At 37.9% G+C, this 240533-nt stretch overlaps 5 protein-coding genes across 12 annotated transcripts; 1 reads left to right on the plus strand and 4 right to left on the minus strand.

The window, feature by feature from the left end:
- Positions 1-3084: 3084 nt before the first annotated feature.
- On the minus strand, positions 3085-51945 carry PHTF1 (putative homeodomain transcription factor 1). Of its 3 annotated transcripts, none has more exons than XM_044749133.2 (19): positions 51895-51945; positions 50633-50707; positions 49940-49996; positions 26802-26871; positions 26176-26334; positions 21148-21304; positions 19796-19930; positions 18435-18594; positions 17079-17252; positions 16879-16968; positions 15656-15877; positions 12644-12772; positions 11772-12044; positions 10890-11021; positions 10325-10411; positions 7003-7158; positions 5936-6031; positions 5372-5497; positions 3085-4834 (listed from the first exon to the last, which is right to left on the minus strand). In XM_044749133.2, the coding sequence occupies exons 2-19, from the start codon at positions 50675-50677 to the stop codon at positions 4814-4816; spliced, it is 2289 nt and encodes a 762-aa protein (XP_044605068.1). In that variant the 5' UTR covers positions 50678-50707; positions 51895-51945; the 3' UTR covers positions 3085-4813. The 3 variants fall into 3 exon arrangements, with proteins under 3 accessions (XP_044605068.1, XP_014692677.1, XP_044605070.1); XM_014837191.3 differs by lacking the exon at positions 51895-51945 and adding an exon at positions 51002-51555; XM_044749135.2 differs by lacking the exons at positions 19796-19930; positions 21148-21304; positions 26176-26334; ... (2 more) ...; positions 50633-50707; positions 51895-51945 and adding an exon at positions 18888-19024.
- A 1589-nt stretch (positions 51946-53534) lies between these two features.
- On the minus strand, positions 53535-92204 carry RSBN1 (round spermatid basic protein 1). Of its 2 annotated transcripts, XM_014837188.3 has the most exons (8): positions 90508-92204; positions 80133-80358; positions 78502-78619; positions 67276-67413; positions 66822-66964; positions 60165-60332; positions 58779-58887; positions 53535-58143 (listed from the first exon to the last, which is right to left on the minus strand). In XM_014837188.3, the coding sequence occupies exons 1-8, from the start codon at positions 91211-91213 to the stop codon at positions 57670-57672; spliced, it is 2082 nt and encodes a 693-aa protein (XP_014692674.1). In that variant the 5' UTR covers positions 91214-92204; the 3' UTR covers positions 53535-57669. The 2 variants fall into 2 exon arrangements, with proteins under 2 accessions (XP_014692674.1, XP_014692673.1); XM_014837187.3 differs by lacking the exon at positions 78502-78619 and having other exon boundaries at positions 79685-80358.
- PTPN22 (protein tyrosine phosphatase non-receptor type 22) lies at positions 92194-151535 on the minus strand. 5 transcript variants are annotated; one of them, XM_070487074.1, is made up of 22 exons: positions 151395-151535; positions 141755-141842; positions 128504-128612; positions 128174-128250; positions 127964-128059; positions 127238-127276; positions 125834-125905; positions 125658-125717; positions 124913-125055; positions 124386-124452; positions 123500-123577; positions 120721-120807; positions 110280-110356; positions 109317-110137; positions 107758-107841; positions 107473-107603; positions 106094-106121; positions 102590-102673; positions 102225-102340; positions 100867-100897; positions 97568-97645; positions 92194-93300 (listed from the first exon to the last, which is right to left on the minus strand). In XM_070487074.1, the coding sequence occupies exons 1-22, from the start codon at positions 151439-151441 to the stop codon at positions 93236-93238; spliced, it is 2478 nt and encodes an 825-aa protein (XP_070343175.1). In that variant the 5' UTR covers positions 151442-151535; the 3' UTR covers positions 92194-93235. The 5 variants fall into 5 exon arrangements, 4 of the variants coding, with proteins under 4 accessions (XP_070343175.1, XP_044605062.2, XP_070343176.1 ...); XM_044749127.2 differs by lacking the exon at positions 151395-151535 and having other exon boundaries at positions 109317-110134; positions 141755-141969; XR_011494912.1 differs by lacking the exons at positions 102225-102340; positions 151395-151535.
- BCL2L15 (BCL2 like 15) lies at positions 148819-155377 on the minus strand. Its single transcript, XM_070487076.1, has 4 exons — positions 154935-155377; positions 154497-154618; positions 151395-151619; positions 148819-150742 (listed from the first exon to the last, which is right to left on the minus strand). The coding sequence occupies exons 1-4, from the start codon at positions 155059-155061 to the stop codon at positions 150725-150727; spliced, it is 492 nt and encodes a 163-aa protein (XP_070343177.1). The 5' UTR covers positions 155062-155377; the 3' UTR covers positions 148819-150724.
- Positions 155378-172889: 17512 nt separating this feature from the next.
- On the plus strand, positions 172890-187706 carry LOC123277559 (uncharacterized). Its single transcript, XM_070486371.1, has 5 exons — positions 172890-173033; positions 173307-173732; positions 184507-184632; positions 185183-185585; positions 186404-187706. The coding sequence occupies exons 1-4, from the start codon at positions 172890-172892 to the stop codon at positions 185405-185407; spliced, it is 921 nt and encodes a 306-aa protein (XP_070342472.1). The 3' UTR covers positions 185408-185585; positions 186404-187706.
- Positions 187707-240533: the final 52827 nt, after the last annotated feature.

The following is a 240533-nucleotide window of genomic DNA, read 5'->3' on the forward strand; positions in this document are numbered from 1 at the left end:
ACTATTACCAAAGTATATTATATTTCACTCCTTTTTGGAGATCAAAACAAAAGCCCACGTTCCTAGAAATTATCATACAGGGATAAATGAAGCACTGAGGGTAGGAGAACCACAAAGTTACAACTCTTCCATCCTAATAGAAAAAAAATTGCATGACTGGTAAGTTACTTGAGGTCTTTTCTTCACTCATTCTACACATTTATATTAAGTACCTTTTATGGGGTTAGGTACTGTTCTGCATTCAGGGGACCTAGGAATGAACAAAAAAGTCCCTGCCTTAAGAGGCTTATATTCTAGTGGGGAAGGACAGAAACAACTAGGCAAAAAATAAACAAGATAATCTGATTATGAGGCTGGCCCTGTGGCCTAGTGGCTAAGTTTGGTGGGCTCCACTTTGGTGGCCTAGACCTAAACCACTCCTCAGCGCCCATGCTGTGGGGGCAACCCACATGCAAAAAAGAGGAAGACCAGCATAGATGTTAGCTCAGGGCACATCTTGCTCAGCAGGAAGGAAAAAAAGGTAATCCGATTGTGATAAGTGCCATGAAGGAAATGAACAGGGCCATGTAACTGACAACAAGAGGGGAAACTACTTTAACTAGGGTCATCAGAGAAGGCCCTGCTAAGGAACTGACAGCTGAGAAGGCATTCAGGGGAGAACATAAGAAAACATTCCAGGCACAAGACTGGTATGAGAAAGAACTTGGTATAATGGAGGAACAGAGGGAGGCCAGTGTGGTTGTATGGTATTAAAGAGATGAAGTTGGAAAAGGAGGCAGGCCTGATAATGGAGGGGCTTGAAGCTCACCACGGGGAAAGCCAGGAAGGGTTTAAGTGTGAATGATAGACTTTGATATATTTAAGTTCATTCATGTAGTGGAGAACCAACTGTAGGAGGCAAGAATGGAAAAGGAGCAGTGGGTCAGCATAGTAATCCAGGTGAAAGTGAAGGTGGCTTAACCTGGCAGCTGTGGGAATCGTGAACTGACACGGCGTGGTGGTGGGTTAGATGTGGAGGAAAAGAGAAGAACCAAGAATAAACCCTAACCCTTTGGCTTGAGCAGTTGGGCAAACTTTGTTTCATTTACAAAGGTGGGAAAAACATTTACTCTCCCACCTCAAACAACTGAAAAAAATGGAAAAATATATGTGAAAAAAATAGGTTTTAGAAATTGGATGATAGGCAGTATAGGATAGGGGAATTAAACGAAGTGAGCCCAGTGAGTGCCCCAGATTACTGATTCTAGGCTGTGGTGTGGGAGGGGGGAACCCAACCCGAACCAAGCAGTCTTGCTGAGTTGAGGAGACAGAGTTAAGAATTTGGGGAGCCAGGACAGTTAGAATTTTCAGGGCAGAGTACCAGAGAGAAGACAGCCACATAGAAAGGAGAGAGCTCCAAAAACATGCAGAGGGTTCCTTTCAAGTCTTCAGGTAAGTATTGATCAGCATAAGGACACATCCAACAACAGGGAAAGAATAAGCAAAAAGAAGCAAGCAGAAAAGTTCTCGAGTTAGGAATAGTCTGTGTTCCCACAACCTGGAAAAACCTCATAACGAACAGGGCATCAGGCAGAGTACTCAGGAGGATATTGCTTCAGTACTGGAGAAAAGCAGCCCCAGACTAAAGGCTGCTCTAGCCCACCCAGCAAAGGTAAAAAGCAAGCCTTGAAATGATCAAACTGTCTCCAACTAACTTAACTGCATTCCAAAACAAAGCTCAATAGTATTTAAAAGAACATACACATAACACACAAAAATCCAAAACCCAACAATGTAAAATTCACATACAATAAAAAACTACCAGGCATTCACAGAAGCAGGAAAATATGACCCAAAATGAGGAGGGAAAGTCAGTCAATAAAAAAAAACCCAAAATGACAGATGATAGCTGTTTTAATGTCCTTATTTACTATTTCTATTTATTATATTTACTATGTTAAATGAGGTAGAGAAAAGAAATATCACGTTACGAAGAGATACGGAAGATATATAAAAAAATTGAAGTTCTATAGATGAAAATACATTGGGTAGGTTTAACAGCAAATTAGTGCAGAAGAATAGGTCAGTGAACTCGAAGGCACAGCAATGGAAACTATCCAAGATTAAAGACAGAGAAAGAAGACTGGGAAAATGTACAGAACATCAGTAAGCTGTTGGGACAACTTCAAGTAGCCTTAAAACACAAATAAATTGGAGTCCTAGAAGAGGTAGGTGAGAGTGGAGTATAGATAACTTATTTTAAGAAATAGCCAAAGTTTTTCCAAATTTGATGAAAACTATAAATCCACAGAACAAATAAGTGCAACAAACCCCAAGCACAAAAAACATGAAGAAAATTACACCAATGCACATTATAATTAAAGTGCACAAATTCAATGATAAAGATAAAAACCTTAAAAACAGCCAGAGTTTAAAAAAGAAAAAAAATACAGAGAAACAAAGATAAGAATGACAGCAGACTGTGCGTCAGGAGAGATGCAGTGCAGGAGGCAGGAGAGCAACAACCTCCTTACACTAGAATTTTACACCCAGCAAAAAGAGCTGTCAAATGTAAGGATTCAAAAAATCTTTCTCAAGAGGGTGGGTCTGTACACCTTCCTAAAAAGATTCTGAATTTTTATCTTCAAAGTAATAGTGAGCCATGAGTGGATTCTAACTGATGAGACCTGCATTTCAGAAAGGACACATTAGCTTTTTGAGAAGAACAGATTGAGCCTAGGGGTGAGGGATGCCAAGAACATGCAAAAACTTGTTTAAAAAAGAAAGGATGTTGACAGACCAAGGCGGTGGAAGTGGGGATGCAGAAGAGTGGACTGATTAGAGAAATATTTAGAACATAATTATTCAAAGACCTGGTGATTAGATGTGAAGTATGAGGAAGAGGAAGGAGTCAAGAATGATTGCCAAGTTTCTGACATGAGCAACTATACTTACATATAACTTTACCTACTGAAAAATAATTTAAACCAATTATACACCATCAAATGATAACTGAAACAACCCACAAGAGTGAATTATTTTAAACACTGCATTTAAACTAAAGAATTCACTGTGTAAAGACTGCAAATAAAAACTTTTTTTTTTGGTAGGAAAAAAGATGAAGGCATCAGCTTTCTTCATCTGAAGTCTGCACTGTGCTCAGTCTTGGATCTGAGACAGTTGCTATTCCTCACAGAGACAGTAAAAGCATGTTTCTCGGAGCCATCTGTTGAGACTGAAGTGCCTTTACAAAACAGTTCCTTCTAAAGGTAAGTCACTATAATGGGGTTTTACCTTTAAAAAAAATTTTAACACTTATGCAGCATTTAGAATGGTTTTTGTTAATCCACTTCTAGTTCAGCCACTTTGCTTCCTATGTCTCTATCTTCACAGTTAGGAATCTACCAGTGACAAATTTTTAAAGGCTTTTAAATAGTAACAACAAATATTTACTGTGGATTTCCTAAGTGCTAAGTACTTTATGCTGTGCTAAGTACCTTATATGATAATCTCATTTAACCTTAACAACCTTATTAGGTAGTTATTATCCCCATTTAACAGGTAAGGAAATTGAGATGTGAAGAGGTTAAGTAATTTGCCTTAGACAGAAGCTAGTAAGTGGCAGAGCCGAGGATATGAACACAGAAGGGTCTGACCTCAATCCCTAGACTCTTAAGAAATTCATCTTTAAACCCCAAACATCTTTCTGCATATTAGGATATGTGTAACTGATACATTGATTTTGCATGAGTACATACTTTACATGTAATAATTAAGTTTCTAAATGATTTCCATTCAAAAATTCACAAAATCTTATCAATAAAATGTTTGGGCTTTCAATTTACCTCAAGGAATTCTTCAAAGCATGTAATTTAATGAGCAAAAATTATATGTAGACTACTATAGTTTATATTGACATTCATATTTGCATGTGTATGTAATAGGAGATGCTGATAAGAGAACCCAAATCATCAAAGGCATAGCTTGGCTGGACATGGAGGACCTGAAATTGTACTGAGAGTTGGATACATTAAGTTGCACAACATATAAACTATTAATGCTTCACTTAGTACTGTGATAGGAAACATAGCTCAGATGATTAAACGGAAACCATGTTGTATGATGGACATGGATGAGTTTGCATATACTTAAATATCTCGAGCTGAATTACGTAGCGTATTGTATGCAAACTCTTTCACCAACAACTATATAGTTAACTTCAAAATTATAAACTAATAAAAATTTCTCCAAAGTTTAACAGAAACTCACAGTTTACAAGGTTTTTTTTTTCCTTCAACAACAAAAAAAGCCTAGAAACTGAAATTCTCCAATAAAGTTCTTTTATTTGGGTTCAATCTAAAATAGTTTAAATTTGATCTCTCTTTGCTAGAGAAATGAAATCTCCAATTCTATAGACTATAATAGAAAAGTACTGAATTTGCATATTTCCAATAAAGGATATTTGCTTCATGCTTTGGACATCTACCATAGTCACCAAAAAAAAACTATTTCTAGTAAATAGAACTGTCACAGCACTGAAATGCCCAGAATAAATTTCCTAACTTAGAAAGTTGACCTTATGTTACCATAACACACTGTCTTTATCTCCTATTTATATTGTTTGAAAACCATGAAAATACAGGTTTTTAGAATGCACACTCAGTTGGAAAAGGATTTCTTCCTTTACAAACACATTCGTTAGATGAGGCGGAGCCGAGGTCCCCTCTGTGTGTGAAGAAGAAGGTGGTATCCCATGGTTTCTGCAGTCATCGCTTTCCTTAATGGGTAAGTATTGATGTCAGCAAGGGGAGAGAGTCCAGGCACATGACTCAGCTTATGACTTAATTTTCCACAGCTAAGAAAAGAAAATCACCAAAATAAGTTAGTCTTAAGACAAATAGGTTGGGGTTTATAGGTATACTTACATGACTATGAACCAAGAACCCTTTACATAAAAAGAAAAAGTATCAGCTCTGGCAATAGCAACCACAGAACACCATAGAGAAAAAAACGTTAACAATTTTCAGGATCAAAAATGACATACTGCCGTTCGTGGGTTTTGGTTTTCATTCATTCTGCCTCTGTACATTTCCCTGGATCAGAGGACAACCTTTACGCAGCACATGCTATTAAACTGACATGAGATTCAAACTTGATTTTTTGTTCCATTCAAGAGCACAGTCGAAGGTACTTGTGTAAAATGAGAAAACCTAAGCTGAGAAGCCTGTGGACCACCAATCAATGTCTATTTCTTTACCACAAGAGTTATTTCCATGCCAGTCTCACACACACACGTGCATACACGCGCACACAAAGTGTGAAGCGCAAAGATTATTATGTATGGTAATTTTTAAGACTAAGGCAGATGTTATGGGGTGGTAGTCAGACTTACTCTTATATTAAATCCTAGAAGATCACTTATAACACCCGAGACAGCAGAAAGGATAACTACTCGCGTGATATTGTAGATTAAGGGATTCATTGTCAGTCCATAGAGTCTAAATGGTGTGTCCAGCTCCTACAAAAACATGAAAGAACTGAGAGGAAATACACGGCTTTTCAATAAGTATCAGTGATTTCGGGGCTGGTTTTAAGTCTTGGGTGAAGATGACTGCTTAAGGCCGTCTTTCCTTAATATTCAATAGCTACCTTCAAAAAACCTGTAATCAACTCTCACTTACTTTTCCCCCAGCTAAGATTTTTAAGGTGGATTCAAGCAATATGTTATTTGTGACTTTAAAAAATGTAATTTAAAATGTGACAGACATCAGCAATCAGCAGAACCTGGGTAACAAGATGGGAAATTTTTCTTATACAGTCATTAACCCAAAACTATCAAGTTGGCATTTTGAATCTCCACAGCCTGGCATCTATCTGTTACTGGGGTCTTCTCCAAGAAGTACAGCATCGATTTCATTTAAATGGTAGTAAAAGTGTATCAGAGGATATTACTCACTTTCAGCAACTTGGTGGACAGCTTTAACACATTGTTTACTAGAGTAAGCTGTTCTTTCTTATTCGGCTTTTTTTCCATCTTAAGATATAAATTAATCTAAGGGAAGGAATAGAGATTAAGGCAAATATCATAGAAAAAGATATGTATGCTGTATTAAATCTGGCAGATTTCAAGGGTTATATTTTCAAGTAAAATAAATTTTGAAATTCCAGCAGCTATTTCTACAGAGCACACATGTCACGTACCCCCATCCCTAATCAGTCACATTTGGCAAAGAAAAGCTATCTATTGAAGAAAACAAATAATGATAAAGCAATTTAAATATCAAAACAATGAAAATTTTAATATTAATTATAGTATAATAATTAACATGTAAACTCCTTGCATTCAAAAACTGTATCTTATTCATCCTGGTCTCCCCCAAATAATCTAACATCCTCATTAAGCATTTACGGAATGGAAGAGGATAGCTACTTTCAACTTACTAATGCCTTATTTTTTCCCTTATAGGAAGAATTCTTCATCAAAATTCTAAGGCAAAAAAAAAAAAATCTAATGATACCAAATGTTTTTGTTTAAAACTTATGGATAAACATGAAATTAAAAAGAAAATAAAACAACTTTCTATTATTTTGTATCTATAAGAAATATTTCCCAATCTAGTATCTATTCACATACTAAAGAGCAAGGATTTCCAAACACTGAATGGATTCTACAGCTGAAATGAAGAAATACAAGAAGCTTATGAAACATACTTAAATGACAAGTACTCTAAAGATCTAACACTTGATGTAGAATATGAGATTAAAAGCATGCTCCATTACCACCAATAAAAATGCCTTTATAAAATATAAAGTATCTTCAATCCATTAGATCTGAATTCTTACAATCCTGGGAGCAGGTATGGAAGATATCAACCTCATTTTATGAGGAGGAAACATTACATAGTGGCAAAGTGACTTGTAAGGTCATATAGCTGGAAGGTGACAGAATCTATACTCAACCCTGAATCTTCTGCACAAATCTTATTATGCCACTGAACCAAACTGACAGGGACCAATCAATACCTGTTCAGTAAGTAATATTGAAACATTGCTGTATTTCTTATTGGTTTCAGATCCCAATGAGGCCAGGCGCAGTAAGAAAAGTAGTAAAGCTGTTTCCCAGATCAAAAACTCCCAGTTATAAGCATCATTCAGGAAAGTTTTATGTCCTCGGAGAACCTATATAAAGAACCAAAAAAAGTTATGCTTTTCATTTGTCTTAAAATCTATAATTACTCCTTTACTCTAGCAATTTCAAAACATTTACAAGATATCACTATTTTAATACTCAAAGCAGAAGAGTTTTAATACTTGAAGTGTTATCTATTTAATTAGTCATTATGTATTTCTCTCAGTTTCCCAGATTTTCTCCTTTGTATGAAAGACAGCAAGGGTCTAGAAGTAACAAAGGAGGAAAACATCATAAGTAAAATCAGACAAACGCACTTCCAACTTCTTTACCTACCAGTGTGCCCACTCACAATTATATGGTGACCCTTCTTCAAAGTACTAACTATGCATTATAACTAGAAGAGCTCCCTAAAACAGGCAGCCCATCCCACTGATACGACTAGAAAATGCTGAAGATCAGTCCTTGACTCCACTTTAGGATCTGAACAGCAGCAGCTACCAGCTATAGAATGCACCCTGTGTCACGAGTTTTCTGGTAAAAGTTTTTGTTGACTGAAAAGTAAAGAAATTTACGCAAGTAAGCCCAAGGTAAAAATGAAATTTATTGAAAAAATATACAGAAAACCCTCACAAAAACCAAATGCAGAGCTTTTGAAAAACAGGAATTCACTGAGCAAGTGCCGTCTCCATTTCCCTTCCACTGGGCCAGGGGCTCCCACTGCCACTCTTCTTACTAATTCCATGGCCTCGTAAGACCCTTGTTTACTGCTCCCCCCTAACTTTGACTTGTTCCAGCTTTGGTTTGTCATAGTACCCTACTGGCCCCACTGACCTTTCTTCTCCAAAGTCCACCACTGATATCTCAGGTTCTCAGTTCTAATTTCCAAAAGAGAGAATACATTTAGCTTAGTCTGGATCAGGTGTTCACCCCTGCCAATTAGTAGTAACTAGGGGAGGAAAGTAACAACTAGCAGCAACCAAGGCTCACCTCTTCAGCAGCAATAAGTAACTAATGCACAAACCACAGCCAAACTGCTATAAAAGCAAACACAAAGAAAAACTCTTAAACCCAGCCAGAGAAAAAGGACATTACTTCTAAAGGAGCAGCAATAAGACTAACAGCTGACTTCTCAAGATAAAATACGGAAATCAGAAGACAAGAGAATCCTAAAAGTGCTGAATGTAACTGGCAACCTAGAAATCTATAGCCAGTGAAAATACCCTTCAAACATGAAATTGATAAAAGACATTTTCAAACAAACAAAAAGAGAGAATTCATCATCAGCAGATTCTTTAAGCAGGAGGAAAGTAATCCCAGACAAAAACACAGAAATGCAGGAACTAATGAAAAGCAATGGAAAGGGTAAATATGTAGGTAAATATATATGAATAATTGACTACAAAAAACAATAATTATACCTTGTGGGTTTAAAATATATGTAAAATTAAAATGAAGAATGCTAATAACACAAAAAGTGAGTAAGTGAGATAAAGTATTCTAAGGTCCTAGCATTATCAAGGAAGTGGTAAATTAATAATTTAATTATACTACAATAAGCTAAGGATGTCAGTCATAATCTCTGGGGTCAGCGGTAGTAAAAGAACGTATAACAAGTTAACAGGATTAAATGGGATATTAAAGAATATCTGATTAATAAAACATGGCAAGAAAAGGAGGAGAAAAGGCAAATTAACAGGTAGACCAAATAGGAAAAAATAGTATTTGTAGTTATAGTAACTACACTAAGTTTAAATGGGCTACATACTCCAAAACACTAAGACCGTAAGGATGAATTAAGAAACAAGCAATTGAAAAAGACTATGATGATTACAAGAGATACAATTAAAATATGAAAAGAAAATAAGTGAAAGAGGGTGGACAAAGACATAACATGCAAAAACCAATCAAAAGACAGCTGGTATAGTTAAATTAATACCAAATGTAGTAGACTTTAAGAAACATTAGAAATAGAGACATTTCATAAGGTCCTGAAAGATAAAGAAAGCCTGATACTATTCCAGATTAAAGGACACTAAAGAGACATCAAAACTAAATGCAATATGTGATTCTAGATTGAGAATTGGATCGAAAAAAATAAGAGGACATAAAAGTCAATCCACCAAGAAGGTGGATAACAATTCTAAATCTGTATGCATCTAGTTACATAGCTTCAAAATATATGAAGCAAAAAATGACAGAAATAAAAGGAGGAAAAGATAAATCCACCATCATAGTAGACTTGAACCCACCTCTATCAATGGCTGACAGAATAGGCAGACCAAAAAAATGAATAAGGATATAGGAGATTTCAGCAATGCAACTATTGGACTACTTTACATATATGGAATATTGCTCCCCAAAACGACAGAATACAAATTCTTTCAAAGTGCTGATGGAAAATTTCATAAAACTGACCATGTGCTGGATAATAAAGCAAGCCTCTCTACATACTTCAAAGGGCTGAAAACATTCAGAGTATATTCTCTGACCACAATAGAATTAAGTTAAAACTCAATAAATGGGAAAGTACGAGATAAGCTTGTAACTTCTTGTAATGAAGAAAGCACAGAAGTGCCAAAAAAAAAAAAAAAAAACATACAAGGACCTGTCAAAAGGACACAGGAAGGAGTTTCAAGGGTCTCCCACTGGCCAAATCTGGGACAATTTAGACATCAAAACAAATATAGTAATAGATTATAATCCATTGGATAAAAATAAGAATACATGAGTCCATAGTGTAATAAATAAATGAATGAATAAATAAATGATTGGAAATAAAGGAAAAGTCTGCCTTAGAGTGACAACCAATAAATGTAGAAGGAATGATGGAGTTAGAAAAATCGCTATTTTGTAACCATCATGATAGCTTTATTATCAATCAAAAATTACCAACTAAAATCAAATTAGAGTGATCTTAGTGACTTAAAAGACTTCAAAATTACCTTTATCCTCATTTCAAAAGCTAGGAAAATTAACAAGTATTCAAAATAGCAAAAGATATTTAGACACATTAAAAATATATGTACTTCAACATAACCTTGCTGGCACTTGATCTTGGGCTCCCCAGCCTCCAGAGGTGCGAGAATTAAATTTCTGTTCTTTATCAAAAAAAAAAAAAAAACACACACACACACACACACACTGAACTATTTTAATAGAAAATGTACCCTATAAGAAAATTTCCATTTTTCATTAAAACTGTGAAGCTCTTACCTGGGCACAACAGATGAAAGCGATTGAAAGCGTCAGTAAGAACACTGAAGACACGACCACATCAACGGAACGTTGGGGTCCCCGTCTCTGTGGAGTGAGACACAGACGTTAATGTTTTAGACAAGCGAATTTTAATACATTAATGTGAAGACAAATGTTAATAAGAAGATTCTGACACAGAATTTTAATATCTTTTGGACATCTTCACTTTAATTAAGCACCGAAATCCATGCTGTTCCAAATTAAGGGTGTGACTGATTCACTGACATATTTTCAGCTGGAATACTTCCCAAGAAGTCAGAAAAAGATACAGTATTCAGTTTATCACTCTGCCCTAAAAATTTAAATTTTCTTTTCCCTTTCTAAGCTCTTATTTACTTATCTCTACCAGCTTTGCAGACAGATCACTTCCCACTTGGTGTCCAGAAAGTCTGGCAGCCACTGATATAATCTGTCCAGCACACAGAACTACATTGCCTATTGAGTATCTGCTGCCAGAAATTTCAATGAGCATGTTTTCTGCATATTCTTGTGTATATTCTATTATTAGTCAAATAAAACTCACCTTTAGAAAGGAACGCAGTGATAACCATATCTTAATGTTCTCCACCTTTTTAAGTCTGAAATGAGGTATTTCATATTTCCTAGCTTTCCTGGCAGAAGTAATATGGCTGAAGAGTTTTGCAAATAAAAATCTCTGGAGGAGGTTAAAAAAAAAATCACAAAGTGAAATGTACATATGCTTCTCTGTGTGTATATTTATATAATTGTAAACAATATTCCCAGCATATAGAAAATATTAAAAAGATGAAATTCTAATCAGTGATCACGAAGGCAGTGAAAAAACTGTTAATAGCTCATTACCCTATTGCTTCCAAAGCACATTACACAGTAATATACTTCTTCACAACATGGTACACTCTTGGCATTTTCAAGGAATATTCTGTGGAGACCTTTGTGAATCACCAACTTCACAAACTCAAATGCTTTATACAGAATTCTGGTTTACTCCTAAATTACATTTCCATTCAAAATCATGGTTTTTGCACATATCACCAACATATTAAGCCCTCTTATCAAATTTCAATCAATTTATTTCTCACTTGACCATTTTTCACAGAAACATTTTCACTGTGAGAATGACTACATATGCTATGGCTGAAAAACAGCAAAGGCACACTGAGGTGCAGGTGCTAAGCAGTCGGCTAGGTTCACTTACTGGCTAAGCCACTTAGTCCTACACATGGGCTCAGCAAAATTTCAGATTACATGTCACTTGTGAATAACCAACATCACAAATGTTAAACCCACAAATACCAAAATCCACTTATCAATTCTTCATTGCCCACGTTAACTTTTAGAGAACACATCAAGAGAACAAAAACAACTCAATGGAAAATCATATTCAAAAGCAGAGGTAAGAAATTTTACTTAACTTTCTACCGACCTGTTTATATGTTCTCTCTGCCACACACATCATGAAAAAAAACATCCAAGTAAGACACAATCGTTCAAAAAAATTAATTATAGACAAAATAATAATAGGTGTAACAGGTGGTGCCCCACAAAAGAGAGTCAAGATCTCCTCAGCTGAAATGGACTTTAGCTGGTCAAGGCTCTTCTCACGGAAAAGTCGATGTAAAAAAGGAAAAAATGCTAATCCGATGGTGACGACATTTCCCAGCATCTGATAACCTACTCCTTGCTGATATGCATTAACCTGGGAATTAATTTAAAATGTCCATCGTTATTGCATAGCTAAATGGAGTTATGAAGCAGTATTTATCAAATACTATTTACTAAATCTCTTTTAAATCTAAAAGAAGTACAAATAAAAATGATGTACAGATTTATGACTTTTAGATCCTATTAAAAATTAGGTTTATATGAACCCGAACAATTGATCATACTCATAGAGACCTTTGTAATATATGTATATATTTTATATATAAAAATATATATACTACCTGACTCCACTCATATGTGGAAGTTAAACATGTAGACAAAGAGAACAGATTAGCGGTTATCAGGGGAAAGGAGGGGTGGGGGGTGAGCAGAAAGGGTGAAGTGGTGCACCTATAACACGACTGACAAACAATAATGTATGACTGAAATTTCACAGGGTTGTAAACTCATAATCTCAATAAAAACTTAAATATATATATATACTACTAAGTAAAGACTCTGGCTACAAAATTAAAAATACATGTTTGTGTTTGAAAAGCTGAGTCAGTGCTTTGATTACTAAATATATTCTACAAAATAGCTGATCACTAAATAGATTTTTTTTTAAAAATCTGAAAACTTATTAAATCTTACCCTGCTCATGATGATGCCACTTATTTCCAACACAGACATATCCATCTTTTTGCACTCATTCCCTTCCCAGATTATTGCACTAACTCGATCAGAGGCAGGACTTGAGTTCTGAAGCCAGAATAAATGGTTCTGAGAAGAAAAATATAAAAGTATTTCTAGCCACTCTTTCTTTCTTTCCCCATTAGATTTTTTTTTTTCCTTTTGTCCAGCTATCAGGCTACATTCACCAATTTCAGCCTCATCATTTTATTCTCTCCCTCACAAAGCTCATCACTGTAATTACCACCTCTATGAGGTTGATTTCTGGTCCTTTTTTCTGTACTTAGCCATTTTTTTTACCTGGAGAAAGGCCAAATGTCTTCCATAATGATGGGAGGTAGGATTGCATGATCTCCAAGGTTGCTTCGCTCTCTAAACATATGGAAGCGAGGATAGGCTTGGCATATTCGTGAAATGTTAAGGAGGAAAGTACTTCTAGAGCAATGCAGCTATACCAGGGGTAGCAGGAAGTTAGGTAGGAGAGGTGCTAAAAGGCCTTAGATATCACATGAGTGACTGAGGACTTAAGCCTTTCTCTGGTCTAATCAGAACACAGAAAAACTTAGAAAGCTCCAGAGAAGAAGGTCAAATGAAAACAGCCCTCTATTTTCCTCGACCATATCACATCTTATTCTTTAACTACCAACTCAAGTCCCATTTCACCAACATGGTCCTCTCTAATCACCAGAAGCCTCACTCATTTTGCCCTTCTCTGAAATTAAAAACCTTTATAGTCTACATCAGACAAATTAGCATCTAATTAAATGATGCTTTTATAGTGTCCTCTACTTATTACCGATATAATTATCTTGTCCCCAAACTAAAATATAAGTGTCTAAAAAAGGACCATATGCTGTATTTCTTTTCTTTCTACCACAATGCTTAGCATAATGCTGATGAGCATTTATTGATTTATTCATTGATTTAGCCAAGAAAATATTTATCAAGAACCCGCTATGTAACATGCACTATGGATACAATGGAGAACAACACAGATGTGGCCCTTACATCAAAGAACTTACAGACTTATGAAGGAGACAGAATAAAGAAGTTTGATCATACACCACGATAAGGGAAGGAAAGGGTGCATAAGCAGTATATAGGAAAGGCTGTCTAAGAAGTGTCACTCAAGCCAAGACCCGAAAAACAAAAAGGAGTGAGCTGAAGGAATGGGTATTGGAGAAAAGTGTGTTCCAGGCAAATAAATCAGTCTGTGTAAAGGCCCAGAAGCATATGAGGAATGGTACATTTCAGAAACTGGAAGTTCAGTTGATTTAAAGTATGCTGTGTGAGGAGCAGAGAAGGAATGGCCAGAGATGAGAATGTATCAGAGCAAATAAAGGAACAGAAGCAAACAATCCAGAAGGGGAAAAAAAAGCAATTAAAGGATTTTAAGGGGAATGGCATCAGATTTGTATTTTAGAAGCATCATTCTGGCTGCAGTTTGGACAATGAAACAAAGGCGAGCAAGCCTAGAGAGGCTGTTGTAATGATCCAGGTAAGAGCTGATGATGGTCTGCACACCAAGCAGGGTGACACAGATGGAAAAACGCAAATATTATACAGTAGAATCAAGGGAATGTGATGACCAATTAGAAACATGGTGGAGAGAGTGGGTCAAGAATGACTCCAAGGTTTCTGCCTTTGGTGGTTAGTGGTGGCATTCAGAAACATGGGGAATAAAAGAAGAGTGGGTTAGGTGGGGGAATTGGGAAATGATGAATTCTGTTTGACACTGAGTTTAATCTTACCTAGTTATTTTTATATATGCCTTAAAACTATACTCTAATCCCAAAAGTGCAATGGAGGTCAAGATCATCGTGATGCTATGCATAACTACTGAGGGCTAATGTAATTTAGATGGATCTTCAGTCTGAGTGTAAAGAATATTTAGATTCAAACTTTGATAGCAAATTGGAGAATGAAGCTTAAAACTTTAATGAGAAAAATCTATGTTTTTTGTGGTTACTTTTAAAAAATTGTATATTTAATGAAGCAGGATTTTTTTCATGAAAATGTGTAACCTAAATCAATATCTTAGAAATCAAGAAAATGCAATAATTAAACAAATGAATATCCATCACCCACTATTTGTAAGTCACTATGGAAATATTTAGCCTAAAGGACAAAAAAACTAAGAATCATGATCATTGTCATTAAACATCTGAAAAGTTGATGCAAGAACCATTCCTTAATCATTCAATCTGTCCAGTAGTGGAATAAGCTGTCTCATAAAATAATAATCACTACAGATCCAGAAGTATTTAAGCAGAGGCTGACTGATCCCCCGATGGGGATGTTAATAACACTGCTAACATTTATTGGGTGGTTACTCTTTGCCAGGCATTGTGCTAAGCACTGTGTATGATCTCATTAGATACATCACAATATTCCTAAGAAGCAGGAACTATTATCACCACGTGACGGATGGTAAAAGAATTTCTACAAGTGTAGAATGAATTCTTACATTGTTGGAAGGTTGAAATACCTTCCAAGGAATCTCTAATTCCAGGTTTATCTGATTTTATGATATTAATATAAAATCTAAAATTAAAAGCATCATTATACATTATTTATACATTATACATTATTAGACAAGCAAGCAACACCATTTCCTAGTAATTCATATATAATATACTGTGATGTCTATAAAAATATAATATGAGGTTGATGTACCATTCAAATAACTCTGTTCATATCAAAATGAACATTAAGGATCATTCTAAGGAAAATAATGAGAAAAAGGATCATGAAGAAAAATTTAGGTTAGGGCAACTCTACAGTACTTCCCCCTGAGTTCTAATCCCAACATCTTCACTTACAAAATACACTCAATTTCCTCATCTCTCAATTAGGGATATTAATAGTATTTACCTTATAGGAGTACTATAAATTTAAATGAGATAATACAGTACCTGGCACATGGTAAGTACACAATAAATATTAGCTATTATTATTATCGCCTTTACAAACCTGCTGGAAAACATCCTCTTTGGGGTCACGTTTGGTCCCTGAGTGAAGGGTATTCACATGGGCCCCCTCACTGTCACTGGTGACAGACGACCGGCACTCTGGGCCATGCAGCAGGTCGTCCCATAACATATCCTCGGTCTCAGAGTCATGGCGGGTGCTTTCTGAATCTCTTCTCGACATGTTGAGGCTTCGAGAGCCACCACTCATGCCAGACCTAGAGCCCTTTAAAGGAAAACAAAAAGCAAAAAATGTTTTTTTCATTCATTTTTAAAAACAATTCTATATCTGAAATAAAATTAAAACAAGTTATCTATGGTGATAGCTGGCAAGCTTTCATAAGTTGATCGCCATGTATTCATTTGTTCACAAAGTTCCACATAGCAATAATACATTTTATATTTAAATGTTAAACTTTGATGACTCTCCAACAAGCAGGACTTTAAAAGGACTCCTTCTAAGAAGTTATTGCCAAGTCATGGGATTGTTCAACTAAGGTGCCCTGGATGGGAGCGACTCCTGCAAGCACATCCAGAGGGCATTCCCTGGATGTAGGTGTGGCTGAGTCTTTTGACATACCCAAAGTGTTGCCTACTCTAAATATCGTGAGCTTCATTGCAGATCTAGTCACGTCCAGAGATTATCCATGGAAAAGGATAATCAGGCAGAGAAAATGACAGACAATGCAGCTCTCCTGAAGTACCAATGTAAATATGAAAGTTTTTCCACAACCCTGACTGCCTTGTCAATCAAAACAAAACCCACACTACCACCATCTACTCTGCTCACCTCTGAATTATAATATTCCAAACGTACAATATGCCCATTAGCTTTCCTGATGAGATTTACTGCTCTCACCTCTCAGGGGTCCTTTCTCAAAAATCTGTCCTCCTCAGTGTCAATCCCACTTAGATAGGAATGATGCTTAAGAATAAACTCCATATTCCAAGTGAATATTGAGTAGTCTTTTCCTCATCTGGGAATTGAAGAATCTCTTTCTGAGCATCATCTATGATACTTTTAAGATTAGAGTCAAAGTGAAAAAGAGTTCATTTTCTTTCTGGGGGTGAGTAGTCATAAAAGCTGCTGGATAGGTAGACAGACGGAGGCAGGGGAGGGGCAGGCAAACAAACACTACTTTAGGATAACCAATAAAAAAATAATGGATAAAGATATTACACTCAAGAATATGCCTTGAACAGTGATCTCTCAAAAGGATACATTACCTGACTGAAGGCTGCTGATTCAAATTCTGATTCAGCCAGACTATCTGAATCCCGCACAATATGACACCACTTAGTAGTGGTTTTCTTTACCTGCCAAAAATTAAGCCAACAAACAATAGGAAAACATGTTAAACACCTTGTTACTATTCAATGATTTAGGAGTTAATGCCTATACTTATATAAACTAAAATAAAAATTACCTGAGAGCTTAGATGCCTTGAAAGGATTGATTTTCTATTCTTAACCTCACAACCATTGTCACTGGAGGCCCCTTCCACACTCCTACGCAGTATCATCATCTGTGTCCGGGCTTCACCGTCTTCCTCACTTGACAGATCATCTGAAATCCCATTACCCACACGCCTAAAATCCTCCTACAAAGAGAACAGCAATTTCCTCACAGGCGACAGCCCAAAATACTCTAGTAAGCTGCATATATAGAAACAAAAAAGCATGTAAAAACTGAGAAGTAGTAAAAGCAAACTAAACCAAAACTGAACAAACCTATATATCACCTGGTCTCAATAAAGAAAAATATTAAACTTTCTTGAAACTAAAGAGCCTAAATGATGAGGGAGTATTCTGCAGAGGTTAGAAGCACAGGCTCGAGTCAAACTTCAAGTCTGAATCACAGCTCTTCTACTTACTGGCTATGTGCCCTAGGCAAGTAACTCAGTCTCGCTGGGGCTCAGTTTCCTCATTGGAAAGGCAATGATAATAACACAAGTACCTATCGCACAGAGTTGTTGGAACAATTAAATGAGTTACTACATGTAAAACACTTAGAATAGTGCCTGGTTGCAGTAATGGCTCAAAATTACTAGCTATTTTGGGGGCTGGCCCCGGGCCTGAGTGGTTAAGTTCACGTGCTCCGCTTTGGCAGCCCAGGGTTTTGCTGGTTCAGATCCTGGGCGCAAACATGGCACCGCTCCTCAGGCCTTGCTGAGCCAGCGTCCCACATAGCACAACCAGAAGGACCCACAACTAGAACATACAACTATGTACTGGGGGCTTTAGGGAGAAGAAGAAAAGAAAAAAAAAAGAAGAAGAAGATTGACGACAGAAGTTAGCTCAGATGCCAATCTTTAAAAAAATAAATTAGCTATTTTTGTAATCACTAAATGCCACAGTCTGACAAATGAGAAAATATTTCAAGACTATAAAGTAGAAGTATACTTAGCTTTAAACATAGAGCAGACTATTTCTACCTAAATCTAGAAAAAAGTTTCCCAAACCTTACCATACTATCACTGCCTCTCTGGAATACGACACAGCAGCCTCTACACTAATCTGTTTATAAAATCTACTCGCCCACTGCTAAGGCTGGATCAGCAGGAGATGCAGTTACAAATTCTAGTCCTAGAAATTAGAGGAATAAGCTACAGTCTTTACGTGATATTCTCCTTTCCAGGTCCTGTTGTTTTCCTTTCATTTGTTAAGACAAAGTACACAAACTTATTAGTATCCATTTTGTATCTCTCAAAGAATCTAAGAATAGGAAAGCTTTACACAGGAAAGAAAAGATTTTGTTATATTTATATACATCTAAATCTTACCCTGTGGCACTTTTCTCCATCTGAAAATTTTGCTTTCTCTCTTGTTTGCCACATTCTGATCTCTGGTCGACACTGTCTCTTCTTAATGATAGGACGCAGACAACTTGAGTCATTGTCAGTTTCAGTGCCTTTGTTACATATTAATTTTACTCTTTTAATCCTATTTTTTAAAAAAGAAAGAAAGATTACTGACTAGTTATCTGAAAGTAGTATCTTTCACGAAATCACTTTCTTCTGAGGAGAAAATATATTATTCTGGAAATCAAGATAATTCAGAAATCATATTTTTCAGGCTTCTAGCTTGCTAAGGCTATAGAAAGACAGATTATAGCTCTCTCTAGTCGCCAAAGACTCATTTAATTAATTGAGAGGAAGACCGTACATTTTAGTCTTGCAAGAAGTAGGTTCACAGTCTTCTCCATTTTCCCTCTCAAACACAGTGCCAACCCCTACCTCACAACGCCTGTTTGTGTCACTTCACAGAATGTCTTCCCTTCTCCTGGCCTTCAAAGCCCAGCGAGTCTCAGCTCCTCATGACTCCTGCTGACGACTTTACCCCGGAATAATCACTCCATCTGCTGAACTGCGTGGGCTTTAGTCAGCATGTAATCATTTATAATATTCTTACATTGCTCTGCCTGCATCATACCCGCAACTCTTATCTTCCTCAGTAGGTGGTAAAATCACTGAGAACAGGGGTGCACAGTGACCGGCACAATGTTCAGCACGAAGAACTCAAAGCACGTCAACTAAAGAGTATAAACATATCTTTAGAAAAATATGTGAACATACTTCATCTTCAAAAAGGGAACTGTAAAAGAGCTTTATTTTGAGTCACAATCATCAATATATGACAAAATAAGTATTTCTTTGAGTCATACTAGTGCTGTCACAACCTGCAAAATCATGAAGGAGGTAGAATTTGTCTTGGATCCATTTGCCTTCCGGTCCTAGGGCCCACCAACAACAGCCTCCCGCCCTGCCTCCCATTTCTAAACAGGTATCTGCTTTCACACTGAAAAATACCTGACCTTTTCAAAATCCTTCTTTTGCTCAAGATGTTGGCTGATATGGTTTAAAATATTTACCCTTTCCAAGTATTTATATTTCTGTAAGCTTGTGGTCTAAAAAATCATTAAGGATCAAACAGAATGAAACTTTTATGGTAGATTACTGGACTTATAGGTAACCTGACAGACTTTGGAGACATTTTGAATAAGGAAATCCTTCTAGAACCCTTAAAAATCACACCACAATAACATGCTTACATTGCATACTCTTATGACCTAATCAGATTATATACTATGTAAACACAAATAGAATACAAAATCAAGTAAAAATTCCATTGTAAGACTTCCCACCTGTTGCCAAAGAGAGTCCCCCAAAAACCACCAATAAAGGGTGCAGATTCCAAAGTTTCTACTCCTCTGACTTTATCAGAGGAGTTACTTCCATTTTCTCGGCTCCCATCACCATTAACAGTTTTTCGTAATTTTCTACAAAAAAATATTTCAACAACTTCAGCTTATTCAACACATTCTCTCTTTCTGCCCAAATATCCCTATGGGAAATTATACCAACAGATTACTACCTGAAATTAAGTATAGTGAACTTCATATAATGAGGATAAATTAATTATGCAAGAACATTTCTGTCTTAGGCAAAAACAGGTTCCAAACCAGTCAATAAATGCTATCATTTCGTTCAATCCTTAAAGAAATAGAACAACTATTCAAAACCATTAGTAGAAGGAAAATTTTCATATGTATAACCAAGAGTCTTTCAGGCATCACAGGCAAAAGGTACAATTTCTTTAAATGTGGATGTCAGAAATCTACCCAGTTGTCACTTTTAATCAGGGGAACAGAAAATAATAGCAACCTATCACTTTTATTGATATTCTATGCAGTTAAAAAATATATCCTATAAATACTGAAACACAGCACAACATTTGATTTCCTTAGAAAACATTAACTCAATTGAACTGAATTTTTAAGGAATCTTCTTTTTTCGAAAAGAAAAAAGTTTTTAAAATAACATCCAAAAATAACAATAAATGTGTTGAAATTCATTGCACAAAGTGAAAAAATCTTATTTAGTAACTGCTTAGGGAAACAAAGATCTACAGATATTCTGAGGAAAGATATATAACTTTTTGAAGACAATACCACATATATGTAAGAAACCTTTAATAGTTACAAAACTCACACGCAGCACATAACCAATAAAAACATGACATAAATTCAATGTGTAGAAAAGTCAAATCAATCTTTACCAAAAGTTAAAAACACTTAGAAATCCATTCTTATTATACATTATGAAAAAAGGTAAAATTTTTAGTAGCACTAATGCAATGTACTGAGATCCTTGTTTATAGTGAATTTTCACCAAATTTTGATTGACTTAATTTTAAAGAACTCTTTTTCAAAATCATTAAGATAAATTTTAATAAAGAATAATATAGAATAGGCATTTCCCTTTTAAACAACTACTGAAAGACAAAAATCTCACCTGGGGCTAAAATTTCATGACAAGGTTTCTTAGCATCAGGGAGAAAGGTGAAAAATAAAACATTCATTTTTTTAATCCAAAAAATAATGAAACATATATGTGCAAGAGGAAGATTTTTCATTAATTTAATTACAGATTTTGTAAACCTCTATGATGCCTCTCTCAGAAAATAGACAACTACAGGTGTAGTTTCTCATCTCACCTTCTTCTCCGATTTCCATTGTTTCCTGATGGCCTTGTTATCTGAGTAGACACAATTTGACAGTGGACAGTCCCCATGAGTAACATAAGGCACAAGGGTCCAAGGACTTCACTCACATTCACAATAGGCATCATAAAATATAACACGAGTGCTAGAACTACAAAGAAGAGGTTTCAAAATGCAAAACAATAGGGCTTATCTTTAGAATTAATTGCAGTAACTATACAAACTACTTCTACAAAAAGCTATCATTTTAAAGAGTACACAAGTAAAGGCACCTAACTTCCTGCAATACAATCTGCCTGCACATTAGCTGAGTGAAAACCTAAAGCCCTTTCTGGCAGCATGATAATCTAGATATTTCACAAAGCTTTCCTCCACAGAACAATGAGATGCTGTATCATACAGACACTTTGAAGTTCTGTTCTGCTCAGAGGAACACCATTCTCCAAGGCCCATGGCTATACAGGCAGCAATTAGCAAAGCTGGGATTTGAACACAGGCAGTCAGGCTCCAGAGTCATTAGCCTTAACTACTATGCTATATTGGTTCTTCGTATATGTAAGTGAAATATCCAAAGAAACCAATGATGAAAGAAACAGAAAAACATAAAAAATTATCTCCAAAAACTTCCAGATACATTTTATAGGTGAGTTTTTTTCAGACTTTGACATAAAGATAATTATTGCTATATAAACTATTCCTGTGTGGAGAAAAAAGCTACCAAATTCATTTCATGCCCTAATACCCTGATACCCAAACATAACAATAACAGCCCAAAACAATAAACTACAGAGCTTGCTGACTTGTGAGTATACATATAAGTTTACCACTAAAATGTTTCATTCACTGCTATACCTAGATCAGTAGCTGGCACATAGGAGGCACTCAATATTTGTTGAATGAATAACTGAAACACATCAAAGTAAATTTGACAATATAACAAAGGAATAATTCACCAAGACCATGTAAAGTTTATGCTAGAAGGATAGTAAGCAATCTGTCTCAGAGTCTAGAAGAGTCCTTGGCACAGACATGGTAGGCAGTTAAGTATTTGTTGACTGAACTAATTTAATCCAATAATTTAATGTGATACAATTTTGATCACATACATACAAATCATTTCACTTGACAACTGTGTAAAAGGCCTTTGTCCCTTATTCCAGGGTGGTAACCTGTACACCCTTGGAATTTCCCAAATGATGGAAGTATCTTTGTTATTCATAGTGAGCCCCCTGGACTATATCTGATAGTGTATCCTCATGAGGTGACTAAGGATGTAGGGTTAGCCACGGAAAAGACCAACCATGTAATTAGAGGGTTGGGCCTTTCAGCCACATTGTATCAGCCTGATCTCTGGGGAGGGGAAGGGGCTGAAGATTGAGTTCAACCACTTGGCCAGTCACTTCATCAATCACGGCTGCATAATAAGCCCTCAATAAAAACTCTGGATATGGAAGCTTTGGTGAGCTTCCCTGGTTGGCAATACTCTGTAGGTATTGCTACCCATCATGGCTGGAAGGGTAACAGATCCCTGAAGACGATGAAAACTTCCTGTTTAGAACCCTCCTAGACTTTGCCTTATGCATTTCTTCTAATTTGTATTCTTTGGCTATAATACAACTGTAATTGTAAGTACAGCACTTTCCTGAGTTCTATGAATCATTCTAGTGAATTATTAAACCTGAGAGAATGAGTAGGGGGCCCTCAAAACTGTAGCCAGCTGGTCAGAAGTGACGGCAGGCCTAGGGACCTCCCATAGTAAGGCGGGTGTCTGAAGAGGGCAGTCTTGTGAAGCACTGTGCATTAAGCTGTGAAGTGTGGCCCGACTCCAATAGTGAAAACGCATTCCACAGAAATCAACATTTGTTCCTGATTTGTAATTAATCTTAAATGTCAATCTTTTCTAAAGTACTAGGAATATAAACTGTTTCCTTAACATACTAAAGAACATATAAGTAAAACCAACACATGTCATATTAATGGAGACATTCTGAATCAGGAGGAAAACAAAGAAGACCACTTTTACTGTTATTACTCACTGCTCTGAAAATGTTGACTATTTCAACAAAACTTAATGAAATGTATGAAAAAAGAGGAGACCAAATTTTCATTATTTGCCAATAATATGATCGTATAACTAGAAAAATCTGAAAGAAGCACTGAAAAGCTATTAGAATTAATGAGAGAGTTTAATAAAGTGGCAGGCTATAACAATTTTAAATATAAGCTAATAGCTTTCAAATGTAACAGCAATAACCAGTTAAAACTTATTAAAAAGAAAAACAAAAGATGCCTCATATCTGCAGCAGCAACACACATAAAAACATAAAATATTCTACTTTAATATTTGGGAAGCTCTCAAGTGTCCAAAGATAGATGAATATATAAACAAAATGGTATATATACATACAACGGGTTATTACTCACTCTTAAAAAGGAAGGAAATTCTGACACATACTACAAATGGATGAACCTTGAAGACACTACACTAAGCGAAATAAGCCAGCCACAAAAGGATAAGTACTGTGTGATTCCACTTATATGAGGTACTTAGAGTAGTCAAATGTAGAGACAGAAAGTAGAATGGTGGCTGCCAGAGCCTGGAGGTGGGAGGAACTGGGGAGTTATTGTTTTATGGGTACAGGTTTCAATCTGGAAAGATGAAAAAAGTTCTGGAAGTGGATAGTGGTGATGGTTGCATAACAATGTGAATGTACTTAATGCCACGGAACTGTAAACTTAAAAATAGTTAAGATGATAAATTTTATCCTATTTATATTTTACCACAATAAAACAAATTTGAGTTTAAATTTAACAAGATCTAAGCAGACCTTGTAAGAAAAAAAATTCTACAAAGCTTTACTGAGAGATATGACAGAAGATTTGATTAAAAGGAGAGATATATCAATTTTCTCCCCAAATATATTCCCCTCAAATATATGTATATCTATATCCATATGGGGGGAGGATTCTTGCCCAAATTCCAATTTTTTTTTTTTGGTTTTGATCATGCAAAAATAATTCTAAAGTCTAAATAAATAATAAAGAAAAGAAATTTTAAAGAAATAATATAAAATATGAAAACTTTTGTTCATGATGGCATTATTAATAGGAAAAAAACCCAGAAACAACCTAAATGCTCATAATATGGAAACAGTTATGTAAATTATGGTACTTTTGTATAATAGAATATTAAGCAGCTATAAAAAGGTGTTTATGGTAAATCCATATCATAGACTCATACAGACATTAAAATGATAGTTTTAAATGATGTTGTGTCCATATGATGGAATATTATACAGCCTTTAAAATAACAGTTATGAAGACAATTATAATTAAATAAAAGTTAAAATTCAGTTGCTTATTCACACTGATCACATTCTGAATACTCAATAGTCACATGTGGCTAACAGTTACTGTACTGGGCAGTGCAGACATAGAACATTTGCATCATCACAAAATTCTATCAGATGGCACTGTCCTAACCTTAAAAAATTAAAGTTTTCGATCTGTAAATTCATACATATATCTTTCACTCTATAATGTAAACAACTCAAAAAAACTGACACTGACAAAAGAAGACAAAAATCACCCCAAATCCTTTCCCCTAACCCAACCTTCATCTACTCCTTGTTCTAATTCATGTCCTTTTGCACAGGTATAACCGTGGTATACAGTGCTGACTTTCACAAAATATTCCTAGTAGGCAATGGAGATATAGTGATAAAGAGAATATACTGGGTCTCTACACATAGTGAGAAGAGAAAAACAACATCAGGTAGTGATGATTAATACAGAAATTAAAATAAATTCCTGTGATAGTGACTGGGGAATGGTAAGTAAAAATAGGGACGGCCTCTCTATGAAAGTTACACCTTAGCTCAGATCTTAAAGATGAGAAAAAAGACAGCCATGTGAAAAGTCTTAAGACTGTTTCAAACAGAAAGAAAAGCTCTGTGTGAGGAATAGAAAAAAGGCCATTATGCCTAGAGTGAGCAAGGAGGCGAGTGGTAAGACATGACATCTGAGAGGTTAGCAGGGAACAGATTAGATAGGGCATTTTAGGCCATGGTAAGGAGTTTGGATTTTTATTCTAAGGGTAATGAGAAGTCACTAAAGGGTTTTAAGCAGGAAAATGACATGATATGGTTTCCATTTTTAAAGATTTCTCTAATTGTTGTGAAAAGAATGGTCGGTAGAAAGAAGGCTCAGAGTAGATGTGATTTCAGGGGTCTAGGCCAAGAGATGCTGGTGCTGTGGACTAGGATGGTGGCAGCACAGACTGAGATAAGAAAGAGTCAAGACATATTTGGAAAGATGAACTTACAAACTTGGTGACAGACTGTATGTGAGAGGTGATGGTAGAGTAGAATAGGAAGACAATTTTTCACTTGAAAACTGGGTGGTTGACGGTTTCATTTAATGAAAGGAGGGAAGACCTAAAGAGGACTAAGTTTGTACCTAAAAAAAGTCTGGAAAAAAAAAATCAGGAGTCTCATTTTGGGTTCAAGATACCTATAATTCTTTATAATTACCTATAATTAAGATAACTCATAATTGAGTTCAAGATACCTATTAAATCTCCATATGGAAATGTCAAGCAGGCAGTTAGATTTACAAGTCAGAAGTTCAGCAGAGAGCTGCTCTGAACATATAAATCTGAGAATCACTAGTGTATCAATATATTTAAAGCAATGGGGCTTGACAAGAGTACCTAGAGAAGAGAATCCAAGATCCAACCTTGACATAATTCAATATTCAAAGGTCAGACAGAAGGAAAGATTGAAAAGGCTTGGCCAGCGAGACAGGTGGAAAGAAATTCAAGAGAGGAGAGTATACAATCGTGTTTGCTCTCTCTGAGCAAACAAATTTAAGATGATCTCCAAATGGCGTATGTCCCTTCATTTCTTTGTACTTTAAACCATCAGGTGAAAAGATAAATGTAGGAACAGTAAGGCCTGCATTACCTAATAACAAAAGCTTCAAAAAGAAACTGGCATAATTCATTCCAATTCCTCCAATTACCTTGCATGAGGTAAAGCAGTAGCAGCCAAACAAAGATTCTTAAGGAGGTAACCTGAATCCACCAACTGCTGAACAAGGGAAAAAATACAACTCGAACAAGCCCCTTCCGAGTCAGAGATGTCCACGGAATTTCAGGTTTGGCTTTGGCAAATGTTGAACCTTTAAACACACAATAAAATAAAACATCAAACATTTATATACACTATGCTAATGCCCGCTTGCAATACTATATTAAAAGTGGTGAGAGCAAAAATCAGCACATAACCTGTTCGGTTCAAAAGAATCCTCTTAGATGCTCGTTAAATATAATAACTTCTTGCCTCAATCACTAGGACAAGAGCTCAGAATAAGTCAGGCTTACTTGAATATGATACAATATATTGTTCTTAATTAGACAACAGTAAGTCTCCAAGTTCATTCCTCTTACGGAAACCATGTAATTTATATTGCCACATAGTACTAAAGCAAAGGGAAAAAAATGCTAAAGCATGAATGATGAGTGAAGAATATTACTTTTGGAAATTAAAGCATACCATCACATAGGGAAGATATCTAAAAAGAATCTTTAGTACCACTATGAAATGATGTAATAATATATATAACAAATAAACCAAGTTAGAACTTACCTCTGATTAAGTCAACATCAATCAAGTCTGGCTTTATGTGACCCATCTTTTTTGGTTTGTTTTTGAAGCCCTGGGATAAAACAACAACAAAAAAATAAATAAACAAATTTATTTTTTAAAAGTCCTTTTAAATACAAAAAGTAAACTTAGGTTTCTTTTTCTCTATATCTGACTCCCTTTACTGGGGACACTTAAATCCTAATGCTCCTTAAAGGAACTTATTAATATTTATTTAGTTTTGGTTTTTAGCTTTATTAAGTAATGCATGTGTACACTTTTATCACTTTTAAAAATAATCCAACAGTACCAAAAGATCAGTAAGTGAAAAATAGTGGTCCCCTGACCCACAGCTCCTCTTCTCCTAATTTCATTCATTAAAAACAAATAAGCTTCATCTTTTTTAAACTGTTTCTCTTGGTATTTACTTCCATACTTCTAAATAATGTTTATACTGCTGTTTTTTAATTTATTAATTTTAGAAATCATCATTGTTGTTAGTGCCGTCAGTCGACTCTGACTCCGAGCGACTCTGTACAGCAGACCTGACCTGGTCTTCTGGCCATCCTCTCACCTTACGGCGCTGTATCAGACAATCCTCCACTGCTGTTCTAGGGTTTTTGTTCATGGCCAATTTTTTCAGAAGTTGGGGGCCAAATCCTTTTTCCTAGTCTTATTTAGTCTGGAAGCTCCACTGAAACCTGTCCACCATGGGTGACCCTGCTGGTATTTGAAATACCGGTGGTATGGCTTTTAGCATCACAGCAACCTGCAGCCGCCACAGTATGACAACCAGCAAATGGATGGTGTGGTTCCCTGACCAGGAAAGGAACCCAGGCCATGGCGAATCTTAACCACTAGACCACCAGGACTGGCTTAGAAACCATCTACTAACTCCTAATATAGTATATGAGAATTTACTTCTCTTACACCACTAAACTCCATATCTTAACTTGCACCCCAAAAACATATATCCTTACAATATAGTTATATTAATTTTTGATGTATCAATAATCTATACTTACAATATGATCACTTATGAAATATTGTTCTCTGTAAGCTATATTTTATATTCTTCCATTTACTCTATGAGATCAGTCAAAATATTTTTCATTTTCCAAATACTCAAATGCCAGAAAATTAATCAGTCTTTTTTATCTAAAAAAAATTCCCGGAAACATCCTCCCCAGAACCCTCTGTCTTCCTGCTTCATTTGCACGACTTGCTCTCTGGGCCAGCTGCACAGCTGTAATCCCAGGACTTCTCTTCACTATCATCCTGGCAATTCCCTTCAACTCTCTGTGGTTAATCCCAATTTCTTATAGCCCATGTCTTCTTAAGAGCACCGCCTTCAGTAGCTTTCTGAGAAAGGGGTCACAGAAGATAATTTTTTGAATCCTTGCATGTCTGAAAATGAATTCATTCTACCCTCATATCTGACTAAAAGTCACACTAGGTGTAGAATTCTAAACAGTTAGTCATTTTCCCTCAGGAATTAAGACATTGTTCCATTGTCTTCTAGCTTCCAGTGTTGCTGCTGCAAACTCCATTGCCATTCTTATTCCTGGTGCTTTGAACATGAATTGTTTCTTTCCTCTGAATCCTCACTTTATTCATGGTATTCAGAAATTTCATAATGATCTGCCTTGATATAAGTCTTTTATCATTTATTGTGCTGAGAATCCCTTCTATATGGAAATTTGTTTTTCAGTATTAGGGAAGTTTTCTTATAATTTATTTTTATATTTCTTCCCCTGTAAGGCATTTAACTTTTCTCTATTTTCTACCTCTTTCGTCTTTTTGTTCTGCTCTCTAGAAATTTCCTCTAATTCTTCTGTTATTCATTCTAATTCTTTCAGTTCATTTCTTTCTATTTTCTTTCACATTAGAGGATTTATTCAACTAACTAGTAATCATTGGCTATCCATGTATATACTAGGATGAGGAGCTAAAAACTTGATGGACCCAGCTGTCTACTTCTAGGTATATACCCAAGAGAAATGTATACATATTTCACCAATAAGGTGCACAAAATGTTCATAGAAGTATTATTTTTAAGAACCCCAAATTGGAAACTATCCAGCAACAAGTGGAAATTGCTCATCAATAGTAGAATGGATAAATAATTGTGGTATTGTAGTGAATAAACTATAATTATGTAACAACATGAATGAATCTCACAAACATAATGTTGAACAAAAGCAATTTGACTCAAAGCATATAATTTAGTTTATGTAAAGTTCAAAAAAGGTCAAAATTAATCTATGATGCTAGTAGTCAGAATACTGGTTACCTTTGTTGGTGGCAGTGACTGGAAGACCATGTGAGAGGAGCTTCTATGGTACTGCTAATGTTCCATTTCTTTTTTTTTTTTTAATTTTTAAAACTTTAAAAATTTTTTTTATTTTATTGAGGTCATATTGGTTTATAACATGTGATTTCAGGTGTACATTATTATATATCAGTTTCTGTATAGATTGCATCATGCTCACCACCAACAGACTAGTTTTCATCTGTCACAATACATATGTGCCCCTTTACCCCTTTTGCCCATCCCCCACCCCCTTCCCCTCTGGTAATCACTAATTGTTCTATTTATCCATGTGTTTGTTTATCTTCCACATATGAGTGAAATCATATAGTGTTTGTCTTTCTCTGTCTGGCTTATTTTGCTTAACATAATACCCTCAAGATCTATCCATGTTGTTGCAAATGGGATGATTTTGGTTTTTTTTATGCCTGAGTAGTATTTCGTTGTATATATATATATATATATATATATATATATATATATATACACCACATTTTCTTTATCCATTCATCAGTTGGTGGGCACTTGGGTTGCTTTCACATCTTGGCTACTGTTAATAATGCTGCAATGAGCATAGGGGTGGATAGATCTCTTTGTATCATTGATTTCATGTTCTTTGGACAAACACCCAGTAGTGGAACAGCTGGATCATATTGTATTTCTATTTTTAATTTTTTGAGAAATCTCCATACTGTTTTCCACAGTGGTGGCACCAGCTTGCATTCCCACTGGCAGTGTATGAGGGTTTCCTTTTCTCTACATCCTCTCCACACTTTTCATTTCTTGTCTTGTTAATTATAGCCATTCTGATGGACCTAAGGTGGTAGCTCATTGTAGTTTTGATTTTCATTTCCCTAATAATTAGTGGCATTGAACATCTTTTCATATGCCTATTGGCCATCTGTATACCTTCTTTGGAAACATGTCTGTTCATACTCTCTGCCCATTTATTGATCAGGTTGTCTTTTTGTGGTTGAGCTGTAGGAGTTCTTTATATATTTTGGAAATTAACCCCATGTCGGATTTATGATTTGCAAATATTTTCTCCCAGTTGGTGTGTTGTCTTTTTGTTTTGTTCACGGTTTCCTTTGCCTTGCAGAAGCTTTTTAGTCTGATGTAGTCCCATTTGTTTATTTTTTCTTTTGTTTCCCTTGCCCAAGTAGACATGATATTTGAAAAGATGCTGCCAAGACCAATGTCAAAGAGTGTGCTGCCTATATCTCTTGTTTGAGTTTTGTGGTTTCAGGTCTTACATTCAAGTCTTGAATCCATTTTGAGTTAATTTTTTGTGTACAGTATAAGATAATGATCTACTTTCATTCTTTTACATGTGGCTGCCCAGTTTTCCACACACATTTATTGAAGAGACTTTCCTTTCTTCATTTTATGTTTTTGGCTCCTTTGTCAAAGATTAACTGGCCATAGACGTATGGTTTTATTTCTGGGCTTTCAATTCTGTTCCATTGATTTGTGTGTCTGTTTTTGTGCCAGTACCATGCTGTTTTGATTAGTATAGCCTTGTAGTATATTTTGAAGTCAGGGATTGTGATGCCTCCAGTTTTGTTCTTTTTTCTCAGGATTGCTTTGGCTATTTGGGGTCTTTTGTTGTTCCATATACATTTTAGGATTCTTTGTTCTATTTCTGTGAAGAATGTCATTGGGATTCTGATTGGAATTGCATTGAATCTGTAGATTGCTTTAGGTAGTATGGACATTTTAACTATGTTAATTCTTCCAATCCATGTGCATGGAACATCTTTCCATCCCTTTTTGTTTTCTTCAATTTCTTTCAATAATGTCTGATAGTTTACACTGTATAGGTCTTTCACCTCCTTGGTTAAGTTTATTCCTAGGTATTTTATTCCTTCTGTTGCAACTGTAAATAGGATTGTATTCTTGAGTTCTCTTTCTGCTAGTTTGTTATTAGTTAAAGAAATGCCACTGGTTTTTGTATGTTGATTTTATACCCTGCAACCTTGCTGTAGTTGTTCATTATTTCTAATAGCTTTCTGGTGGATTCTTTAGAGTTTTCTATATATAGAATCATGTCATCTGCAAACAGCGAGAGTTTTACTTCTTCCTTTCCAATTTGGATACCTTTTACTTCTTTATCTTTCCTAATTGCTCTAGCCAAAACCTCCAGTACTATGTTGAAAAGGAGAGGCAAGAGAGTTCTTGTCCCTGTTCTCAGAGGGATGGCTTTCAGTTTTTCACCATTAAGTATGATGTTGGCTGTGGATATGTCACATATGGCCTTTATTATGTTGAGGTACTTTACTTTTATACTCATTTTATTGAGAGTTTTTTATCATAAACGGATATTGGGTTTTGTCAAATGCTTTCTCTGCATCTATTGAGATGATCATTGATCATGTGATTTTTATTCCTATTTTGTTAATGTGGTGTACCACATTGATTGATTTGCAGATGTTGAACCATCCTTGCATCCCTAGTACAAATCCCACTTGATCACGGTGTATGATCCTTTTAGTGTATTGTTGTATTCAGTTTGCCAATATTTTGTTGAGAATTTTTACATCCATGTTCATCAGCAATATTGGCCTGTAATTTTCCTTCATTGTGTTGTCCTTATCTGGCCTTGAGATCAGGGTGATTTTGGCCTCATAGAATGAGTTAGGAAGTGTTCCATTTCTTCAGTTTCTTAAAATAGTTCAAGAAGGCTAGGAATTAAATCTTCTTTGAGCGTTTGGTAGTATTCTCCAGAGAAGCCATCTGGTCCTGGAGTTTTATTTTTGGGAGGTTTTTGATTACTGTTTCAATCTCTTTACTTGTGATTGGTCTATTCAGATTCTCTCTTTCTTCTTGATTCAGTCTTAGGAGGTTGTATGAGTTGAAGAATTTATCCATTTCTTCTAGATTTTATCTAATTTGCTGGCGTACAGTTTTTCATAGTATTCTCTTGTAATCCTTTGTATGTCTGTGGTATGCACTGTAATTTCTCTTCTTTCATTTCTAATTTTATTTATTTGAGACTTCTCTCTTTTTTTCTTAGTGAGTCTGGCTAAGAGCTTGTAAATTTTGTTTATCTTCTCAAAGAACCAGCTCTTAGTTTCATTGATCCTTTCTACTGTTTTTTTAGTCTCTATTTCATTTATTTCTGCTCTAATTTTGATTATTTCCCTCCTCTGCTAACTTTGGGCTTTGTTTGTTCTTCTTTGTCTAGTTCTGTTAGGTGCAGTTTAAGATTACTTATTTGAGATTTTTCTTCTTTGTTGAGGTAGACCTATATTGCTATAAATTTTGCTCTTAGAACTGCTTTTGCTGCATCCCATGAGTTGGCATGTTGGGTTTTCATTTTCAATTGTCTCCAGATTTTTTTATTTCTCCTTTGATTTCTTCATCAATCCAGTGATTGTTCAGTGGCATGTTGTTTAGTCTCCACATATCTGTGACTTTCCCAGCCTTTTTCTTGATGTTGATTTCCAGTTTCATGGCATTGTGGTCAGAAAAGATGCTTGATATGATTTCAAACTTCTTAAATTTATTGAGGCTTGCCTTGTCTCCTAACATATGGTCTACCTTTGAGAATGTTCCATGTGGACTTGAGAAGAATGTGTTTTCTGCTGTTTTTAGATGGAATGTTCCATATATATCTCTTAAGTCCATCTGGTCTAGTATTTCATTTAAAGCCACGGTTTCCTTGTTAACTTTCTATCTGGATGACCTATCCATTGATGCAAGTGGGGTGTTGAGGTCCCCTACTATTATTGTGTTGCTGTCAATTTTTCCCTTTAGGTCTGTTAATAGTTGTTTTATACACTTTGGTGCTCCTGTGTTAGGCTCATGTATATTCATAAATGTTATGTCTTCTTGGTGGAATCTCCTTTTCATCATTACATACTGCCCTTCTTTGTCTCTCATTGCCTTTTTTATCTTGAAGTCTGCTTTGTCTGATATAAGTATGGCAACACTTGTTTTCTTTTGCTTGCCATTTGCTTATCATCTTCCATCCTTTCACTCTGAGCCTATGTTCATCTTTATAACCGAGATGTGTTTCTTGGAGGGAACATATTGCTGGGTCTTGCTTTTTAATCCATCCAGACACTCTGTGTCTTTTGAGTGGAGAATTCAATCTATTTACATTTAGAGTGATTATTGATATATGAAGGCTTAATACTGCTATTTTATCTCTTGCTTTCTGGTTGTTCTATATTTCCTTTGTTTCTTTCCCCTTGTATTTCCGATTGCCATTTCAGTTTGGTGGTTTTCTCAGTTTTCTCTTTATTTATGATTTGTGGCTCTCGTCTGAATTTTTGTTTGGTGGTTACCATGAGGTTTGTATAAAAGATCTCATAGGTGCTGGCCCAGTGGAACAGCAGTTAACTTTGCATGTTCTGTTTCAGCGACCCAGAGTTCGCCAGTTCAGATCCCGGGTGCAGACCTACACACCACTTAGCAAGCCATGCTGTGGCAGGCTCCCACATATAAAGTGGAGGAAAATGGACACGGATGTTAGCTCAGGGCAAATCTTTCTCAGCAAAAAGAGGAGGATTGGTGGTGGATGTTAGCTCAGGGTTAATCTTCCTCAAAAGAAAAAAAAAATCATAGATGAGATAGTCCATTTTCTGATAGCCTCTTATTTTCATTAGCCTAAGAAGGTTCCATCCCTTTCCTCTTCTCCTTCTGAGTTATTTTTGTCACAAATTGTCCTCTTCTGTGTTGTGAGTTTGTGTGTAAATTGAAGTGTTTATAGTTATTTTTGATGCTTTCTTTCTCTTTGTCTTTTATGTTATGGTTAAGTGTTTATTTATCTATTCTGATATAGAGCTGTAATTTTCTGATTCTATGTGTCTATTTCCTTGCTCGAGGTTTTGTAAACCTTTGCTTTTTAGTTTCAGATGGGAGGGCTCCTTTCAACGTTTCTTGTAAGGCAGACCTAGAGGTGATGAACTCCTTCAGCTTTTGCTTATCTTTCTCCAGTGTATCTGAAGGATAGTTTTGCTGGAGAGAGTATTCTTGGCTGAAAGTTTTTGTCTTTCAGTATTTTGAATATATCACTCTATTCTCACCTAGCCTGTAAGGTTTCTATTGAGAAATTCGCTGACAGTCTGATAGGGGTTCCTTTGTAGGTTATTTTCTTCTGCCTTGCTGCCCTTAGTATTTTTTCATTGTCGTTGACTTTTGCCAGTTTTAATATTATATGACTTGGAGAAGGTCTTTTTGCATTGATATAATTAGCAGTTCTATTGGCTTAATGTACTTGTAAGTCCAGTTTCTTACCCAAGTTTGGGAAGTTCTCAGCTATCATTTCTTTGAACAAGCTCACTGCTCCTTTCTCCCTCTCTTCTCCCTCTGGAACACCTATAATCCTTATGCTGCTTTTCCTAATTGAGTCGGATATTTCTCAAAGAATTACTTCATGTTTTTAAAATCTTAGTTCTCTCTCCTCCTCCACCTGAAGCATTTTTATCCTCTAAATCAGTAATTCTGTTCTCCATAACATCAGCTCTATTTTTTATGGATTCTAGATTATTTTTTATCTCATTAACTGTGTTCTTCATATCCAGACTTTCTGCTTGGCTTTTTTTTTTTTTTTAGAGCTTCAATCTCTTTGTTGAAGTATTCCTTCTGCTCATTAATTTTATTCCTGAGCTCACTGAACTGTCTTACTGAGTTTTCTTGTAACTTGTTGAGTTTCTTTATGACAACTATTTTGAATTCTCTGTCATTTAGATTGTAAATTTCTGTGAGTTCAGGATTCGTTTCTGGAGACTTGTCATTTTCCTTCTGCTCTGAAGTGTTAATGTAGTTCTTCATGGTGTTTGATGAAGTGATCCTTTTCCAGCACATTTGTGGTAGTATCAGGTCACAGATTCCACCTGTCCCCACTGGAGGTACAAGGGGGAGCAGGAGCTGCGTTTTCTGATCCCATCCCATCTGCTGGAAGTTGTGCTGGTAGAGTTTCTCCATGTTTGTGCACTGGCCATAGCCTCTTGGCAGGTCATGCATGCATGCATGCACAGGTGGGTTGTTCTGGTAGGACTACTGCACTTGGCAGAGGACTGACCAAGCTGGTGCACTAGGTGGGAGGGGAGGGGCACTTTCTTTTCCATGTGGGCTGGCTCTGAGCTCACAGGTGGCTCAGATGAGTTGCTGCACTTGGTGGGGTCTCCTTTGTGGGGGCTGAGCCACATCATTCAGTGGGGAGTGTTCCCATGGGCAGGGCTGCTGCAGTACAGTGGGCACTCCCACGGGCTGGGCCACAACTCTGCAAGCATTCATCTGGGCTGGGCTTCCCCACCTCCTCTTACAGTTGCACCTCCATTTCTTGATCTGAGTGCTTGTTACACGGTTATGTTCAGTTTGTGAAAATTCCTCATGTTGTACACTAATAATTCGGTTGTGTGTGTGTGTATAAGTATATTCATATTTAATGAATATGTTTTACTTAAATAAAAATTTTTAAAAACTTATTGGAAGCTCTGTGTATGTGAGTGTAGCTTATAGATTTGAGGCTTCACTGTAGGGTAACCAAGCATAAAGCTTGAGAGAATCACCAAATGTCAATATCTAGATAAGTTTTTTCTGGGGTTATTCAAGGTTCTTCAAAAGAATCCTCCAGTATTCTGATTGGTTGTAAGTTAGAGAGGCTGAAGATTTCTGTGGTGGAAGTTTTGAGATTAGGCCAAGGAGCTCACAATTCTGTCTTCAGTATCATGACTCTTGCCTGCCCTTCGCTGTCCCCTGAGCCCCTCTTGAGTGAATCTTCTCAGAAGAAATATACCAGTCTCCTGCCTAAGGACATTGTTGCCTGTCTTTAAGAGGTTGAAGAGAGGATCAGGAGGTCCAACCTCTCTGTATACAAAGTTCACTCAATCTCCTATTTTTAGCCCCACAGCTCACCTCTGCCTCACAGAGAACTTGGTATGTTCAAGTCCTAAGCCTCTCTGGGGACCCTGGAAGGCCTGGCTTACTTCTCCGTGGCATTCTCCTCTGCTCTCCTAACATCCCTCCATTCATTTTTCATTTTCCAAAAGTGTTGCTTTCTCATCTGCTGAGATCTCAATCTTATTTCTTGACTTTGTGAACGTATCCATTTTATACACTCCCTTTATGTATTCCTTTAATGTAATTTTAGTGGTGACTCAGAAGGGAGATTACAAATGTGTGTGGCCAATCTGCCGCATTTAACCAGAAATCTAGTCATGAACTTTTTTTCAGAGGATGAACAATCTTTTCAGGGCCTCTGTCTTCTACCATTTCAAATTAAAGGAGCTCAATTTTTGATGTTATTAGTCACTATATTCATCTCTCTTAAAAGACAAATGTATAGACTTTTACAGAGTACTTGTTACATCTCCAAGTTTCTAATGCTTCTTAATCATTATTACTCCAAAGGGGTGGCATTTACTCAATTTTATTAACATGTAGACAATGGTTTTTACAGGAAACACTCAGGATTTGAAAGTCATAGTAACCTTGCTGTATATTATGAATTGAAAGTAAATTTTTGAATTATCTTTTGTGTTTCAAACTCCTGGTTTACCTAACAGTTTTGTTCCATTACTGTTAATAAATGAAACTGTTTTAAAAGATGAATTTGAATTTCGTGCTCAATCAACATTTATACATGCTAATTTCTGATCCAGTTTTTAAAATTAGATATTTAACAATTAAAATTAATATTAAAATTAAAGGTTACAGTAATTTGCTATTTCCCTATTTTAGACATCGGGCCAGTATTGATGTGTAGCTCTATTTAACTAAATACATGCAGCCAAACAATTCCTCTTAAGTGAATCCTATGTTCCTATCCAATTCAACTACAACCTGGAAATTTTACAGAAAAATATTCTAAAACCATAGAGGTAAAAAAGTTAAATCTAGAAAGAAATCAAATTTTGAAAATTAGACATTTCAGGGAAACAATAACGCTTTGAAGAAACATCTACACTAATTTTTGAAATATGCATAATATTCATGGGAATAACAATTAACTTGTGCTATATTCAAAATCAGAAACTAAAATTTAAACAGTAAAAATATCATTGAATTGTATTCTAACAGACATACAGGTCTTGTGAACACTTGCATCAGTACTATTCCAACTAAAGAAGCTTAAAGTGGGGCTGGCCCAGTGGCACAGCAGTTAAGTTTGCATGTTCCACTTCCGCAGCCTGGGGTTTGCCAGTTTGGATCCCAGGTGCAGATGTATACCCTGCTTATCAAGCCATGCTTACATGTGACATGCTTTATATGTGGCTGGCATCCCACATATAAAGTAGAGGAAGATGGGCACAGATAGTAGCTCAGGGCCAATCTTCCTCAGCAAAAACAGGAGAATTGGCAGTGAATGTTAGCTTAGGGCTCATCTTCCTCAAATTAAAAAAACAAGAAGCAGCGGCAGCAGCTTAAAGTGTCTTAACTTCAGAGCCAAAACAATTTCTCTACTTTCTTTACTTTCTAGACTTCTCACCTATAATGTTATAGAATTAGAATTAGCATTAACTAGAGGTAACTACCAAACTATAAAAACCTCCTTTAGCAATAAATGAAACACATTTATTCATTCACTTGGTCAACAAATATTCAATGTGTGTCTTCTATATGCCGGATACTCTAGTTGAGCTAGGAATACCGTGATAATCAAGTCAAAACACGGCTCCGTCTTCAACGAGTATACAGAAAAGAAAGGAAGACAGACAATAAAGCCAAATGTATGAGAGTTCCTCAGGTCAATGCCCACTGAACCTCCCTCATCATTTTTACTCTCCTAAGGGGACAGAAGTCATTAATAAATTTATGACTGCTATTCTTAAGACGAGAAAGTCACTATATACTTTTGTATATGTTTTTGCTGAGGAAGAATAAAAATCATATGCCGTGTTTTTGTTTTAGGATCCTTTTTTTTTGTTTTTTTAACATTGTATTTTTTTCCTTTTTCTCCCCAAAGCCCCCCAGTACATAGTTGTATATTCTTCGTTGTGGATCCTTCTAGTTGTGCCATGTGGGACGCTGCCTCAGCGTGGTTTGATGAGCAGTGCCATGTCCGCACCCAGGATTCGAACCAACGAAACACTGGGTCACCTGCAGTGGAGTGCGCGAACTTAACCACTCGGCCACAGGGCCAGCCCCTGTTTTAGGATCCTTCTGCTTTAGCCTACACATTCTGTAGTATGTATGATAAGAGGAAACAGGCACCAAGCACTATTCTAAGCACTTTATGTATACTTATATTAACTTGCTTAACTCATTTAGTCCTCACAGCTGTCCTGTGAGATGGATACCTTTATTACCCTCACTTTCAGATGTGGAAACGAAGGCACAGAGATTCCAATCCAGTCATTCTCACTCCAAACCACTGCACATCCTGCCTCTCACAATACAGTAAAAAATACATTTTTAAACGATGTAGGGGAGGGTTTGTTTGAGATCAAACAAGATTGCTTGCCTCTGAAAGGTTTAATGGGATTAAACCCTGGTTGCTGTGAGTGAATTTCCTTACCGGCCACAACCTCTACCCTAGCAGCCCAGGGAAAGACTGTAGGAGAGAATCAGAACATCCCTGCACTAGTTACCAGAGCAGTGGTTTGGAAATTCTCCACAGAGCCCCAGCAGCAGGTTGTACCCAGACCTCTCTATTTTGTGCAACACCATCAAAGCTCAGAACCACTTGACAAGTGAAACCCTATTACACATCTCCATCTCTCAGTTTGCAGAAATTCCCATTTTATTGCCCTTAAAAGAATCAAGCTACTATACAGTCTGCAAAAAAGGAAGTCACTCATGATTTAGGGCAGATGATGAACAAAACAATTACAAGGCAAGTACAGTAGTGCCCCCTTACCCATGATTTTGCTTTCCCAGGTTTCAGTTACCCTTGGTCAACCACAATATGAAAACATTAAATGGAAAATTCCAGAAATAAACAATCCATAAGTTTTAAATTGGGCACTGTTCTGAGTAGTGTCATGACATCTCACACAGTCCTGCTCCACCTGGGATGTGAATCATCACTTTGTCCAATGCATCCACGCTGTGTACGCTACCTGCCTATTAGTCACTTAGTAGCTTTCTCTGTTATCAGATCAACTGTCATGGTATTGCATGCTTGTATTCAAGTAATCCTTATTTTAGTTAATAATGGCCCCAAAGTGCAAGAGTAGTGATGCTGGCAATTTGACTATGCCAAAAAGAAGCCATAAAGTGCTTTCTTTAATTGAAAATGTGAAAGTTCTCGACTTTAATAAAGAAAGAAAAAAAATCATATGCTGAGGTTGCTAAGATCTATAGTAACTTTTATTACAGTGTATTGTTATAATTGTTCTGTTTTATTATTATTAATGTTGTTAATCTCTTACTATGCCTAGTTTATAAATTAAACCTTATCATAAGTATGTATGTATAGGAAAAAACATACTATTTTTAGGGTTTGGTACTATCCTTGGTTTCAAGCATCCACTGGAGGGGGTCTTAGAAGGTATCCCACCAGGATAAGGGAGCACTACTATATAGCACTATAGGACCATGTGTAAAGAGTACAAGTCAGATTTAAGAGGTCAAAAAAAGATTTCCAAAGGAAAATAATATCTAACATGAGACCTGAAGGATGTATAAGAATTTGCAATGTTGAACATGGGTGTAGCAAAAGAAGGAATCAAGAAAGCATACAGGAAGACCCAGAAATAAGAGAGAGCATGACAAAAACTAAACAAAGTTCAAGAAAGCCTAAAGCAGAGAAGTGAAACGGGGTTAAGGTATGAGAGAGAGAAAAACTGAAGAGGTAAGCAAAAACCAGATTGTGAAGATTATAATCACTCTAGAAGTGTGAATATATTGTAAGGATACTAGGAAGTCAGAGAACAGTTTTAAATGAGAAAAACAATCAGACTTGTATTAAAACAGAAACAAAATAGCAAGTCAGCCTCAGTGATGATAAGTGGTGAACAGAGACAGGAGGCAAAGAAAACAAAGTTTAAAAAGCTACTCCAGTAATCTAGATCAAGGGTAGACAAATTTTATCTGTACAGGGCCAGATGGTATTTTAGGCATTGTGGGCTATTTGATCTCTGCGACAATTACTCAGTTCAGCTGCTGTTGCACTGAAGCTGACTTAGATGTACACAATAAATATGCAAAACACAGAGCCTGCTGTGCTCCAGCGATTTGGCCTGCAGGCAGTAGTTTACAGACCAGATGAGTGCAATTGGTCAGATCAGGTCATTAGAAGCAGGAATTGGGAAAAGTACACATATCCAAAAAATACTAGAAGGTAGAATCCAGAAGTCTTGGTAATTGAAAATGTGGGATCAGTGTGAAGATGAAGATGCACAAGAATTCCAAACCCCAACTTAGAACTCTAACTACTGGCTGGATAAGAATGGCAAGAGAAGGGAAAGAACTAGGGTAAGGGAGGTGAGACCACATTCTGTTCACATTCCACTCACCAAGTGGGAAGTCTGTGGAAAAGGATTCTCCTCCCACAGGAAGGCGCTTCAAGTCATATAACAATAGGAAGTTCCATAACAACCTTCTCACAGGTAGGGGAATGAATAATTAGGGAAATTAATATAATACACATTTAAGTCTATATGACTCCAAAGCTAAATGTTGATGAGATTGGTTGTTTTTGCTACCAGTATAAATAAAAGGTATTGAGATATCCATATACCCATATATTCTTATTCCTCTACATCTATGAATCGGTCCATGTATTTCATATGGATTATATATATCTATATTATGACTCAGGTAACTTTATTTAAAATAGTTTATTTCTTTGAAGGGGAAACTTTTAAATTAAATCTTTATTTTTATTAAAGTAATACTTACAAGGCTAATAACAAAACAACTCTTCACAGCCTCATCCTTCCTTACCTTGATTCCTACTTCCTAGTTATTTCTAAATAAGATGTGCAGAGTGCTTTCTTCAATTTTAGATGCTGTCCATTCATTTCTTACTGTTGAAGATTAGGAGAGCTTGCTTATTTAGCCTTTCTGTGCTTCAGTTCCTTCACTTGTAAAATGGGAATGATAATACATTTACCTCATAAGGATCAATTAAGTGTGCATGTGTAGTCCTTAGAATAATGCAAGACACACAGTACATACTATTAATGATGATGATTATTACACCACAAAACACACATACACACAGTCTCCCAAACCATAGATTTCCCCCTATATGTTTTCACAATTCTAGTTAAATCAGTGTTTGATGTTTAGAGTGTTACATTTACTTAAATATTGTTCCCAGCTAAGTAAAGTAGTAAACAATGATTATATCTCCTTTCTTAGAAATTTTGTCCTAGACCTGTAATTGCCTCATTTTTTTCATTCACTTAATTTTCTCTGTATCTATTACTAACTCACCTTGAAACTCCCTCTAAGTGTTACAGATCTGCTCCCAATGTACTCAAACACAATAAATACTGGTTTCTCTTTTTCCCCACCCGTGAAGATGTCTATACCAGTTTTTTTGTCATCCTGCTCCATTCTGGTCTAGTTGTTTTCTAGACCTGATACGAATTGTCATCCTGGAACATCTCTTAATTATCCTAGAATTCCCTTTACTTCTCTCTGTATTGACTATCCTGTCTCCTGACACTGCGGATTCCTCTTTTTTGATTTACTCATTCATCATAATACAGTACATGTCCTCCCATGCTTCCTGAGAGAGGGGACATGGGTGATACATTTTTTTTGAGACTTTGAAGGTCTGAATATATCTTCATGCAGTGCCCTTACACTTGGTTAATAGTTACGCTAGGCATAAAGTTTTCTGTTGAAAGTGACTTTCTCTCACAACTTTGAAGGTTCCATTATCTTCTGGGTTCCAGATGAGCTAGAAGTTGCTGCTGAGGCACAATGTCATTCTGACTCCCATTCTTTTATGATCTGTTGTCATCATTCCCTCTACTCTCTGCTTAACTAAAGCTTTAATCCCAAATGTTCTTTTGATATTGTGATTTATCATAAGAAATATATATATTAGACTCTGCCCCTGGTTCCTGACACAGGGCTCCTGAAACCCTTATAATTTCCTGGGTGATAGCAGTGTCTTTTGTTCTAATGAGGTGACTCTGGGTGGGCTCCTGGATGAGGGCTGGTCACTAAAAGAATAAGCCATGATTAGAAGCTTGGAATTTTCAGCCCTGTCCCCATTCTCTTCAGAAGGGAGAAGAACTGAAAAGGAGTAATGATCAATTATGTCTATGTGATGAGCCTCCATAAAAATCCCAATACTATGGGGTTTGGAGAGCTTCCAGGTTGGCGAAAACACCCACATTGGGAGAGTGCTGCACCTTAACTCCATGGGGACAGAAGCTCCTGCACGCAGGACCCTCCCAGACCTCGCCCTATGTATCTCTTCATCTGGCTGTTCATATGTATTCTTTACCATATCCTTTAATAAACTAGTAAATGTAAAATAAGTGTTTCCCTGAGTTCTGTGAGTTGCTCTAGCAAATTAATCAAAGTTGGGGAGGGGGCCGTGGGAACCTCTGATTTGTAGCCAAGTCGGACAGAAGTTGTGAGTAACCTGGGGACCTATTACTTGCAATTGGCATCTGAAGTGGGGTGGGAACATTCTTGTGGGACTGAGGCTTTAACCTGTGGGATCTGACACTCTACTTCCAGGTAAATAAGTGTCAGAATTGAATTGAATTGTAGGATACCCAGCTGGTGTCACAGAGAATTGCTTGGTGTAGGGAAAAAATCTCCATACATTTGGTAACCAGAGTTGAAGTGTTTTGTGTGAGTAGATAAAAGAGACTCACAGGAGAAACACACATGGTAGACTGAACTGAGTTCCTCTAAAATTTAGTTCTGAAATTTTATGATAATGTTTTTTAGTATAGGTGCTGATCACTCAGAAGATCCTTTCAATCTAGAAACGTGTCTATTTCAGTTCTGGGAAAATTTTTTGTATTATCTATTTGAGAATTTTCTTCCCCTCCACATATTTCCTTTTTCTGGAACGTCTATTACTGGATGTTAGGCTTCCTGCATGAACTGTACTCACTTTTCTATTTTTCCTTTGTTCTTTTGTACTATTTTTCTGGGAAATGGCCTCAACTTTATCTTCCAACTTTTCTACCGAATTTATTTCGGTTATTTTTATTTTCTGGTTCTCTTACTTTTTCATCTATAGCCCTATTTAAAAAAATTAGTATCCAGTTCTTTTTATATCTTTAAAAAGTGTTCTCATGATTCTGGTATCACTTCTTTTTCTCTTTCCTTTTTTCTCTAGGTCTCAAATATTTGATGATCTTCAATTAGCTGTTTACACTTAAGAGAGAGACACTAACATGCTAAATGCAAGTTCAGTGTGCAATGAGTGAAGTTTATTGAGTAGTGGTTACCACTGTAGAGGGGTAGCCATCCATTTCACTTCCAGTATCCTTAGGTCTTTTCTCTTTAGTCAGTTTCTGCAAAAAGAAATTCCAGTCTTCTGTTTAGAGATTATAAACCTGACCACCAGACTTAATTTCCATTATTAGTACTGTATTTCACTCCACTCTTATTTGTGCCTGGTCCTCCAGAATCCAGAACTTCTCTGGTTCAGCCTCTCCAGAGGGTGAGTGTCAATCATCTTCTGTCAGAGGAAGATAAGGATAACTGTGTGGCCATATGGAATAAGGAAGAAGATCTGGGAGTAGGTCTACTGCCCCTTATGCATATGCTCAAACAATCCTGTTTCCAGTTCTGCCTCACACCTGCTGATATACCTGATGCATCTAATTCCTGAGTCTTTCAGAAATTAAATACAGGGGTTTTAAACAGGGAGTTCACTTGTTTCCTACCGGCATTCCCTACTATAGACACTTACATTTTTACTTTCTTCACTTTCCATTCACTATCCAACTTTCAAAATTGTGTTAACAGCTCTCATTTACTGTAGTCTTTCTTCCACTCTTTTAATCCTTGTGGGCTGACATCTTTTTCTTATTTATTGTAATTTTAGAGGAGTTTCAAAAGAGATCAGATAGAGATCAATGCACATATTCAAACTGTCATCTTTAATAAGGAGTCTCATCTGTCATGTACCCACCATTCAGCTTAATAAAACATTATAAATATAGCTGAAGTCATCTCTGTGCTTATGATTAACCTTTTTAAATTTTCTAGTTATAAAATCATGTCATTTTCAAACGCTTATTTTTGTTATTCTAATATTAATTAGAAAATATCAAAGAAAAACAAAAGAAAAAAGTTTTAAAGTAAAGATAATATTAATTAGAATGTTTTACTCATCTTAGCAAATATATCTCAAACAGCATGTTAAGTAGTAGTAAAAGAGGTTATTCTTATTGTTTCCTTTTTGGTGGGGGACTAAATTGAGCTTCATCACTGAAAATAATGTTAGACCTTAGATTTAATACATTCTCTCAATTAAGAAATTTTAGAAAACAATTTTCATTGGGAATATGTGTGAATTTCCTGTGTACTACATTATGATTTCTCCTTTTTTTTCCTACTGGTATGATTTAAGAAAATAGCTATAGTGAAGTATAATTTACATACTTTAAAACTCATCCATTTTAGGTGTATATTTTTAGTAATTAACTACTTTAGTGGATGTCTAGTAAATTTATAGAGTTGTGCAACCATCATCACATTCAAATTTTAGAACGTTTCCATCACCTCAAAAAGAAGAATGGCAGTAAATTTCTGTTCCTATCCCCCAGCCAGAGGCAACCACTGATCAGCCTTCTATTTCTATAGATTTGCCTTTTCTAGAAATTTCATATAAATAGAATCCCACAAGATACAGTCTTTTGTGGCTGGCCCCTTTTACTTAGCATAACATTTTTGAGGTTTATCCATGTCGTAGCATGTATTAATAGTTTTATTGCTGAGTGACGTTCCATCGTAAGGATATAACATATTTGCTTATCAACTCACCAGTTGATAGACATTTGGACTTTTTTCCAGTTTTTGGCTATTTGAATAGTACTGCTATAAACATTTGTGTGTGCTCTTATGCTTTTTTTTCTCTTGGGTAGATGCCTAGGAGTTGAAATGCTGAGTCATATGGGAAGTACATGACTTTTTAAGAAATTGCCAAACTATTTTCCACTTTCCATTCCCTCTAGCAGTGTATGATGATTCTAGTTCCCCCATGTCCTTGTCAACATTGGAAGGTCGGTCTTTTGAATTTTAGCCATTCTAATAGGTATATAGTAGTATGTCATTGCGGTTTTAATTTGTACTTCCCTAATGACTAACAATGTTGAGCATATTTTCATGTGCCCATTAGCCATCCATTTACCTTCTTTGGTGAAATATCTATTGAAGTCCTTTGCCCATTTTTAAATTGGCTTTTTTGTCTTCTCATTGAGTTGTAGTAGTTCTTTATATATTGTAGATGCAATACTCCATTATATATATGATTTGGAAATATTTTCTCCCAGTCTGTGGCTTTTCTTTTCATTTTTTAATTGGATATTTTGAAGAAAAGTTTTAAATTTTGATTAAGCTCAATTTATCAATTTTTGCTTTTATAGCTGTGTTTCTAAGAAATCTGTGTCTATCCCAAGGACACAAAGATGTATGTTTTCTTCCAGAAAATCTATACTTTTAGTTCTTACATTTAAGTCTATAGTCTATTTTAAGTGATTTTTGTGTACCGTGTGAGGTAAGAATCAAACTTCATTTTTATAAATGTGGATATTCAATTGTTCCAGCACCATTTATTGATAAGACTAGCATTTTTTCTTTGAATTGCTTTGGCATCTCTGTCAAAAATCAATTTATCAAAACTGTAAGGATTTACTTCTTGATTTTCTATTCTGTTACATTGATCTATTACTCATGCCACTACTACACTATCTGGATTACTGCAGCTTTACAGTAAATTTTGAGATCCAGTAATTTAAGTCCTCCAACTCTGTTCTTCTTTTTAAACTTGTTTTGAATATTCTAGGTCCTTATCAGTTTTAGACTTAGTTTATCAATTTCTACAAAAAAAAAGTCTGTTGGAACGTTGAAGGGGTTACAGTCATGTGTCACTTAACAACAAGAATATATTCCGGGAAATGTGTCGCTAGGCAATTTCACCACTGTGTGAATATCACAGAGTGTTAGAAGTATGGTGCCGATAAACTTGCTCGACACAGGGGTGCCACAAACCTCCAATTTGTTAAAAAAACGCATTATCTGCAAAGCACAATAAAGCAAGATATGCCTGTATTTGTTCTTGACCTAATTAACTCCTACTCATCCTTCAGATCTCATCTGAAGCATCAATTCCTCAGGGAAGGCAACTCTGACCTCCTTGACTTGGTCCACTTCCCTTGCTATAAGTAATAGCTCGGAAACAACAGCTCTCTTTCTTAGCGTTTACCACACAGTAATTATTATTTATTAGTAGGATTATTTTTATTATTGTTTCTCGCCCACGTTAAGCTCCAAGAAAAGAAAAATGTTGAGTGTTTTTGCTCATCATTATGTAGACACAGTGCCTAGGTTACTGTCTGACACATGGTTGGGTAGCTGCTCAACAAATATTTGTTATATGAAGAATACATAATAACTGTTTTAGATTTATTTTTGGTATTTTTTTCCCTTCTTTAACTTATTGTTTTCTTTCTCTAGATTCTTCATATATTAACTTGAATCACTGTAACTTTCTTCCTAGTCAACCTAGATATTTTTTGTTAATACAGACATTTAGAGTAACATAATTTCATCAAGCATTACTTTGGAAACATTCCACAGATTTTGTTATACTGTCTATATTTTTATTTCTATCTTTCAGAAATACAGATATGATGTGGCCTGTGAAAACGAATAAAGGAAACCTCAACTAAAATTAGAGTCTGGAAGGCCTATAGAGGGAACCCTTACGCCCTACCACTCATTGTTAATTACCCCAAACAGGAAGAGACATACCTTGCATCTCCAACAAGTAGTTGCCTACTACCTTACTACTGCAGCAGGAGGAAGGAAAATTTCCTTCTTGCCCAGCAACATGCTTATTAGCCAATGGAAAATGCCTCGGCTCATCCAATGAGGAGCCATTGCCAGCCTGAACTCTTACTTTCCTCCAATGAATTTTCATTTAGAATGGCCCCTCCCAACTCCCCTTTTTTCTCTATAAAAGCCAGCTATCTTCCATTGTTCTCTGAACTTACCTGTGGTTCCCCACAGTTTCCACGTCCCAAATTGCAATTCTTTTGCTCTTCCTGAATAAACTTATTTTGCTGGTAAAATAACTGGCTCTCTTATTTTAAGTTGACAGGCCCCTCTACTCAAAAACCATAAAAATTTTTCCATTTTCTGCAGAGCAGCATCTAAAGTTCTTAGTAAACTAGTCAAGTCAGCTCCAAGCTGACTTATGGCCTATCATCTCATCTACATACCTTATAATCCAATCAGGTACTTGCTTTTCCCTTAAGTATCATACTTCTGTTTGTAAATACTTTTCCTCTTGTGCTCAGCACCTAGCAAAACGCCTTAAGCATAGGAGCCCAATAAATGTTTGTGGAAGAGTTTACACCACTTTTCACGATCCAAGTGAAGATTTAAAATTTACAACTTTTATCATTTTGAGTTATATATTTACTATGTAATTTCTAATTATACTGTGATCTGATGTTAATATTGTTTATCTTTTTTAAAATTTTTTCTTTACTTTTTTCTTATTTTTCATTTGTTTTCAAAAATATTTATATTTGTGAAGTCTATTTTTAAATTGCATTAAACATTTCTTTGTATCTTACACTTTGGTCAATTTTTGTCTAAGACTTAAACATATTTAAAAGATATATTGGCTTCTCTCCCACCAGCATTAGACTGTGACATTCATGAAGGCAAGAACCATGTCTACCTTGTTGACTGTGTTCTTAGCACCTAGGACATGTTGGTACATTAGCTCAGTAAATTTTTACAGTTGTCTTTAATTTTATTCTTTCCACTGCTGCTAAATTAAAAAGTATACATTAAGGAGTTGTTAGGTAGATTACCTTATGAGAGAATAATGAAGAAAAATACATATAATAGATGGGGTTCAAGTGAATACAGCACAGATTCCTAGTATGAATCAAGATGTTCTAAGAGTGGGATACAAACACAATTCCTGCCCAAGCAACTTTCATATGGTGTACTAAAAGGAAGGTATGTGTATAATGGCACGGAAATAAGAGTTGAGGAAATCTTTAAATTGGGTAGGGGAAGGAGGTAGTTAAGGAAATTCTATAGCAGAAGTAAAATCCTTTTAAGGATAAGGAAACCAAAACCCAGACAAACTAACAGTCCTTGTTCAAGATCACAAGTCTAGAGATCACAAAAGAAGATCTACTCCCAGTTCTGTGCTCTTTCCATTATATCATACTCATTATCATCACTTTTTAGCAGCTCACAAAAGAATTATAGGATAGGATTTAGAGAGTTACAAAATAAAATTCGTGGATTTATTCCTCCTAACTCAATCTCCTATTAATATAAAAATCAAGAACTGCACAAAATTGTGAAACGTTAGCCAAGTACCACATAGTTCAAACAATTTTCCAGTTGACTGGCCTATAAAAAGAATGCACCTTAAAAGTGCTGGTTAAACATATTTCACCAGTGATTTAAACATCCCAGCCCAATCAGTGTAATTTAGAGATAACCAGAACCAACTATTAAGTTGTATTACACCCATATTACATATTTTTTTAAAAGTGTTAATAGAGGGACTGCAGCAAATTTTTAAAAAAGAAAGGTCAAAAAACAAGAATTTGCCAGCCATTATTCAGCACCTTCCAAGGAAGTGAGATGCTGAATCTGTATATCTAAGTATTAAAGTCAGTTGAGAGAGACATTCTTTTAGGGACATGGATGGTCTTTAGGCTTTTCCACCTCTCTCAAGACTATTCAGTTACATTTGCCTACCAAGTAACCTTTCCATGACTAATTGGCACCACCCTCTCCCACCAATACATGTTGGCCCCACATCTCTGACTTTGGAACTCAGGCCACAAATGGATTTTATTTGGCTTGCACAGAGAAAGAGGAAGAGAGGGAGGAGGAGGGAAGGTGGAGAAGGGGGAGGGGTAAAATGCTCGAAAAAATCTGTATATTTCACATAAAAATGCATATTCCCATCTTCTCTTGAAAATTCTGAAGCTCCAGCAATACTGGGTCTGCATTGCCACAAAGTAAAACCAGCCCAAGTTAAGTAGCCGAAGCCCCATTTATATGGGACATTTGCTTTCTAATTCATCATAGATCAATTACTCCTTTCTATTTTCCTGATATTGAGGCAAATGTCAATTGCCATTTATCATTCTGCTTGCAGTGTTGCTGTAGCACCTGGGCCTTGCTTGCTCAGCACCCAGGCCCATTGCTACAATGTGTCCTGGCTCCCTTCTGGGCAGGCCACCCAGCTGCTGGGATTTGTAACAACCTAGGGCCTGGCCAGCCTGGATCCTCCCTCATCTCACGTAAAGAACATCGTGTGTTACAGGGACACAGAGCCCCTCCATGTGAGCCACTATTCCTGGGAACGCTGGTCGTACCAAGGACAGCCCCTTGGCAAGCATGCAGCCTTTGTTCCTCTGCCTACTTAAGGAAGCTTCTCTCAGGGGCCGGTAGCGGGTACACGTTGCTGTCCAGCCGGCCGCCACTGGACCTTCCCTGTAACTCCCAATAAACCCATATGTCTCTTTCGCTGTCTCTGGGTCTTTTCTGCGGTCTCTCAGCAACCTATCCCACACTGCTCACTCAGATGGGCGTGTGGTGGAACAGCTGCATTCCCTATAAACTTCAAAGAATAAAGAGTACCAGAGTTGGTGGATAAGTGCAGATTTTTTAAAAAGTAAGTACAATCCACTCTTCACGTTAATGCAGTAAAACAAAGCTAGAATCAAAGAAATCAATTTACCTTAATCTGAGTCTGTTCGATTGACTTTTCCCATATCTGCTGATCATATGCTCCAATCTGCAATAGGGAGCAGGCTATTTAAATGATGCAAAGGAACTCTTTTATTTAGGTCAAGTCTCACAAAAGTCATGAAATTATTAAGTATCAATATGATATACGGAAAATGTTTGTGTTTCTCAGACCTTAGAATAAATTATTATTTCCAAGGACTGTTTCCTTCAAACTTCTAAAGGAGGTGGATCTAAAAGCAAGTTAAAAAGCAATGTCCAAAATATTTCAAATTAATTATTACCTTAAAAGATAGTACCACTTCTTAAGGACAACATCAGTAGGAAAACCAGAGAGGAATAAAAGGTAACCAACAGCTCAATAAGACTGCTGACAGTACCAGTCTGAGCTGTGCAGTTAAAAGTTCCATGTCCAAAAAACAGAAGTTTGATCAGAAGCAAGCTTTCAAAGCATTGCTGTGGCATTGTGTATGCAGCCTGGAGAAGGGAGGTGACCAGAAAATCTTATTTGGGGACCTGGAGTGTAAAAGATCTAATGACCTTGTACATCAGTGTTTCCATTTCTGTTGAGAGATATCATGTAAGAAGACCTGGCCCTACCAAGCTCAGGGAAAATCAATCTGATATTCTTTGTGGAAGCTTTCTGCAGGAAGTATGCTTTACAAATAAAAAATATTGATATTACCTTCTTTTGGTACCACGATATAGCATCTCTCTCATTTGAGGCCATCTGTGTCTCCAGCCAGAAAATGGAATTTCACTGAAAATGAAGGAAAACCAGTCGGTGAATCCAGTTGCTGAAAGGTACTCTCCCAGTTCGGGTAGAACTGAAAAACCGCTTCTGTCAGCCTCTCCATGAGCTGCTGTCTCTTTCTCCGGCTGTTTGCCAGGAAAAAAAACAAAAACAAAAGCAAACCAAAACACCTCTGGCGCAGCGGCGACCGGAGAAGCCTCGCAGCGGTCTTTTGCGCGAGTGTGTTCATGGATGCAGGGAAGGGGAGGTCGCCGAGTCGACCTGCACTCCCCGCTCCGCTCCCCCGAGTCCGGCTCTCACCTGGTGCCCGCGGCCCCGCAGTCCCGCAGCCGGGACCTTCCTCGTCAGTGGCCCCGGCCCGGCCGTGAGCCCGGGGGCCAGGCGGCGGGAGCGGCAGGCCGCATCTTTCCCCCGAGGCGGAGACGCCGGCGGGGCAGTTACCATGGAGACCACGGAGGCCGCCCCAGCCTCGGAGGCGGCCGGCCGCTCAGCGCCCAGAGGAGGTCAGTCTGTCGCCACAGACCTAGCGCCCTCCAAGGCCGACCTAAAGGATCACCTACTGACCCCAAAATAAGCAAAGAATGAACTGGGAAAGGAGGGGTATAAAAAGTGAAGGGGGTCTTCGCTAGGCCGCCAGCCGCTGCGGCAACGGCAAAAGGCTTTGTGCCCGGCTGGAAAGGTCAGGTGCAAAGGCCCCAAGTTGCGGAGGCAGCTGCTTCGCGGCGGCGGGCGCGCGTCCTCGCCGGGCTGGGCGGTGCCGGGCCGGGCCGGGCCGTGAATCAGCCGGCAGCGCTGGGAGAGAGCCGCTCTGCAGCCCACAGCGCAGCCCGGCCGAGGCTTCCGCTTTCCGGGTTTTGCTTCGAAGCTGGCTCCGCCCCCGGCCGGGCCTTCCCGCCAAGCCTCCGCGATCAAGGCCTAGGGCAGCTCCCCGAGATCACCCTTCGGGTCACCTTCTCAAAAACGATTTTCCCAGCCATCGACCTAAAGGAGGTCGGTCCTGATATTCTAACAGTTACCCGTTCATTTCTTTGTAACACTTATCTTTGTGTTTTATAAATTTCTTTGTGCTTCATTATCGTCAGTCTTCCCCACTGGGCTGTGGGCTCCATGAGGTCCAAGACTGGGGCCTGGCAGGAGCCTGGCACATAGGTTCTCAGTCTTTGCTGAAAGAACAAATATTTTCATGAACTTACGCTGCTCTGGGACGAAGGGCCTGGCAAGCTGCGGCTTAGTGATTCCTGTCCCGCCCCTCAGCAGCTCTGGGACTTAAGCTTTCTGGATGATTAAGGGTATGAAAGAGGAGGGCCCAAGCTTAGGGCAGTTCGAGGGCACTTTTCCCAAATTAGGGTAGGAGAAGATGGCAGCGAGAAAAGCTGTTTCTAGGTTAAAAATTCAAGCAGACTGATAGAGGTCAGGGGCAAGGAATGGTTGCACCCTAAAATGAATATTTAAGGATACGTTAATAAGGTTTTAAGCCGCTATCCCCTCTATACCTTTTTTTGGCCATTAATGGAACACTGACCCCTAATGGCCATTGCCACTTCACTTGAAGCAGTGCCCTTGCTTGCTCAGCTTGTAAAACAGACAGTAGTTAGACTAGGTACCACTTCAGAAAGCCTAAGTTCTTAATGTTGTCAGAAAAGCCGTTCTTGTTTTACAGACATTTCTCATCATCTGTTACATCGGCATAAGGTGGAAGTTATCCCCATTTTACCGATGAGGAAAGAAGATAAAAAGTAATGCTTACAGAACTAACTTCAAATTATTTCACCCAGGCTTGATTTATTTTTATATTGCATACATTGGTGGTGGTTTCCTTTCTGCTTTTGCTGCTTGACAGCTTTTCCTTTCCTTAGAGCTAAACATTACAATTCTGTTGGGTTTCAAGACAAATGGCCAATTTAAAAAAAACAAACTGGATAAATGACAATTGAAAATATTTTTTGCATATCTAAATATTTGCCTTAAGACTTAAATTACATTAATAGCAAAAATATTTTACTTCATTGCTTAGCACACAAAGAGGCTTTTTGGGGAGTTCGTGGAAGAACGGAATCAGGTCAGTCTCATTAGGAATTAGCAAATCATCTTTCAGGAGCTCCTTTACAAACTTTTCAGTGCTTCCTAAGGTTGCCACTGAACAAAGCATGGGTTTGGACACAGAACTACATTCAAATCCTTGCCCCCACTAATGAAGAATGTGATCTTAGGCAATTTATTCAACCTAACAAGCCTGTTTTCTCACTTGTATTAAGGGAGGTTGTATTGTTACCTTCCTATGCTGTGAGGATTAAATGAGATACCCTAATATAAAGTGCCTGGCCCACAGCACTTTCACAAAAAACATTAGTTCCCTTCCCTTTCTTTTCATAATCAGAACCAAGGGCTACCAGTGCTTAGGGCAGGCACCTCAACCAAAGAGCAGTTCACCCAAATAAAAACTGATGAGGAAAAAATTTCATTGCGTTGTGTCACTTAATACATCAATGACATCTTAAAAGTCTAACACTGGGTACATGCACTTTCAAAAATATTGACATCACCAGAATAAAAATTTAAGATTGTCCACTTATAAGCAGATCTAAACCAACCTAAGGAGCAGGAGGCATAACTGCCACAAATGCCAAGCACTGTTTTTCTTCTTCCCCAAAACTAGCTGCATCTCAATATGGATGGATTTTTCCCCAGATATGTATGACTTTCCTTTAGGAAAGAAAAGTCACAAGAGTTTCTATTAGAAAGTAGGGATATAGAAGCGGGGATTCATACTTTAAAAACAGGTTCCAAGTAGCTAGAATTCACACGTGCTATTCATTTTGTCATGAAACATCAGTAAAGGACAAATCAGACTTTGTTTATTAAAAAAATACTTTACAGGAAAAAAAAACCTCTATGCATTCCATTGTCCTATTTTACAAAGAAATAGCTTAACAATTTAACACACTTAGACAGCTACAAAAAAGCACTGTGTTAAAAGGGTTATTATTCACACAAATTTAGATTTAAGACTATTCATTAAAAACCTTTTTAAAACACTCATTAATGTCAATAAACAAACTAAGGCCACACAACGCAAATAGTCCGCCAGGCAAATTATACATTTCATCTATATGCAAAGACCTCTTAGATAAATTAAAGCCACAGGAAAAAAAGTCTTAGCTGCCAATCAAAATGGAATTTAGTCACAGAAAACACTATTACATGAAAATTTACAACATGTGATAGAAGTAGTACATAAGTATTTCTTTAGAGAGAATTGAAAAGTGCTATATTAAGAGACAGTGGTCTCAACTACATGCACAAGTGGATCCTAAAAAACGTATGAAGAAAATGGAAGGCCATAATATTTATGGAGAGATACTTGCTTTTAAAGCAACAAACTTTCAGGATGAGGATAGGTCTCTTATGTGCTAAAGAAAAACATTTGTCTTGTACATTTCCTCTACTTACTGTATGACCAATAAATACAGCTACAATCTGTTTAAAAAAAATAAAACTTAGCAGAAATATGAACCTCTGGCATGTACTAGTGAAAAGTTCTTTTTTTAAAACCTGTAGTAATGATAAAACAGATTTATTAGAAAGACACAAACTCAATTACCCTAAAGGAATAAATGCAAATAAATTTTTAATGGAAAATATGATGGGCTAATATTAATGATCAAGAATATATTCACTAATGGTTTTCTTGAATTTTGGAGTCTTGTTCCTAAATTAGCTTTCATTCTAGACAATATAGATGGAAAGGCAATAAGCAAAAGTTTCTCCAGTCTTTAAGTGTGAACTTTATGCCTATTAAGACTGATGCAAGATGATGAAGACATCTTTTCCTAACATTTAGTAAAGAATTTCATTTAACAAGCTCCTTTTTCCCCCTACAAGAGCTTGAAATATCAGTCAGCTGATATTCCAGCTGTCTCTAAGGGGAAAGGGCACCTTTCAAAAGTCTTTAATTAAAAATAATAAAGTACCAGTGAAACAAATTCTAAGTACTGAATAAACAAATTAAAAGTACAATTAAGCCTAGGAATTCATTTTAAAGAGTTAAAACTTTGAAGGGGGAAACTAATACGTAGGTTTTATTATTATTGCTTTATGAATTTGGGATACCTCTTTGAATCATAATACTACTCCTAGCATATCTTGGTAATTATAGAATGACTTCTGGGGCAGGGGGAAGACTTTTATCCTTATTAATACCATAAAATCATTCTAGTTACTAGGTTAGGAATATTCATTTATTGGGTCCTTTCCATAAGCACATTTTAAAAATATCCCTCTGCTCCACAAAATACTAAAACTTATAGCCACATACTGCAAGTAATCTCAAAGAGTTGGCACAACAGATAATATACCAAAAGGGAAGATCAGCTTAAATTTCAGTTACAACTTCACTGCCATCACTACTTTACAAATCAGAAGACGCCAGATTGCTCCATGCCTTACTCCACCAAACCAAATAATTTAATGATTTAGAAAAGTTGCAATCATTTGTATCACTAAACTAGGATACAGCTTTGAAAGCAGTAAGAAACTCAAAACTTGAACTTTTATATTCATCAGTCTTTAAAGCATGCTATTAAAATCTAATACTCACATAGGACATTCAGAGTTTCCAGATACATTACTAGCTAAATGTTTCTCTCTCCATTCTATTGCAATTCTAACATACAATGAATTTATTAGTACATGATTTTAAACATTTTTATATTCTCTTAATGTGTTTATATTGGAGGTGAGGGTAGAATATTTTATAAAAGGAGAATTGGGATTTGCTGTTGATTGTAGGTCTTTGCAGATCCGCTGGTTCCTGAGTGATTATACACAGTGCTGGCTGTCAGGAGACAGTCTCCTTGTTTATTAGCAATGACCAGCTTAGATGGCAGATGGCATCTGCTGGATGGCAAGTGGGAGATGGGGAAATCGGATTTTGGAAGACAAGAAAAATAAAAATAAAAAAAGTTTCTGCTTTAACAACCTTGTTCTTCATGATTATTTTAAAAAGCAAATGTTGCCTGAGAAGAATTTTACTTTGCACAGCCTAGTAAAGCTCTATGAAATTCTTCTGGACAGAAAAACAAAAACAAGAAATAACCCAAACCCACATATTTTGTGATTAACAGCCCACCCCCCCAAATAACAAAAAACACCCTCAAAGGCAGGTCCCTTAAAAACTAGCCTTGATAAACTAGAATTTACCCTAGAATTTATACCCAAGATTTTAAAACACCCCTGCAATAATCACATTACTTTTTATACCATTCTAATTACCTTATTTACAAAGATAACTAAAACCAACATCACTTCCAATTCATAAATGGTTTACATTGAAATGTTTCTCTATTTGTCTTCATCCTTTGTAACAGAGAATACATACATATACATATATATAAGGAATAATACAGATTCTAACTAATCACTGCAGTATTTGCTGATGGTTACTTTCCTATCGGTTTACACAGTGACCTCTATACTTTGCTAATATGCATTTAACTACACAACAATATTGCACAAAGTAATATTTATATAAGATTTAACTTATTTCAGAATATTTTAGAGAAAATTCATATTTGACATTTCAAAAGATGCAGCTAAGTTTTCATGGTGACAGACATAATAAAGCAGCATCCTTTTTGCCTATGTTGACGTAAATATTCCAAATCTCACCCTCCAGGAAAAAAAATCTCCAAATTGCACTATAACCAGGTAGATACAAGAATCTGGTCTTAGGTGTGGGGAGTACTCTTCCTTTAATAAACAAAAGGCCTACTGTATTATTAACTAAGAGAAAGTGAAATGTGTATCACATTAACATTCTAAAATAATAGAAAGTTAAGACTACACTAGCTATATGAACTGTGCCTGCTTCAAAAAAAATTTAAATACTCAGGCACTAAGCATTAGGCTACCCGAAAATCGAGGATGAAGTCTAGTGCCATATTCTTGATTAGACAGTAGCAACAGAGTAACAGTAAATAAACCCAGGTATTCACCAGTTAAAACTGTGAACTGATGTGTCTCAACAGATCTTTATCACAAAGAGGTTGATGCCAGGTGACAAAAGTAGTTTTTCCTAAGTTTCATGCACAACATACGGCAGCCTCATCAGAAAGACTGATATCATTCACTAAGTTTGATACTCGTGATCATTTTAGGAAGCAAAAGTATCCACACAAAACGTGAGGATGCTAGGAAGCAGAATCAACAGAGTATCGTGTCAACATTATCTCTTTTACCCAAAATATCGTCCATAGTTACCACATATTCTACAAGAGATTAATGAACCATGGATAATGAATGACCAAGGACTACTCATCTTTAGATAGTTTTAATTGAAATATCCACTGGGCTTTAAATAACAGATACAAAAAAGTTTGGATCAGAAAGTGCTGTGCTTTCTCTTTTGTTAAGAAACCAGAGAGCCACTGAATTTTCCTTAGAAACTACCTGCTGTTTATGGTTGGAACTAAGTAACTTACTTGCCCACGTATAAGATGCAAGAACTCTTTCCTGCAACCTATGCCATTTTTACTGTAGAAATTGAATCTGTGCCATAAAGACACAAGTCCTAAACCAAAACTCTGATCTTCTATCATAAAAACAGCAAATATGGCAAGAGACAAGGCAAGATAAAATTAAGGGAAGTGAATAATTTAGCAAATAAGAATCTGTTATTCCAGAGAATTCTCATTTCAATTTGAAGAAGAGACTGAATTGTTACCTCACACCTTAAAACAGAAAGTAGCAGCAGACCCACTATTACATACTGTACTAACGGGATAAGATACAACTCTTAACTTTGCATAATCTGTGTAAAAAAGATATGCTTGACATTTGTGGAATGTCATTTCTCTTTATAGAATTATAGGCAAGATTTCTCCAATAAAACTTAACTTAAGCCAGTTATAAAACTATAACTTCACATCAAAAGTTAAAAAAGTTAAAAAATGTGTTTGAATATGTACATATCACACAGGAGTGCTTGAATGTTCCTGTAGATTGTGTTGCTGGTCAGAGTCCAGTCTACTTTCCACCTTTAAAACTGGAATAGGCTGAGTCATCTGATCTTGCTGCAGATTAAGTTCTGATGAAGGTGGGAAGGACGATGAAGCAGCTGTCAAAAGCTGCATCTCTGTGCATGTTTCTTCAGAGTCAGTTTTTATCCTCACACACTGGGAGTCAACTTCTAATTCTCGCTTTCCAGTTAAGTCACAGTCGATGTTAGAACTGCTTTCTGTGTTTTGAGTGGCTTCCACAACAGGGTGGTACTGTTTAAGCCTTATATGCCAGGCTAAGCTGCACACTGCTGACACTGTTTTGAACTGATGAATGACATTTCTAGGGATGAAGTAGATATCATTGTCGCATAGCTGAATTCTAGCATAACGAATGCCTTCCCGCCTCATTTGGTTTAGTTTAGCTTCATCCACCCACTGTACACACTGAAGAGAGGAAAAAAGTTGCATGAGACTTTAAGATATGTAATAATTTAGTAGAAAAGAAATACTATAATTAGCACAGGAAAAAATTGGGCCAATAAAGCTAAGTAATACTCAATGATATACAAAACTTTCTAATATTTCCTGTAATGCTCAAGAAACATTCTTCCTTTTATTTTACTACCTCTCTAGTAACAAAGTACAGTTTAAATCAAGATGACCTAGGGAATCACTCAAATAAGTACTTCAAAACGCAGCTAAATACCAATATTCTTTGCCACAAATGAGGGCAACATTTATCTGCTTCTTCGTGTCTTTCAACTTTTTACAGGTGAGGGCACCCGGTGCAATGGAGTTAACAACTGAACCTGCTTATGGCCAGAACGGAGCAGCCTGGGTCCTCTGACCATCCCAGGCCCACCTGGTATACCCAAGACTGAAGGGATCTTAAGCATGCTGCTTGGGAAGCTCTGTTTTAATGATTTTCAACACTCTCCAGACACAGCCTGTAACAGTAATAAAATTAAATTCACTAGCCCATGTATCCAACTTTAACATAAAATGCAAAATAAAATTTGCAATAATACTTACTTCCAATACCACACTCCAAGGGCAATAAAAAAAGCAAGAGTTATTACCTGGGAAACTGGAGGTTCATGAAGGTCTAACTGAAGTCTCTGCACAACATCGGTAAAATCCTCAGCATGAAAACAAATCACATCTTTGGTTATGCGAGGCTGGTCACTCCTAAGATTAACAAAACTAAGTTTTAGACTAAAACAAGCATCTCATAATGGAAAATAATGACAAATTTCAGTTTTCCTGTTCCTGGAAATGCTACTACTAGCATAGAAAGAGATGCATGACTCCTAAGGATAAAGTATATATTTGCTTCTCTAATCAACTCTAAAAAATAAAATAAAGCTGATTTTTAAAAAAAAAAAAATTAGATTAGTTGTTACAAAACTAAAACAATGACTCAAAACAAATAATTTTATTCTAAACTAGTTGCATGTGCATCCTCTCACCACTATGCCCCACCACCTCCATGCCACCCTGTAACGTCATCATCAGGTTGAAATGAAGTAGAGAGAACACATCTTGACCACACAAATATCACATCTACCAGCTTTCAAAGTAGAAAGGGAAAAAAAAGCTGAATGATTTTAACTTGAAATACTTACTGTCAAGCTGTGATTGAACTATACTTCTAAAATAAGTCAGATCAAACTCTACAGTAATTTTGAAGGCTCTGAAGTCATAAATATGAAAAACAAAGTAAAATACAGTTTTTAAATAAGCTACATTCTATGTCCTGAGCTTTGTTAAAACTGGGCCCCAACTGAATGTAAAAGGGTGCAGCCACTACGGAAAACAGTTTTGCAGTTCCTCCAAAAATTAAAAATAGAATTACCATATGATCCAGCAATTCCACTTCTGGGTATACACCCAAAAGATTGAAAGCAGGGACACGAAGAGAGATTTGTTCATAACAGCTAAAAAGTGGAAGCAACCCAAGTGTCCACTGATGGAAGAATGGATAAACAAAATGTAGCATATACGTACAATGGAATTCTATTGAGCCTTAGAAACGAAGAAAATTATGACACACGGTATGGATGAACCTTGAGAATATTATGCTAACTGAAATAAGCCAGTCACAGAAAGACAACTACTGTACGATTCCATTCATATGAGGTTTTAAAGTAGTCAAATTCATAGAAACAGAAGTAGAATGACAGTTACCAGGAGCTGAGGGGAGAGGAGAAAAGGAAGTTATTGTTTAAGGGGTATAGTTACAGTTTTGCAAGATGAAAACGTTCTGGAGATCTATTTCACAACAATGTGAATATACTCAACACTGATGAACTATACACTTAAAAATGATGATGATTTTAATTTTTAATGGTATGTTATATGCATTTTACCACAATTTTAAAAAAATTGGTCTCCAGCATTTTAAATTGAGTCCACATTTTCTTAGACAACATTAACCAACCTTGCAGTTGAGTTCATTAACTTACCATTCACCAAACTGTACAGCTTTCAAAACTCCAACAGCAGCCGTACTCTGCCAGTCAAACCCCTGACCCACATGATCTGCATGAGCTCTTGTCCTATCTTCAAAGAGGACTTCACGGGGTTCACTGGTCCGAGGTAGGTACTGGAGATTTTTAATTTCATTCATTGATCTGGAGTTGATTTGGTTGTGAAGTAAAGGGGGGGGAAAAAGTATTAATAGCAATAAGGGGAAGTCTGCTAAAATATCAAATTTTAAACAAGATGATGGCTGAGAAGGGTTCAATGATTTTGGTCATTAGCATTTAACACACTCTATTGTAATGTTTAATGTGATTGCCTTCTTCTGTCATGATAACGGGGAAGTTATATCTTTGATTTGGCTCAAATCTAGTGTTTGAATACAGAAAATTTAGTTATCTAAGCAACAGAAAATACAATTCAAAGTTCAAGGCTGTATGTTTCTTTACCCTGAGTCATTTTTTAACTCTCAAAACATTCTACCAGACTTGATTCAAGATGGCAAACTGAACATCTACATTATCTATTTCCACATTAAAAAGAAAGTAAAAGGCTTCAAACTAACATGGTAGGTGTGAGGGAGAGTAGATGGGGGAATAGATGGGAGTACAGATGAAAGAGAAATGGCTGTGAGTTGATGACTGTTGATATTGAATACATGGGAGTTTATTAGATTATCTTCTGACTTTTTTATGTGCTCAAAAGTTTCTAAATATAATAATCTAAAGGTGACAGTAAAGAAATGAATAAGCAACAAAGGAAATGAATTAGTAAATGAACAATATCAACAAACTTCTGCAAGACGGAAAATTATTAAAAGTGTCTTGGATTGATAAAACGGAGCAGAGAAAGCCACAGGCCTAGAATACACAAGAAAGGAATGGCAGCTAAAAAGGCAGTAGGCCTACTCAATAGACCTTAGAGAAGAAGCCTAAAAGTCAAAAAAAATTTGCCGGGTATAATGATGATAATGGACAGAAATGAAGTAAGGCTGAGAAAGGGGAAATTAAAGTGAAACTCTACAAATAAACCAGTCACTTACCAACCTTGTCGGCAGAAATGTGGACAGTTCCGGTATTTACCCCCATGGAGAAGACTATGGGTGACCCATCTAGCATCTATCCCTCATCTTTATTTCCCTGACAGAACTCTGATTTTCATTAGCTATCTGCTCCTACCCTATACGGGACCTCATTCACAAGCCCCGAAGTGAGTCCTGGCAAATTGTGTTAAGTTAATGTTCCTTGCCAGTTTTAGGCAATCAGTTCCTGATTTAGGAACAGGCATGAACTGATTCTGGCTAGCAGTAAGAGATGAAATCTGCTAAGGAGACTTCTGGGAAGCTTCCTAGCTCCTAAGAAAGAAGTAGAAGAAAAGACAGTCTCTTCTTCTCTTAGACATAACCAGATCCAGATCTGATGCCTAGAACTCCTTAGCCATCCATAAAGAAAGCCATTTGTGAGTACAAAGCCTAGGCAAAGAGAGTGACAGAACAGAGAAAAGGAAAAGATCCGGTTCCTTGATGACAGCACTGAGTCACTGACCATATGGTACCCAGAGCCAGCCTCTCTGGACTTCTTGATATACAGGATAACATTTTATTTTATGAACCAGTTTGAATCAAGATTTTTGCCGTTTGTAGCCAAAAGCATCCTGATAAACTTTCAGCCAAAAAACCCCTGCATGTTCTTCTCTAAAAACATTGTACTGGGGCCGGCCTGGTGGCGCAGCAGTTAAGTGCGCGCCCTTCGCTTCGGTGCCTGGAGTTCGCCAGTTCAGATCCCAGCTGTGGACCTACGCACCGCTTATGAAACCATGCTGTGGCAGGCCTCCCACATATAAAATAGAGGAAGATTGGCACAGATGTTAGCTCAGGGCTAATCTTCTTCAAAATACAAATAAACAAAAAACATTGTACTTACCATATGAATAGAACTAATGTAATCCTCTGGCATTTGGACACATCCTTTAATGTCCAGTCCTATGCCTGTTAACTCTAATGGGAAACCTGACAAGCCTCACTGAAATATTAACAGAATGACCAGTAGGTCAAAAGCTTTACTCCCAGATATGAATGGGTCAACCCAGAATCACGAGACATGTGAAGATGGCCTGTAGCAGCCTGACAAACACCAAAATAACCAATCCTGAAATGTAAGAATTCAAAAGAAAGGTTAGAAAACAAAAATCAAGTAAATGTCCCAAAATCAAAAGCAAAAAGCTAAGTAACAGAAAATATGAGGCTCGGAGCCGGCCCCGTGGCCGAGTGGTTAAGTTTTGTGTACTCCGCTTCAGTGGCCCAGGGTTTTGCTGATTCGGATCCTGGGCGCGGACACAGGACTGCTCATCAAGCCATGCTGAGGTGGTGTCCCACATGCCACAACTAGAAGGACCCACAACTAAAATACACACCTACGTACTGGGGGGATTTGGGGAGAAAAAGCAGAAAAATAAAAAATTAATTTAAAAAAATTTTAAAAAAAGATTGGCAACAGTTGTTAGCTCAGGTGCCAATCTTTAAAAAAAATTAAAAAAAAATTAAAAAGAAAATATGAGGGTCATCAAACTGGGAGGTCTATTATTCAACCAACAGTAGTTTCAGAAAGAAACAGAGAAAAATGAAGAAATTACCAAAGCAATTTGGCAACAAAAATTCCCAGAAATGAAGAGAAACATGAATCTTGAAGGGACTTACCAAATTAAAAAAAGGATTAAAAAATAAGAATAAGAATGAAAGACCCAAACAAAGACATATCATTGTGAAATTAAGCTTTCAGAGAGGAAAAGAAAATAGGTTACCTACAAAAGAACAAAAATTACACCAGCATTAAGACTTCTCCTCAACAATATCAGATACCAGAAGACACTAGAGCAATGCTAAAAATTCTAAGGGAAAATACATCCTCTGGACTACAGCTAAACTACCAATCATATTTAATTGCAGAAAAAGAAATTTCAGACAGATAGTATCTCAGAATACCTTTCTTTTCTTAAGACTTGAGAATGTGCTCAAGCAAGAGAAGGAAATAAATCTACAAAGAAGACAACCATAGATTAATGCAGAAAAGCGTGAAATGGAAGTCCTAGGTTGTCGTTGACAACTGTGAAATAAGCTTTTCACATTGAAGTAAGAGAACACAAAGCACCAAAAGATTCCCAGGTAAAAAACTGATGTGTTAGAGCAGGTAGTATGATTAAAAATCTGGATTCTTGAGGAGATGAACAGAACACAGAATGCAAGGTAACTACCAACACTCTCCCCCAAAAAAAAGGCTTATTATATAAAAAAGCCAAAGGTCAAAGTCATAGTCAGAGAAGAGAAAGTCAGTGTGGTTCTAGAAGAAAATAATGTATCAAGATTAGGGATATGGTCAAGAAAAGTATATGTCCCTCCTCAGAAAAGGGCAATCAAACATTGCAAGGAAAACAGAACAATTTAAAAGAAGCAGCAGCATGATTCAAATATGAAACAAACTAAAACGTGGCATAATTTTCAGTATCTAGGTAAAACACAGAAAAGAAAGATCCTTTTGCATATTATTCCTTTGAGTGATAACATTGGAACCTTAGAATATGAATTTTTAGCCTACTAGTTGGGTCTGCAATAAACTTATCTACCATAATATTATAAATGCCATTTTTTGGCTTTCAAATTTTAGAATATACCTATTGACAAAGCATATAAAAACCTATTTATGGTTTTAAAGCAGAATATGAATTAACCTCAATAATGTATAAGCAACAGCTGACAAAAAGTAGAAGTGGGTAGCAAGAGAGTAAAGTAGGGGTCATCTAACTATTTAGGGAACAGGTAAAGGGAAGGAATCTCTATCCATCATAACAAGAAACTGACAAATTTCCCATCAGAGCCTTAAAACAAAACAAAATAAAAAAGACATTAAAAACAGAAATAGTTTTTTGCCTCTAGAAAAAAGGTGCTTGCCTCTGGAGGGAAAGGTGGTCAGGGTTTTTCATTATAAACCCTACTGTACTATTTGATTTTTTAAAACCCTGTGCATGTACTTCTTTAACTCTAGAGTTCATAAATTCAAAGATCATCTTCATTAGCAGTGCCCTTGATAACTAGACAGCTTCTCACATTGATTCCACCATTTTCGGCAATAGGGCATTCTCATTAACACAAAAAGATGACATTAGTGTTTCACTTCTAATTTATTCACTCTAAATCAAAGCGCTTTTGAATGCCTCACTTAGGAATATTTAATCTCAACAGAAATAAAATTTGATAGCACCTCAGATTAGTGGAGAAATAATATACCATTAAGTAAATGACGTTTGAGCTGCCTAACTACTTGGAAAAAATGTTAAATCTCTCCCTCTATACTGAAATCAACAACAGGTAGGTAAAATATGTCAACACTGAAATCACAGAAATGCTAGGAGAAAATGTAGGTGAATTATTTTATAATACTAAATGAGAGAAGGCCTTTCTATAAGCCTGCCACTAAGAGAGAAACTTCAGAGGAAAAGACAGATCTGACAACATATAAACAAGTGTTCCTGTGAGTAAAGAGGAAAAAACTGAGTAAAGAAAAAACTGAAGCTAAAAGAAAAGAATGAGGAAAACTTGCAACATAAGAAAAAAAGTTAATAGTCATAGTACATAGGGAATTTTTACAAATGGAAAACACTTCAATAGAAATATGGGTAAAGGAAATTAAAAGGGAATCATAAAAGAAATACAAACACCTCAAAGAAAAGCAAACTAAAATGAGACATTTTTGTCCAGTCAGATTAATAAAATAAGAAAGAATGTTAGTGGAGGGTGTGAGGAAAAGGGTACTGTCTTACTCTATTGGTGGGAGTATAAATTGGTTCATTTCTGGAAGTCAATGTAAATGTATATATACTTTGAGCCTTTAGGAATTTCTACCGAGAAAATAAACATGTATACAAACAAAGATAGGTATCTACCTACCAACCAACCAATCATTCAGCCAGCCAACAAGCCAGCCAACCAGCCACAGTCAGTCACGTGTACATGTTTAACAGCTGGATTTGGGGGGAGATGGCTGATTTCCTTAATTCTGTGGTATAAATACTCTCAACATGGCCAATTTGAAGCTACTAATGTGACCTCGCTCAGTGTGGAACTAGGAGGCAAATAACAGCCCTGTAAGCTGGTACAAACCAGCTCCAACACAAAATACTGCTTATAATGAAAAATTGGAAAAAAATTACACTAATAAAGAACTGGTTAAATAAATCTCGATACAACTATATAGTGAAAACTACAGTCATTTAGAAATAATGATAAGGCTGCATCTTAATATAACACACAAACCCGAGGGAAAGAAAATCCAAGTTTTAAAGTAAACATCACGTAAAGAATGAGTTCATTTGTGTAAACAGAATATTTATGAGTATATATGGACTAAAATTTGAAAGATTAATATGCCTAAATGGGTGGGATTATGGATATTTTTTGCCTTCTATTACTTTTTTCTATCATCTGATTTTTTTTAAGTTAGTAACAATCAGGAAACAAATAATGGTCATTTCCTTTTTGGAAAGATTATAGAGCAAAAAGTGTATACAGTACTTAAGAATTTAGAATTTCAAGTTTCATCATTATAATGTACAAAAAGTGCTGTGGTCTAGCAATGTGCAGAAGTTTTGATTTACTGCCAGGTTTTACTATGCCATCACTTTGCATTCATATACTTTTTACAAAGTATTTTCATGCAGTATCTCAAGTACCTATGGTTATTCCATACTTAGCTCTAGTATCATTCTCCTATGAGTTTTAAGGTAAATTCGAGACTAGTCCATTAATACTCACTGTGGACACTTATTTTGAGTTCTATTTCCAAAGTCCAAGCAAATATAAATCATTTTCAGTCTCATTAAACGACACTTTTCATAATACTAGAATAAGTTAATATTCATTTAAGTGTCTGAAACACAAAATATGTTAGCCCAATATGAATTACTATAGAATACATTATCGGTTTCATTCAGCAACCGCTTATCACCTGCTATGTGTCATGAAGACAGACAGGAATAAAACACAGTCCCTGTCCTCAAAGAGCTCAAAATTTAGTAAAAAACAAACAGGTAAACAGATCATTAATGAACAGAATGATGTGTGAGTGGAGAGAAGGGAACAGTTAATTGTCCAAGGGAACAAAGAAAAGCTTCACAAAGGAAGTGACATCAAAGTTAAGTTTTGAAAATTTATTAAGTTTGTCAGGTAGAGAGGAAATGGGGAAGGGGATGCCATTCCAAGTAAGAAGAGTGAAAAAGCACAGAGTTGTGAAAGATCATGGTGTGGAAACTGAGTTCAGTGTGGCTGCAGTGAACTAGAAGCAGATACATCTAGAAGAAGACCCTTGTAGATCACACAAAGGAGTTTGGACTTTTATCTTTCAGGCAGTTAGGACCCAGGTTTTAAGAAAAGAAGTAAAAATTAAATTTGTTTTTTAAGAGGATGCCTCACTCCGATGACTGTGTAATGAGTGGACTGGACTGAGGAACTGACCACTAGAAGATTTACTTAAAATAGCTCTTCAAATAATGTAGACAAATGGTTTTCAAACTGTGCTCAGGTCGCAATCATTTTCATAAGCAATCAACTAAAAAAAACTGCTTTTGCTTATTTGAGAAAAATAAACGTTTACCGTCGTCTTTTGAAGGGTGACTTTGGCATATCTGCTGTAGGGATCATCTGTTCTCCTGGCCTTACCCACATGATAGGCCCATCATCACTCTGGGATCTACACTGGAGTCGGAGGCTGGAAAGTGTACCCCAGGGCAAAGTCATCTAGAAGTCAGATGAATGAGTCACATTAAAAAAAATTTTTTTAGACTACTTACAAGTTAACCCCCCCACAACTCACCCAAAAGAAGGCCCTAGGAAGCTTATTTTGTGTGTGTATATGAAGAAATAAATGCTACATCAGATAGTAGTTCATATGTAAAAAAGAATAATTGAAGTATTTTGTACCAATAATTTTCTAAAGATTTCTACTCAAAATATTGGATAAAATTTAATTTTAATAGACAAGATTAGCTTAATGGAGAGTGTCCACTTAACTAATGATCAGAATGTGAATAATTTGAATTAACACTCACTTTCAGAAATGGTGATTCTTCTAACATATCAAGGAACTCTGGGAAATAATCACCAACTTCTTCATCGACTGCTCCAACAAGACTTATCTGCCGCATAGGACCTGCCCGGTAGGTGCCACAGCAGTATGTCCTGTTGACCTGAGATAAAACGAAAGATGGGGAAGAAAGGACTGAAGTACACTATAACATAATTAAGGAATTAGAATAGGGTATTTTTTCCAATGTTGCTATTTCTTCTATATACTAAGAAGTCAATGGTCAGTACCTTGGATAAAGTCAATAGTTACAGAAAGGCACCCTAGCACACCGCCAAATACATTGATACGTGCCACAAACAGAGATTTCAAGATGCAAGTTAAGTTAGTCCATGGTCCCAACATCTCAAAGAAATATTGAAGACTTTAAGACATACTTAAATTCTCTGAGAATGATGATTTTTTTAACTTTGTAACAAACACTTTACAGTGATCTTTATTTAGAAAAAAAATCAGTAAAGTAAATTAACAGTGAAATTGCCAGGGCAGGGGGAAAAAAAAAGACCATGGTCAGATCAATCTTCCATATTCATTTTGTACTCCCTAACTTGAAAGTTTCCACATTAGGCCAGATACCAGGCTGACGGTTACCAAACAATCTCCCATCACTTCCATGTAGCCCCCCCACCTTAGGAAGGCTATCTTTTTCTCTACCCAACTTATGCCAAACTGCAATGATTTTTTTCTTGAATCTGCCCTATTTGGAAAGTCCTCTTTTCTGTCAACCCAAATCTTAGCTATTTTTCAAAGATCCGTTCAAGACTTCTCTTCTGGAAGGCTTACTGATCACCCTTCATGATCTTTCCCTTTTCTGAAGTCTAATGTTATCTACAAGCACACAGACATTTTATTAACTCTCTAGTGAATTTAGAACATATTCTATACAAATTTGTAGCCCAGAGAATCCTAGCATTCAAATGGAATCTACCAATTTGTTTAATATAATCTGATGTTCATTAGTCGTTTAATGGATGTTCTTATACTCCTACCTTCAATTTGAATGAATGCATCTCAACGGTACAGACAGATCCTGTGCATACAGATGAGTAGACTGAAAACACTGGATTCTACTCAGGATTTCCACTCAAACCAATAACCCTCCATTTTCTACCTTAGTTAAGATGTAGATTACATTGAAAAGCCTAACATATAGTTATACTTTTATAAGGCGGGTCTTAAACATACAAAAAAATTTTTTAAGAATCAATTGTTACTTTTTAAATACCACCTATGTTGCCTCAATAGAAAGCATAAATGACAACCTAGTATTTCTTACACAGTTCTTTACTATTAGTTCTTTAGCAGCATTTGCAGAATCAACTGCTATTTTCTTCCATAGACAATTTAATATCACCCCTACACGTACACATATACACAGAAAAAAAGGTCTTAGATTTTGTTCTCAAACAGCAGAGATTTCTTAATTCCTTACAAATCTTTCCCCAACAATCACCTCAGGTGATCTTTAAGCAGCAACTGTCCAGGCCAGGATTACCTTGCATCTATTTGTATGAGTTACCTTCCATTCATTTGTATGATCATGCTATAAAAAGCCAGAGGAGGCAGACTGGGAAAGACGATGATCATGGGACACAGACATAGGGAAGGGGAAGTAAAGGAACTTTTCCCAGCATTATTCTAGCCTTTCTACGCCAAGCACCCTAAAACAACTAAACAGATTTAAGCTTCAGTACCAGCTCTAGGAATCGCATGCTTTCAGAGGTAATAAGAAATATGTCTCCCCCAACACCTCCCTCAACTATTTCCAATTATCAGCAATTCCATTGCCAAGAAAGGTTTCAAACTATACAGGATAGTGGAATTTTAGGTGAGAAATGTCCTGAAGACCTATCACGATTTAAAGCTCACATAACCCAAGACCACTCCTGAAGAAGTACACTGCCATGTGTCAGTTTTCTATTTACTTGGCCTGCTTGCTTCGAGATTATGCAACTTTTAATGCATTATTAATTTGAAAGAATTCATATTACTTTAAATTTTGCACACAAAGTAAAACCGAATTAATATTTTTATATCACAGTACTGCTTACCTAATTTAAATACCACTAAATTCAACAGCACTGAACTTGAAGACAACTTAAAAATGCAAAAACCTAGGATAATGAATATGTGACAGGAATAAATATAAAGCATCCTTTTCTATTTGGAAAAAGGAATAAAGTAAACCTGGGAATTTGTTGAGGAATTGTTGAATTTATGTTTGCTGGGGCTAGAAACGAAATAATCTGTCACTAAACTGTGGCCATAAAAAAAGTAGTAGTAGTAAAACTGATTAACAGTATCCATCACTTGTGTAAAAAAATTTAATAAATGCTATCATTTGTGATGCATTTAAATAATTAACAGCACAAGTTAGAAGATGGACAGCATTTATGACTAGAAATTCAACGTATACCAACTGCGCGACACTAATGCCAAACAAGCAAACTACTAACTATCCCCTACTATCTATTCTACTTTTCTTTTTAGTAACAAATCTTCCTGGGCATGTAGCCAATGAGCTAGGCTCCCTGGCAGCTAAGTGTGGCTTGTGACTAAGTTCTGGCCAATGAGATGTAAGCATCAGTTACATAGGTAACTTCCAGAGCATGCCTTTATAAGTAAGTGGATTGCTCTCCACTTCCCCTCTCTCTCTTTTAAGGGTTAGGTTCAACCATACACGTGACAGCACCAAAGGGAATGGCAAAACTTAAAGATAGAAGGAAAGTAGGATCCTGTGTGACATCACAGAACAGAGCTGCTTACCTCTGGGCTTGTTACTCAAGAGAAAAACTTATTTTGTTCTAGCCACTGTACGTAAGATCTTACGGTGGTTTAGCCTATATCTTGTATATTTTGTACCAAGGGAGGCAATACTCTATTGCAAAGAAGACATCTGGAGTATTATCTTCTATCCTTGGCTAAAAAAAGTCTATAACTGGAGCACACCCAAAAAAGAACAATTGAGATGATTAGTGACTTGAAAACCATACAAATTGGAGGCAGAATCAAGAAAGTAAAAGTATTTCAAAAGTATTTAACTTGAAAAGATTACAGTGGAGACACACCAATCTTCAAATACTTGGAGGCTTATCACAGAAGAGTAAACTTATATAACCTTAAATAAAGAACAGGAATTAAAGGAAAGCCGGTATCACTCATTTAATAAAAGTTTACTGTATAGTATATGCCAAGCACTGTCTGAAACACAGATATAGCGAATCAAATCCTTTCTTGGCCTCTGGAAACTTACAGGCAGATACTAATCTAAACAAATATTTAATTATAAACTGTGACAAGTTTTCAGAGTGGAACATTTAAGACGTTATGAAAGAGAACATGGGATCCTGATCTAGAGGATAAAGTGTTCCTTAAAGTAACATTGAACTAAAACTTGTAGAATAAGTTTAAAGGAAACAAAATCTCCTAAGTATCACCCTTTCCAGGATCTAAAAGAAAACTAATGATGCAAAACACAGAAAATAAATGAGAAAAATAAAGATGAGTCTGGAGAAATGAGCTGTGGCTGGATTATGGAGAGCCTTAAAGACCACATTAAGGATTCTGAGAAATCACTAAAGGATCTAAAGTAGTAAAAGGAAAGTTATCACATTTGTCTTTGTTTCTTTCAAGAAGAAGGAGGCTTCACTCTGTTTGTTTTGTTTTCTCAGAGAGGCATTTAAAGAGAAGAGACCAGTTAGGAGGTTTCTGTAGTATTCCAAATAAGAAACGACAGACTAAGCTAATAGCAGTGGAGCTGATTTTAAAAAGATTTTTAAAAAAGATTTGTAAAATATCCACGAGATAAAATTCTCAGGACTTGGGGAAAGAATGGACATGATAGACAAGAAAAGGGAGTGTCAAGGATGTCTGCCCTTTGCAACCTGATGGAAAAATCACTCTTTTTACTGGAGGAGGACCAGCTTTGGGTGGGGAGGTAGTATCTTCAGTTTTGGACAGGATGAGCTTAAAGTGTGTGGTAGGCTGAATAACGGCTCCCAAAAATACCCAAGTCCTAATTCCTGGAACCGGTGAATGTTACCTTATATGGCAAAAGGACTTCACAACTGTGAATAAATTAAGGGTCTTAAGATCCGGAGATAATCCCAGATTATCCAGGTGGGCCCTAAATGTAATCACAGGTGTCCTTATAAGGAGGAGGCAGAGGGAGCGCCGACTACAGAGAGAAGGAAATATGAGGATAGAAGCAGAGACTGGAGTGAAGCACTTTGAAGACAGAGGAAGGGGCCACAAGCCAGGAAATACAGATGGCCACTAGAAGCTTAAAAAGTCAAAAAAACAAAACAAAACAAAAACCAGATTCTCCTTCAGTGCCTTCAGAACTTTAAGAGACTAAATTTATGCTGTTTTAAGGCACTATATTTATGGTAATTTGTTACAGCAGCAACAGGACCTAATACAAAGTACTCTTGAAACACCCAAGCAGATACATCAAGAAGGCAGCTGAGTCTGAAATGAGAAGAGGTCTGGACTAAGGATATTAATCCTAGTCATTGGCAGTAATTGCAATGTTAGTCTTAAAAGAGACAACTAGAGAAAATACAGAGCTCAAAGAGGAGAGGTCTTGGAAAGCTCCAACTTAAAAAACACAAAAGGGGAAGAAAAGCTGACAAAAATCGGTACAGGGTTTCTGTTTAGAATATGAAAGAGTGCTGATGGTTGTACAACACTGTGAAAGTACTTAATGCCAAAGAATTACAGACTTAAATTAGTAAAATAGTAAATGTTACGTCATGTATATTTTGTGGTGAGGGATGGAATCCAGAACACAGGCAGATTAGCTTTTGAGGAGGAGGTGGGATATCTTCACTATTCTAACAGGAGGGAATGCAGAAAGTATGTAAACAGATAAAAAGTTTGAAAAGTCATCATGAAAAATAGGTAAGCAAGTTGACTACAGAAAAGAAGTAAGCTTCCCAAACACTGTTGAGGGCCCACTGGAAGCCTTATGATACCTTATGAAGAGACAAGCTCCTGAATAATCAATCCAAAAATGATTTTCTAAAACATTTGCACTATGTCAAGCTTACACAAGATTATCTCAAAGAGCCTTTGGCTTATGATTCTATGAAATTCTTAAGAGGATGGTATCTACAGATCAAATGAAGGGAATCAAAGTAATGGTAGATAGTACACAGTTTAAAACAGTGTTTCTTAAATTTGCCTGATCATAGGAATTGAATCACTTGAGGTATTTATCTCCAGCCTCACTCCACACCTAATGAATCAGAATTTCCAGGAGAGGAACCTGAGACTCTAAGTGTGTATGTGGAACTAGCAACTTTGGATTATTCTTAGGATCTGACAAATCTGAGAAACTCTGGCCTGCAAATGCCACTCAAAAGCAAAGAACAAGCTGAGTTCTACCACCTCCCAAAGTGTAGGTATTGGGGGCACGGTGGAGGAAGAAACAAGTGTTAGGAGGATTAGAGGGAGAGATAGTAGAGACCAAATAACAGAAAAAAGTAAGGCTGCCATGGAAACAGGAGACAAAATGCCAAATGCAGTAAACTCAGCCTTAAGTAAAATCAGAAGGCGAAGTGGGGAGGGGGAAGGATTGTGGAACCAAGGGGGGAAATGCCTATAAAAAAATAGTAGTTAGCTTTGCGTGCATTACAAAAATTTAATATATTTATAATAGCTATAAAAGCTTAAACATTTATATTTGAATATACACATTGCTCTGTGTCAATATGTTATGTGGTCCTTTAGATTAGAAACTCAACTTACCAAAGTCATCTTGTATCAATTGCTGAGAGTTAAATAAGCTCAATTGTGCCCCCAATACATACACCTTTTAATAGACAGTCACAAGTCAGTTAAAAACTTAGAAGATAGTAGCTTTATTCATAATTGCCAATATCTGGAAGCAAACAAGATGTCCTTCAGTAGGAGAATGGATAAACAAACTGTGCTACATCCAGAAAATGGAATATTATTCAGCGCTAAAAAGAAATGACCTATCAAGCCATGAAAAGACATGGAGGAACCTTAAATGTTTATTACTAAGTGGAAAAAGCCAACCTGAAAAGGCTACAAACTTTATGATTGCAACTATGATTCCAACAACATTCTGGAAAAGGCAAAACTAGGGAGACAGTAAAAAAGGTCAGTGGTTGCCAGGGGTTGGGGGAGGAGGGAAGGGATAAACTGGCAGAGCATACAGGATTTTTAAGGTAGTATGCTACCATAATGACGGACACATGTAATTACACATTAGTCCAAACTCTTAGAATGTACAACACCAAGAGAGAACTGTAACATAAACTATGGATTTTGAGTGATAATGATGTGTCAATGTAGGTTCATCAATTGCAATAAACGTACCACTCTGGTCAGGGATGTTGATAATGGAAGAGTCTGTGCATATGTTGGGACAGGGAGTATATGGGAAATCTCTCTACCTTCTCCTCAATTAAGCTGTGAACCTAAAACTGGTCTAAAAAAATAAATTCTTAGAAAAAAAATTCAGAAGAATACCAAACTAGAAGTACACCATATGGGAGCCCCTGATAGTGGAGGTGGGGTAACTGTTGCACAGAACTCATGTTCAGGAAGAGGCCTACTCAAGCCGATTGTTTAAAAAACAGAAAGGAAAAAGAAAGCCAGCAATTTTCCTAACCTTGTGACCTGTGAATAGAAAGGCATTCCTACTTTAAAGCATATAGTGAAAAAGTAGTGAGTCAAAATGTGTTTACTATAAGTTGTACCTAGAATGAGAGAGAAAAAAAACCAAACCTACCATTTTTATGCTTTTTTATATTATAAACCAGCTTACTTAAAATACTTCTTGTATATAATGCACTGACGGGTAGTTCCTTAAAAGACTCTCAGTTATTTACCAAGCTACAAAGCACTCTACTAGTTCTACTTTCTTAACTAGTACTACCAATTCACTAGAAAATGTTGATTATATTAATTAAAGATGAGGAGCACCTAACAGTCCATTTTAGGACTTGCCACAACACAATGAAGAAATAACATTTGTTGATTTTCTCTGCAACAGCAGACACCATTTTTTAGTAATAAAAGTAAAATTTATAAGACCTTTAACCACCACCTAAATAAAGTTAAAGAACTATGATCCTCAGTAAAAGATTTTAATATGCATGCATACAGAAACTTTTTTTAAAAAAGTAGAACTTAAAATATGCACATTTGCCAGATAAAAAGAGAACAAAATTCTATTATGGTAGATACGCTTTTTCAATCAATCCCCTCCCTACCCAACATATATATACACCCTTCTGCATACACACCCTTCAATTACTGAGTTGCTATAAGGTGAAAATGGTCTCAGAAGGTGATATTTAAAACAACTCTCCATTTAACTTCATTATATTTTTAGCGGTTTTTGTTGCTTTTGTTTGCAATTCACGTATAGAACTTAAGACCTATAGCATCATCAGCATCATCTGGGAGCTTGTTAGAAATGTAGACTATAAAGCCTCAACCCAGACCTACAAAAATCAAAATCCGCATTTTATATGCACATTAAAATTTGCTAAACTCTCACCTATAGGATTTAGTACCACTCTGAGACAGAGGAAAAAACAATTCCTCTTTGAAGATCTGCCACTATCTAACCTTGGGGAAGGTCACAACCAAAACGTGACCTCCTTTATCTATAAAACAAAGGCTTGGAAATGGCCCCTGCTTGCTCTAAAATTCTGTTAGTCCATAAGATGTCTAGAAGAATATTTGAATTTTTAATCAGTTTATCAGGTGCCATAGGATTTTTATCAGAAGGGAAGACAAGGATTACACACTTACTACAGAACTATCACACTTGAAAGTTTAAAACCATTTAAGAGGTTTTCAAGTACCCAATAATTGCAAGATACACCACCTAAGCAAAGAAATCATAAATTATATTTAATCCTAAAATATATATATATTTTATATTTTAGGGAGAAATACATTTCTAAGTGAACACTAATTTTTCACCATTAACTGACCAAGAGATTCCACAAACACTTAAACTTTTTGGTCAAAATTATTATTTAGCCAATGACTATTTAAAACTTAATTAGACCTGAATAATCCTACAGAATTATAAAAATACCATACAGTGTCAATACATATGTAGTTGTTTAGGCTAGAAACTCAAATTTACAAAGTTATCCTGGATCAAGTGCCGTAAATAATCAAATTTGAGGATCAGCTTTGTGCTTCAATTGATATTTATCATGAACTTACCTTCTTCGGTGCTAGAATATTTGAGTTTTATAAAATATTAAAAGAAAAAAACTACTTATGTGTGCATCCTGGCTTTGCTACTACAATAATTTAAAAATACAAAAGTAACAGAAGCTATAATTTTTCTTGCACAAAACAAACATATATTTTACTTCCTCTAGCTAGTGCAGATGAATCCTAAAGTAGTGCTTCTCAAACCTTAATGAGCATATGAATCACCTGCAGATCTTCTTAAAATGCAGATTCTGATTCAGAAGATCTGAGTAGAGGCCCGAGAGTCTGCATGTCCAGCAAGCTCCCTGGTGATGCCAAATTCATACACAGAGCAAGTAGCAAGCTTCCCAAAAAACTAGCATAACTTACAATATTCAGATGGCCATGGTTTGCAAAGCACTGGTCTTGATAATGTTTCCAATAAATTCCTAACTGAGCAACCTAACATTTTCCCATCCTTATCTTACTTGTTACTTGATCCCTCATATGGATGTGATACTTAACACTCCATCATTCTTAAAACCTAGAAAATTTGTATCCTAATCTTCCTTCTACCTCTTTCTTTTGATCTCTTCCCATGTTCCTCATACTTACATGTGGGTGCATCACAGGATTCCATTCTTAGCTTCGTCTCTTTTCCGTTCTAATGCTGTCCCTGGGTCACCTATATGCTAATGGTCCAACTTCTGGATCTCCAGCCTGGACATCTCTCTCAATCTTAGATCCATATATTCAACTACCTAACAGACATTTTTAACCGTTTGTCTTCACAGGTACCTCCAACCCAAAATACCTCAAACTGAACTCCTCATCAATACCTTCTACCTCTAGAAGCCAGCTTTTTCAACCCTGTATTGACTTTGTGACCAACACTACCCATTGGCCCATTTATCCGCACCACATTTTAAGACTCTATCCTTCTCCCTCACCTAGTGCAATTAATCCTATCTTCTAATTATTTCTCAAATTTCATTCCTTCCTCTCTAGTGTCAAGATCAGCCTGGACACAGATCACTGCTTATCTGGTTACCACAGTAACCTAACCAGTCTTCTTACTTCCAATCTCATTTTGTCCCTCAATCCCATCCTCCACACTACTGAGTAATCTTTGCAAATATAACTTGATAGCACTCCCCTATTAAAATTCACCAATGATTCCCATTAACTTTAGGAAAAAGTACTAATTGTTTTTTATCACATAATATAAAGCTCTTCACATCTTGATTCTGTCTTTCTCTGGTCTCAACTCTCACCATCCCTTGACAGTCAGCACATACTCTTGCCATGTCAAGCTATGTGCAGCTCCCTGAAAGTGCCACATCCTCTAACGCCTATGTGTTTGCATAGGTTATTATTCCCTTTGCTTAAAACGCCCTCATTAAGCTAAGTACTAATCTTCTTTCAAGACTCTACTCAAGCATCACATGCTATAAAATGCCTTTTCTAATCACCTCATGCCTGAATTAGGTAACACCACAAACTGTGCTCCGTCTATTACAGGGTTTTCCATATGCCTACTTCTGTTCTAGTGTTTATCAAACTGTATTATAACTGCTGGTTTACTCATCTCCTCCACTAGATTGAGCTGATCAATTAGTCCTTTTAAGAACAGAATGTCCAGTACATAGTAGATTCTCAATAAATGTTTGCTGAATAAACTATCTTGACATATAGTCATAAATAATTATTACAGCTACATATTTAAACTACAAATAACTTCCAATAACTGTGTCTCTAATAAAAATTTTACTTCACTTTATTTATAGGCTCGATAGAACTTTATAAAACTTCACGAAACATACAAGTTCAAAGTACATAAGGTTTTTACTTAATTCCCAACCACCTAAAGGCACTTGTTAAAAATATTAGAATAGTCTTTTGAATACTGTGTTAAACTGAGATATTTTAATTTCACTGACTACAGCATTAGACACATAAAAGCACTAATCTCTTTTCCAATGGCTGAAGTAGGGAAGGAGTACAGTAAAATGATGCATATATTGTTCAGGTGGCCTAGGTGTGTGCCCTGACTTCTACTTACTAGCTACACAAACTTGGATAACAGTAAACATCCCCAAACCTCAGTTTCTTCGATGGAAAACAGAGATAAAATTGCCTACATACCCCAAAGGTTGTTTCAAATATATAGATACGAACGTGAAAGCATTTCTATAAAGCATGAAGTGCTAAATATTTCTGAACTGTTGTGTTAGCTTCCATCCCAACATCTACCAAAGATCTTACAGGAGCAAATTTAAAGTTTCGTAGGCTACTCCAAGGTCCCATATCCACCCCACATTTGTCTCCAATGACTGAAAATTCATAAGTAATTTAGTTTCAGGATCACCAGAGCATGAGACTTATTCAACTCAAATTCACGAGTCCTCAATATTCTTATGTAATTGAAGTGTTTAACGATGTTTAATAATAATCTGATAGGTTCTTTAAAAGTGGTTACTTCATAAAATCTCAAAGTAAATATCAAGGTAAGTTGTTGGTACAGTCATTTAAATTTCAGCTCCATTTAAAAAAACTGGAGGACAAAAATCAGCAGGGAATATTTAGAGATAACTTCTTTTATTAACTATTTAGATCAGGTGCTGTCTATTGACATATAAGTTTGATCTACTATAGACTAACATGAAGGTTAAAAAGTCACCATTACACAACCAAGACTTTTTGCCCCCAAGTTTCTCGCTTATTTCAGATACGCTTGCTGGTCTATCAATCAGAAGAGAAAATTTGCTGCATTTTTCTAAACTAAAAAAGTGATAGAGGAGCATGTTAATTCTTCTCTCAGCAATATCTTTCTTTGTTAAACAGGGACTTATGGGGATTATGGACTATATCAGGAGAACTGTTTTCAGTTCCTTCTGCAATATTTATAAAAATAGGATTCCTTAACTTTCAAAGGGCAAAACTCCTTTAAAAAAAAAAGAAAAAAGAAAATCTACTACAAAAGTCAGCACTTCGGTACCTGATTGTGGTAATAAGGCCAAAATCCAAGACGAAGCCCTTTATTGCACATCGTGTTCCAACATCTTGGGCAGCCCCATCTTGCGACCTCTCCAGATTGGCTGCTCCTGCTCTCTCTACTGCAGAGAGAACTTCAATTAGAGAAATTCTGAAGCTCATAAATCTAAACTGGATACTCCCCTCAGTGGAGGCAAGGATGGTAAGAATCACTAAAAAGATTCAAGTTAGAGGAGGTTTCAAATAAATCTAAGTGGCTTGAAACCACCATAATGCAGGCAGCTGAGAGTCTGATTATGCAACAGTCTATTTACCTAAAAAATCTTAGGGAAAAGAATGGCAGCAAATTACTAGATAACATTAAAAAAACAGGTTATATAATCATAAATCTCTAAAAAGTGAAATATTCTCCACTAAACTTGTGTAGAATTTCTATCTCTAATATAAACTTATAGCTGACCATTCACATTCATAATCCTTATGAGAAAAGCAAGGAAGAAAAAAACTAGGACACATTATCAACTTCTTTTTATGCCCTAAAATAACTTCACTGAAAAAATATCTAGTTAAAAACCACTAGTTAGGAAGGAGAGGTTTCCCTGCTGACTTAAGCCTAGCTGCCCAAGCAAGGATTCAGAAAATGTCTTCCCCTACAACAGTGCACAGGCAGAAGGAGCAGAGGCTATGGCGGTCTTCCTAGTGACACTTCCAACTCACATAAATGGGGTATGTTTCTGGGATAGACTGCCAACAAGTTACTGAAAGAAGAGAAACAAAAACAGCAAAAACCTGGCAAATGAACAGGCCAATGCCCTCATGTGTTTTATTATGACATAAAAGGTAAGTCAACTACCTTGAGGCTACCAGATCTAAATCACATCCTCCATACTAACATTACCTGAGTTGTGAAAGACTAGATTAGTTTTCAAGCTGGTTTTCCAAAAAGACTTGCAATGATATATAACATGTATAAGCATTTCTCAGATCAAGCAAGTAACAAGCCAAATCCCAAAGAACTTCAGCAATTAAGATTTTTCAATTAGAGGAATAAACAACTTGAACCACCTTTACCATCATGAATTTTTATCAAAAGTGTGCTGGTATGTGCTATGCAACAGAATGAGGTTAATACTGTTGAGATACTGTAACTGTATTTACTAAATAATTTAACAATGATTTTACCTTACCTGAGTGTGAAAATTTGAAATGGTAGTTGTTTCAATATCTTTCTTGCCCAGAATTTCCATTTTCACTGGAGTGTTGGGGAAATTAAAAGCAAAGTAGTCCAAGAAGTCTGGGAGATAAGCAGCTGCTCCATGCACTATTGCTAAAGCATAGTAAGCAGCATTTTTCTCATTTTCACTGAATGTCAAAGCAAGAAACTCCTCAGAAAATCTCTCCATCTCCATTGGAGACAAAAATGAGAGTTCATCCATGTAAGCATGAAGGACAAGAGCACCACCATTGGACTGGTGTTCCTCATGAATAAAGTTGCTAAATTTAGTACCTGTTTTTAAGAAATTTCTACGAATAGAATGTTCCTGGTGAGTCATAAAAGGTGTTTGTACTCCCTGGGGTACCCGATATTCTTGCATGCCCAAATTTAATCGGCACAGCTGTTCATCTTTCAGATACCTGAAGGACTCCTTATTAACTCCTGAAGTGCTATTTATTTGTCCTTGGGTGAGAATTTCCTTACTGATGCGAGTCAGGCCAGCACAGACGGTTTGTACTTCCTTATTGTACATTTTAAGGCGTCTTCCTCGCATATCTTCTCGGTGTTTCTTTTTCTTTTTCTTCTTTATTTTCTTCAAGACAAAATCATCAGCTCTCTGGGTTTTACCATTTTCATCTGGTGTTTCTGGCCACAATAATTAAAAAGAAGTTAGTTGCTAGACCTAATGTCAACATACAAGCTTCTTAAGGTACTTGATCTTAAATTAAATAGCTTATTCTCAGTTTCTCTGCATTTGCCATTACAACTTACATATTTATAAAATAAGACAAAGATCCTAAAATACAATAATATTCTGGATTGAAGATTATGCTAAAAAGTAAATAATACAAAGATAAGCATATAACTTAATATGACTTGCAACCAAAACTAAAGGAAATATCACTTATTTCACATATGCCATACTGTATGGAAATCTGTTTAGAAACCACTGTAAAATCTAAATTGAAGCTTATCATATTTTGCTGTCAGTATACAAATTACTGTGACACATATAGGTGAATCAAAGGCAAATTAAGCTGTAAGACACCATTCTGCCACCCAAATTGGCAAGATTTTTTTTTTTGGCATTCTCTTATACTGTTGCTGGAAATACAAACTGGTACAACTTTCATGGAGGGCAATTTGGTACTCTCCAAAATGGATATGTACCAAAAGTCTTGAAAACAATAATTCTCAGACTCAGATAGTCCACTCCCAAGTAAAAATTACCTAAGAAAATAACTGAAGAAGCATAAAGATATCCATGACAGTGTTTTTTAGGGACTCCTCCAAATGTCTAATAAGAAGATATTGATTAAACTCTGACACTTACATACTGATAAAATACTACCCAGCCACTACATATTGTATTATAGATGAAAAGAACTGACAAATTACAAGGTGACAAAATGCTTACATTGTCACTCTTCCAGAAAGCCTTCTCTAGTAATTCTTCCCCACCCAATTTGGATAGCTACTCCTATTATGTGCTTCCTTAGCACTGAACTTCCCCTATCATAGCACTTACCACATTCTGGGTCATTACATACTTAATTTTCCACCTTTCCTACAGGCTATAAGCAATCTAACATCAGAAATATATATCTTACCTTTCTTCCCAGAGCATCTTACACACGTATAATCGGATCCCATTTTTATAATATTAAACATTCATTCATTTAAACATTTATTAAGTACCTATTTGCCAGGGACACTTCTGGGAATAGGGGTATGGTGTTAACTAAGCCAGACACAATCCCTACTCTCTTGGACCTTACAATCTAGCTGGGCAAGAAAAAGAAAGTATCAGTAGGCTACTCTAGATGCTGGGAAGCTGTCTTTGGGAGGCGACACTGAGGCTGAGTCCTAAATAATAAGACAAGCCAGGCATGTTTTCTACGGACAAATATTTCAGGAAGAAGAAAAGGACCTAAAGAGAGGAAAAAGTCTGACTCATCTATATATATTTTGTACATACAACACAGAAAAATATCTGGAGAAATATATTCCAAGGTGTTAATGGCAGGGGGTTGCCTAGGCTGGCAGGATTATAAATACCTAGCTTTCTTCCTTCTTGTTTATCTGTATTTTCTAATTTTCTACAATAAGTACACATTACTTTTATAATTTAAAATTTTATTTTTAATTTTTAAAGGATTATCATGGATTGACAAACTCAAAATAGAATGGCATCTCTTATTTACTAGTTGGAAAATATACCTAGCAAGAAATCTTTAGGATTAAATATCATGTGTGGTCCTGACCAACCTTCAAGCTTGGTGTGGTATTTACTGTACAGAATTTATCCATCCAAGAATAGTATTTCTGACATGATTCAAGCAGTTCAGTGTTAAGACAGATACTCTAATCCTCTTACTACATCTGGGAAGAACAAGTTCAATAAATTTTACAGTAAAGAATTTACCTGGGATAATATGTAAATATATGATAGTTGCAGTACTCTACACAAAATTATTCCACATCACCAGATAGTACAACAGTTATGAAACATTCTAAAGAAAGTATTTAAAAGTGCAAGGCACAGACTTTAAAGTGTACAGATACTAAATAACTTTCATTCCGTTTAATATTTGCTTTTAAACAACAAAAAGAAAACCATTCTTTTGCAAACATTACTTGTAATTAAACTGAGATCATTACCAAAATATACATGTAATCAGATTGTTTAAATCAGCAAGAGAGAAAAAGTAGTCAATCTTTTATTTGATATACAACTAAACATTTGAGAATTCGTTAAAACACCTGGTAACAGTCATTTATATTTCTTACCAAATAAAATTAATCTAAATGCTTTTCCCATATATCAAATTAGTAATCTAGGCAATTCTCCCAAGCAGCTAAATGTTAATGCCATTAAATATAAAGGTTAGACCAATTTTAAAGTAGTCATCTAATTACCCTCTGCTAAATGTTTTAGCAGTTTCACAGAAAAAAAGAAAAGAAAATGTCTCTGAATAGATCCTGTTATTTTAAGCTTCAGAGGAGGTATTTAGTATGCAGAAGATGAATTGTGACCTAGATCTGCCACTGAAATTAACACCAAGAAGGAGCTGCCTTGATTGTAACACATTTTCTATATTACTATCAGCTTACTAATGGTAATTCTAACATGGCCAAGTCTCTGTGGGTTTTATTCCAACCCTCATTTGTATGAAAACCATTCAATTAGTCAAACACGGCCAATCTCAAAAAAACCACTGTACAAGGAAATGAAAAGGACCTTAAATTGATTGTAATCTCGTATTTCACCATGATAAAAGTTTAAAATACGAAATAAATTTCAACCTATCTCCTCACTAATCCTGTTATTCAAATTTTGATTGCTATCTAAGGCTGAGACATAGAAAGCTCACCTCTGTTTACAGAGAAATTTGAGACTACTTTTGTCATAGTGGCTAATGAATTCCCATGAATAAACAAAATTTATTTTTGAATTATTGTGGTGGTGCCAATTGAGAATGGCATACAAAGTTGTTAAAGGTTATTATAGTAAGTTAGCCATTATTGCTTTATAAGAATGATACTGAAGTTGCCTTGCCTTGAATTAAAAAACATTATTTTAAAGTCAGTGTCTTTGCTATATAAATGTATCAAATCAATATGTTGCACACTTTAAACTTACACAATGTTATATGTCAATTATATCTCAATTAAAAAAAATGTCTAAAGTCTTCATAGTCTTTCCATCTCTTGTGGAGCGTTTTAGCTTTCCAACAGAAAATGTATAAGTAACATTTGAGTTTTTCCCTATAGTGCAAAAGCTAAAATTTACTGATATCAGTTCTTTTACAGAAAAAGAGCCAAGCTACATTATATCTGTGATTAAGGAAAGCTTTCAGATATCAAACTCTGAAATTAAATATTAATAGATGTATGTAAGTCTACAGAGGAAAATACAAACATTCATCTGAGAGACAAATGGTTGTCTTAGAAAATGTCATTATAACTAGATTAATACAAGACACTTTCAATAAAATCCTCATATGTGCTAATATCATCAATATTATCAACTATCAAATAGCATCATTTATACTTATCACTATTGAAAATTTTCAATAATGCAAAAAAAATTAGCTTGCCACATTACAAAAAAATTTAAATTCATAATATCATTCTTACACTTGAATTATAGCTTAGAACTGAAAAAAATGTAATATCCTCAAGTCCTAAAAATCATGGCAGATAAGCAAAAGCAAAACAATTACATTTTTAAAAATAATTTATTAATAATAATTTAAAAATGGCTGAAGTTGTTTTCTGAAAATAAATTCTTTTTGGTCTTACTAAGAATTCTTTCTGTTCCAAACAAAAACCTGATTAAAAAAGAAAAACAAAAACTGCTCATTTTCAAGGCCATTATTTTAGTAAATAAATCACTGTATGTTTATAACACTGCCTCACTTTACCCCCACCCCCTACACTGCGGTGTTTTTAAGAGTGGCTGGTTGGATTTGAATTCCTGTCCTACCACTTCCTGCAGTATTATCCTTGCAGGTTAATTTCTTTGTAGCCTGTTTCTCATTGGGAAAATGGGGAAAAGTAACAGTACCTCCTCAAAAAATCAGTGTGCAGAGTAAATGAAACAAAGCATATGAAGTCCTTAGAATAGTCCTAGAACGTAACAAATATTCAACATATGTTAACTACTATTATTACCCCAAACCAGTTGAATTGTAAAGGCAGTAGAGTGTGCTACTTAAGAGCATGTGCTTTACAGTTAGACCTAGGTTATTATCCCAACTCTACTGCTTACTAAGTCTCTGGGCAAACTCATTAATCTCTTTAAACTTCAATTTTCTCATCTTAAAATGTTATTAATAGTAGTATCTATCTCACAGAGTTATTGTAAGGATTAAATGAGCCAATGAATATAAGGTCCTCATCACAGTATTTGACACACAATAAGTGCTCACCATGTTTATTATCATTTTCAGAATAATAATATGTGATACATTCCTTGAAATAATTGGCAATAACTCTAGGATATCAAAACTAGAGGGAGAAATTACTAATCTAGAGTACATGTAGTATCCCACAAGAGACTCACATAAAAAAGGAAAAAAATCTCTTAAAGATGGAAGAAAACTATTATTCACCAAGTGTCTGCTAGAGATCATATATGTTATCTCATTTTAATCTTCAAACAAACCAGTGAAGTAGATATATAAATCCTTTTTACGGAAAAGAAAACAAAGCTTGAAACAAGATATGTTACTTATACTGGTCACAAAGCTAGCAGGTAACAACCAAGATTCAAACTCTCACCTGACTCTAAAACTCAAATTCTTCCAACACACTACACAACACTCTCTTCCTTTCTGCCTATCTACTCCTCTTGCAACACTCCCATTAGATTAGATAACTAAAATTAGCTTGTTACAACTAATAGACTTGAGGTGGCTTAGAAGACCCTCCAACAAAGGGAACATTACTTTATTCAACAAATATTTTAGAGTGCCTACTACATAACTCTGCAAGATCACAAAGATTGTATAATTTATGTTATGCAAAATTTTTCATACACTTAAAAGCTTTTTTGCCTTTCTATGGGTAATGAAAAATATCAGTCTCTGAAGTCGTTACTCTGATAAATGACATTGTTTATTTAGTTCTCTGTATAATCCCAAAATAATTTCCCACTCCTATCACCAAAAACAATCAATAGTTTCCAGATTTAAAATTCCTGCCAATAGCTTTCGACGTTACAGAAAATTTCAATTAGTTGTCTGACTTAGGGACACTTTCCCTGTGACAGCAGTTGGGCAGCTGGTCAAAGATGAAAAAACATGAGAAAGGAAAGCTGACTCACAAGGGAATACATAAGAGCAATCCTGTCACTTAATGACATTGGAGAAGATAGCTATGGGGATCAACGCCCCTCTTTCCTTTTAAAAAAAAATATTAAAATATGACTAAAATCATAAATTTGCTAACCAAGAATAATTAAGAAGCATTACTATGATTTTTATGAGTAATAAGAGAAAATATTAAGATTTCAAAAGACATACGTTAACTATCAGGTTAAGACTCAAACCTGTTGCTTACAAAAATAAAAAATTTTAATTATCTCTTTATTAACTTAACAATCCAAATGTGCTTAGTGAAAAGCAAAAGCCAACTGGACCATGAGGCAAAAAAACTGGGTTCTAGATTCAGTTCTATCACTTACTAACTAAAAAATTTTAAGCATGTCACTTTGCCTTGTCAAAAATCACTCTACTTTCCATTTTACAGATGAGGCAAGTTTACTTTAACTTTCACAGATTAAATTTTTGTTTCTATTTATGAGCAATTCCAAACATCAGGAATCTGAAATTTGTGATTAACCTATACATGAATTTGGATTGAGTACTGTTGGGCTGGTGTGCAGCGACATGACTCTTAGCTGAGTGATCTATCTCAGGAGTTGGCAAAGTCTTTCTATAAAAAGCTCTGTAGACCATATGGTCTGTCTCAACTACTCTACTCTGCTGTTGTAGTACAAAAACTGCCACCGACAGACAATACGTTTGAATGAGTGGAGCAGTGTTCCAATAAAACTTTATTTCTGGACAGTGAATTTGAATTTCACATGATTTTCATGTGTCATGGGTTCAACCATTTAAAATATAGAAAACTTTCTCAGCTCAGGTCATACAAAACTAGGCAATGGAACTGATTTCCGACACAGGTAAAAGTAATTCAACGGAAGAATAGTCTTTTCAATAAAAGGTGCTGGAGCAAGTGGATATCCATAGGCAAAAAAATAAACCCCAACCTAAACCTCACACTTACACAAAATTAACTCAAATGGATCACAAATTCAAATGTAAAAGTTCAATTATAAAACTTCTAGGGAAAAAAAATAAGAAAAAATCTTGGACATCTAGGTCTTGGGACCTTAGACGTGATACCAAAAGCATGCTCCATAAAAGAAAAAAGAAAAATCAATAAGCTGGACCTCAACAAAATTTAAAACTTCAGCAACAGGGAGGGAGAAAATACTTGCAAATCATATATCTGACAAAGGACTCGAATCAATAATATACAAAGAATTCTCAAAACTCAACAGTAAAAAACCAAATAATTCAATTAGAAAATGGGCAAAAGACATAAAGAGACATTTTACTGATGAGGATATATGGTCAGCAAATGATGACATGAAAATATGTTAAATACCACTAGCCTACTGGGGAAATGCAACTTAAGTCCGTGATGAGGTATCATTACACATCTATTGAACAGATAGAACAAAAATAGTAACAATACCAGATACTGACAACGATGTGGAGAAAGTGGATCCCACATAAACTGCTAGTGGAAATGTAAAATGATACACAGTCCAGAAAACAATTTGTCAATATCTTAAAACACAAAAAACTAAACGTATGCTTACCATACGACTCAGCAATTACATTCCCAGAGAAATGAAAACTTACATCCACATAAAAACCTGAACATGAATGTTCAGAGAAGCTTTATTCATAATAGCCAAACTGGAAATAACCAAACTGTCCACCAATAGGTGAATGGTTAAATTGTGGTATAGCCATACCATAGAATACTACTCAGCAATGAAAAGGAGTGAGCTATTGATACATACAACAACTTGAATGGATTTCAAGGACATCAGGCTGAATGAAAAAAATCTCAAAAGAACACATACTTACTATTCTACTTACATACCACTCTCAAATGACAAAACTACAGAGTTGGAGAACAGATTAGTGGTTGCTAGATTAGGGGTTAGGGAAGGTGGAGAAACATAGAAGGCGCCTAAGACTATAAAGAGATAGCACAAGAGGGATCTTTGTGATGGAATAGTTGTGTACCTTGATTGCAGAGGGGGTTAAACTAATCTACAGGTGATAAAATGGCATAAAACTATACACACACCATTGTATCAATGTCAATTTCCTGATGTTGATATTACACAATAGTTATGTAAGATGTAATCACGGGGGGAAACAAGCGAAAGGTAAGGACTTCTCTACACTATTTTTGCAATTTCCGGTGAATATATAATTATCCAAAAATAAAAAGTTAAAATAGTTTCTGAAAATCTGAGAAGGGAAGGGAAGACATAGCTCTGTAAATAAAAAGGGTCTAGCCACTTTCCTTATTAATCTTAGAGTTGTTTCAAGAACCAACTTTGATAAAATAACAAAAGGTAGTTTTAACAGTGCCTAGTAGCAGTCAGTGTTTTAAGTGTTTTCCACGTATTGCCCCACTTAATCTACAAAACAATCTCATAAAAGAAATACCACAATCCCATTTTAAAGACAAGAAAACTGAAGCTGAAGGAGGTTAACGTCATTTGCCCATGGTCACACAGTAAGTGGTAGAGCCATGATGATTTAAACTCGGGCTGACTCCATAGGCATGCCTCTTGCATACCACTGTAAAGAATATAAAGAAGTTCAGGGGAAAAAAAAGGTATCCATCAAAACGTGTGCAAAAACCTGAATTAAACAAGGTTAACCCAGTTTACTTTCTATAGGGGTCTCAGAACTTTTGAAATGTCAGTGGGTGTCATGTATCTAGAAGGCTACAGCACAGTTTCAGGGAGCCCTTTCCTCCCAGAATATATCACCCAACAGTTTCTCATTCAAAAGTTAAAATGTTTAAACTAGACTTATTGTAGTGATCATCTTGCAATATATACAAGTATCGAATCATTATGTTGTACACCTGAAACTAATATGTCAATTATATCTCAATTAAAAAAAAAGTTAAAATGTTTAAATGACCTGATCTTAACCCACTTTTCTTCACACACTGGCAAACTACTAATGCTCCCAGCTGCGCTGTCCAATGTGGTAGCCCCTAGCCAAAAGGAACTATTTAATTCTAAATTAATTAGAATTAAATAAAAAATTCAGTCACACTAGCCACATTTCAAGTTTCGAGACTTGTTCCGAGGGCCAAATATGACTAATAGCTACAGTAGTGGACAGCACAGATATGGAACCCTTCTATCAGTGGACAAAGTTCTGTTGGACAGCGCTGGGTTAAAGGTTTGTTTTAGTTTGTTTTTTAAAGAACACGGGGCCTGTGCAATTTTCAGAGAAGCATATTGTGAATTATTATACTTGTAATTGCCACTATCTCCCCATAAAAGGAGGTCAGGTCAGAAATGCTTGATGGGGCTGGCTACTGCCATTTTGACACCAAGGCACAGGGAAAGGGTGAGCAAAGAAGTGGAAAAAAGGAATAGCAAAAAGAGAAAGCAACATCATGCAGCTGGGGGATGAAGCCTGAAGTGGGATTCAAATGATCTGGGTTCTACTCCCTATTATGCCAATGATTCATTAAAAAATGTTTTTAAAAAATTTTTTGTACTTTGTGCTAAGTAACTGTGACTTGATTAGATAGTCTCTTCACTACTTTGGCCCCTGGTTTTCTCTTCTACAATACAAATTTGAATTGGATGATCTCTAAGATTCTCTCTAGCTCTATATGGTTAAAACAAACACAAACAAAAGGAGAGGGTGAGAAATAAACGTAAAAATAAAAGAGAGCAACATCACTGCATATTGGCGGTGGACACTGGCTCTCCTATCAGCTTGGCATACATTCTAATCCTGAGGATAAGATTCAGATACCACCAAAGGAAGAAAGATTTAACTCAATTCACTAAATATTTATTGAGCAATTATTTGCAACAAGTTACGCTATTTGGAAGTAGCACCAAAAATAAACTGATTAACCCTAAGTTAAGACCAAATACGTGGGAGGAATCCAAGACTGACAAAACTTGAGACTGAAAGACTGGTTCATTAACATGTACAGTAGCAACCTAGCTGGCCCAGTACTAAGAAACATAGAAGCATCTTAAAACCTTCTTGAGGAGACACAACTAACAAATTGTATTAAATCATATACAAAGTACAAACACACGGCAAATTCAAAATTCATACTCCCGTTTCTTTTACAGAGAATATAAAAATGTCACATGTGCTTGGGAAGACACCAATTTTGGCGAATCTAATTTCTCTAGAACCCACACTTAATTAAGTAGTCCTACATTTTCTGGGTTAAATATTCTGGACTTTAGCGAGGATTACTGGAATTAAATAAATTCTCAATTTGTTGTGCCAAACAATAAAATGCAACTGAAATGCCTGCCTCTACTATCTACTTACTACACACTTCTCACTTTCAGAGCCACAGTTGGTCCTGTTTCCTAGGATCAAAGGGGAGAGAAAACCTTCCCCAACCATTTTCTGGGAATTAAGATTTAACATGAAAATTAAAAATGATTTTTAGAACCAAGATAGACTGCATTTGATATTTTTTCTTGCAGAAGCTAAGGCAACCAGTTAGTCAAATAACCTCTAAGAATTCAAACTCAAAGCCCCAAACCATACCCGTGAATATTCTGGAGCAGAGGATAGTGAATATTAAAGCTTTCCATCAAGGAAAACAGGAAGAAAGGATTTTGGTGACAAGTCTTTACCTTAAAAAGGCAGTTTTTTAATACCCCAGCTACTAATCCCACGCCAAGGACGGCGCGGCGCGGAAACCCTGGCGAATTTGAAAACAAACGTTGGCAAAGGCTCGGTGCGGGGGGAGCACTGGTAAAGCAGTAACTGACAGCTCGGCCTCGAAGCGAGAAGCCTCAAGTAGGTCAGACTGTGTCAACCGTTTGAGATCCAGGGTCCACCCCAGTGGGCTTAGGGGAGTAAAGCAGCCGGAGGTAAGCAGGGGTTGGCGTCTTTCAGTACTAAAGGGGCGGGATATCGGGACTGAGAGACCTCCAGCTCAAGCGCGGGGCAGTCCGCCTGCTCTCACCTCTTTTGGGGGCCTTGATCACAGGCACCCCTCCAGTCCTCTCGCCGTTTTCCTGCTTGTCCTTGTGCTTGAGCTCGCCCGGAACGCAGGAGCTGGGGTCACCATCGGAGCTGCGGTGGTGATGGTGCCTGTGCCGCTCCTTGTGGCCCTTATGCTTGGGCCCGGCCGCGCTCACCGTCAGAGGCGAGAAGGTGAAGAGGGCCGAGGTGCCTGGGGCCGGGAGCGGGGCAGCGACAGAGGGCCCGGCGGGTGCCAGCGAAGGTGGCGGCGGAGGCGGCAGGAGCAGAGGCTCAACAGGGCCTGAGACGGTTGGGGCTGCATTCGTTGGCGGCAGCGGCCCGGGATGTTGGCGGCTGCGACGCCGCCGGTGAGGGGGAGCGAGAGGGGGGTCCTGGCTCGGCCGCCCCCGCTTCTCCTGAGACCCCCCGCTGCTCGCTCGGCGCTGCCGCTTCACTCCCCGAGGCGAGACCCCAGCGTGAGGTTTCTCCTTCCCCTCTTTGTCCGGCTCCTCCTGCGCCGCCACCGCCCGTACTACGCGCACCGCTCCGACCTGCGCAGCCATTTCACCCACAAACACACATTTAAATGGCCCGACCGCCCCCCCGTCCGCGTATCGCGCAAGCGCCGCCCGCGCACGGCCCGCTGGGCATTGGAGTCTCTCCCCCGCCCTCCACTTCTCGGCCGTTCTCCGTCCAGAGCTGAACATGCCGGAAGCGGCAGTTCTCAGCGCTTCTCCGCAGGCCTCTCCAACCGAGCTCTACGGTAGAGCAGACTGGGCTGCGCAGAGCCTCATGGGAGCCGTAGTTCCTCGGCGCCCCCCGCCGCTCGGTGAGTGGAGGAGCGGAAAGAGAGCGTGCGCCGAGTCACGCTTCGGGCTGCGACGCCACCGCCGCTGGGCGGAGAGTTACCGCCAACCGCCTTAACGGCCGAAACAATGTTAATGGGTTTCGGAGTCGGTCGGCGCGTTCCCATTATCAGCTTCGTCTGCCCCTTCGTCGTTTTACGCGGAGTAGGTGGTCTCCATAGTTACTTTTAAGTTTCATATGCCTCTCCTAACCTTTGTGAGGTAAAAGAATCTCCGGCCTTTTACTCTTGGACAAGCGAGGAAATGAAGAGGACAGGGGAATTTAGTAATATGTAAACTGAGGGTTATTTTGCTTTAAAATCGAATGGGGCTGCAATTCAGAAATTTTTTGATCCGCTTCATGGGCCTTGCTGTGGTTACAAGCACCGGCGTAACGAGGCAGGTGCAACAACCGCCGGGGAGCCTGGTGAGCGCCGGCCGCCTCGCCGTCCAGCCGGGTCCTCTCTGACGCCTGCAAAGGTAGAGTCCGTCGTTTACTTTGAATACGTCCCTACAGTTAGGGGAAAAGATTCTAGGTGGAAAACCATGTTTTAAAATAAAATTTTTTCAAATCCTAAGTATAAGCTTGCATAAATTTGAAAAATGTGTCTGCCAGAGAACACTCCAAAAATCGTCCCTGTTCACCAAGGTTGCTGCTCTGAAATTCATTTACAATTTCATCGTCACTTCAGGTTTTACCTAAGAGTCTTTTAACATATTTGGTCCTTGAAAAAGATATTTGGAAGTAATTTGGTTACAATGAAGTACTCAAGTAAAATTACTGGGGTTTGATTCCACTAGTGCTTGGAGAAGTATTCAGCTTAATCAACACTACAGTAAACTTAGCTTAAAAACAGAAAGGTTTATTGAGCACCTGCTGTGTACATTGTACTACAATAAACAGGTAATAATATTTCACCCAATTTGCGCTGTCATTAGGCCTAATGAAAAATATTGAAGTACAATGCTGTTTTAAGTATTTCATGTTTCTACAAGTTACAAACTTTTTTTTTAATTAAAAAGTTAAATCATTAGGAGAACTCAAGGGAATCCTTTGTAATAATAATTACCCACTAACTTATTTGTTACATAAAATTAGATTTGAAAGATCAGATTTTCTTAAGGCAGATCTATATTCATATAGAAATTTTCTTAAACTAGTAGTGCCTCTGATTGATTGAATATATATGTTGTACGTTTTTATAAATGACCTTCGAAATGACGAAAATGCTGCCAGATAGCTATTTTGTCGCTTATTCTTCCAGATTTGGTAATTGAATGATTTTGGTTAAAACTTAATCAGAAATGTAGTTGCACGTCTTGTTACTTGGTATATCCAAATAAAATAATGATTGTCATTGGTTGCATATTTTATTTTCTTAAATATAACTTCTTACGACTCTAGTTTCCCACAACATTTGGGAAGATGTGCAAGGTATACTCCATTTAGGCAAAAATAACTCCCAGCGAAGAGTCATTGTCACAAGCAGTAATTTTGTGCTGCAACTACAAGGTAAGATTTTTTTAAAACACTTTTTATAGTAAATTCTGGCAATGTAAACATTTGAGATCCAATTCTTATAAATCTTTTAAAGTTTATGTAGAAAAGTAGAAGAAAAATAACTTCCAAAAATGAAAAATAAATCCATCCTAAAACAGTTTCTCATACAACATTCCCTACGTAAGCTCAAGTGACAGACTTTTATTTGGGGTTTCCAACCCAATGAAAATGTAAAACTTCTGACACATTTGTATATTGCTTTTCTTTTAAAACCTCGTTACCATATCTTCATTGTTGAAGTTATGAATATAGAGTACTTATTTTAGCTAGCAATATTCTATTTTATTTACAGATGCACTTGCAGCCTATATTCCAAAGTTGTATTAAATATTCCACGTTGGTGGTGGGTTTCTTGGTCCTTTGGGTTTTGAAAAACGATTTGCAAAACCTGGGAACAAAAATAAAATTGGATGAAAAAAGAAAGGTTTTTTAATGAAATTAATACTTGGATTTTAGAGTGTATTGTAATATATGCAAGTACATGGATTTTTTTGAAAGGTTAGGCAGCATCTTTGATCAATTTAGCAGTAGATTGTAAAGGCATAGTAATTAGCTTAATGCTTAAATGATAACAATAGAATACTAATAATATTTTAAATTTGTAGAACACTTACAAATTTAATAATGGTAAGAATTAGATGAAGAATCCTGGTTATAGTAACCTTTGGTAATTCAGCATATAATATCTTTTTTTTCCCCAGCTTTATTGGAATATTATTGACATATAACATAGGTAAGTTTCAGGTGTACAACATGATGATTTGATACAGGTACATATTGTGAAATGATTGCCACGTTCAGATTAATTAACACCTTCATCCCCTCACATAATTACTATTTTTTTTGTGGTGATTACATTTAAGATTTACTCTTTAACAGCTTTCAGGTATATAATACAGTACTGTTAATTATGGCCAGGCCTGGTGGTCTGGTGATTAAGATTCCCTGCTCTCACTGCCACGGCCTAGATTCATTTCCCAGCTTCCTTTCCCAGTTAGGGAACTGCCCCACCTGTCTGTGAGTTGTCATACTGTGCAGGCTGCATGTTGCTGTGTTGCTGAAAGCTTTGCCATGGGTATTTCAAATACCAGCAGGGTCACCCATGGTGGACAGGTTTCAGGGGAGCTTCCAGACTACACAGACTAGGAAGAAGGATCTGGCTGCCCACCTCCGAAAAATATTGGCCATGAAAACCCTGTGAATAACAGCTGCGCGTTGTCTGATATAGCGCTGAAAGGAGAGAGGATGGCACAAAAAGACCAGGCATGGTTCCACTCTGCTGTACACAGGGTTACTAGGAGTCGTAATCAACTCCACGGCACTAACAACAGCAGTTAGAGCTACCCTGCTGTGCATTAGATCCCCAGAACAACATAGCTGGAAGTTTGTACCCTTTGACCAACATCTCATTTCCCCCACCGCCAAGTCCCTGGCAACCACCATTTTACTCTGTATTTCTATGAGTTGGCTTCTTTAGAGTCCCCAAATTAAGTGAGAACATACAGTATTTGTCTGTTTCTTTCTGACTTATCTCACCGTCAAGGTCCATCCATGTTGTCGCAAAAGCCAGGATTGCCTTCTTTTTATGACTGAATAATACTCGAATATATATGAATATGTATATGAAATATATAGATATTATCTTTATCCATTCATCTGTCAATGGACACCTAGTTGTTTCCATGTCTTGGCTATTGTAAATAATACTGCAATGAACATGGTGTACAGATATCTCTTCCAAGATAATGATGTCATTTCCTTCACATATATACCCAGAAGTGAGATTGCTGGATCATATGATAGTTCTATTTTTAATTTTTTGAGGAATCTCCATACTTTTTTCCATAGTGGCTACACTAATTTTATATTCCCACCTACAATGCACAAGGGTTCCCCTTTCTCCACAGCCTTACTAACACTTGTCTGTTGTCGTTTTAATAATGGCTATTATGACAGGTGTGAGGTGATATCTCATTGTGGTTTTGATTTGCATTTCCCTGATGTCCAGCATCTTTTCATGTACTGTTTATATGTCTTTTTTGGAAAAAGGTCTATTCAAGTCCTTTGCCCATTTTTTAATCAGATTGTTTGTTTTTTTAAGTAATATCCTTTATGTCTTTTCACTCACCACCCACACGTCAAAAAAACAAAACTGGGAAATTTCTATTTCAGGAATATAAGAACTATTGCTTTACAAAATTTTTGTGTTAAATCCAGTTATACATCTGCTTTGGCTCAAAAAGCCCTTAATTTACTAAGAGATTATGTTTGAAAAGCTTAGAAAAAATAAAATAATAAACAATCCTGAAAAACTAAGTAGTTAATCATTTTTATTTCTCTCTCCCCCCACCCACTCCCCTCCACCCCTGCTGCACAAAAGAAGGCAGATGAGGAAATTTTGCACAACTAACAAAGGCTATTTCTGGGTACTTTGAGAAGATTTGTAGGTTGATAACATTGCTTTCTTATCACTGCAGCAACATATGACTTTTCTTTGATGAAGGTATATTTTCAAGGTACCCTTACACTTAACACCTTTAGGGGCTCAATTTGAGCAATGAAAGCTTTGAAATACAAAGGGAGAACAGAGAATGGAAAACTCAAAGATATTCCTAAACCTTTAATTTCATCATCTTACAAAATTGTGGGTATTATATACCTTACAGAACTGATGAAAGGATCAGATGTGATATTTGTTAAATCATCCAGCACAATTCCTGGCACCTAATAACTACTCCAGTGTTGCTTAAATCTGAACTACAAAAAACTATGCCAGAACTGGAAGAAAAGGAGAGTAGAAAAGAGGAAAAGAAAAGAAGATAAAAACAAGAAATATACTAAAATTACATTTATTAATGGTGGTGGTTAAAAAATTGGGGGAGGGGCACACAGCCTATTTCATGTACATTTTACTCCTCTGAGTGGTAAAAATGAAGATAGAAGGAAAAATATTTCAGGTTAAATAGTTCACACAATAGTTATAAAATCATACCTCGGGTCCAGATAGCTTGATTGTAACCCAAGTGGACTGAGAATAAAAGTAAGAATATAATATGCAAGTACTAAGTGTCTGAAATTTGAGGAATACCTACATTCCGTCTTTTTCACTGATCAATTTGCAATAGTTTGGAACAGTAGTGAGCTACCTTTTTTTGGATGTAGGCCAATTCAGGAAAAATAAAAATGTTTATAAACCACATGATTTTTTCATTCAAATTTAAGTACTTTTTTGAGTAAAATATCCTTACATCACTCCCTTATAAAAGAGAACCAATGAAAAAGTTAAGTGCTGCTTTTTAAGTAGGTAAAATGTTCAAATCTAGGCATATTTGAGAAGAAACAACATGGAGGCAGCTCTCTCATATTTTATCTTCATATTAGATCACAGACTCTGAAAAGTTAGATGAGCCATGAGTTAATCAAGTGGTATCATTGACTGAGGAAGCAGGGAACATTTCTGTTCCAGGCAAAATGTGGTGCTTTTTTCATAGGTTGTACAATATTCTATATGAATTTATTTTAACTAAATGACTTCATAAGAATAACATTTTTTTCTAATTAGAACATTTTAAACAGAGTTAATGTAATCCAAATAAAATTTTACTGCCCAAGAAACATATCCAGAGATTCTAGTTACATATTTTGCCAAGGTGAGATAGGGTCCATAACCCAGGTGTGACACAGATTGCTACGTGTCCACCAAAATCTTTCCTTCTTCATCAGGAATAGAATTGCATGTGGGCAACCGTCTGCCCGGCATTATTACATTTCCCACTGTCTCTTGCAATTTAGATATAGCACATGTTTAAGTTCTCTTTAAGGGAGTGTGAACGAATGTGATGTTGTCACTTCTGGACCAGTACCTTAAGACCAGCAGAGGAGGCCACACCTTTTTCTCTCATCTTGCCACCTACAATCTGGACGTGGCAGCAACCCAATTTTGACCATACAGATTAGGACAATACTGCAGAGCAGTAATTCTCAAGGCATGGTCCCAGGGACACCTGGGAGTCCCCAAAGCCCTTCCAGGAGGTCTGCTTTTTGGTTAATAATTTTTAGTAGAAATATCCTACGTTAATTGCTACACTTCTTAGAAAAATTTATAGTATACATGATACTACCTTGAACAGTATCACAAATTTATGTCATATAGAATGGAATGCTTAAAATAATATAAAATTATCATCTTAAACTTATAGCTTATACTTAGGGGCAAATGATTGGCAATTAATTCTTTTAAACTGTCAAAATTGTGTTTCAGCTCCTACTGTTGAGTGAGTTATACAAGATTAGATAGCAACAACTGCTGTTATCACACTTGTGTATTCTTTATAATTTTTCTTAGATATAAACTGGAGTCTTATAGTATCTCAATTTCTTCACTTGGCTAGTCACATTCATTTACTACATGCCAACGTAATAATTTGGTTACCTAGTTTTATTTTCTGCATATGCTAGGCAATTCAGTCCTAGCTAAGATGTTAAGAGGTAGCTGAGGTCAAAAATAAAAAGATAAATTGCGTGGAAAAGAATGTAAACACAAAGACCTATACATGCAACTTTAAAATTATATTTAAAGTTGAATCTCTTATAGTGTAAGTGAATAATTTAGATGGACAATTTTTTTTAACTCTACTAGAAAATAACACACATACCAAGATTCAAAAAGGACCTGGAGTTATTAGACTGAACAGAGTCTGCAGGCTTGTTTGGTGGGGAAGAATTACAGATACCTAGAATCAAAAGAAAAAATGGAAGGAATGGAGACAGATTCAGATTACTGTTAATCAGACCACATAATTGTTGAGATTAAACATTTCCTCCAAAATAATACTACCACAGAAACATATCACTATCAAATGTAACAAAATATGGATGCTTACAAATGGATTGGCACTATAATCTCATTTTTGTGTGCATATTTTTTAAAAGGTTTCTTTTCTTTGCAACAGATTGTATGGTAAAGCCCAACACTAAAAGAGAATCACCAAAGGATTCAGGAATAAGATCCATTATACTGTAGGTCAACTTTTTTGGGGATTCACATTTTGACTCGACTTCATCTTACTTTGCCTTCTGACCACTCTGAGTACACTTATAAATCATGTGTTCTCCACATTAGTTCTTCCTTGGCAAGTCTGTGATTTTTCTTACACCATCCTCTACTCCTGGAATATTTTTTTTCAATTTTCAGCCTACTTTTTTCCATTATAGATGATTCTAGTTAGGCCCAGAACCTCCCAAAAGCATTGTTATATTGCTTTGTTTTGCTGTTTTAGCTGCTTATAGGTAGGCTAAAATATATTTCTCTTCCTAGCACCTTAATATACTCATGTATCAGTTTCTGCCCAATTTTGAAAACACTCCAGTGAAAACGTGTTCTACATTTTGCAAGTGCACTGTCTAGCAGGCAAAAAAGATAATTTCAGGTTTGTATAAACTTTCTAAAAACAACATATAATTGGGGAGAAATTATTAAATATTGACCCTTTATTTTTTACTTTCAACGTTTTCAGAATGCAATGTGGGGACTGCTGTATATGTTTGTACACACTAGCATTCTAGAAATGCCTACACCTTCCTTGGAGGTACTTGGAGGGTGAATCACTAGAGTACATAGCGAATTTCAATCAGATTCAATTAGAATATATATTTATTGAATACCTAACTATGTGCCAAGCATTGGGCTAGGCACTGAGGGTAGAAACATAAGAAGTTAGTGAAGGTGAGAAAGTTCAGGAGATATCATCTCTATACTGCATATGAGCTGAGAGTTGTATACATCCCTTAGAAAAAAAACAGTTGTCCCAAAAGGGAATATTGGGTTTTTTACAACAGGAGACAAAGATTCTGTTTATATGTGTGTGTGTATATATATATATATGAGGGAACTGCTGTTTTGCCTATTAAATTATCATAGGTTTTTTTACAAAATAGCAATGCTGTATGGTTGAACCTAATATAAGTACTTAGTTTTGTTGCTAAGTTATTACATAAACAGGACCAATTATCCTGCAATTTGCTTTTCTTATTACTGAAATGTCTTGGTTTTTTCCTATGGCAGCTCCAGTAGAACTATATTATGTCATTTAATACATAAATGACACAAAGCCAGAGCCAAATATCTGTTCTGTTTGCCATCATGTACCTAGTCAGTGCCTTGCAGAATGCCTGGCACATAGTAGGCACTCAATGAATATTCAGTGAATGAATGAGTGAATGAAAGACACTAGGCTTAGATGCTAGCTTAAAACAACAGATGAAGAATCCTAATTTCATTAAAAGTAGGACCAGCTTTAGCTGTAGACCAGTAAGAGATCCAGGCTAATGGGAGAACGTATGGAATTCAGGAGTCATGAACCATGTGGAACGGGAAGAGGACACATATGCAAGTACAAGCAGATAAGTCTAAAGCTTCAGGATCAGTTTTGGGAGCCAGATATTGTTCTTCACTTAAGGACAAAAGATAAGACGATGAAGGCAGGTGAGAAACAGAAATTAGCCTAGACCTAGAGAATGATCTGGGAGGTCTTACTTAGAAATAAGACTAAGGGTCTCTGAGAGTTCTACCACATCTGCAATCTGTTCCACCCTAAGTCTACCTGAAGTTTCTGTGTCTTTGTTTGATACCCCCAAGACAGGGTAGAGTTAGAGAAAGAAAGATTTTTCTGTTTTGTTTGCATGGAAGAATTTGCTCTGAGCTAACATCTGTTGCCAATATTCCTCTCTTTTTTTTTTCTTCTCCCCAAAGCCTCTCAGTACATGGTTGTATATCCTAGTTGTAAGTCCTTCTAGTTCTTTATGTGGGCCACCACCACAGTATGGCAACGGACCAAGGGTTGGTGTGTTTCCACAACTGGGAAACAAACCCGGGCCACCACAGTGGTGAGAGCACCAAACTTTAACCACTAGACCATCAGGGCTGGCCCAAGAAAGATTTTTTTTTTAGAGAAAGAAAACTGGATGTTTCATAAATTAAGTTGATCAGACCAATCTGTAGTTGGCTATTCAAGTCACTCATTTCTTTGCTTTTGGCTCTTTTTTTATTTCCCCTGTTTTATACTATAATTTCCGCTTGAATGTTTAAATTCTCTTTTGACCGATTTTAGAGGAAAGAGTATATTTTCCAATCATACTTTAAGCCATCATAGGTGAGAAATCAGTTCACTTCAGAGATTAAGTATAATGGCAATGAAAGCAGACTAGCACATCTCTAGGGAGATAGAGTAAAAACTCAGGAGAAAAGTGTAAGATTCAGCTATAAACCTTCTTAGACAATGCCTTAAATCAAGTTTTCTCAGTGTTCTTTATCCCTCCCTATAACAGCAGTTAAATGCCAAGTAGTTGTTTGGTCCTTGGTGATTACCCAAATGGATCAAATTTTTAAAAAGTCTAATCACTGTGTTTCATATACTTTGTTGTTGTAAATAAGGATTTCTTAGATAATTTCCCACAGTTTCAGGAATCTTTGGGCTTTGTTTTCATTAAAATATAGCAAAAATAGTAAGCAATAGACTTTTATTGCTAATAATACAAATGGAAATGGAAAATGGAAATGTGTCAGTACTTTGCTTATTTCATTAAATCAACACATTTGTTTCACAATATGCTTCACTGTGACTATTTTCAAAGAAAATACGTCTGAGGTTAGACTGTTGGGAATTTTTAAATACACTTGTATGACAGCATGTTAGAATGGGTAGAAAGTGCCAAACATACTATTATTCCTGTCTGTTAAACACAAACTTTCCCTCCCATTACTCCCTGCCCAACATTAGCATTGTGGAGCCCAACACAGTACAAAGCCTGCAGTTGATTGTTCTGATCCGTAGGACCCTTGTTAGGTTCTATTTAGGAATAATATGGTTAATTTTTTCACAGAGTGGTTATATAAGGAAAAATTATGTAATTGTGAAAGTAGCATATATTAGAAAATAAGTATAAAGAAACTTACTCTTTTTCACGTTTCGCAAAATTTTCAAACTCTACAAAAATGAAGAAAGGAAAAGTGTTAGTTTTTTTTCTTATCAAATCCAAAATACTTCAATCAAGTAGAAATATAGAGTTCAGTCAAAAGGATTAATTTCCTGAAAAATAGCCATCAAAATACACAAAATTTTTTCAATCTTGTCATTTTTAATTCAGTGCAAAATCTCCACTTGATTTTATCTTGCTATTTTTCCCACCATAAGAATCATACTATGTGTTTAGAAATAGTGCTATCACAATATCAGGGGAAAAGGTGGAGTTCCTACTTCTCTTCTTTATTAGGACATTTCAGAACCCACAATGGCTTCTGAAATTAGCTGTGGTACATAGCCCTTCCCATTCTAGCCAAGAATTTTTGACAATCATATTCTGTACTCAGTTCACTAAAATCTGGTCTATATTGTTAGCCATGCTACTTCCTTCTCCCTCCTTTCAGCAAACCCATGTCCTCTGCCTCCTTTATAGTAGAGTCTAACTTGTCTCTACTAGGAATCTACTTAGATTTCTTTTGTTTCTTCACATTTCCTCAGCATTTATGTTTTTAATCTGTTCCATAGTATTTTATTATTCTTGATAATTTTCATGTTTCTCGTATAGGCAATCAATTCAAATAGATTAACTATACTCTTTTCATGGACAGGTAGATAATCTTTATGACATTTCTATTTTCCTAACACCTAACAGAAATGTACTCTTTTATATAATTGATAATAATTTTTTGGGGGGGGGGGGGCTGAGAAAGATTGGCCCTGAGCTAATGGCTGTTGCCAATCTTCCTCTTTTTGCTTGAGGAAGCTTGTCACTAAGCTGACATCTGTGCCAATCTTCCTCTAATAAATTCTTTTTTTTGAAAAATTTAAATTAAAAAAATAGATCATTATTTATAATTCGAAATATTCTAGTAAAAATGCTCCCATGCTTTTCACCGTCTACCCAGTTTCTAACTCTCCCCTACAGATAACCATTATGACCATTATGTATCCTTCTAGAGCTATTTGTGAATATATAATACAAATATAGATTGTATTTTCTCCCTTTTGAGCAAAAGTTAATAAATTATATATAAATATATTGAGAGAGTCCTCATTCTTTTTTTAGCTGCATAGTATTCCATTGTATGCATACACTATGATTTCTGATTTATTTAATCAGTTCACCTAATGATTAACATTTAAATTGTTCCTAAATCGTCTCTTCTTACAAATAATCTGATTTAATTTTAATCTAATTTTCTATCTTAATGCTGGTGATGTGGGGTGGAGGAGACACCTTCAGTAATGGAACAGCCTCTGCCATGTTTCCTAAAACTCCAATCTTCTTTACCTTACTTCTTGTGAAACTTTTTCCAGGAGTCTTCAATGTCTGTTTTGAAGATGCTGAATTTTCCATGGTGTTAGGACAGCTAGTAGAATAAGTCTCTATAGATTGAGCCTGCATACCTAAAACAAAAAAGTGTGTTTTGCATACCTCCTTAAGCCTTCAGGTTATATGTAGGTATATATTCAGTAATTCTTAGCTTGGCTTTTTTATGCATTATTTTTACAATACATTATGGGTTTTTTTTAATGTATTATTTTTATCTTATTTAATCATTCTTTGTACCTTCTCCATTTAGGTCCTACTTTATTGTTAACTTTTTAACAGTCTCATTTTTATAACTTTTTTTGGAGGAAAGTACTGCCACTTACAATCTTCATCAGCAAGGAAGAAGGACTCAGGGGTTCTTTCTGGGAGTGGAGGTGGAGGGGAAGAAGAACGATCTTGATGCAGATCTGTGGTAAGAAGAGTATATAACAAAGCAAAAGAAAATCCATCAATTAAAAGTCATAAGTCAAGACCCCTTTGGTTTGGTGTAACTTTTCCAGTTTTTCAATATTAACCTACAAGAACCAAATAAAAAATTATCTGAACAAAGACTAGATCCTCAAGAACTTTGTTCTCCTAGCTCTTTAGCCAATGAGCCTATGATTAATTAAAAACTTGCAGGTCACTTACAAAAGTATTCTTCCAAAGAAATTGAACCTGAATTTAACTAAGCTTCTAGTTCTAATTATCATTTTACAGAGAATCCTGGGAGTAAAGGAACATGTTAAATAAAACCATGAGGGTACAAACGGCCAAATTCAGGATAGTAACAGTCTTTAGGACAAATGACCCATTCTCTTCTACAAATAAATGGCATAAGAAAATATAAAAAGCAAGGAGAACTGTTAGAGATTTTAAGATTTAAGAAGCATATAAACCAAATGTAATGTGGATGTTTTGTTTGAATCTGGATTCAAATAAACCAACTGTAAAAAGACATTTTTGAGACAATTTGAGAAAATTGAACAAAGTCTGGATATTAGACAATATTAAGGAATTATTGTTAATTTTATTGGTGCGATAATGCTATTAAGTATTAAGGTAGGTTTAAAATATGTGTTTGAAAATTTCCATAATAGAGAATTTTAAATATTGGAGCTATTTTCCCATGATGTAAGTCCTAAAGATACAAATGGTGTATAATATTCTCATTATACAGTGCTGAGTATAATTATATACTATATTAATGTCTTTTGAAAATGAAAATGTGGTTAAGTATTAGAGCAGCTGTCTTTGGTCATTGGGTTCTTTAGGCCTTAGGATTTGTCTATAAAGTAAATTCACTTGTTTATTTCTTTTGTGCTAAGTAATATGCAAAGTAAAGTATAATACTTATTTATGGCACCTAATACAATAACTGGCATATGGTAGGCACTTATTAAATATTTGATAACTACCCTGAAGTAGCCTATCATCTTCCATTTTGCTGTCAAGAAGTATTCTGAGAACTTGGGGCTGGCCCTGTGGCCGAGTGGTTAAGTTCAAGTGCTCTGCTGCAGCGGCCCAGGGTTTCACTGGTTCGGATGCTGGGCGCAGACATGGCACTGCTCATCAAGCCATGCTGAGGTGGCGTCCCACGTGCCACAACTAGAAGGACCCACAACTAAAAATGTACAACTATGTACCAGGGGCCTTTGGGGAGGAAAAGGAAAAATGAAATCTTTAAAAAAAAAAAAAATAGAAATATTCTGAGAACTAAAACTAAATTTCAGTTGACAATACCCTGCAAAATATCTTCCTAACATGCCATTTTCATCTTAATACTCCCCTGATGAAGAACCTACAATGCTTACTACTGCATTAAATCTAAATTCTTCTGCCTAGCTTTGTGTGTGTGTGATAAAATACACATAAAATTTGCTGTTAATGACATTTACTACATCCATAGTGTTAGGCAACATCACCACTATCTAGTTCTAAAACATTTTCATTACCCTAAAAGGAAACTCCACACCAATTTAGCATCATTCCCCATACCCCCAGATTAGATTGGCAACCACAAATCTACGTTCTCTCTATGTAGATTTGCTTGTTCTGGCTATTTCATCTGCCTGGCTTTTAAATCCACAATCTTCCCACATTTTATCTTTTGAAATTTATTTTCCATATTTCCCAAAAATAGAACATCTATTACAATTAATCTACTTGCCATTTCTTTGTACTCATCATGCTCATTTCTACCTTTGCATCACTGTTATCCTGATCCCTGCTTCTGGAATTCCCTTCTTTTCCCTCTATCAATTCTTGAATTTCTTCTACTCAATGAAGCCTTTTGTAACCCCTCCAGTGATACTTTCCCTTTTTGTAGACTCCAGGTGATTATAATCAGTGCCACACAGATTATCGCTTAATGGTTGCAAGTGACCATTAATTTTTTCTACCCAATTTGAATATAAGCATTAAGAAGTACCCTTCCCTATATATCCTGCCTATTCTAACACTATGTAAAGCACACAGAACTTGCTTAGGAAATGCTCGTTTAACAATTATCTAATAAAAATTATAATAGGTAACATTTCATGAAAGCTTCTTATTTGACAACCACTGTGATAAAAACCTTATATTCATTATCTTACTTAATCCTCACAAAAATCCTCTAAGAAAGGAGTTCTATTATCTTCATTTTATAATGAGAAAAATTAATAAAGTGTATAATTTAATCAAGGTAATGCATTTTGACAACTTTTGGTAGACTGGGGATTTGAATTAAAGCCTATCTGACCCCAAAGCTCATGCTTTTTGACCTCTATATTATATTACCTATGTATGTATTTGAATAATATGTTAATATGAATAAATTAAGCAGAAAACTTAATAAATTAAGGGAAACTACCATCTCTGTTTTAATGTGTCTAAAGTACCTATCAATGTCTAGTAAATGTTAGCTGCTGATGTTATTCAATGTATAAAACAAGCAAAGCTCAAGAAAGTACAGGAGAAGCAACAGCAAGTTTTAAGTGGCCAGAAATAATTTTTCAGAATTCCACTGTTAACAGTGGTAAAGCCTATAAAGTAGAAATGCTGCAAAATTTTAAGAGATTCTATCTGAAATAGTTTTTTTAAAGATTGGCACCTGTGCTAACATCTGTTGCCAATCTTCTTTTTTTCCTTCTTCTTCTTCTTCTCCCTAAAGCCCCCCCCCCCGGTACATAGTTGTATATTCTAGTTGTAGGTCCTTCTGGTTGTGCTATGTGGGACCCCACCTCAGTATGGCCTGATGAGCAGTGCCATGTCTGTGCCCAGGCTCCAAACTGGCAGAACCCTAGGCTGCCAAAGTGGAGTGTGTGAACTTAAATCACTCGGCCACAGAGCCAGCCCTTGAAATAGGTTTGGGGTTTTTTGGGGTTTTTTCGGTTTTTTGAGGAAGGTTAGCCCTGAGCTAACATCTGCCACCAATCCTCCTCTTTTTGCTGAGGAGGATTGGCCCTGAGCTAACATCCGTGCCCGTCTTCCTCTACTTTCTATGTGGGACGCCTCCCACAGCATGGCTTGACAAGCGGTGCGTAGGTCCGCACCCGGGATCTGAACCAGCGAACCCCAAGCGGCTGAAGTGGAACGTGCAAACTTAACGGCTGTACCACCAGGCCAGCCCCTTGAAATAGTCTTTTTAAAGGATTTTATATCAAGGAGCAGAATTCTAAAAACCTTGCCCTTGACAAAACAAAACTCCTGGCCTGGGAAAACCAGAAATAAATCAATAAATAGTGGAAGCTATTATGGGAACCATGCCTTCTCCTGAGGTGATTTTCTCTAAACCTAATGAGCCATTCTTACAGTACAAATTTTTAGGGTTAAATGTCATCTTGAAGCCAAGAGAAATAATTTACCTGATTTAGGACTCCGGAGTTTTACACTCTAAAAAAAGAAAGAAGGAAAAGTGAAAGAGGAATATGTACACAGATTCACAAACTCAAAGCAATAAATGGCATTTTTGAAATTATATTTCTTATATCTATAGAGATAGTTATGAAATGTTGACCCTGTTTTTCCTAATTTCTGTGTGCTGAATTATGAAAAGGCATCCTTAATTCTTAGAGTGATTTTTATATATCATGGCAAGTGGTCCTAAATTGATCCTTTTTTCTAATTTATTTCCTTCCTATTCAGAAGAAATTTAATTGGAGGTAAGTTGTTGACATTGAAGTTACTTCACGACAACAGAAAAGGAGTGATTGTTCTTTGCTTTGGGAGTTGTTAAGATAAAAGACCATTAGGGGCTGGCCCCGTGGCCGAGTGGTTAAGTTCGCGCGCTCCGCTGCAGGCGGCCCAGTGTTTCGTTAGTTCGAATCCTGGGCGCGGACATGGCACTGCTCGTCAGACCACGCTGAGGCAGCGTCCCACATGCCACAACTAGAAGAACCCACAACGAAGAATACACAACTATGTACCGGGGGGCTTTGGGGAGAAAAAGGAAAAAATAAAATCTTTAAAAAAAAAAAAAAAGATAAAAGACCATTATATGTGTGCGTATTGTTAACAATAATAATAATTACTAGTAAATTAAAAGTGTAATTAAAAAGGTAGGGAATATTTGCCTACCAGCATTGCAAGTGTTAAGCACTTTTAAATGGTTAATTAATTATTTTCTGATCTCTGGAATTTTAAGATAGTTGGTTCATGGAATATATACAAATGCATGACATTGTTGAGAGTGTAGACTTTTCTTCCAGAAGCAGGGAACATTATTCCAAAAGGTTTATCTTATATTATAAGATGGACATTTGCCATTCAAAAAATTACTCTCTATAATATGTTATCACAGCTAACATGATACAGCCTACCAAATGACTACTCTGAACAAACTACCTACTTATGAAACATTTGTTTTTGCCTTAACTATCCTTCAAGAATTATTAGCTCAAATGTTTCCTCTTTGACTGTCTTCCTTGATCACTTCCAACCTGGACGGATCTCCCACACTTCTAAATCTCATCTTTCATATGGCACTGATTATATTTGCCTTGATGAATAAGGATAGACAAAAATAGAAACTTGTGTACACATCCTCTATCTCCACTGCTAGACTTTAAGTTTCTTAAGGACAATAATTGTAGTCTTTTACATCATTTTATCCCCCACATTCTAGCACATTGTTTTATAAGTAGTATCTCCTTAGTATTTATTAAGTGATAGGTGTTTAAAATACAAGGAGTAGGTCTGTAGCCTGTTGAATCCAATGAGTAGAGTCAGAAAAAAAGTTACTGACCTTGGTTGGTCTAAGTCTCACAGAGTCATCAACTTTCTTTGATTCAGATGTTCCACTCCATTCTAATGATGTTCCAATTTTTACCTTTACAGTTGGAGATAGGGATTTGGGAACACTCGGTAGGAATTCTCCTGAAACAAAGTAAATATGGTCCAGTTCTTAGAAGTGTTGCAGTTCTTTCAGAAAGCAAATGTTACTCAGCCATAGCACACAGAACATTGAAAGGACCTGAGAAGTAATCTAGTTAATCCACACTTTATTTTACACTTACTGAGCTGTACTCACCAGCTTCCTCTACCACAATAAAAGATTCAGGTGTCCGTTCAGGAAGTGGAGGGGGGATTTCATCATCTATCCTTAGAGGAGTTGCTATCCAAAATGTCAGAAACATAATCACAATTTTTAATTAGAAAAATCCAAAGAAAATTTCTATGTTCTAATCTTGCTGTAAATTCCACCAAGCATCATTACACTATTTAAGCTGATATCTGTTCACTCAAGGAAAAAAACAAATTCTCTCATCTTAAGTTACAAACCCAGGAAGATTTGCTGCTACTGCTTCAAAATTTATTTGAAAAGCCCAGAAGTATTTTGATTGAGTAGCTGAGTATCAGTTAATATAATATAAAACATTATATTAACTTAGAAAACTTTGGATTGTTTTCTACATTACTTTCTTTTAATGTAGAATATATAATAAAGCATCATAAAGCACTTTGACGTGCTGAAGACTCAGTTATAGTAGGTAAAATAAAGATTTTAGTATCTCTTCTTCATTTATAAGAATGAAGAATATTGATGTTTTTGCTTTTTACAAAACAATGGAATAACAGGGTTTTCTATAGATATATTCGGATTTTTTATAGAAAACCTCAAATGCTATTATAAGAAACAGCCACCAGATGGCACAAATGTCAATGTTGCCACAATTCTTGAAGATAAGGATTTGGTTTTGGTTGCTGTGGGAAGTTTAAGGTATTATGGGTCTCTAGAAAAATAAAATTCCTTTAAATTTTAAAGTATATAAAATAATCTAATCAAAGAAAGAACTAGATCCAGTTAAAATATTTTTGTAACAAAGCTATGCATCTACGTATCTATCTATTAAGAAGCTCTACACAATAAATAATGTTATAGAACAAAAGCTTTCTCTACTTCCTATTCAGGTAGAGTGTTCTTTATAAATGTCTGTTGGTCTACCTAAGAGAGTTAAACTTGCTGTTTGCTTTCCTTCATCTTCTCCCACATCAAACAATTATAATCATCTCTAACAGGATATTTACTTCAACTTTCAAGCCACTCAATAAAACAAAACAATATGCTTAATATGGAAAAATCCAGAATTATGAAAGAGATAAAGTATGAAAGTAAAGGGGTATATAAGATTAAAACCTCACAGAGAATACTGAATACATATTCTCATCTACTGTTATAAAAAAAACAGGAGGAGATCAGTTCTAAGTGACCATGTGGTGCTGTTGATCAAATCTTTTGTGCTGTTCTTTTGGAAGTTGCTTCTGAATGTTACGGGTAAATTATGGACCTTTGGTATACATTTCTAGGAATGAGGATTGCCTCCTTCAGAAGCACTCCTGCTGGCATAGATCCTATACCAGATCTGACTGCCTCCACTGCCCCCGTTTCATAGAATATTACATCTTTGTTATTGCTATTTTAACCTATCACATCATTAAAAACACTCCTGGAATTTATTTCTTTGAGGAGGAGAAGGAAGAAAAAGAAGGAAGCAGAGAATGACAAGGGGGAGGGTGAGAAGAAACCAAGTCTTCTATAGAAGCAAAGTGAAATCTAAAATGTCATACAAACTTCTAAAAATAGCTTACCTACTGCTGCTGTGTCTTGGTTCAGTGAGGAGGAGGAATTGGTTGGAGGATTCAGAGCTAAAGAATTATGTGAATTGTGGTAAGAAAAGAGGGTTGTAGAGGATGTTGGCAATGAAGAACAAGGTAAAACAGTTCCATCTTGCTTCTTAGGTAAATCAAGAGATATCTTAGATCCAGCACTACTTGGAGACAGTGATGAAAAATAAGGATCTTCTACTAAAGACATATAAGAATATACATTAGAAGCACTAGAGTCATGCTGCTTTGTGGTAGAGGCATTACGCATTTGCTGCTTAGAGTCATATGGTAGTGAATAATTCACTTCTGCTGAAGAAACATGCATCTCTTTTTGAGCCTGCTCAAGAGAAGAATTATGCTGCTGAGATTCCAAATGAGAAAAACTTCCCTTGATGTCCAACTCTTTGGTGTCTCTCTGTTGTATCAATTCAAAGGGAGTTGATTTGGTCCGCATTATTGGCCTCTTTGAATTAAAATATCTTCCTGTTACATTTACTGGTTTAGAATTAGGACATGTTCCAAGCAAAATGGTGCTCAAGTCTAAACTTTGGTGCTTTTGAAGAGGCTCCCCAGCTATTGGAAATGCCTTTGTCTCCCATTTCGTAGTTGTGTCAGCATTTTTGTTACAACCACAGTTTAGCTCCAGAAAGTCGAAAGAACTGCACTGTTTAGCAGGGTGCAAAACTAATGCACCCTTTTCACTTATTTCAGAAGTCCTGAGGTCAAAGGAAGAAGTTTCTGCACTTTCCCCCCTTATCCTTTGTTTGCTCTGTTGATTCTTTATTTTTGCTTCATTTATGCTGCTGAAACAAAAAGAAAGTAATGATGATACCATACCACAAAGAGGCCTCTTCTCTTATTCTCTTTCAGTATCACAATGAATTATAAGCACGAGCCTCCCAGACACAATTAGACAACATTTAGATGTGTAAAATTTGTACTCACCCTTTTGATAAATTAGGAGAACAAGAGTCTGCTCCTAGAGTGGGATTTTGCTCAGGAAGTGAATACTTTGCTTGAATCTTCAAGAGAAATAAGTAGGAGATTGTTTTTCAATGAAGCAACGGCAATGAGATATTTCAACATTCATAAGGTTAAGAAGTTATTTTTCAGAAAATGTAAAGATTTTAAATCATTAAAGAGGTGAATTTCTAAAATATTGAACCCAGCAAGGACTTGTTAACATACTAAGATCAAAAGGATCGGAATAAAAAAATTAATGCTGTTATAGAAAATAGAAAGGATTTGCTTATTGCATCATCTTTTCAAATGTGGAAGTTTTAAAATGTTCTTGGGGGTAACTTTGTTCTCAAGAACACCCTACCTTCAGAAATCTCATCATCTCAAAGCTTGACGTTAATAGGTGCTTATCAGGTCCTCATACTTGTTCTACCTTTTCCTTCCTTACTGTGCTCCAGCTATACTGGTTTTCTTGTTCTTAAGTATACCAAACCCATTTCCAATTCAAGACTTTTACACTTACTATTTCCTCTGATTGAAATACTCTTGCTCCAAATTTTGCATGGCTGGCTCCATCTAAGTAATTATTCTCTACTTAAATGTCCCCTGCATAAGGAAACCTTCCCTGAACACTCAGCCTAAAATCAAACTTCCACACACTTGTCCAGCCACTCTCAATCTTTATTTTCTTCATAGCAATTATCATATTATGGAATTTGTTACTGTGGCTCATGGAATGTAAGATATCATAAATTATAAAATATATCCTGATTTCAGTGATGTTCAAATATTAAAATAGTCATCAGCAGTTGCAAGATTCCACCTGTTATGACTTTAATTGTGACTCTCAAAAAGATATGTTGAAATCTAACCCCTGATACTGTGAATGTGATCTTATTTGGCAATAGGGTCTTTGCAGATGTAATTAAGATTAGGTCGTACTGGATTAGGGTGACATGTATCCTCATAAGAAAAGAAAAGAGAGACTCCGAGACACACGGGGACAGTGTTATGTGATGATGGAGGCAGAGACTGGAGTATTGTATCTGGAAGCCAATGAACACCAAGAATTGCTGACAAACACCAGATAACAGGAGGAGGCAAGGAAGAGTCTTTCCCTAGAGCTATAAGAGAGACTGTGGCCCTGATTTTTTTTTTTTTTTTTTTTTTTTTTTTGAGGAAGGTGAGCCCTGAGCTAACATCCACCACCAGTCCTTCTCTTTTTGCTTAGGAAGTTTGGCCCTGAGCTAACATCTGTGCCCATCTTCCTCTATGTTCTATGTGGGATGCCTGCCACAGCATGGCTTGATTAGCAATGGTTAGGTCCATGCCCGGGCTCCAAACTGGTGAACCCTGGGCTGCCAAAGTGGAGCATGCAAACTTAACCACTGTGCCACCGGGATGGCTCCTAAAACACCTTGATTTTGGCCTTCCTGCTTCCAGAATTAAGGGAAAATAAATTTGTTGTTTTAAGTCCTCTTCAGTTTGTGGTACTTGCTACAGCAGGCCTGGTAAACTGAGACTTTACTAGCCCCCTTTCAATAATGGATAGAACAATCAGACAGGAGATCAATAAGGAAATAGAGGACAGACATGAACAACACTGTAAACCAATTAGACTTAACAGACACACATAGAACACTTCACCCAACAACATACACATTCTTCTCAAACATATATGGAACATTCTCCATGATAGACTATATGTTAGGCCACAAAACAAGTCTTAATGAATTCTAAAAGATTGAAGTCATAGAAAGTATCTTTTCCAATCATAATGGGTTGAAACTAGAAATCAATAACAGAAGAAAAACTTGAAAATTCACAGATATGTGTAAATTAAACAACCAATGGATCAAAGAGGAAATCACAACAGAAATTAGAAATACTTAGAAATGAATGAAAACACAACATATCAAAATGAAGGGGATATATTGAGAGCAGTGCTCAGAGGGAAATTTGTAGTTGTAATTGCCTACATTAAAAAAGGAGAGAGATAGCAAATCAATAACTTTGCACCTTAAGGAACTAGAAAAAGAGCAAAATAAACCCAAAGTTAGCAGAAGGAAGGAAATATTAAAGATTAGAGCAGAGATAGAGACTAAGACAACAATGGAGAAAATCAACAAAACCAAAAGTTGATCCTTTGAAAATATCAACAAAATTGACAAACCTTTAACTAGAGTGACTAAGGGAAAAAGAAGACTCAAATTACTAAAATCTTAAATTACAGAAATTAAAGTGGGGACACTACTACCAATTTTACAGAAATCAAATAGCCTAACAATAAACACATAGTGGGCAGTTGATTTTACATGAGAGTGCTAAGACCATTTAACAGAGAAAAGACATTCTTTTCAACAAATAGTGCTGGGAAAACCGGACGTCCACATGCAAAAGAATAAAGTTGGACCTTTATAGCATATACAAAAATTAACTCAATATGGATCAAATACCTAAACATAAGACTAAAATTATAAAACTCATAAGAAAACATAAAAAGCTTCATGACTAGATTTGGCAATGATTTCTTGGGTATGACACCAAAGACACTGGCAACAAAAGAAAAAATAGGCAAATTGGACTTTATAAAAATTAAAAACACTTGAGCATCAAAGTACATGATCAACAGAGTAAAAAGGCATCCCACAGAATAGGAGACAATATTTGCAAGTCACATATCTGATAGGGGATTAGTATCCAGAATATAGAGAGAACTCCTAACTAAAACCCAACAACCACCACAGAAACCCAATTCAAAAATGGGCAAAGGACTCAAATAGACATTTTTCCAAAGATGATATACAAATGGCCAATGAGCACATAAAAAGATGCTCAACATCACTAATCAGGAAAAGGCAAACCAGAACCACAATGAGATAGCACTTTGTATCCATAAGCATGGCTACCATATAAAAACAAACGGGCTGGCCCAGTGGCCCAGCGGTTAAGTTCGCATGTTCTACTTCAGCGGCCTGGGGTTTGCCAGTTCAGATCCAGGGTGCAGACACGGACATGGCACCGCTTGGCAAGCCATGCTATGACAGGCGTCCCACATATAAAGTAGAGGAAGATAGGCATAGATGTTAGCTCAGGCCCAGTCTTCCTCAGCAAAAGAGGAGGATTGGCAGCAGATGTTAGCTCAGGGCTAATCTTCCTCAGAAAAACAAACGAACAAACAAATGAAAACAAAATAACAAGCATTGGTGAGGATGTGGAGAAACTAGAAACTTTGTGCATTGCTGGTGGGGATGTAAAACGGTGCAGCCACTGTGAAAAACAGTATGGCAGTACCTCAAAAAATTAAAGACAAAATTACCGTATGATCTAGCAATTCCACTTCTGGGTATACACCCAAAAGTATTGAAAGCAGGGAGATGAAGAGAGATTTATACACATAGGTTCTTAGGATTATTCACAGCAGCTAAAAGGTGTAAGCAAACCAAGTGTCCATCGATAGATGAATGTATAAACAAAATGTAGCATATCCAGACAATGGAATATTATTCAGCCTTAAGAATATTCTGACACATGTTACAACACTGATGAACCTTGAGTACATTATGTTAAGTGAAATAAGCAAGACACAAAAGGTCAAATATCATATGATTCCACTGACATGAGGCACCCAGAGTAGTCAAATTCAGAGAGACAGAAAGTAGAATGGTGGTTGCCAAGGGTTGCAGGGAGGGAAGAATGGGGAGTTATTGTTTAATGGGTGTAGAGTTTCAGTTTTGCAAGATGAAAAGAGTTCTGGAGATGGAGGGTGGTAATGGTTGCACAACAATGTGAATGTACATAATATCACTGAATTGTACACACAAAATTGGTTAAAGTGGTAAATTTTATATATATTTTACCACAATAAAAAATTGGGGGGAAAATGGGCAAAGGACTTGGATATACATTTGTCCAAACAAGATATACAAATGGCTAATAAGCACATGAAAAGATGTTCAACATCACTAATTATTAGGGAAATGCAAATCAAAACCATGAGCTACCACTTCACACCCTTTAGGATGGCTGTTATGTAAAAACAAAACAGAAACCAAAAACCAGAAAAAAAATTTTGGTAAGGATGTGGATAAATTGGAACCCTTGTGCATTGCTAACGGGGATGTAAAATTTTGTAGCCACTGTGAAAAACAGCATGGGAGTACCTTAAAATTTAAATATAGAAGGGCCAACCCCAGTGGCCTAGTGGTTTAGTTTGGCGCATTCTTCTTCAGCAGCCCAGGTTCTGGTTCCTGGGTTCGGACCTGCACCACTCATTTGTCAGTGGCTATGCTTGTGGTGGCTCATGTGAAAAAAGAAGAGGAAGATTGTCAACAGATGTTAGCTCAGCGTGAATCTTCCTCAGCAAAAAAATAATAATACAGAATTAACCATGTGATCCAGCAATTCCACTTCTGGGTATATACTTAAAAGAATTTAAAATAGGGACTTGAACAAATATTTGTATAACAATTTTCATAGCAGCATTATTCACAATAGCCAAAAGGTGGAAACAACCTGTGTCCATTGGCAGATGAATGGATGAGTAAAATGTATTCACACACAATGGAATATTATACAGTCGTAAAAAGGAATGAAATTCTGATACATGTTACAAAATGGATGAACCTTGAAAACATTATACTACACAAAATAAGCCAGATACAAAAGAATAAATAGAATAGGCAAATTAATAGAGACAGAAAGTAGAATAGAAGTTACTAGGAATTTGGGTAGGGGTCATGGAGAGTTTCTGTTTAAGATGATGAAAAACTTCTAGAAATAAATAATAGGGTTGGTCACACACATTGTAATGCCACTGTATTGTACACTTAAAAATAGTTAAATGGTTGTAATCTATCATAACATTAATAAAAAAATAGTTAAATGGTAATTTTTTCATTGTGGTAAAATAATATAAAAATATGAATAGGGAATTGTCTCTTCCTCTTCAGTTTTCTGTTACAGGCTGTAAAATTGGTGTTAATTCTTGCTTAAACATTTGGTAGAATTCTTAAGTGTGTGGGCCTGGAGATTTCTTTTTTGGGAGTTTTTAGGTTATAGATTCAGTTTCCTTAATTGTTACGGAGCTATTCAAATTATCTATTTCATGTTTAATGAGCTGTGGTAGTTTTTGTTTTTTGAAAGAGTAATCCATTTTAGTTGTCCAGTTTGTATGTGTTGAGTTCATACTATATTCCGTTATTATCCTTCTTTATACCTGAAGAACCTGTAGAAGCATCCCTTCTTTCATTCCTGATATTGGTAGTTTTTATCTTCTCCCGTTTTGTATCAGTCTTCCTAGAGGTTTGTCAATTTTATTAATCTTTTCAAAGAACCAGCATTTTAGTTCACTGATTTTTTCTCTATTGTTTTCTATTTTCAATTTCATTGATTTCTGCTCTTTATTATTTGCTTCCTTCTTTTTTCTTTGGGTTTATCTTGGTCTCTTTTTGTTTCTAGATTCTTAAAGTAGGAGCTTAGATTATTGATTTCAGACTTTTACTGTTTTCTAGTGTATGCATTTAGAGTGCTATAAACTTCCCTCTCAGCACTGCTGTAGCTCTGTTCCACAAATTTTGATATGTTGTATTTTCATTTCTATTCACTTCAGTATTTTTTTTTTTAAATTTCCCTTGAAACTTTCTCTTTGACTCAGTGGATTGTTTAGAAGGGTGTAGTTTAGTTTCCAATTGTTTGGATCTTTTCCTGTTTTCATTCTGTTACTGACTTCTAATTTGATTCCATTGTGGTCAGAGAATACATTCTATATTATTCCAATTCTTTTAAATTTTTGAGATTGTTTTATGGCCCAGGATATGGTCCATCTTGCTATGTGTTCCATCAGCACTTGAAAAGAATGTGTATTCTTGTGTTGTTGGGTGGAGTGTTCTAAAATATTGATTTGATCTTGTTGGCTGATGTTGTTGTTGAGTTCTCCTATCCTCTTGCTGATTTTCTGTCAAGTTTTTCTATCAATTGTTGAGAGAGGGGTATTAAAGTCTCCAACTATAAATGTGGATTTGTCTATTTCTCTTTTCAGTTCTGTCAGTTTTTGCTTCACATATTTTGCAGCTCTTTTTGGTTCATATATACACTTAGTACTGCTATGTCTTATTGGTGGATTGACTTTTTATCATTATATGATGTCCCTCCCTGTCTGCGATAATTTTCTTTGCTCTGAAGTCTACTTTATCTGATATTAATATAGCTACTCTTATTTTCCTTTTAATCATGTTTACTTGTTATATCTTTTTTCCAATCCTTTACTTTAAATCAACCTATATATTTGAAGTATGTTTCTTTTTCTTTTTCTTTTTTTTTTTGAGGAAGATTAGTCCTGAGCTAACTACTGCCAATCCTCCTCTTTTTGCTGAGGAAAACTGGCCCTGAGCTAACACCCATGCCCATCTTCCTCTACTTTATATGTGGGATGCCGGCCACAACATGGCTTTTGCCAAGTGGTGCCATGTCTGCACCTGGGATCCAAACCAGCGAACCCCAGACCACTGAGAAGCGGAATGGGCCAACTTAACTGCTGCGCCACCAGGCTGGCCCCTGAAGTATGTTTCTTATGGACGGCATATAGTTGGGACATGTTTTCAGTTCACTCTGCCAATCTGTCTGTTAATTGGTGTATTTATGCCATTTACATTTAATGTAATTATTGATATGTTAGGGCTTAAGTCTGCCACTGTGTTTTTTGTTTTCTCTTTGTTCTCTCTGTTTCTCATTTCTCTTTTCTTTTTCCTGCCTTCTTGTCTTTGCTGAATTTTTTAGAATTTCATTTTGATTTACCTATAGTGTTTTTTAAGGTATGTCTGTATAGCTTTTTTAGTGGTGGCTGTATGTATTACATTCTCTCTCTCTCTTTCTCTCTCTCTCTCTCCCCATATATGTATGTGTATATATATATATATACACACTTATCGCAGTCTATAGGTATTATCATTTTACTAGTTCAAGTATAGAAACCTTACCTCCCTTTACATCTCTAACCCTTCCCTGTTTATTATATAATTGTCTTAAATATTTCCTCTAATACATTTAGAACCACATCAGACAGTATTATAATTTTTACTTCAATCGTCAAACAATTTAGAAAGCTCAAGAGGAGAAGGAAAACCTATTACATTTACCCATGTTTTTGCTTATCATGTTCTTCCTTCTTTCATCATTTCCTTTCTGTTTAGAAAACTTCCTTTGCCATTTTTTTAGAGTAGGTTTACTGGCAACAAATTCTCTTAGATTTTCTTCATCTGAGAATGTCTTCATTACCCCCCTTCATTCCTGAAGGATATTTTCACTGAGTGTAGGATTCTGGGTTGACAGTCCTTTTCTTTCAGCACTTGAAAAGTATTGTGCCACTTCCTTCTGGCCTCCATGGTTTATGATCACAAATCCACTGTCATTCTTGTTGTTTTTCCCCTATAGTTAAGATCATTTTTCTCTGGCTGCTTCCTAGAACTTTTGTCTTTAGTTTTCAGAAGTTTAATTATGATGAGTCTTTCAGTACTTTTTTAGCCCCACCTTTTTTCTCCTTTCCTTCTTGGACTTCAATGACACAAATGTTGGTTGTTTTTTTTTTAATTATTATTATAGTCCTTTAGTTCCCTAAGGCTCTGTTTTCTTCTTCAGTCTATTTTACTTATGTTGTTTAGATTGGGCAACTTCTATTGCTCTGTCTTCCACTTCATTAATTCTTTACTTTGTACTCTGTATTCTGCTGTTGAGTTCATCTATTGAGCTGTTTGTCTCAGCTACTGTATTTTTCAGTTCTAAAATTTCCATTTGGTTCTTTTTATATCTACTGAGGTTTTTGCTGAGTCCTTATATTTCTTTACTGATCTCTTCTATTTTTTAATTTGTTTTAAGCATGATTATAATTGCTCGTTGAAGCATTTTTATCACGGCTGCTTTAAAACTTTTGTCAGATAATTCTAACATCTCTGTCACCTCAGTGTTGTCATCTATTGATTGTCTGTTATTCATTCAGTTTTAAATCTTCCTGGTTCTTGGTATGATGAGTGATTTCCAGTTGAAACCTAGACATTTTTGTATTGTTACGAGGCTCTGGATCCTAGTTAAACCTTCTCTTTCAGCTGTATTTTTTTTTCTTACTCCATTCTGACAGGGGAAAGAAAAGGAGGGGTGCTGCCTTTTTATTGCCTTGTTAATGCCAGGTGGAGTCTACCTCCACCAGTTTCCTCACTTAGCCTATGCTGACACCCAAGGGGATACACCATGGGAGAGGCTCCCCATGTGGTCTCCACTGACACTGTGGTGGAGATGGTCTCATTACTGCTGGATGCTGGTGAAAGTCCTGACTCTCCACTAGGTCTCTTCTGATACTACTTCAGTGAGGAGGCATTGGGGTGCCATGTTACTGCCAGGTGGAAGCTCAGGCTCCCCATGGGGTCTCCACTGACACTGCAGGGAAACCTCATTGCAGGCCAGTGGAGATGAAAGTCCTAGCTCTTTACTTGACCTTCTCTGATACCACTCCAGCACTTTATTACAGTCTTGTGAGAGTGGGAATCTAGGCTCCCCACTCAGCCTTTGCTGGCATGGGTAGGGTTAGGGGCCATTTTTTTCTTTGGTGTTGACTGAAGTAGAGTGATTGTTATCTAAAAGTTTTCTGTCTTGCTGGGCTGCCCCTTTCCTGGTCCTTTGGCTAGAGAGAGCAGGCTTTTGTTTGGGCTTTTTTTGTCTGCACCATTGGCATTTCCAAGTTGTTGACTTCTTCAGTTCCAAGTCTGGGATATATGAGGCAAAAGAAAACCTAAAGAACTCACCATCATGTTTTTCCTCAGGTCCCAAGTCCCTAGCTAGTCTGTCTTCTCTCCATCTTTCAGAGTCTTTTTATATTTGTTTTATATATAATATCCAATGTTTCTACTGGCACTTAGTGGGAGGTAGAGGGAAAAGTATGTCTGTTAGATCTTCCCAGAAACAGAATTCCTCCTTGGCTAGCATTTACCTTCTGTGGGAGGTTGAACCATGTTCCTATGTTCCCATTTACTGACTAAGGGCCCACTCCAAAAAACCCAACCATATGGAGCCATGGTACTGCTATTGGGCTAAATTTGAGTATTGACACTTCCTGGAACCTGAATAAAGTATTAGCCCACATTCTCCAGCAACACATTAAAAGAATATTCTTTGTTCAAGAAAGGTTTATTCTAAGACTACAAGGATAGTTTGATATTAACAAATTCAATGATATGACTGTATTAATAGGTCAAAGGAGAAAAATCCATGTCATCATTCCATAAATACAAAAATATGCCATTGACAGAATTCAACATTCTGGAAAAAATTCTTAGTAAAATAGAAATCAATGAATACTTTCTTTAAACAATTAAAAAATAAATATCTCCAATCAAGTCAGCATCATAATTAGTAACGAAACATGAGAATCTTTCCCATTAAAATTAGGTTGTCCATATCACTTTTATTATTTAATCATGGTCTGGGAGTACTAGCCAATGAAATGGGCATGAATAGGATATAAGTAACAATCTCTGGCAACTGTACTCTTTGTTTCCATGTCCTTCTACCACATTGTTTCTCCTTAGAGTAGACAACTATAAGATTGCTTAGTTCATTCCCTAGCCTCAACAGTTTTTCTGACTTTCTCTCCGTCCCCATGCTTCATCATTCAACTGAGAGGAGTTATGATCAGGGTCATGTCTTATATACTTTGTATTGCTGATGTTGTGAAAACAGTAGGTCCTCAGTGAATACTTTCAGATTAATAATCCAAAATGGATATTAAAAATTAAACTAATATGTGGAAGGCAGGTAAATCAGTAAGTTTGTCTTCTTAAGGTTTGCTCAGAACCTAGTACTTTATAATTACACAGTAAGGATTTGACTTACACTTTTCTGTGATGAGATCAAAATAGCATATTCTAGAAAGCTCAATATTTTTTATTTGGAATTTGGTCAAATCATAATTGTTTTATGCCTAATAACTTCTACTAAAAATCTTTTGGATATTCTAAACTATTCTCAAAATTTGATGAGACATATGCAATCAAATTGAGGCTAGAGTAACCTGAAAAATCACATCAGTATTCAACTATGATTTCTCTTTGTAATTGTCACTCTTACTTCTAACTCACCATACAACTGTCTAAAACATGGGAGCAGAATATACACTTTCCCTTTTGCTCACTCCTTTTGTTTCTAAATTTAGTTTAAAATTGTATGCAATAGGTTAACCAAGAGGTTAATTTTCTAAGTTAATGTACTTCAATTAATTTGTCCTTCTCCACCAGAGATTTGCAATGCAGGCCCATGCACACCTGACACTCCACTTTAGTTGTGATGATAAATAATAAGTTAAGTCCTGCAACTAAGCTAAGATCCCGTGACCAAAATCAAATATGAAAATAATTGACAAAATATTAAGTTGAAAGTTTACCTCTGTTCCAGAGTGGTTATCTCTGATAACATCCATCTGTCTCTTAAATAGTTCTAATACAGCATTGTAGACCAGTTCATACTGTTCCTGAACAGCATCACAAACCAGAACAAATGAAAACAAACAAAAAACTTGGTGAACTACAGAACCAGATTTCAGGAATATGAACACCAATCAAATCCTAGAGTAGCAGACCTGAAAAGACCATCAACATTAGTTTAATTACAATGCCTTATGTTTGTGTACCCCATTTCAGATTTCAGAGCACTTTTAGACTTCTAGAAACAACTAAATATTTGCTCTACTTCTAGCTAATATACAAGAACCTTGCAGCATGTTTTTTTGTGTTCTAACCCCACTTTCTTACTTATCTTTCCCTACACTATCATCCCTCTGTTTTCCTTATTCACGTTTTAAAAAATTTATTTCATCCTGGATGCATTTTCTTGTAAGTCACTTTCATCTTTTCTGGAAAAAGGTAGATAGATTGTGGTTGATGGGTAGACAGATAGCCTCGATATGTATTATTTAACTTGACTCACAATTGATGTATACAGTAGCTAGGCTATTATCTCTGTTTACAATTTGTCCAAGATCATTCAGAAATAATTTCCAGGACTTGGGTTGGCACCTGAATCTTCTGACCCTTAGTTTAGTGCACTCAGATCAAGCTGCTGAAATCCTGACCTAACAAAGATACCAAAGAAAAGTAGACTGCTGAATAGTTTGTGGTTATGAAAGGACTTCACCATAGAGAAATAAGACCCCTACAATTACAAGGTTTATGGGTTTTCACTACTACGTTTTTGCCTCTGTACCTGCTCAAGCACTTTATTTTGGATCTACTCTTCATCTGTATGGGCCAATTCATGGTTTTCCCTGCCACTTTACACAATCTTGTAAAGATAAAGTACAACTTTTTCCAAAGATAATTTTAACAGGCGAACAATGCAGAGCCTATAATGCCCAACACAGCTATTGATACACTCTTTAATTTTTTTAAGAAGTGAGAAAAATCAGACAGGAAGCAGTCATCTGGTTATGGTTCTATTTTCTGGTTAGTGTCAGAAAAACTAGCTGGAACTTGTAAGATATTTGTTCAGCTAGTTGTTGATAATGTCAGAATGTGAAGGCTAATTTAAAATTGTTTCAGCTGTCTTCCAACTCTTAGAAGCAGGCCTGAATGGACTTTTTTCTGAAATGGGGTATTGTTTTATTTATTGATTCAGTGTTAAAATTTAATATTGTACAACTAGGTTGCATACTTCCTGGAGTCTTTATACATTTATGTGGATCAGCCTCCTTTGAAGTCTGACAGCACTAACCCAACCAGTGCTTTGATTTCACATAAACTTTCCCCCTCACAGGTTGAATATAGAAAACACCTACAGTCAATACATGAAAAACAAATTATTTTTTTCCACGCGCTATTAGTGGAAAACCTGTGTGGGCTAAATAGAAAGTTTGTATTTTAAAAGCTCTTCATTTTTTCTCCTTAAGTCACAACTTCTAGATGAAAATACCTGAACTGCCATTGTCAGTTGTTTTACCTCTAAACCTATGTGCAAGCTTGTTTGTAAGTGCTTTAAGCACGTTAGGGTCTTGCTATTTAAGCAGTAAAAAGTAGTTCTAACAAATTACACAAAAGTGTCTGTTACCTCATAAATATCAATAAGCTTTTGGTGAATGAATGAATGGATGAATGCTAAACTCTATCTTAAGGATGGAGACCATTTAGAAATGTGGGTAAAATTGTTGGTGTAGAAATAGGGGTGAAATTAATATTGTAGAGAGTGAGAGATTAGGCTGGGAATGTTTCACCTAAGAAGTATAACTTGAGCTAGAGGGGAGAGGAGAAAATAGGGAAGAGCATTCCTAATGGAGTGAACAAGTATGAGCGATTTGGGATGGATTAAAATATTGTGATACATATATGATTATACATATAGTATGACTGTAATTATGGTTTTTTTTAAATATGCATACAATAAGGTCCAGGAGAAACTATAGAAAAATAGTAACAGTGGCTACTTCTAGGTTGATTTTATTTTTATTTTTTCATTATTTCCTAAAATGAGCATAGAGAATGTATTCTCCAGGTTATGTTACCACCTCCTGAAGTAGAAATTACAAATCTCTGATTTTCTGTGGTTTCAGAAATTAATTACTACTACAATATTTCAAGTTAACCTGACCCCGATATTTCTTTCTAACATGTCAAACAGCTTGTTACATTTTTTTCAAATTCCTTTGTAAGAAATACTATATTGGTTTCCTTTTTTTTTCGTGAGGAAGATTGGCTCTGAGCTAACATCTGTTGCCAATCTTCCTTTTTTTTCCTCCCCAAAGCTTCCCAATACATAGTTGTATATCCTAGTTGCAGGTTCTTCTAGTTCCTTTATGTGGGATGCCGCCTCAGCACTTCCTGATGACCGGTGCTACGTCTGCGCCCAGGATCCCAGGTGGCGAACCCCAGGCCGCCGAAGAGGAGCACATGAACTTAACCACTTAGCCACGGGGCTGACCCCTATATTGGTTTCTTAATATTTTCTGAACAGACAACAAAATGTGAGGAATGAGAGGAATTTGACCTAAGGCAAGGGATACAGGAAAAATACTGGGATATTCAGAGTTAGAGGAAATGGGAAAGGACTAACACACTTAATAACAAATTGGTGTTATAGCTAAGCAGTCAGCTGTTTTTGGATGTCTTAGTATTAAACAGAGAGATGCAACAAGACTGAGACATCTGTTATGACCCATTTGCCATAGTCCATACCTTAGTTTGAACTAACGAAGTCCTCTGTGTTCGCATTTCCTGGATCAAACTAAAAACACTGAAGTTCTCAGGAATTATCTATCAAATAAAAGGAAAAAACGTTTTACTCTATTGTTCCTGTCTTTGTTATAAATTATTGCCATGCTCTCATAGTCTGGTTAATTCCAAGGTATCTGCTCCCTAACATGGAATAATATCAGAAAAAGAATTCATTTCTAAAACTAATGAGGTTTCTCATCACTTGCATCATGATTTAGAGCCTGGTTTTTTCCCTAGAAAAGACTGAAGAAACTCTTCAGAATGATTTCACATAGGTGACCAAATGGCTGAAGTTAAATATATAATGAGGGAGAAGGCTCAGTAGATGAGAAATTATGAGAGTTTTATGAAATAAAAGAAGTTGGCGGACAGGTCTAAAGTCCATATTTTAAATTTCCAGTTTTCTATTAGACTTTTAAAAAATGATTTATAGATTGGAATGCAAAGTTTGATTGTGGTAAATTAAGTCCATCTAAAGCAATTTAGATAAAGGAAGGTAACTATGTAATTTAGGACAGTGGTTCTCGAACTATAGCCTGCATCAGAACAACCCAGAGAGCTTGCTGGGCCCCACCTGCAGAGTTTCTGCTTCAGTCCGTCTGAGGTGGGGCGCAAGAATTTGCATCTCTAACAATTTTTCAGGTTATTCTGATGCTGCTTGTCTGGGGACCACACTTTGAGAACCACCAACTTAAGAACTAATTTAATCATCTGACAAAGTGAGGCTACAAGTGAATATTCTAGAAAAGATAAATCATAGAGATAGATGTTTTGAAGAACCAAACATTTCCTAAGTCTACAAGTAGAAGGGTAAGAAAATGAGAAGTGCCTGCTGAGAGAAACTCACCCCATCTTTTAGCAACATCCATGTATAATCAATAGCACAGATAACACCAGTCCTTCCACAACCGGCACTGAAATGAAAGATCACAGTAGCAGGTATAGTTGCAGAGAGTGAATCATTGACAGTACCTGGAAACTTTCACCAACAGATTTGAGGAAGAAGAAACCTGGAGACATTGAAACTTTCTAAACCCTACCATTTCCCAGAGCATGTTTGTCAATTGCCACATGCCACACTGAGCCTCAAGACAGATCCTAAGGAGCTTCTCAGAGCAAGAGTCTCTAGAGCTGTACTGTTCACAAGTAACATCATAAAAATATTAATTTAATGCTCAGGTTGATTTTATTATAGTTTGTTTCTGTAATTGACCTTTCTCTTTTAGCCACTCTCATTTCAGAAGCCTACATCCTATGTGCTCATACCACTTTAAATTCCAACAAAGTCAATCTTTTTTCAGTTACAGCAGGAGTCTTGGCCAGACTGTGACACTGGTTTATTCTTCATAGAAGGTTCATACAACAGCATCATACCTGCAGTGAATGCATATGGGAACACTGTTGTCCCCTTGGTAAAAACGCACGTCCCAGATGAGCTCAAGAATAGGGTCTATAGATGAAGGCACATCATGGTCTGGCCAATTCTTGTAATGAAACTGGTAGATAGTTCGAGTTTCCTATAAAAAATAGCCAGGATGAAAGGAGAGTTCAAGGTTAGAACTTCACCTCATTCTACTACAAGATTACTCTGACTAAATAGCAGCTATATCTTTTTTTGCAATTTATGCTGCTTTCTTCCCTCTAGACCACTGGTGATGATGTGTCTTCTGAGAACAAGTAAAAGTGATTTCAAGTCACTTACTATTGGCCTGTCCTTATCTGCCGCACTCACAAGAGGAGGTATATATGAAGACAGTCCAAACCAGAGCTTCCCAACTGGTCTGCTTCAAATGGGTCACAGGCATGCTGATATATTAAATCCCTTTGTCTTAGAAAGAGTGGGCAGCATGACCTCTCAGGTTGGTTCCCAGCCTTTAGTCACTGTACAGCCTCTATTTACCCTATGAATATTATAGTTTTTAGAGGTGTGCCATGATGTGAAATAGATTGGGGAGCACAGATTACACCAATGGTCTCTTTTGAAAATAAAAGTTTATCCAGAACATCAAAGACCCCACAACTCCCCACTGTGTTATGCCCAGCCTGAGCCACATACATATACATCCACCTGTCTGACCTCTGGAGGCTTTTGAGTTTACCGTTCCTATTCTATACTTACACTGTTGAACTTGGCTTTTAGAATCCTGATTAGGTAATCAGATTTTCTATTTTCAGCTTCCTAAGAAGTAAATTCAAATATTAGTTATTTCAAAGACTAATATTCAAAGATTATTCACTATAAAGTAGATCCTGGAGCATTTGCTTAGCCACAATGGAAACAGGCATCATACTTACACAGGATATGGAGAAAGGGCCAAGTTGGATTTGCATCTCTCCTGGCTCAGCCCAGTAGCGCTCACACTTTTTCTGTTGCAAAAGCAGAATGTAGTGATTTCCCTCCGTATGTTCTAGTCTCTTCTGAGTAACAAAACCCATCCCTCATTCAGAGGCAAATTCAGCTCTATGTCCTTCACCTTAGGAACTTCTAACCCCCGTGGGCTTCAACCCCAACATCATGGTCTGGAACCTCCAAGGATGGGAAGACAAACATTAAAGGATGTATAAATTACAGACTTCCTAGAAGTCTGAATAAGTAGAAATAGGGATCTGACATTTTCAGTATTTCAAAAGCATTGACAAAAATCATATGTCCACTAAAATAAAGCTGCATGAGGTAACTGAAACATCAAATTCCCTTGGTTTTAACTCGAATTATATCAACTCAAAATGGCAACAGTAGGTTAGAAGAGTGCTGTTCGATAGAAATATAATGTGAGCAACATATGTAATTTTACGTTTTCTAATAGCCACATTCAAAAATAAGAAAAAAGGTGAAATTTTAACATATCAAAAAACATGTGGGCTGGCCCAGTAGTATCGTGGTTAAGTTTGTGTGCTCCACTTTGGTGGCCCGGGTTTCACAGGTTCAGAGCCCCAGCACGGACCTACACACTGCTCATCAAGCCACTCTGTGGCAGTGTCCCACATACAAAATAGAGGAAGATTGGCAAGGATGTTAGCTCAGGGACAATCTTCCTCACACACACACAAAAAAGTACTGACTTAAAAAACCTCATGTAATCAATATCAACAGTTACTGGATATTTGACATTTTTTTACCTGTCTTCAAAATCCAGTATATATTTTATATTTACAGCTAATCTCAAGTAATATGCTAAATTTTCATTGGAAATATTTTATTCCATTTAGACTTCATAAAATTTATAGTTGAAAGAATCACATACCCAAGTTGTTCCAAACATACTTAAAGTTTTCCAATAACTGAATTGGGTATCAGTTTTTAAATTTAAATTCATTAAAATAAAATAAATAAAACAATTGAGTTCCTTGATCACACCAGTCATATTTCAAGTGCTCAACAGTCACATGTGGTTAGTCGATGCCTCGTTGGACAGCATAGTGTTAGAAGCTCTGACTAGTTAAAGATGTCTGATCAATACAAATGTGAAAATGAATTGTTACTTTAGAAAGAATAGCTTATTTTTACTTCAAAACAGAGTCTACTGGGAAAATGGACAAAAGGGGTTCATAGGGTAAAAAAGCCCTGAGAGTCATTTGGCATTCTCAAACTGAAAACTAGGAGGCTGAGCATAATTTTTACCTTGGCACACTTAAGAAAAGTTCTGCTACCAATTTTCTCCCTTCTTTTACCTTTAGGTGTTCTAGAAAGCAACTCACCTTCCCCATTTCAAACTCCATGCATGCCATAACAATGATCTGGAGGGACAAAATTATAGATAGACTCTTAAACATTAATATAGTTAGAAAGAGCAGTTAATACCTGGGTCCCAGGGTCAGAAAGTCTTAATTATTCTTTTTCTGGTTGGTTTTGTTTGTTTGTTGTTTTTTTAGGAAGATTAGCCCTGAGCTAACACCTGCTGCCAATTCTCCTCTTTTTGCTGAGGAAGCCTGGCCCTCAGCTAACATCCATGCCCATCTTCCTCTACTTTATATGTGGGATGCCTGCCACAGCATGGCTTGATAAGTAGTGCACAGGTCCAGGCCTGAGATCCCAACCAGAGAACCCCAGCCGCCAAAGCAGAGTGTGCGAACTTAACCGCTATGCCACTGGGCTGGCCCCTATTTTGTTTGTTTTTTAACCAAAAAAGAAATCCTCATAAATTATAAAATGTTGCTCCTACCCTTCTTTTTGTCCTCACTTCCCTTTTCTGTATTCAAATCAATAAAGTTAACAAGTGAGCGTGTCAAGATGAGAACTTTCATTTCCTTTAACAAGAGTGACATTGTGATTTTGACTAAAGGTGCCTGAACCCCGCAATTCTAGTGACTGACCAAAAAAGTACGGATTTTAATACATAGGAAACTTCAGTCACATATCCTGATACTCTACCCTCTCCACCCCTAAAAGCTAGAGAATATAGTAACAAACACAGCACTACTTACCAGGACACTGTACTCCCAAATCATCCTCCAGAAGTCCAGGACAGTTGTAGACAAGGGCCCCTGGGTGGCAATATAAGCCTTGGGTCCATAAACTCCCTAAAGGAGAACAGAAATTACATGCGTGACTACAAATAATATCCTCTTTTTTGTCTAGTATTCTACCCCCGCCCTTTTTTAGGTACCTAGAGAAATACGGAATACGGAGTGTACCTTAATGAAGTTGGCATTGATGTAGCTGGAATCCTCATCAGATGTTATCAGGGACAGCTCTACTCGGCTGTGATCATCTACAATACAAAAGAAAGACGAAGTATAATTAAGAGGGTTTAGTCAGAGGGACTAACTGTGAATAATGGATAGTGTTTGATCAGAGTGAGTGAGTGAATGAATGAATGAATGTTCTTTTGTAATCATAAATAGCACAAACTGATTTGTCAAAGCCGTGTTCCAGGATTAGGAACAGCAAGTAATGGGTAAAAAGAGATAGGAATGATTGAATTTGGGAGAAGCCATAAGTTCACAGGAAGAAATGAAACTTACAGGGCAGGATATCCTTATATCTGTTTTTCTTGATATTCTCGGGCCTCTCAGCCACAGTTGTGGGATAGGTTTTTTCTGCCTTGTACTTGGTAGATTGTTTTTTCAGCTTCTGTAATAAAATTCCAAGAATTAAATCTTCCCAGAGAAAAGAGGTAAGAAGCTATCTCTAGAGAGCTTTCCTTCTCCACTGCCCAAACGTTCCACTCCAGTCCTTTTAAGCCCCTCCCGGGCTGATTCTATTCAGGACAGAACCACAGAGCATAAGGAGAGCAGAGTTCAGTGACATTTGGAGAAGTGAAAAGATCACACTTAGTGCTGCTAAGCAACGAATAATTAAAACTTAGAGGTGAAACTGGTGAATATTTTAAAAACCAGTATCTTCTGATAACAAACTATATGCTCCACCCAGAGGATCAGCTATAAAAGTTTAGTTTCTTTATAGCTAGTACAGGGTTATTTTTAAGTAGAAATGGAACTTAAGCTGAATAAAATCTCTCTATATCTAACAAAATTTCAAAGATTTCCATTCCAAAAGCAGTCATTTTTTTTATATGACCTATACTTTAAGCCTACCCCTTAACCAAACAATAATCTTAAAAATAGTATCATATTCAGTTGGTAGAATATGATCTGGGCCAGGCATGGGCTAGTATAATATGGTTGAACAGGATTCCTCAAGATAGTGATAACTCCTTGAAATTACTCCCATTTTTCAATATTATACTATATACCAAAATGATACGGTATATATACCATATAATGATAAATACCGATAAATGATAATTCCTCTTTAGCTCCTTCTTAGGAATCAACCTTGTCCCAAATTTTAACTCCTTTATCACTCAAAGAAACCACATTTAACAGATCTGAGCTTTGTGAACCCTTACTCAATTTAAGAAAGTGAAAGGGAAAACATCTGTGATAGCCAATAAATATTTGTTGAATTGAACTACAAAAAATAATCTTCATTATTTGCCCACTATTTAATGCTGAATTGGTCACATGAAGAGTATTAATTACTTCCTCTGGGTCAGATCCCGCAGCATCTACTCAGTCTTCATTCTCTTTAACTTCCTTCTTGAAATTTCCTCCTCCCTTGGCCCTTATTAGGCTACATTATCTTGGTTCTCCTCGTTCTTTGACTTCTCTTTCCCATTTCTCATTCTTTCTTACTGGCTCTCGGTTTGTTTCTATCTTTTAGTTGTGAATTATCCAAAGTTCCAAATTTAAGTCCTCAACTCTCTGCTCTTCTCTTACTATATACATTTGCTTAGGGATATCATATACTCTTATAGAAGGCATATCAGTATTTTTTTTTTAATTTACTTAACTGATTCAAAGTGAATTATAATTCCAACCCCTATTGGATAACTCTCAAATTTCTACATTGAGATTTGATTACTAAGTTCCAGTCCTGAATTCCCAACCACGTCCTAGATGTTTCCACTTGAGTATCTTACTACAGCCTCAAACTCAGTACATTTAAAACTAAATTCATCATCATCCCCACCATTAATGCCAGTGGTACTATCTTTATCCCAAGCAACCATATTCTAGAAAATGAGAGTCACTTTTGGTTTCATGCCTTCCCACCTCAAATTCAGTCACCAAGTTCAACTGATTCTTCCCATGCAATATCTTGAATCAACCTTTTTTCCTATGCCCACTACAGATACCTTAATTCAGGCCCTTTCCCTTAAAGTTTGAACTATTACAGTTGCTTCTTAACTCACCTTCACTCTTTTCTGTCTTTCCCCATTCAAATCCATTAGGCATAATTATGCCAAATTAATCTTACTAAAATATGCTTTCCTTATCTCTCACGCTCAAAACAACTTCAGTGAATCCCCCTTGCTACTAGGAAAAAGTCCGAACTTCTTAGTCAGGTACTTAAGATTCTCCCCAGTTGGACCCCAAGCTAATTTTCCCATATTGCCCACTGCCCTACGATTATGAGGTTTCTAAAGATTGACTTCTAGGTTCTTTCAAGACTGTACAAATTGATGTCATTGACAATTATGTGTAACATCACTTCTTTAAAACTATGGCTTTCCTTTTCTTTCTCATAAATATATACCTGGTACTGCTTTTGCATGTCTTAGCCATGATTATGGTCTATCTTGTTCCACAGGGTACACTAATAAAGAGAAATAAGGAAACAGAGAAAGAACTTTTCTCAAGTGATTGGCAACAAGAAAAAATTAAAAAGAAGGGAATTGTTAATTATTGTTTCTAAGGTACTTATATTTCATATAGTGTTTTCACATGACTGATTAGGGCGTACGTGTATCTGTAGGAGTTTACTTAAGGACACTTACAACTGAGTTGTTAAAAAAAGTGGGTGAGGAAAGGAGAGCCGAAAATAAAGGTATGACACAGACAGAGAAAAGAGATAGTAAAGAATAGAAATTTGTTCCAACAAATCATCCAAATCCATCATTGGATTTCAGGATAACTTGATAACTGAGTCTGCAAGGAGAGGAAAAAAAGTTGGAGTCATGAGGTGTTTTTTAGCTGGAAGTTCATAACAAAGAATTATCAAATATCTAGAATCTAGTTAAATTGCTACCTTCCAAATAATAAGTAGATTATTAAACTACTATAACAACATACTGGATAGGAATATAAGCTTTTTCCAAGTAAGGATGACAAATGAAACAGACAGCCACTGCCTGCTTACTTTCTAGACCACAGATGCCAACATGTATTCTTCTAATGACCATTTTTTTCTGTTTCTAGAATTAGATCTGACATAGGTGATCTATTAAAAAGCAGGTATACTGTCAGTTCTTAAACCCTAGTTTCTTACCATGGTCTGAATTCTTGGATTTTCAGAATTCCCAAAGGAAGAGAGATGCTGAACTGATAACTATATAGCATATATTTACACCAAGATAGATGAAAGTGGGCTAGTTCTGGAATTTAATTAAAGACATGACACCGACACATGAGAGACTATAAAACATTTCCACTCAAGTTATATCAGTTTTTCAGCTCTCTCTGCTCTTATGCACCTTCACAATGATCATTTTCAAGTTGCCGTTGATTCCAGGGCTGCTGAAAAGATGTCAAGTTCCAGAACAATTCCTTCTAGAAATCTCCAGAACCGAGCCTAGTGCATACTCCTTGTTGTACTGTTTTGTTTTTTTTTAAAGATTTTATTTTTTCCTTTTTCTCCCCAAAGCCCCCCGGTACATAGTTGTGTATTCTTCGTTGTGGGTTCTTCTAGTTGTGGCATGTGGGACGCCGCCTCAGCGTGGTCTGATGAGCCGTGCCATGTCCGCGCCCAGGATTCAAACTAACGAAACACTGGGCCGCCTGCTGCAGAGTGCGCGAACTTAACCACTCGGCCACGGGGCCAGCCCCTTGTTGTACTGTTTTTATTTGTCTTGCTTTGCTTACTTATGGAATGTTTTCCAGAGAGAATGCTATAGGCAAAGCCTTTTTTGTAAGATATCCCTCAATTAATTTGGTAAAATGACACAGATAAAGATTGTATGTGTGTGTAAACCTATGCTTGTTTAGCTGCTTTGACTGCCACCTTCAACGGTGGGACAGGATGGCTTTTTTTTCCCTACTCTGTTCCTCCTCTTGGAGTCTTGTGGCTGGATGACAAAGAGAGACACTACTTTAGTAAAGCATCACATAGGAAATGACTATAGAATTGTTAATTTGGAAAGTGTGAAAGGTTTTTTTTTCAGATGTCTTACCTTGAGGTCAGACCTCCTTTTATTAAATTTTTTCTCAATTTCTTAAAATTTTTATGTTAAAAAAATTTTTTTTTAATTCACCTTCTCTCCCCACCAGACTCCCAGGCTCCAACACCCCAACAGAGAACAAAACAGCAGAATTAGAACAAAAGAACTGATAAACCTCACCAAAAAAGGAGAAACTCTGAGAGTAGGAAGCAAAAGGGTATAAAAGAGAAAGCAGGGCCATGGGGGTGGGTTGGAGTTCGGGGAGAAAGGATAGGTCAAAGGGGGAAGGTATTTCTCTGCCAACCACAAGGTAGGGGATGTGAATTCCCTAGAGGTGGCACCCAGAAAAGAAATCAGGGGAAGAGTTGCTGAGAGAATTTAAAAAAGCGGCCAATGGGACTGGCCTGGTGGTGCAGTGGTTAAGTTTGCATGTTCTACTTCGCCAGCCTGGCGTTCGCCGGTTCAGATCCCGGGTGCAGACCTATGCACCACTTGTCAAGCCATGCTGTGGCAGGCGTCCCACATATAAAGTACAGGAAGATGGGCACGAATGTTAGCTCAGGGCCAGTCTTCCTCAGCAAAAAGAGGAGGATTGGCGGCAGATGTTAGCTCAGGGCTAAGCTTCCTCAAAAAAGAAGAAAGAAGAAAAGAGGGCCAGCATCCCTCCTGGGCCCTGATAGGTTGGAATATATGACAAACCAGATTCTGCCTGTGCTGGATAAGCTAATAGTACTCTTTTTGGTTTGTGGACTACACTACTCCTTTCCTTTCAAGATGAAAATAGAACTGAGGTCCTAACCATAAAACTCTAGAGGTTAGAGCTGAGTCCTTTGCATGTTCTTCTCATTGACTAGTAAATTAATTACTAGTAACTGAATTAAGGTCACTCCCTAAAGAGAACAGAAAAAAAAAAAAGAAAGCACAAAAAGAAAAGATAGCACAAGACCACCATATCTTTGCCTTGAAGGACTACATTATTGTGTAGAAGACATAGCATAAGTTCCATTTTTGGCATGGGGAAAAAATCAAACTTGGCTCTCTTGTGCAAGATGGGAGAGGAAAATCAAAGTTGGGCTGTCTCCAGAGCTTCTCAAGGTAGTTCCTCACTGCCTTACAACTTCAAGTCAGCGTTATCTATTCTAAGCCTCCAACAGAATAGAGAAAGCATGAATGCTAAGGAATGGAATTAAAATCTTCAGCCTCTAAATCCAGTAAACAAGAGTACTACTAGTAGGAATGGGGGACAAGACTGAACTGGCCCTGAGTGTGCCCACAATCATCTCCAGCTAGACAGGCAAACTTACAGGGATTGGATCGCAGTCCAATAGTCAGGTAAGTGAGTAGGTGGATAAGCAATAGCTAAATTGGGGTGAGTAAACCAAGAGGTTCAACTTTAGATACATAAAATTTGAGGATATGGCAAGAAATGTGTTAAAAATGTCCTGTGAATAACTGAAAACATGGGACTGGAGGGTTCCCAGTGAGTGACTGGAGATGGAGTTGGGAGAAATTAGCTTTATGGGTGATCTGATGTATTTATTCTAGTGGTAGCAGAACACAACTGCACCTAAATGTGCACAAAAGTCAAGAGTATGTTCAAGTGATAGGCTGATTCACATAAATGAACCATTTCAATTCAACAGATGTTTGCGTACCTGCTATGCAGGAGGTACTGTGTTCATGACTGCTTGGTTAGTATTGTTACTATAAATAAATATAGAATGAGGATGTATCTAGATCTTCTCTCCAGAAGTAAAATATAACCAGGTCTTCTCTGGTCTTTTATGATAAATCTTCAAAAGTTCCTACAACACCTGTCTGACTTCTAGTGCGTTATAAACCAACAGTAGCACCTGGCCTTCAGAATTGGGTATCTTCTTTCTAGCTCCATTGAATCCTTCATATTTAATAAATCTGTCTTTGTATTTAATAAATACAATATTTACCTTTTCTATAAAAGCACCTCATCCCCTAGAAACATAAAATTCACTTTTTTCGCTTTTTATTATTTAAATGGAATCCAACAACACTAAAGGAAAATTTTAAATATAGATTCTTTAAATAAAAAAGTAATGCATATTTATTGGAGAAATTTTAGAATACAGAGAAACAAAAAAAAGGTAAAAATCTCCTATAATTTCACTACCCAGAGTTAATCATTCTTAATATTTTGTAGTATTACATTCCAGTCTTTTATATGTGTTCATAAAGATGTGATCACATTGTATATAAGGTTTTTAACTTGCTCTTTTTATTTATCAGTTTGTGTTCTTCTATATTATTTTTAATGATAGCAGAGTATTTCAATGTATGGGTTTTAACGTAAGTTACTTGACCTGTGCCTTTATATTATTGGGCATTTAAGTTGCTTCCAATCTTCCTAAACAATAATTGTAAACAATATTACAATAGGTAGCCAAAATCTATATAAATATTCTTCATTATTTCCTTCAGATGGATCTTAGGGGTGGGCAAAAAATTTGCCCATTTTAAAGGCTTTTGATCCATTTTACCAAATATATATCAGAAACAATATACAAATTTTGCATCTACAAAGATTATAACAGCAACGTATGAGACTGTACCAGGAAGATATGAGACTGCATACTTTTGAAACCTGGCCAATATTAGGATTACAATGTTTTAAGTACAGGTCTATTTGACAGGTAAAATGTTATTAGGGGTATTTTGTTATTTGTACTTCTATTTGCAATTTCTTCACTCCAAAACATTTTCAGAAGGAAAAAGATACACCGTAATCAAATTACCCTGTCACATGAAGCTGTGTTCGTATTTCTGTATTCCCATCCAGTCTTTATACAAATACATATAGACATCCAACGAGTTCATACGTGCCTATTTAGCACCATACTTGACATTTGCTAAGCTGTCACTTTTCATACACAACTCATATTTTACACATGCTTTCTAAATGAAGATACTTCAACTGCCTTCAATGTAGAAAAGAAAAAGTATATCTAAGGAGTTTTAAACATAAAGACGTGCAGCAAATTGACCAGCATATAATATATAACCAAGCCTTATCCCGTATTAATACAATGGGTGAAATGTACATGTCATAAAACCACAATCAGTTGCAGTAATTGGCCAAAGTGAATACCTATTCCTTTGTAAATTCTAATCTATCTGATAAAGAATGCACTAATGGAAGAGGATAGTCCTCATTAAGCTTAGAAGAAGAAAAGTAAGACAGCAAGCACTTGTCACTGTGTCCCTAGTGCTGTCCAGAAAAGAATAGTGACGACCATCCTGAGGGTTCAAACAAGGAGATGGAGACTTCATACCATCACAGTTGAGGCCACTAAAATCACCATGCTCATCAAGCAACTTTCGGATTATAGTTGGCTTCTCATATAAGTTTTTCTCCAAACTAGGGAATATGCTGACCAGTCAATGCAAACTTCTACTCTATTTGACAGTGATTTTTCTTCCTGGAAAATTAATAAATTGGCATGTTTGTTTCTGGAGAATTTCTTATGTGTTTGCCTGATCCTAATCAACTCTGGGCATACTGACAAAATTGAATTTTTAGACTAGCAAAGCTAAGGCCAAGACACTGGACTATTGTGATCCAAATAGTTAATACCATCCTAAGAGACTGCTTGACCTCTCAAGGCACTCTGTGATCACAACAGTAATTGTATATGTTGAACCTTGACAGAATTCATAAAAATGACAAGAAAAAATTAAGACCCAGCTACATGCAACACAATGGATGGATTTTATAAACATAACGTAGAGTGAAAGAAATAAGACATTAAAAAAACCAAACATAGAACATGATTTCATTTACATAGAGTTCAAAAACAGGTAAAATTAATCTCAATTGTTTAGTGATATACATAGGTCTTGAAGCTATGCAGAAAAACAAAGAAAAAAGTAATCTCAGGATAGTATTTACCTCTAGTCTGGTAGGAGTTGGAGGGAGTTGTGATCTGGAAGGACACCCAAGCGATTTCTGGAGTGTGGGCAATGTTCTATTTCTTGATCTGAATGGTGCTTATATGGGTACCTGCTTTATTACTAGTTGTTAAATTATATATTTGTGTTTAAAGCATTTTTCTGTGTATGTGTTATATTCTGCAATTTTTTTTAAGTTTAAAAAGTTGAGACGAATGGATAAATAGGAAACAACAGAGTGGGGAGCGTGGGAGAGAACTAAGAGCACAGTCTCGAAAGTTAGATAGCTTTATTCAAATCCAAGTTCCACCAGTTATGAACTGGATGGCCTTAGGTAAGTTGTTTAACCTCTCTGTCCCTCAGTGTCAGCTACATGCCAAACACTGTGCTAGTCACTGAAGATACCAAGATAAGTAGAACTCAATATAAGCCTTGTGTCTGTGGAGCTTCAATCTAATGAGAAAGCAGAAATTAATCAAATAATCACACAAATAAATGTAAAGTTAGAGCTGTCATAAGTTCTATGAACACCTTAATAAATCTGGCGAGGGGGAAAGAAACTTAAAAAAAATGACAGACAGTGCTAATGAGAACTTATAATAGGAGATTGGATCTATTCAGGGAGGTCAAGGGAGGTTTTTCTGAGGAAATCACCACCAAATTGAGATCTGAAGAATTATGAAGTGTTAACTAGGTAAGGAGGAATAGGAGGGAATATTCAAGTAAAGGTAACGGCATGCATCCAAAGAAAGGCCATGTGGCAGAGGAAGCATGACAAGAGCAAGAAACTGAACAAGCTATAAGAAGCTGGAGGAGACTTGCGGGCTGGTCCATGCAGGACTTTGTTAGCCATTGTAAAGGGTTCTTTGGGAAGTAAATGAGGTTCTGTTTGTGAAGCAGTTTAGCATAGAGTCTAGAACGCAGTTCCATGGGTTAGCTGTTGTCGAAAGTAGATGAACAGAAAATTTATATGAGAAAATGCAGACTGAAAATAATCATGGAAAATTTTCAGTCAGGAATAAAATAAATAAAATTAATGTAGCAAAGTACCATTTCACACTGATTAAATTAGAAAAAATAAAACATACTATGATGCAGTATAGGTGCAGAGGTTAAGAGGTTTTAGAATCGAACAGACCAGAGCTTCAAATCTTGGCTTTGCCATTTCATAGGTAAAATGAAGATAGTACTTTTTTCTCTGGGTTGATGTAGTGATTAAGATCATATACAGTAAACCACTTAGATTGCCTAGCATATGGTAAGCAGTCAAAAAAATTTATCTATTATTATCTTTGATAGTTATTAAGACTAGCAAGGTGGTAAAGATGATAAATTCAGATATTGCAAATTAGAAAAGTTCTTTTGGAAATACATTTGGCAATACTTAACCAATTAGATGCTAATACTCTTTGACCTAGTTATAACACTTTTGGAGATCTAGCCTCAGGAAATAATTCAAAAGAAGGGGGAAACCTCATGAACAAATATACTTATTGCAGTGTTATCAATAATCATGAAAAATTAGAAATAACCTAAATGCTCAAAAATAGAGAAATAATTAAATTATTTGGGTGCCTACTATATGTCAGGTATTTTGTATATTTATTCTATTATCTTCACAGCAGTTCTGCAAGGTGAATATTATTTGTTCCTACCTTTTAGTGACTTTGTTCAAGGTCACACAGCTAATAACGGGCAGAACCTAAATTCAGACTCAGATTTATATGACTCCAAAGTTGTTACAAGTACAGATGATAAAGCAAGAATACCTGAAGTCAAAACTCAGTTCTACCACTTACTGGCGGTGTGGACCTGAGCAAGTCAGTCAACCTCTCTGTGTCTTAATTTCCTCATTTATAAAATGGAAAGTACCTTCCTCAATGGATTAAATAAGTTGATATATAAAAGTGTTTAGAAGAGTTTCTATAAGGGGTATAGAAGTATTAGCTATCATTATGATTATTCTTTCATTATACCATGCTGCATCAAAAGCCATAAATATAAATTTTAATTAACATGGTAAATAATTTTGAAATAATGTTAAGTGAAAACATGAGAATACAAAATTCTATCTATGCTATAATCACAATAATATAAAAGGCATTATATAAATGGACAAAAAGTAGAATTTCCACACCAAAAAAATTGCGTATGTTGGGATGTTGGTACTATAGTGAATTTATTTTCTTTTAACTTGCAGTAATATAGTTTTATAAGAGTAACAACAACAGGTATTTTTTTAAAGTACCTTTAGGAAATTTTTGGGGCCAGCCCCGTGGCCGAGTGGTTAAGTTCGCACACTCCACTTCGGCGGCCCAGGGTTTCACCAGTTTGGATCCTGGGTGAGGACATGGCCCATCAGACCATGCTGAGGCAGTATGCCACATGCCACAACTACAAGGACCCACAACTAAAATACACAACTATGTACCAGGGGGGATTTGGGGAGAAAAATAAGAAAAAAAAAAGGAAGAGTGGCAACAGTTGTTAGTTCAGGTGCCAATCTTTAAAACAAATTTTTTTAAAAAAAGAAATTTTTAATAGTGTGGTTGCATACTGTTGTTTCTGCTATATAGAAACTATACTAACTAGGGACTTACCCTCAGTCTAGACCTTTTAAGGGACTCAGTGTTATAGCAAGACACTATTACATAAAGCTTAATTTCACAGGCTCTGAAAGCACAGATCTGGGTTAAATTTCATGTCTATGGCTGAAAAGTTGGGTGAGCTTAGGCCAACTACTTTGCCTCTCAGAGCCTCAGTTTCCTCACCTGTAAGTCAGAGATCATAACTACCTCATAGGGTTTTTTTAATTGAATAGTATATAAGATAATGAATGTGATGCTTCCTTGACACCCCACCAAGACTATTGCGATTATAATCATTTAATAGAGTAATTAGTTGTTTAATGTCTGCCTCTCTAAAACATCCTCTAATGTCTTAGAAGATAATCTCCACCAAAGCATAGAGCATTGCATTGCATTGCCAGCCTCTAGCGCAATACTTTGCACATACTAAGCAATAAATATTTGAATGAATGCATGAAAACCTTTTGAAGTTGGTAGCAGCAGTTCTAGCTATAGAAAAGTTATTGAATTTAGTCTTGGCACAGGGAAAAGACCTAAGCAGCACAATATTGGCTTTAGCTGTCATAGCAGGGCTGTGTGCTCTGCACAAAGATACCTGGCCAAGGAGGAAGTTGGAACTGAAATCTAAGTCATGGATAGGGGGCAGGGTGCAGAGTGTCTACCTGGAAGTAGAGACAACTTTCAGTAATTCCCACAAAGCCACCCCCATTTAGGCTAGCGGTGGCTCAGTGTCACAGAATCAGTCCTCAAACCTCAGAAACATTAAATCCTGGGAGAATATATTAAAAAGCTTAGGTGGATGTGGGACATGACCAGGTGGAAAGCCCTCCAATTTAATGGCAGTATTTTACCTTGTCCAAGCAAGCAACCTAGCCCTGTTCACTCCTCCCCAATACCCCCAAAGCCACTCTCTCTCTGGTTTCTCAGCTGAACCTTTAGATGGGGCTGAGAGCAAGACTCTGTTTTTCCACTGGAGGACATGAGTCAGTGAACAGTGAGGTTCCACTTAATCACCACCCAAAAACAAGGTCCTTAAAATCAGGAGCTAGAAAAGTAAGGAAATGATTAATATAAAAGTCAGGATAGTGATTATTCCTTGGGCAGGGTAGGATGGTGGAGGGGCGGGTGATGAGGCGGGGTGGTGGGAATGGGGCTGAGGGACCTACAGGGGAGGAATATATAGAGGTTTTCTGGGGTCCATCAGTGTTCTGTTCCTTGACCTGGGTGGTGATTGCTTTATACTTACGATATTTTATGTACTTTTCTAAATGTGTATTATATTTCACAATTTTGAACAGCTGAAAAAAATACAAACTATAAAAAGTTTTTAAGCAGGGAAAAAAATGACCAGATTTGTATTATTAAAAGATCACTTGGGTGTTGAACGGAAAATTGATTGAAGGTGGGGCAAAGCCAGAGGCAGAGAAACAGGAGGTTATGTGGCTGCCATTAATTTGGTGAGAGATTATAATGACTGAGCTAATAAAAGGTAAAGTATTAGAGATGTTGTCTACATTATTTTAAAAAACAGAACCAAAATAAAACAGAGGCTGGCACTACCCCTTCAGGTCACTTTCTACCTCCATGTGTTGGGTGAATTTGGCTCAGGAGTTGTACTCCAGGGGCAGGCACATGTCTGAACAGGCACATAGGCCAGGATATTCCCCTTGCCTCCCTCCATGGTAACTCTACTCAGAGAGACTCAGACTGCCCAGCCAGTGGCAATGAGAGCACATTTTTTATGACACCATGATATTAACCAATATGAGCGGGCATAGGGGTTTCTATCATAATATATAATCACTCAATCATAATATCTAATCACTTGAGGCTTTATAGAGTGTTTTCACATCTACTATCTGGTACCAGAATGTTAGCTCCATGAGGGCAAAGGTTTTTGTTTTGTTCACCACTGTATCCTCAATGCCTAGAACTGAACTTTGTACATAGTAGGTGCTCAATAAATATTACTGAATGAATGACCACATTTAATTACTATTAATATTGATATTTAATTATCAAAACAATCCTGCGAGGATAGGCAGGACGTGAAATGTTGTCCCCATGTTAGAAGTTAGAAAACAGACATGGGGAGATTAAGGAACATGTCAAATAGTTGATAATTCGGTTGATGACAGAATCATCATTTAATTTCAGGTTTTGTACTTTACTTCCCTTATTTTTCCCTCTTCATAGATGAGGAGATAAGGTTTAAAGTTCTTACAGCTCTGAAACACCAGGTGAACGTATTCCCAAATACATAATAGGTACTATCAGATATCCAATGTCATCTGAGGTGCTAGGTTATAGGATGAATGAGGCCTACCCAGCTGCCAAGCATCAATAAGCACAGTTCCCTCAGAGGAGATTCAGGGTTCCTCTGGGTAATCAAATCTAGTTGACCCTAGGCTACCTTATACTTAGGTTTCTCTCCATGTCCCTCACTTGTCTCTACTCCCCATCCTAGCCATTCTACCTCTCCAAGCAAAAGAAGGCTAAGAAAACCCTGATATTGTAAAAACATGTTCTGTTTTTTTCCATAGGAAAAAAAAGGAAAGAAAAAATAAAGAAATTTGGTAGATAGTTTTGGTGCTTTTCAAGAGCCATTGGCACCAAATGGAATCCCATGGGGAGGCTAGAAACATAATGTTTTAGGAAAAGTTAATCTTAGTCTCTTTCCTCTTAATATTAATTAAAATTAGTCATTTGAAGCATAAACCACAACTCAAATACCTGAGAACCCCAAGGTTCAATCAATACTAGTATTTACACACCTGGAATTATATATGTCTTCTGTAAGATTCCTAGTCAAACTCTAAGAACCAGCAAACAAAATACTGAGAACAGTATTTTGGAGAGACTTTCTAAGACACACACAAACCACTCAGAAAAATCAAACTTTTAGGTTGCCTTCCCCGCTTCTCCTTCTGCAAGGTCTAATATTCACTTTATCCCAAGAGCAATTTGGTCTAGGAGCGTTGGACCATCATAGTCAGTTAAATCGTCTATGTAACTACCCTGAGATTGTTACACGTAGGACTCACCAGAAATTCATTGGCAAACTCCTCTTTGTTACTTTTCTTGTTTTGGGCCTCATCCAGGAACTTCTGCAGAATTTCTCTTTGGTCCATGCTGCAGGGCAAGAGAGACAGTCTATGAGTGGGTTAAGGGAGGGCATGTCAAATGCGTGTCATGGCCGAGACACCACTGAGAAGCAACTGCTGCCGCCTGAACGGAGCATGTTGAAGGCTGTGGTTTACTGACTTCATCACAAGCCCTAGAGGAAATTAGTACGTAACCAGCCTCTGTGGTCACACAACAAAGCCATCAACTGACTCCAGGGCCCTAGTGCCTTCCTTCTTAAGGAAGGAGCCTGGTTACAATTCAAGTTTTTAACAAACAAGAGGCTAACCAGAACATAACATGTGGTCTGCTTAGCTCTGAGACTGCTCCCCTCTCCCAATGTCAAGTAAAATTCACCTCTTTTCTTGCTTCCTAGAGAAAAGGAAGTAATTACAGGTCTCATTTGTGAGTGCTGCCTCTCCCCGTTTCCCCAGTGAGCACAAAGGCCCCGTTGACACCTTCTGTTTCGTCATGTCCCAAATAAACTGCAAAGTTCAGTTAGGCCCAGAAAGGGAGACAGACACTGTTTGGAGTAAGACATCTTCTACCTCTACTGTTCTCTCAAAAGTTTCTTGTCAGTGTGAGCAGTGGCAAACTTCTGTTCATCAAAGAAGGCATTTTTATTCAGAACTTTTAAGTTTGCCACATAGACCTCAAACTCTCTTTCGGATGAAACAATGTCAGCTGCTTCTGACAGTCTTTGTCTCCCCCAGTGCTGAGTAAGTGCTGACCTCCATTAAGGGAAGTATTGTTAATTTCAGGACCTCCCCGACCCTCCAGGACTTTTTGAGCTTCAGTTGGGTTCTGGATATAAAGACTGAGAGTATTGGTCTATATGGGTTCCAGGAGCACAGTGGCCTCTGTGAGGAGAACCTGATCAGGAAGTTGGCACAATGTCCCCTTATGTAATGCTAGTAAAAAATGAAGGAACGGAAAAAGAGTAAAATCAACCACCTTGCTGGCAACAGTATAACTTTCAGGGCAGAAATCCTGGAGAACTATTTCTTGAGACATTTCTACTTTGCAACCAATGCCTTGGAAAAGGCCATTGTTTCAGGAAGCCACGCTGTACCTGTGGCATTTTGGCCCTGTCTGACAAGCAGCCTGTTCTAGAAAAAGCTCCCAAGTCTCAGCTTGCATAAATTCTCTCCTCAATGGGCACAAACTCCCCGAACGTGTCTCACTGAGAGTGAGAACAAACAAAAATCAGCATGTCATCTCTGTGTGAGGACAGAAGTTCAATAAATAATATGTTAATAAAATTAGTCTGAAATATCCTGAAGAAAACTGGGAAATGTGGTGTTAGAACTTCCTCTATTTAAAATATTAGCAATCCTTTCTGTTTTGCAACATTATTCAAACTCCCTTTAGGAAATCCTGATTCTGAACGCTATTAGGCTGCATCCACCTTATTGAGCTTTATAACAGGAAAGGAAAGGTCATTAACATATCTCGCTTATAGGCAATGTGAAGCCAATAAAGAATTTCAATCCCAATCCACATAATAAATTAAAACGAACCATAATTCTTCAATAATGTTTGTTGAGAGTAGGATAGTATTTCTCAAATTATCCCCATCTGGCTTTAAAGGATAATTTCTTGTTGCTTTAAATAATGCAATATTTAATTTGGCTATTTTAAAACATATAAAATATGGGAAAATTTTTAAAAGCACAAAATTTCAGGTTCTCAATAACTAAAACCATGTAAAAATATTTACATAGTTAAATGAAGACTTAAAAGATGCAAAAAAATCAATGGTGTATGTGCTGGGATTAAGGATGCTTTTTAAAGTTCTTCTTTTAAAATTATTATACCATTTTTTAAATTAGAAAAAAACACAAAAATCCATTAATTTGTTTGACAAATTTAGTAGTACCCACTAAATGCTAAGCACTATGTTAGGGACTGGGTAAACAATAGTGAACAAGACAGAATACGGTGAAAAACACCCTTAACCAGTTAAGAAAGCATCTCAGGACTAAAGATATAGACATATTTACTGATAAAAATAAAAACATTCCAAACTAACTTACTTATTTGCAGAGTTGCAATGCATCACCCTAAAAGAAAAATAATTTTCTCTATTTGGACAAATAAGAGAGAAACCATTTCATAATCTCTCTGTCCCCTTAGAATGTCTTCACTTCCATCAAAGCTAGAGCTTTACTAATTAATACACAAAACGACACCTAATAAAATAAGATTTAGATCTATTTTTCTCAAGCCCATATTTCAGAACAGTCTCTAACTTTATTCTCTTCTTAGGGAGGGATAAGATAGAGATAGACATGAGATAAGAAAGAAAAACTTGCTTAGATGCCTCCGTAGTCCATTTACCCAAAATGTGAGGATCTGAAAATAGTATCTCAGCAGAACTGCAGATCTTTTTTAAAAGCAAGCAGCAGTTCTTAGGAGTCTGTTCTACTCTAAAACTAAAAGATATAGAAACATCGTGAAACAACCAAACCTCAAAAACCCACTTAGCTAAAAGGCCATTTCCTGAGCAGACCACTCAAGCAAGCAAAAAACAAACTAAAGGAGAAAACAAGAAACTTCAGTTTTATTTTTAACAAATCTAAGCTGCTACTTAATTTTTCACACTTCCTTCTACAGATAGTGGAGGGCAATAGAAGCATAATGGTTTTTGATGAAGATTCTGTTGACTCATTTGTATCTTGTGGGAGGATCAAGAGCTGGGGAGGGGAACAAGTCATGCAGCATAGATTGGCATTACCTAAGAATTTAAGAATTCACAATGAAACATTTAAACCAGTCTGGCATGAACCCTGAGTGAACACAACAATTCCATGCAGTAAAAGGCTCATAAACACTTTATCAGAACCATCAAGGGTAAGTTCTTGTGGAAAGTAAAACTGAATAAGCACCTGAAGAGGAGTAGGAAGGAACATCTTACTGCTGCCTCACGTGGCTCTGGTCTTTGCTCAGAAGGAAAATGATAATAGAGAGGAGTGCCGATCACACTGTCACCTGCCCCAACAAGAGGGGAGTGTGCCAGTTTAAGGGGAAACATCAGTGTCATGGAGGTCTGGAATTAAACGACGAAAAACTTTAACCAAAGAGAATGTCAGGGGAAATTATTAGGACAAGATAAACTAGTCAATAGGAAAGACCCTCAGGTTTCTCAGAACACCCTTTTCTCTCTGTGAGGAGGCATGTTTTACCCTGAGGAAGCCACTTACCAATCTTTGCTTTGGTTTCACTATTCCTACCTTTCCCTCCATCCCAGGGTCATTAATTTGATATGGGCTATATGTGTTATCTCTGAAACACTCAGTCCTCTGTAGGCATCCACTTGGCCACCAAGGCCTATTGGTCTTTTTTCCTCAATGTCTTTTAGAATCAACCTGTCTTTTCCATTCCCATGTTAACCATTCCCATTTTCACATCTGTATTCCTGCAGCAATAAACTCAGTTATCTTCCTATCTATATATCTTCTATTCTAGTAATCTCCTGGTAACCAAGGCTGGATGAAAGTTCTTAAAACTCCTCTTTAATGCTAAGGAACCAAAGTTCTTACTGATAATCTACAGGAACAAGTCCAGATTCCTCAGCTTGTCACCAAGCCCTTCCCATCAAGTGTCCTCACCCAGCCTATCCAACCACATCACCCATAGACAACCTTGTTCATTCTATTGCCACTTGTTTTTTCTCAGCTTTCCCCCTAATTTTCACCAAGATGAAAATAAAGCCATAAAGCCTAGTTACTCTTTTCTTCAAAAAATCCTGCCCCTAACACCATCTCACCATGACCTTCTCTTAGTCTGAATCCTTTCGGTATCAATCTTTATATTCAGCTATGGAAGTTTTCTTGGTTTCTTCACATGTTCCTTGTCTCCTATAAATTTATTTAAAGTGGGAATTTATTCAAAAGAAAACACATAAAATGCCTCCTGTAGTTTTAAGTTTATCAAAGGCGATGATAGTGTCTTCTATGCATTTGTATAACCCACAGTGCTTAACATGGTCTTGAGCATATGTAAAACAAGTCTACTGTGATAAAATACGCTATATAATGTGGTTAGGCTTTGGTGAGAGATCCACTCTGACTTGGTACTCACTGCATCAATTACTCCAGGTCTCTTGCCTGCACAGTCTATGTTTGTCTCTGGCTAGGCACTTTCCCTATGCCAGGAGCAGATGGGCCTTCCCTACGGGAAGGTTCGGGGACCTGGCAAAGAGCACTTCTTTGAATGCTGCTGCCCAAGCAGCAGGGCTATTGTTATGAAAGGAATGGTGCTGCTACTGAGGCACAGAGTCCAGGCCTGAAGAGCTGCAGTGACCAGAAAAAAATGACCTCCTTTATCTCCAGAATAGACCTGTTTCTCCTTTTATAAATGGACACAAAAGAGGCTTATGAAACACCTCTAGTGAAGCTTGTTTGCTTTGCTCATGTTTTCACATCATCCACAGCAGGAAAGTCCCCTACCCTCTTCCAGTCTGCTGCTTGTCACTATGGCATTCTGAGACCTCCTCAAGCTCTTCGGTTCACTTGCTGTGAACTTCATAGTCAGCTTTCCACATACCACACAGAGAATCATACTCTGCCTTTGGCCTCAGAAACACAATCCTCAAGAGGCAAAGTTCAGCTGATAATTTTCAGTTGATGCAATTTACCTTTTTTTTTTTTAATGGAGAGTCAAGACTCCTCGTGAGGCTTGGCATCTTGTTCAAAATATAATCAAACTTGAAGTCCCATCTTTTGTTTGACTGTTCATTCAGTATTGAGTCGTTCATTTAATGAATATTTATGAGTCCATATACATGTAAGAGAATGGGAAAGAGGGGTGCTACAGAAGTGTACAAGAAATTGTCTTCATACAAGGATCCTTTATTCTAGTAGGAAAGATAAGTACACAAATAACTATAAGGCCATTTGTGATAAAGACCATAAACGTGATGCAAACCAAATTTTGAGAAGGCAAAGATCACTTTTGATTTGGGTTATCTGGATAGCCTTCATGGAGGAAGTACCATTTGAATTGGGTTTTGAAGCTGTCTATAGAGCATGAGAGAAAGCAATATGAAACATAGGAAACAGTAGGAGGAAGGTAGCTTAGTGAGTGGCTCAGTTTGACTGGAGCATTGGCTATGTAGAGGAGAGTCTTGATTGATAAGGCTAGAAAGGAGGGTTAGGGCCAGACCCTGGGGGAATTTGAACACCAAGCTGAAAAGTCAGACTTCATTTGATGAGCAATGAAAAACTGCTGAAGGTTTTTTATTGTTTTTTGGGTTTTTTTTTTAAACATCTTTATTGAGGTAATATTGACATACAGTAAACTGTGTACAGTTTGATAAGTTTTGGCATGTGTGTACACCTATGCAACCATCACCACAATCAAGATAATGAACATATCCAGTCACCTTCAAAAGTTCTACTGAAAGATTTTAAGAAATGGCAATCAAAGGAATGCTTTGGGAAAATTTTTCTTGATTTTTAAAATAATAAATGCCCCCTTCTGATAAGTTTTTTGAAAGTCTCATAATCTCCTTCAGTGGTATGTAAAATTTCAAAATAAATTATACCATATCTAAAAATTATCAAAACAATGGGCAAAGAAACCATAGCTTTGTTCAATATGGTGGCAGTATATAGGACAGACTGGAATGGGGTAAGCATGGAATAGGACAATCAACTGAAAGCCTAACTGAGAGTCTTTACCAATAGTCCAGGCAGATGGTAATAAACTCTCATAGAAAGAATCAGGACAAAAAGGAAGGAATAAGTGAGAAAGACTAATTAGGTGAGTAGGACTGGAGGGAGGGAGAATGGAAAAATGAGTGAGATTTTGAGCTAGTTGGATGGCAATCTTGGAAAGTATGGGGATAAGAAAGATGTATACGAATAAAGGATTAGAGTTTGTGGACATGAATTTGGGAAGAAGGGACATAAGTCAGACTTAGGAATCACCCACATCAAGGCGAAAGGTAAAGCCATAAGATTGGCTTGCTTTTGTGAGAGACAGAGTTAATGGAGAGAAAAATGTCAAGCTAGAACTTCATGAAGTCCAAATCACCGGGGCTCCAAATTGTTAATGGTGCAGTCCTTGAAATATTTGCAGGCACTGGGCTAAGCCCTTTACAAGGTGTATTGTTTCATTTATCCCTCATAACAATCTTGAGAATTAATTACCAAATTATCTCTATTTTAAGATGTAGAAACTAAGGCACAAAGGAATTGGATTACCTACCCTATGTCACATGATTAGTCTATGGTGAAACTAAATTGTGAAAATCAGACAATCTGAATGTATGCTCAAATCTCTGAGCTACAGTATCTTCTTCCTGCAGCCCAATCACTGCAGCTCTCCTAGGACAGGGTGGCCTAGCAACAAGCACAACCCTAGGCAGGAGCTGCTTTACTCACGTGCTTGGTCTAATCCCCAGGGGCATCATATCCTCAGTCTCAAGATACTGCAGTATACTTGGAGCTAGATTCACATTCTGATGTTTTGTGGGTAATATAGGATGAAACAGGGAGCTGGTATGGCTAAGAGGGAAAAGAAAAGAGAAAGAGGAGGCTGCTCGCCTCTGACGTTTATCATTTGATATATTTTTTCAGCTTTATTGAGATATAATTGATATGTAATATTGTGTAAGTTTAAGTTGTACAACGTAATGATTTGATACATGTATGTGTTGTGAAATGATTACCACAATAAGGTTAGTTAACATATCTATCACCACAACTAGTTAAATAATTTTTGTATGTATGGTGAGAACCTCAAAAATCTAGTCTCGTAGCAACTTTCAAATATACAATAAAGTATTGTTAACTATAGTCGCCATAACATACATTACATCCCCAGGACTTTTTTGTCTTACAACTGGAAGTTTGTACCCTTTGACCACAGTCACCTATTTCCCCCACCCCCACCCCCTGCCCCTGACAACCACCACACTGTTCACTGTTTCTATATCATTCAATTTGGATTGCACTTAATGAGAATTAGTTCAAAGGAATAGACAGAAGAATTTTATTTCATGAACAGAACATTATAAATGTCAGTCAAAGTGAAAATAGTGATTTTGCCTAACAGGTCAAATACCACAAAACTCACCGTATGTTGAGTTTACAGTAACATAAAACACAGAGGAATACATCAAGTGTCTTAAGTTGTAGCAAAAAAAGCTAATTTTGCTAATTTCTACTAAAGAGAAATATGCAATCTCATTTCTGTATTATTAACCTACTATGATTTATCCAAGAATAGAGGAAACAGCATAACTTGAAAAAGTCAAAATACATTTGCAGCACTACATCTTTATTTCTACGCATTTAGGGGAATCAGATGGCTGGCTGGCTGAAGGGAGGGGATGTGGTTAGCTTTGTTAAACTTTAGCCAAAGCCACTAATGCCTCTCTTCAAAAATAGATACAGCAATGCTTTTCTTCTTGACAATCAGGTAAGCAGTTTGGTTTGGGGGCTTATGGATGAAAGAGTCTCTACTTGATGATTGCCTCCTAATGCATGAGATTACTAAGGACTATTATGAGATATGCAGACTATAGAACCATATGCTTCACTTTCAATCACTTGTGGTAGGGCCAAGGAAATGTATATCTTCTATTGACCACTCAGGAGTCACAGCACTCTTTGATTTGCCAAAGGTCCTAGAGAAAGTGTGGACTATACAAGAACTAACATTCTCAGACTAAATTCTGAAAAAACAGTTATTCTATCTACAATTGTGTTTGGCAGGAATGATCAGGATTGCAACAGAGTTTAAATTATTTAAGGAGAAATGTTCATTTAGCTTTAGAGCAAGAGTTTGCAAACTTTTTCTGTAAAGGTCCAGATAGTAAATATCTTCAGCTTTATGGCCGTATGGTGTCTGCTGTAACTACTCAACTCTGCTGTTGCAGTGCTGAAACAGACATAGACAATATGCAAACAAATAAGTGTAGCTGCATTCCAATAAAACTTTATCACACCAAAAAAGCAGCAGGCCGGATTTGATCTGTGGGTTGTAATTTTCCAACCCGTGCTCTAAAGTGATAGTTCTCAAACTCTGTATACGTACATCAGAATCACCTGTGGAACTGGTTAGAAAGATTTGATCCTGGGCCCCAGGTCACCCCTACAGAATCAGAATCTCTGGGAATGGAGACTGGAAATCAGCAATTTATAATGTCCACAAGTGGTATGCGAACCACACTTTGAAAAACGCTGTGGTATGCAGCTCACTTCATCTAAGCTGGGATGGGCTCTACTGTTGTCTATGTGGGTCAGCACTTCCTGCATCCTGTGGCAGTAAAAATGCAGTAACTGTTTGATTTTTCTTTGGCCCTTCTGGTAGAAGAGCACATGAACAAACTGCTATTTTTTGCTTCCAACTTGAAAATGCATAAAATAATTCTGCTCAGGTGAAATTAACATGAAATTCAGGTTTTGAATTTAAAAGAAAATCCTCAACTTAAAATAAGATTTTCCAACCAAAAATCTCCCTGAAATCCTTTAGACCACAAAGTTAGCAGACGAGATCTTTACCAAAGGACGAGGCTAAATCTGAAGGAATAGTTTACTGTATGCTCCCTTTTCTCCAAAATATCTCCAGTAAAGGCCTGCCCAGTTGCCTGGAATTCCACTACTAACAAGTCATTATTTTGTGTCTGGACGTCTTTGCTTCAACAGAACCTCATTAAAACTCACATAAAAACAGAAAGTATAAAATCTCAATAGACCTCTGGGAGCTGCTCCCAACTTTAACAATAAGTAGAAAATAAATTATTCAGCTAAGTTTAGTTCTGTCCAAAAGAAAGTGGTTTTTGATTTGGTTGTTTTGTCTGTTTTAACTGCCAGAAATCAATCACCCGATCAGTCAAAGAGGAAGCAGTGTTCAGGCTGGTAAACAGTTCCACCTCTCCTTCAGCTCTCCAGATTTTCCTAGGAAGGAAAATGAATATCCTGCAGTCAAAACGATGGTCTTCAGGAACTTCCTAAAGAAATGAGGAACGATCTGCAGATATCTCCAAGGAATACAGCTCTTACTAAGGCTTCTGCTGATCCTAGAAATGGAGGGGCATGCTCTATAAGAGCAGATGGTCTAATGATTACTAAGACATGGGCTTAGAATGCCTCCTATAGTTATCACTACAGCAGATGACACTAATTGTTTTCTGTTAGATAATAGTAAGATGATTCTGAATTTCCTCAAAACACAACCAAAGATGTTAGAGAAAGAAGACCCAGAAATTTACCAGAGAACAGAGTGAAGCCAGGCTGAGATGAGATCTCCATCACCAATATACTTTATAGATGATTATGTGTAGGAAGTGGAAACTAGTTTTACGGAGTTAGCAGTCAACATTTTAGGCAGCATGACTCTGGAGTCCAACACCCACAGGCTGAGCTTCTGACTGCTACCTTTTTCCATGGCAAAAAAAAAAAAAAAAATCCTGCCACTTTCAGCAAAGTAGGGAGGCCTGTTTTCCTACTTAGTTTCCAACTTACAGAAAGAATCATGAAGTGGAGTCCCAGGTGTTAGTACAAAAACAATGCAAATGGCCAGTAAAGCCAGGGGCCCCAACATACTTACCCAACCTCCCTGGCCCTGGATGAACTCCCGGATGGCGCTGTTCCCATTGATCATATTTGTCATGGGGATAGCCACCTGTCTTGCCCTTTCAGGGGCCACGTGGGCCACATATTCCAGAAGTTTCACTGATACTGCCAGAAAGGCTCTCTCATAAGCTAAACTAGAATCCTGAGCACACCAGGTTTGGCTGAGAGATTTTACTGTGTCCTGAAGTATGGCTCCTGCCTGGGGAGAGACACAGGATATATCAGTGGAGTATCACTAAAAAAGTGCAGGAGGCTGCAGGTGCAGGAATCCAATAAAGCAAGTGTTCCCCAAAGAGTGGCAAATGTGCCACTTGTTGTTTCTGAGGTAATCTTAGGGAGTAGTTGGATAAACTTCTCTCATTTTATTATTTTGTTCTTGATTGTAATGGGTATTAGAAAGAAACATAAGTAGCCCATCAAATCCATGATTTCAGATATTATTGCTTAGGATGAACAAAATGATTGGAAGAAAAACAAAATGATTTGAAACAAAAATATTAAGTACATGATAGTACAGCTGGTCAAGTTGTGAAGGTATTGTTTGAATGACTGAAGTCTGGGGAACTCTAAATTAAAAAAAAAAAAAGAGATTAGCTTTTCCTCTTCCTCTTTCCCTCCTGAAAAAATTTGGTTCAAAGGTATTATGTGGGACCAAGCAAGATCTTCTGAGGCGTAGTGTAGCATGTCCATGGTGGTCAGAGCAGAGTGTCACAGCCCAAATAAGCTGAGAAGGGCATCCACATGAGGGTATCTAGATCTTGGTTTCCAAATATTGTTCTCCATTAAAAGAAACCAGAGCTTCCTGGAGAATGGGTGATTTCAGGCTGGTGCTTGGAAAATACAAGACAATCTGTCAGAAATTGAGGAAGTACTCGGAAAATTAGAGGAATATGCCGAAAAGACACAGCCCAGATTGAAAGGACTCCCACTGGCCAAAGCTGGGACAATTTGAGAACCCAAATAAATAATGAAAGTAATGGATTATAACCCATTGAATAAAGTAGGAATTCATGAGTCCATGTTTATATAAAAAAATGAATAGATTGAAATTTTGATGAGATATGGGATATTTACATGGTTTCAAGGTACCTCCCCACAAAACACTTATTAATTAAAAAAGGAAAAAATTAACTTTACAGTGGAGAAGACTTGCAGACACCATCTTAAGTGATTAAAGTTAACACCAGTAATGGGACAAATTGAAATCTATGCCCCTTGATAGGATGCAATGAGAAGAACACAGCAACACTTCTGTGTATTGCAACCAAAGGTACATATCCTGAGTCTATTCAAGAGTAGATATTAAACAAACCAAGTTAAGGAACATTCTTCAAAATAACTGGCTCATAATCTTTAAGTGTCAAGGTCATGAAAATCAAGGAAAGACTGAGGAACTATTCCAAATTGAAGGAGACTAAAGTGACATGACAACTAAATGCAATATCTGATTCTGGCCTAGATCTTTTTGCTATAAGTGACATCACTGAAACAATTGGAAAAACGTTTGAATAGGATCTGAGGATGAGATGATAATGTATCAGTGTTAATTTCTTGGTTTTGATGGGTAGATTGTAGTTTATGTGTGTGTGTGTGTGTGTGTGAGGAAGATTGGCCCTGAGCTAACATCCATTGCCAGTCTTCCTCTTTTTGCTTGAAGAAGACGGTCACTGAGCTAACACCTGTGCCAGCTTTCTTCTACATTTTACGTGGGATGCCGCCACAGCGTGGCTTGACAAGCAGTCCTGGGTCCACACCCAGGATCCAAACCTGCGAAGCCAAGGCCACCTAAATGGAGCATGCAAACTTAACCACTATACCACTGGGCCAGCCCCAAGATTGTAGTTATATAAGAGAATGTCCTTCTTTAAAGGAAATATAAAAGTATTATGGGGTGATGGAACATCATGTTGGCTACTTACTATTAAATGATTCAAAAGGGAAATTCTTTGTATAATATACATGCAACTTCTCTATGAGTTTCAGCCTGTTTCAAAAAAATTGCTTTAATTAAAAAAAAGGTAGATTCAGCCATCAGCTACTTAGGAAATCTTCAGTGCAAACAATTAGGGGTAATAAGTCTAGCTCTGCCTGAATAGGCACACCACCCAAGCTGTACTCAGTAGAAAGAATAAAGCATACTGGTCAAGAGTGTTGTTCTAGAATTAGTCTGGGTTCACATCATAATTTCAGCACTTTCTGAATAACCTAATTATCTGTTCCCCTATTCCTCAGTTTCTTTATCTGCTTAAATGGATATCAAGTCAGAAAATACTTACTGAGCACCTATTGTATATCAGGTACTATTCTAGCTTTTGTGAATATAACAACGAACAAAAGAGGTTAGATGTTGCTCTCACAGTGTTATAGGCAGATGAGGAGAGATTGTGCTATGGATAATAGTTTCTGTAATACTTCATTAGGAGGTGTAAGGATTCAATGAGATAAGTGTAAATCACTTAGAATACTATCTGGTACATGGTAAGTGATGAGTTAATATTAGCTGTCATTGTTGATACTAATCAGCAACATCTTCTAGAACATTGTCTATGGTCTTTATATGCAATACAAAGTTGAAGTTCTAATGCCAGTAATCAGCATTCTGATGAAAACCCTAGTGGGCTGCTTTAAGTACTTACTCTTCATTGCATCGGACTTGTCAACTGCCTATCCTTCTTGTATAGTTTCATTGCTGGACCTTGGGAGTGGGGGGCAAAGATGCCCATTTCCAGCAAAATAAATATTAAAACAGGAGCATAAAAGAATAAAGTGCTTTTCCACAGATAAATTGCTATAGATGTGCTGTATGCCACTAAGCACAGCTCTGATGAAAAACAAATGGAAACAATCTGAAGGTTGATCAGCCTGTGCCAAAAGCTTTCCATCTCAATACCACTTCAGCTTTTATTAACTCCTAAAGAACTGACAATTGGAGAATTCCTGCTGTATCTCCTTGGATGAATGTAAGCCCCCCAATCTTTCACAGAACATTTCTAGTCACAGTTGTAAATAGTAAGAAAAGCGTGCCTGAAGTAGGAAAAAAGCAGCAAACAACAGAAAGAAGTAGTAAAAACCTGACCTGTCCCCGAATGGTTTCTGCAATGACATTTTTGGCAGAAGCTTCCAATTCTCCGTTGAACTCATCACCCAACATCCGCAGGCGGCCAGCAATGATGGCCACGTCAAAAGAGCACTCCTCTCCTAAGACAGAGGGAACACATTCACATTTGTCACAAGGCTTGAAGGGATGGCAAGTCCCAGGAATTGGGGCATTGGAGAAAGTTCTCTAGACCTTTAAACAATTTTGGCATCATTCTCACTCAAGAACATCTTCAATGTTCTGTCAACACCATTAGTCAGAAAATCTCCCTTCACTGAGAATCTCCTTCCCTTCCATGAAGACTTCAGGTATTGGTGAAAGCTTAGAGTTTGCCTTTTGAAGCTTAAGAGGAAATGAGAAAGTTTACTCAGATTCTTTCATTGGCCTGCAATCACCACCTCAGGCCAGGAGCCTTACCTGAATCTGGTATGTCTACACCACGTAGCTCCCGGTTAGCAACCTGTAACGTGGTGCCTAAGAAGTCTGCGAGTAGAGAATTCACAATGCATTCCGTTTGCTCCTCAAAAGTTTGAGGGCTCTTCATTTTAGATGGTTGCTGCTGAGTTTTGCTTTTTCACAAAACAAGTCTTTTTAGCTGAGCAGGAAGTCAGAAACTGGTAAACCAGCAGGTGTGTCTAATTCTGGTAAAGTTTCCTAATGGGACATGTAGTCCTAGAGCCTGTCTCACCACTTTTCTTCAACAACAGTTGCTCCAAAAGGTAGGACGTCTCTGAAGATCCTACCCACACAAAACTGGAGAGATTTCTTGAAGATTTTCAGTTCCTTATCCCAGAACTATACTCTAGCCAGTGCCTAAGATTAATGAGTAACTTTTATAGTTAGATAGCCAATCTAGAACTGAAATAGAGTTGAGGAAGAGCCTCTTGTGTAATTTCTTTAAGAAATACTTCCTGTTAGGTTTTGTGTATGGTGTAATTTAAAGAAGGAAGGTTTTGAAATTATAATAGATGAGCATTCAACTCCTGATTATGGCATTTATTTGCCATAATCTTACATTGATTATTTACTGAGTACTTATGTGTAAGGAACTATACTTGGTGCCACAAATAATACAGAAAAACGACAAAAATGACACAGACACAGTTCTTATCCTCATGGAGCTTACACTTCAGTGTGAATGACAGATATTACATGATTAATCACATAATTTCTTGTGCTTATTGAGATACAGTGTGTGATTACAACGTGTAACAGGGAAACAAACGTAGGGGTTTAGAAAGTCTTCCTTGAAGCAGTAACATCTGAAACGAGCTCTGAAGGACTCCATTAGGAATCCATTAGGCAAAGAGGAGGAATAAGACCATTCCAGATGGAAGGAATGGGATATATAAAAGCTGAGAAAGTGAAAAAAAACCTTGGGCATTTGACGAATTATAAACTTGGGATAATACAAAGTATTTTACATGGAAATTATGATGATTAAATAAGATAATGTTATGTGGAATGACACAGCACCGTCTGACATGCAATAAACGTTAAATGTCTTCCTTTTAATCAAAGACCTAATGACCAGGATGAAAGTATCGGACACTGGATGTTAATAGATGAAGGGGGATCTGCTTAGTGTGACTGGCCTTGTCTGAACTTATTTGCAGAAAGTCAAATCAATCACGATGAGGTGGAAGACCAAGACCCAATATGCCCCAGGTAACTCTGGAGACTCATAGGCTGTAATTTCAATGGTGACATGTGGAGACTGCATTTCAAGGGAAAAACAGAACGTGCTGAATATACCTATTTCATCCATTCTCCAATCATCATGTATCCATTTTAACAATGTTGTCTATCCTCACTGTGGCATGTGCAGAAGTTCCTTTTATTGATCACTCAATATCAGTAATCTGCAATCAGTTGAACTTGGTGAATTAATCAATCATAGGGATTCCCTGAATTCCCCTGTTCTCTCCTTTTGTTAAAACCAGAGAGGCGTATTTGCCTCTGCCTCTTTTATGTTACCACACTGCTGATAAACTCTAGCAAAAAAGTAACTGGAAAAAAATTCACATCACATCACAATATTGAGAGAAAGAAGCTTTGAAGACACAAGATCTCTAGGTGTTAATGATGCTTTAAAGCTTGTATTTACTTGGTAAGTGAATGTAGCATCAACAATATTTGTGCAAAAGTGTTGAAGCCACTTTTATGATTCTCCACATGTGCTGTGAGTCATGAATTCTATTCAACCATAGTTTATGCTCATAAGCTAGTTATATGCCTAATGCATTGAGCACCTTCTGTTCTCTCTCTCTCTCTGTCTCTCTCTCTTTCTGCCTCCTTTTCTCTCTCTCTCTACATCCCTCAAGGCAGCCACACTCTGCCCCTGAAATAAAGAGGATAGTTTTTCTCTCATTAATGGGTCTGTGCCTTTGCTGTAGCTACACATCTATGCCTTCTATCAAAACCAGCTAGGATGCTGCAGTGTCTATCCTTCTGGCTGTAATCTTCAATCCTCGCTACCACACCAGGCTCAGCAGGAAGCTGCTCGTGATGGTAGAACATAATGGCCCATGGGACTGATCGGATGAGTGCTGTTTGACTTCTTCAGTTCTTCTTGGCCTGTCTGACTCTTTGACTCCTAGTGTCTTTACAGGAGAGCTGCCATCTTCTCATGTGAAGAAATGGAAGTGTGTTCTGCTCTGGATGTAGCCAGTGAGTACACCCTTGTCAATATGATAAAGCTCCAACTAGGCCACCAGATAGACCTCATATTTTTGTATCCCTCACCTCTGCCTGCCTGTGCTGAGATTTGCCATCCCTGTGTGCAAGACCTATAGACATATTGGTTTGAATCAGGCTCTAGGATTTAGTTTTAAGCACAGACATCAGATGGGTTTGGGAGCCACCCTCTCTTCCTCATCCCAGGCTATGCCTATTACTTCTGGCTCCAAGTTAGCACACTGGACTCAAGCCAAGTGTGACAAACTCACACTCTCCTCTGCAGCACAAGCACAAAGGTGTTTGTCTTTGCTCTGATTTCCATCAAATGTCTCTCCTCACCTGCAATGCTCTCATTTTCATACCTGAAAAATATCCCTTGAATTTCTATACCTTTCCAGAGATACGGGCAGCCTGATCTACATCTTTGGATTTGTTGTTTCCTGATTTCACTTCTCTCATCCCCAGGTCTGTCTCCTCTAAATTGGCTATCTCAGCTAAGCACTCATCTGAGTACCAGGACATAAACACCTCTACTGTTACCTTGCTTTTCTGTTTCCATGAAGCAAGGCTGAGCCCTGGCTTTCCCCCACCCCACGAATGGCCACTGTTTCTGTGTAGCATCTAAGATTCATTTTGATTTGAGGGTTAGTGGATTCCATACATCAGTCTAGTCTCAGCGTATAAATTCCGCTAAACCATCAACAACCAGCTGATCTGATGAGAGAAAGCTGAATATTCAAGTAATCCATTTAGAATGCAGGTAGGCTAGTTCCCCAAAATCTGTAGGGAAAAGATATGTTTAACTGTTTTCACAGACTCAGGAGAGAACACTGTGATAAGGCTCTACCAGATTAGGGAGATATTGCCCGATGGCTCAGGAAAGCAAACCAAGGCAGTTTCACACACACAACCTGAGAGTTTCTGGAATATTTCTCTTAGAGCATCCCGTTGTCCCACTGAGGATATTTATGTCCCTGTGCTAGTACTGAACACTGGATTATTAATGTACAAAGGGGACTGCTTAATGTGACCAGCCCTGTCTGGATTTATTTGTAGAAAAACATACTGATCTTGAGGAGGAAGAAGACCAAGTCCGCATATATGTTCCAGGTAACTCTGCAGAATTGTGGGTCTTCATTCAATGGTGGCATCTGGTGATCTCAGATCTAGGGAACTCAGAAAGGGCTGAATAGACCTATTTAGCAGACTCAGACACCCACGAAGTGTCCCTTCTACAGTGGTGTCTGTTTTCACTGTGGTACGTGTACAGGCCCCTTTATTTATCCCTCTCCAATTAGTAACTGAAGTCAGTGATGCAGGTGAACTAATTACTCACTGGATTTTTCTCCTGTTCTCTCCTTTTTATAACAACCACATATGATGCTTATCTGCCTCTGCCAGTTTGGCATTACCATGTTGGCAGGTATTTCATGGCAAGGAAAGTGACTAGAAATAAAAATTCCTATTATGTCTTAGTTCTTGGAGAACCAGGCCTTAAAGAACACAGAATTTCTAGAGGTCTATAATGCTGCCAGAGCCTGTGTCCACTTGGCTGATATGTGTATATTTACACAAAATTTATGCAGAAGTGTTGAAGCCACCTTTATGGTTTTCTGAGTGCACTGTGTGTCCTGACTGTTCTGTTTAGGGGAGTTCAGTCTTCTTCCTCGGGAGCTCACTTTCTGGTCAGTGCTCTGAGCACCTCCTGCTCGCTCTCTCTCCCTCTTTCTCCTTTCCCATTGCAACCACACTCTAGCCCCAGATAAAGGAGGATTGTTTTATCTCGTTTGATGGGCATTCCCATTTGTTTTCTGTGACCAGACCTCCCATCAAAACCAGCTCCAGGATTCTGTGTTTCCTAATCCCTTCCGTTTAATCATCAGTCCTCCTGACCCCACAAGGCTCAGCAGGGAGCTGCCAGCGATAGAAAGAATGAAGTCCCACAGGACTCACTGGATGAATGTTATTTGACTCGTTCAGTTGGCCATGACCTGTCAGCCTACTGTAGGCTGTACAGAAGGGGCTCATTATTATTTGATGAACAGGAAGTCTTCTCAGCTCTGGATATACACAGTGAGTGCTCCTACTGTAAAGGGCAGAAAGTTCCTAGTGGGTCCCTGGTGGCCTCTATATTCTTTGTCTCCAACAACCTGTATAGGCTGAAAGATGTAAACAGGCTCTGTAGACTGTCTTGGTTCGAATTACGCTCTTGGATTTAATTTTAAAAAGGCATCATGTGGGTCAGACAACTTTCTTTTCTTCTTGTCCCAGGCTACCCTCCTATCACCTGGTCCCTGTTACAAGTGTAGGCTGTTGGTATCAAGGCAGGCTAGAGAGGGGAAATGGAGGGATAATGGCAACATCTCGGCCACTGCTATCTCACCTGGAGAACAGTCCTGTGTAACAGGCCTCTTTTTTTCAAGATAAGACTTCTCATACTCATGAAATGGTGTTGCTACTTGTATTTCTTGAGTAGTTTCTTGCAGACTCTCTAGTTTTCCTCACAAGTTTACAGTCTGCTCCATATGTTCAGCATCTGTTATGTTCTTCCCAAGCTCAAGTTTTTTCCCCTGGGTGCCCACCTCCCTCTGAAGCATTTAGATACCACATCATGAACACCAAACCCTGCCTGTGCCCATGGTTTCAATGAAGCCAAATCTCTGGCTCTGGTTTTCCATCCTCCACAAATGGCCACGATTTTCATCCTCTGTGCAGCACCAGTGACTTCTTCTATGTGTGGGTTATAGTTTCAGTCATATACCTAGTCTCAGTGGTATAATCTCATGCAAACTATCAACGACCTGTGTACCTAGTGGGGGTGTTGCCCTAATTTATGAGCAAGGCACAGCAGTTCCCCTCTCCATAATGTCCAGAAAAGTCATTTCTGATGAGTGAGAGCCCGTTAGGGCAGCAGTTTCATAAGGTGTGCAGTTTAAAACTCAATTGTCGCTTCTTCCACTGAGGCTATTCTTTGGACTTCTCTTCTGGGAGAAGCAGTTGTAATGTTAGGAGACTTTATTCATCAAATCATCTTGTAGGAAGATCAAGATACTCTGTGATGTTCCTTGGTATATCTGACTATTTTATAGTGAAATTGGCCATGAACAATTTTGTCCCTCAACCTTTTTGGGTCAGTGAGTGCCTTTTCACGCTGGAACCATCCTCTTTCCAGTTTCCCATTTGTCCCTAAGGTGCAAAGAAACAGAGGCTTTCTCAGGATCCCAGCAATCCTCAAACCAGAAATGAAACGCAGTTCTTTTGCACCTGTTGTCTGCCATGCCTGTACCAAGTGAGCTCTGTGTTGCTATAACCCTTTCAGTCCTCACAAAGACACTCTCAAGTAGGTATGGTTCTCAGAGCCGAGAGTGCTGAGGCTCCGCAACATCACTTCACCTGCCCAGGATACCTGGCCAGTGCACAGTGGGACATGGGCCCCTCATCGGCCTGACTCCCAGCTCAAGTTCTGTTCACTGCTCCCTGTACTCTGACTCTTAGAGACTCAGCAGGGGCAGTGCTCACCCTTTCTTCTTTGCTTTGTACCAAATTAACTGAAACAATTTTAAACTTAAACAAAAAAGTCATAAGACTAGTCCAAAGAACTCCTGTGGCCCCTTGCACAGATCCATCAACTCTAGTCTCTAGTCTAGTCTTGTTGTGTGAACAGAACCTCGGCTCATCCAGTTCCTCCAGGAGGAGCCACACCTCCTAAGGCTCTCTCTTTGTGGGAAATCAGTCAGGGGCTGGAGTCTGTGTCCCCACCATCCCCTGCTGCCAGGGGTCTTCTGCCCTCACTCAGAGTTGTCCTTGTAAAGCTGCCCAGCTGTGTCTCAGAGACACCGATGGCCAGGTCTAGGTTCCCATGAGGAGATGAGAAGTGCTCAGACACATGTCTCAGAAGTGAGATGTGTGTGATATGGCATGGCCTTACTCACCCATTATTCAAAATGGGCCAGGAGAGGCCAAATTTCCCCACACAAATGGGCTGAGATGAAGGAGTGGAACGTCTAAATTATACATGGACCATGCTGTGCATGGGTTTGCAGATGACAATGTGTGAACAGTGTGTACAGCAGCAGCAGGGCCACAGGCAGTCTGCTCCACCCTGTCTTCTCTGTACAAGGAGAAACCCTGTAGAAACGGTGCAAACACAACCTAAATTATAACTTGATCTTTTATTAAGGGCTTTCCCCCACCTGCCAGACTAATAACATAGGATGACACTTCAGATGTTGATAAAATGTTTTCTCTTTTCTCCTGCAAATGCAAAGAACTTTCAAAGCATAGTTTTAATAAAAACCAATAGTTAGGAAAAGAGGGATAAAAAAACATGATGAAATTAAGCAGTGATAAAAACAATCTTAGACCTTGATTCAATTAACATTTGAGAATGGGGATACCTGGTTTTGACAATTCTTTCACCAACCAGATTTTTTAATTTAAGAGGATTACTCTTTAGCCCAATATGAATTATAATATCTTATTAAATGTCCTAAATTATGATGAATAATGAATAATAAACTGTGCCTCAAGGAAATATGGAGGGCACACTAGCCCGAGAGAAGAGCTGGTGGAAAAGACCTGGAGGCTAGAAGGGCATCTGGTGCAGGGCTGGGGTCAGGGAGCGGCAGCCTGACTCTGGAGGATTGTATAACGGTGCCATGGGAAGTGATGCTGGAGAAGAAAGAGAGGGGCCAGAGGAGAAAAGGACAGGAAAGGAAGGTGAGTGGAGAGTATGTGAAGCAGAGAGGGAGAGGTGGTTCTCACAGAGGAGTAGACCTCTGATCAAACAGGATTTCAAGGTAATAAGATGGGTGAGACATTTGATAGTATGGAGAGAACAGAGTCAGAGAAAGCACTTAGAAGGGTTGGGTAAATCAATGATAAGAGTCAGATCAAGTATGTGATCTGGAAGACTAAATGGTAACAGAAACATGAAGACATTTTTAAGAAACAATTAGGGGCCGGCCCCGTGGCTGAGTGGTTAAGTTTGCATGCTCCGCTTCAGCGGCCGTGGTTTGGCAGTTCGGATCCTGGGCGCCGACATGGCACCACGCCTCAGGCCATGCTGGGGCAGTGTCCCACATAGCAGAGCAAGAAGCACCTATAGCTAGAATATGCAACTATGTACTGGGGGGCTTTGGGGAGAAGAAGGAAAAAAAAAGATTGGCAACAGATGTTAACTCAGGTGCCAATCTTAAAAAAAAAGAAAGAAAGAAACAATTAAACAAACCTTGGTGAGAATGAGGATGTGTAGAGGGGAGGGGAGGGGAGAGTCCACAACAGGGTGGAGCAGGCCCTGTGGGCCCCCACCCCGCCTGAGCCCAACCTGGATTGCCATGAGGCTCTTTGAAGTCTTTGGTTAGCCTACTTTCTGAGAATATGTCTTCATTTCACAGTAGTAATAAACATGTTTGATTAGCAAGTGCTGCCCAGACTTCACGGCTGGGAGTGTGATAAAAGGGTTGTGCACTGTATCACCTCCCTGAAGAACCACAAAGTTTGATTCTGTAGCACTTCTGGCCCCTAAGTTTCCAATAATAGACTTGGACCTCTACTACATTACTTATAGCTGCTATTACCCCCAAGTGGCAATAGAATATATATGTGTGGGTGAGTGGAAGGGCAGTAAAATGTTACAGACAACAGGAAGTAAGTCACAGTAAGATCATGAATAACAGTGGATCCTGTTGGCTGTGGTTTTATTTTCAGAGCTGAGTTTGATGCTTACCTTGGAATGAAGAATGCTCCCAAGCTGGAGGGTGATTGTCTTGAGGGCTCAGCTGCCAGCAAGCATAGATGTCAAGTCATTGGCCACATTAATTTCTTAAGAGACCTGAAACAGAGGATTATCAAAAGAAAATTCCAGCTCAGCAAGTGGAGACTAGCATGCAGATTCCCTGGCCTTCAAGCTTAGGGTCCAGAGGTACTCACATCTGGGGCTCTCAGATGCACTTATTCCTTCTTGCTCTCTGTCTAAGGTTATAGATCAGTCTCCCACTCTTTTCTTCGTTTGTTCATTCTGACAGCTGAGGCTACCTCTGCCTGGTCTCACCTCCGTTTTCCTGGGGGCTGCAATTCTTCCAGGCCCTTCCATCTCTATCTCCTGTTTGCACTCTGAACTCTGCTGTGTTCCCACTGCTACTGTCCTGATACTCTCTCTCAACTTTCTTCTTAGCCATGGGGAAGCCTGGCCCCATGGTCCTCCTCAACACAAGAGCATCATTTAGCCACTGAACACACGGCACTTTGCCTGAAATCACGCACTCTCTTGGCTTCTTCGCCTTCCCTTCCCAGCTTCTCCGACTCCAGTGCCTCTTTCTACCGGGAGTATTGTCCTAATGAATCACTTGCACATGGATCCTCCTCCTGGGTCTTTTAGGGAAGCTGACCTAGGACAACCCTTAACCTTTGTTTCTCCATGTGAATAAGAAGTGTTAACACTGAGGAGAAAATTACAAATTACAAAAACTGAGAACCCGGGTCACAGGTGGGAGTCCTGGACTGGTCTGCACTCAGTTTTCTCCTCAGCCCCAGATGTGCAGGCCTCTGCTAATCTACATGGGGCTTCCAGGACTCAGTGTCCCCACCTCAGGGCCTCACTGGAGCTGGCTTTAGGTGGAGGACAGTAGATGGCACCCTAAAGGGAAACTGATGCAGAGGCCATGTTTCCAAAATGTAAAGAGTGTGAGCTGCTTTGGCATTCAGACATCTCCCCTGTTCACTCCATTACCACTTCTACATGTTCAGTGAAGAATCTGGAAAAGTGAACTGAGGTGAATCTGAGGTCAGAGCATATAGAAGAGCACTGTAGTGGAATAACTTTAGGCCAGCTTTGTGAAGACCCAAGGAGATACACAAGAATATAAGACAAGTCCAATTGAGAAGGACTGTGATTCATCTGAGGTTGTCAGCAGGAAGACCAAAATCTTTAGGGCCAGTGGGAAGGAAGCTCATGGCAGAAGAGACGTGGAGAAGAAAAAAGAATGATGTGAAACAGAGGAGGTCTAGTGAGTAGTTCAATATTATGCTGTCATAAAATAAACGCTGAGTGAGCTTTGAACTGACAGGAAGCCTTCGCCCAATACCTTGAAATTCTGATTTAAACATTCTGGGGTGGGGTTGGGTATCAGTACTTTTAAAAAGCATCCCCAGGATGCATCTAGAAATTAGAAGGACCATGGATCTAGTAGGATCTCAGTCACCTATAGAAGTGTCCCATGTGTGTGCTTACTTCACAGAAAAGCTGAATATCAGCCATGGATGGACTTAGCATTCCTCCTTCAACAAAACTCTTTGTACAGCCTGGAGAAAACAGAAAAGAAAAAAGAGAGATTGATGGGTTAGACATATGCTCTCTCTACGTGGATCAAAGTTTCTCACAATTTTTATAGGACAAGATACAGTAAGAAATAAATGTTACATAGAAACCCAGTGTACAAAAAATAATACCTCCTCTTATTACAAGTAATGGAACTGAGGGCTTTCTTTTTCTGCTTTAAAATGAAACCTGCAGATCACTATTTACTAAACAGATTTCACAGCTCACAAATTGGTTCGGACTGCAGATTGAAAAAATTATTTTCTATCAAATTTTGTCCTTATGCAAAATCCCAATAGAGATTCTTAGGTCTCCTTCTCCTATGTTTATCCTTTCTCGTGCCCTTCTTTACCCTAGCGTACAATATGAAGAGACCCTTTCCTTAGGGGGAAGTTTGGGAAAAAAGTGATGAGAATCTACTATGAGCAAAACTAATGCTCTCCCACTTTCACTTCAGAGTTTTGGGGTCACCTATTGAGACTCTTCCTGGAAATGCCCTGAGGTGTATCCTGGCCTGAAATCACCTTCAGAGAATGTCGGTGTCCATGGAATGAAAATAAGTGTGGCCATTGTTCCACTCCCTGCTCTCTTTTTGCTTCCATTTGAGTTTCTCCCTTTTTGGGTCTTTCCTCAGCTCCTTTGGAGCAGAATTTCTCTGTAAAACCTTATTCCTGTTCAGCCACGGTGACCAAACAGCTTCTACTGGCTGTTGACACCTCCAGGTTGGAGCCTTTCCTCTCCTTTCCCCCAAATGTATGGAAAGGGCCTGAGACCTGGGTTCTAGTTCCAGGGTTATCAATAACAGGTCACGTGGCTTTAGTTAGGCCTTAGCCCCTTGGCACCACAATTCCTCATCTGTAAATGGTAGAACTAGATTTGGATATATTCTGAGGTCCCTGTAGGCTCTCACATTCTATGACTCTTCCTATGGCCTGCCACTCCTCCTCAGAGGACTGGAACATAGAGTTAAAGAGGGTGGTTTCTCTGCCAAGGGTCCTCTCCTTCGGACAGCAGTCTGTTTCTGAATGTGTCAATAGATGCTAAGTACATCCCTCCCTGGCAGATGTAAGAAAGCTATCACTTTGCTCCAGATGAAGCGGATTTAGAGTGAAGTGGCTGCTGAGGACAGGGTGGTGGGGATCTGGCTAAAGCTCTGCAGCAGCTTGAGCTCAGACGTCACCAGGCTCTTGGTGGGCGAGGACAGGGGTCCCTGGATCCTGCACCACAGGCTAAATGTAAGTTTAGGGAGGTTTTTCTTCTAATTTGTGGATCTCCCTTTCCCCTTCAGCCAGCCTGCAGCCTCCCACTTAAGCTCCTCCTCTGAATTGGAGCTCAGCTTGCTCCTGGCCTCTGTCACCATGTACCCATCCCTCCTGGCTCAGCTATCAGCAGGACCTGACAAACTCTCACATTTTTTTTTCCTCTTTCTCTCTCTCAGAAGCCAAGTCCTTCTGGAAGTAAGAAAAGATACTGCTGATTTCAAAGAAACCGCCTCATTAAAAAGTAGCTTTTCCACTTGATGAAAGAATCTAGAACTGTGAAGGGATCCTTTGCAGAGAATCGACATCACAACCGCAAACAACTCTCCATGATTTTTACTCCAAAAGCCTGATTCAATGGGAGAAATCCCAGCCTTTCAGCCTCCAATTGTGATAAATCACGAAGAGAGCAATGCCTAGATCAACATGCAGTTCTGAAAAATCTTAACCCTTGCTCTTCTCAATTCCCATACTGTACATCACCAAAATCAGGAGCAACTGGAAAAAGACAACATGAGAAACTGGACGTTCTTTGCCACCAGCAGGGCTGTGCTAGGAGCAGACAGCATTAACTGTGCGGAGGTCTTGTTGAGAATGTTTAGTCTGAATTTAATCGTGAGGTCATTATCAGACAATGGCAGAATTTAGACCGCTGAACAAGTCAACTGGCCTGTCTTTCTTCAAACAGTCAATATCATCACAAGTAAGATGACAAAAAGGAGAAGAGATATTTTGGGATCCAAAGGACTGAAAAGATTATGTTACTATACTTCTTTAGTCCTTTTGAGCCGAAGACATTCCTCACCTTTTTGTGATTGCCTGCGATGGTGGTGACATTGCCTTGTTTGTAGAGGACAGGTCAGTCGTCTGGCTCAATGGTCTACATTCTCAAGTTGTCTGACCATTTCCTCATGATTAAATTCAGGCTCACACTTTTGCCGAGAACACTTCACAGTTAATGCTGTGTGCTTCCTAGCGCAGCCCACCCAGAGACCAGAATGACCAGTTTATCCACCACCATTACTGTGAGAACATTGGTCACTTTGTTATGGAGGGGCCTAGGAGATCTGTCCATTGTAAAGACACATTTTTTTCTTTCTATAATCAGTAATTTGGGGAAAGGTACTTTGAGAGTGTGTGAATATCCTCTTCTCTAAAGATCTTTTTCTAAAACTTTTACCATCCATTCATGATCCCTGCTGTGTGTCGATTGTCATATTGGTGTTTGTACATTGGGGATCTTCCAATTTTATCATTCCTATATACATGTATTTGCTGGCCTTGTGCTGTGGAAAAGAACATTCCCTCCCCCTTCCATATCATTAAAATTTTTGTTTTGACTATCACTGTGGACTTTTGAATTTTTTACATTCAATACTATAATCTACTATAATTATGACTGATTTGGGTGGGTATTGATATAAATTAATATAAATAATTTTGTTTCTCCTATTCATATTTATATGCTAAAGGTTCCCATATCTTTTAGGCTCTATTTACCCTATGTAGTCGATTTTATTTGCTGTATTTCTTTCCCCATGTTGTTTTCTTTGTGTGTGCATGTATATGTGTGTATGTCTGTGTTTTGTTTAGCATTTAGGAAGGATTGTATAGGTAGTGTTAAAGATTGCACTAAATTTTTTTTTTTACATTTTTAGTCCCTTATTAACTTGTCAAATTTCTAATATTTGCTTTATAAGTTTTAAATCAATCTCTCAACTTCAAAAATTTGACATTTTTCTGTTTTTCTGGGGGGTTTGCACAGGAAGATTTGCCCTAAGTTAACATCTGTTGCCAATATTCCTCCTTTTTTCTTGTTTTCCCCCCCAAAGCCTCAATACATAGTTGTGAATAATTGCAAGTTCTTCTGGTTCTTCTTTGAGCCGCCACCATAGCATGGCTACTGACAGAAAAGTGGTATGATTCCATGCCCGGAAACCGAACCCAGACCACCGAAGCAGAGAGTGCTGAACTTTAACCACTAGGCCATCAGGGCTGGCTCTGTTTTTTTCCATTTTTATCTGCCTCTTCTTATAGTATTATTTCAACATCGACAAATGTATAGCATTTATGTACTGTTTTTCCCATCTTGTCTACTCCTAGATTTTTGTTTTAGATCCACAATTAAATCTACTCAATGATGACCAGCTGTTCAAAAGTCAGAATTTCCTCAGTCATCTCTTGTTTGGTGGAGCCCATCCTTAAAAGATTCCTCAGGATGGAATCAGGACTCCCCAAGTGTTGTATATTTAATACTCTTGTTCTACTGCCTTGATACATGGACAGCTTGGCTGAATATAAAGTACTTGCCCACAATCCCTTTCATTGGGTTTTGAAAAAATATTGTCTTGCTTTATATGTTCTGTTGAGATGTAGAAGGTAAATTGATTTTCTCTCCATTATATATGAATTGGCTTTTTATGGGGTAGAGGAAGTCTAGAGCTACTGAGGGGTTTTTTCCTTTTTCTTTAAAATCTACTAGTGCTAAGAGAAAGGTCTTAGAATTGACAATTCCAGTTCGATTTCTCCCAGGTATCTATGATTTTTCTCCCTGATCCTTTCTCATCACTTGTATTAATTTCTGTTCTGTTTGATGCTTTCATATCTTTATTATATGGCCCTTATATTTTTAGTCAAATATGTTGCCCTTATGAATCTTGTCATTTAGCATCTTTTTCAGATACTTTTCATTTCCTTCAACTTTTTCCTAAGTTTGACCAATTTTAATTTCTCATTTCCTGTTTCTTGTCCACTTCTCTTTTGAGTTGAATATTTCTTATGTGAAGTTCTGTTTTTTCATATGCACAAATGCTTTGTTAGGAACATTTAATTCAGATAGGGATGTCATTTTACAGTTTTCCTATGTTTTGTGATTGATTTGGTGGGTATTGTTTCGTGAGCTGAAATGTTTGACACTTTGTTTCTGGTTTTTTTCTTCTCTCACCTTGGAATACGTCTGCTATGTGATTTTCATGCTAACATGCCTAGGTTTACCTGAACGAGAAACAAAGATTCTGTGTACGAACGGATGAGTGCTTTGATAGGCTTGGTCGATTTCTTAAGTCTGGATGCCTCTTGTTGGTGCAATTCCTCTAATAGCTGTAAGGTTTGGGGATAGGAATGGTGTGTCTTCTAATTTGCATGTTCTATTTTCTTCCAGGAGGATCTTTAACTTCTACCAGTTGCTTCATTCTTTTCTTCACCACAAGCCTCCAAAGACACTACCTTCATCTGGTCTCCCCACCCTGGCCCAAGCAATTTTGCCTCCCTAAGAATGTCACCTCTGGTCTTCTGCACTGTAGAACCCCTTCATTTCGATTCCCCAGTAGCCAGAGCTGTGGTTGCAAGCCAGGCTTGCTCTGAGTTTATCACACTCTCTCTGGAGAATTTCCATGTGTTCCCTGCTAAGCAGGCCCTCCCTGCTGTCCTCTCCTCTTTGTGCATGGTCTTTGCTGATCCCTCTACTGCTGTGTGGCTCCCAGACCTGCCTCAGTACAAACCAGTGAGAGTCTCTGGCCCCTGGTGACTTAGGGGCAGGGTCATGAGTGGCGTGTTTGACATTATGTGAATCCCTAGCCCTTTGAAATATGTGTTGAGGGATTCAGCTTCTTATCCTAGGTGGGCCTTTACTCATTACCATTCTTTTTCAAATGCAGAATTTCAATAGTACACCAAAGTAGACAGCACCATATAACAAAACATCCCCATCTTCATCGACCAGCTTCAACAATTATCAACTTATCACTCAACTTGTTTAATACACTGCTATCTACTTACCTTTTCCTATATTATTTAAAGCAAATCCTAGACATCCTATTTCATCTGTAATTATATCAGTATGCTTCCCTAAATGAGGACTCTTTTTGAAAGGACTATCATCATAACATTATGATCATTCATAAATTAATTGAAATCCTTAATATCATAAAATAGACAGTGTTCAAATTTCCCATTGTTGTTTTTCAGTTGGTTTCTTTGAATCAGGATCCAAATAAAATCTACAAACTGTGATCAGTAGGATGTGACTTTAAGTGTCCTGTAATATGTTTGTTCCTCCTCAGGTTCTTGCTTCCTTCCTTCCCTTCCTTCTTTCCCTCTCTCTCTCCTTCCCTCCCTCCCGCCTTCCTTTCTCTCTCTCTCTCTCTGGTTTTTGCTCTATTTTCTCTCTCTCTCTCTCTTTTTCTCTCTTGCTCTCATTCTCTGCTTTTTTGGCATGCATTTATTGAAGAAACTAAGTTGTTTGTTCTGCAGCATTCCCACATTCTGAATTTTATGCCAGGGTATACTTTAACACATTCTTCCGTCCTCCATACTTCCTCTCAGTGGGTGCTAGAATCTAGCAGTGCTGTCTTAATACAAAGAAAATGCAAGCCACAGATATAATTAAAATTTTCCAGTAGCCACATTGAAAACTAAAAAGTATAAGTACAGAACAATACAAAAATAATCTTACACATTGCTACTTAATGCTACACATTAAGGGAAATATAATTCTACCAAAGTTATAAAGTTATGTTTAATAGAAAAATATTTTACATTTCTTCTGTTTTTAAGTTACATTTAAATGAGTTATAAATTAAAAATAATTGAAATTCAGTTATATTCAACAGCCACATGTGTCTAGCAGCTATGGTATCGGACCTGGCAGATGTAGAGACTGACTTGACTCATGTTTGATTTGTTGGCAAGACTTCCTCAAAAATGGTGTGTGCTTTTCCATCAAGAGGCACATTGTCCTGTGTGTATCTTCTAATGATGTGAGCAGTCCTTTATGCTCAAGGCCCAGATCCATTGATTGATTATATGGAATAAAATGGTGATCCATCATCACATATTATTACCTGGAACACCTATAGAGACACTTCCCCTAAATATTATTTAATTACTTAGTGGTACAGTTTCTAAAGAAAACTGCAGCTACATGAGCTCGTCCCCTAGCATCCTCTGCGGTCATCAATTAGTTCTTTTTCTTTTTTTCCTATATTAATATGAACTCAATGATCCAAACACATGGAAGTAGTTCAATCCATTGCAATATGGTCATTACTGATGCTTCAATTTATCCTCTCTTTCAGCAGTGAAGATGGTGACTTCAAGTTGTTCCTTACTCCTTTTAAGATTACTATTTGAGACCTTTTCTGGTATCAGTAAGACAAGGTGTTTCTGTCTCATCTTGAATATTTACTGCCCCTGACCTGGACTCAGCCATTTCTCTAAGAATCTCTGATTTCTTTTTGTGAGAAACAGTATTCCCAGATCAAAATGTGTATACTAGAGGTCCTCATTGCAACTGGCTTATTGCTAGGCCTTTCCTGTGGACAGAACTAGAAAATGCATATGCATATTCATATGCATTCATGTAATTACATATATACATAAACACTGCCAATGCAAATTCAGATCTACAGGGTTTTTATTGAATGTGTATCTTTCATCTGAATCTCCTTTCTCTAATACCAAGCACTGTTGTTTTTGAGGACGGGGGAGTAATAGAATTAGAATATCCCAAAATGTCTCATTTACTCTGTCGCACATTATATAAACAAAAGAATAAAGACAATAACAACAATACCACTAACAACCCAATTGAGGAAAATGGTTTTTTAATTTGTCGCTGCCTTGGTATATGAATAAATTATTGTGTCTTAAAGTCTCTAGGAATAGTTCTAATCCATATGGTTGTTCCACAACAGGGATACAACAGGTTCATTCATTACATTGTGTTTTCAATGTCTAGAGGCAAAATTTTTTAAATTTAATTTAGTTTTATAATTATGTAAAAACAAATGTGGTTTGCAACTCAAATATAACCAAAAAAGTTACATTCAAATAGTCTAGCCTTGACACAAAGATCTGCAAGCATTTCCAAAGCCTGGGCCCAGGTGAATCAGGAACTCCTGCTCTCCACAGACGCTGGATTCTCTGGCTAGGATTGCTCTTTCTGCCTGAGTTTGGGAGGAAAGGATGAAATTTCCCTGGAGTCAATTTCAAAGCTTAGCCTATCAGGGGTTTTAGTGTCTCATGGAGAATTAGCTAGAAATTAGGAATAAAATCTGAGTAAGTTAGAATAGAATAAATGAAAATCTGAATAAAATAGGCCATTTAACAAAATACAGTACTTCTAATTCAGGTCTGGAACTTGTATCCCAAAACGAAGACACAGTCACAATGGCTGTCCCAGCCCCATCGCAGGCCCTCACACGTCCCTTTTACTCACAGAGAGACAGGAGGTCCGATGACAAGACTTGCCCTGCGAAGGCCCCTCGAGGTGCAGGATTGAATGGACACAGCCACTGCCTCTACTCCCGAGGCCCGAGGGTGACCCTGATGAGGGACTGGCACTACCCCTCTGGCGCCGGGCCCAGGCCTCGGATGGCCAGCGACCCGCAGAGCTGCACGAGGCCATCGGGGGCGCCCCAGGCTCTGTCACCTCCCTGTGTCCCGGACTCCTGAGGAGAAGGTGGCAGAGGGCAGGGGACGCGGCTGCGAGATGCAAAGGGTGGAGGGAGCAAGAGTCACGCGGAGACCCGGGGCAGCGCGGGCCCGTGGAGCTTCCTTCCCAGGTCGGAACTTTTCTCTCCGACAGCGGGACGGGAGGGGACGCGGAGCGGGACACCACGTCCCGTCAACTCTGTCTGTGAGGCGCCACTTTGCGTTCCAGAGGAGAACCTCCCTTTGGGCTGTGGGGTAAGGGATGGCCGGGCCTGGAGCGAGCGTCCGGAGCCGGGGCGGGGGCTGGAGGCCGCGGCCAGAGCACACCCAGCGCCCACGGAGCCCCGGCGGGGCCGCGCGTTCTCCCGGAGGCGGCCCGGCCTCCTGAGCCCCGCCCCGAGGACGGGCTCCGACGGCCTCGCGGCCCGAGGGCGGCCCGTCCTCGACGGAGGGGTCGCCCCGCCTGCCCGCGCTCTGCCGGGCTCTCCAGGCCGCTCCGTGGGGGTGAGATCAAGTCCTTCTGGAGCGGCGGCAGGGAGGGGCTTTTAGGCCTCCCCCAAATCCACCTCCTCCGCCCGCAGTACTAGAGTTTCCTGCCCTGGGGCAAAATCCTGTCAGGAAAAAAAAAAGTGTCCTTTTCCTTTCCTTTGCCGTTGTCCTCTTCGCACTGTCCCGGGAGCTCCGATGACCCTCAGAACAGGACTCGGACTTCCTGGGGTCGCCCCGCCCCGTCCAGGCCAACATAGGAACCGGCTTCCACAGGCTGAGGGCGGAAGGGATGCGCGTCTCTCTGGTCCGGACCCTTTGGGGTCCCGCTGGGGAGGCGGAGTGAGGTGGCCCCCGCTGAGTGGCTGAGCGTCCACAGCCCGTCCTCCAGCCTGGGTAGGACGGGCTGATCCAAGGCGACTCGGTGGCCGGGGTGACCCCAAACAGGCAACCTCGGGTTCCACGAGGCTAAATCTGACCCTCAAAATCTAGGGACCTTGAACACCGCGGGAGACCTTGTCCTTTGTAAGCCCTTTGAGTGGAAGGGCCAGGGCGCCTCCTGGTGGCCCCCGCAGGGACGGCGTAGGGGAATCCCCTCACCTATGACGCGACGAGGGCTGGTCCGAAGAAAATCGATATAAGCGCCCCATTTCGGTGCAGGAGAAGGTCCTCTTGGACAGAGGCGCTCACCTGGAGGTTTCCCCGCCTGTCCTCCTGGCGCTGTCGGGAGCCTCAGCGCCGCGCCCTCTTGGCCTCCACCCTGGGGGCGCTGCGCGCTCCGGGCACCAGGGGCCCGGGCGGAGTCTCGGCGCCTCTGACCGCAGAACCCTCCTCGTGCGGTGCTCCAAGCGCCGCCTCGCCGAAGGGAGAGCTCCCAGCCCAGAGAGTACAATCACCAGGAGTTGCAGACTTCTCTCCCGGACGCAGAGTCCTCTCGATTATCAATCGGGTTCCAACCGAAGCGGCCACGGCGCCTACACACCGCACCGTGAGCACAGCCGGCCAGCCACGACCTGCGGTGGTGTGGTCCGGCGTCAGCAGGTGACAGCGTTTTCCTCCGCGCGTTTTCCTTAGTGGCTACATCTGCCTTTCTCTCTCTCTCCATGTCTCTGTCTCTGTCTCTCTAGTTTTCCCTCTCTTCTCACGAGGTTTCTCCACCCTCACCTTTTTTCTCCTCTTCAACTTTCTGGGTTCACCCCTCTCCGTGCCCACCGGCGCCCCCAGACTGAGGCCGCCCCGCGGTCCTGGGTGGGAGCTCAGTGCGGTTCCAGGTGGTGCCCTCTAGATGTCGCCATGATCGGGACATTTGTAGGATTCGACTGCTAGTATAAAAGATTTAAAGAAGAGCCACTTTTGAAATTCTTTCACATCCTCCCGTTCCTCTAGGGTTCCTCTAGGACTAAAAACTAATCGTCCTCGGTGAAATTGTTGGTCCCCCCAGCACCCTGGGGCGAATGCCTTTCTTAACTGAACATTTATTGGGCGCCTACTAGGTGCCAGGCCCTCCTCCAGGCGAGGGGCTGCGTGGTGAGCAAACTCCAGTCCCTGCCGGGTGGAGCCCCCTCTGGAGCCCCAGAGGGGGCAGGACGGTAGCGGAACAGCCGGTGACTGTCCTTCCCCTGCGAGTCCGCCCAGGACTGGGGGTGGAACTCACGGAGCCCGCGACGGGTGAAGCGCAAGGAAGAATGGGAAATGGATGACTTCAGCCCAGAGGTGGAGCAGGCGGGGAAAGCCCTGGGCCCGGCGTGGGGCCATCAAGTGCTCACACACTCCTGTCACTAACCAAAGGTGCCCAATATCAAGACTCAGTATCTCCAGCGCCACAGGTTTTGCATGTGTTTTCAGCAGAGGATGGAGGGCTTGGGGAGCACGTTCTCACCCCATGGTAACGGCGTAAGATTTTGTGATACTTGGTCTCCGTGTTATAATCAGCGAGTACGGCTGTTAATTGAAAGGGTGGCGATTCAAGCCCACCGTGGGACCGCCTAGTCTTCACTTAAACTCATTTTCCGGCTTCTGATTCTCAAAATTCACCTAAGCCTCTCGATCTGGTTTCTCCTTTTAGGCAGCGACCCCACCTGTAGCTCTCAGTTCCTGCCCTCCCTTTCTTTTGCTCTGCGGGTGCAGGTTGGGCAGCTGCGCCATCTCAGTTGTCCCGAGTGTTCACGGAGTTTTGCCCTGCGCGGTGGCTTCTTCCCGTCCTTACCAGATGCCGCTGGTGTCTCTGCACCACCTGGAGCGCCATGGCCACCTTGACCTACCTGATTCGACATCTGGATTCCAGGGGAACTGCCAGGGTCAGAGGCTGAAGGCACAAGCATGGAAATCACCAACTGGTCAGACTCCAGGTTGGTGCACCTCAACACTCAGTGTTCACCACAAGCTTACCGGGAGGCCACCAACACTTTGTTTTGACCGTGCTGCATCCTTACTTTTCTTGCTAATCAATAGGCATCATTTTTTCAAAAAAAGTTTTAGATTTAATGACAAATTAAGCAGGTAGTACAGAGTTTTCAAATACAGCATTGTTCTCCCTCACACAATTTCCCCCATTATCAGTATCTTGCATTAGTGTAGTACATTTGTTACAATTGAAAAATCAATATTAATACATTATTATTAACCAAGGCCCATAGTTTACATTAGAGTTCATTCTTTGTGTCATACAGTTCTATGGGTTTTGATAAATGCATAATGTCATAAAGCTGCTATAAACATGCATCTGCAGATTTTTGTGTGACATAAGTTTTCATCTCATTGGGGTAAATACCTAGGACTGCGGTTGCTGGATCAAATGGAAGAGTATATTTAGTTTTGTAAAACCCTGCCAAACCATCTTTCAAAGTGGCTGTACCATTTTGTGCTCCCATCACTATTGAATGAGAGTCCTATTGATCCACAAACTTGCCAGTGTTTGGTGTTATCAGTGTTTTGGATTTTAGCCATTCTAATAGGTGTGCAGTGGTATCTCAGTGTTGTTGTAATTTGCAATTCCCTAATGACAAATGATTTCAAGCATCTCTCATAGGCTTATTTGCCATCTGTATATCTTTTTTGGTGAGGTGTTTGTTGAGATCTTTTGCTCATTTTTTAAAATTGGATTGTTTGCTTTGTTAAACATTATTTCAGAGTATTTCAAAATATGGGGATATTTTGCATGAAATTAGCATTTGAATCAGTGGACTCAGTAGAGTAGATTGCCTCCCACCATGTGCGTGGACAGCATCTAATTCTTTGAGGGCCAGAATAGAATAGAAGATGGAAAAATGCATCCTGTTTTCTTCCTACCTATCTGCTTGAGCTGGGTCATTGGTCTTATCCTGCCTTTGGACTGGGATTTATTCCATTGGCTTCCCTGGTTCTCAGGCCTTTGGACTCAGACTGGAATTACTCAACTGGCTTTCCTGGGTCTCCAGCTTGCAGATGGCCAATCATGGGGCTTCTTAACTTTCATTATTGTGTGAGACACTTCCTCATAATAAATCTCCATTGGTTCTGTTTCTCTGGAGAGCCCTAATACAACATAATAAAATTCACTAATTGTAAATGTACAAATCAATGACTTTAGATTTATAGAGTTGTCCATCCCCAGAGTACAGTTTTAGAACATTTTCTACACCTCCCCAAATTCCTTCAAGCCTCTTTGCAGTCAATGCTCAATTCCTGGTCACCATGACTGAACCTGAGCAGAGGAAAAATTTGGAAAACAAACATGATTAAGCTTAAACTTTTATTAGATTGCAACTTTGTATAATGGATCATTTTCTTAATTTATTGACAGCTGGAGGAGAGACTGCATTCTAGGGACTTTGGAGGAACTTAAGATAGTGGCTGTTCTATTGCTCTCCTTGAATTGGTTCATTTATGCTGGTGACAGGTGATTGCTATAAAACCTTGTCTGGTAAGCTCAGAACAAGGAGCTAAAAAACATCTGCCATAGGAAATACAGACTGATGATGGATTTGCAGATAATGTTACATGGAGTTAAGTATTATACCATCTTTATTCTTCCAGAAGTACAGCTGATAACATTAAAGAGACATTTCTCTAGTGCCTGAAATGCCCTTCCTAGTGTCCTTCACATTACAAGGGCTTGGGAAACGTCACATGAAGGTGAGCACAAGATTTTTACTCTGGTTCTTTGATATTTTTGCTTTATAGGGATTAGCATACATGTTTCTGGAAATTAAAAAGTCAGGAGAGTAGAGATAAGCATCTGAATTAGTTTTCTATTGCTGCATATTAACAGATTACAAAAATAGTGGTTTAAAACAACACACATTTGCTACCTCACATTTCTGTAGATCAGAAGTCTGCAACAATGTGGGTGGATTCTCTGCTCAGCTTCTCATGAGGTTGAAATCCAGGTATCAGCTGGCTGCATATCAGCTGGCTGCATTTTCATCGAACGCTCAGGCTCCTCTTCCACGCTTACCACAGTTATTGCCAGAATTCATTTGCCTGTGGTTATAGGACTGAGGTCCATGTTTCTTGTGTTGGCTGTCAGTCAGAGGCCATTCTCTGCTTCTAGAGGCTATTTGTATTTTTTTTCATGTGGCATTCTCCATTGTTAAATCAGTAACAGTGCATTGAGTCCTTCTTGTCCTTGACTCTCTCTGATTTTGTCTTCTCCTACTAGCCAGAGAAAGCTCTGGTATTTAAGGAGTCATATGATCAGATGTGGCCGACCCACATGATCGCCCCATTGTAAAGTCAGCTGTGCCTTAGAACAACACAATCAGAGGACAGTGACTCATCACGTCAACAAGTTCCAGGGATTTGGGTAAGATGTATTTGTAGACCATTTTAGAAATTCTGCTTGTCACATTCCATCCTCTAGTTCCCAGGGATACTTGTCTCTTCCAAATGCAAAATACATTCACCTACCCGCTAAGGTTCCCAAAGTTTCGTCCCATGACAGCATCAATTCAAAGTAAAACATATGTCAATCTCATCAGCTTGAAAGGCCAAAATCTCATCTAAAACATGTGTATCAGGTGTGGATGAGGCTCCTGTATGTGTCCATTAAGCACAGCTCCTGGGCTCAATTCCTCTCCATCTGTAGACCTGTGAAACTAAGAAAACAACTTATCTGCCTCCAGTGTGCCATCGTTGGACAGATGTAGGATAACAATTATTCAAATTCACCTGAGGAAGGAAACAGACATGCAAGTTCAGGAAGCACAGAGAGCTCCAATCAAGAGAAGCCCAAAGAGGCCCACACCAAGACATATTATAATCAAAATGTCTAAAATTAAAGACAAAGAGAGAATCCTAAAAGAGCAAAAGAAAGGCCACAAGTGACATATAAAGGGAAGCCCATCAGGCTGTCAGCAGACTTCTCAGCTGAGACCCTATAGGCAAGAAGAGAATGGCACGACATATTTGAAGTGCTAAAAGGAAAAAACCTACAACCAAGAATACTCTATCCATCAAGGCTGTCATTCAGAATGGAAGGAGAGATAAAGAGCTTCCCAGACAAGCAAAAATTAAAGGAGTTTATCACTAAGAAACCAGTTCTACGAGAAATGCTGAAGGGACTTATTTAAGTGGGAAAGTAATGACCACAAATAGAGATAAAGAAAAAAAATTATCAAAAAAACCCAAAACAACAACAAGAAAAAAACAGGCAATAAAATCACTTGTAAGGCAAAAGTATAGTAAAGGCAGCAGATCAACTACCTGTGAAGGTAATATGAAGGTTAAAAGACAAATGTACTAAAATGACCTATTTCAATGATAAGAGGGTAATGGATAGACACACACTAAACAAAAGACTATATATGATGTGAAAAACATATAATGTGGGAGGAGGGGAGTGAAAAAGTAGAGCTTTTAGAAAGAGGTCAAGCTAAAGAGTCTATCTACTCAATATAGACTGTTATATGCATAGTATATTAGATAGGATCCTCATGGTAACCACAAACCAAAAACCTATAACAAGCAGGAAAAAAAGTAAGACAAAAGAAATCAAACATATTACTGAAGATAGCCATCAAACCACAAGTGAAGAGAGCAAGAGAAAAAGAAAGGAACTGAGAAGAACTACTAAAACACCCCAAAAAAAGAAAAAGTGACAAAATGGCAATAAATACATATTTATCAATAGCTACTTTAAATGTCAATGGATTAAATGCTCCAATCAAATGCCATAGGGTGGCCAACTGGATAAAAAAACAAGATCCATGTATATGCTGCATACAAGAGACACACTTCAGACCTACAGACACTCACAAACTGAAAGTGAAGGGATGGAAAAAGATATTCCACGCAAATGGCAAAGAAAAGAAAGTGGGGGTAGCAATACTTATATCAGACAAAATAGACTTTAAATCAAAAACTGTAATAAGAGACAAAGACAGGCACTACATAATGATAAAGGGAACAATCCAACAAGAAAATATAATACTTGTAAATATCTACGCACCCAACATAGGAGCACTAAATATATAAAGCAATTATTAACAGACGTAAGAGGAGAAATAGACAGTAATACAATAATAGTAGGGGACTTTAACACTCCACTTACACCAATAGATAGATTATCCAAACAGAAGATCAATAAGGAAACACTCGCCTTAAAGGACACATTAGACCAGATGGACTTAGTAGATCTATAGAGAACATTCCATCCAAAAACCACAGAATACACATTCTTTTCAAATGCCCATGGGACATTCTCCAGGACTGATCACATATTAGGCCACAAAACAAATCTCAATAAATTTAAGAAGATCGAAATAATACCATGCATCTTTTCTGACCACAAATGTATGAAACTGGAAATCAACTACAGAAAGAACACCAGAAAAGCCACAAAAATGTGGAGATTGGACAAAATGCTACTGAACAATGATTGGGTCAATGAAGAAATCAAAGAAGAAATAAAAAGATTCCTGGAGACAAATGAAAATGAAAACACGACATGCCAAAATCTGTGGGATACAGCAAAAGCGGTTCTACAAGGGAAGTTTATAGCAATTCAGGCCTACCTCAGCAAAGAAGAAAAATCCCAAATAGACAATCTAAAAGTGCACCTAAAGGTAGTGGGAAAAAAACAACAAACACAGCCCAAAATCAGCAGAAGGAAGGAAATAATAAAAATCAGAGCAGAAATAAACAAAATAGAGACTAAAAAAACAATAGAAAGAATTAATGAAACCAAGAGCTGGTTCTTCGAAAAGATAAGCAAAATTGACAAACCCTTGGCTAGACACACCAAGAAAAAAAAGAGAGAAGGCTCAAATAAATAAAATCAGAAATGAAAGAGGAGAGATTACAACGGACACCTCAGAAATACAAAAGATAATAAGAGAAAACTATGAAAAGCTATACGCCAAGAAATTGGATAATCTAGAAGAAATGGATAAATTCTTAGAAGCATACAACCTTCCAAAACTGGACCAAGAAGATGTAGAAAATTTGAATAGACCAATCACCAGTAAGGAGATCGAAACAGCAATTAAAAACCTCCCAAAAAATAAAAGTCCAGGACCAGACGGCTTCCCTGGTGAATTCTACCAAACATTCAAAGAAGACTTAATACCCATCCTTGTCAAACTCTTCCAAAAAATTGAAGAGGAGAGGAGGCTTCCTAACTCCTTCTATGAAGCAAACATTATCCTGATACCAAAACCAGACAAGGACAACACAAAAAAAGAAAATTACGGGCCAATATCACTGATGAACATCGATGCAAAAATCCTCAATAAAATACTAGCAAATCGAATACAATACATTAAAAAGATCATACATCATGATCAAGTGGGTTTCATTCCGGGGATGCAGGGATGGTTCAACATCCACAAATCTATCAACGTGATACACCACATTAACAAAATGAAGAATAAAAATCACATGATCATCTCAATAGATGCAGAGAAAGCATTTGACAAGATATAGCATCCATTTATGATAAAAACTCTAAATAAATTGGGTATAGAAGGAAAATACCTCAACATAATAAAGGCCATATGTGACAAGCCCACAGCAAATATCATTCTCAATGGAGGAAAACTGAAAGCTATCCCTCTAAGAACAGGAACCAGACAAGGATGCCCACTGTCACCACTCTTATTTAACATAGTATTGGAAGTCCTAACCGGAGCAATCAGGCAAGAAAAAGAAATAAAAGGGATCCACATTGGAAAAGAAGAAGTGAAACTGTCACTCTTTGCAGATGACATGATTTTATATCTAGAAAACCCTAAAGAGTCCACTAAAAAACTTAGAAATAATAAAGGAATACAGTCAAGTTACCAGTTACAAAATCAATGTACAAAAATCCGTTGCATTTCTATACACTAACAACGAAGTAGCAGAAAGAGAAATTAAGAATACAACCCCATTTACAATTGCAACAAAAAGAATAAAATACCTAGGAATAAACTTAATGAAAGAGGTGAAAGATCTGTACACCAAAAACTATAAAACATTGTTGAAAGAAATCAAAGAAGACACAAAGAAATGGAAAGATATTCCATGCTCTTGGATTGGAAGAATTAACATTGTTAAAATGTCCATACTTCCTAAAGAAATCTATAGATTCAACGCAATCCCTATCAAAGTTCCAACAACATTTTTTACAGAAATAGAACAAAGAATCCTAAAATTTATACGAAACAACAAAAGACCTCAAATAGCCAAAGGATTCCTGAGAAAAAAGAACAAAGCTGGAGGTACCATACTCCCCGATTTCAATTTCTACTACAAAGCCATAGTAACCAAAACAGCATGGTACGGGCACAAAAACAGACACACAGATCAATGGAACAAAATTGAGAGCCCAGAGGTAAACCCACACGTTTATGGACATTCGACAAGGAAGCCAAGAGCATGCGATGGAGAAAGGAGAGTCTCTTCAACAAATGGTGTTGGCAAAACTGGACAGCCACATGCAAAAGAATGAAAGTAGACCGTTCCCTTCCACCATGCACAAAAATCAACTCAAAATGGATTAAAGACTTGAATGTAAGACCTGAAACCATGAGACTTCTAGAAGAAAACATAGGCAGTACGCTCTATGACATTGGTCTAAGCAGCATATTTTCAAGTCCCATGTCTGACCGGGCAAGGGAAACAAAAGAAAAAATGAACAAATGGGACTACATCAAACTAAAAAGTTTCTGCACAGCAAAGGAAACCATCAACAAAACGAAAAGACAACCTAACAATTGGGAGAAGATATTTGCAAACCATATGTCAGATAAGGGGTTAATATCCAAAATATACAAAGAACTCATACAGCTCAACAACAAAAAAACCAACAATCCAATTAGAAAATGGGCAAAAGATCTGAACAGAGATTTCTCCAAAGAAGAAATACAGATGGCCAACAGGCATATGAAAAGATGCTCAACATCATTAGCTATCAGGGAAATGCAAATCAAAACTACAATGAGGTATCACCTCACTCCGGTCAGAATGGGTATAATTAACAATACAGGAAACAACAAATGTCGGAGAGGGTGTGGAGAGAAGGGAACCTTTGTTCACTGCTGGTGGCAGTGCAGACTGGTACAGCCACTATGGAAAGCAGTTTGGAGAATCCTCAGAGAATTAAGGATAGATCTACCATATGATCCACCTATTCCACTGCTGGGTATGTATCCAAAGAACTTGAAAACACAAAGGCATAAAGATACTTGCAGCCCTATGTTCATTGCAGCATTATACACAATAGCCAAGACTTGGAAACAACGTAGGTGCCCACCAAGGGACGAATGGATAAAGAATCGGTGGTATTTATACACGATGGACTACTACTCAGCCATAAGAAATGACGAAATCCGGCCATTTGTGACAACATGGATGGACCGTGAGGGTGTTATGCTGAGTGAAATAAGTCAGAGGGAGAAAGTCAAATACCATATGATCTCACGCATAAGTAGAAGAGAAAAACGACAAAAAAAAAAAAACACATAGCATTGGAGATTGGACTGGTGGTTACCATTGGGGAAGGGGGGAGGAGGGAGGGCAAAAGGGGTGATTAGGGTCACATGTGAGGGGATGCACTACAATTAGTGTTCGGGTGGTGAACATGATGTAATGTATCCAGAATTTGAAATATGATGTACATCCGAAAAAAATAAAAATTTTAAAAAATTTAAAAAAATTTTTTTAAAATTTAAAAAAAAGAAGACAGTGAGTACTTAAAGGTTAGGCCTGAAAATATAAGAAAAGTGGAACATTTTGCCATATGGTAATAATATCTGCATAAAATTTTTAAATGAAAAGTCTAGTTTGTAAACTTCTCAAATGTATGTCTATAATCCATTTAGTTTTTGAAGAATATATAAAGACTTTATAAAAGTAAAAATTGTTGACTTTATAAACTGTGCCCTTTCCTCAAGCTTCAGTTTCAACCAGCGTCCCTCCAGACCTCCAAAATGCGAACATAGGCATGCCTTATGGCGCCATCTGGTGTCGAAGGGTTATTAATACAATCTGCTCTCCTCCAAACAAGCTTCCTATTGCAGGTGTAGAGATTTCCTGAGCCGCTATTCAGAAGGGGCCGGGAACGCCTGCAATGCTGGGTTTGTACAATGAGCATGTATGTCTATTGTAATGTGAAAAAGAAACAATAAAAGTTATATGTAAAAACTTAAAAAGAAGCATCCTGTGTTGGACGAAGTCAGGAGCCTGAATGAAGAGACAGAAACATCCATTGTTCTTCCAAGATCATCGTGACTGTGCCGCAGCTCAGCAGCTCCAACACAGGCCGGCCAAGGGTCATGGCTGCTTAGAACCCAGGTCACGGGGCTCCTCGAATCTACTTCTGCTTTTATTTTCATAATAACTGATACTAATGTTGCTCTGTGACAGGACTATAATAGGCCATGCACGTGTATAAGGTTTATGCTGAGAAAAACGGCAAGAATGGGACTCACACAGTTGTGGCAAGAATTCAAGACTTGGCAGTTGGAGTCGTTGGAAGAGGCTGCAGCATGCACAGGGTTTGATAACCAGAGGGCGACGGTGTGACCGCAGCACGGGGCGGGTGGGACACATAGGGAAGGGGGAGGGGACTGGAAAGACGGCTTTAAATGTCCTGGAAGACTGGAAAGATGGCGTGTTAGGACTTCAGCTGGAGTTTGGATATGCTCAGTAGGTTATTGGCAGGATTTTTTTTCAAGCATTTTAAGCGCACTGATCCCACGATTCTATCTTTTAGAATTTTGTGAGTGTTTGTGTGTAATATAGAAGATGGATGAAAAAAAAAAAAAAACAGGCAGAGCTACCAGTCTGGAAGCTATTGGAGTAGTGCAGGATTTAGAAAAATAAAAATAAGCAAAAAGGCCTGAAATCGGGGGGAGGACAACAGGAATGGAGACAACACAGAGGATGACAGAGGCGTGGTGGAGGCAGGAGGAAGGGGCTCGGCGATCAAACGGAAGCAGAGCGTGACTGAGGAGACGTTAACAGGTGGCCGCTCCGGCTGCGATGACGCGACCGGCAGGCACCGCAGATGGTTTGATCATCACAGTTTGTATGGACAGAAAGCACCCCACAACTACGAATCTGCTCCGCTTTAACAAGTCACCACGTGCCACGCCATCCTGGCTTATCATAGCGACATAGAGCCCCTTCAGACCCTGGAGGACACGGCGTTCATTGCTCTATGTCCAGCCACCTCCGCATTAAGCACCAGGTCAAAGGAGCAGTGGCATGGATAACTTAAAACAAGACACTTCTAAAATATCAGTTTTAGAGTGTGGGTATGTTTATTAAAGAAGTAAATTTTGAGAAAAAAAAAGAAAAGAGAATGTTGATAAAAGTTAAGAATTCCAAGTGACTATTTTTTTCCACTTGACAGGTATTTCCTGAGTGTTTTATCTGGCAGGCACTTGTGGAGGCTCTGGGGAGACGGGGTGGACAAGGCAAAAAGAGCGCCTGTTCTCATGAAGAAGACCTTCTGGCACAGGAGCCAGACGTTTCACAGGTGATCACATAAGTATATTTTATTTGTGATTATGATAAGTGTTATTTAATACTTTTGTGTCCTCTGATCCCTATCTATCAGCCAGTGATTAAAACTGAATATAAATACTAGAACTACATAACTGTGGTAAAAGATTTGTCCCAAGAAAGGCCCTTGTGATATTTTGGTTTGAACTGTGGAAATATTGATGTTTGATACAGAGTCCCCTGGAATATATTTCGTAATTTTTAAGTTAAACTTTTAATTTCAATGTCCCCTGAAATTCAGATGTGGGTTCCTGGAAGGTGTGGTAGGTGCTTTGGACAGGGAAGCTGCAGCCAAGGACGTGTGGTGGCTCTGCCACCATCAAGTGGTGAGGGAGCCTGGGAAAATCTAATCTCTTTGGGCCTCACTTTCCTCATAAGTAAGGTAAGGTTGTTACCAGATTCTCCAAGTTCCCTTCCTGCTCAGTTTTCTCTGAGATCATGAGGGCCTGAGTTGTGTGTTAAATGTGCACTGGGAACTGTAGCTGGGACCTGGCCTTGGTCTCATCTCTGTGTGTCTCTTGCAGGAGCCTGAGCTGACCCCACACACAGAAAACACAGAACTTGAGGGAGCAGATGGAAGAAAGAAAATCAGCAGGTTGGAGGGTGAAAAGAACCCAAAGAAGGGCCATGTATTTGTGGAGCAGGTGATTGCTAAAGGGGGTGAGAATAAGGACAAGCTGAGTTCAGAAAAGTTAAGGGAAACCGAGGAATGTGTACAGCATCATCCAGGTCCTCAAGGAGCAGGCTGAGCTGAGCAGTGAGGACTGGGAGAGTAACTTACTCCACAGCGAACCTATGCACCTGACAAGGAGATCCAAGGATGCATCAGGGTTGGTTTCTACTGATGAGAAGCAGCAATTCCAAGAGGTGGAGGATGCAAACATGAGGCTCAACCTTGAAGCTGCCCTCAGAGTGGATGCCCTGCCAGTAAGTGTGGGCTTAGGGGGGATAAATGGTGTTTGGAGAAGGGTTGGAGAAGTCCATTCCTACCTTAAACAGTTTTACCCTAAGGTCAGGAGGGGTCAGAGTAAGGAGACCCTTACATCTGAAGCAGTGATACTCATGATATTCTTCTGCATTACAGTTGAGAAAGGCTTTACGCACAATCTTTCTTAAATATTTGTTGAGGTCTTAATTTTCCTTATGCCGTGCTAAGAACTTGGAGTTCAGATATCAATAAGGTTTCCCTGAGGAAATCAAAGCAGTGAGAGGAAGAATATAAATAATTTCAACACAATGTGGTAGCTCTCATAAACTGGGGTGTTGTGGCAGCACAGAGGATGGGAGGGTAGGCTGAGGATATCTCTTCCTAATGACAGGGTGAACCATTGAGGGAATCCCTGAGGACAGTCCATCTCATCAGAGCTCTGCACAGGTGAGAGTCATAGGGCATGGAGAGTGTAGGCCAGCCTCCTCTCTAAGGAAGGGGATCTGCAACATCCCAAGAGATGGCAGAGCATCCCTGACAGGACATTGGGGACAGGAAAGTAGTGAGATGATTGGAGGTTTGCAACCAATTTTATTCGATCAGTGAACAAATGTCGCTGACAGCCTCCTCAGTGCTTAGCTCAGTGCTAGGAGCTATGAATGCAGAGATGAATAAAATATTCCACCTTTCATGGAGCCCTCAGTCTAGCAACCAGGAAGTGATGTGTAGTGGTGGTGGGTCACTGGAAAATGTGGCCAGCGCTCTCTACGATGACCAAAGCGGTTGTCCTCATCCCCATTTCTGGTTTTCCCAACAGCTGTAGCCCAACTGGCCCACCCAACCTAGAACTCAGCCAGATTTCAGCCTCTCAGGATACAACCAACACCTGGGCTCCATGTTGGCTCAAAGCAGTCAACACTACCAAGGTCTCCAGAGGAAACTACTGATATCAGTAGCTACTGTCTATGTCTTCGCCAGCTGGAGAAATACAGAGGCAAGTTTGATAAGTCTTACAGGTTTGTCCTTGCCACAGTGATCAATGATGATCTGTCTTCTCTCTGATAAGTTAAACGCTTTCCAGACTTCAAGTGTCTCTCCCCACATCAAAAATAATTTAAATATTGGCCATGTTCCTCGAATTTTAGAACTTATTTTATCCTCAAACTGCAGATTAAATAACTAAGGTAGGAAGGAGTAAGCAACTTCCATGTTTACAGTGAGAATGTAGGAGAGTCTGGGGCTAACATCTTGGTTTTCTGATTCTAATATAGTTGATGAACACAACGACTTTATACTATTAGAATAAAATAGCTCCCCTCTTTTGCTCCACAGTTAACCTATCCACCTCTCCAAACTGGAATAAGTCTGCTTATCTAGACAACTTGGATTCTAAATTAGTTGAGCTCAATGAGTGTGTTTGCTGAGTCCCTGTGGGTAGAGCATTGTGCTAATTACTATGGGGGATACAGAGGGAGGGTATACAAATCCTTACTGAAGTGAGCTTAAGGATGATTGTTCCAGCTTTAGGAAGTTTTAGGGAATATAATGCATGGGTGGGATAAAGTATAATGTAGTGAGAGAAAAGTTATTGCATTTAACGGCACCTAATGACTTCGGGAGAAAACAAGTTCCTCACCTGACCCTAATGATGGCCCTATATGCCAAACATCAGACAACCACTTACTTCCATTGATCTCACAGAAACAGGAGGGCTTTACTGCTCTTAAACAAGCTGGTAAATGGCTCTGCCTCTAGGGCCCTGCAATCAAACTGATCCTATGGTAGCTGGCACAAGAGGAGGATGAATTGTGTTTGTGACAATGTCCACAAAGTGGTAGAGGAAAAGGTTTGGGGCTTTTGAAGTTGCAAATGAGCTGGTTCACAGTAACATTACACAATGCTGGAAAAACATATTTAGCAAAATTTGGACTCAATGAACACTAAATATTTAGCCCATGATCTGCAATCATTCTGTCACAGATGATCTACTATTGGGTTGTGCCAACAATGACTTTTCTAAGGGAGATCAGGGATCACCACAACAGCACTCACGCACCTGAAATGGAAATGATATATTCAAGAAAAGATAAAAAATAATAAAGAATAAAATTCTTATTTTCAAATTTTAGTCTCTGACCTAAGCAAATAATTGACTACCATAGATGTTAACTAATAATGATGCTCACAAATATGCAGATTTACATACATCCTAGGATGACTATGATCAATAACAAGGTAAAACACATTTTTTTAACATATAGCAGAATTGTAATTCATTATGTCAATGGAAATGGCAATTAACATTATGTCATTTCAATATTCAATGGCAAACAAGTAAAAGAAGGAAGGAGAAGGTTAACCCAACGTATAGATTATATGTAATTTACATAATAATTATTGTTTGGTTATAAACTAATTGGAGTAAATCTGTTTTTGTTGACTCTTGGGTCCTGTCAATTAGCCAGACCATTGAGAAACAAAAAACTAGACTATACTGGGGCCAGTCTGGTGGCACAGCAGTTCGATTTATGCACTCAGCTTCAGCGGCCTGGGGTTCGCAGGTTCAGATCCTGGGTATGGACCTATGCACCACTCATCAAGCCATGCTGTGGCAGGTGTCCCACATATAAAATAGAAGAAGATGGGCACAGATTTTAGCTCAGGGCTAATCTTCCTCAAAAGAAAAAAACTGGACTATAAAGTCAAGTTATTTGGTAACTGGACTTTAGAAAACCGTTAGACAGACATAAATGAAACACATTTAAAGCTGTTTGTGAGCCTTGTTTTAGCCCATCAAGGGTGAACTTTAGCAGACACACATAATGGCAAATGGATGCTTTGGTTTCTTTGAGACACATCATTGACCCCTTGGGAATGTGACCTTGAGAGTCATCCAGGTGAGCAAAATTTACATGATTGGATGTAAAGGTCAGTGACTAAAGAGGTGACTATGAGGTCACCTGTTTATGCTACACCAACCATGACATAACTTAAACTGAAGGCCATTCATCCTCCCTTGGGGGAATGAAGCTGATACAACAAGGGACTACAGATTCTGTTGCAGAATCAGGACCCCAATGCTTACACACTTATGAGAGTGGACACCTTCTTCACATATGGAGTAGGAGCCACTGTCTCCAAAGCTACTGAGTGTCACACAACCAAACCCCCTCAGCCTGCCACTATTAATTATGTTAATGCTCTTAGTGTCATTTTATAATAGATTACATCAGCAATAAGACTAATCAAAACTAGGCACAAACTCATGATATTTGATGGATATATCATTGCATATCGTTTGAAAGCTTCTGGCAGAACATAATGCTGGAAAAGATTATTGAAGACTAAATTTAAAAATAAGGGAGAACATTGGCTCCTAAATCTCGCAACTGTGGTATTACAGCTAAATGCAAGGATAAATTGGCAGCTTCACTAGCTGAATGGTTACTCTTAAGGAAAGTTTATTAATGAACATACAAAACATTTCACACGCATTGGTCCACAAGAGCCCTTCTACGATCTCTGCCCAGACACGGGACTTGACATGGGCTGAGTTATTCCTCTTCCTGGGGCTGGTGAGAAAACTCCCAATGAATGGAATAAGATTTTTCTCACCAGGCAAATGCACAAGTCCCTGAAGATATGGTCAATGCCAGATCTAGCTTGAATCCAAAAAGCATTTATCTGTAGGAGGATACAAGATCAATATACAAAAATTAATTGTGTTTTATGTGATTGCAATGCCTAATTAAAATATAAAAACTGATACGACTTACAATAGCATCAAACGTGAAATATTTAGGGGTAAATCTGACTCGAAATTACAAAATATTTCACAGACAAATTAATGAATACCTAGAAAATGGAGAGAAACTTTTTGTTCAAGGGTCAGGAGACTTGTATTGTTCAGATGTCAATTTCTCCCAATTTGATCTACAGATTCAATGCAATCCCTCTCAAAGTCTCAGCAAGTATCTTTGGTAGAAAGAGACCAGTTGATTCTAAACTTAAAATGAAATTACAAATGACCTAGCATAACCAAAACACCTGTGAAATGAAGAACAAAGTTTGAGGGCTACCTCTACCTGAATTGAAGATCTATTGTGAAGTTATAGTAATCAAAACAGATTGGTATTGGCATATAACAGATAAATAGATCAATGAAATAGAATATAGAGTTTGAAAGTAAGCTAATACCTATATGGTGAACAAATTTTTGACAAACGTGAAAGGCAAAGCATTCTAAGAATTATAATCTTTCCAGAAGTGGTGAAGGATAATCTTTTCAACAAATGAATATGGATATGACATATCCATATGCTATGAAAATAAACAAATACATAAAATTGGATCCATACCTCACACCATATAAAAAATTAACCTAAAGTAGATTATAAACCTCAATGTAACACTTAAAACTTTAAAACTTCTAGAAGAAAACATAGTAGAAAAATCTTTGTAAACTTGAGTTAGACAGTGATTTCTTAGATATGACACCAAAACCACAATTAATAAAAGAACGAATTGATAATTTGGATTTCATGAATATTAAAAACTTTTGCTCTTCAAAAGACATTGGCAAGAGAATGAAAAGGCAAGTCACACTTAGGGAGAAAATATTGGTATTGGAGAAAGGGCTTCTATCTAGAACATTTAAAGAACTCACAAAACTCCATAATCAGAAGGCAAACAACCCATTTCAAAAATAGCTAAAAGATTTGTAAAGATATTTCAGCAAAGAATTTATATTGAAGGCACGTAAATACATGAGAAGATGCTCTATACATCGTTAGTCATTAGGAAAATGCAAATGTAAACCACTATATACCAATTAAAATGGCTACAATGAAAAGAATCTCCACTCCAAGCATAGAAAAGGATATGTAGGAACTAGAATTCTCATTCGCTGCTGAGGGGAATGTGAAATTATACAACTACTTTAGAAAACTGTTTGAAAGTTTTAAAAATATTAGAACTTTACCTACCATATGATACCACCATTCCACCCAAATGGAAAGGAAGGATATATTCATACAAATCTCTTGACAGAAGCTTTATTTTTAATGCTGAAAAGCCATCCAAATCTATCAACAGGTGATGGAATAAAACAAATCGTGATGTATCCACCTCATGGAATACTACTCAGCTTAACAGAGTGATCCCGTGATGTACACAACAACACGGGCAAATCTCCAAATAATTATTCTGAGTAAAAAAAGTCAAAACAAAATAATGTGCATAGTACATGATTGTATTTATATCAAACCTTAAAAAATGCAAATCAATCTTTTGTGACGGAAAGCCAGTGAGTGATTTCCTGGGTTGGGAATGTGAGAGAGGAATTACTAGGGACACCAGGAAACTTTTGGGGATGACAGATATATTCACTATCTTGATTATGGATGCATATATATCAACAGACTTATTAAATTGTACATCTTAATTGTATGCACTTTATTGCACTCACAAGAAACTTTTGGGGTAATGGAAATGCCCTGCATCCTGATTGTAGCAGCAGTTTCATTAGTGTATACATCTGTCAAAATGCACTTAATTGTACATGTTGAAATGATGCAGTCTACCTAACCTAAATTATACCTCAATAAAGTTGATTTCATAATCTATTGTATTTGTCCATACTAGCAATTAGCAGGTAGAAAATGAAGTTCAATAAGACACAATAGAGATTATCATCTAAAGTCATTAAATGCTGGGAATATATATAATGAAGCAGAAGCGAGACCCCTTAAAACTATTGCTGAAAGAAATTAAAGACTAAGTAAATAGAGAAATATAGTATATATCAAGTTCATTGATTGTAAGACTCAGTTTTGTTAGGATGTCAAATCAACATTATTCTGATTAATATTGCATTTGCATTTCTGGAGAAATTGACAAGCTAATTTTAAAATATATATGAGAATCAATAAACTTACAAAAAACAAGATACTCTTGAAGAAGCATTAAGATAGAGAACTTACTGTACTCATTTCAAAACTCACTTTAATGCTACAGTAATTTAAAAAACTATAGTATTGTGTAAGTCAACATAAATATATCAAAGTGAAAGAAGAAAGATTCAAAAATATACCCACATTTGTACAGTTATTTGACTATTTTTAAAAATAAATACACCAATATTCTTCACTGGGTAAATGAAAGACTCTTCAGTAAAAGATGCTAGAACAAAAATAATTTGCTTTTTTAAAAAAGGTAATATTAAGAACCACTTTCTATCATATATAGAGATTAATTGGAGATGTGAAAGGTAAAATTATAAAGCTTGTAAGAGAAAAATAGGAAATATTTTCACTCACCATAATAAAATGTCAATTAAATTGTACCTCATAAAAAATAAAAGCTTCTGCTTACCATAAGACATTGTTTAAAAAATGAAAAGGCCATCTGTAGACCAGGAATAATTATTAGCAATACGTATATCTGACAATGCACTCATCCAAAATAGATGAACTCCTATAAATCACAAAGAAAATGAAAAAAAAACCCTAGTATATTAATGAGCAGAAAGATTTGAAAGGACCCTTCCCAAAGGAAAATATCCAAATGACCAATAACCTTATGAAAACCAAAATGGGATATCATTACATACCTAGCAGAATGGCTAAAATTAAAAAGACTGAGAATACTCAGTGTGGGAATGTAGAGCAGTTGGAAATGGACTACAGTTTTATAGAAAAGTAAAATGATAACAACCGCTTTGCAAAACTCTGTGACAGTTCTACCTTTTCACCAAGCAATTCCACCCTTAGCCATATATGTACCCAGGAGAAATGAGTGCACAACTCTACAAGAAGAATTGTTCAAAAATATTCACAGTTACTTTATACATAATAGCCAAAAAATAAACCTATCCATCATCAGAAGAATGGATAATCAATTTGTGCTATAAAAATACAATAGAATAGTACTTGGCAAAAAAAAAAACCAACCAACAAAACAAACATTTGACTGATGTATACAACCACCTGGCACTGAATCTCAAAACAAAATGTTAAATAAAAGAAGTCAAAGAAAAGAGAACACACATTATGATTCCATTTTTATGAAGCACAAGAATAAGCAAAATTAACCCATAGTGAGAAAATTCAGAATACAGTCATTATTTGGAGGATTGGTATTGACTGGCAAGGGGCACACAGAACTTTTGGCAATGATGGAAAATGCTCTATATCTTGATCTGGGTGGTATTCCACAGTGCATAAAATTCATTGAACTGTACTCTAAGGTTTTGTGCATTTTGCTCTGTGCAAATTAAACTTGAATAAAGAACTGCTGACATAAAAAAAGAGAGAAAGATGACAAAAACTAAAAGAAGTGACAAATGACAGAAGATATGTAACAAACATTCAACATACAAATAATAGAAATCCCTTGAGAAGAAACACAAAGCAATGGAACAGAACAAACCATAAAAAGTATGATTTAAGGAAAAAAGTGAAATTTAAAAGTTCAAAGTAATATTAAAATGACACACTGCTGCCTTGGGAAAACCATCTTAGAACAGCAAATTTTGAACTTATTCTAGCAAAAGTACTGTCATATAACACCAATGGATAGATCATCCAGACAGAAAATCAACAAGGAAATTATAGAATTAAATGAAAAATTAGACCAGATGGACTTAATAGATATATATAGAACACTTCATCCAAAAACAGCAGGTTACACATTCTTCTCAAGTGCGCATGGAACATTCTCAAGGATAGACCATATCTTGGGAAACAAAGCAAGCATCAATAAATACACGAGAGTTGAAATAATATCAAGCATCTTTTCTGATCATAATGCTATGAAACTAGAAATCAACCACAAGAATAAAGCAGGGAAAGGTGCAAAAATGTGGAGACTAAACAACATGCTACTGAACAAACAATGGATTACTGAAGAAATTAAAGAAGAAATCAAATATAATCTGGAGACAAATGAAAATGAAAACACACCATACCAACTCATTTGGGACACAGCAAAAGCAGTCCTAAGAGGGAAATTCATTGCAATACAGGCTCACCTCACTAAACAAGAAAAATCTCACATAAGCAACCTCAAACAACACTTAACAGAATTAGAAAAAGAAGAACAAACAAAGCTCAAAGTCAGTAGAAGGAGGGAAATAATAAAAATTAGAGCAGAAATAAACAATATTGAAACAAAAAAGACAGTAGAAAGGATCAATGAAACAAAGAGTTGGTTCTTTGAAAAAATTAACAAAATTGACAAACCCTTAGCCAGACTCACTAAGAAAAAAAGAGAGAACTCTCAAATAAATAAAATTTGGAATGAGAGAGGAGAAATCACAACGGATACCAAAGAAATACAAGGGATCATAAGAGAATACTATGAAAAACTATATTCCAACAAATTGAACAACCTAGAAGAAATGGACAAATTCCTAACCTCATACAACCTACCCAAACTGAATCAGGAAGAAATAGAGAATCTGAATAGACCAATCACAAGTAAAGAAATAGAAACAGTAATCAAAAACCTCCCCAAAAATAAGAGTCCAGGACCAGATGGCTTCTCTGGAGAATTCTACCAAACATTCAAAGAAGATTTAATACCTATCCTTCTCAAACTATTCCAGAAAATTGAGGAAGATGGAGCACTCCCTAACACATTCTATGAAGCCAACATTACTCTGATCCCCAAACCTGACAAGGACAACACAAAGAAGGAGAACTACAGGCCAATATCACTGATGAACATAGATGCAAAAATCCTCAACAAAATTCTGGCAAACCAAATACAGCAATATGTCAAAAAGATTATACACCATGATCAAGTGGGATTTATACCAGGGACACAGGGATGGTTCAACATCTGCAAGTCAATCAACGTGATACACTACGTTAACAAAATGAGGAATAAAAACCACATTATCATCTCAATAGATGCAGAGAAAGCATTCGACAAGATCCAACATTCATTTATGATAAAAACCCTCAATAAAATGGGTATAGAAGGAAAGTACCTCAACATAATAAAGGCCATATATGACAAACCCACAGCCAACATCATACTCAATGGACAAAAACTGAAACCCATCCCTCTCAGAACAGGAATAAGACAAGGGTGCCCACTTTCACCACTCCTATTCAACATAGTACTGGAGGTGTTGGCCAGAGCAATTCGGCAGGAAAAAGAAATAAAAGGAATCCAAATAGGCAATGAGGAAGTAAAACTCTCGCTGTTTGCAGACATGATCTTATATATAGAAAACCCCAAAGAATCCATAGGAAAACTATTAGAAACAACCAACAGCTACAGCAAAGTTGCAGGGTATAAAATCAACATACATAAATCAGTAGCATTTCTATACACTAACAATGAACTGACAGAAAAAGAACTCAAGAACTCGATCCCATTCACAATCACAACAAAAAGAATAAAATACCTTGGGATAAATTTAACCAAGTAAGTGAAAGATCTATACAATGAAAACTACAAGACTTTCTTGAAAGAAATTGATGACGCCATAAAGAGATGGAAAGACATTCCATGCACATGAATTGGAAGAATAAACATAGTTAAAATGTCCATACTACCTAAAGCAATCTACAGATTCAATGCTATCCCAATCAGAATCCCAATGACATTCTTTACAGAAATTGAACAAAGAATCCTAAAATTCATATGGGGCAACAAAAGACCCCGAATTGCTAAAGCAATCCTGAGTAAGAAAAACAAAGCCGGAGGCATCACAATCCCTGATTTCAAAACATACTACAAAGCTACAGTAATCAAAACAGCATGGTACTGGTACAAAAACATGTGCACAGATCAATGGAACAGAATTGAAAGCCCAGAAATAAAACCACACATCTATGGACAGCTAATCTTCAACAAAGGAGCTGAGGGCCTACAATGAAGAAAAGAAAGTCTTTTCAACAAATGGTGCTGGGAAAACTGGACAGCCACATGTAAAAGAATGAAAATTGACCATTCTTTTTCACCATTCACAAAAATAAACTCAAAATGGATCAAAGACCTAAAGATTAGGTCTGAAACAATAAGTCTTCTGGAAGAGAATATAGGCAGTACACTCTTTGACATCAGTTTCAAAAGAATCTTTTCAGACACCATAACCCCTCAGATGAGGGAAACAATAGAAAGAATAAACAAATGGGACTTCATAAGACTAAAGAGCTTCTTCAAGGCAAGGGAAAACAGGATTGAAACAAAAAAACAGCCCACTAATTGGGAAAAAAATATTTACAAGCTACTTATCCGACAAAGGGTTAATCTCCATAATATATAAAGAACTCACACAGCTCAACAACAAAAAATCAAACAACCTGATCAAAAAATGGGCAGAGGACATGAACAGACATTTCTCCAAAGAAGATATAAGGATGGCCAATAGACACATGAAAAGATGTTCATCATGGCTAATCATCAGGGAAATGCAAATCAAACCTACACTAAGATATCACCTTACACCCATTAGATTGGCAAAAATATCCAAAACCAAGAGTGACAAATGTTGGAGAGGTTGTGGAGAAAAGGAACCCTCATACACTCTTGGTGGGAATGCAAACTGGTGCAGCCACTATGGAAAACAGTATGGAGATTTCTCAAAAAGTTAAAAATAGAAATACCCTATGACCCAGCCATCCCACTACTGGGTATCTATCCTAAGAACCTAAAATCAGCAATTCCAAGAGTCCCCTGCACCCCTATGTTCATCGCAGCATTATTTACAGTAGCCAAGACATGGAACCAACCTAAGTGCCCAGCAACTGATGATTGGATAAAGAAGATATGGTATATATACACAATGGAATACTACTCAGCCATAAAAAAGGAGAGAACCGTCCCATTCGCATCAACATGGATGGACCTTGAGGGTATTATGTTAAGCGAAATAAGCCAGGCAGAGAAAGATGAACTCTATATGACTCCACTCATAGGTGGAAGTTAACAAATAGACAAGGAGAATTGATTGGTGGTTACCAGGGGAAAGGTGGGGGTGGGGGAAGGGCACAAAGGGTGAAGTGGTGTACCCACAACATGACTAACAATAATGTACAACTGAAATTTCACAAGGTTGTAAACTATCATAATCTTAATAAAAAATAAATAAAATAAATAAATAAGTAAAAAAGTACTGTCATAAAGTTGAATATGATGGTACAAGGTTGGATTTGAAGGCCAAACAGAACTGGATTCTAATGCCCACTCTCCTCTTCACTAGATCTTTTGACCTTGTGAAATTTTGTAATCTTTCTGAGTTTTTTGGTTCTCATCAAGAAAAGGATAATATCTGAGCAATAAGATAGTACATCAGATTAAGTATGATCACCTGACAGGAACACATGAACTATAATTGTTAAGAATATTTTTGACTTTGAGTTCTCCTTTACCTGTGTGAAAATCACAGACACACAACAACAGGCAAAGAGCAGACAAGATGTTCTAAAATAAATATCCTTCCACCATTTCTGGAAAGAAATCATGTATATAGTAAAAAGAATTGGAGAGGAATCAATTTGTATTGAACAACCTTCCCAAAAGCCTGAACCAGGTCCAGTTTCCATCTAAGACCAGAGATGAAAATCTTGACTATGTCCAACTCCTGCAGTCTTCTGTCTGTAGTGGACTGAGGAAATCCTCTCAGAAGCCTCAGAACAACCTGGACTTCTGGACAAGTGTTCCTCAGAAGGACAATCAATTGCTCAACTCTAAAGGACCTGAGCAATTTCTGAAACTGGGTGGGGTTAAGAATAGCTCAACTGCATGATCAGGACTCTCACCTGAATCAGAGCCAGAATAATTTTTTAAATTGTGATCATAATAGCTTATAACTTAATGAGATTTCAGTTGTACATTATTGTTTGCCATAAACCATATAAGTGTGCCCCTTCACCCCTTGTGCCCACCTGCCACCCCTCTTCCTCTGGTAACCACTAATTTATTCTCTTTGTCCATAAGTTTGTTTATATTCCACATATGAGTGAAATCATATGATGTTTGTCTTTCTTTGTCTGGTTTATTTTGATTAACATGATGCCCTCAAGGTTCATCCATGTTGTTGCAAATTGGACAATTTCATCTTTCTTTATGGCTGAGCAGTATTCCATTGTATATATATATATATACCACATCTTCTTTATCCAATCGTCCGTCGATGGGCACTTGAGTTGCTTCCAAGTCTTGGCTGTTGTGAATAATGCTGCAATGAACGTGGGAGTGCATAAGTCTCTTTTAATTGTTGATTTCATGTTCTTTGGGTAAATACCCAGTAGTGAGATAGCTGGGTCATGTGGTATTTCTAATTTTTTGAGATATCTCCATACTGTTTTCCACAGTGGTGGCACCAGTTTGCATTCCCACCAGCAGTGGATGAGGGTTCCCTTTTCTCCACAACCTTTCCAACATTTGCTGTTTTTTGTCTTAGTGATTATAGCCATTCTAATGGGTGTAAAATGGTATCTAAGTGTAGTTTTGATTTGCATTTCCCTGATGATTAGTGATGTTGAGCATCTTTTCATGTGCCTATTGGCTATCTGTATATCTTCTTTGGAAAAATGTCTGTTCATATCTTCTGCCCACTTTTTGATTGTTGTTTGTGTTTTTGTGGTTCATTTGTGTGAGCTCTTTTTGCATTATGGAGATTAACCCTTTATCGGATATATGATTTGCAAATATTTTCTCCCCATTGGTGGGTTGTTTTTTCATTTTTATCTTGGTTTCCTTTGCCTTCCAGAAGCTCTTTAGTCTGATGAAGTCCCATTTGTTTATTTTTTCTTTTGTTTCCCTTGTCTGAGTAGACATGGTATTCGAAAAGATCCTTTTAAGTCTGATGTCAAAGAGTGTACTGCCTATACTCTCTTCCAGAAGTTTTATGGTTTCAGGTCTTATCTTCAAGTCTTTGGTCCATTTTGAGTCCATAATGGTCTACTTTCATTCTTTTGCATGTGGCTGTCCAGTTTTCCCAGCACCATTGATTGAAGAGGGTTTCCTTTCTCCAGTGTATGTTCTTGGCTCCTTTGTCAAAGATTAGCTGTCCATAGATGTGTGGTTTTATTTCTGAGCTTTCAGTGCTGTTGCATTGATCTGTGTGTCTGTTCTTGTACAAGTACTGTGCTGTTTTGATTACTATAGCTTTGTAATATATTTTGAAGTCAGGGATTGCGATGCCACCAGCTTTGTTCTTGTTTTTCAGTCTTGCTTTGGTTATTCTGGGTCTTTTGTTGCCCAAGATGAATTTTGAGATTCTTTGTTCTATTTCTGTGAAGAATGTCATTGGGATTCTGATTGGGATTGCATTGAATCTGTAGATTGCTTTAGGTAGTATGGACATTTTAACTATGTTTATTCTTCCAATCCATGTGCATGGAATATCTTTCCATTTCTTTACATCATTATCGATTTATTTCAGTAATGTCTTATAGTTTTCTTTGTATAGGCCTTTCACCTCCTTGGTTAAATTTATTCCTAGATATTTTATTCTTTTTGTTGCAATTGTAAATGGAATTGTATTCTTGAGTTCTTGTCCTGTTAGTTTGCTATTTGAGTATAGAAATGCTACTGATTTTCATAAGCTGACTTTGTGCCCCGCAACTTTGCTATAGTTGTTGATTATTTCTAATAGTTTTATGATGCATTTTTTAGGGTTTTCGATGTATAAAGTCATGTCATCTGCAAAGCACAAGAGTTTCACTTCTTCGGTGCCTATTTGGATTCCTTTTATTTCTTTTTCTTGCCTAATTGCTCTGGCCAAAACCTCTAGAACTATTTTGAATAAGAGTGGTGAAAGTGGGCACCCTTGTCTTGTACCTGTTCTCAGAGGCATGGCTTTCAGTTTTTCCCCATCGAGTATGATGTTGGCTGTGGGTTTGTCATATATGGCCTTTATCATGTTGACGTACTTTCTTTCTATACCCATTTTATTGAGAGTTTTTATCATGAATGGATGTTGGATCTTGTCAAATGCTTTCTCTGCATCTGTGGAGATTATCATGTGGTTTTTGTTCCTCATTGTGTTAGTTTGGTGAATCACATTGATTGATTTGCAGATGTTGAACCATCCTTGTGTGGTGGTATGAACCCCACTTAATCATGGTGTACAATCTTTTTAATGTATTGCTGTATTCGGTGTGCCAATATTTTGTTCAGGACTTTTGCATCTATGTTCATCAGCGATATTGGCCTGTAGTTTTCCTTCTTTGTGTTGTCCTTATCTGGCTTTGGTATCAGGGTGATGTTGGCCTCATAGAATGTGTTAGGAATATTTCCATCTTCCTCAGTTTTTTGCAATAGTTTGAGAAGAATGGGTAATTAATCTTCTTTGAATGTTTGGTAGAATTCTCCTGAGAAGCCATCTGGTTCTGGACTTTTATTTCTGGGGAGGTTTTTGTGAACTATTTCAGTCTCTTTACGTGTGATTGGTCTATTCAGATTCTCTATTTCTTCTTGATCCAGTCTTGGGAAGTTGTAAGAGTCTAAGAATTTATCCATTTCTTCTAGATTGTCCAGTTTGTTGGCATACAGTTTTTCATAATATTCTCTTATAATCTTTTGTATTTCAGTGGTATCTATTGTAATTTCTCCTCTTTCATTTCTAATTTTTTTATTTGAGACGTCTCTCTTTTTTTTCTTAGTGAGTCTGGCTAAGGGTTTGTCAGTTTTGTTTATCTTCTCAAAGAACCAGCTCCTTGTTTCATTGATCATTTTTACAGTCTTTTTTGTTTCAATTTCATTTATTTCTGCTCTAATTTTTATTATTTCCCTCCTTCTACTGAGTTTGGGCTTTGTTTGTACTTCTTTTTCTAGTTCTCTTAGGTGTAGTTTAAGATTGTTTATTTGAGCTTTTTCTTGTTTGTTAACATGAACCTGTATTGCAAAGCCAGAATATGAATAGTTAGCATCTCCCAAATCTCTGTTACAGACCATTAGATGCTCCATAGGAGGGGACAACAGACAATGAATATCAATTGAGAGAAATATCAGTCAATGGATAGGAGACAGAATTAAATGATATCTACACCCACACACACTAAAACCCAGGAAAGTTCTATTCAAAAAGCAATGCTTTGAGGAATACGTAGGTGTAAATCTTCCTGACTTTTGATTAGGCAGTGGTTTCTTAAATATGCACAAGCAACCCAAGAATAAATAGACAAACTGGACTTCATCAAAATTAAAAACTTTTGTTTTTTGAAGAACACTGTCAAGGAGGTGAAAAGACAATACACAGAATGGGAGAAATATTTGCAAATCGTATATCTGATGAAGGTCTAGTATACAGAATACATAAAGAACCCTATCAGCTGAGCAATAAACAGACAACTCAATTTAACAATGGAAAATAGAGTTTGAACAGACATTTCTGTAGAGGATGTATACAGATGAAACAATAAACACCTGAAAAGATGTTCAAGATTGTTAGTCATTAGGAGAATGCAACTCTAAACCACAATGAGATATCAATTCCCACCCCAAAGTGTGACTTAAAAAAAAAAGACAACAATATGTGTTGGGGAAGTTGTGGAGAAATGCGAATTCTTATACATTGTTAGTGGGAATGTAAAAAGGTATAGTTGCGTTGCTTTGCTTTGGAAAATAGTTTGGCAGATCCTCAAAAAGTTAAACATAGTGTTACATATGACCCAACAATTCTACTCCTAGATATATAATCAGAAGAATTGAAAACATATGTTCATTCAAACGGAAAAGAAACAGACAGAACACAAGGATGCAGTAAGAAGAATATTGACAATCAGGACAGAAAATATTTTTAAAAATTATTCATCATTTAGTATGGTACTCTGCTTTTTATACTACACTTCTTAATGGATATAGAAAAAACTGGAGAAGATTCAGAGAAGAACATCATGAGAGACTAATAGTTTGACATCTTCCATTTGTGGAAAAACCTTAATATGAGTATTAATTTAGGGAGAAGGTGGGGTGAATTTTTGACAGTCCTGAAGTAAATAAAACTTGTTGGGGAACTCTTTCTGCCTTGATGTTTTTATAAACACACAAGAATGAACAATGAGAATTATGCTTAGATATTTTTTGGAAAGACATAGGTCAGTGGTATCAGCACAAGGGTAGAGAAATCTTGAGAGTGGCTGCAGTGGGATAGTCCCCGTTGGTGGTGACCTTCAGAAGAGACCAGACGGCCTTGTGTATCAGCATGGCCTAGGCAATTGGAAGGCAGCGGCTCCTAAGATTCCATGACACCCCTCACCTTCCAATCTGTTATTGTAACTCCAGACAGTTACCTGGCACTCTGGGTAGTCCCTCCTTCGCTCCTGTCAGAGTCTGAGCTACAAGCAGTACCGTTGGCTCTGAGCTCTGCCATCTTGAACTTTGTTTTTGTGTTTATAGACTCTCAAGTGTCGTAGGGTGTTCATCAAGTTCTTCCCAACAGTAAGTTAAGAATTCCTGTATCATCACCCCTCAGTCCTGATTAAACCTATTTGATTTCACTTGTTTCTAACCCATTATGTGTTTGGGTTTCTTCTCCCCAGTCCCTAGCTCTGCCTCCTTTGCCACATGTCAGCATGGCAGTATGTCTTAGCCCTTTGTCTGATTTTAGGTCCGAAATTACCATCCCGAAAATCAACCAGGAGCTTCAATCCCAGCTGCCAAAGAGCAAGCAGGACTTCCATGACCCCAGACAGAAATTCCTTATATCCCAAGCTACTGCCTACATTCTGGCCAACCAGCTGCAGAAATTCAGGAAGTCTGACAGGTTCATGGTCACCAAAGTGATGAATGATCACTCCTTCCCTCTAAGAAACTAAAAACTCTCCAGACTTTATCTTTTATTCCCTTTGTTAAAATAAACTTCATTCTGACCACAAACCAGAAAGATACAAGTGGGTATTTTACCGTCAGTTTGCTGAGCATGGGAAAACTGAGGCACAAGAGTTTAGCAAATTTTTCAGGTTTGCAGTGAGTTATAGGGTGGAATTAGAGTCCCAGTTATTGATTCCTGGTGTAGGGACAGAACTGCCTGTTTCTCTCAGGAACAGGATAAACTGTTTCTCTCAGGATCCTTTCCTAACTGAATCACATCCTGCATCACTGTTGGCCTGAATGTGCAGAACTAATAAACTCCATTTGTTCAGGCTTCTCTGTGGTCCCATTGGCAAAGCACTGTACTGGTTACAGTGAGGAAACAGGGTGATGGTACACACTGGGGGAAGCAGGTGATAGTGCCTGCTTTAAAGGAGCTTCAAGATGAGTCTGTTCCCCACTGAAGCTGTTGTATATGTGAGTGATGCCATGAAGACACGGACGATCCTCCTGAGTGTGAAACCATGCTTCTGGGGCACAGGCTCTTCTTCCTGAGTCCAAGGAAGACCTTTGACACCCTGTGCTGAGGTTGATGGTGTTTTTGGGAAAATCAGAGACTCTGTGCCACTCCCTCTCTCTGTCTCTGAGCTGAAGAACCTTCAGTGATGCAGGATGCACAGAGGGTCCAGGTGACCTTGAGGGTCTGGGCTATGAGACATGTGGCCAAAGTGAGAATGTGTGTAAGTGGAGGAGACCACCAGCGCCAGGAAAAACCCAAGCCAGTGTGTGAGGCAGGCTGTTCCTTCCCATAGCCAGCCTTGCAACTGGAAGCTCAATCACCTGTTCAGTAATAGGGGGTTGTAGTGACACAAAGGGAATCATGAGAACAGGGGCACGTGCACAACAGGGTCATTAGAAGGAATCTAGACAATTCTGAGCCTGAATCTGTGTCATTTTCCAATAAACCATCGTGGCAGAAAGGTTAATTAAAAATGACTGACACAGATAAAAGTAAAAATTGAAGCCTGCTATTTAAAATTGAAGAGAACTTTTGGGAAGTCTTGGTAAAGTGGCCAGTGATCTGGAGTCAGTCTCAGGGGATGTGAATTCTGAGCAGTTAATCTGTCCAGTTACTTCCTGTGCCTTGGGGTGTCTCTTTCTTCAGCTCAAAAATAGAACGTAACCAAATGCCATGTATTTGGGAGGCTGAGGAATAAGATGTGGAAATCTCACTGTAAAGCCTGGTGCTGGGGTTATGTTTGTCACTGGGATGGACCCTGCTTCCTCCCTTGAAGGCGGTGACCACAGCAGCATGACCAGCTGAGACAGACCTCTGTCTTTTCTCAGAGTGTGGAGTGTGCAAAGACATCATTGAATCTGTGTTGAAGGAGAAGCTGCATTCTAATGAGGGGAACCTGGCAGAGAAGTCAACCTTAGCTTGGAAGCTCAGGTAAGAAGGGCTCTGTGTGAGGCTGCTGGTGGGAAAGAGTAGGAATCTCTGAAGTGGGGCAAGGAGGAACTCTGGGCCAGAAGGAGGGCAGAAACTTACATGGCAGGCACATGTGCACACATATTTATAAAAGAATTAGAGAACAACAGTTGGTAAAGTATGGACTCCACTTTTCAGAGCCTCATTTACTTTGCTTAAAAATAAAACTTACTGAACTGAATTCGTGTAACATGAAATTCACTGAATTCAAGTGAACCATTCGGTGGCATTTTAGTACCTTCATTATGTTGTACCCAAATCAGCTCATTTACCTTTAATCACAATCACCTCCTGAGTGACTATGGCTTGTCCTCCTTTCATTCAGAAGAATGCTATCTTCTTGACCCTGTCATTCTGTGTTCAATTATCACCAGCTGTACCTGTCCACATTTCTGTGTCTGACTTTGTGTCCATTCATTACATAAGTCACTGTGTATTTTTACATGGAAATGGACATGGTTGAAGGGAGGAACTGAAGGGATATCTTTTCTGAAGCAGGTTTAGGAAGACACCTGGTTTTGTTTACAGAAGAAAACAATGAATGGGATGTCAAGGGATCTTACAGGAGCACTCTCTGATACAGAGGAAGCCTTTGTTTCACCTTCTTCTTTCTCTTTGCTACAGGCAGGTCACCACACTTGTGCCAGAATTCTGCTTCAAGAGCTCCTTGGAGAAATTCTCACAGAAATCTTTTTAAAAATCTTTAAAATCTATCAGTCATCTCTTCTGACTCAAATTTTCCCTCCTATCCCACCTTAGGCAATAAAGTATCCTAATTAAAGATCAGGAGCAACAGCTGACCCTGTTATGGCAGAAATTACAGGAAGGGAGAGACATCTCTGTCTTAATCAACACCTCAAGGGCCTCCTCACCCACAATGACCTTGACAACTACCAGCGGCAGGGCTTCTGAGAGCAACTGGCTAAGGGACACAGGCTGGCAGAGAGCATTGTCTGCAAGCTCAGCCCAGGTAAGGTGGCCACAGGCCCTGATTTCCCTAGGCCCCTCCAAGGTCCCCAGCTCACAAGAGACTCCACATCTCCACTTGTAATGCTTTTACCAACTGTCCTGGTTTCCACATCACACTTGGGGCCATGATAGGACCAGGACTAATGGGGTGGGAACAAGAGGAGAAATGCGCAGAGTGGAGGTCATAATGTTCCAAATGTCTGCTTCCTCCCTGATGGACCATAGCCCTTGGGGCAGGAGGCAGCATCTGCCCAGTGGCAGAGCACAGAAAGGAGGACATGACAGGAGAAAGCTTGTTAGAGTGAAAAGAGCTCTGAGCTAAGTGTGGACATTCTCAGGCTCCAGCCTGAGTACTGTCTTTACTAAAGGTGGAAGAACAATTGATTTTTATTCCTTGATATTTTTCTCCTCGTCTGTAAATGGATCCAATAATCTGTTGATGGTAGCTGTAATGTGGGAATATTTACAAATGCACTTCAGAAAAAAGAAAGCCCCTCACTGTGTGGGGTTGGATAAGGTACCTGATATAGTAGAACTCAGTGGTGGGAAAGTTGTTTAGACTAGAAATTTTCCATAGACAGAATTTCCCTCAATAACACACAGAAGCCATCTTGGAGGCCCATGAAGTCCCCAGTTGGAGGCAGGTGGGACAGGGTTTTTTTCCTCTCCCTAGAGCAAGGAGGAGGTTTGATGTGAGAGTGAAGGGACATAGAGCCTGTGCCTATGCCAGGATTTGTGGTAGTGTGAAGGATACAGTTGTAAAAGTCGAGATGGACGCTGGGCAAGTATCCAGTGATATGGGGAACAAAAGACAATTTAAACTTTTGCCCAATTTCAGGCAGAATGTGCCATGATGTTGATTGACCAGATCAGAGACACACTGCCTGATGGATCAGAAATCTATGCTAGGGCAGTTCTTTAAAGACAGTGCTTTAGAACTTCAATACAATACTAACTCATACACAGATATTTGTGTCTCTATGGCCATTGAAGCCACTGTGTTTGCAGTACGTGAAGTGGGAAATAGCTGACGGGACATTTCTAAATTTATGTGCAGAAAATCATGAAGATGAGGAGGATGAACAAGCACAAGAAACACTCACTCCCAGGTAACAATGAATAATCGGGAGCCAGTAATGTGTGGGTAAATATATGAAGAAGAAAGAACAGTAGGTGAGGTCAAGAGCATCAGAAATGCCAGATGCAAGGAGGAGCACAACTGCAGGTTGTAAGGGTTGAATTCTCTCACCAAGAATGAAATGGCTTTGTTAACTTGGGTGTCTGTTGTCTCTGTGGGACTTGTAAGAATGATCCATGGTGAACTCACCAGCCTTAGGATTTCCTGCACACACAGAAAATGCCTATTCTCTCCTGTAACTGAACACCAGGATGAGATGCATATCTGCTTCCCACAGAGTTGTCTTAGGTCCTTGTTAGGAAGGTAACTAGCAAAGGAATTAGTAAAGGAGTAACTAGCAAAATCAAACACTAAGAAAAGTACCTAGACAAAAAAAAATTTTACTTGTCATCTGAGAAGTATAAGAGGCCTAGAAGGCACAACATCTCTGGGAGTCTACAATGCCTCAGAGGCTGAATTCACTTGGCCATCATATGTTAAATTCAACATGACTTAGGTCCATGGTGGTAGCACCTGATATGGTTTACCATTTGTGCTTTGTGTCGTGACTGTACCATACTGGGATGATTGAGTCTCCTTCCTTAAGAGTGGTTATGTGGCCAGTGCACTGAGTACCTGCTGCTCTCTCCCACGCATGGCAGCCACACTCTGCACCTCATATAGGAGGATAGTTATTTTTCTCTTTAAGGAGACTGCCCCTTTGCTTCTGTGACCCTTCCCTATGCTTCCTATCAAAACCAGCTAGGACGCCATCATGTCTGATCCTCCTTATTTAATTTTCTCTCAACCCACCTGGCACAGCATGGAGCTGCAGGAGGTTGAAAAGAAGGAAGTCGTGCAGGACTCACAGGATGAATGTGTTTTGCCCTCTTCAGTTTGCCAAGAAGATTCTGACTGTGACCAGCCTTACAGTGATGGCAAATTCACATTTGCTGAACAGGAAGTCGGCTCTGCTCTGGATATAAACTGTGAATGTTCCCATCCTAAAGGGGATGAAATTTCAAATATTCTCCCAGGTAACCTCATACCTCTGTACCCTAATCTCTGTTTAGGCTGAGGAAGATCATCTCTGAAAATAGACCCTATAGACATGTATTGGTGTAAATAAGGGACAAGGGTGAATTATGAAACACAGACATCAGGTGGGTCAAGGAGGCTTCATCTCTTTCTAGACCCAGGCCACACTTCTGTCAAGTCATTGGCCCCAGTGTCAGGCCATTGGACCCAAGTCAGATTTGATCACTCACACCCACCCCAGCAGAGCATATATAGGATGTAACTGTCAGACCTCCTGGTTTGGATCGAATGTCTCTTGTCATTTTCAGTGATCTCATTTTGGTTTTGTACAATGTCCATGGAGTTTTTATGCCTGTTCAAAGACACTGGAAGACTTGCTTATATAGTAGGAGTGGTGGTTTCCCTAGTTTCACTGATCTCAGCCTTAGTCTCTATCTTCTCTACGTTGGTTTAACTTAGCTAAACAGTCATCTGAAAACCGGGACATAAACAACTCTATCATTACCTTGCTTGTATGTTTCCATGAAGCAAAGCTGGGCCTCTGAAAGACCCTCAAGCCATTAATAGCTGTCGTTTCTGTGTAGCACCAAAGATTCTTTGTGATTTGACAGTTTGCACAATGCAAATCTAAACCATCAACAATTGTGATATCTGATGGGAGAATGAATATTGCAGCAAAACTTCTAGAAAATAACTAGGCTAATTCCCCAGGATCTCTTGGGAAAATATTAACTGTTTGCACAGACTCAGAACACAGGATATTGGGAGAAAGTTCTGTCAGATCAGAGAGAGAATTTCCCCAACAGGTGTGGAAGCAGTCCTGTCTACTTCTCACAAGACTTCACCTTAGGTATCCTGGAATATCCCTGCCGGCATATTCTGTTCTTGCATTGAGAATATAATGCCCTGGTGGTGTGAGTGGTCGCTGAGTTGGAAATGTGTGAAATCTAATTTACTTAGCATGACCTGCTGTCTCTGAATTTATTTGCATAAAATCAGAATGGTTATGAGGAAGAGGATGGACAACAGCCAATGTCCCCCAGGTAACTCTGAAGATCAGTGGGCTGTGAATTTCAGTGGTGACATCTGGAGACCTCAGATCCAGGGAAAAACAGAAAGTGCTGAATATAACTATTTCACCCATTCAGCCAAGAGCAAAATATCCCTTCTAACAATGTTGTCTGTTTTCATTCTGGTAGTTGTGTGGGTTTCGGTTTCTTAATCCTCTCAAGTTTAGTAACCTAGAGTCAGTTGAGTGAGGTGAACTAACCAAACTCAGGGGTTCCTGCAGTCAGCTGTTCTCTCCTGTGTGGTTAAAACCAGGGGGAGATGCATATCTGCTGTGTGCCTGTTTGGTGTCAGCATGTTGTCAATTTTGAATATATGAGAAGAAACTGAAAAAAATTCATATTATATCAATATGTTGAGAAAATGCTCCTCGAAAACAGAATATCAGAGAGTCTATAATGTCTCAAGGACTGTATTCACTTGGACGTTGCATATAAAATCCAACTCAATGTATGCAAATGAGTTGAAGCCACCATTTTAGTCCTCCATGTGTGCTGGGAGTCATGACTGTAACGCACAGGGAGAATTCAGTCTCCTCCTTCATCAGCTGGTTATATGGACACTGCACTAAGCATCTGCTTCTCTCTCTCTCTCTTTCTCTCTTTGTTAAACCATGGCAGCAACTCTTTGCTCCTCATATAGGAGGATAATTTTTTCTCTTCAGGCGACAATTCATTTGCTTCTGTGACCACTTTCTATGCCTGTCATCAAAACCAGCTAGGCTACCATGGTGTCTGATTCTCTTAGTTTAATCTTCTGTTACCCTCTTCCATCTGGCACAGCATGGAGCTGCAGAAATTTAAAAAGAAAAAAGTCCTGCAAGATTCACAGGATGAATATGTTTTGCCCTCTTCAACTTGCCAAGAAGAGTCTGACTGTGACCAGCCTTACAGTGATGGCAAATTCGCATTTGATGAAAAGGAAGTCAGCTCTGCTCTAGATGTAGGCAGTGAACACTACCATTCTAATGGGGGTGAAACTCTGACTCCTCTCCCAGGTAGCCTTCATATTCTTTGTTCCCTACAACCTGTCTAGACTGTGAGATTTCATCCCCGTAGGCAGACCCTATACTTACATACTGGTTTGACAGGCTCTAGGATTGAGTTTGAAACAAGACAGCCCATGAATCAGTGAAATTTGCTCAATTCCTAGTCTAAGACCACACCTCTTTCATGTTTGTCCCACTGGCCAATCACTGGATCCAAGGTGGTCCTGCCAGACACATGGACATCTGCAACTTGGGCACAGAAGGTGACTTTCAGACCTCCTAATTTTGAATAAATCTCTTATCTCGCATGCAATGCTCTAATTTTTATTCTTGAGCTATGTCCATTGAGTTTCTATGACTGTCCAAGGTTGTTGGCAGCCTTAGCTATATCTTTGGAGATGTCGCTACCCTGGTTCACTTCTCTCAACCCAGTGTCTATCTCCTTTTATTTGTCTTCTCTCATCTCAGGAGTCATCTGAGTAGCAAAACATAAGCATCAGTCCCATGCTTCCTATGTTTCCCTGAACAAGGCAGGGCCCTGGGACTTCCCTAACCCATGAATGGCCACTGTTTCTCTTTAGCATTGAAGATTCTTTGATTTATGGTGTGTAGATTCCACTCCTAATCTCAGTGTATAATTCCTCTAAACCATTTAAAACATTTCAGATGGAAAAAGCCTGAATATTGCAGCAACGCTGCAGGAAACAGCTAGGTAGTTCCCCAGGATCTCTGAGAAAAAGGATATGTTGAAATGTTTGCACAGACTCAGGACATAGGATACTGTGATGATGACCTATCATATCAGGGGGATTTGTCCGATAGATCAAGAAAGCCAATGGGTGACTTCTTACAAGGCCCTATTTAATACTTCCTGGAATATTTCTCTCACAATAGCCTATTACACTGCATATATTTATGTCCCTGTGCTAGGATTGGACACAGATTGGGCATTTGTGGACAGGGATCTGCTTGTAACTGCCCTTTTCTTAGTTTATTTGCAGAAAACCAAAATGATCATGAGCAGGCGAAAGGACAAGAGCCAGTTGCCTCCAGGTAATTCTGAATAACTGTGGGCTGTTAATTCAGTGGTGATGTCTGTAGACCTGAGATCCAGGGAAAAGCAAAAAGTGCTGAATATAACTATATCATCTATTTTGCCAACCAGGAATTTTCCTTCTTCATAATGTTTTCTGTTTCATTGTGGTACTTGTATTGTTCCCATTTGTTATTAACTTCTCAAGTTTAGTAACCCACAGTCAGTTGACTCGGGTGAACTAAGAAGTCATAGGGATTTTCTCCACTCACATGTTCTCTCTTGTGTGGTTTACAGAGTGAGATGTCTTATCATGTTGCATGTATTTAATAGCAAGAAGTATAAGTGGAGAAAAATATTATTATATCATACCACAATATTGAGACAAAGAGGCCTTGATGGTATGAGATTTCTGGGATACTAGACTGCCCCAAAAGCTGTATTCACTTGGCCACTACAGGTAAAACTCAATGCAATTTAAATGAAAGAGTGAAAGCCATTGTTATGTGACTCCGTGTGTTGTGAGTCATGACTGAATTATACAGAGATAATTCAGTTTCTTTCCTGATCCACTTGTTATTTGGCCAGTGTACTGAGCACCTACCATCCTTTCTATATCTTGCCCTTGTGATAAACACACACTGTCCCACCAAAAAAAATAGGAGAATTTTTCCCTCTTTAATGGGTCAGCCTCTTTGCTTTCTTGAGCACTCCTTATGCCTTCCATCAAAACCAAATAAGACTCTGGGGTTAATCTGATCCCTCTTGGGTTAATTATTAGTCCTCCCTATACCACCAGGCTCTGCAGGGAGCTGCCACAGAAGGTCGAGCATGACATACCATGGGACCCGCTGGATGAATACTATTTGACTTCTTCAGATCTTCCTGGCCTGTCCAACTCCTACTGTCCTTATAGGAATGCTGCTACCATCTCATTTGAGGAACTGGAAGTCTATTCTGCTCTAGATATAACTTGTGAGTACTCTATTGTCAATGTGATGATGCTGACTGGATTCCAAGGTAGCCCTGTATATTTGTAATCCACACCTCTAGCTGTGCTAAGAGATGTCATCACCGTGTGCAGGCCCTATAGAGACATGTTCATTTGACTCAGGCTCTAGGATTGAGTTTTAAACATAGACAGTATGTGAGTCAGTGCACTTCACTCTCTTCCTGGTCCTAGGACATGCCCATGTCACCTTGCCCCACTCTCACGTCATTGGACCCAAGGCAGGCATGACAACCTCATCTCACCTCTGCAGCATGAGCATAGAAGGTGTCTGTCAGACCTCCTAATTTGAATGAAATGTCTCTCTTTTCACTTTCAATGCTCTAAGTTTCATGCTTGAGATTCTATGCCTGCCAGGCAATTGGCATCCTTGTCTACATATTCGTTAAAGATATAACCCAGGGTTCACTTTTCTTAGCCCCATTCTCTATCTCCTTTAGGCTGGCTTATCTTCCTAAGAAGTCACCTGAAAACCAACTATAAACACCTCTACCATTACCTTGCTTGCATGTTTCCCTGAAGCAAAGCTGTGCCTTGGCAGTCCCACACCCCATGAATGGCCGAGGTTCCTGTGTAGCAGCAAAGATTCGTTTTCATTTGAGAGTTTGTAGATGCATTCCATCTGTCTAACCTCAGTGTATAAATTCCTCTAAATCATCAACAACCAGGGTATCTGATGAGAGAAGGCTGGATATTAATTCTTTTAGAATGAGGGTAGGCTGGTCCCCAGAATGTTTAAGAGAATGATATATTTAAGTGTTTGCACACTCAAGACAGAGGATATTGTGGTGATGATCTCATAGATAAGGAAAATTTTGCCCTAATATGTCAGGGCAGGAAACCAAGCCAGTCAACACAATACAATGGCTGAGGCCTCCTGAAATATAAATATAAAATAATGTAAATAAATAATATAAAATAATAGGTTTCTCACTAAACCTATTCTCTCACTGAGGATATGTGTGTCCCTGTGCTAGGGTTGGACACTGGATTATTAATGTATGAAGGGGGATCTGCTTAATGTGACCAGCCCTGTCTGGATTTATTTGTAGAAAAACATACTGATCTTGAGGAGGAAGAAGACCAAGTCCGCATATATGTTCCAGGTAACTCTGCAGAATCGTGGGTCTTCATTCAATGGTGGCATCTGGTGATCTCAGATCTAGGGAACTCAGAAAGGGCTGAATAGACCTATTTAGCAGACTCAGACACCCACGAAGTGTCCTTTCTACAATGGTGTCTGTTTTCACTGTGGTACGTGTACAGGCCCCTTTATTGATCCCTCTCCAATTAGTAACCTGAAGTCAGTGATGCAGGTGAACTAATCACTCACTGGATTTTTCTCCTGTTCTCTCCTTTTTAACAACCACATATGATACATATCTGCCTCTGCCTGTTAGGCATTACCATGTTGCCAGGTATTTCAAAGCAAAGAAAGTGACTTGAAAAAAAATTCCTATTATGACTTAGTTTTTGGAGAACTAGGCCTTGAAGACAGAATTTCTAGAGGTCTACAATGCTGCCAGAGCCTGTGTCCACTTGGCTGCCTCATGTGTATTTCAACAAAATTTATGCAGAAGTGTTGAAGCTGCCTTTATGGTTTTCTGAGTGCACTGTGTGTCCTGACTGTTGGGGGATTCAGTTTTCTTCCTCGGGAGCTCGTTTTCTGGTCAGCGCTCTGAGCACCTCCTGCTCCTGTTCTCTCTCTCTCTTTCTCTCCCCCCTCTTTCTCCTTCCCCATTGCAACCACACTATGGCACCAGATAAAGGAGGATTGTTTTATCTCCCTTGATGGGCACTCCCATTTGTTTTCTATGACCAGACCCTTATGCCTCCCATCAAAACCAGCTCTAGGACTCTGTGTTTACTAATCCCTCATGTTTAATCATCAGTCTTCCCAACTCCACAAGGCTCAGCAGGGAGTTGCCATTGGTAGAAGAGAATGAAGTCCCACAGGACTCACTGGATGAATGCTATTTGACTCGTTCAATTGGCCATGACCTGTCAGCCTCCTGTGGGCTGTACAGAAGGGTCTCATTATTATTCGATGAACAGGCAGTCTTCTCAGCTTTGGATGTACACAGTGAGTGCTCCTACTGTAAAGGGAAGAAAGCTCCCAGTGGGTCCCTGGTGGCCTCTATGTTCTTTGTATCCAACAACCTGTATAGGCTGAGAGATGTAAACAGGCCCTGTAGACTCATCTTTGTTTGCATTGTGCTCTTGAATTTAATTTTAAAAAGGCATCATGTGAGTCAGATAACTTTCTTTGTTTCTTGTCCCAGGCTACCCTCCTATTGCCTGGCCCCCTCTCAAGAGTACAGACTATTGGTATCAAGTCAGGCTAGAGAGGGGAAATAGAGGGATAATTGCAAAATATGGAGGGCACTGCAGCCTGAGAGAAGTATTTGCGGAAAAAGACCTGGAGGCTATAAGAGGTACTGTGGTGCAGGGCTGGGGTCAGGGAGAGGCAGCCTGACTCCAGAGGATTTGTATAAGGGAGCTTTGGGAAGTGATGTTAGAGAAGAAAGAGGGGCCAGAGGAGAGAAGGCGTGCAAAGGAAGGTGAGGAGTAGAGAGTGTGTGTAGTAGAGAGGTGAGAGGAAGTTCTCACAGCAGAGCAGGCCTGTGATGAAACAGGATTTGGGGGTACTAAGACAGGTGAGACATTTGACAGTGCAGAGAGAACAGAATCAGAGAAAACAGTTAAAAGGAGGTTGGGTAAATCAATGATAAGAGTCAGATATAGCATGTGATCTGGAAGACTAAATGGTAACAGAAACATGAAGATGTTTTTAAGAAACAGTTAAACAAAACTTGGTGAGAATGAGGATGTGTGGAGAGAAGGAGAGAGGGGAGCCCACAGCCTAGTGGAGCAGGCCCTGTGGGCCACAACCTTACCTGAGCCCAACCAGGACTGAGATGAGGCTATTTGAAGTCTTTGGTTAGCCCACTTTCTGAGAATAAGTATTCATTTCACAGTAGAAATATAAACATGTTTGATAAGGAGTACTGCCCATACCCTGCTGTGTAAAAGAAGGGTTGTGCACTGTATTACCTCCCTGAAGAACCACAAAGTCTGACTGTGTAGTACTTCTGGCCCCTAAGTTTCCAATAATACACTTGGACCTCTACTACATTACTCACAACTGCTAGTCACCACCACCCCTGCCCCAAGTGGCAATAGAATCTATATGTGTAGGTGGGTGGAGGGACAAGAAAATCTTACAGACAACAGGAAGTAAGTCACAGTAAGATCATGAATAACAGTGGATCCTGTTGGCTGTGGTTTTATTTTCAGAGCTGTGTTTGTGCTTACTTTGGAATGAACAACCCTCCCAAGCTAGAGGGTGATGCTCTTGAAGGCTCAGCTTCCAGCAAGCATGGATGTCAAGTCATTGGCCACATTAATGCCTTAAGTGCCCTGAAATAGAGGATTATCAAAAGAAAACTGCAGCTCAGCAAGTGGAGACTAGCATGCAGATTCCCTGGCCTTCAAGCTTAGGGTCCAGAGGTACTCACATCTGGGGCTCTCAGATGCACTTATTCCTTCTTGCTCTCTAAGTTTATGGCTCAGTCTCCCACTCACTTTTCTCTTCCTCATTTCTTCATTCTAACAGCTAAGGCTACCTCTGCCTGGTCTCACCTCTGTTTTCCATGGGGGCTGCGACTCTGCCAGGCCCTTCCATCTCCATCTCCTGTTTGCACTCTGAACTCTGCTGTGTTCCCACTGCTACTGTCCTTATATTCCCTCTCACCTTTGCTCTTAGCTATAAGGGAGCCTGGCCCCATGGTCCTCCTCAACACAAGAGCATCATTTAGCTGCTGAACACATGGCACTTTGCTTGAAATCACACACTGTCTTGGCTTCTTTGCCTTCCCTTCCCAGATTCCCCACCTCCACTGCTTCTTTCTTCTGGTTGTCTTAATAGATCACTTGCACATGGATCCTCCCCCTGGGTTTTTTAGGGAACCTGACCTAGGACAAACCTTAACCCTCAACTTCTCCATGTGAATAAGAAGTGTTAACACTGAGGAGAAAGAGCCCTGATTACCAAAACTAAATTAGAACCTGGGTCACAGGTGGGAGTCCTGGACTGGTCTGCACTCAGTTTTCTCCTCAGCCCCAGATGTGCAGGCCTCTGCTAATCTACATGGGGCTTCCAGGACTCAGTGTCCCCACCTCAGGGCCTCACTGGAGCTGGCTTTAGGTGGAGGACAGTAGATGGCACCCTAAAGGGAAACTGATGCAGAGGCCATGTTTCCAAAATGTAAAGAGTGTGAGCTGCTTTGGCATTCAGGCATCTCCCCTGTTCACTCCATTACCACTTCTACATGTTCAGTGAAGAATCTGGAAAAGTGAACTGAGGTGAATCTGAGGTCAGAGCATATAGAAGAGCACTGTAGTGGAATAACTTTAGGCCAGCTTTGTGAAGACCCAAGGAGATACATAAGAATATAAGACAAGTCCAATTGAGAAGGACTGTGATTCATCTGAGGTTGTCAGCAGGAAGACCAAAATCTTTAGGGCCAGTGGGAAGGAAGCTCATGGCAGAAGAGACGCGGAGAAGAAAAAAGAATGATGTGAAACAGAGGAGGTCTAGTGAGTAGTTCAATATTATGCTGTCATAAAATAAACGCTGAGTGAGCTTTGAACTGACAGGAAACCTTCGCCCAATACCTTGAAATTCTGATTTAAACATTCTGGGGTGGGGTTGGGTATCAGTACTTTTAAAAAGCATCCCCAGGATGCATCTAGAAATTAGAAGGACCATGGATCTAGCAGGATCTCAGTCACCTATAGAAGTGTCTCATGTGTGCTTATTTCATAGAAAAGCTGAATATCAGCCATGGATGGACTTAGCATTCCTCCTTCAACAAAACTCTTTGTACAGCCTGGAGAAAACAGAAAAGAAAAAAGAGAGATTGATGGGTTAGACATATGCTCTCTCTACGTGGATCAAAGTTTCTCACAATTTTTATAGGACAAGATGCAGTAAGAAATAAATGTTACATAGAAACCCAGTGTACAAAAAATAATACCTCCTCTTATTACAAGTAATGGAACTGAGGGCTTTCTTTTTCTGCTTTAAAATGAAACCTGCAGATCACTATTTACTAAACAGATTTCACAGCTCACAAATTGGTTCGGACTGCAGATTGAAAAAATTATTTTCTATCAAATTTTGTCCTTATGCAAAATCCCAATAGAGATTCTTAGGTCTCCTTCTCCTATGTTTATCCTTTCTCGTGCCCTTCTTTACCCTAGCGTACAATATGAAGAGACCCTTTCCTTAGGGGGAAGTTTGGGAAAAAAGTGATGAGAATCTACTATGAGCAAAACTAATGCTCTCCCACTTTCACTTCAGAGTTTTGGGGTCACCTATTGAGACTCTTCCTGGAAATGCCCTGAGGTGTATCCTGGCCTGAAATCACCTTCAGAGAATGTCGGTGTCCATGGAATGAAAATAAGTGTGGCCATTGTTCCACTCCCTGCTCTCTTTTTGCTTCCATTTGAGTTTCTCCCTTTTTGGGTCTTTCCTCAGCTCCTTTGGAGCAGAATTTCTCTGTAAAACCTTATTCCTGTTCAGCCACGGTGACCAAACAGCTTCTACTGGCTGTTGACACCTCCAGGTTGGAGCCTTTCCTCTCCTTTCCCCCAAATGTATGGAAAGGGCCTGAGACCTGGGTTCTAGTTCCAGGGTTATCAATAACAGGTCACGTGGCTTTAGTTAGGCCTTAGCCCCTTGGCACCACAACTCCTCATCTGTAAAAGGTGGAACTAGATTTAAATATATTCTGGGGTCCTTGTTGGCTCTCACATTCTAGGGCTCTTCCCATAACCTGCCCCTCCTTCTCAGAGGACTGAGACATAAAGAAAAAGAGGTGTGTTTCTATCCGGGGTCCTCTCCTTCTGACAGCAGTCTGGTTCTGAATGTGTGTGATGGATGCTAAGCACATCCCTCCCTGGGAAGTATGAGAAAACCACCACTTTGCTCCAGAGGAAGGGGATTCAGGAGTGAAGTGGCTGCTGAGGACAGGGTGGTGGGGATCTGGCTAAGGCTCTGTAGCAGCTCTCAGCTGGGATGTCACCAGGCTCCTGGTGGGTGAGGACAGGGCTCCCTGGATCCCGCACCACAGGTTGAATGTAAGTTTAGGGAGATTTCACTTCTGTCTTGTGGGTCTCACTTTCCCCTTCAGCCAGTCTGATGCTTCCCCTTCAGCTCCTCCTCTGAATGGGAGCTCAGCTTGCTCCTGGCCTCTGTCACCAGGTAGCCATCCCTCCAGGCTCAGCTATCAGCAGGACCTGACAAACTCTCACATTGGATTTTTTTTTCTCTCTCTCAGATACCAAGTACTTCTGGAATTAAGAAAAAATATTACTGATTTGAAAGAAACTGCCTCATAAAAAATAGCTTCTCCACTTGATGAAAAAAATCTAAAACAGCAAATCAAGTGAAAGCCCAAATGGACCACTGGAGGGATCCTTTACAGAGAGTCAACATCACAACCACAAACAATTCTCCACAATTTTTACTCCAAAAAACAGGTGTGATGGGAGAAATCCCAGCCCTTCAGCCTCCAATTGTGCTATATCGCTAAGGGGACAAAAGCCTAGATCCACACAGTTTTGAGAGTCCATCACCAAAATCAGGAGCAACTGGAAAAAGACAACATGAGAAACTGAACGTTCTTTGCCACCAGCAGGGCTGTGCTAGGAGCAGACAGCCGTAACTGTGCAGTGGTCTTGTTGAGAATGTTTAGTCTGAATTTAATCGTGAGGTCATTATCAGACAACGGCAGAATTTAGACCGCTGAACAAGTCAACTGGCCTGTCTTTCTTCAAACAGTCAATGTTACCACAAGTAAGACGACAAAAAGGAGAAGAGATATGTTGGGATCCAAAGGACTGAAAAGATTATGTTACTATACTTCTTTAGTCCTTTTGAGCCGAAGACGTTCCTCACCTTTTTGTGATTGCCTGCGGTGGTGGTGACGTTGCCTTGTTTGTAGAGGACAGGTCAGTCGTCTGGCTCAATGGTCTACATTCTCAAGTTGTCTGACCATTTCCTCATGATTAAATTCAGGCTCACACTTTTGCCGAGAACACTTCACAGTTAATGCTGTGTGCTTCCTAGCGCAGCCCACCCAGAGACCAGAATGACCAGTTTATCCACCACCATTACTGTGAGAACATTGGTCACTTTGTTATGGAGGGGCCTAGGAGATCTGTCCATTGTAAAGACACATTTTTTTCTTTCTATAATCAGTAATTTGGGGAAAGGTACTTTGAGAGTGTGTGAATATCCTCTTCTCTAAAGATCTTTTTCTAAAACTTTTACCATCCATTCATGATCCCTGCTGTGTGTCGATTGTCATATTGGTGTTCGCACATTGGAGATCTTCCAATTTTATCATTCCTATATACATGTATTTGCTGGCCTTGTGCTGTGGAAAAGAACGTTCCCTCCCCCTTCCGTATCATTAACATTTTTGTTTTGACTATCAATGTGGAATCATGGATTTTTTACATTCAAAACTATAATCCATTATAATCATGATATATTTTGGTGGATATGGCTAAAAATCAATATAAATATTCTTGTTTCTCCTGTTCATATTTATATGCTAAAGTTTCCTATGTAAATAAAATTTCCTCCGTCATCTCTTGTTTGGTGGAGCCCATCCTTAAAAGACTTCTTGTGATGGAGTCAGGACTCCCTGAGTGTTGAGTATTTAATACTCTTGTTCTACTGCCTTGATGCATGGACAGCTTGGTGGAATATAAAGTACTTGCCCACAATGGCTTTTATTGAATTTTGATAAAATATTGTCTTGCTTTGTGTGTTCTATTGAGTTGTAGAAAGTAAATTGATTTTCTCTGTATTGTATGTGAATTGGGTTTTTGGGGGGTGTGGGGACAAGGCTGGAACTTCTGAGGACCTTTTTTTTCTTTTTCTTTAAAATCTATTAGTCTAAGAGGATAGGTCTTAGAGTTGACCATTCCAGTTCTAGTTCTCCCAGGTATCTATGATTTTCTCTCTGATCCTTTCTCATTATCTTTTATTCATTTCTGTTCTGTTTGATGCTATCATTTCTTAATTAATGTCTCTTACAATTTAGACAATCATGTTGCCCTCACAAACCTTCTCATTTAGCCTCTTTTTCAGAGAATTTTCTTAAATTTTTTCCTAAGGTCTGCCAATTCTAATTTCTCATTTCCTGTTTCTTGTCCACTTCTCTTTTTAGTTGTGTTTTTCTTATATGAAGTTTTAGGTACTTTTTGTATCTACAAATACTTTGTTAGGAACATTTAATTCAGATTGGAATGCCATTTGACACTTTTCCTACATTTCGTGATTGATTTTGAGGGGTGTCATATCATGAACTGAAATCTTTGACTCTATTTCTGTTTTATCTTCTGTCCCCTTGGAATACATGTCTGCTATGTGATTTTCACATTAATATGCTCAGGTTTACCTGAATAAGAAACACAAGTTCTATGTAGGAAGGAATGAGTGCTCTGAGAGACTTAATCGATTTCTTAGTTCTGGATCTCTCTCTTTGGTGCAGTTCCTCTAATAGAAGTGAGGTTGGGGATAGGCATGGTGTGTCTTCTGATTCGAGGATTCTGTTTTCTTCCAGGAAGACCTTTAATCTCTACCAGTTGCTTCATTCTTCTCTTTCTTTTCCTTTTCCTTTTTTTTTTTGTGAGGAAGATCGGCCGTGAACTAACATCTGTTGCCAGTCTTCCTGTTTTTTCTTGTTTTTCACTTGAGGAAGATTGGCCCTGAGCTAACATCTGTGCCCATCTTCCTCTACTTTATGTGGAATGCCACACAGCATGACTTGACAAGCGGCACTAAGTCCACGCCTGGGATGGGGGCATACAAACCCCAGGCCAGCGAAGTGGAGCGTGTGAACTTAACCACTATGCCTCAGGGTCGGCCCGCTTTATTCTTTTCTTCATCACAAGGCCCCAAAACACTACCTTCATCCAGGCCTCCCCATTGGCCCTGGCAATTGCGCCTTTCCAAGAATGTCACCTCTGGTTCTCTGCACTATGGAACCCCTTCCTTTCAATTCCCCAGCAGCCAGAGCTGTAGTCCCAGGTCTCAGGCCTGCTCTGCATTTATTGCACTTTCTTTCTGTGGAGAATTTCCCTGTGTTCCGTCTGGAGCAGGTCCTCCCTGCTGTCCTCTCCTCTATGTGCATGGTCTTTGCTGACCCCTCAGCTGCTGTGTGGCTCCCAGACCTGGCTAAATGCAAACCGATTGGAGTCCCTGGTGGTTTAGGGTCAGGGTTATGAATGGTGTTTTTGACTCTTGTAAGACAATAGAAAATATTATTTTATTTGATCAGTGAACAAACGTTGCTGAGAGCTTCCTCAGTGCTTAGCTTGGTGCTGGGAGCCATGAATGCAGAGATGAATAAAATATTCCACCTTTCACAGAGCCCTCAGTCTAGTACCCAGGAAGTGATGTGAAGTGTAGTGGTGGTGGGTCACTGGAGAAAGTAGCCAATGCTGCTTAGCTATGACTTCAGTGGTTGTCCTTGTCCCTCTTCTGTTTTTGTCCAATGCCTGCATGACCTGTCCTGGCTCAACAACCCTGGACCTCAGCCAGAAATCAGCCCCTCTGGGTACAACCAACACCTGTGCTCCATGTTGGCTCAAAGCAGTCAACACTACCAAGGTCTCCAGAGGAAACTACTGATATCAGTAGCTACTGTCTATGTCTTCGCCAGCTGGAGAAATACAGAGGCAAGTTTGATAAGTCTTACAGGTTTGTCCTTGCCACAGTGATCAATGATGATCTGTCTTCTCTCTGATAAGTTAAATGCTTTCCAGACTTCAAGAGTCTCTCCCCACATCAAAAATAATTTAAATATTGACCAAATTCCTATACATTTATAACTTGGTACTTTATCCTCAAATTTTAGATCAAATAACTAAAGTAAAAAAGGAGTAAAGCAACTTCCAAGTTTGTAGTGAGAAGGTAGGGGTGGTCTGGGACTAAAATCCTGGTTTTCTGATATTGAAGTGGTTAATAAACCCAATGACTTTTGTTCTCTTAGAAACAGAATAAACTAACCCTCCCTGTGTCACTCCCCTATTTATCCTATCAAGTTCTGTAAAATATAACATCTCTGCTCATCTAGATCACGTGGATTCTAAATTAGTTGAGCTACATGAATGCATTTACTGAGCCCCTGTGGGGAAAGCATTGTGCTGATTACACTGGAGGATACATTTCTTACTCAAGAGAGCTGAAAGATGTCTGTTCCCAGCTCAGCCTGAGTTCTCTGTAAGTGAGAACATCAGTAGCAGACACAGTGGCCTCATCCTGGGGAAAGAGAAGACAATGAGGAGGAGTGATGGCAGTCCCTGGATTTATACCTCCTGAAGAGTCAGGTCAAAAAGCATCTGGAGAATCTCCTCCAGAGAATGTCCTGGCTGCCAACTATCATAGTTGAATGTCACAAATTCTTGGCATGGACCCCTGTCCTGTGTTTCATTTCACGGATCCTATTTAGATAGTAGCAAAATCAAGAGAAAAAGCAGAGGGATACACTGGAAAATACTGAATAATGTGTGGTTGGGCAATGACTCTCAAAAGAGTTCAAGATCTACTTATAAGTGAAGTCTTAGGGAATACAATGCATGGGTGGGGTTTAGTGTCATGTAGTAAGAGAAAATTTATTGCATTTGGCAGTAACCAATGACTTGTGGAGACAGCATATTCCCTGAGTGACTCAAATGATGGCCCTACATATCAAATAAGAAAGAGCGCCACTCACTTCCATTGATCTTACAGAAACAGGAGGCTCTTCATGCACTTAAATAGGCTGGAAAAATGGCTCTGCCTCTAGGACCATGGAGCAAAACAGATCTCATGGTCAGTGACACAGGAAACGGCAGAGTAAATTTTATGACATTGGCCACAAGATGGCCACACAGGAAAAATGTCTTGAGGTTTTTAGAGCTGCAAATGAGTTGGCTCAGAAGAACATTACATCTTAGAAAAATATGTTTAGCAAAATTTTGGACTCCATGGACCCTAAATATTTAGCCCATGATCAGCAATCATTCTGTACATAATTTATGCTGTATTGTCTTGGACCAACGGTGACATTTCTAAAGAAGGTCAGGAATCTGCACATCAGCACACACACCTGAAACAGAAAAGGTATATTTTTTCAAAAAAGCTAAAAATAATGAAGTTATTTCTTATTTTCAAATTTTAGTCTTTGACCTAACTGAAGAATTGACTACCATAGATATTAACTATTAATGATGATGACAAATATGCAGATTTAAACACAGCCTATGATGACTTTGAGGAATAACAATGTAAAATAATTGTTTTTACAGATAGCAGTCCTGTCATCCAGGGATGTCAATGGAAGTAGTGAGTGACATTACAACACCTGGACACTCAACAGAAAACAGGTAAAAGAAGGAGGGGACAGTCAGCTCAATGTGTAGAATTACCTCTAATATACACAACTATCATTTGATGATAACAAACCAATGGGAATAAATATATGTTTATTTATTGGGTCCTGTCAAATGGGCAGAGCTTTGGGAAACAAAAGATTGGACGGTACAAAGAAAGTCAGTTGTGTCATTGCCTTTAGAAAACCATTAGACAGACATAAAGAAAACACATTTAAAGCTGTTTGTAAGCCTTATTTTAGCCCATCAAGAGTAAACTTTAGCAGAGACACATAATGACAAATGGATGCTATGGCTCTGAGTGTCACACAACCAAACCCACTCAGCCTGCCACTATTAATTATTTCAATGCTCTTGGTGTCATTTTTATAATAGATCACATGAGAAATAAGACTAGTCAGAACTTGGCACAAACTCAGGATATTCAATGGATATATCATTGCATATCATTCAAAAGCTTCTGACTACATAATGCTGGAATAGATTATTGAAAATTAAACTTAAAAATAAAGGAGAAGATTAGCTCCTACATCTTTCAACTGGTATTGCAGCCGAACACAAGGATAAATTGGCAGCCTCACCAACTGAAAGGTTACTCTTAAGAAAAACTTACTGAAGAGCATATGAAACCTCTCACATTCCTTGGTCCACAAAAGCCCTCCTACAAACACTACCCAGCCACAGGACTTGATTGGGTTTCAATCTTCTTCCTTGGACAGATGATAAAGCCCCAATTAAATTGAAGAAGATTCTTCTCACCCGGCAAATATACAAGTCCCCAAAGCTGTGGTCACTGCCAGATCTATCTTGAATCTGAAAAGCATTTATTCCTACCAGGTTACAAGGTCAATATACAAAAACCCATTTTATGTCGATAAAATTTCAATGCACAATTGAAATGTGGAAAATGATAGCATCAAACAAATAAAAGTAAAAAATATTGTTGAAAGAAATTAATGAAGACCTAAAAAATGGAGATAAATTCCTTGTTCATGAGTCAGACTCACTATTTTTTTGTTGTTGTTGAGGAAGATTTGCCCTGAGCTAACAGCTGTTGCCAATCTTCCTCTGTTTCCCATGTGAGTCACCATCACAGCATGACCACTGATAAATGAGTGGTGCAGGTCCACGCCCAGGAGCCAAACTAGGGTCACCAAAGCAGAGTGCACCAAACTTAACCACTAGGCCACTGGGGCTGGCTGGGACTCACTATTTTTGAGAATTCAATTTTCCCCAATTTACCTACAGATTTGATGCAATTCAACTCAAAATCTCAGTCAGCATCTTTGGTAGAAAGTGGCCAGCTGATTCTAAAATGAATATGAAAATGCAAAAGACCTAACATACTCAAAACACTTTAAAATAAAGAACAAAGTTGGAGGGATAGCCCTACCTGATTTCAGGAACTATTATAAAGTTATAGTAATCATATCAATATGATATAGGTGTAATGATAAGTCAATAGACCGATGAAACAGAATAAAGAGCCCCAAAATAAACTAATACCTGTAAAGAGACTGATTTTTGACAAATGCAAAGGAGAAAAGACAATCTTTTCAACAAATGGTGAAGGATGATCTTTTCAACCTTTTCAACTAATAAATATCTATATCTGTATGAAAAATAGTTAAGTAAATAAACAGAATCCATCTCATGCCATATATAAAAATTAACTCAAAATAGATCATAGATCTAAATGTAAACCTTAAAACTGTAAAACTTCTAGAAGAAAACATAGAGGAAAATACTTGTGACTTTAGGTTAGACAAAGATTTCTTAGATTGATACCAAAAATATAAACAATAAAATAATACATTGATAAATTGTACTTCATAAAAATTGAAAACTTTTGTTCTTCAAAAGACATTGGTAAGAGAATGAAAATTCAAACCACAGTTAGTAGAAAATATTTTTAAATCACATATCTGATAGAGGACTTACACCTAGACTGTACAGAAACTCTTAAAACTGAATAATAAGAAGAAAAACAAATCAATTTTAAATTGGATAAAAGATTTTTATAGATACTTAAGCAAACAAGATATAGGGAAGGCACACAAAAACATGAGAAGATGTCAAAATCATCAGTCATCAGGCAAATGTAAATTTAAACCACAATGCGATAGCTCTGCATATCAATTAAAATGGTTAAAACTGCTTGAGTGATGTCAGCATCATGGCAGAGTGAGCTCTTCCCTTAGACTCTCGCCCCTAACATACAATGAAAAGGACATTCATAAACCAACAGAGGACACTCACACAACACAATAGACATCTGAGAGGCCCATGTAGCCATATATCTGAAGGTGGAGGTGCTTGGCCCTCCAGAAGGCAATGGAAGGAGGTAAGAAGATATCCTCTTCCTCCTCCAATGGCAGTGACCTAGGGTGTGAGACTGTGCTCAGCCTTGAGAGGAGAGGGGGAGGGAGCAGGCCTCTGCAGGAATGCCTTCACTCTCCAAGTTCCCTCACAGCACATAGGAAAGCTCCACACCAAGGAGACAAAGCAATTGTGGGGGTGTATTCATGAAGCCAAGCAGCCCAGGAGGGTAGATAGTGAGGGCAAAGCAGGAGTGCCCCTGGGATCACACATGAAAGAAAATGACCCTCCACTAGCCTGGCACACTGGTTCTGTGGGTCAGCCAGAGCAAGGAACCCCTGCCAGAGCATGGTTGCATACAGTATGTAAAGCAAGGGTGGTGAGCAGGCAAATGGAGACAGGCTCTGTCAACATAGCTACCAAAGGTCAGGCACAGCTGCCAGGGATTGCAGCAGGCTCAGAATACACAGCTCCTGCCCCATGCCCCAGTGATGGTAGGTGGAATGGGTGACCAGATACTTCAACTATGCGAAGGCACAAATCCACCTCCATCAAATAGTATGAAGAGGTATATTAATACTCCAGACCAGAAGGAAAATGAAAAGCACCCAGAAATCAATCCTGAAGGCACAGAAATTTACAATCTAAATGACAGAGAATTCAAAATAGCTATCACTTAAAAACTCAATGAAAATTCAGAAAGACTGTTCAATGAAATCAAGAATAAAATTAAAGAATAGAAGTAATTCTTCACAAAAGAGATTGAAACTATAAAAAACAAACAATCAGAAATGTTGGAGATGAAAAACACAATGATGATATAAAGAAAAATCTAGAATCCTTGAATGACAGAGCTGATACTATGGAGGACAGAATTAGCAATTTAGAGGACAGAAATATAGAAATGATTCAGATGGAAGAGGAGAGAAAACTGAGACTAAAAAGAAATGAAGAATTTCTCTGAGAAATATCTGACTCAATTAGAAAGTGTAACAAGAGGATTATAGGTATTCCAGAGGGAAAAGTGAGGAAGAAAGGAGCAGAGAGCTTGTTCAAAGAAATAGTAGCTGAAAACTTCCCAAACCTGGGGAAGAAGCTGGAGTTACAAGTAAAAGAAGCTAATAGAACTCCTAAGTATATCAAAGTGAAAGGACCTTCTCCAAGGCATACATTAGTAAATCTGGCAAAAGTAAATGACAAAGAAAAAATACTAAGGGCAGCAAGGCAGAAGGTAATAACCTACCAAGGGACTCTAATTAAGCTTTCAGTGGATTTCTCAGCAGAAACCTTACAGCCTAGGAGACAGTGGAATGATATATTCAAAATTCTGAAAGACAAAAATTTTCAGCCAAGAACACTCTATCCAGTGAAAATATCCTTCAGATATGATGGACAAATGAAAACTTTTCCAGATAAACAAAAGCTGAGGGAGCTCATTGCCACAAGACCCCTCCTACAAGAAATGATCAAGAAGACCCTCATACCTGAAAAAAAAAAAAAAAGAAAGGGTTTACAAAGGCTTGACCAAGGAGATAGATAGACAGACAAAATCAGAAAATTGCAGCTCTCCATCAGAACAGGTTAGCAAACACTTAATTATAACATTACAGATAAAGGGAAGGAAAACATAAAAAATAAATATAATCACTGCATTTTAACCACAAACTCACAACATAAAATGGAATAGGTTGTGACAACAATAAATTAGACAGGGAAGAGGAAACAGATGGAAACTGCTTAGACTAAGGAAATAAGAGACTATCAGAAAATGGACTATCCTATTTATGAGATCTTTTATACAAACCTCATGGTAACCACTAAACAAAAAATCAGAACAGAGACACAAATGATAAATAAAGAGAAAACCATCATAGAGAACCAGCAAACTAAACTGGCAGTCTGAAATACACAGGACGAAAAACAATAGAAATACAGAACAACTGGAAAACACGTGACAAAATGACAGCATTAAGCCCTCATATATCAGTAATCACTCTAAATGTGAATGGATTAAATTCTCCAATTAAAAGACACAGAGTGGCTGGATGAATTAAAAAACAAGACCCAACAACATGCTCCCTCCAGGAAACATATCTCAGCTCTGAAGACAAACACAGGCTCAAAGTGAAGGGATGGAAGATGATATTCCAAGCTAAAGGCAAAAAAAGAAAGAGAAAATAGGTGTTGCCATACTTATATCAGACAAAGTAGACTTCAAGATAAAAAAAGCAATGAGAGACAAAGAGGGGCAGTATATAATGATAAAAGGGAGACTCCATCAAGAAGACATAACACTTATAAATATATATGCACCTAACACAGGAGCACCAAAGTACATAAAGCAACTATTAATAGACCTAAAAGGAGACATTAATAGCAACACAAAACTAGTAGGGGACCTTAACATCCCACTTACATCAATGGATAGATCATACAGACAGAAAGTCAACAAGGAAATAGTGTAATTAAACAAAAAACTAGACCAGATGGACTTAATAGATATATATATGGAACACTCCATCCAAAAACAGCAGAATACACATTCTTCTCACGTGCAAACAGAAAATTCTCAAAGATAGACCATATGTTGAGTAACAAGTCAAGCCTCAATAAATTTAATAAGATTGAAACCATATAAAATATCTTTTCGTACCATAATGCTGTGAAACTAGAAATCAACCACAAGAAAAAAGCTGGGAAAGTGACAAATACATGGAGACTAAAAAACACACTACTGAACAACCAATGGACCATTGAAGAAATTAAAGGAGGAATCAAAAAATATTTGGAGACAAATGAAAAGAAAATACACCATACCAACTCATGTGGGATGCAGCAAAAGGAGTCCTAAGAGGGAAATTCATAGCAATACAGGCCCACCTTAAAAAACAAGAAAAATCTCAAATAAGCAACTTAAACGACACCTAACAGAATTATAAAAAGAAGAACAAACAAAGCCCAAAGTCAACAGAATGACAGAAATAATAAAAATCAGAGCAGAAATAAATGAAATTGAAACAAACCAAAAAAACAGGAGAAAGGATCAATGAAATGAAGAGCTGGTTTTTTGAGAAGATAAACAAAATTGACAAACCCGTCGCCAGACTCACTAAGAAAAAAAGAGAGAAGGCTCAAATAAATAAAATTAGAAAGTGAAAGAGGAGAAATTACAGTCGATACCACAGAAATACAAAGGATTACAAGAGAATACTATGAAAAACTACATGCCAACAAATTGGACCGTCTAGAAGAAATGGATACACTCTTGGACTCATACAACCGCCCAAAACTGAATCAAGAAGAAATAGAAAATCTGAATAGACCAATCACAAGTAATCAAAAAAAACAGTAATCAAAAACCTCACAAAAAATAATAGTCCAGGACGAGATGGCTTCTCAGGAGAATTCTACCAAACATTCAAAGAAGATTTAATACCTATCCTTCTCAAACCATTCCAAAAACGTGAAGAAGATAGAACACTTACTAACATATTTTACAAGGCCAACATCGCCCTGATCCCAAAGCTAGACAAGGACAGCACAAAGAAGGAAAATTACAGGCCAATATTGCTGATGAAATAGATGCAAAAATCCTTAACAAAATATTGGCAAACCAAATACACCAATACATTGAAAGAATCATACACCATGATCAAGTGGGATTTATACCAAGGATGCAGGGATGGTTCAACATCCACAAATCAATCAACGTGATACAGTACATTAACAAAATGAGGAATAAAAACCACTTGATCATCTCAATAGATGCAGAGAAAGCATTTGACAAGATCAAACATCCATTTATGATAAAAACTCTCAATAAAACAGGTATAGAAAGAAACTACCTCAAAATAATAAAGGTCATATATGACAAACTCACAGCCAATATCATACTCAACGGGGAAAAACTGAAAGCTATCCCTCTGTGAACAGGAACAAGACATGGGTTTCCATTCTCACCACTCTTATTCAACATAGTACTGGAGATTTTGGCCAGAGCGATTATGCAAGACAAAGAAATACAAGGTATCCAAATTGGCAATGAAGGAGTGAAACTCTCACTGTTTGCATACATGATTTCATATATAGAAAACCCTAAAGAATCCATTGGAAAACTATTAGAAATAATCAACAACTACAGCAAAGTTGCAGGATACAAAGTCAACTTACAAAAATCAGTTGCAATACTGTACTCTAATAATGCACTAACAGAAAGAGAACCCAAGAATACAATCCCATTTACAATTGCAACAAAAGGAATAAAATATCAAGGAAGAAATTTAACCAAGGAGGTGAAAGACCTATACAATGAAAACTCTAAGACCTTATTGAAAGAAATCGATGATGACATAAAGAAATGGAAAGATATTCCATGCACATGGACTGGAAGAATTGACATAGTTAAAATGTCCATACTACCTAAAGCAATCTACAGATTCAATGCAATCCCAATGACATACTTCATGGAAATAGAACAAAGAATCCTAAAATTCATATGGGGCATCAAAAAACCCCAAATAGCCAAAGCAATCCTGAGAAAAAATAACAAAGCTGGAAGCATCACAATCTCTGACTTCAAAATATGTTACAAAGCTATAGTAATCAAAACAGCATGGTACTGGTACAAAAACAGAAACAGATGAATGGAACAGAATTGAAAGCCCAGAAACAAAACCACACATCTACGGACAGCTAATCTTCGCTAAAGGAGCTAAGAACATACAATGGAGATAGGAAAGTCTCTTCAGTAAATGGTGCTGGGAAAAACCGGACAGGCACATGCAAAAGAATGAAAGTAGACAATTATCTTTTGCCATACACAAAAATTAACTCAAAATGGATTAAAGACTTGAAAATAAAACTCCTAGAGGAAAATATAGGCAGTACCCTCTCTGACACTGGTCTTAGAAGGATCTTTTCAAAAACCATGTCTACTTGGGCAAGGGAAACAAAAGCAAAAATAAACAAATGGGATCAGACTAAAGAACTTCTGCAAGGCAAAGGAAACCAGGAACAAAATGAAAAGACAACCCACCAAATGGGAGAAAATATTTGCAGGTCACATATCCGACAAGGGGTTAATCTCCAAAATATATAAAAAACACACACAACTCAACAAAAAAAATCCCAAATAATCCAATCAAAAAATGGGCAGAGTGTGTGAACAGACATTTTCCTAAAGAAGACATACAGAAGGCCAATAGGCACATGAAAAGATACTCAATGTCACTAATCATCAGGCAAATGCAAATTGAAACTACATTGAGATATTACCTTGCACTCATTAGAATGGCTACAGTCACCAACACAAAAAATAACAAATGCTGAAGAAGATGTGGAGAAAAGGGAACCCTCATACACTGCTGGTGGGAATGCTAACTGCTGCAGCCACTGTGGGAAACAGTATGGAGATTTGTCAAAAAATTACAAATAGAAATACCTTATGACCCAGCCATCCCACTACTGGGTATTTACCAAAGAACATGAAATCAATAATTCAAAGAGACTTATGCACCCCTATGTTCATTGCAGCATGATTCACAATAGCCAACATTAGTTGAGTTGGAAGTAATTCAAGTGCCCACTTATCGATGAATAAAGAAGATGTGGTATATATATATATATATACAATGGAATACTACTCAGCCATATAAAAAGACAAAATCGTCCCATTTGCAACAACATGGATGGACCCTGAGGGTATTATGTTAAGCAAAATAAACCAGAGAAAGACAAACATCATATGATTTCACTCATATGTGGAAGATAAACAAACCCATGGACAAAGAGAACAGATTAGTGATTACCAGAGGGGAAGGGAGTTGGGGATGGGCATAAGGGGTAAAGGGGCACATACATGGTGATGGACAAATAATAGTGTACATGTGAAATTACACAATGTCATAAACTATTATGACCTCAATTTAAAAAAAAAAAGAAGGCTAACACTAAAACCTGTCTACTCCAAGTGTTGTCAAGGACATGTAGTGTATTAATTTCCCAGGGTGGCCATAACAAATTACCACAAATTTAAAACAACAGAAATTTAATCTCACACAGTTTGGAGCCTAAAAGTCTGAAATCAAGGTGTTGGCAGGGCCATACTCCTTCTGAAGGCTCTTGGGTAGTTTTCTTTGCCTCTTCCTAGATTCTGGCGGCTCTACATGCAGGAACTAGAACACTCATACACTGATGATGGGAATGCGAAATTGTATAACCACTTTAGAAAGCAGTTTGACAAGTTCTCAGAAAGTTAAACACATACCTATCATATGATACAGCCATTCTACTCAAATGCAAAGAAAGGATATGTCTACTAAAATCTGATCATAGAAGCTTTACTTATTTATAATTATTATTATTATTATTATTTTGGTGAGGAAGATTGTCCCTGAGCTAACATCTGTGCCAATTGTCCTCTACTTTGTATGTGAATGCCACCACAGCATGGCTTGATGAGCAGTGTGTAGGTCCATGCCCAGGATTCAAACCCATGAACCCCAGGCTGCCGAAGCAGAGCATGCGAACTTAACTGCTATGCCACTGGGCCAGCCCCAAAGCTTTATTTTTAATATCATAAAAAAAAAAAAACCTCAAATCCGTGCAGAGGTGAATGAATAAGAGGAATTTTAGTATATCCATAGCATGGAACACTGATCAGCAATAAAAGGAATGAACTATAGATACACACAATGATATGGGTGAATCTCAAGTAATTATGCTGAGTGAAAAAAGACAAATCAAAATAATGTTAATACTATATGAAATCATTTATATTAGGCCTTGTAAAATGCAAATTAATCTATTGTGACAGAAATCAAATCAGTGGTTGCCTGGAGTGTGGAAAGGGTGCAAAGGAGGAATTACAAGAGACACAAAGAAAGTTTTGGAGGTAGTAAATCCACTATCTCTATTGGAAGATATATAAATACATGTCAAAACTTATTAAATTGTATTTTTTAATTACTCACAATCTATTGGATGTAAATTATACCTCAATATAGCAGTTAAAACTGTTTAAATGAAAGAAAATTACTTTTCATAACCTAAAATTCAATGAATATTTATTTGATATTTGTATATATTGTGAAATGATCACAGTAACTCTAGTTAACACGTCACCATATGTAGTTACAAAGTTTCTTTTCTTCTGATGACACCTTTTTTTCCTGAGGTAACGTTGTTTTAAAACATTATATAAATTTCATGAATACATTATATTTCAGCTTCTGTATATACTACATTGTGTTCACCACCAAAATTCTAGTTTCCATCTGTCACCATACAAATGTGCCCCTTTATCCCTTTTGCCTTCCCTTGACTCCCCTCTCCCCTCTGGTAACCGCCAATCTTTTCTCTGTATCTATGTGTTTTGTTTGTTGTTATTTTTATCTTCCACATATGAGTGAAATCATACGACATATGTGTTTCTCTGTCTGATTTATTTTGCTTAGCATAATACCCATGGTCCATCCATGTTGTCACAAATGGCAAGATTTCATCTTTTTTATGGCTGAGTAGTATTCCATCATATATATAAATATCTCACATCTTTATTTATTTGCGGTAACATTGTTTTATAACATTATATAAACTTCAGGTATATATCATTACATTTCGATTTCTGTGTAGATTACATCATGTTCACCACCCAAAGACTAATTACAATCCATCACCTCACACAGGTGCCTAATCACCTATTTCACCCTCCTCCCTCCCCCCTTCCCATCTGGTAACCACCAATCCAATCTCTTTTTCCATGTGTTTGTTGTTGTTGTTATCTTCTGAGTGAGATCATATGATATTTGACTTTCTCCCTCTGACTTATTTTACTTAGCACGATATCCTCACAATCCATCCATATTGTCACAAATGGCTGGATTTCATAATTTCTTATGGCTGAGTAGTATTCCATTGTGTATATATACCACATCTTCTTTATCCATTCTTCCCTTGATAGGCACCTAGGTGGCTTCCAAGTCCTGGCTATTGTGAATATTGCTGCGATGAACATAGGGGTGCATGTATCTCTATGCATTTGTATTTTCATGTTCTTTGGATAAATACCCAACAGTGGAATAGCTGGATCATATTGTAGTTCTATTCTTAATTTTTTGAGGAATCTCCATACTGTTTTCCATAATGGCTGCACCAGTTTGCACTCCCACCAGTAGTGTATGAGGGTTCTCTTCTCTCTACTTCTTCTCCAACACTTATTGTTTCTTGTGTTGTTAATTATAGCCATTCTGACAGGAGTGAGGTGATATCTCATTGTAGTTTTGATTTGCATTTGCCTTATAGTTAATGATGTTGAACATCTTTTCATGTGCCTGTTGGCCATCTGTATATCTTTGGAGAAATATCTGTTCAGATCTTTTGCCATTTTTTAATTAGGTTGTTAGTTTCTTTGTTGTTGAGATGTATGAGTTCTTTGTATATTTTGGATATTAACCCCTTATCAGATATATGGTTTGCAAATATCTTCTCCCAGTTGTTAGGTTGTCTTTCGTTTCATTGATGGCTTCCTTTGCTGATATCACATCTTCTGTATCCATTCATTTTTTGATGGGCACTTAGGTTATTTTCAAATCTTGGATGCTTAAATAGTGCTGCAATGAACATAGGGATGCATATATCTTTTTGAATTAGTGTTTTTATGTTCTTTAGATAAATACCCAGAAGTAGAATAGCTGGATCATATGGTAGTTCTATTTTTAATTTTTTGAGGGATCTCCATAGTGTTTTTCATAGTGGCTGCACCAATTTTCATTTCCACCAGCAGTCTACAAGGGTTCCCTTTTTTCCACATTCTCTCCAACGCTTATTATTTCTTGTCTTTTCTATAACAGCCATTCTGATGGACATGAGGTGATATCTCATTGAGGTTTTGATTTGCATTTCTTTAATAATTAGTGATGTTGAACAACTTTTCACGTGCCTGGTGGCCATTTGTATATCTTCTTTGGAAATATGTCTGTTCAGATCCTCTGCACATTTTCAATTTGGGTCGTTTGTTTTTTTGTTATTGAGTTGTATGAGTTCTTTATATGTTTTGGATATTAACCCCTTATTGGATATATGTATTGCAAATATCTTCTCCCAAATGGTAGATTATCTTTTCATTTTGTTGATGGTTTCCTTTGCTGTGCAGAGCTTTTTGGTTTGATGTAGTCCCATTTGTTTATTTTTCTTTAGTTTCTCTTGCCTGAGGAGACATATCCAAAAAGATATTGCTAAGACTGATGTCCAAGGCCATACTGCCTATGTTTTCTTCTAGGAGTTTTATGGTTTCAGGTCTTACATTCAAGTCTTTAATTCATTTTGAGTTAATTTTTGTGTATGATATAAGATAGTGGTCTACTTTCATTCTTTTGCATGTTGCTGTCCAGTTTTCCCAACATCATTTATTGAGGCAACTTTCCTGTCTCCATTGTATGTTCTTTGTCAAAAATTAGCTGTCCATAAATGTGTGAGCTTATTTCTGGGCTCTCAACTCTATTCCATTGATCTGTGTGTCTGTTTTTCTGCCACTACCATGCGGTTTTGATTACTATATCTTTGAAGTATATTTTGTAATCAGGGAGTGATTTCAAACCTTCAGCTTTGTTCTTTTTTCTCAGGATTGCTTTGTCTATTCAGGCTCTTTCATTGCTGTGTATAAATTTTAGGATTCTTTGTTCTATTTCTTTGGTAAATGTCATTGGGATTTTGATAGGGATTGCCCTGAATCTGTAGATTGCTTTAGGTAATGTGGACATTTTAACTATGTTCATTCTTCCAATCCATGAGCACAGGATATCTTTCAATTTCTTTGTATCTTCTTTGATTTCTTTCAATGTCTTATAGTTTTCAGCATACAGTTCTTTCATCTCCTTGGTTAAATTTATTCCTAGGTCTTTTATTCTTTTTGCTGCAATTGTTAATGGGATTGTATTCTTATTTCCCTCTCTGCTAGTTCATTGTTAGTGTTTGCAACTGATTATTGTATGTTGATTTTGTACCCCGAAACTTTACTTTATTCGTTTACTATTTCTAATCGTTTTTTTGGTGGATTCTTCCTGGTTTTCTATATATAAAACCATGTCATCTGCAAATAGTGACAATTTCACTTCTTCCTTTCCAATTATTTCTTTTTCTTGCCTGATTGCTCTGGCTAGGACTTCCATCACTATGTTGAATTAAGGGAGTGGTGAGAGTGGGCATCCTTGTCTTGTTCCTGTTCTTAGAAAGGTAGCTTTCAGTTATTCACCATTGAGTATGATGTTAGCTGTGGGTTTGTCATGCATGGCCTTTATTATGTTGAGGTACTTTTCTTCCATACCCATTTTATTCAGAGTTTTTATCATAAATGGATGCTGTATATTGTCAATGCTTCCTCTGCCTCTATTGAGATGATCATGTGATGTTTATTCTTCATTTTGTTAACGTGGTGTATCATTTTGATTGATTTGTGGATGTTGAAACACCCTTGCATCCCTGGAATAAATCTCACTTGATCGTGGTTTACGATCCTTTTAATATACTGTTGTATTTGATTTGCTGATATTTTGCTGAGGATTTTTGCAGCTACGTTCATCAGTGATATTGGTCTGTAATTTTCCTTTTTTGTGTTGTTCTCATCTGGTTTTGGTACCAGGGTAATTTTGGCCTCGTAAAATAGTTAGGAAGCATCCCATCCTCTTCAATTTTTTGGAAAAGTTTGAGAAGAATAAGTATTAAATATGCTTTAAATGTTTGTTAGAATTCACCAGAGAAGCCATCTGGTCTTGGACTTTTGGTTTTTCGGAGTTTTTGATTACTGTTTCAATCTCCTTACTAGTGATCAGTCTATTAAGATTCTCTATTTCTTCTTCAGTTTTGGAAGGTTGTATAATTCTAAGAATTTATCCATTTCTTCTAGGTTATCTAATTTGTTGGTGTGTAGCTTTTCATAGTATTCCCTTACAATCGTTTATATTTCTGTGGTACCTGTTGTAACTTCTCCTCTTTCATTTCTATTTATTCTTTTTCCCTAATGGATCTAGCTAAAGGTTTGCCAATTTTTTTTATCTTTTCAAAGAACCAGCTCTTAGTTTCATTGATATTTTCTATTGTCTTTTTAGTGTCTATTTCATTTATTTCCACTCTGATTTTTTTTTTTAAGATTTTATTTTTTCCTTTTTCTCCCCAAAGCTCCCTGGTACTTAGTTGTATATTCTTCGTTGTGGCATGTGGGATGCTGCCTCAGCATGGTTTGATGAGCAGTGCCATGTCTGCGCCCAGGAATCAAACCAACGAAACACTGGGCTGCCTGCAGCTGAGCACACGAACTTAACCACTTGGCCATGGGACCAGCTCCACCACTCTGATTTTTATTATTTCCTTTCTTCTACTGACTTTGGGCTTCGTTTGTTCTTTTTCTGGTTCCTTTTGGTGTAATGTTAGACTGTTTGAGATTTTTCTTGTTTCTTCAGCTAGGCCTGTATTGCTATAAACTTCCTTCTTAGTATCACTTTTGCTGCATCCCATAGGTTTCAGTATGTTGTATTTTCATTTTCATTTGTCACCAGGTATTTTTTGATTTATCCTTTGATTTCTTCATTCATCCAACAGTTTCTCAGTAGCAGGTTGTCTTGTCTCCACATATTTGAGACTTTTCCAGCCTTCTTCTTGTAGTTGATTTCTAGTTTCATACCATTGTGGTCAGAAAAAATACTTCATATGACTTCAATCTTCTTAAATTTATTGAGATTTGTTTCTCAACATATGGTCTATCTTTAAGAACATTCCATGTGCACTTGAGAAGAATGTGTATTCTGCTGCTTTTGGATGGAATGTTCTATATATATCTATTAAGTCCATCTGGTCTAATGTTTCATTTAAGGCCAATGGTTCCTGTTGACTTTCTGTCTGGATAGTCTATCCATTGATCTAAGTAGAGTACTAAAGTCCCCTACTCTTATCGTATTGTCAGTTTCTCCCTTTAGGTCTGTTAATAATTGCTTTATATATTTTGGTACTCTTATGTTAGGTGTATATGTATTAATAAATGTTATGTCTTCTACATGGATTGTCCCCTTTTTCATTATACAATGTCCATCTTTGTCTCTTGTTATCTTTTTTGGCTTGAAGTCTATTTTATCTGATATAAGTATAGCTATACCCACTTTCTTTTGGTTGTCATTTGCTTGGAGTATCATCTTCCATCCCTTCACTTTAAACCTATGTTTGTTTTTAGAGCTGAGATAGGCCTCCTGGAAGCAGCATATAGTTGAGTCTTGTTTTCTAGTCCATCCAGCCACTCTGTCTTTTGATTGGTGAATTCAATCCATTTAAATTTAAGGTGATTATTGATATATGAGGACTTAATATTGCCATTTTATCTTTTGTTTTCTGGTCGGTCTATATTTCCATTGTTTCTTTTTGTTGTATTTCTGTCTGCCATTTCAGTTTGGTGGTTTTCTGTGATGTTTTTCTCTGTTTCCTCTTTTTTATGTTTCATGTGTCTGCTCTGAATTTTTGTTCTGTGGTTACCATAAAGTTTGTATAAAAGGTCTCATAGATAAGATAGCCCTTTTTCTGCCGATAGCATCTTATCTTCATTTACCTATGCAGGTTCCGTCTTTCCCCTTTTCCCCTTCTATGTTTTGTTGTCACAAATTGACCCTTTTTGTATTGTGAGTTCATTACCAAATTGAAGTGGTTATAGTCATTTTTAATGCTTCCCTCCCTTTAACCTTTGTTATAATTGTTTACTAATCTATTCTGATATCAGAGTTGCAATGTTCTGATTCTGCGTATTTATCACCTGGCTCAAAGCTTTGTATACCTTTGCATTTTCATTTCAGGTAGAAGACCTTTCAACATTTCTTGTAAGGCAGGTCTACTGGTGATGAACTCCCTCAGCTTTTGTTTGGAAAAGACTTTATTTCTCCTTCATATCCGAAAAATAACTTTGCTAGATAGAGTATTCTTGGCTGGCAGTTTTTATCTTTCACTATTTTGAATATATCATTGCGCTCTCTCCTGACCTGCAGAGTTTCTGCTGAGAAATCTGCTGACACCCTAATGGGGGTTCCCTTGTAGGTTATTGTTTTTTTTCTCCCTGGCTGCCTTTAATATTCTTTCTTTGTCATTGACTTTTGAGAGTTTTATCATCATGCATCTTGGAGGTCTTTTTGTGTTGAGATAACTGAGTGTTCTATTAGCTTCATGGATTTGTATATCCAGTTCTTTCCATAGGTTTGGGAAGTTCTTGGCTGTTTTTTTCTTTAAATAAGCTCTCTGTTCCCTTCTCTCTCTCCTCCTTCTGGGATACCCATTATCTTTACGTTTCCCTTTCTAATGGAGTCAGATAATACTTGTAGAATTTCCACATTAAAAAAAAATCTTAGTCTCTCCCCTCTTCTACCTGCGTCATTTTTAGTTTTCTATCTTTGAGCTTGTTAATTCTCTCTTCCATATGGTCTGCTCTATTTTCAGTGCTTTCTAATGCATTCTTCTTCTCATTTATTGAGTTTTTAAGCCCCAGAATTTCTATTTGGTGCTTTTTTAGAGTTTCAATCTCTTTGGGAATGTATTTCGTCTCTTCATTGATTTTATTCCTGAGCTCAATGAACTGCCTTTCGGAGTTTTTTTGTAGCTTGTTGAGTTTCTTCATGACAGCTATTTCAATTTTTTTTTTTTTATCAGTTAGATCACAATCTTCCATGACTTTATGTTTGGTGTCTGGAGAATCATTATTTTCTTTTTGTGATGCCGTGTTACCATGGCTTTTTCTGGTGCTTGCTGAGTTATTCCCCTGCCATCACATTTGTCATAGCAAGTGCTTCTCTTACTTAGGTATAGCTTTGTTTGTTTTGATTCAAACTTTTTAAGTGGTTGGAGATTAGAGACCTTTCTTTTGTTTTTTAATAGGTGGCACTATAGCCCCAATTTTTGGTTTCTCTTACCTGAGCTGTCTCTGGCTATGTTTGAGGATCTCCACATTCCACCCTCCAATGCTTCTATTTGGGGTGTCGCTGGTACTCTCATCATCACTGCTTGCACCTCTGGGGGAGGGGGCCACTGATGCCTTGCTGTTGCTGGAGTTGCTGCAGTTGCTGATATTGTTGCCAGGAGTACAGGGATGGCCAATGCTTCCACTGCGTCTGGAATCACCTGGGTCAGAAGGTCTGCCACTGTGATGATAGGAGGCAGAAGAAATGGGTGGGGTAGGAGCTGGGCTCACAGGACACTGTTTCTGTGTTGCCCATTACTTTGTGGCCACAGGGGCTGCTGAAGTTGGGATGTCAGAGTCCTGCATGCACCTCCACAGCTGCTACCAGGCTCTGAGCTGCAGCCAGGGGCCTGGAATCATTTGATTTCACCTTCACTGCTGTTCCACTCCCCATGGCTGCAGGTGCCACCATGGCTGACTGGCTGGATTTGCACATGCATCTCCATTACTGCCTACTGGGTTCTCTGGGGCTAGAAGTGGGCAGCTGGGCAACCAGGGTTCTGGGCAATGCCTGTGCTGTTCCTGTTTTGCCTCCTCTATGTGTTCCAATCCATACACCTTTGTATGTACCAATATGTGATCTCTCCAGAATCCTGGTGTGTTGGGCAATGTAGCCTTTGTTGGGCTATGGATGTTTTACTTGCTGTAGATTGAAGAGAGACAAAGGGATCCTTTCACACCACCATGATGATGACTAAATATTCTTTTATATTTAAAAAGTCAACAATATAATTCTTCATGTTAGCAGGATAAAGGAGAAACACTATATCATCATCTCAATATATGCAGAAAAAGCATTTGAGGAAAGAAAGACCTTCTCATGATTAAAACACACACACACACACACACACACACACAAAACTCCCTACTAAGAATAGAAGGCAACTGTCTTAACCTAACCCAGGGCATATATGAAAAATCTACAGATAATATAATACTCAATGGTCAAATATTGAATGCTTTTCTATTAAGACAGGGAAAATGACAAGAAAGTCTGCTGATGCTCCTTCAATTCAACATTATACTGGAGATCTTAACCAGTAAAATAAGACAATCAAATACACAAATCCATAGAGATTGGAAAGGAAGAATTTAAACTATCTTTATTCATAGAATACTTGATTGCATATTTTTAAAAGCCTAAGAAATCTACAAAAAAAGCTACTAAAACTAATAAGTTCGGCAAGATTTCAGATTATAAGATCAATATAAAAAAGATCTAATGTATTTCCATATTGTAGCAATGCATATTTGAAAAGCAAAATAAAATACAATTTCATTTAAAATAGTATCTAAAAACATAACATGAAAGGACAAATTTAACAAAATGTGTCTAAGAACAGTACATTGAAAACTACAGAACATTACTTTGAGATATTAAAGAACTAAATAAATGGAGAGATAAAACTTGTTCTGGATTGAAAGACACAATATGGCTTAGATGTCAATTCTCCCCAAATTGATCAACAGATCTAATGCACTCCCAATCAAAATTCCAGCAGAAATGGTAAACATTTCCAAGCTTATTCTAAAATTTATATGGAAATGCAAACGATCTTGAATTATCAAAGCAATTTTACAAAAGAAGAATAAAGGTGGATGAGCTATATTGCCCATATCCAGAATTACTATAAAAGTAGAGAAATCAAGATAGTGTGGTATTGGTGAAAAAAATAGCATATAATCAATGGAACAGAAGGAGAGTCCAGAAA

The sequence above is a fragment of the Equus asinus genome, chromosome 16 (assembly GCF_041296235.1).
Source record: "Equus asinus isolate D_3611 breed Donkey chromosome 16, EquAss-T2T_v2, whole genome shotgun sequence".
Lineage (NCBI taxonomy): Eukaryota > Metazoa > Chordata > Mammalia > Perissodactyla > Equidae > Equus > Equus asinus.

Bases quoted from the DNA above. Each gene is read 5' to 3' on its own strand.
- PTPN22 (XM_070487074.1), bottom strand. From the start codon at position 151,441: ATGGGAACAGCGCCATCCGGGAGTTCATCCAGGGCCAGGGAGGTTGG. The intron at 110,138-110,279 runs GTGAGTACAAAT...TTTTTGTTTCAG, and splicing joins TCTCCTAATTTATCAAAAGG to CAGCATAAATGAAGCAAAAA. The intron at 102,674-106,093 runs GTAAATTATTTC...TTCTTACCACAG, and splicing joins ACTCCGGAGTCCTAAATCAG to ATCTGCATCAAGATCGTTCT.
- LOC123277559 (XM_070486371.1), top strand. From the start codon at position 172,890: ATGACCCTCAGAACAGGACTCGGACTTCCTGGGGTCGCCCCGCCCCGT. The intron at 173,034-173,306 runs GTGAGGTGGCCC...TGACGCGACGAG, and splicing joins GGTCCCGCTGGGGAGGCGGA to GGCTGGTCCGAAGAAAATCG. The intron at 173,733-184,506 runs GTGACAGCGTTT...TCCACTTGACAG, and splicing joins GTGTGGTCCGGCGTCAGCAG to GTATTTCCTGAGTGTTTTAT.
- BCL2L15 (XM_070487076.1), bottom strand. From the start codon at position 155,061: ATGAAGAGCCCTCAAACTTTTGAGGAGCAAACGGAATGCATTGTGAAT. The intron at 154,619-154,934 runs GTAAGGCTCCTG...CCTCTGTCTTAG, and splicing joins TGTAGACATACCAGATTCAG to GAGAGGAGTGCTCTTTTGAC. The intron at 151,620-154,496 runs GTCAGGTTTTTA...GTCTCTCCCCAG, and splicing joins CAGAAACCATTCGGGGACAG to GCAGGAGCCATACTTCAGGA.
- PHTF1 (XM_044749133.2), bottom strand. From the start codon at position 50,677: ATGGCCTCAAATGAGAGAGATGCTATATCGTGGTACCAAAAGAAG. The intron at 26,335-26,801 runs GTAAGTTCTAAC...GTGTGTTTAAAG, and splicing joins TGATGTTGACTTAATCAGAG to GTTCAACATTTGCCAAAGCC. The intron at 16,969-17,078 runs GTAATTTTTATT...AATTTTTGGCAG, and splicing joins CAAGGCATCTAAGCTCTCAG to GTAAAGAAAACCACTACTAA.
- RSBN1 (XM_014837187.3), bottom strand. From the start codon at position 91,213: ATGTTCAGCTCTGGACGGAGAACGGCCGAGAAGTGGAGGGCGGGGGAG. The intron at 58,888-60,164 runs GTAAGTTAATGA...TGTTAATCTTAG, and splicing joins GCTGTACAGTTTGGTGAATG to GAGTGACCAGCCTCGCATAA. The intron at 58,144-58,778 runs GTAATAACTCTT...TCCTCTCTTCAG, and splicing joins ATGAACCTCCAGTTTCCCAG to TGTGTACAGTGGGTGGATGA.